This window comes from Triticum aestivum, chromosome 1B, assembly GCF_018294505.1.
Source record: "Triticum aestivum cultivar Chinese Spring chromosome 1B, IWGSC CS RefSeq v2.1, whole genome shotgun sequence".
In the NCBI taxonomy this organism is placed as follows: Eukaryota; Viridiplantae; Streptophyta; class Magnoliopsida; order Poales; family Poaceae; genus Triticum; species Triticum aestivum.
Window position 1 is genome coordinate 265,160,918 of NC_057795.1, and position 288,358 is coordinate 265,449,275.

The following is a 288,358-nucleotide window of genomic DNA, read 5'->3' on the forward strand; positions in this document are numbered from 1 at the left end:
AGCAGATTGAACTTGTGTGAATATTATTCTCTCTACGGTGGTATGTGGAAATTATTTTGCAGAGCCAGACACTATCCTGGTGTTCACAATCTTCTATAAATTATTTGGAGGAGGAACCCGCCTTGCAATGCCGAAGACAATATGCACACCGGACTCGTCGTCATTGAATCCTGGTTCAGGGCTACTGAGGGAGTTCCGGACTAGGGGGTGTCCGGATAGCCGAACTATCATCATCGGCCGGACTCCAAGACTATGAAGATACAATATTGAAGACTTCGTCCCGTGTCCGGATGGGACTTTCCTTGGCGTGGAAGGCAAGCTTGGCGATACGGATATGTAGATCTCCTACCTTTGTAACCGACTCTGTGTAACCCTAGCCCTCTCCGGTGTCTATATAAACCGGATGGCCTTAGTCCATAGGACGAACAACAATCATACCATAGGCTAGCTTCTAGGGTTTAGCCTCCTTGATCTCGTGGTAGATCTACTCTTGTAACCCACATCATCAATACTAATCAAGCAGGACGTAGGGTTTTACCTCCATCAAGAGGGCCCGAACCTGGGTAAAAACATCGTGTCCCTCGTCTCCTGTTACCATCCGCCTAGACGCACAGTTCGGGACCCCCTACCCGAGATCCGCCGGTTTTGACACCGACAGGGTCCTTCCCACACGATCCAGAAACCGTCGGGGATATGCCCTCCTGGCACACACGCTCGGCAAAATGAGGTCATGTGCGACCGGCGAGCGATCAAATATAGTTATATGTATAGTAGTGCTAAAAATTCAACTATACAGGCGAAATCGTTTCCGGTCATAAGTTTATCCCACATAGTCAGTCCCCGTTAAACACTTCCGTTCGTATATACATCCCACATAGTCACTCCAAGGAAAATGTTTCTATTCGCAGGTACATCACACACAATTTTCCCCGTTAAATCGTTTGTGATAGCGTTTCCATTGCACACGGTATTAACAATTTTATTGTTTGCGTTATTGAATGTATCACACACGATGCGTAGAAGAATCTGTGTGGCAAAGGCTATCCGTCACACATAGTTTTTATGTGGTACACGTTTGCGCCAGGTGGCCTAATGCAAACAGTTTTCAAGAGGATGTCATGTGTGATTGTTCATTAATCCAACACGGTTTATTCCTAGAAACTGTGTGCGTTGCTTGAGGTCATCACCCATGGTGTTTTCTCAATAACCATTTGCAATAGAAAAACCCAATTAGCAGGCTAATTGTCCTATTATTAATAATCCATTTATTAATCTAATTGACATTTTATATTAAGCACACAATATATTTCATTTTCATATTAAGGAAGCAGGATTTCATAATTGTAATACATCAGAGTACAACATCATATAGCTTCAGCACTCAGCTACCCCTTTACAAAACTGCACCAGCACCAAGTTTCACATGCAACATCTATAACCTTTCAAAATTAGCATCATAGACGGTACGTAGACAGATGTATCTCATTTGGAAAACTGCTGAAGCAGAAGGCGAATATTGAGCCTTCATTGATGTTGAAGTTCTTTGCAACTTTAGTCTAGTGCGTGTGGATGATTGACTATCCATCCTTCGTCCACTTCAGGAACACTTCAATATTGAACCGTGGGTGTTGTATGAATACCTTCCTCCCCTCCTGACCATACAAATGGTTTGACAGGTAATGATTAGTGAATTGCTTTGGAAAGGCCTTAAAACAAGGATGTGCATAAATATCTTCTCTATATTGGAAATGGGGCAAATGAATAAAAAAAGGCAAGGTACAATAGTTAGTACCATCCTGTAGTGAACTGATGTCTTCTTCATTGTGCAGACACGGATCTTGTTGTTTTTTGTCGCTAATTTCTTTATCCTAACAATCTTTTTGAGTTTCTTGACTTGACTGATATTCATGGACAACTCATTTCCCAAAAAGGGTCGAATAGTGGGTCAAAACCTCTGACAGCGGGACCTACATGTGCAAGACCAAATTGTTAAAAACCTAAATATTAGAATGGTTCCTGCAAGTGCACGATGATGTGCTATTAGACAAAGGACCATGCATGTGCAAACCTCGATTGTAAAGCTCAGTGCTTTCCATTGTTTCCCTGCAACACATATAAGGTAGTTAGTGATCAGGTTAAGTGAGGGTTCGCATGCTATTAGTAAAATATGTTGATGAAAAATAAGCACGTTGCATATTCATCAAATTAATTCAAGCCACATGGAAAACCCATTTATCCAAACCAAGCATGATTAAGAACTAGGAAATATAGCAATTGTATATATTTCTCATGTATTAAGTGCAACAAAATTTGATTTATTCCTCACATGCACAACAATACAAAATTCTACCCACGACAATTGGACATCGCATTGCCGAATTGAACCAAGCAGTTAACTAAACACCACAACAAATGAACCAAACATTAAATGAGAACCACATTGCACAATATAACATACTCCTAATAGAAGGCCAGACAGTTAACCAAACAAAGCATGCTTAATGACTTGGAAATATAGCAATTGTATTTGTTTCTCATGTATTTAGTACATCCAAATTCGATTTATTTCTCACATGGTATAAAATAACAGAATGCACCCACAACAATTGAACATCGCATTGCAGAATTGAACCAAGTAGTTAACTAAACACCATGACAAATGAACAAAATGTTAACTGAGCACCACATTGCGCAATGTATAACATACTAGAAGATCAGACAATTAACCAAACCAAGCACGCTTGAAAACTTGGAAATATAGCAATTGTATTTGTTTCTCGTGTATTTTGTAAAGAAAATTTTGATTTATTTCTCACATGGAAGGCAATACAAAATTGCACCCTGAAGAATTGAACATCACAGTTGGAGAATTGAACCAAACAGTTGACTGAACACGATAACTAATTAACAAAATAGTTAATAAGTGAGCACCACATTGCACGACATATAGAACATATACACTTGAGCAATAGATTGCATGGTAAAAGTACATATCACAATTCACTAGAATTTGTTAAGGAAAGGCAGTAGCTAGTGAACTGAACATGGGTCCTTATAGTGAGCTAATAAGACAAGCTACTCCTCATTGTCAGAGATATCAATGATGATTGGCTCCTTGGACATGGAAGAGGGCAAGGCCTCTGCATCGTGGGTCACCTCGTCGTAGTGGTGAGTTGCCTGAGCTGCTGGCTCTCGAGTTGGGGTAAGCATTGCACGCTGAGAAAACACCTAGTAGTCTTCGTCAAAGGCACCGAGGGTGGCCTCAAGAAAACACCACGAATTGTCATTTAAAGCAGCCAACCGCGTCGCGGCGCCGACGCTCAAGGCGTCGATGGTGGCCTTGACGGCGAGGTGCTCCTCCAAGATCTGGGGTCGACACGAATGGCAGCCATCGCGACTTTATCCGCATGTGTGGCCGCGTTTTGCTTCTGTGCTGCCAAATGCTCCTTGAGCTCCTGGCTATATTGCGTGCACCATGGCTTAGGGAAGCACTTATTTGTTGGAGGGGTTGGTGATTTGGGTGGAAGGTGTTGCGCCGGCGGTCGGGGCATGTGGGATATGGAAGGAGGATGAGGATGGGGGTCGGGTGTGGAATACCTGCCTGGATAGAGGAGGCCGAGCAGCGTGAAGGAGGGTCGCCGGTGAGGAGGCGACGCTGCAAGCAAGGAGTGAAGGTTTCAACTTGGAAAGGAAGGCAGAAATAGAGGAAATATGGCTTTTGGTAAGGGGAAGGGGGCAGGAGGTAGATATTTCCGCATAAGCCAATTTTTTTGAATCGGTTCAGCAAAAAAACTGGCGCGCAAAGTGTCATCAGACATGGTCCCTTATTCAGCACTATGTATGATATGTGAACATCACAAACGATTCATATAGCTTAACCCGTGTGTGATGAGTTTGAACGTGAAATTTTTTTGTTCGAATTTCCCTGGTTATAGTGGTCATACATGTCATTGCATAATTTGCATACACAAAGGACACTACAACACACCCACACTTCTTAATCAAGCAATTTCAGCAATTAAACAGAGCTAGCTGACATAAACATTACTCTAACAAATTAAAGACCGACACTCTTAATTAAAAAAAACAAAGAGTACTACTATGGCTGGTGCTCATCGATCTCCGCTGCCTCCTCCATGTCCAGCTCGCGCCCAACAATCTCTTGGGGAAGGGGCTCCATGGCATCCATCTCACCATAATCAGCAAGCATCTCGCCATCTTCATCCGCCATATCTTTGGAATAGGACGCCACAAGCTTGGTCTGGGCGGCCGTGATCTTGGCTTGGGCGGGCTCTGCCGTGGCAAGGTATGCCACGTAGGAACAGATGGTTGCTCGAACACTCTTGGCGATTGCCAAGTCTTCGACTGTGGGTTGCCGACCGTTGTCGGAGAAGCTTCGTTCGATTTGTGTGGTGACCGCCATGAGCTGGTTGTGGGTGGCCTCAACATGGTCGTGGGCGGCCTCCAACAAGGCTAAGGTTGTAGCTGTGGAATAGACAGCTGCTGTGCCACTCTCGCCAGTTGCTATCCCTGAGGCAGATGTTGTTGCCGCCACCTAAGAAGCAACATCGGTCGTTTGGGCTGCCTTGGCCGCTCGGTCACAGATTGCGGCCGCGCTCATGAAGCTTGTTATCACGCTCCTGGCGGCTGCAGTCGTGCTCTCGTCAGACTGGACCACCGAAGTTGCCCTCACGAAGCGGGTCCACGTCCCCATCTTTAACCTGTGACGGTTGAACGGTGAAATGATATTTGGGGAGCGAGCTAGTGTGCTTGACATGCCGGCTATGGACTATAGCCAATGCACCTTATCGCGTAATCCGTATGCATACTATACACCGACGGTGCTCCATGATATTTTGTACTCCGTCTCACATGGTTGGTGATAATAAACTGTGTGCGATCTACTTGATTTTGCATCTTGATTTGAATTACATAATGGTGTCACAGCTGCAAAGGATGGTGCTTGAATTGCTAGAACTTTTATCTGCAGTGAACATGCAACTATAGGTGTGTCGTCAAAAAATTGGAATTATTCAGGTTTCGTTTGGATATTTTATACATTAACTTGGTTTTTAAGGCATTTCAGGTGCACAATTCAAAATTAAACTACATGCACATGCTCTGGTGCACCAAAATGGGTTGTAAAATGATATATGTGTCCATGGTTGATGCTTATGTCCCATTCAAGAAATGGGGATGAATTTCAGACACCACGACATCATGGATCTCCGGTAAACGTTGAGTTGCTTGTTTTTGTAATTCTAGTAAATACAAAACTCGTCTGAAATTCATGAACCTTGGCATTCTATCATGGAACGGCATCAACATGCTGGGGTAAAGAATATTGTCCCATTTGGGGCAGGTTATGGTATAAGCTTCTCACAAACGAGAGCTTCTCACAAGAAGCCTCATGGTCCCGTTAGGGAAACGTGTGACCTTTGTGGAGAAAACGATATTCGTCGCCTCTTCTTCCTTCCAATTTTTTTCCTCGTGTCAACATAGAACAATGGGAGTGTTGTGTTAAATTTTGGATTTTTTGGGGATCTGATGTAGGGTAGAACCCTAGATGTCTGATCTTTCATGATTGGAGGGGATCCTACGAAGAACATGAAGAACACGAGGAGAAATCACGAGGGGAAACACGAGTGAATCACTCAAACCAACAAGATATGGTCACACATGTGCTAGATCCTCGAAACACAAAGAGATCCATGATTCAAATCCAACAAAGGACGATACAAGTAGCTAGTTCATCTCCATGAGGAGGTCTTGAGGGGTCTTCCCATGAAGGGGTCTTGAATCTGCTTGGGGGATCTTCTCCGAAGAGGTCCTGAATCCGCTTGGGGGATCTTCTCCGAAGACGTCGTGAACTCCGATAGAGAAGTAACCAAGTGGATGAGAAAAGCTCTATCTCTAATATGAGCTAAACCATTGCTAACCCTAGCTACGAGGAGGTAGGGGGATATTTATAGTCTAGGTCCATGAAGGGGTAAGTGGGAGAGGGATACATGGGCCTCGAGCCCGATCTCTGTGCGTAGACAGGCGTCAGACGTCCGACGGCTGTCGGTCGTCCGGTCACTCACGGGCGTCCGGTCGTCCAGGAGTCTTCAGACTTCCGATGTTTTGGCTCTGGTCCTATAGTGTCGGATGTACGGTCGGGGTCGGTCGTCCGGGCGCTGATGACTGTCGGACGTTCGGTGTCGGGTGGTCGTCCAGGCGCTGTAGGTTGCCTCGTCTCGAGTCGATCTGGCTGGTGGAGTCTCCAGGTGTCGGATGTCCGGGGATCATCGATTGTCCAGAGGTCATCGGACGTCCGAGAGCTATAGCTTCCTGGCAGCTCTTCCTCTTGTTCCTCGTGCTTGCTGTCCTCGCCGTCTTGTCCAAATGCTTGTAGCTGTTCCATGGCCTTCCTCTTGGTTCCTGGTCATGCATAGCACATATGTTTGAGGTAGTAGCCATATCTCACATGTGGAAAGTGATGATTCGGAGAGGAGCGAGTTCACCGTGTGTCCAATGGCGTATGTTTGAGGTCTCGTCATATGTCCTCTTGGGGCTTGGAGAGTAGTCGGAGTGTACACGGGGATGAACATGGGATGCTCCGCATCATCTCCCCCCTTGGGAAAAATCTGACCTTGAATTGTGATCCTCATCACCATGGAAACGGTTGTCGTGGACGGACTTGTAGTTGGACGAAGTTGAAGGCATGGCGCAATCCAAGTACTCCAAGGTGTCTCCGGTATGTGGTACATGCAAAATGAGCAAACACAAGCGACACTCAGAAATACAATGGTTAGCGCACACAAAGTGTCCATCATGTAAAAAGGAGTCCGTGCAGCAAGATTGCTCATGACAAAGCGCATGAAGATTTTCAAGATGATCTAGAATGATGTGCAAAGCATTCATGGGAGCAAATTCATTCGTAGTGCACACAAAGTTGTGGTAGTTGTCATGGTGCACAAAGCTAAAAACTCTACCATTGTGCAAAATGATGTCATAGTGTTTTGGTGTATCAAGAGCATGAACATGGCAATGGATGCTTAGTGTGTATGCTATCATGCAATTGATGGTGGCCAATATGATCATGATGTATGAATATGCCATCAAGAAAGATCACAACAAATTTGGTAAGGAAGTGCACCAGCTCATATATATGGATGACATGGGAATACAAGATGCAACAAGGCAATCGTAATGTGAGTCAATCCATGCATAGGGTGCAAACTTGTGGTGAGTATGATATGTCCATCGAGCATGACATGTGTGAGCACAATCAACAAATATGGAGGTGTTGGTGTCCCAATGCTCGATGTCGTGGCATGGGTGGAGTTCCGAACGTGCATCCAATAAGTGCGAGCGCTCCTCAACTTGAAGGTCCAAAGGGTCCATCTCCAATGTCGCTCCTTCGTTTGCGAGATGTATCATGTAGACAACAAGAAGGAGACAACAATGAGAGAATGACCCATCCAATGTGCGTATTTGAGGATGGCTCAAAGGGAAGGAGGTCACCTTTAGGAGTTTCTCAAGGATGATGGAGTTGTGCATCATGTATGCCTTCTCATAACCAAAATGTCTCGTGATCGTACCGCCTTGTGAATCCTTCAAAACGAAAGAACATGACAAACGCCCGGAAAAACAAATGAGGTTGCATAAATGCAAAACCTATCATTCGTGTGGTAAGATACCCAACAAGTGAATGCATCATGCTCATCATAAGAAAGGACAAGGGAGCATTTGATAGTATGGAGGCATATTATGCAAGAACAACCAAATACAATAGGCTCAATCAAACAAGCATGCATCACAAGTAAGGTGCCAAAGTCTCCAAGATCAATAAGCATAGCAAGTTGGCACTCAATACAAGGGGACATGAGAGATGCAACTAATGGAGAAAAGAGACGATGATCAAGACGAATCAAGTGAGAGGCATGAACATATATGTCATCAACCCAAGAAAGCGAGTAAGAGTGGAACCTGGGTGATGCGAAAAAGCAAGCAACCATAGTGATCTAGTCAAGCAAGCTAGTAGTGCAAAGATGCAACATACTAGAAGGAATCATGGCAAGCATATCATGTGTGCAAATAGTGGGCATGAATAATTCACATGTCATAGCACAAGCATGAAAGCAAGATATATATGAGGAAGGTATCATCATTGTATTGGCAAGAAGCCCTAGGTAAATAACAATTCATGACTCTCCCAAAACAACAAGCATCAATAGCATGGGGCACAAAGAAGTCATGGCAATAGCTACTAGTATCCCCACCAATCATGCAAATACAAATAGGAGTAGAATAATGGTGAATCATGGGTAGATGCAAGCAAGGGTCAAAATTGCATGGCAAAGGCATATAAGCGGGTATAACATGCAAAGTTAAGACGGTAAAATGAGCATAAGGTGACAAGTGGTAAATAGCCCATAGCCGTATCAGAGCCAAGTAGAATAGATGTGCATAGTCGTTGCGCAAAGAGAACGGTGGTAAGGATAGTCCACGGGATCCCAAAGCATCGTTGCTCTGAAGAGCACGTGTCGTCAACTCTTGGGATTGAGAGGTTGACGAGTATACATGAGTACCTACACAAAATAAAGACAAGGGGAAAATTGTGTGTGCGTGGTATATGTACACATCATCCATCATGATGCGCACATGCTTGTGTTGGTTAGCACAAAATATCCAATGCTCAAATAAATGAGATGCGTGATATAGAAACATGTCATCCATCATGATGGGTTTGTTATTATGTATAGCATAATGGCGACTCAAAGGATGTAATGCCTCATGAGATAATGTAGAGCATTGTTATTCATGGAATGCATATGGTGCACACAATCTTGGTAATCATGCAAGTAATGGAATTCATCAAGATTTCCTAGTATGTATGAGGAAACTATGGGGGTCTCCACATGAGCATTAATGGAAACATCACATGGAAAATATTGGCAACATCCAAAACAATTCACATTTGGAACAATTTGATCATGGCATGGCATAGTTGATGAATTGCGCAAATCATGTAAAGGAAGCATGGCAATATCATCACATGAAAAATAAAAGCCAATGACCATCATCTCGTCATATATGCCATAAGTGCAAATATGATTTATTTTAATGGGGCATGCATAGCTACTATGTTGAGATTCAAATGATGCAGTATGGGAGATCTCACTCATAGCATATGACAAGTTTAAACGATTATCAAACATGACGTGACCAATAGAATTTTCACATGATATCCTATGGACCATAGCATCACAAGTATGCAATTCAACATGCTCATCATCATATTCATCATAAATGGAAGGCATATCGAAACAAGACATAGTATGTGATGAATCCATAGGGTGATCAACATCATGGGAGCAATCGATGTTAAGAGAGTCCACTAGTGGGACAAGAGAAGCACCATCACCTATGTTACCTCTAGAGTGCCGCTCATGTGTTGTAGGTGAGGTGTCGAAGATCCACTCGTTGTCATCTTCATCTTGATGGAACCATGTGGGTGGTGCATCATCGTCCACCATGGCAATCGTCGTCTCCATTGGAGGGATGGACTCGTCAAAGATAGGCATGTCGTCATGTAGGAGACCTAGCACCAAAGAATAAAACACACTAGGAGTAGAGGTTAAGTCGTTAGTAATCATAGTGGCCTCACGTGTCATGTCAACTACCTCACTCACTAAGTGTTGTGGCTCACTCACTCCCTCTTGGATGCTCTCACTCATATGGTTGGTGGAGTCACTCAAATGGCTCTCAACCTCATATAGGATGTGTGGCATACTCTCGTGTGTGGAGCTAGTGGTGGTCACACTCATCCTCTCATAGGAACTGCACTCAATGTCACATATGGTGGAGTCACTCATATCACTCATGTGGAGGCGGCTCTCTTCACATGGCACTTGGGTCATCTCGACATATGTGGGTGTCGGAGAGATGTAGGTGCAAATTTCTCCATGTGCGATCACATAGCTTGACTCAGAGTATGAGTCCAATATGGGCGCCATCTTCATGTCATTGAAGAGGTTCGCGCTCATCGCCGTGGTCGAAGGGGATGGCCCTTGCTCAACCTTCTTGTCACCGTCTTGGTGTTGGAGGCCCATATGATGTGGCACCTCGTAGCTTGTCTCCATGACCTAAGGGGATTTCCCAAGCTCGACCATCTTCCTTGAGGGGCTTCGAAGATGGAAGTGTCGTCCTCACTTGCAGGTGGTCGCCTTGTTGTTAAAGATGTCGATGTAGGCGAACTCATGGGAAGTAGGCGAATATGCCGTACGTCCAAAGGTAAAGATGCCTTGAGAACACTTGGCGAAGATGCCAAAGTGGTTGGTGTAGCCGTAGCTCCGTCTTGGTGGTGCTCGTCTTGCGATCTTCTCTTTTCCTCATGAAGCTTGGACTTGGCGTGAAGTAGGCCTTGTTGGGACTTGTGCGTTTGCGCTTGTGGAGCATCTTCATGATGATGGTGTCGTTGTTGCGCTTGAGCTCGATGGCGTTCGTCATCGTCGTGCACATGATCCTTGGAGGTGACTTGCCCTTCATGACGATGTGGATTACGAATGTGATGATGGTCGCCATGTAGATGTGGACGTGCAAGAATTGCGCTTGCATCGCTTGGGCACTCCGAAGATGATCGACTTGGTCGCCGCCGCCTTGAAGATGACGAGGGGGAAGTAGACTTGATTAAGGCCCGAATATCCTCCATCCTTGCATCTTGCTCCTTCTTTTATGCAGAAAGCTTGTTGTCGATGTGCTCTCGAAATATTGATTGTGCGCCTTGTATTTGTCGTTGTAGATCGAAGATGGACGCTTTGGTGATGTAGTTGTTTGTGTCGTCGTTGTTGTCGAAGACTGGGGATGAAATGGCTTTCCTATCCATCACAAGACTCGAGAAAATATGAGTCGAAGAAATAAGAGAACTCAATGATGTACCTTGACTGATGTTGAAAATGGATCAATGATCACTCAATGATGTAACAAGGAAATAGCACAATTGGTACTGATCTCGTCGATTTCTCACACCTACACAAGTAAGGCTTATGGTGGAGCTCGATGAGGATAGTGGGACAAATTTTTTGATGCAAAATGTTAGCAAGAGTCAATAATGTTGAAAGAGTTTCACAAATTCGCAAGCGAAACAAGTAGACCTATAGCAAAGAATGGCACACGGAAACACACACACGAATAGATAAATGGGGGTCGTGCAACCAAGGAATGAGCACAAAATGTGGAATCCACAGAAAATGCTCGTGTTTCACAATTCAAGAGAGATGCTAGCACGATTGCTCGATAGGCGGATACGACACTTGTGCACAACCTGTAAGATGCAAAATGGATAAACTTTCTATCCCAAGTATGCTATGCATGTATGGTTCCCGGTGTTTCTCTCAAGATGATCCAAGATGATCGGATATGACAATCTTATATGCAATGTGGTATGATGCTATGGCACTTGCTTACAAGCTTCTTTGCTCTCTCTTTTTGCTTAAAAGCTTATTCTTTTTTCTTTTTGTTTTTGATATGGCCACTTTTGCACAATGCTCAAACAAAGATAGCAAATGTGTATATGCGGGAACAAACTTGTGACACAAGATATGATATGATAGCAAGATGATACCAATATGATATGGTATGTATGCAATGGGAGGTGTAGATCAATGATCACTAATGTGCACAAGTAACGTTGCCGGTAATACTCAAAGGCTAGTCTCAATAGGCAAGTGACACAAAATGGGCTAGGGGTTATCTATATAATTGCAAGGGGAATATACAATGATGTCATCGAGGTTACCGTCCGTGTCGATGAGGAGAGGCGGTGCTGTCGATGTCGACCCCTTCCTAATTAGCCGAAACACCTTAGGAAACGGAAAAACCGCTAACTCAAAATCTCAAGGACAAAAGCCAAATGGTGGCAGTCGAAGCGATGGTACTTTACATTTGGGAATACAGAAGTGGAATGATGGACTATACACATGTCGGAGTTGAAGTTGCCGTCGCTAAGTAGCCGAAACACCTTAGGAGACATAAGCCACAACTCAAACAAGCTCAAACAACAATTGGGTTAAGTTGGGTTGGCAAAATGTATGGTGGGCAAGGTTATGCGGAAGTGGAGGCGGTGGTTGATGAAGAAGCAACCATCCCTAAGTATCCAAAACACCTTAGGAGACTCGAATCACTACTCAAGCAACCAATAATGCTATGGTGAAGAAAATGAGTTAGGTTGCGGAAGTCGGTGGTGGTGTAGCGGATGATGTGGTGGAAGCCCTAGGCAAAGATGCCAAAATTCACAAAATTTGATGGAGTCAAATGACGTTGATGATATTGTTTTGGGATGGGGGGTGTCAATAGCTTCAAAACGAGCTAAAGAACGTCAAAATCGGAGTTCAGATGAATTAGTTTTGGCCGAAACAAAAATCAGCCGAAGTCAGTTTTCACAGGGGTCGGGCGTCCGATAAGGGTCGAATGACCGGTGACTGGAGCACGGGACGACGTCCGGAAATGGCCGGAAATCCGATGTTTTCGTTTGCGATGGGTAGTGTTGGACGTTCGGTAAGGGTAGGACATCCGGTGCTGCGGACGGGCCGGTCATCTGGTAAAGTATCGGACGTCCGGTGGGTCTGGGTCAACTTGAGATCCAAGTTTCGGGATGCGATTTTGGGCGGAAATTGGAGATTTTGGGGTCAAAATTGAAGAGATTTCGAGGATGAAAGATGGGGAAACTTGGGGAAATGCTAGATCCACTCGAAACCAAGCAAATCCATGGATCAAAATCAACAAAAAATCATCAAACCAACAAATCACAAAAAAAATTAGAACTATTTGTAGTGGCAATTTTCAAATTTGGGGAAGAACACAACAAAATTAGGCTAGAAAAAGAGGGGTAGGGGCTCCAAATTTGTGATCAACGTGTCTCATGATGCCAAGATGATGTAGGGTAGAACCCTAGATGCCCAATCTTTCATGATTGGAGGGTATCCTACGAAGAACACGAGGAGAAATCACGAGGGGAAACATGAGAGAATCACTCAAACCAACAAGATATGGCCACACATGTGCTAGATCCTCGAAACACAAAGAAATAGACGATTGAAATCCAACAAAGGATGATCCAAGTAGCTAGTTCATCTCCATGAGGAGGTGTTGAAGGGTCTTCCCATGAAGGGGTCTTGAATCCGCTTGGGGGATCTTCTCTAAAGAGGTCCTGAATCCGCTTGGGGGATCTTCTTCAAAGAGGTCATGAACTCCGATGGAGAAGTAACCAAGTGGACGAGCAAAGCTCTATCTCTAATATGAGCTAAACCATTGCTAACCCTAGCTAGGAGGAGGTAGGGCGTATTTATAGTCTAGGTCCACGAAGGGGTAAGTGGGAGAGGGATACATGGGCCTTGGGCCCGATCTCTTTGAGCAGACAGGCGTCAGACGTCGGATGGCTGTCGGTCGTCCAGTCACTCGCGGGCGTACGGTCGTCCGGGAGTCTTTGAACTTTTGATGTTTTGGCTCTGCTCCGATAGTGTCAGACGTCCGGTCAAGGTCGGACGTCCGGTGTCAGGCGGTCGTCCAGGCGCTGTAGGTTGCCTCGGCTGGAGTCGATCTGGCTGGTGGAGTCTCCAGGCGTCGGACGTCCGGAGATCGTCGGTCGTCCAGAGGTCGTCGGACATCCAGGAGCTGTAGCTTCCTAGCAGCTCTTCCTCTTGTTCCTCGCGCTTGGTGTCCTCTCCGTCTTGTCCAATGCTTGTAGTTGTTCCATGGCTTTCCTCTTGGTTCCCATTCATGCATAGCACATATGTTTGAGGTAGTAGCCATGTGTCACATGTGGAAAGTGACGATTCAGGGAGGAGCGAGTTCACATTGTGTCCAATGGCGTATGTTCGAGGTCTCGTCTTATGTCATGTTGGGGCTTGGAGAGTAGTCGGAGTGTACATGGGGATGAACGTGGGATGCTCCACATCAGGATCGCTTCGACATTTTTATACATTAACTGAGTTTTCTAGGCATTTATGTGCATAATTCAAAATTGAACTACATGCACATTCTCTAGTCCATGAAAACGGGTTAGAAAATCAAATGTTTGTCCTTGGTTGCAAGCTTAGGTCACATGCAAGAAATAAGAATGAATGTCAAAAACCTTGACATTGTCGCTCGGCCGCTAACATTGAGATTCATGGTTTTAAAATTCTAGTAAATCGAAAACTTGTCTGCAATTCATGAAACTTGACATGATATCATGGAACGGCAACGGCATGTCGTGGTAAAACATTCTCCTATTTGTGGCAGGTTTGGGTATAAGCTTCTCGCAAACCAGAGCTTCTCTCACAATAAGCTTGATGGTTTCTGCAGGGAACGTGCCACCTCGGGGGACGAAATGATATTTGTTGCCTCTTCTTACTTTCAAAATTTTTCTCGTGTCAACATAGAACAACAGGAGTGTTGTGTCAATTTTTGGGATTTTTCGGGGTTCGCTTGGACATTTTTATACATTAACTGAGTTTTCTATGCATTCATGTGTATGTCAAATTTGAACTACATGCACATGCTCTAGTGCATATAAATGGGTTGAAAAATCAAATGTGTGTCCCTGGTTGCAACGTTAGGTCCCATGCAAGAAATGTGAATGAATGTCAAACACCTTTGCCATCATCGCTCGCCCACTAACATTAAGATACAAGGTTTTAAAATTCTGGTCAATCGAAAACTCATCTAAAATTCATGAAAATTAACATGCTATCATGGAACGACATCAACATGCAGTGGTAAAAATATTGTCCCATTTGGGCAGGTTGGCGTATAAGCTTCTCACAAACCAGAGCTTCTCGCGAGAAGCCTCATGGTTACGGTAGGGAACGTTTCACCTTTTTGGATGAAATGATATCCATTGCCTCTTCTTGATTTCAATTTTTTTCTTTAGTGTCAACATAGAAAAACAGGAGTGTTGTGTTAAATTTTGGAATTTTTTGGGGTTTGTTTGGACATTTTTATACATTAATTGAGTTTTCAATGCATTTATGTGCATAATTCAAATTTGAACTACACTCACATTCTCTAATGCATATAAATTGGCTGAAAATTCAAATCTGTGTCCTTGGTTGCATGCTTAGGTCCCATGCAAGAAATGGGAATGAATGTCCAACACCCTGCCACCGTCACTCGGCCGCAAACATTGAGATACCAGGTTTTTAAATTCTAGTAAATCCAAAACTCATCTGAAATTCATGAAACTTGGCATGCTATCATGGAGCGGCATCAACATGTCGTGGTAAATTTTTTGCCCATTTGGGGCAGGTTTGGGTATAAGCTTGTCACACCAGAGCTTCTCATAACAAGCCTGATGGTTTCGGTATGGAATGTGCCACCTTTGGGGACAAAACGATCTTCGTTGCCTCTTATTGCTTTCAAAAAATTTCTAGTGTCAACATAGAACAACAAGAGTGTTGTGTTAAATTTTGGAATTTTTCGGGGTTCGTTTGGACATTTTTATACATTAACTGGGTTTTCTAGGCATTATGTGCATCAAATTTGAACTACATGCACATGCTCCAGTGCATATAAATTGGTTGAAAAATCAAATATGTGTCCTTGGGTGCATCCTTAGGTCCCATGCAAGAAATGGGGATGAATTTCAAACACCAGGGCACTATTGATTGCCGGCAAAACATTGAGATACTTTGTTTTTAAATTCTAGTAAAACTGAAACTCGTCTGCAATTCATGAAACATGGCATGCTATCATGGAATGGCACCCGACATGCGGTGGTATTTTTTATGTCCATTTTGAGAGAAGGCGCACTAGAATAACAGCCAACAAAGGCATTTTTGAAACAAATAGCTGCCACTCTAACATCGCAAATGTTTTAGACAGAACACCCGTATGTAAACCGCCAGCTTCCCCGAGTAAGCCAAGGGAAAATGTGCCGAGGAGGATTTGTGCAGCTCTTCATAGCAAACGTTTTAGATAGAACACTTGTATGCAAAGTGAGAGCTATAGTCTTCCGCAGTAAGCCAAGGGAAAATTGGCCGCGCAAGATTTGTGCATCTCTTCAACTCAAACGGTTTAGATTGAATAAGGTATGCAAAGCGAGACTTCGGCGCTAAACTAAGAGAAAATTTTGCAAGCAGGATTTGTACCTCCCTTCAATGCAAACGGTTTTTTCGGATGACCCGTGTGCAACCACGTACAAACAATTTGGTATGATTTGCATTCGTCATATTGGGCATATTGCCATTTGTCAAAATGGAAAGAATGACATTTGTTGATCTTGTAACATTGCCATTTGTCAATCCTTGTAACATTGTGATTTGTCAAAATATGAAGCTAAAAATCACTAGCACTATATAATTTTTGCAACTAAAATTTAGTAATTAAGCATAGATTTCATTCATAGATTAAGCAGTCGTTCTTAATTTATACAAACAGTTCAACTCGACAGCTGAACCGACCAAACTTTTCCCCAATTGTTGCCAACCACGTATTGAAATAGCTAGTTCAACTACATATACTAGCTAATTTTAAGTACGTTGTACAGTTCCACCACATCTATAGTTAGATGAAATGAACAAAATAGCCCTTTAATACTACTACTACAGAGGGGCTTTGTACTACTTCTGGCAGCCTCTCCTCTACCGAGCGCGCTCAGTAAGAGGAAGAGGAGGAGGAGCCTACCGACGAGCTGGACAACTACAATACGGTGCCTGGTGCTGCTGCACCTTCAGCGACGCTTACCTCTAACTCCCTCTGCCGCTCTAGACGACCCCTCTCGACGCGGTCGGACTGCTTGTAGATCTCCTGATTCCTCGCCTCTGCATCGGCGTGTGTTGCGGACACGGCTGTGGTAAGGCTCTTTGCATGCTCGACGAGGCACTCCTCCTCCTCCCGCAGGAACTCGATGTAGCGCGCAAGGTCGCTAACACACGTGCGGGCCTCTAGCTCCGCCTGCCTCCTTCGGGCGGCGGTGGCGGGTGGGCGATGATCCCGACGGTCGATGGTGGGCTGGTGGCCACGGCAGCCGACGATCAGGTGGCGGCCACGACCATCACCTCCCGCCTTCGGGCCGTGGTGGCGGAGCGGGTGATGGCCATAGTGGCCAGCGGTGGGGTGGCGGCCACGACGGCCACCTCCCGCCTTCGGGCCGTGGCGGTGAAGCAGGCAATGGCCCTTGCTTTCGACTGTGGTGTGGCAGCAACGGCGATTGGCAACAGCTGTCGACGGGCAGCGGTGGCAGAGCTGTGGTGGGTGTTCCGCGCACATCCAACAGGGATGCCATTCACACTACACTACGACTGGGACTATGCCGCCGCCGCGGTGTAGCCTCCCAGCTGGAGCTGTCCTCTGATGACGGCGGAGTGTCTGAGCGACGATGACGGACCTGTGCCATTGGCGATTGTGGGAGAAGGAGACGAGATAAGCTACTGGGAGGGAGGGGAAATGTGACGCAGGACTTGCCGGCCATGATGGTTTATATAGTAGGCTGGTAAGCACTGGGATTTTGGGGGATTTCGCCGAGTCGGGCGGGAAGCTTGCGCGGTTGCGTGGGAACGGGCTCACCACCGTTTGGCCGAAAGAACGCCCCCGCGCTGCTCAAGCTTGCGCTCGAAGCTGTTTGCGGCAGCGGGGTGACAAGACGTGTGAGAGGAGAACGGAAGGACACGTACACATACGATTAATAAAAAACTTTGCGATTTAAGTACCTACTATACCCCCATCCTGATTTATAAGTAGGATTTAACTAATAAAAATGTATGCACGCCGCCAAAGATTATATCGTTGGATTCGTATTTGAACATAGTTTCCAGTTATATAATTTTTGTAACATGCATTAACATTTTGTTGGCTAAATTTAAGGTTATATACCAGCAAGCGTTTGCCCACAACACACACGACTTATTCCATCACAAACAACTCAGATGGATCAATTGTATGCCACGTGTCACACACGCAACTCTAATCTGATTCGCGCTTGACGTCTCCGACATCGATCGCACAGTTCATCTTATTTGCCACGTATCACTGTGCCGGCCTCTGCTCGCGTCCCTCGGCAAGATCTGCTCGCCGTTAGGCGCCACAGCACGCTGTGCTTGCCGTTAGGTGCCACAGCGCGCTCTGCTCACGTCCGTCGGCACACTCTGTTCGTGTCCGTCGGCGCGCTCGGCTTCTGGATAGCTTTTCCTTGCGTGTTCAACTACTATATGCATATATATGGTTGCTCGCCGTTCAGGCGACCGCGGAGCGCTCTGCTCCCATCCCTCCGGTCGCGCTCTGCTAGCGGTTGGGCCTGCACATGATCATTTCGGTGGCCCCATATGCATGCGGTTGCGCCGCGCGCGTCGCCACGCGATGCAGTTATGTGCGGCACGATGGAGTTACACGCTGCAAATTAGAACTGCCATCAGGGCGTGCCAAGATTCCAGGCCGTCCGACTGCCCCTTTAATTCCCGCGACCATTATAACCTTAGCCTCTTCAACCTTTTAATCGCGCCCCACAACACAACAAGCACACCCACGATGACACATAGAGAGGGGATGTCTAGCGGTGCTCCAATGGAGTTCGACGAGCATAAAGTGGAGACCCAAGCAAGGGAGACAGATCTCTCGGTGGTGTACACCATCGACCCAGCTGTGGTGGACGACTACATCAACACCATTGAGCAGTTGCTTGCTTGAGACAAGTACAAGGTTGTCAGCATCGACCTCCAGTACACCACCGGTCATACCAACATAGATTAGAAAGTTGCCATCGCCTAGTTGTGTGTGCGCCATCATTTCCTCATTTACCACTACTGCATGGCCACAGAGCCTCCGACCATTTCGCCAGGTTTGTCAACAACACCGACTACAAGTTCGCTACGATGGAAACAACCGACAATGTAAAAGCACTCAGGGTTACGGGCTTGTCATGCAAGAACCTTGTCGAAATCCGTGAGCACTATAGGGTCTGGGGCATTACGAAGGACTCCCTGGTTGAACTCACCTCATCCATCATCGACCGGTACTACAAGAAGATGAAGCAGGATGCCAACAGAACATGTCCCGTATCCTGGCACGGGGCCTGGATGCGGCAACTGGACGAACCTCACCTCAGGTTCACGACCAAGAGCGTGTACACATGCTACGAGATGCATAGGTGGATCGTTGCCATGAGGAAGGGCCTCATTACCCAAATCAATGAGGCAAGATCGAGCCACAAGCAGAGAAAGCGTCACAAGAAGTAGATGATGATCAGATGATCATTTATCCTAGTTAATCATGCATGTAATATATAATTTACTTTGGTGTGTGGAAATGTCATGTGTGTAGTAGCCACCTATGTAATTATGCATGTAATAGTTTACTTTCATGTGTGCAAATTGTGGCACCCTGGGTCAGAGCAACCGGTTTACCTTGCATTGCCAGCCCAGAGACCATATCTTCTGGCAACACACAACATCTTGGTACAGAAAACAACCGCTTTATTGATGCTAGCGGAACATGGTTCATATTACAACAAGTTAGGAGGCCAAGCGACACACATGGTGCGGCTGAACAATATGTGCATTATTTAATGAACATAAGGGGGCCTCGATCATGACAACTATGCGGCACCGGAACGACGACAAAGCGGGACTCCATAGCACAGGGACACCGATGTGAACACGATCTAGACTCGAACAGCACTCCGTTCCAACGAACCTTTCCTGAAATCTGGCATGACACGCCAGGTCAGTACATTGAATGTACTTGCAAGCTCACAACAAGCATAAACATAATGACAAACAATACCATGATATTAACCAATTTAATCATCAATGCAAAATCATGCTATGGATGCAGTGAATAAAATCTCATGCCTCAAGTCCCACAGACTTGCTTACCAACGGGTTACCACGTAACCAAATGGTGATCTTTCTCGGATCACAAAATGGACCAACCTCGTGGTCATCAAACGGGTAACCTCGTAACCAAACGATGATCTCTCTCGGATCACAAACGGACCAACAACTTGGTCATCAACATCAACATGGTTTTCCAACCATCCTCTTTCCATCAGTGCCATGTTATTAATTTAGTTAGCAATATTTATTTAAAACATTGACCCATGGTGTGACCTACTTTCGAGCGTGTCCGTGACCGTGGACTCAGCTATCGATATATTTAATACACTCTACAGAGGTAGCGCGTTGTACCCACACCAAGGAACCCATGGCCTTGCACTCCCATTCGGGTGGACCAATGGCATTCCAACAAAACCCCTCCATTGCCATGACACTCTACCGGCCACTCCGACTAACTCCCTACTGGGCTAAGTCATGGGTGGCCCCGTGTCTACCCCAGACACCAACGGCCACCGTTGTGGCAAAACATAAACGGTCCTAAACAGGGACAAGGTACCATAACAACGTCAACAGGCACACAAGGTTATGTCTGCTTATCGGGCCAAGGTACCACACACCCATAACCTTCCCTCGTTGGAGGGTCTGACCAGAGGCATGACAACGGACCGAATAAAGGCCTTCCCATAAAGACAAATGTGGTTGCACTGGGAAAAACTCGATTCAGTGGCACCATGACCCGATCAATGATATGTTCAAGTTCATTTATTATCAGGTTCAACTTAAAGTAAAAATAACCGGTGTCACGATATTCCATGCAAATGTACTTGTATAACATGCTTCACTAATCAGAAGAACAATACCGGTCAACTATATCAAGCACTAACCAAACATTTTAGAAACTTAAGGCACTATTCTGGTCATGCTTATGCAGCAACTAATCATGGCAATAACTTAGCATATTTTTTTCTTAACCAAGAAAATATTATCCCAACTAGTTCTTTTCCATAAGAAAATTATTTCTCCATAAACTGCATAACTTATAATAACTTAAAAACTAACTTAGTTAACTTCTTAACTTACTGTAAACCACCATGTACACACATTCAAGCTTTCAACAGAATGAAAATAACTATTTAACCTGGTGATTTAAATGCATGAACTAATTTAATCATTCAAGTTGAAATTAAATCATAAATATTGCAATGGCACCATGAAAATCTTGCTATGGCTTGCCTTAGTGCAGATGAGGGTCACACTCCTCCTGGTGATCCTGAAGACAAGCTTCACCTTCTGAAATCAATTCAAACACAGAAAAAGAAAATATCAAGAAACACTCTAAAATTCACCAGAAAATCTAGACAGCAGAGAAAAATCTCATTTTTGTTGTGCTGCTAGAGATTTTCATATAGAACACAATGCAAGAAGAATTAATTCATTTGGACGTATGGATAAAAAGTTGTGGCTGTTTGAAGCTTTGTAGAATTATTTGAATTTGAAATAATATAAACAGAACTGGGGGGTGACGTCGAAGGCGCAAACCCCGCGGGGCGCCTCCACTCATACCGCTTTGGTTGCAGCCAGAGTGGCTGACAGCGGGCCCCACTAGTCAGGTGAGAGGGAGGGGGAGAGAGAGACAGAGCACGGCGGGGCTTCGCCGGAGCACACGCCAGCGAGGAGGGCGACTTGGCCCGATCTTAAAGGATGGATCGAAAGAGAAGAGAGAGGCGCACCTGCCCGTACCCGTTGAACAGCTAGGGGTGGTCGGATGGCGACATAATGATCCTCTCTAGCGGTGGCAGAAGGTCATGGTCGCTGGAGTTGGAGATGAGGTGATGAGGGGCGGCCCCAGTGGCTCCAACTGAGTCGGACGACACCACTGAAGCACGATGGAGGCCCTGGAAGAGTCGCCTGAGCTTGGGAGGGGCTGGAGCGGTGCCGACGGACAGAAGGGATCGCCGATGAGCTCGAGCTCGGGGATGGCAGCCCGTGGCCTGCCCGGCCGTGCTACGGCTTCCTACGAGTTTGTGGAGTGTGTGAGTGGAGCTGGGGATGCTCGAGAAGGCCGGGGGGGGGTGGATTTATAGTCGAATGGAGCGAGGGGTTCGGGCTCCGCCAGAGGACACCTGGACGCAGCGCCCGGGGACGAACGGCGTCAATGAGCGATGGGGAAGGCGACACAACTCATGCATGCACTGTGAATGGATGGAGACGAGCACATGAACGCGGGGTGGCGATGAACACAGTGCATAGCACACTGTTGGGTTGGCTGGACCACGCCCGTGCTTGCTTCAGCGAGCACCAGGGGGAGTTAATGGCGTCGGGACGATGATGGTGGCGAGGTTTGGCGAGGTTAGGCAGGCGGGGAAGCGAGCACACGCCGAACAGAGTGCTCGGAGGCACTCAGAGCGCGGCGACAAGCATGCTGGCATCATGCACACGCGTGGTCACCGTGTGCACTGCGGCATAGAGCCACGGCTGGCCCCAAATTTCGTGTCTGGCTTGTAGTCCTTAGTGTTTAGGTTAGGGCCAAGGGTTTGAGTTGAGCTCAGGTGCAGTAAACTGGATTTTTACTTCGTTGCAAGTTACTGGTCAGTAACTTTGAGAGCTTGCTGTGGTTAAACGGCTGGGAGTTGGGAGCTGTGCTTTTGTGGTTAGCAATCATCTAGGAGGGTAGTGATGCACAAGAAAATTCAGCCTCATTGGAGCAAGTAAAATTGTAGTTGCTATAGAAACTACCATTTCTGTCCTGAACAGAAAATAATTTCTGTAGCAAAAATATTCCAAAAAGTGGTGTGATATTTTTGCTCAGGGTTCAAAGGGTTTTTGTGAATTTTCTCAGATTTTTGTGGGCAAGAAAAATTGGGGTTGCTTTGGAGCACAAGTTTCTGGTTAGGGTTTTTGAGAGGAAAATGAATATTTTTCATTTAAGAAAAATATCCATGATATTATTTTGAGGTAGACCAGAGAGGAAATGATGGCTAGGGAGAGAAATAAGCCACTTGGGTGAAAGCCAAGGTGATGCCCAAGTGTTTAAGTCCAACTAAAATGATTCAAACTCCAAAATTCAAATCAAATCCAAATGAAATCCAGAAAAAGAAAAGAGGGGAAAAACTAGGCTGTCACAAACCTCCCCCACTTAGGATGAATCTCGTCCTCGAGATTCGGTTGCTTGGGAAAACAATTCTGGATAATTTGCCTTTAGAACTTCTTCTTGCTCCCAGGTTGCTTCTGCCTCTGTATGATGCTCCCACTGGACCATGTAAATTTTTCTCGGCTTGCTTCGAGTGACCCTTTCCATCTCATCCAATATTTTTAACGGTCTCTCCTTATGCGTTAAATCCTTAGCCAACTCCACTTCCACAATCTTTTTCTCGGGCGGTGATATGCATCGTCTCAACTGGGAGATATGGAACACGTTGTGCACTTCTGATAATTATGGTGGCAGTTCCAACTGATATGCAACAGTACCCACTCTGGACATAACTTGGAATGGACCAATAAACCTGGGTGCCAATTTTCCGTGAGTCAGAAACCTTTTGACTCCCTTCATAGGAGTGACTCTGAGGTATACTTATTCTCCGGGCTCAAAACTAACCCATCGGTGTTTTGCATTGTAATAGCTCTTTTGTCGGGATTTGGCCAGTCGCAGACGGTCTCGAATTTCTTGTACTTGCTTTTCAGCTTCCATCATGAGGTCTATTCCGAAAATGCGGCTATCCCCGATTTGAGACCAATTCAATGGGGTGTGGCACTTACGGCCATACAAAGCCTCAGACGGTGACATATTTAAACTGGCCTGGAAACTGTTGTTGTAGGAGAACTCAACATATGGCAGACAGTCTTCCCACTTAGACCCTTGGGCCAAGGCACATGCTCGTAACATATCTTCAAGTATTTGGTTTACCCGTTCAGTCTGCCCATCGGTCTCAGGATGATAAGCAGTACTATATTTAAATGTTGTTCCCAAAGCTTGATGGAGACGGGACCAGAAAGCGAAGGTAAATAAGGACCCCCGGTCGGAAGTGATTGTTCGAGGTACTCCGTGTAAACTGACTATTCTGGACACATATAATTGTGCGAGCTAATCAGCACGGTATGTGGTTCTGATGGGAATGAAATGAGCTACCTTGGTTAACATATCCACTATGACCCATACTGCATCATTGCCTCACTGAGTTTTTGGTAGCCCGGTGATAAAATCCATGCAGATGTTGTCCCACTTCCATTGCGGAACGGGCAACGGTCGGAGGAGTTTGGCTGATTTCTGGTGTTCTGCCTTTACTTTATACATATATCGCAGCAGGCCACAAAATAGGCTATGTCTTTCTTCATTCCGTCCCACCAGAATATTTGGCAAAGGTCTTCATACATTTTAGTGCCTTCGGGGTGAATAGAATATGAAGATTCGGGTGCTTCATACAGTATTTTCTTCCTCAAATCTCCTTGACTTGGTACACAAATCCTCCCGCGGAACCGTAAGGTACCTAATTGGTCCTTGGAAAAATCTGAGGTTTGTCCTGCTAACATTCGCTTGACATGTTTTTGTAAGACTGTGTCATCCGGCTGGGCCTTGCGGATCTCAGCCTCGAGAGTAGGAGTAATTTCCATAATATTAGCAAGACCAGCATCAACTATGACCAGATTGAGCTTAGCAATTTCGTCTTGGAGTTCGGAAGGCAGGGATTCCATCATGGCATTTAAACTGATAGGTTTTTTGCTAAGTTCGTCGGCCACCATGTTGGCCTTACCCGGGTGGTAATTAATTCCAAGATCATAGTCTTTAACTAACTCAAGCCATCTGCATTGGCGGAGATTCAAATCTGGCTGAGTGAATATGTATTTTAGACTTTTGTGGTCGAGAAATATTTGGCACCTTTTTTCCAATGAGATAGTGCCTCCAAATTTTTAGAGCATGAACCACCACGGCCAATTCTAGATCATGAGTAGGATAGTTCCCTTCATGGGGTCGCAGCTGCCGAGAGGCATATGCTACTACCTTGCCATCTTGCATAAGTACGCAACCAAGACCTTGCCTGGAAGCATCATAGTATACATCAAAGCTGCGGTAGATGTCTGGTGTCAACACAGGGGTTGATGTCAGCCTGATTTTCAGCTTGTTGAAACTTTTCTCACAATCCTTAGTCCATTCAAATTTCTTATCCTTCTTGAGAAGCTCTATCATTGGCTTGGGAATCTTAGAGAAACCTTCAATGAACCGGCGATAGTATCCGGTTAATCCAAGGAAGCTCCGGATTTGAGATACTGTCATGGGTGCCAACCAATCAAATACGTCCTTCACCTTGCTCGGATCTATGGCTATACCTTCTGCTGATAGTATATGCCGAAGGAATCCAACTTGCTTGAGCCAAAACTCGCATTTACTGAATTCGGCGTGCAGTTGGTGGTCACGGAGTCTTTGTAGGACAGCTCGGAGGTGTCCTTTGTGCTCGTCTTCACTTTTTGAGTATATGAGAATATCATCGATAAAAACCACCACAAATTTATCAAGGAAATCCATGAATATTTTATTCATCATGTGCATGAAGAAAGCAAGGGCATTGGTGAGGCCGAAGAACATAACGGTATATTCATAAAGACAGTACCGAGTAGTGAATGTGGTCTTAGGAATATCTTCCTTCTTAATGTTGAGTTGGTGATATCCTGTCCTCAAATCAATTTTGGAGAACACTTTGGCCCCACTGAGCGGATCAAATAAGTCATCAATCCTGGGCAGTGGGTATTTGTTTTTGATGGTGACATCATTCAGCTGACGGTAATCCACACACATACGAAGACTACCATCTTTCTTATCCATGAATATAGCAGGTGATCCCCATGGTGAGGAACTGGGACGGATGTACCTTTCCGGAGCATCTCATCAAGCTGTTTCTTTAGCTCCACTAATTCTGATGACGGCATCCTATAATATTTCTTGTATAACGGCGCGGTTCCGGGTACAAGATCGATTGCAAACTCGAGCTCTCAGTCTGGTGGCATGCCTAGCAGCTCTTCTGGGAATACATCGGGAAACTCACTGATCACAGGAATTAATTCCAATTCAGCCACAGCGGTGAAAACCATATCTTTCTGAGGTATGCTCCTGTGGGCATGGAATTTTGTATCTTGCCCTTTTGGACTTGTCAAGGTGACTTCTCGGGTTGCACAATTTATGCATACTTGATATTGTGTCAACCAATTCATTCCCAAAATGATGTCCAACTTAACAGACTCAATGACTATCAAGGAAGTTGGAAAGTGGACTCCGTTGATATTTACTTCCAGGTTACGGTAGACCAGATTGCTTCTGAGCAAATATCCCGGGGATTGTACCAGCATATTCTTGCTCAAAATCGAACAAGGAAATTTGTTTTGGGCAACAAAACTCCGCGAAATAAAATAGTGGGAAGCCCCAGAGTCAAATAAAATTATGGCAGGTATGCTATTAACTGAAAACATACCAATGCCGACTTTGGGGTTTTCTTGGGCTTCGTTTGCGGAGAGGTGGTGGACTTGCCCGGTGATATTTTGCTGGAGAGGGTATGACCCCATAAAGTTGACTTGCGGCCTAAATGGAGCGTGATTCCTGCCGCCCTTGGGACACTGCCTGGCATAATGCCCGGTTTGCCCACAACTGAAATAGGAATTGTTGTGCTGGCACTCTTCTTGCACTGGGTTGGTTACAACATTCTTGACTTGTGTAGTGGTCTTGTTAACATTCTGCTGCCAATTGGGCTTGTACTCTACTTGCGTCTACTGCCAGGTACGAGCCTTTTGCATAGGCTGAACCTCCTTCCTTGGTTCGAACTTGTGCTTGTGATCATTATTTGTAGTCTTGTTGTCATGCATCAGTTTGTGCTCCCTCTCAGCAATGAGGGCCTTGTTTACCAGAGTTTGGAAATCGGTGAAATCAAACATGCTGAGGGTGCACCGGAGATGTTGATTTAATCCTCCAAGAAAACAGTCAATCTTCCTTTCTTCGGTGGCCACATCATGAAGAGAGTAGCGAGCCAAATGATTGAACTTATTCAAATATTCACTCACAGACTGACTTCCATGGAGGAGCACGAGGAATTCGCGCTGCTTGACCTTCATAATTCCAGCAGGAATATGGTATTTACGGAACCGGTCCTTGAATTTTACCTAGGTGATTTCTTCATCGGCAGGCCACATGGCTTTTTAATTTTCCCACCATATTGCGGCAGCGCCTTCAGGATAATGAGTTGCAAATGGGACTTTGTCATTTGTATCAGTACGTGCAATCTCAAGCTTCTTCTCAATAGTTTGCAACCAGTCGTCTGCATCCAATGGATCAGTAACTTGACTGAAACTAGGAGGGTTGGTCCTCTGAAAATCTGACAGTTTGGAGTGATGACCGTTCTGATTTCCATTCTGTCCAACTATAGCTTGCACTCTTCTCAACATTTCAAGCAGATCATTATTTCACCTTTCTTCAAACATACGGATAATTTGCTCGGTGGAGGGTGGATTTGGCGGTGGAGGCGGTGGTGGAACGTACGGCTCGGGGGAGTCTCCTGCCTGTCGCGCGGAACGACGAATAGGGACATCCTTACAAACGTTGCTACTGCTGCCTCCCCGCGTCATCCTATTGTTTTTCCCAAGACAACACAATCGAGATGAGCAACATCCAAAAAGAAATACAGTGGGGGAAAACCAGCGACAAAACCCGAAAGAAAGCGAAATTCCGAAGGAAACACATCGAATAGAAGAAAGTCCAACATAATAATACATAGACCCGTACATAAAATATAAATTACATAATAAGTTCAACTACTCTCATACATCGAACATAACATCATGACTCATACGACTACATCCATACATCAACCTGATAACTACGAATACTCGAGTGCTCTAAGGCTCTGCTGGCGCTGCAGCGTCCTCTCCTGAAGTAGACTTGGATCCCGAACTGACGACGTTAACCGAGACCTCCGGGGTAAATGTAACACGACGACGCTGCCTCGAGGGTTCCCCCTCTGGAGCAGGCGCAGGATGGGGCTGAAGCATCGGGGCTACAGGGGTAGTGAGAAGAGAAACCCACTCAGCAGGAGCACTAAAGGGTTCACGGCCGAGGTGCCCGAGCTACTCGGAGGAGTAATCGGTGAAACAGGTGAGCTAGAACTGGATGGAAGATAAGGAGTAAATCTCGTAGACGATGGAGTAGTGACAGCTTTAGTAGCGGCTAAAACAACGCGGGCATGAGTCAGCTCTCGAGCATGCTCGTGGATCAGAAGGTAGCTAGCAGTGATGTAACGAGAAAGATGGCTAGCAGTACTATCATACTCCAGATCAATGGTAGGAAAACGGACACGACCATTGTCATGCAGGGAGGGATAGTAGTAGAAACCTGGATGGTTCTGCATTCGGACCACGTTATAGCTTAACTCGACGAGGACCTCAAATGCAGCAAACTGGAGAGCCTGAGAAGCGGTAGAAGCGTAACCGCTCCTGGAAGTGCGAGTGTAAGAGGTGGAAGATGAACTGGTGCACAGAGTAACCACGGTGTGATACTCATACCCTGGATATGACAGACGCTGCTGGTACACACGATAGACTGGGTCGTCACCATGAGGATACAGTCAATGCCACACATTGCGAAGGAGATGCAGCGACGTGTACGACATCAGCTGCAACTGGCACGGATACGGCATTGGACCCATCTACACTCACAACCATTAGTAGGTTAGAAATAAAATAACCAAGTTCATGCAATGCAACAATCAGCTAGAAACACTATCATCACTCAACTTTTATGCTAACTAACGTTCAGTAGCGCGGAAGGAGTCTAGCATGTCCTACAGTCAGCGCGGCTCTGATGCCAATCGTTGTGGCACCCCGGCTCAGAGCAACTGGTTTACCTTGCATTGCCAGCCCAGAGACCATGTCTTCTGGCAACACACAACATCTTGGTACAGGACACAACCGCTTTATTGATGCTAGCGGAACATGGTTCATATTACAACAAGTTAGGAGGCCAAGCGGCACACACGGTGCGGCTGAACAATATGTACATTATTTAATGAACATAAGGGGGCCTCGATCTTGACAACTACACGACAACGGAACGACGACGAAGCGGGACTCCATAGGACAGGACACCGATGTGAACACGATCTAGACTCGAACAACACTCCATTCCAACGAACCTTTCCTGAAATCTGGCATCACACGCGAGGTCAGTACATTGAATGTACTTGCAAGCTCACACCAAGCATAAACATAATGACAAACAATATCATGATATTAACTAATTTAATCATCAATGCAAAATCATGCTATGGATGCAGTGAATAAAATCTCGTGCCTCAAGTCCCACGGACTTGCTTACCAACTGGTTACCACGTAACCAAACAGTGATCTTTCCCGGATCACAAAACGGACCAACCTCGTGGTCATCAAACGGGTTACCTAGTAACCAAACGGTGATCTCTCTCGGATCACAAATGGACCAATAACTTGGTCATCAATATCAACATGGTTTTCCAACCATCCTCTTTCCATCAATGCCATGTTATTAATTTAGTGTGCAAGATTTATTTAAAATGTTGACCCAAGGTGTGACCTACTTTCGAGCGTGTACGTGACCGTGGACTCGGCTATCGATAGATTTAATACACTAAGCAGAGGTAGCGCACTGTACCCACACCAAGGAACCCATGGGCTCGCACTCCCATTCGGGTGGACCAACGACATTCCAACAAAACCCTTCCATTGCCATGACACTCTCCCGGCCACTCCGACTAACTCCCCACTGGGCTAAGTCATGGGTGGCCCCGTGTCTACCCTAGACACCAACGGCCACCGTCGTGGCAAAACATAAACGGTCCCAAATGGGGACAAGGTACCATAACAACATCAACGGGTACACAAGGTTATGTCTGCTTACCGGGCCAGGGTACTGCACGCCCATAACCTTCCCTCATTGGAGGTACCGACCAGAGGCATGACAATGGACCGAATAAAGGCCTCCCCGTAAAGGCAAATGTGGTTGCACTGGGAAAAACTCGATTCAGTGGCACCATGACCCGATCAACGATATGTTCAAGTTGATTTATTATCAGGTTCAACTTAAAGTAAAAATAACCGGTGTCATGATATGCCATGCAAATGCACTCATATAACATGCTTCACTAATCATAAGAACAATACAGGGTCAACTATATCAAGCACTAACCAAACATTTCAGAAACTTAAGGCACTATTCTGGTCATGCTTATGCAGCAACTAATCATGGCAATAACTTAGCATAATTATTTTCTTAACCAAGAAATATTATCCCAACTAGTTCTTTTCCATAAGCAAATTATTTCTCCATAAACTAGCATAACTTATAATAACTTAAAACTAGCTTAGTTAACTTCTTAACTTACTGTAAATCACCATGTCCACACATTCAAGCTTTCAACAGAATGAAAATAACTATTTAACTAGGTGATTTAAATGCGTGAACAAATTTAATCATCCAAGTTGAAAATAAATCACAAATATTTTAATGGCACCATGAAAATGTTGTCGTGGCTTGCCTTAGTGCAGATGAGGGTCACACTCCTCCTGGTGATCCTCCAGACAAGCTTCACCTTCTGAAATCAATTCAAAAACAAAAAAAGAAAATATCAAGAAACACTCTGAAATTCACCAGAAAATCTAGGCAGCAGAGAAAAATCTCATTTTTGGTGTGCTGCTAGAGATTTTCATACAGAACACAATGCAAAAAGTATCAATTCATTTGGACTTATCGATTAAAAGTTGTGGCTGTTTAAAGCCCTCTAGAATCATTTGAATTTGAAATAATATAAACAGAACTGGGGGGGGGGGGTGACGTCGAAGGCGTAAACCCCGCGGGGCGCCTCCACTCGTACCGCTTCGGTTGCGGCTAGAGTGGCTGACAGCGGGCCCCGCTAGTCAGGATAGAGGGAGGTGGAGAGAGAGACAGAGCACAGCGGGGCTTCACCGGAGCACACGCCGGCGAGGAGGGCGACTTGGCCCGATCTGAAGGGATGGATCGAAAGAGAAGAGAGAGACGCACCTATCCATACCCGTAGAACAACAAGGGGTGGTCGGACGGCGACAGAATGAGTCTCTCTAGCAGCGGCAGAAGGCCGTGGTCGCCGGAGTTGGAGATGACGGCGACGAGGGGCGGCCCCAGTGGCTCCAACTGAGTCGGACGACACCACTGAAGCACGACAGAGGCCCTGGAAGAGTCACCTGAGCTTGGGAGGGGCTGGAGCGGTGCGGATCGCCGGCGAGCTCGAGCTCGGGGATAGTGTGATGAGGACATCAATACAATTGTTACACCCACAGCCCCTGCTGCTATACATACTGGACCAATTACTAGAGCTCGCGCACGCCAACTAAATTACCAGGTACTTTCGTTTCTTGGTAATGATTCTAATGTTCATGAGAATATGATGCTGCCTAAATTGGATACATTTGTTTTGCTTACAAATGAAGGGCCTAGCTTGGAGAAGGATGAACATTGGAGCAAGAACAAACATGGAGATGATGGCATGCGCAAGGGGAACAAGAACGGAGTTACCAGTGATGATCTCAGGACTTTGAAGCCACCATAATGGGTGCTTGAAGCCTTGGACGAAATATACTAGATGCCACTTCATACATTTCGTCCCGAGGCTATTCTAGGTGCTGCATCACCTTATTATTGGGCCAGGCCCATGTAATTTCGAAATACATAAGTATAGGCTATTTTTAGAGTCCGTATGTGTGGGGAAACAAGAGATAGGGTTGATTTCGGACCCCTCCACCAAGGGCCACGAAATTCCCCCCTCTTCCTCCATATATACAGCCCTTAGGACATCGTTCAGACTTTGGGTTTTGCTTAGATTAAAGTTCACCATAGCTGCAACTTCGCGTACTTCGTTTGTGTTCAACGACCAGACAAAGGCGTCACAGAACCCCACCTTGATCAATAAAGCTTTCATCTTATATTCGCAATATCCAGATTGCAATCTCAGTTTCTTGCTTGTTCTTCGTTTGCCTGCAGGAAACAGACCTTCGTGGTCAGGTTGATCGTGCTCCGGCGTGGTCAATAACCTCTCGGAGTTGGTTTAGCGATTGCTAAGGCGCGACGTCCTCGCACGTTCGTAGTCGGATCGTCAAAGTGGACTTCCACCAAAGCGATATCCATCATCTCATCGAAAGATGGGACACCTTGGCCTCTATCAAGTGGTATCAGATTTCCAGGTTGCTCGGTGAGATTTTACAGTTTTTCGTAGTTTAGATCGAGTCTGTTCTTCATACCTACAGTCCACGAAAAAGCCACAAAAAAATTAGGGTTAGTTCATCATATCCGAACCAAAAAGCCACAAAAAAATTAGGGTTAGTTCATCATATCCGAACCAATCTGAGCCTTTGCATAATCTTTTTAGGGTTTTGCTTTGTTGAATTTGCGGTTGCATCATCGTGTCTAGTTACTGGTCTTAGTGTCTAGTCCTTTAGAGTTTTGAGTTCTGTTCACAAGTTGTCACGCCGCCGCTGCATCATCATCATCGTCGCTGCCATATACTACCAATCTCATAACCGCTGCCATATGCCACCATCGTCATCACCGCTGCCATATACTACCATCGTCATCACCGCTGCCATCTACCACCATCGACATTACCACAGCCATATACCACATATCCACCTCCATCACGCCAATCCGAGTCCACCTGCAACATATATCTTCCACCAGTCCGAGTTCCACCAGATTCATCTCCGCCACCAGTCCGAGTTCCACCAGATTCTTCTCCGCCACCAGTCCTAGTCCGAGTCCAGTAATTGTTGCTTTGTTTTCGACTTCTAGATCACGCCATACTCCGAGTCATGATAGAGAAGGACTCCCGAACTTTCGTGTTACCCACAGTAGAAAAATAGCACCAATTTAAAAAAAAAACTAAGTCTAGAAAATTCTGGCTAGGCAGTTTCTAGACCATTTGTAGACTTTTTCGAAAAAAATTTGTTGCGGAGCAAAAAAAAATAGGAAAAAGAAGTGCAAAAAAAAGTGAAAAAAAGAGAAAAAAAATTCAGAGTGTGCTCCTCCCTTGTTTACGTGCAGCGCCGTGATTTTGTTAGTGTTCTAGGCTCGCGTCTCTAGCATAGTCTAGCCTAGGACCAGCACAGTACCGTCGTTGAGCGTTTATTCAACTTTGCATCTCTGAATTGATTATTGCTGACCTTTTTTGCTACCATATTATAAGCCTACCCAGCTCCACATACATCTACGTCCTGCGTTTGACTCTCCCTGGTAATCGCTCTATCCAAGCTTTGAGAGTTTTGACTACAACGGTTGCCGATCACCGCCTGCTGCTGGGTAAGAACTGGTAAGAATTTGAGATTTGCTTGACGGATTTGTGACACCCACCACCACCTCTTGTTAGTAGTCTGTAGGATCATATTCTTGTGTGTTTCTATTGCTGCTAACCATGCCAGGATCACAAGCCGACGAGACTGACTGGGAGAACATGACGAATAAGGATTTGCATGATAAATTTCAGCAAATGATGAGTGGACAGGTGCAAGATGTGCAAAATAGATTTGAAGAGGCCATGGAGAAGATAGATGTCATGGAGAAGACATTCGAAACAAAGCTCGATAACAAGTTTAATGAATTGCTCGCGCGTCTTCCACCACCACCACCCGCTGCACCTAACGCACCTCTACAACAACAACAACAACGACTACCTCCACGTCACGAAATAGACCTCCGCCGAGCGAGCCGTGTCCCTCTTGCGTTTGGCCAAACTGTTGGTGCTGCTGTTGATACTTCTATGGCTCCTGCTGCTGATGCGGAGGAGGATGCTTATGTGGGAGATTACGAGGATGAGGTTGATCATAATCAAAACTACGTGCAACCACCTGCACCAGAACCACCAGGTTGTCCACATGCAAATAATCACAATGGTAGGGCTCTCCCCCAGGTACGAGATCATGACCATCTTCCTAAACTGAAATTGAATATTCCACCATTTGAGGGTAGATATGTTCCTGATATATATCTTAATTGGGAGTTAGAAACTGAACAACGATTTACATGTTTACAATATCCCGAGGAGAGACGGGTTGTCGCTGCTGTTTGTGCTTTCACTAGTTTTGCATGTGTCTGGTGGTCTGAACATTGTAGATTATATCCTATTCCAACTACTTGGGCTGCTTTGAAAACTGCTATGCGTACTCGTTGGGTTCCACCATATTATCAACGTGAATTGCTTCAAAAATTGCAGCGCTTAAGACAAGGAAAAATTTTTGTAGAAGAATATTATCAGGAATTACAAACTGGCATGATTAGATGTGGTATTGTTGAGGAGAATGAAGCTATGCTTGCACATTTTCTGGGTGGATTAAATAGAGCGATTCAGACCATTCTAGACTATAAGGAGTAAAATAATATCACTCGTTTATTCCATCTTGCTCGTAAAGCTGAACGTGAAGTGCAGGATCGACAAGCATTGGCGCGAACTAACTTTTCTGCAGGCCGACCTTCATCATGGACACCGCATGCGTCTTCTACTTCAACTGCACCAGCACCTCCATCAGGTGCCACCTCCATGCGTGATACAAGAAAGCAGGCACAACCACCATTATTTGCCAAGAGCGAACCTGCTGGGCCTCCACAGAGTTCATCTTCCATGGCATCAACAGGGCACACAAGTGATATTATTTGTCGTCGTTGTAAGGGAAGAGGTCATTATGCAAGACAATGCAAATCTCAGCATGTGATGATTGCTACTGAGGATGGCGGGTATGAGTCCGCTAGTGACTATGATGAGGAGACTTTGGCTCTTATTACACGTGAAGAACATGCTGGAGATGATTCTGATCATGAAACGCAATACATGGCTCCTGAAGACGCTGACAGGTATGAATGTTTAGTTGCTCAACATGTTTTGAGTGTGCAGGTCACACAAGCTGAGCAAAATCAGAGGTACAATTTGTTCCATACCAAGGGAGTTGTGAAGGAACGTTCTGTGTGCGTCATCATAGACGAAGGGAGCTGCAACAACTTGGCTAGCATGGAGATGGTGGAGAAGCTTTCTCTCACCACAAGACCACATCCACATCCTTACTACATCCAATGGTTCAACAACAGCGGCAAGGTTAAGGTAACGCGTACTGTTCGTGTGCATTTTAGTATCTCTACATATGCTGATTATGTTGATTGTGATGTGGTACCTATGCAAGCATGTTCCTTATTACTTGGTAGACCATGGAAATTTGATAAAAATTCTGTACACCATGGTAGAAACAATCAGTATACTCTTGTTCATAAGGATAAAAATATTGCTTTGCTTCCTATGACTCCTGATTCTATTTTGAAAGATGATATTAATAGAGCTACTTATGATAAAGAATTATATGCTCTTGTTCGGACTTTAGAAACATGGCAACATTATTTATGGCCCAAAGAATTTGTTATACATTCTGATCATGAATCTTTGAAACATATTAAAAGTCAAGCTAAACTGAATCGTAGACATGATAAATGGGTTGAATTCATTGAGACTTTCCCTTATGTCACTAAACACAAGAAGGGAAAAGAAAATGTTATTGCCGATGCTTTGTCTCGTCGCTATACTATGCTTTCACAACTTGACTTCAAAATATTTGGTTTGGATACCATCAAAGATCAATATGTGCATGATGCTGATTTTAAAGATGTAATGCAGAATTGTAAAGAAGGAAGAATGTGGAACAAGTTCGTCGTTAATGATGGATTTGTGTTTCGTGATAACAAGCTATGCATTCCAGCTAGCTCTATTCGTCTTTTGTTGTTACAGGAGGCGCATGGAGGAGGATTAATGGGACACTTTGGCGTGAAGAAGACGGAGGACATACTTTCTACACATTTCTTTTGGCCAAAGATGAGACGGGATGTTGAGCGTTTTATTGCTCGCTGCACTACATGTCAAAAAGCTAAGTCACGACTCAATCCTCATGGTTTATATATGCCTTTGCCTGTACCTAGTGTTCCTTGGGAGGATTTATCTATGGACTTTGTTTTAGGTTTACCTCGAACAAAGAAGGGGAGGGATAGCATATTTGTTGTCGTGGATAGATTCTCGAAAATGGCACACTTTATACCATGTCATAAAAGCGATGATGCTGTTAATGTTGCTGATTTGTTCGTTCGTGAAATTATTCGCTTGCATGGTGTGCCAAATACTATTGTTTCAGATCGTGATACTAAATTTCTTAGCCACTTTTGGAGATGTTTATGGGCTAAGTTGGGGACTAAACTGCTTTTTAGTACTACTTGTCACCCCCAAACTGATGGACAAACCGAAGTAGTCAATAGAACATTGTCTACTATGCTTAGGGCTGTTTTGAAAAATAATAAGAAAATGTGGGAGGAATGCTTGCCTCATATTGAATTTGCTTATAATCATTGCATTCTACTACTAAGATGTGCCCTTTTGAAGTTGTGTATGGTTTCCTACCTCGTGCACCTATTGATTTGTTGCCTCTTCCATCTTCGGAGAAGGTTAATTTTGATGCTAAACAACATGCTGAATTGATTTTAAAAATGCATGAGTTAACTAAGGAAAACATTGAGCGTATGAATGCTAAATATAAACTTGCTAGAGATAAGGGTAGAAAACATGTTGTGTTTGCACCTGGAGATCTTGTTTGGTTACATTTGCATAAGGATAGATTTCCTGATTTGTGCAAATCAAAGCTAATGCCACGTGCTAATGGTCCCTTTAAGGTGTTGGAGAAAATAAATGATAATGCATATAAACTTGAGCTGCCTGTAGATTTTGGGGTTAGTCCCACTTTTAACATTGCAAATTTGAAGCCTTATTTGGGTGAGAAAGATGAACTTTCGTCGAGGACGACTTCATTTCAAGAAGGGGAGGATGATGAGGACATCAATACAATTGTTACACGCACAGCCCCTGCTGCTATACATACTGGACCAATTACTAGAGCTCGCGCACGCCAACTAAATTACCAGGTACTTTCGTTTCTTGGTAATGATTCTAATGTTCATGAGAATATGATGCTGCCTAAATTGGATACATTTGTTTTGCTTACAAATGAAGGGCCTAGCTTGGAGAAGGATGAACATTGGAGCAAGAACAAGCATGGAGATGATGGCATGCGCAAGGGGAACAAGAACGGAGTTACCAGTGATGATTTCAGGATTTTGAAGCCACCATAATGGGTGCATGAAGCCTTGGACGAAATATACAAGATGCCACTTCATAAATTTCGTCCCGAGGCTATTCTAGGTGCTGCGTCACCTTATTATTGGGCCAGGCCCATGTAATTTCGAAATACATAAGTATAGACTATTTTTAGAGTCCATATGTGTGGGGAAACAAGAGATAGGGTTGATTTCGGACCCCTCCACCAAGGGCCACGAAATTCCCACCTCTTCCTCAATATATATAACCCTTAGGGCATTGTTTAGACTTTGGGTTTTGTTTATATTAAAGTTCACCATAGCTGCAACTTCGCGTACTTCGTTTGTGTTCAACGACCAGACAAAGGCGTCACAGAACCCCACCTTGATCAATAAAGCTTTCATCTTATATTCGCAATATCCAGATTGCAATCTCAGTTTCTTGCTTGTTCTTCGTTTGCCTGCAGGAAACAGACCTTCGTGGTCAGGTTGATCGTGCTCCAGCGTGGTCAATATCCTCTCGGAGTTGGTTTAGCGATTGCTAAGGCGCGACGTCCTCGCACGTTCGTAGTCGGATCGTCAAAGTGGACTTCCACCAAAGCGATATCCATCATCTCATCGAAAGACGGGACACCTTTGCCTCTATCACAGCGGCTAGAGGCCTGCCCGTCTGGGCTACGGCTTCCTACGAGTTTGTGGAGTGTGTGAGTGGAGCTGGGGATGCTCGAGAAGGCTGGGAGGGATGGATTTATAGCCGAGCGGAGCGAGGGGTTCGGGCTCCCCCAGAGGACACCTGGACGCTGCACCTGGTGACGAACGGCATCAGTGAGTGAGGGGGAAGGTGACGCAGCTCACACGGGCACAGTGAACAGATGGAGACGAGCACAGGAACACGGGGGTGGCGACGAACACAGTGCGCAGTGCACTATTGGGTTGGCCAGACTGTGCTCGTGCTTGCTTTGGTGAGCTCCGGCGTCAGCGAGCACCAGGGGGGAGTTAATGGCATCGGGACGATGATGGTGGCGAGGTTTGGTGAGGTTAGGCAGGTAGGGAAGCGAGCACACGCCAAACAGAGCGCTTGGTGGCACTCAGAGCGCGACGGCAAGCATGCTGGCATCATGCACACGCGTGGTCACCGCGTGCACTGCGGCATAGAGCCACGGCTGGCCTCAAATTTTGTGTCTGGCTTGTAGTCCTTAGTGTTTAGGTTAGGGCCAAGGCTTTGAGTTGAGCTCGTGCAGTAAAATGGATTTTTTACTTCATTGCAAGTTACTAGTCAGTAACTTTGAGAGCTTGTTGTGGTTAAACGGCTGGGAGTTGGGAGCTGTGCTTTGGTGTTTAGCAATCATCTAGGAGGGTAGTGATGCACAAGAAAATTCAGCCTCACTGGAGCAAGTAAAATGGTAGTTGCTGTAGAAACTACCATTTCTGTCCAGAACAGAAAATAATTTCTGTAGCAAAAAAATTTCAAAAAGTGGTGTGATATTTTTTGCTCAAGGAGGTGCCCTAGGGTTCAAAGGATTTTTGTGAATTTTCTCAGATTTTTGTGGGCAAGAAAAATTGGGGTTGCTTTGGAGCACAAGTTACTGGTTAGGGTTTTTGAGAGGAAAATGAATATTTTTCATTTAAGAAAAATATGCATGATATTATTTTGAGGTAGACCAGAGAGGAAATGATGGCTAGGGAGAGAAATATGCCACTTGGGTGAAAGCCAAGGTGATGCCCAAGTGTTTAAGTCCAACTGAAATGATTCAAACTCCAAAATTCAAATCAAATCCAAATGAAATCCAGAAAAAGAAAAGAGGGCAAAAACGAGGCTGTCACACAAATGCCATGGTTGTAGTAGCCACCTATATATGTAATTGGATGTTTAATTTGGTTATGCAACCATGTCCTTGTAAGTGTGTGCATATATATATATATATATATATATATATATATATATATATATATATATATAGGGAAAATCCATCCTACCACCCGGTGGTAGTTACCCCATATGTCTCATATAGTACCATGTGGTACTATATATACTACTTTATCATTTTAAATATATTCATATACTATATCTAAGATATTTCAAAGCAAGTTACATGAAAAAATTACATATGAACCCATAGTTTTTGTTATATTTGTGAAATACGTACATATTTGTACGTAAAAAAGAGCATACTAAAAACATGGTATATACTACCTAAAAATTAGTATATATACTACCTAATCATTGTTATATACTACATACTACACGTACATACTCTCAATTTTGACAGATACTACATACAACATACAAAATGCAAGTGGTGGTAACTACCACTGCTTGTAGGAAACATTTGTCCTATATATATACATATATGTTGTTATGTATGCAATCCCATCGCACAACACACACGTCTTATTAGCAACAATCGTCTATGTTATTATCTGTCGTTGCACACATTTCTGATTACAAACCTGTTTGCCGCGTATCACACACATCTTGTTATATTGAACCATTTCTGTTCTCTTGTCTCAACACAAACAGTTCATCCGAGTGAACCGCATGTCGTATGTTGCACACACCTTGATCTAGCTAACCATTTCTTTTGTGTTGCCTAATCACAAACAGTTCATCCGAGTGGATCGTATGTTGTATATCGCACACACCTTCATATGGCTGCCCGTTTCTTTTGTTCCTCCTCATCGCAAACAGTTAATTGAACTGAACCATATGCCCTGCATCGCACACGCAACTAAAATCTGAACCGTGTTTGATGCATCCATCATCGTAAACGTTTTGCACCTTTTTGACGGGTTTTTTACACCATCGTTTGCGATTATTGCATCGCACACTGTTTCATCGAAGGGTCTCTGATCGTAGTGTCGCATTAGCAGCATCCTACAGTAGTGCACCCTCGAGGCTGAGGGTTTGTACTAGTATCTATGTGTTTAATCTCTCTCTCATGTTCTTGATGGCACGATCTTGATGTATCGGGGGCTTTGTTAGTATAGTTGGATCATATGGTGTTTCCCCCTCTCTATCTTGTGATGAATTGAGTTTTCCCATTGAGATTTCGTTTTATCAAATTGAATACTTTTATGGATTTGAGAACACTTGATTTATGTCTTGCTATGAATACCCGTGGTGATGATGGGGTATCATATCGATTCACTTGATATGTGTTTTGGCACTCAACTCGCGGATTCCCGAGGTGACATTGGGGTAATCTATGCATAGGGGTTGATGCACGTTCTCATCTTTGCTTCTCCGGTAGAAATCTTGGGGCACTCTTTGAGGTTTTTTGTGTTGGATTGAGTATTATGAATCTGAAATTGTTTGATGCATATCGCATAATCAACTCACGGATACTCGCGGTGACATTGGAGTATCTAGGTGACATTAGAGTTGGTTGATATGTATTATATGGTGTTATTTTAGTATGAACTCTAGGATATATTGATCGAAAAGAATAGCTTTGAGGTGGTTTTGTACCCTACAAAGAATTTCTTTTTATGTTCTCTGCTAGATAAGAACTTTGGAGTGATTCTTCATCGCACATCAAGGGATGGTTATATGATCCAATTAGATTTGCATTGTTGAGAGATTGCACTAGCGAAACTAGGAACCCTAGGCCTTGTTTTCAAGCATAGCAATACCGTTTGTGCTCTGTTTTATCAATTGCTACCTTGCTATTTTTTATTGTTCCTATTACAAAAATCAATATCTACCATCGTTACTACGCTTGTATCACCATCTCTTCACCGAACTAGTGCACCTATACAAATTACCATTTTATTTGGTGTGTTGAGGACACAAGAGACTTTTTATTATTTGGTTGCAGGGTTATTTGAGAGAGACCATCTTCATCCAATGCCTCCCACGGATTGATAAACCTTAGGCCATCCACTTGAGGGAAATTTTCTACTATCCTACAAAACGCTGCGCTTGGAGGCCCAACATGAGTCTACAAGAACAAGCTGTGCAGTAGACATCAATCGTCGATTCGTCATCAAACATGCATTGTTCCCTCTCGGAACCATGGGCCTTCTAGTGAGTTGCTCTGGTTTGTGAGGGGTGTGTGTCCAAACTTTCGTTAAACATGCCAATTGTTTTTACAACATCATCTTGGTTGCATGACATTACGTCAAGCAAGGTTTCATGTGTTTTCGATCATTTTTAATTTTTTTGAATTTAAATGCCATGGCACTCGATGCTTTGTGTCCAAGCTGTGAGACCAATATGTTTGAAAATTCCTTCCAATTTACTGCACATGGAATTAACTCACACACAAGTACATAAATATGAATTTTCAAACCATTATGGTTAGCTGTTGCATGTAGATGTAGTTCAAACTTGAATTACAGTCATCAAATGGCTAGAAAAACACTTAAATGTCTTAAAAAGGTCAAATGACCCCTGGAACTTTCCAAATTTTCACATGACAGTTGTATTAGTGCATGTTGACTGTAGAAATATTTTAAAGGCCATGAGAGGAAACTATCGCCCGTTCGTCATCAAACATGCATTGCTCCCTCTCGGAACCACGAGCCTTCTAGCGAGTTGCTCTAGTTTGTGAGGGGTATGTGTCCAAACTTTCGTCAAACATGCCAATTTTTTTACCACACCATCTTGGTGCCACGGCATTATGTCAAGCAAGGTTTCATGTGTTGCTCATCATGTTTTAGTTTTTTGAAATTTAAATGCTATGTCACTTGATGCTTTGTGTCCAAGTCGTGACACCAATATGTTTGAAAATTCCGTCCAATTTACTGCACATGGAATTAACTCGCACACAACTATATGAATATGACTTTTCAAGCCATTATGGTTATCTTTTGCACCCTTGAGCGACGAGCCTTGCTTGGTATCGTACTAGCTTATTATTTTCATCTCTCTTTCGATAAAAAACCCACCTATGGCCAACAGGAGTACGTGGGGAGGAGTTCAACAAATTGGTCTGAACACCTTCCTTTTGTTGAGAGATAAAAATTCGGCAGTAATTGCCTCATGTTAATCTTTCCAATCCGACCTTTTCTTGCAATCAGGGAGCGTGTTAGGCTCAAGGTCAAGATCTATGATTGAGGCAATTTTTGTAGCAAAGTTAATGTCGACAATCGTTGTTGCTCGGTTCAGGGACACCCCGTATAAATATAATTTATGGCCAATTCTTCATGGAGCGCATCTGGTGCTAACACTTTCTCTACCAAATTTCCCATTCTAGGAGCAAGGTCCTTAAGATTTCCCGCGCCGATGTGTGCGCACACATCTCCACTGGGTGTTTCCCCTATGGAAAAGTTTAAGCCTGCACTTTCATGGACCGAATTTTCCGTACTTGTGCTAGGTCTCAACTGGCTCCCCATTTCACTTTGGGTACTTTGATGACAGATGTAATAAATCTTCTTCTCCTTTTTCATCGGGTATCCCCGAGTACTTGGGATTTGAGAAGCCGGATCTCTCATCCTTTTAGGCCTTATGGAGGGAGCGGGTATATCATTATTTTTCTTTGGTATTGCAACCCTTTCTGGTGCATTGCGCGCATGCACATGAGATTTTGTCACAATCTTTAAGTCACTAAAGTGGAAGTTGATTTTCTAATGACTGAAAATATATTGTCTTCTAGACTTCTCTCTTACTCTCAACAGTGCGGGGGTCATGAGCGTGGATTCCCGTAGCTTGCCATGTGATTTCTAGACTTTTAGCATCAAGGGGTTGATTCTATCCCCCTAAAGTCAAGAAAAAATCCTCGTCAGAAATACAATCAGCAAAATGAGTCGTTTGACAGTCACCCGTCATGGGGTCTGCTACCTCTTGAGCACTGCGTTGGATTTCCCCGAAGAGGAGAGGATGATGCAGCAAAGTAGCGTAAGTATTTCCCTTAGTTTTTGAGAACCAAGGTATCAATCCAGTAGGAGACCACGCACAAGTCCCTCGTACCTACACAAAACGATAGCTACTCGCAACCAACGCGATTAGGGGTTGTCAATCCCTTCACGGTCACTTACGAGGGTGAGATCTGATAGAGATGATAAATAATATTTTTGGTATTTTTGATAGATAGATGCAAAGTAAAAAGTAAAAGGCAAAGTAAAAACAAAGCAAGTAAATAAAGCGATAGAGATTGATATGATGAGAATAGACCCGGGGGCCATAGGTTTCACTAGTGGCTTCTCTCGAGAGCATAGATATTCTACGGTGGGTGAACAAATTACTATTGAGCAATTGACAGAATTGAGCATAGTTATGAGCATATCTAGGCAATGATCATGTATATAGGCATCACGTCCAAAACAAGTAGATCGAAATGATTCTGCATCTACTACTATTACTCCACTCATCGACCGCTATCCAGCATGCATCTAGAGTATTAAGTTAAAAACAGAGTAACGCCTTAAGCAAGATGACATGATGTAGAGGGATAAATTCATGCAACATGATAAAAACCCCATCTTGTTATCCTCGATGGCAACAATACAATACGTGCCTTGCAACCCTTTCTGTCACTGGGTAAGGACACCGCAAGATTGAACCCAAAGCTAAGCACTTCTCCCATTGCAAGAACTACCAATCTAGTTGGCCAAACCAAAAAGGATAATTCGAAAAGACTTGCAAAGATAACTCAATCATACATAAAAGAATTCAGAGAAGAATCAAATATTTTCCATAGATAATACTGGATCATAAACCCACAATTCATCGGTCTCAACAAACACACCGCAAAAAGAAGATTACATCGAATAGATCTCCACAGGAGAGGGGGAGAACATTGTATTGAGATCCAAAAAGAGAGAAGAAGCCATCTAGCTACTAGCTATGGACCCGAAGGTCTGAAGTAAAATACTCACACTTCATCGGAGGGGCTATGGTGTTGATGTAGAAGCCCTCCATGGTGGATGCCCCCTCCGGCGGAGCTCCGGAACAGGCCCCAAGATGGGATCTCGTGGATACAGAAGGCTGCGGCGGTGGAATTAGGTTTTTGGCTCCTGTTCTGATCGTTCGAGGATACATAGGTATATATAGGAGGAAGGAGTATGTCGGTGGAGCGTCAGGGGGCCCACGAGGTAGGGGGCACGCCTAGGGGGGCGCCCTCCACCCTCGTGACCGCCTCTGGCACTTCTTGGAGTAGGGTCCAAGTCTCCTGGATCACGTTCGGTGTGAAAATCATGTTTCCGAAGGTTTTATTCCGTTTGGACTCCGTTTGATATTCCGTTTCTTCGAAACACTAAAATAGGCAAAAAACAGCAATTCTGGGCTGGGCCTCCGGTTAATAGGTTAGTCCCAAAAATATTATAAAAGTGGAAAACAAAGCCCAATATAGTCCAAAACAGTAGATAAAGTAGCATGGAGCAATCAAAAATTATAGATACGTTGGAGACGTATCAGGCATCCCCAAGCTTAATTCCTGCTTGTCCTCGAGTAGGTAAATGCTAAAAAATAATTTTTGATGCGGAGTGATACTTTGGCATAATTTCAATGTAAATCTTCTTAATTGTGATATGAATATTCAGATCCGAAAGATTCAAGACAAAAGTTCATATTGACATAAAAATAATAATACTTCAAGCATACTAATCAAAGCAATCATGTCTTCTCAAAATAACATGGCCAAAGATTGTTATCCCTACAAAATCGTATAGTCTGGCTATGCTCCATCTTCCCCACACAAAATATTATAATCATGCACAACCCCGATGACAAGCCAAGCAATTGTTTCATACTTTAACATTCTCAAAACTTTTTCAATCTTCACGCAATACATGAGCGTGAGCCATGGATATAGCACTTATAGGTGGAATAGAAGGGTGGTTGTGGAGAAGACAAAAAGAGGGAAGATAGTCTCACATCAACTAGGCGTATCAACGGGCTATGGAGATGCCCATCAATAGATATCAATGTGAGTGAGTAGGGATTGGCATGCAACGGATGCACTAGAGCTATAAGTATATGAAAGCTCTACAAAAGAAACTAAGTGGGTGTGCATCCAACTCGCTTGCTCACGAAGACCTAGGGCATTTTGATGAAGCCCATCATTGGAATATACAAGCCAAGTTCTATAATGAAAAATTTCCACTAGTATATGAAAGTGACAAAATGAGAGACTCTCTATCATGAAGATCTTTGTGCTACTTTGAAGCACAAGTGTGGTAAAAGGATAGTAGCATTGTCCCTTCTCTCTTTTTCTCTCATTTTTTTATTTGGGCCTTTCTCTTTTTTTGGCCTTTTTTTATTTTTCGTCCGGAGTCTCATCCCGACTTATGGGGGAATCATAGTCTCCATCATCCTTTTCTCACTTGGGAAAATTCTCTAATAATGATGATCATCACACTTTTATTTTTCTTACAACTCAACAATTACAACTCGATACTTAGAACAAAGTATGACTCTATATGAATGCCTCCAGCGGTGTACCGGGATATGCAATGAATCATGAGTGACATGTATGGAAGAATTATGAACGGTGGCTTTGCCACAAATACGATGTCAACTACATGATCATGCTAGCAATATGACAATGATGGAGCGTGTCATAATAAACGGAACGGTGGAAAGTTGCATGGCAATATATCTCGGAATGGCTATGGAAATGCCATGATAGGTAGGTATGGTGGCTGTTTTGAGGAAGGTATATGGTGGGTGTATGATACCGGCAAAAAGTGCGCGGTATTAGAGAGGCTAGCAAAGGTGGAAGGATGGGAAAAAGTACGTATAATCCATGGACTCAACATTAGTCATAAAGAACTCATATACTTGTTGCAAAAATCTAGAAGTTATCAAAGCAAAGTATTACGTGCATGCTCCTAGGGGGATAGATTGGTAGGAAAAGACCATCACTCGTCCCCGACCGCCACTCATAAGGAAGACAATCAATAAATAAATCATGCTCCGAGTTCATCACATAATGGTTCACCATACGTGCATGCTACGGGAATCACAAACTTCAACACAAGTATTCTTTGAATTCATAAATACTCAACTAGCATGACTCTAATATCACCATCTTCATATCTCAAAACAATTATCAAGCATCAAACTTATCTTAGTATTCAACACACTCAAAAGAAAGGTTCACATATCTTGAACACCAAGTATATTAACATTAAGCGAATTACCATGCTATTAACGACTCTCAAAATAATCTAAGTGAAGCATGAGAGATCAATAGTTTCTTTAAAACAAATCCACCACCGTGCTCTAAAAGATATAAGTGAAGCACTAGAGCAAAAATTAGCAAGCTCAAAAGATATAAGTGAAGCACTATGAGCAAAATTATCAAGCTCAAAAGATATAAGTGAAGCACTATGAGCAAAACTATCAAGCTCAAAAGATATAAGTGAAGCACATAGAGTATTCTAACAAATTACAATTCATGTATGGCTCTCTCAAAAGGTGTGTACATCAAGGATGATTGTGGTAAACTAACAAGCAAAGGCGCAAATAATATAAGACGCTCCAAGCAAAACACATATCATGTGGTGAATAAAAATATAGCTCCAAGTAAATTACCGATGGAAGTGGACGAAAGAGGGGATGCCTTCCGGGGCATCCCCAAGCTTTGACTTTTTGGTGTCCTTGGATTATATTTGGGGTGCCATGGGCATCCCCAAGCTTAGGCTCTTGCCAGTCCTTGTTCCATAATCCATCAAAAGAATTCACCCAAAACTTGAAAACTTCACAACACAAAACTCAACAGAAATCTCGTGAGTTCCGTTAGAGAAAGAAAACAAAGAACTACTTAAGGTACTGTAATGACCTCATTCTTTATTTATATTGGTGTTAAACCTACTGTATTCCAACTTCTCTATGGATTATAAACTATTTTATTAGCCATAGATTCATTGAAATAAGCAAACAACACACGAAAAACAGAATCTGTCAAAAACAGAACAGTCTGTAGCAATCTGTAACTAACGCAAACTTCTGGAACTCTAACAATTCTACCAAAATAGGAAGTCCTGGAAAATTTGTTTATTTAATAGCATAAGACAGAATCAACGCAAAAGCACGTTCCTGTGATTTAACAAAATTATATTTGTGCGCGCAAAGTTTCTGCTTTTCAGCAGAATCAAATCAACTATAATCGTAAGTTATCCTATAGGTTCTACTTGGCACAAACACTAATTAAAAGATAAAAACACATCCAAACAGAGGCTAGATGGATTATTTATTCCTAAACAGAAGCAAAAACAAAAAACACAAAATAAAATTGGGTTGCCTCCCAACAAGCGCTATCGTTTAACGCCCCGAGCTAGGCATTGAGATTATGATGATGCTCACATGAAAGATAGGAATTGAAGCGCAAAGAGAGCATCATGAAACACATGACAAACACATATAAGTCTAACATTCTTCCTATGCATAGGCATCTTATAGGCAAACAAATTATCATAACAAGCAAAAACTAGCATATGCAAGGAAGTGGAAAGAAACAATAGCAATCTCAACATAACAAGAGGTGAATTATTATCATGAAAATTTCTACAACCATATTTTCCTCTCTCATAATAATTACATGTAGGATCATAAGCAAATTCAACAATATAGCTATCACAAAACATATTCTTAACACGATCCACATGTATGCAAAGTTGACACTCTTCCAAAATAGTGGGATTAACATTAACTAAAGTCATGACCTCTCCAAACCCACTTTTATCAAAAATTTCATAAGATTGAAAATTCTCCAAATATGTGGGATCTAAAGTTGACACTCTTCCAAACCCACTTTCAATATTATTGCAAACAATATTATCGATCTCATATTCATCATGGGGATTAAATAAATTTTCAAGATCATAGGAAGAATCACCCCAATCATGATCATTGCAACAAGTAGTAGACATAGCAAAACTAGCATCCCCAAGCTTAGGGTTTTGCATATTATTAGCACAATTGACATCAAGAGAATTTATAGTAAAATCATTGAAATCATGCTTTTCATCGAGGGAACTATCAAGCATGGGTGCAATAGCAACGATCTCATGTTTAACATACGAAACTATAGCAAATTCATCTTCATAAATATTGGCATCATGGCCACAAGAATAGCAAGCATCATGTTCATCAAGGGATATTTCACTCAAATCATCGGAATCACAATTATATATAGATTCATGCATATCATTATTTTCTTCTGAAGCAATGGTCATTCTTTCAATAAATTCTTGGACATAGACATTATGAGCAAGGTTTTCATTGCAATATTTAAGTATGACGGAATTTTCAGATTTGTTGAGAGTAAAATCATACTTTTCAATCAAAGAAGCAACTTCATGAGCACCCTTAAAAACGACAAATTCTTCAATTTGTTCGATATCATAGTAACTATAAACACCCTTTGCATAAGAAGATAAGATTTCATTATCATTGAACTCACATAGGTAGGGAAGGTGTTTTTTAGGGTTCTTAGAGCAACAAGTAAAATCACAAATTTCACAAAGATTCCAAGCATAGCATAGCGAACTATTTATATGATACCATAAGAGTCTCCCTTTTTCAGAAAAACGGTGACGCACAAAATGAGCATGCTCATCTAAAGATTTCCCATCAACTAGGCTAGTTGGGGTTTCAGCACGAGCGCATAAGGATCGAAGATGATCCAAGTAGAACACTTTAAGTGGATCCATAACAATAGACTTTTAGCAAGCAAAGATGCAAGCAAATATAAGGGACATGGTAACACAAGCAAGCTGTCAGGACCCCGACTCGATGCCACATAGGTCTAGCATGTAACACATCATATCACTTTGCGGCCTCACGCACGGTATTCCCACGGGTGCCACCTTACCTGGCCCGGGACCGTTTGCGCCTTTTGGCTCACGTATATGATAGTGTCGCTAGCATCCATATGATAAGGAGCCCGGGCTGACATGGCTAGTCGTAAACCCAAAGTGGCACAGACTTACAGGGACAGGCATCCATGACCCAGCATCGAATGTGTCGGTCATCAGCAAGTGAATCCAGGCTGTAGCACTGGGCTAGCAGGACTCCAGTATTCATCATGTGACATTTCCTCGAAGGAACAGACACAGGAACGAAGAAGGACACATGGCGGCCAGCCTAAGTGTTCCGGACCAGTAGCAAGCTACCATGGCTCGGTGGAAGCACTAGGAGACATTTCCCGGTAAAAGAGGCTACCAAGGATAAACAACTAGGTTGTCAGATCCCACACATACCAAGCATTTCAATAACATACACACAATATGCTCGATATGTGCAAATACAACATGGCATCACAACATGACTCTACAACTCAAGTATTTTATTCAATAGGCTCCGAGGAGCGAGATATTACAAACATGGGTCTCATGACCCAACAATCAGAGCATACAAGTCAAAGCACAAGCGGAAGCTATCATGTCTGAGTACAGACATCAATAAATGAAAAAGGATGAGAAGCCTGACTATCTACCAAATCCTGCCGAGGGCACAAGATCGTAGCTGAGGTAACAAGCTAAACGTCGAAGTCCATGTGGAACTACTAGCGAGACCGAAGTCTCTCTGCAAAAACATAAAATAGGCAAACATGAGTACAAATGTACCCAGCAAGACTTACATCAGAACTAACTACATATGCATCATTATCAACAAGGGGATGGTGGGGTTTAACTGCAGCAAGCTAGCTTTGACTCGGTGGCTATCCTGAACTACGACTGCAAGTAACTCTTTTGAGGTGGCGCACACGAGTCCACATATTCACCATATCAATACACCACTATGGATCCGCTCCCGTCTCCCTACGAGAACGCCATCCATAGCACTCATGCTTATCTTGCGTATTTTAGAGTATCCACTTTCACTTGTCTATGAACTGATATAAGCAACCCAGAAGTCCTTTTCCGCGGACACGGCTATTTGAATAGATGATGTTAACCCTGCAGGGGTGTACTTCTTCACACACGCTCTCACCACTTACCGCCGTTTACACGACATGTACTCGGCAACCTTCAAGCGGAAGCCCAACGTGGGTGTCGGCCACGGCCTGCCTAAACACTCAAGCCTCTAGTCCAGGTTTATCGCCTATTCGGGTTCCATCCATGAGGAGATCCGGCCGGAGTTTCGCTCACAGCCCCAAACGATGTCAACAGGGTTCCGTGACACCAAACGGGCGCCCGGTATACCCGGCCACGTGCCTACCACATCACAGCCCACCCCTCCGGTCAGCGCTGCCCACGGCCTCCAGCATACTACAAACACCAGAAACTACTTGCAACTCCTGGACAGAGGACAAGGGTGATTAAGAAGCCGAGAGGGTCCATTGGTTTCGGGCCCAATGCATGGTAGTAGCTGAATCATGGATCACAAACACAGAACTCAGTTCCTGAGGACGGCTGCAATGAGACAACCCACCATGTACTCCTACATGGCCTCTCACCGCTACCTTTACCAAATCGTGTTCACACACTTAGCTCACACACAGTAGGACATGTTCACACACCTCTGATTCATCCCCTATGAATCAGACCTGACTCAACTCTAAGCAGTAGCAGGCATGACAAACAAGCATGAATGAGTAGGCACAACAGGGCTCAAACAACTCCTACTCATGCTAGTGGGTTTCATCTATTTACTGTGGCAATGACAGGTCATGCAAAGGATAAAGGGGTTCAGCTACCGCAGCAAGTAACAGATGAATCGTTGTTGTTCTAATGCAGTAAAAGAGAGCAGGAGCGAGAGAGTAGGATTGTATCGGAATGAACAAGGGGGTTTTGCTTGCCTGGCACTTCTGAAGATAGCATTGAGTCTTCATCAGTGTCAACGGTCACAACGTCGGAACATCGTCTACCGGGAGGGAACAGATACCGGCAACAAAGAAGAAATACAATCAATGCAATGCACAATATGATGCATGCTCATGACATGGCAATATGAATGTGTTTTGAGCTAATGCAACTAGCAACAGATTAAATGAAGTTGGTTTGAATATAAGATTCAAATTCAAACTCCATATGTGATTATTCAAATGCCATTTAATTGATTTGTGCTAAACAGCAGCTATAAGTTGTTCTAACATGCATGAAAATGGTACAGATGGATTCCTTGAATTTATCTGATAATTTTTCATATATAATTTGTTTAATTTGGAGTTACGGTTGACTTTCTATGAATTTTAGAAGTTTATACAATTTTCTGGAATTCCTGAATAATAATAAATCCAGTAGATGATTTAACTGCGTCAGCCTGACGCCAGCATGACGTCAGCGAGTCAACGGCCAGGTCCAGGTCAAACCTGACGTGCGGGGTCCACACGTCAGTGACACAGGAACTAATCCCGGTCAAACCCAGCGCTGACTGGGGTTTGACCAGGTGTAGGGCCCATAGTCAGTGGCCTAGGGGGTTAGTTAGTGCGTCATTAGTGGCTAATGACAGCGCCACGTCACTGGCCACCGGAGTTCGGCCGGCGGCGACCCGAAACGCGGCAGATCTTCGCCGGGGCTGCGCTACAGACGGCGGCTGGGCAAGAGAAGGGCACAGGGAGGAGGCCCTCACTCGCGCGCATCTAGTGGTGGTGGAGGCCGGGTCTATCATGGCCGGAGCCAACGACGGCGAGCTCCAAGACGGCGGCCGGAGTTCGGCCATGTGCGGAGTTGGGGCTACGGCGCGCTAGGGAAGGAGCTGATGGTCCAGATGGCATCCGCGGGCCACCAGAAGCACGCTGGTGCCACGGGTTCGAGCAGAGGGGCTCAGGTCAGGAGAGCTACGCGGCCATGGCGGACGGCGGTGCTCGAGAATGTGGGCGGGGGTGCTACGGCACGGGAATGAGCAAAACGAAGGAGGGGAAACGGAGTGGAGCTCACGTGGATCCCGTAGAGGTGGACGGCGAGCTCGGGGAAGGCCGAACGGCGACGAATTTGACGACGGCGATCCTCGGTGGCCGAGGAGGGGAACGGCGGAGCTAGCGGCATCCAGGGGCTTCCGGCGCCTTTCGTCTGGAGGATGAAGAGGGAGACGAGGCGGAGCTTTCCGGAGCGTCGGCGAGGCGGGGCGGTGGCTGCGGCCGCGGCGAACGGCGTCGGTGGCGATGGTGGCGTTCGGCCATGGCTGCGGCAAGCGAGGGGGAGAGCCAGGAAAGAGGGGGGGGGAAGAATGGAGGGGGTCGAGGCGTCTCCAGGCGCGGGGACAGGGAGGAGGTTGAGCCTCCAGCGCGAAGCAGGAGGTGGAGCCTGCGTGCGCGGCGCTTTCTCACGGCGACAGCAGCAGCTTTGGGGCGAGGGGAAGAAGACGACAGGGGGGGAGTGGAGATGGGCTGGGCCGTGCTGGGCCAGGTAAGTGGGCGCCAGGTAAGTTAGGTAGGTGGCCTGGTGGCCTTCTCTCCCTTTCTTTTATTTCTATTTAATTCTGTTTTCTATTTTCTGTAGTTTGTTTTGATTTAGTTTTAGACACTAAATCATTTTAATAAATTCTGTAGGTTTTTATGTGGCTTGATAAAATATATACAAAGCCACTCACAAACTTCCAGAATTAATTGGAGTCATATTTAATATATATTAAATATAAATCCAAAGCAAATAGTTATTGGATTAATTCAAATGGCCCAAAATAATTAACTCTGAGATACCAAAAATATTGTTTTGAGTTTTACCTCTTTGCAATATTTTTAGAGACTAAGAGGAACATTTTCTTGGACTTCTTTGAGAAGATTTTAATGTTGATCATTTTTAGAAGGTTTCTGAGGCTTTGAAAATCCCTCAATTCAAATTTCATTTGAATTAAAACATGATGCTCACATGAGGCCTAGCCTAGTGCATAACAGGACCAGGGATGTGACAACTCACCCCCACTAAACAAAAATCTCGTCCCGAGATTCAAGCGTAGGGTAAGGTGAAGGGGAAACGCAAACTAGTATAATCTTCACGATCCAGGGTGCACTTCATAAGAGCGTTGATTCGATCACCATCATTGTCTCGAAGTCTTTCTCTGAGAACTCCAACTAACATGACAAGAAGAGGGAAGGAAAACTCTAGAAGAATTAATCTTCTCAAGGATCGAACAACTCAGGATTAACTCACGGAATGGGACATAGCAACATCTCTCGAGCTGAGAGACGAAGCACACCTCTAGAGGAATGGAGTGGAACAGATGACGAAGGTTCACTAGGTAGACAACGATTCCACACCTAAGAAGGTGGTAAATGATTGTCAACGTAGCGAGGAGTTGAGTTGCCATGATACCACAACGAGGCACCTTAGGGATGGTGACTCGTAGAAATATCCCCTTAAGTGGCAAAAAGAATTACCTTTGATATAGAGATCATTGAGACTCTCTATATCAGCCTAAGGCAAATCACAGCAATCGATTGGCGGGGGTCGGTAGAATGGCATACTCGGACTTGAATGATGTGGATTACCTTGTTGAAGACAACGTAATGGATGAATTTGCTTATCACCGGAAATGGAAGAGACCCATGGTAGAATGGCCCATTGGCGGTGCAAGCTGGCAACAAAATGCAAATGCTGGGAATGATTCTAGTAACTGGGGAGAGGCTCAACAATAGAGAGTTATTCCACTATTGGAATGGTTATAGCATAACCGAGGAAATCTGGGGCAATCCCAGTTAGTATCGATGATAACACGTAGCGCTTGTGCGTGCTCTCAAGAACTTGAGCATTTCCATAATCATCAAGGTTTCACCAACATCCATGTCAAAGGTGCTGACCACACAACATACTACCATGATGAATAGCGATGGAGGATGCAGATGCAAAGGAAGATAACACCTTCTCAAATTTCACCCTTGGCGGGGCCAAGGAAATAAAATCTGGATGATCGACCGAGAGACATTTAGCACTCCGCTTCTAATGTTCTCCTTGATGTGCTAGCGTAACCCATTCATAGATATGGTTTGATATCTAGAACATCAAGTAAAAGGTCGGACTTTGGGACACAGAAATCCATAGGGGCAACTAGGGAGTAAATCCTACGAAATCCCTATGGGGAGGTGGCCAACTTCCTCAAACAAGATATTACAATAACAGGTCTTCCGGCTGGGTGTATTGGCCACGACATCCACTTTACCGGTTTCCGAGGGACCGATATTATAGTTTTTGGAAAATGTTCCAAACCATCATATCTGCCTGAGATTCAGATCTGGTTGGTGTCAGGATATTCCAGACTCATCGAGTCTAGGAAGAAAAACAAAAGTTTGCAACACAAATCGATGAGATGACGTTGCGAGATTCTCGGGAAATGAACTACGATAGTAAGCTCCAAAACATGAGCTGGTTCTGCTACAAACATGTGAACACGTTGTCCCAGACAAGCATGACCACAAAGTAGTCTTATAATAAAACGCTACCGAGTTCAGGAGGGGGAACCATCAGCGAGGATATCGAAGTTTTGTACAAATCCGTCTGGTACCTTCGGGACTAGCACTTAGAACTTATTAACGTTGAACAATATATCAGTGGCTTGGTGTGCTAGGGACACATATAGAATGGAGGTTGCAAGTCTCCGAACCACAGAATACTTCGCACATATGCATGACTGACTTGGGATGATTCCAGAGGAAGCAAAACTAACTTTCTCAAATTCACGGCGGCAACTTTCACCAAATGCACATGAACTGGAGGAAGTCACTTCTTACATCCGAACATATGCTTCATGAACTAGCATGAAGAAATGCTTTCAAAAGTTTCCAACACTAGCTTAATGTTCAACAAATCATGGAGGAGATAAGGATGTTGTCAATGGGCTCAACAACAATTCATCCGGGTTTCCTTTTAAAAGGAATTCCATAGTTAAGTGAACACGGTGATAGCATTGGTCAGACCAAAGGATATAATGGTGTATGCTTGAGGAAAACCCACGAGTAAGACAACATTACGAACATCGTTGGTTCTGACTTGATTTGAGGATAGCCCACACCCAAATCAAAGGTTGGACAAGATGATAGGTCTATTAACTGATCACGAGGGTGAGTCGATGAAATATCAATTTTCTTCAACACACACATACAAAGGGTATCCCTTTGAAATGAACTAAGTCAGGTAAGCTTTTATCTTCCAACTCTCCAAGTTGTTGCTTGGCTTAACAAACTAGCTCCGGGATATCCAACACAGATTCTTGGAGAAAGGGTGGTTCATAAGAAACCGACTTGATCACGAGCTCAACATAGCAGTCAGGGGACAACCTGGTAATACTTCCGAGAAGATATTCGGAAAAACACGAACCACCGGTATGTTACTAAGCTCGAGAACAATCTCGCTTTTGAGGGCAAGACGATATGATCAAATGAGTGAGGACTTGACAAGATCCTAACTCATCAATCGAAGGGTGCACCGAAATAAGGACTAGGTAGCACGATCAGTCTTAGGGTGACGATTCAATAATCAATACGCTAAGAATGAGGTTATCGTCCATTTAACTACCAAGCAACAGAGTTGCTAGCAGTATTGATTTCACACGCCACGATTCACTTGTCGGCATTCTGGTTACAATAACACAGGAACCGAGGAATGAACAATGACGGCAAGAAGTATCACTGTACCAAGAGTTCATAGGATGGTGTGCAATTCTTATAACAATCCCGATATAAAAGATGGTAATACTCCAAGGTAGAGCAGAACAAAAGCTGGATTAGCAATTTGTTCTGTGGAGCACAACTTCTTTGACCCAATCCTGGATATGGAAGAGGTACTGGAGTTTGTTTCTCCTAGTCATTCCGCGATAGAATGGCTTGACGGACCACGAGAGTAATAGGCATCGATAAACGAACGCACGCATACTCTTGACTATCAATTGATAGACGAAGGTCAGTAGACAGCTAAAGAGGGACAACTCAAAGGAACATATAACTTTCTAAGTTGTGGATGCATAGATTAGTATGTCGAACCAAGTTCAACAAGTTTCTTCCGAATAACCCATGCAGAAAAGTAGAACTGGCAGAGTCACAATATATAATGGAGAACTCATCAAGAGCACTCTGGTTGTGATCGTTCAGTTCAACGAGGAACTTCTGCCATAAATAGTTCATGGTATTTGGAAGAAGAAGATACCACGGACTTCAAGGACTATCGCAAAAGTTACTAATAACCTAAAGGAGCTAGCAATTACTATCAACATGAAGTAAGTAGGGTGGATCTCGGGTTCAAAACCCAAGGAGTAGAATACCTACTACTAAGTGGCATCACGGGATGCTTTCGAGAATAAAAGCCAGAATCATCACACTGGGACACAAAACATGGCTAGACTACTAGATGATCCCCTGAGACACCTAGGGTCATAATAATAACTCCAACATAAAGGTCGAGGCAGTAGAGTACCTTAACTCAACAATTTGTGTGATTAACCTAGCCTAAAAGACATTGAAACCAGAGGAAAAGGATTTTGCAAATGCATCAGACTATTTAGAAACCTGGGATGACTCGGACAGCATAACGGCTATAAATGCTCAAAAAGATTTGAGACATTCACAAAAATGGTGGCATAACCACTCAGAAGCACAATATCAAGGTTTCGAGATCAACAATTAACATACAGAAGTAATAGGAACTGAAACGAGGCTTAAGTCCAACAATCTTACAAGTCTACAGATTAGTAACACGTGATCCTGATAGAAGGAAGAGATAGCCTAGTTCTTAATCCCCGTAGGAAAGATAAGATGATGACCCAGATCAGAAGGCCATGAGGTAAAGGAGTAAAAAGAGCATTACGTTCCATCCCACAATCAATTCCCTTATATAACTAAAGAATTTGTAGACTCAACTTCGACCAGTTTGGCTTGGTAATCCTACAGGCAGTCAAGCTCTGATACCAACGCTGTCAGGACCCCGACTCGATGCCACATAGGTCTAGCATGTAACACATCATATCACTTTGCGGCCTCACGCACGGTATTCCCATGGGTGCCACCTTACCTGGCCCGGGACCGTTTGCGCCTTTTGGCTCACGTATATGATAGTGTCGCTAGCATCCATATGATAAGGAGCCCGGGCTGACATGGCTAGTCGTAAACCCAAAGTGGCACAGACTTACAGGGACAGGCATCCATGACCCAGCATCGAACGTGTCGGTCATCAGCGAGTGAATCCAGGCTGTAGCACTGGGCTAGCAGGACTCCGGTATTCATCGCGTGACATTTCCCCGAAGGGACAGACACAGGAACGAAGAAGGACACATGGCGGCCAGCCTAAGTGTTCCGGAGCAGTAGCAAGCTACCATGGCTCGGTGGAAGCACTAGGAGACATTTCCCGGTAAGAGAGGCTACCAAGGATAAACAAATAGGTTGTCAGATCCCACACATACCAAGCATTTCAATAACATACACACAATATGCTCGATATGTGCAAATACAACATGGCATCACAACATGACTCTACAACTCAAGTATTTTATTCAATAGGCTCCGAGGAGCGAGATATTACAAACATGGGTCTCATGACCCAACAATCAGAGCATACAAGTCAAAGCACAAGCGGAAGCTATCATGTCTGAGTACAGACATCAATAAATGAAAAAGGCTGAGAAGCCTGACTATCTACCAAATCCTGCCGAGGGCACAAGATCGTAGCTGAGGTAACAAGCTAAACGTCGAAGTCCATGTGGAACTACTAGCGAGACCGAAGTCTCTCTGCAAAAACATAAAATAGGCAAACGTGAGTACAAATGTACCCAACAAGACTTCCATCAGAACTAACTACATATGCATCATTATCAACAAGGGGATGGTGGGGTTTAACTGCAGCAAGCTAGCTTTGACTCGGTGGCTATCCCGAACTACGACTGCAAGTAACTCTTTTGAGGTGGCGCACACGAGTCCACATATTCACCATATCAATACACCACTATGGATCCGCTCCCGTCTCCCTACGAGAACGCCATCCATAGCACTCACGCTTATCTTGCGTATTTTAGAGTATCCACTTTCACTTGTCTATGAACTGATATAAGCAACCCAGAAGTCCTTTTCCGCGGACACGGCTATTCGAATAGATGATGTTAACCCTGCAGGGGTGTACTTCTTCACACACGCTCTCACCACTTACCGCCGTTTACACGACATGTACTCGGCAACCTTCAAGTGGAAGCCCAACGTGGGTGTCGGCCACGGCCTGCCTAAACACTCAAGTCTCTAGTCCAGGTTTATCGCCTATTCGGGTTCCATCCATGAGGAGATCCGGCCGGAGTTTCGCTCACAGCCCCAAACGATGTGAACAGGGTTCTGTGACACCAAACGGGCGCCCGGTATACCCGGCCACGTGCCTACCGCATCACAGCCCACCCCTCCGGTCAGCGCTGCCCACGGCCTCCAGCATACTACAAACACCAGAAACTACTTGCAACTCCTGGACAGAGGACAAGTGTGATTAAGAAGCCGAGAGGGTCCATTGGTTTCGGGCCCAATGCGTGGTAGTAGCTGAATCATGGATCACAAACACAGAACTCAGTTCCTGAGGACGGCTGCAATGAGACAACCCACCATGTACTCCTACATGGCCTCTCACCACTACCTTTACCAAATCGTGTTCACACACTTAGCTCACACACAGTAGGACATGTTCACACACCTCTGATTCATCCCCTATGAATCAGACCTGACTCAACTCTAAGCAGTAGCAGGCATGACAAACAAGCATGAATGAGTAGGCACAACAGGGCTCAAACAACTCCTACTCATGCTAGTGGGTTTCATCTATTTATTGTGGCAATGACAGGTCATGCAAAGGATAAAGGGGTTCAGCTACCGCAGCAAGTAACAGATGAATCGTTGTTGTCCAAATGCAGTAAAAGAGAGCAGGAGCGAGAGAGTAGGATTGTATCGGAATGAACAAGGGGGTTTTGCTTGCCTGGCACTTCTGAAGATAGCATTGAGTCTTCATCAGTGTCAACGGTCACAACGTCGGAACATCGTCTACCGGGAGGGAACAGATACCGGCAACAAAGAAGAAATACAATCAATGCAATGCACAATATGATGCATGCTCATGACATGGCAATATGAATGTGTTTTGAGCTAATGCAACTAGCAACAGATTAAATGAAGTTGGTTTGAATACAAGATTCAAATTCAAACTCCATATGTGATTATTCAAATGCCATTTAATTGATTTGTGCTAAACAGCAGCTATAAGTTGTTCTAACATGCATGAAAATGGTACAGATGGATTCCTTGAATTTTTCTAATAATTTTTCATATATAATTTGTTTAATTTGGAGTTACGGTTGAATTTCTATGAATTTTAGAAGTTTATACAATTTTCTGGAATTCCTGAATAATAATAAATCCAGTAAATGATTTAACTGCGTCAGCCTGACGCCAGCATGACGTCAGCGAGTCAACGGCCAGGTCCAGGTCAAACCTGACGTGCGGGGGCCACACATCAGTGACACAGGAACTAATCCCGGTCAAACCCAGCGCTGACTGGGGTTTGACCAGGTGTAGGGCCCACAGTCAGTGGCCTAGGGGGTTGGTTAGTGCGTCATTAGTGGCTAATGACAGCGCCACATCACTGGCCACCGGAGTTCGGCCGGCGGCGACCCGAAACATAGCGGATGTTCGCCGGGGCTGCGCTACAGACGGCGGCTGGGCAAGAGAAGGGCACAGGGAGGAGGCCCTCACTCGCGCGCATCTAGTGGTGGTGGAGGCCGGGTCTATCGTGGCCGGAGCCAACGACGGCGAGCTCCAAGACGGCGGCCGGAGTTCGGCCATGTGCGGAGTTGGGGCTGCGGCGCGCTAGGGAAGGAGGTGATGGTCCAGATGGCATCCGCGGGCCACCAGAAGCACGCTGGTGCCACAGGTTCGAGCAGAGGGGCTCAGGTCAGGAGAGCTACGCGGCCATGGCGGACGGTGGTGCTCGGGAATGTGGGCGGGGGTGCTACGGCACGGGAACGAGCAAAACGAAGGAGGGGAAACGGAGTGGAGCTCACGTGGATCCCGTAGAGGTGGACGGCGAGCTCGGGGAAGGCCGAACGGCGACGAATTTGACAACGGCGATCCTCGGTGGCCGTGGAGGGGAACGGCGGAGCTAGCGGCATCGAGGGGCTTCCGGCGCCTTTCGTCTGGGTGAGGATGAAGAGGGAGACGAGGCGGAGCTTTCCGGAGCGTCGGCGAGGCGGGGCGGTGGCTGCGGCCGCGGCGAACGGCGTCGGTGGCGATGGTGGCGTTCGGCCATGGCTGCGGCAAGCGAGGGGGAGAGCCAGGAAAGAGGGGGGGGGAAGAATGGAGGGGGTCGAGGCGTCTCCAGGCGCGGGGACAGGGAGGAGGTTGAGCCTCCAGCGCGAAGCAGGAGGTGGAGCCTGCGTGCGCGGCGCTTTCTCATGGCGACAGCAGCAGCTTTGGGGCGAGGGGAAGAAGACGATAGGGGGGGAGTGGAGATGGGCTGGGCCGTGCTGGGCCAGGTAAGTGGGCGCCAGGTAAGTTAGGTAGGTGGCCTGGTGGCCTTCTCTCCCTTTCTTTTATTTCTATTTAATTCTGTTTTCTATTTTCTGTAGTTTGTTTTGATTTAGTTTTAGACACTAAATCATTTTAATAAATTCTGTAGGTTTTTATGTGGCTTGATAAAATATATACAAAGCCACTCACAAACTTCCAGAATTAATTGGAGTCATATTTAATATATATTAAATATAAATCCAAAGCAAATAGTTATTGGATTAATTCAAATGTCCCAAAATAATTAACTCTGAGATACCAAAAATATTGTTTTGAGTTTTACCTCTTTGCAATATTTTCAGAGACTAAGAGGAACATTTTCTTGGACTTCTTTGAGAAGATTTTAATGTTGATCATTTTTAGAAGGTTTTCTGAGGCTTTGAAAATCCCTCAATTCAAATTTCATTTGAATTAAAACATGATGCTCACATGAGGCCTAGCCTAGTGCATAACAGGACCAAGGATGTGACACAAACAAGAAGCAAGCGGAAAAGAGAGGAGGAGATTGGGAAAGAGAGGGCGAATAAAATGGCAAGGGTGAAGTGGGGGTGAAGAAAACGAGAGGAAAATGGAAAATAATGTAATGCGAGAGATAGGGATTGTGATGGGTACTTGGTATTGTTGATTGCTTGCATGAGCCTCTCCGGAAACGGCGCTAGAAATTCTTCTTGCTACCTCTTGATCACTGTGTTGGATTTCCCCGAAGAGGAGAGGATGATGCACCAAAGTAGCGTAAGTATTTCCCTCAGTTTTTGAGAACCAAGGTATCAATCCAGTAGGAGACCACGCACAAGTCCCTCGTACCTACACAAAACGATAGCTACTCGCAACCAACACGATTAGGGGTTGTCAATCCCTTCACGGTCACTTACGAGGGTGAGATCTGATAGAGATGATAAATAATATTTTTGGGATTTTTGATAGATAGATGCAAAGTAAAAAAGTAAAAGGCAAAGTAAAAACAAAGCAAGTAAATAAAGCGATAGAGATTGATATGATGAGAATAGACCCGGGGGCCATAGGTTTCACTAGTGGCTTCTCTCAAGAGCATAGATATTCTAGTGTGGGTGAACAAATTAGTATTGAGCAATTGACAGAATTGAGCATAGTTATGAGCATATCTAGGCAATGATCATGTGTATAGGCATCATGTCCAAAACAAGTAGATCGAAACGATTCTGCATCTACTACTATTACTCCACTCATCGACCGCTATCCAGCATGCATCTAGAGTATTAAGTTAAAAACAGAGTAACGCCTTAAGCAAGATGACATGATGTAGAGGGATAAATTCATGCAATATGATAAAAAAAACATCTTGTTATCCTCGATGGCAACAATACAATACGTGCCTTGCAATCCTTTCTATCACCGGGTAAGGACACCACAAGATTGAACCCAAAGCTAAGCACTTCTCCCATTGCAAGAACTACCAATCTAGTTGGCCAAACCAAAAAGGATATTTCGAAGAGACTTGCAAAGATAACTCAATCATACATAAAAGAATTCAGAGAAGAATCAAATATTTTCCATAGATAATACTGGATCATAAACCCACAATTCATCGGTCTCAACAAACACACCACAAAAAGAAGATTACATCGAATAGATCTCCACAAGAGAGGGGGAGAACATTGTATTGAGATCCAAAAAGAGAGAAGAAGCCATCTAGCTACTAGCTATGGACCCGAAGGTCTGAAGTAAACTACTCACACTTCATCGGAGGGGCTATGGTGTTGATGTAGAAGCCCTCCGTGGTGGATGCCCCCTCCGGTGGAGCTCCGGAACAGGCCCCAAGATGGGATCTCGTGGATACAGAAGGTTGCGGCGGTGGAATTAGGTTTTTGGCTCCTGTTCTGATCGTTCGGGGATACGTAGGTATATATAGGAGGAAGGAGTACGTCGGTGGAGCGTCAGGGGGGCCACGAGGTAGGGGGCGCGCCCAGGGGGCGCGCCCTCCACCCTCGTGACCGCCTCTGGCACTTCCTGGAGTAGGGTCCAAGTCTCCTGGATCACGTTCGGTGAGAAAATCACGTTCCCGAAGGTTTTATTCCGTTTGGACTCCGTTTGATATTCCGTTTCTTCGAAACAATGAAATAGGCAAAAACAACAATTCTGGGCTGGGCCTCCGGTTAATAGGTTAGTCCCAAAAATAATATAAAAGTGGAAAATAAAGCCCAATATAGTCCAAAATAGTAGATAAAGTAGCATGGAGCAATCAAAAATTATAGATACGTTGGAGACGTATCATGGTCCAGATACCTTATTATGGACACAGTCTCATAACCAACATATATGCCTGACTTACAGAGTGGGCCCACTGCTGATCACTGGGGAGGTGGTATTGGTACATATACCTAGCAACCGAACCTACGAAAGTGGGAAATTTTCGGTGCCGACCCTTGCGCAAGCTGAACAGGAGAGTGGATGTTGTAGGCCTACAGTCTAAAGTTGATGAGATTGGCCACATGTAACAATGTGTGGCCCCAACGTGTAGTTGGTAAATTACAACCCGAAGGAGCGGTTGGGCAATGAATTTAATTCTTTTAATCAATGCCTCGGCAAGTCCATTTTGTGTATGAACATGCGGTACGGCATGCTCAACTTTGATTCCCATTGCCATGCAATAATCATCGATCGCCTTTGAAGTAAATTCTCTGGCATTGTCCATTTGAATAGACTTTATATGATAATCAGGGAAATTATCCCTCACTTGTATGATTGAGAGATCAGCTTTTCAAAGGCATGGTTCCATGTTGACAACAGGCAAACACTGGGCCATTTAGAGGAAGCATCAATGAGGACCATGAAGTACCGAAATGGCCCTGTGAGGTGCTGAATGGGACCGCATATATCCCCTTGGATACGTTCCAAGAACGCGTGGATTTCATCCCTCACCATGAGGGGCAATGGCCTAATGACTAACTTCCCTGTGGCGCATGCGAAGCATACGAAATCATCGGGATTCAGGAAGTTCTTCATGTTAACGTTATTACCATGCGAGTTGTTAATTATATTTGTCATCATCGTAAGTCTGGGGTGACCTAACCTATCATGCTAGAGGCAGAAAAGTTCAGAGCTTCTAAAAACAATCTTAAGTGTAGTGTACACGAGCGATGCTACTATTTTGGTGTAGTATAGCCCTGTGTCAAATGAAGGAAGCCTTTCGATAACATGTTTACCATTTGCATCCCGCTTTGTGATGAGTAGGCACTCCTTGCCGTTGTCATCGGTCGGTCTCAATTTGGAAATCATTAGCGCGGATGTCTTTAAAGCTCAAAAGAGTATGAGTCAACTCCAGGTACAATAACGCATGATTAATGATCAAAGTTGATCCCATAGGAAGTATGATAGTAGCTCGTCCAGAGCCAACTATGTTTGAGTTGCAGCCGACAATTGTCATAATACTTCCCAGAGATTTTTTTAATACACTCAAGCTACTTAGTTTCTTGTAAAATGGTATGTGTGGTGGCGCTATTGGCAAGGCACATTTCCTCCATTCGGGCGCCACATATGTTCTAAAATATGACATCTAATTAATGTAATGAGGAAGAAGCTGCATCAATAATAAATGCACACACACTACTGCAGGATGCTGCTAACGCGACACTACAATTAGAGACCCTTCGACAAAACTGTGTGTGATGCATTAATCACAAATGATGATGTAATAAAACTGTCAAAAATGATACAAAACATTTGTGATGGCGTAGACATTAAACACGGTTTAGATTATAGTTGCGTGTGTGATACGTGGCGTACGGTTCTCTCAAATGAACTGTTTGCAATGCGGCAGAACAACAGAAATGGGCAGCCAGATGAAGGTGTGTGTGATATACGGCATACAGTTCACTCGGATGAAGTGTTTGCAATTAGGGAACACAACAGAAACAGTCACCCAAATCATGGTGTGTGTGTGTGTTATACAGCATACAGTTCACTCAGATGAAACTGTTTTTGATTAGGCAACACTCCAGAAACAGTTCAACTTAACAAGGTGTGTGTGATACGCAGCAAACAGGTCCGTAATCAGAAATGTGTGTGGAGACCGGTAATAACACAGACAATTGCAGCTAGTAAGCCGTGTGTGTTGTGGGCAAACACTTGCTAGTATACAATTGTCAGCGATTGATGAAATCATCACCGACCGGTTCCCTAGTATGGTCTATGTGCGTTGTCATTGCATATAGAACAACAACATATGTCCTTATAACTTATAAGGACTTGATTCCATAACCAAATTGAACATCCAATTACATAGGTGGCTAGTACACACATGTCCTTTGCACACACCAAAGTATGTTCCAAAATGCCACATGACCTTTGCACACACCAAAGTATGTTCCAAAATGCCTAGAAACCTCAAATAATGTATAAAAACGTAAAATGAACCCTGGATAATGTCATATTTTTAGGATGACGCTCCTATAGTTGCATGTTGCCTATGTAAAATAAATCAAGGCGAGAAGAGACAGTATATGTCGTTTCGCACACATAGGTGACAAGTTTCCTCTCGGAACCATGAGGTTTCTTGAGAGAAGCTCCGGTTTGTAAGAAGTTTATACCAAAACTTGTCCCAAATTGGACTAATTTTTTACCACAACATGTTGGTGCCATGTCATAACACCATGCCAAGTTTCATGATTTTTAGATGAGTTTTGATTTACAGTAATTTTAAAACCAGGTTTGTCAATTTTCACTATCGAGTCGGCACCGCCCTGGATAGGCTTTTTCCTCGAGGGTCCCAAATGTCAGGATCCAAATCTGTCACTACCACACAACTTTTCTTATTAAGAATTACAACCCATTTGGTGTGCTAGCTGACAATAAGTTTGTGGGTGCTGGTGGGCGCTAAGAACTTGCGGATTCTATAGTGAATAAAGATCAAAGTCGGGTATGAAAGAAAATATGGGTCAAAGTTGAGTTGAAAAAGGCAACAATATCTAACTCGAGCTTACAAAAGGTACAAAAGCACGAGGATTAATTGTTCATCAAGTTAATCCAGATTGAAAAGGACAAAAACATCTAACTAAACCAAAGTTTTCGGTAGTCACAATCAAATGGATCGGTCCGATCCATAAAATCAAAATCCCGGTACAAAAAATCTAATGGTCCATGATGACGACAAGTTGTTGTAAATAGAAGCCAAGCATGATCAGAAGCCCTTAGGTCCACCTGAAACTTCTTTTTATGATATTCAACATGTCCATCCATGAGAAGTTTCTTGTGGAAAACTTAATCCTCACTGACAATAGTGCCCTCGCATTCAACGTGAAGAATGTGACAAAGCTATTGTTTGCATGGTTGGATGCATATCCTTCCACCTTTATTGTCTTCAAACGAGTGTCATGAGATCTGATAAAATCCTTGTGCTTCTGATAACCCACAAGTATAGGGGATCACAACAGTTTTTGAGGGTAGAGTATTCAGACCAAATTTATTGATTCGACACAGGGGGAGCCAAAGAATATTCTCAAGTATTAGCAGTTGAGTTGTCTATTCAATCACACCTGGATAACTTAGTATCTGCAGCAAAGTATTTAGTAGCAAAGTAGTATGGAGGTAACGGTAACAGTGGCAAAAGTAACAATAGCAGTTTTGTAGTAATTGTAACAGCAGCAACGGTAAAGTAAATAAGCAAAGAGCAATATGTGAAAAGCTTGTAGGCATTAGATCACTGATGGATAATTATGTCAGATGCGATTCCTCATGTAATAGTTATAACATAGGGTGACACGGAACTAGCTCCAGTTCATCAATATAATGTAGGCATGTATTCTGAATATAGTCATACGTGCTTATGGAAAAGAACTTGCATTACATCTTTTGTCCTACCCTCCCGTGGCAACGGGGTCCTAATGGAAACTAAGGGATATTAAGGCCTCCTTTTAATAGAGTATCGGACCAAAGCATTAGCACTTAGTGAATACATGAACTCCTCAAACTACAGTCATCACCGAGAAGTATCCCGATTATTGTCACTTCGGGGTTGTCGGATCATAACACATAATAGGTGACTATAGACTTGCAAGATAGGATCAAGAACTCACATATATTCATGAAAACATAATAGGTTCAGATCTGAAATCATGGCACTCGGGCCCTAGTGACAAGCATTAAGCATAGCAAAGTCATAGCAACATCAATCTCAGAACATAGTGGATACTAGGGATCAAACCCTAACAAAACTAATTTGATTACATGGTAAATTTCATCCAAACCATCACCGTTCAGCAAGCCTACGATGGAATTACTCACGCACGGCGGTGAGCATCATGAAATTGGTGATGGAGGATGGTTGATGATGACGGCGGCGTCGAATCCCCCTCTCCAGAGCCCCAAACGGACTCCAGATCAGCCCTCCCGAGAGAGATTAGGGCTTGGCGGCAGCTCCGTATCGTAAAATGCGATGAATCTTTCTCTCTGATTTTTTCTCTCCGTGAAAGTGAATATATAGAGTTGGAGTTGAGGTTGGTGGAGGTCCAAGGGACCCACGAGGCAGGGGGCGCGCCCTAGGGGGGCGCTCCCACCCTCGTGGACATGGTGTGGGCCCCCTGGTGCTGATTATTTCACAAGTATTTTTTATTAATTCTGAAAAGTTGCTCCATGGATTTTCAGGTCATTCCGAGAACTTTTATTTCTGCACAAAAATAACACCATGGCAGTTCTGCTGAAAATAGCATCAGTCCGGGTTAGTTCCATTCAAATCATGCAAGTTAGAGTCCAAAACAAGGGCAAAAGTGTTTGGAAAAGTAGATGCGATGGAGACGTATCAACTCCCCCAAGCTTAAACCTTTGCTTGTCCTCAACCAATTTAGTTGACAAACTGAAAGTGATAAAGAAAAACTTTTACAAACTCTGTTTGCTCTTGTTGTTGAAAATATGTAAAGCCAGCATTCAAGTTTTCAGCAAAGATTATGAACTAACCATATTCACAATAACACTTATGTCTCATGTTTACTCATATCAACAGCATAATCAACTAGTGAGCAATAATAATTAATCTCGGATGACAACACTTTCTCAAAACAATCATAATATGATATAACAAGATGGTATCTCGCTAGCCCTTTCTGAGACTGCAAAACATAAATGCAGAGCACCTTTAAAGATCAAGGACTGACTAAACATTATAATTCATGGTAAAAGAGATCCAGTCATAGTCATACCCAATATAAACTAATAGTAATGCATGCAAATGATAGCGGTGCTCTCCAGCAGGTGCTTTTTAATAAGAGGGCGATGACTCAACATAAAAGTAAATAGATAGGCCCTTCGCAGAGGAAAGCAGGGATTTGTAAAGGTGCCAGAGCTTGATTTTGAAATAGAGATAAATAACATTTTGAGCGGTATACTTTCACTGTCAACATAACAGCTGAGAGATGTCGATATCTTCGATTCTACACACATTATAGGCGGTTCCCAAACAGAATGGTAAAGTTTATACTCCCCCACCACCAACAAGCATCAATCCATGGCTCGCCCGAAACAACGGGTGCCTCCAACTAACAACAATCCTGGGGGAGTTTTGTTTAATTATTTTGATTTGATTTGAGCATGGGACTTGGCATCCCGGTGACCAGCCATTTTCTCGTGAGTGAGGAGTGGAGTCCACTCCTCTTGAGAATAACCTGCCTAACATGGAAGATACAGACAACCCTAGTTGATACATGAGCTGTTCGAGCATACAAAACAGAATTTCATTTGAAGATTTGGAGTTTGGCACATACAAATTTACTTGGAACGGCAGGTAGATACCGCATATAGGAAGGTATGGTGGACTCATATGGAATAACTTTGGTGTTTATGGAGTTTCGATGCACAAGCAGTATTCCCGCTTAGTACAGGTGAATGCTAGAAAGAGACTGGGAAGCGACCAACTAGAGAGCGACAACAGTCATAAACATGCATTAAAATCAATCAACACCGAGTGCAAGCATGAGTAGGATATAATGCACCATGAACATAAATAACGTGAAGGCTATGTTGATTTTGTTTCAACTACATGCGTGAACATGTGCCAAGTCAAGTCACTCAATTCATTCAAAACAGGATACCACCCTATCATACCACATCACGACCATTTTAATAGCATGTTGGCACGCAAGGTAAACCATTATAAGCTCCTAGCTAATTAAGCATGGCAGAAGCAACTATAATCTCTAATTGTCATTGCAAACATGTTTATTCATAATAGGCTAAATCAGGAACGATGAACTAATCATATTTACAAAAACAAGAGAGGTCGAGTTCATACCAGCTTCTCTCATCTCAATCAGTCCATCATATATCATCATTATTGCCTTTCACTTGCACGACTGAACGGTGTGGATAATAATAATAGTGCACATGCATTGGACTAAGCTAGAATCTGCAAGCATTCAATTCAAGGGAGAAGACAAGGTAATATGGGCTCTTGGTTAAATCAACAATAATGCATATGAGAGCCACTTAACATTTTCATTATGGTCTTCTCCTCTCGACCCCCAAAGAAGAAAAATAAAACTATTTACATGGGAAAGCTCTCAACAAGCAAAAGAAGAACGAGAAATCTTTTTGGGTTTTCTTTTAATTACTGCTACAAGCATGGAAAGTAAACTAATTAATATTTTTTTTTTGTTTTTCTTAAGGTTTATCAAACACACAAGAAGAAAGCTAGAAAAAGAAATTAAACTAGCATGGAGAGTACAATGAAAAGGTATGATCACCGACAACTAGAATGAGTGTGTGGACATGAATGTAATGTTAGTGAGAAATACGTACTCCCCCAAGCTTAGGCTTTTGTCCTAAGTTGGTCTATGCTCATGGACCACGACTACTCTCTCCGGTGTACTGAGGAGTGTCGTCCTGGTACCACTGGCTAGCAATCTCCTCCGGATCCCACTTATAACAGGATGGTCGATAAGGGTCAAGTGGTGGTTCCGGCTCAGGATCTGGGGCTGATGTCTGGCGCCGGAACGCATAAACGGCCTCCGGCAAGACGAGGTAAGGGCCTGCAGTTAAGTCAAATAAAGAGGGCGTAGGTAGGATAATAGTCTCACTGTGAGTTTTATGAAATCTCAAACTATACTTAAGCATATTCTCATCATTTTTAACAATAAACTCATGCACTACCATGCTCTTATAATCTAGAAAAGTAGGGGGCAACAACTTTTCTTCTTTCTCAAAATGTCTAATAGGTATCCTGAAGTGTTTAGCAAGGCGTGAAGCATATATACCTCCAAAGATGGGACCCTTTGTATGGTTCAGACTTAATTGTTTAGCAATAATAGCACCCATACTAACATAGTTATCATGAAATAAAGCATGGAACAAAATAATAATATCTGGAACACTAAGGTTTCCACAGTTTCCACGACCAATTAAGCATCTACTAGCAAATATTGCAATGTAATGTAGAACAGGAAAGTGTATGCTAGTAATTCTTGAATTGGAAACCTTCCTCGTTTCCCCTATAGTAATAGTATCAATAAATCCATCCACATCTTTATGATGTGTTTCCTCTAAGCTGCCCTCGAAGGGTATCTTGCAAACCGCACAAAATTCATATAATGACATCTCCCTAGCCACATCATATAAATGAAACTCTACTGAGGGAGGTGATTTCTTAGGATGAAAGTAAAATTTTTGCACGAAAGTATTGGTGAGTAAGAGATACTGTTCGAGCTTGTCATGGAGGAAGCGGTGAGGCCCGCATTATCAGCCAACGAATAAAAATCATCATGAATCCCGGCTGCCCTCAAGAAATCATCACAAGGCCATTCACACGGCCGCACTTCCGCGACGCGAGGGAGATTATACTTGGCCTTCTTATTCTCCTTACTTTGTTTCTCCTTCGAGCTTTGGATAGAAGAGCCCCTGAAAAATCTCTTCATCATTTTCTGAAATTTTTAGTAACTCAAAATAAAAGTGAACCAAACTCAATAAAATTGATAGCAACTACTCCCACAAGTGCCTAGAGACTATATCATGCATTAGAACTACTTGGGACCATATAAATTTGACATGCAAGCTCAAGAGCAGGGTCACCTAGGCAGCAAACATTTGCAATAAATAAAGCACTAGAACAAAAACTAATTGGACCATTGGAGGAGTCACATACCAAAGAATTTTTCCCCAAAGCAGTTTTGTGAATGGAGCTTTGAGCAAGGAGATCAAAAATGGCAGCAAGATGAGACTCGTGCTTGAGCTGGATAGTGATTTTTTTGGGAGAAGAAGAAGTGCATGGGTGCAGGAATAAGTGGAGGGGGGCCACCGTGAGCCCACGAGGCAGGGGGCATGCCCCTGATCCTCATGGCCAGGTGCCAGCTCCCACTGTTGTGTTCTCAGTGCCAGATATTCTCAAATATTCGAGAAAAGAACATATTTGTTGCGACACGACCTCAGACGCTCAAGTCTCTATGCTTAAGTGTCATCGCTGGATCGGTATGCTAACACACACAGTACTCGAGGATTTATAATAGAGGTAAATCACATGTATAAAGTAACGTAAATACTATTACCTCAATCCAGATAGCGGAAGAAACAACAAAGTTGTGGATTCCCATCAACACCAACGGCAAGGTTGAGTGTAGAAATCGTAACCCTAACATATCACTTACTCGTCGTAAGAAAACCTGCAACATGAGACGTTGCAACCATGTAGGTCATTACATTGAATGTACTGGCAAATTCACACCGTAGGATAAAAGATGAACAATAACTATCACTACATGTATATTTCACTGGTGGAAAGCTCTAAGTTTATTTTTGCATAAAGCCAGTTTTTCCTTACAACAAAGGAATATATTTTGTTTAACTACAAAATTTGTTGAAAATCATTGAGAAGGTTCCTCCAACTGAATCCCAAATTAATAATCATCAACCCAACAATTAATTAATTAGAGTGACGAGATCAACATAATAATCCAAGAACCAGATACTCAATATGTCCATTACCGGGGACACGGCTAACCATGATTAGTTTGTACACTCTGCAGAGGTTTGCACACTTTCCCCACAAGACTCGATCACCTCCGTTGGATTTCTCACACTACAAGGTGTTTGAGAAATGGATGACCGAGACATAGTCTTTCAGAAGCATTCACTCTCTACTCCAGGCAGACCGGTACACCTACAATCCCCCTACATCTGCTAGTCCACCTCTTCAAGAGCTCACACAACTTACTCAACTATGCGAGAGCCCATAATGGCTTGTGGCTGCACACGGAAGCTTCTAGCATGATTAATCTTATGATCCCTTTGAGCCTGGGTGGCATTCCATAGGGTAATCACACGGGTCCTCCGGGATTCCCTTGGGCAAGCACTGGGTTCTCCAGGTGCCCGGGCAAACCACTAGGTGCTCTAGGGTGCCCCAACCAATCCACGTAGATGTGTATTAATGTAGCCACCTTAAGTCAAACCTTAATTAACAATAACTCTCACATCTTTCTTGAATTCTCTCAAAACCAATCCACGTCTACGAGCATAGCATAGCAGTATAAGCATAACGTAGAAGTAACTCCCAAGGTTTGAATGCAGGACAATAGGTTCCTACCACATCAACTACTTCCCAATACCCGCATGCTATCAACTCCTAACCATGCAATGTTTGAGGGTGAAACTAATGCATAAAAACTGGGTATGAAAGGGATATGATCAAAGTGTGAACTTTCCTGTACTGTTGATGAAGATGATTCGCACTCAATACTCCTGATAGTCCTACTCGTCACACTCCATTCAATCTATCGTAAGCAAGCAATAGTAACCACACATAAGCAATCACTCAAAAGATTGGAAAGAACGAAGAAAACAATTCGGAAAACATCAAAACCAAGCAAATAACTCTTGCAACATATAACAATTTCTAATAGTACCAAAACTATGAGAATTTGGCCCTATCAAAAAAATTAGGTCAAGAGCTTTGATTTGCAAAAATAATCAACTCAAACGGAGTTATAAAACTAGAGTTATGAACAAAAGAAGTTTGAATACTAAACAATTTGAAATCAATTTTTAACAAAAGAAGTTTGAATACTAAACAGTTTGAAATAAATTTTTAAAACTTTCAAAAACATGTTTAAGTTGTTTTACTGTATAGAGGGGATCATAACGAAGAACTGGGCATTGGTTTCGTTGGATTTTCATAAACGAGTAAAAAGTAGCGAAGGTTTCGAGATCAGGGACTAATCTGTAAATAAAATATTCACAAACGAGTCCCTGGCAGAAAACTAAAATAAAAAGAAAAATCCTACCAAACGAATGTTCACTACAAAAACCTAACGAACGGTTTCGTTCGTCGTGAAGAGATAAACAGCAAACATTCGCTAAAAAAACTGACCTAATAAAATTAAACCAATCTAAAATGAAAAACCGAAACTAGAAAAGAACCCGGGGCGGGTTTCGGCGGTTTATACCGGTTCACGAGAATAAACCGTGACGGCGGACAGATCGGGCTCCAGCGGGGTCGGTGACGGCGGCTCTCCGGCCTGGCGGGGCAAGGCGGCACAGTGGCGAGGGCGGCGCTACGCGGCGGCATCGCGCGGGGTGGCACAGCTAGCGGCGGCGGCGACGGCAAGCGGGCGGCGCGGGCGGAGCAGTGGAGGCGAGCAGCGAGCAACTGCGACGGCGACGAAGTGCGGCGGCGGGGCGAGATGCGGGAGAGGCAGCGGCGCAAGCAGAGAGAGAGGCGGGGCCTGGGGCTGCTTTTTAAGGAGGGAGAGGAGGCGCGAGGCGTGGAGAAGGGGGCAGAGGAGGCCGACGGCGGCACGGAGGCGACGGCGATGCCGTGGCGGCGGCGGAGTCCCGCTCGGGGACGGGGAGGCAAGCGGTGTGGGGCTGGGCCGTGGCCTGGCCTGGGAGCTGGGCCGGCCCAGTCGGCGGTGGAGGAGAGATTTTTTAAACAAAAACGAAATAAAATAAAAAAATAGAACTTGGGCATATAATATACCTAAATTTTTAGAAAAAGATTTTCTATGACATGAACATTATTCTAACGTCAAATAAAATCCACAAAAATTAAAATAAACCGAAGAGTGCTTCTGATGCAATAAAACCCAATAAAAATCATTTTAAAAATACCAAAATAATTTCAAATTAGTTTCTCTCCAATTTTCTATTGTAGGGAATCATTTTACCCTATTTTCCATATATTTTATTTTTGGAGAAAAATAATTTGAATAAAACCCAAATAAGTCCAAATTGAAATAATTTTCAAAGGGACTTTAAATTAGATTTCTTTTAAACTCCCAATTCTTATTTCATATGTTTTGAAGAAGTCATTTTATCTTCTCTCATGAAAATCATTGAGTTGCTTAAAGTTTCTGAATTTGAAATAGTTCCAAATGGAATTCAAATATGTTCAGAAACCCTTTTCATTTACTTAAATGGAAGAATTCATGTCATCTTCTCTCTAGGGTTTTCTATTTGAAATGAATTTGAATTCATGGAGATCATAAATGCAAGATGAAAGTTTGGGAAAGTCATTTTATTCCCTCTCATTTAACTTCGAAAAGTTTCAAATTTCACTCCACTTCACACAATCAATTAAACAATCAATCAAACAAACTATCAAAATCATCTATTTATTATAACATTCCAAAATTTAGAATTTTGGGATGTTACAAACCTACCACCCTTAAAATGAATCTCGTCCTCGAGATTCGGAGAGGCTAGCAAGAAATAGGTTAGGTTCGGGGTCTCCTCAAAATCCATCGATCGTCACAGGGGGTCTGGGGTGCTACTACCCTTAAAAACATTGTTACGGTTCCATCAAAACTCATATACTCCATCCTTATTGTCGACAGTGTTGATCTTCTCAGATCTTTAGAATTAATTCCTCCTCTGGGCTATTCCGGTAGTGGAATAACCTTTTTCCTCATTTCTTTTGTCCTTTTATCTTTGTAAGGTTCTTCCGAGACTGGGTCTTTTTAGCTGATGGGTCTAGCGCCAATACTCAACAACTATCGATATCTCATGGTGGTCAACAATTTATGGTTTCTCCTGCAGGAAATGGGTCTGGGCTTCATCCTCACCGTATGACCTATGTTTGGCAACAGCTGCCTTGTCAAGGGGAAAAATTGTCATACCATTCTAAGGTTTAAACAAGGTTTTGATCGTCGTCGCTCTACTATAGGTAAGTCACTCAGATTTACCATCCCACATAGCAAGACGAATAATAAGAGTAAGTCGGTATGGTGATCAATCCATCCCGCACCCAAATCATTACCTTGTATATGGTTTAGCGAATCTCGCATTCTATCACTCGGTCATCTTCACAAGCATTGCAGAATTTCTCTTGTCAACGAACCAAGTTCGGATAATCAATTGATTCCGCAAACCAGACAAACAACTATCGTTCCTTCACAACTCTCAGGTTTTACGTTACTCCTATAGGATCATCTATTGACAAAGGCCTATCCTCTTCCAGGGTTTTTCCTTCAGCAAGAGTGTGCTTGCTTCTTAGCAGGTCCTGGGGCCTGTGGGTTATGTCCCATCTCATCACTTGTAAACCTTGAACTCGTCCTCGGGTCAACTGATCGTTATTCCAACTTCCAGTTTCCTAGCATTCTTAAATCCATCCAATTGTACTGTCTCCCTTCCTTCTATTGTATCACACTAAGATTTGATTACTCAAACTCACCATGGAGTTACAATTGCTCCTTATTACCAACATTACACCTCCTTTATATCCAAATAGTACTTCATCCCTTCATACTCTTGGGATATCCCACATATCGCGACAAAACTCGTATTTATTTTGTCCGAAGTCCACTTCGTGGAATATTATTTTCTTTACCAGGAGTCAAGGGTTCTCACAATTACTACCACCCTTGAAATGCACAAACTTATTCATATACCATATTTCACATATCCTCGAATTTGGTCAAATCCTTCTTCATAGAGTAACAACTCATAAGATCCAAATAAGTACCAATGATGCTAACTTTATTGATTCTCAAAGTATTACAATCTCCTGCATTTCCATTACATGCCTCAACACCTCAATGTAAAAGAATTGTTCCCACTAGTACTACTACATTACTTTTATTGCTAACTCAACTATTTAGCACAAGTCTCCTTCTCCTTGGGACAATTTCTTGCAAAGTGCCCTGCTTCATTACAGAAGAAACATATTACTTCTGACAAGTCTCGAGGTTTCCTCATGATTACATAGCCTCCTTGGGTCCTCGGCTTCCTCTTTTTGGGCAACTGCTAAAGTAGTGCCCTGACTCCTTGCACCTGAAACAGATGATATGGCTCAGGTCTTTCCTGGAATCCAATCTACTTCTATTCCTGGACTTTTCTGTTCCAATCAGGGCTTCTATTTCCTGTGGGTCATACTCTACTTCCTCTGTCGGGAATTCTACTAGATCCCCACTCAGACAATTTTGGGAGATGTGTCCTTCTTCTCCACATGAATAGCAAGACTTGGTGCGGGGTTTAATTGGGTCTTCTTCAGGTGTGTCCTCCACCTCTTCCTTCATCACAGGTTCTTATAAAATTTCCATGAGGGCTCCTTTCATTGCTTCTTTCTTCTGCTGGATGGTTCTTTGTACCATGGGGTAAATGTGACACTGAGCAGGGTAGTGGGTACTCCCTTCACACAAGAAACAAGTAATCTTCCTAGTTGGGCATTCTTCAGCTGGGTGACTTCCTTCACAATTAGGGCATTCATCCTTGTGTTATTTATGGTGGTGTCCTATTTTTCCACAAAGCTTGCATGCACATAGTTTCTTCACATGACTTCCATAAGGCTTCAATTTCTGGGACACAAACCGAGACTTCAGCAAAGTCAACTTAAATTCCTTCCAAGTGGTTACTCCTTGCCATCCATTGATGTTTTGGTACATCCTCCACCAAGTAGCTGCACCTCTTTCAAAGCACTGAAGAGCATGCTAGGTTATATTGTAGGATCGAAAGTATGTCTAGAGGGGGGTGATTAGACTACTTGACCAAATAAAAATCTAGCCTTTTCCCAATTTTAGTTCTTGGCAGATTTTAGCAACTTAGCACAAGTCAAGCAATCAACCTACACATGCAATTCTAAGAGTATAGCAACAGAATGTAAAACAATTGCATATGAAGGTGAAGGGAGGAGTTTGAGGAGGCAAACTCAATGATGACATGGAGATTTTTTATCCGTGGTTCCGATAGGTCGTGCTATCGTACATCCACGTTGATGGAGACTTCAACCCACGAAGGGTAACGGTTGCGCGAGTCCACGGAGGGCTCCACCCACGAAGGGTCCACGAAGAAGCAACCTTGTCTATCCTACCATGGTCGTCGCCCATGATGGACTTGCCTCACTAGGGTAGAAATTCATGAAGTAGGTGATCTCCTTGCCCTCACAAACTCCTTGGTTCACTCCACAATCTTGTCGGAGGCTCCCAAGTGACACCTAGCCAATCTAGGAGACACCACTCTCCAAGAAGTAACAAGTGGTGTGTTGATGATGAACTCCTTGCTCTTGTGCTTCAAATGATAGTCTCCCCAACACTCAACTCTCTCTCACAGGATTTGGATTTGGTGGAAACAAGATTTGAGTGGAAAGCAACTTGGGGAAGGCTAGAGGTCAAGATTTATGTGGTAGGAATGGAACATCTTGACCTCAACACAAGTGTAGGTGGTTCTCTCTCAAAAAATGTATGTTGGAAGTGTAGGCATGTTATGATGGTTGTCTCCACGAATGAAGAGCGGGTGGAGGGGTATATATAGCCTCCACACAAAATCTAAGCGTTACACACAACTTACCAAACTCGGTGGGATCGAATCGTGAAACTCAGTCAGATCGATTTAGTAAATAATGTGACCATTAGGAATTTCGGTGGGACCGACATGTCAACTCGGTGGGACCGATATTGTTAGGGTTAGGGCATAACGTAATCTCGGTGAGACCGAGTACACAAACTCGGTGAGGCCGATTTTGGTAATACACACACAGAGAGTTGGTCAGGCAAACTCGGTGGGACCGGTTATTTCATGTGGGTTGGACCGAAACGTTATGAAAGGGAAACAGTGAGTTTGCATTGCAATCTCGGTGGGACCGATCGCTCATCTCAGATTGACCGAAACGTTATGAAGGGAAACAGAGAGGTTACAATCCCATCTTGGTGATACCAAGATCTCTATTGGTGAGACCGAAAAGACTAGGCTTTGTGGCAATGGCTATGACAACTAAACTCGGTGGCGCCGGATAGACAGTTTTGGCGGGGCCGAGTTTGACTTTTGGTTTGGGACATATGTGGATGTGAGAAAGTAGTTGAGGGTTTTTGGAGCATATCACTATGCACTTTGAGCAAGAAACTCATTAAGCAACACCTCATCCCCTCTTGATAGTATTGGCTTTTCCTATGGACTCAATGTGATCTTGTATCACTAAAAGCAAAATGAAGACTCTTCTGCTTTGAGCTTGAGCCAATCCTTTTGTCCTTAGCATTTTGAGGGGTCCACTTTTCTCATCCATGCCATGCCAAACATTGAGCTTTTCTTGAAATATTTATCTTGAAATAGTTAGCTCAATGAGCTATATGTTTTTAGGAATTACCAAAACCACCCAGGGATAGTTGCACTTTCAATCTCCCCCTTTTTGGTAATTGATGACAACATATAGATCAAAGCTTCGACAAATGATAATAAGATTGAAAAACATCGTCGCTTCGAGAAGTATGTGATAAGTAAGAGCTCCCCCTAAATTTGTGCATTATTTAAAATTTTCTTTGGACTGCAAATGCACAATGTGTTAGGATCATGGGTCACTCTTCCATGTCACATACATCTTGGTGGAGTGCTCAAAATGATAATAATTGAACATATGCACTCATCACCAAGCAAAGTGAATGATCATATAAGGATATAAGAGACAATATCATCCAATCAAGCATTAAGGTAGCATATGATCAAACACATGATCATCCAAGTATCTCACAAAAGACATAGTGTATCAAGCAAGAACCACAATAAAGAAGTTCAACCAAAACAAGAGAGATAAAAAACAACACTCTCTCTCGAAGCCTATGATGTATACATTTTTCTCCCCCTTTGGCAACAAGTTACCAAAAAGTTCAAAAATGCATAGTGCTAAATGACTCTCAAGCTTGGTCTTCATGAGGTGGTGTAGAGATGACTCCAAAGACGAAAGCATCAGTTGATGTAGCTGGAGCTGGTGGAGTGGCTGTTGGAGCTGGCGGCACTGAAGCTGTAGCTGCTGGTGTAGATGAAGTAGCTCTCGTGTCTGGAACAGGCACTGTAGCAGATCTCTGTCCTCTGGGCACTCTAGCAAAAGCATCTGTAGTAGACTTGCCCTTCTTCTCTTCCACATCCTCCTGAAGTTTCTCAACTGCAGTTTGGATCTCAGTGACCTTCACATCAAGAGCACAGAATTTCTGCTCAATGATCCTCTCCAAACTCTCCTAGTTTTGAGTCAGGGTGGCCAAGCCCTTCTCAATCCTCAAGGTAGAGGCAATCAGATAGCCAAGATGATCTTGCTTGCTCTTTAGGAACACTTGAGACGCCTCTTCAGCAGTTGGCATCTTTGCAGCTTTCTCTGCCCTTGCCTTCTCTCTCTTCTCATGTGCTTGCATAGATGATGGTTCCTCCTCATTCATCTCAACCGTGTTATCTTCAAAATTAGGATATAAGGGTAGATGCTCCTTATCCAATAGATATGTGCCTGTGCCCATCTTTGAGTTGATGAGCTCCTGAATGTGTGGAGCATACCCACAGCTTCTCTTCTGATCAGCTGTTGTTCTCTTGATCGTTTCGACAATCAGACTCATGACTTTGAATTTTTGAGGCACATCAAACAAATGCAGCAAGTTGATAGCATGTCCTCTGATCATCTTGTGGTCTCCATACTTGGGTAGCAATGTGTGCCTAAGGATCCAGTTGATTGTAGGCAAACCAGACAACAAGAAGTGTACAGATACAAGCTTGTGAGTTTCCAAAGCTTTATCTGGGATCTCTCTATACATGTGTGCCATAGTGTTGTGGTCTTTCTTCTTCTCAGCATAAACATCCAAGTCATCTTCATTTTCTTTTGGAGCATTGATCAACTGAGCCCATTCTTCAACAGTGGATTGGTACCTAGTACCTTCAGACATCCAGATGATCTTCCCATCTGGGTAGAAGTGAGTTGTGGAGTAAAACTGCATGATGAGCTCATCATTCCACTTGGTGAGATTCTGGGCAACAAATTCATCAACTCCACAAGCTTTGAAGAAGTCATATACTCATGGATAGTGACCTCCATTTTTCTTGATGTACTACTAGTTGATCTATCTAATGTCACACACAATGGGCTTATTGTCAAGCAAAATTGTCTCATAAAAATCTTGTTACTCCTTTGTGTGAAATCTGTAGTCAATTGTTGTCCTTCTCCTCACAGCATATGGATCTGACTGTCTCCACAATCTCAGTCCAGCATCCTTTTTGATGTGCATTTCTTCAGCTACTGGATGAGCATCACTATGGCCAGGAATCTTGGGCTTCAACTTCCTCAAAACAAGTGAATCATCTTCTTCTTCAGGAGCTTCAAGCACTGGGGCCTTGTTCTTCTCTGCGGCAGGTATACTTCTGGTGTTCCTCTTGGGTTTAGGATTTGGAGCTGGAGCAGCAGCCTTAGGAGCAGCTTTGGGCTTAGATGGAGCAGCCCCTGACTTAATTGCATCTCCCATGAGCTTCTGAGCTTTGGGTGCTGGTGCAGCGTCCTCTTCCTCTTCATCTTCCACATCAGAATCTCTCCTCATAGAGGGCTTGCCAAGGACTTTGGCAGTAGTTGTTCTTACCCTCTTATTCTTCTTATCTTGGCCAGCAGCTTCTTCTTCAGACTCAATGATGAACTTCATAGTTTCACCTATGGAAACCTTCCTAGATTTGGATGTGGGCACTCTCCTGGCAGGTGCCTTTCTGTTCATGCCTGGCTTTGTGGTACCAGCACTGCCATACTCCTTCTTCATGACTTTCTTCTTTGAGGTGGCCTCATCTTCAACAACCACATAATCCTCATCTTCAGAATATGAGGTTTTCTTCTTCCTTGTCCTGGTAGCTGCCTTTGGAAAGTTGCTGCGAGTGCTCCTGCTACCCTCATCATAGCTGCTTGAGGGACTAGTGCCCTCACTCAACTGAGCTTGTTCCTCTGACTTGTTCTAACTATCACTTTGATAAGACATCTTCAGGCAAACTCACTGACAGCAGACCCTGTGAATAGATATAGACGAGGTAGAGTGGATGAGCATCACAAAGTACAGAGGTTTTTGCAAAACAATTGAGTCAAAACTTAGTTTAGTTTTCCATAGAAAGCATTTCGGAGCTACCGATTTGTAAACTCGGTGATACCGAATCAGCTTTTGGAACCTAAACTAGTGAACTCGGTCAGACCGAGTCACAGTTCGATGGCACCAAGACTGCTACGGTTTTACAAAGAATCGATCTCCGTCACACCGATTTGCAATTCTCGGTCACACCAAAAATCGCATGTGCAATGGCTTAAGCCAAATCGGTGAGACCGATTTCTACAACTAGGTCGGTCTGAGATGAATTCAGCGGAAACCTAACCCTAAATTTTCAAATCAAATCTAATCTACGGTATGCTTTCGCTGGACAGGAAATTTCATACGTGGGAAGAATCATGGCAAAGCAGTGTACTAGGAATCGGAGTTAAAGAATAGCACAAAGTTTCAAGTTCATACCCTAACTTGGCGGTGAACTTGCTATGGCGGCAACGGCGGGGCAGAATACCGTTGACGGCGGTGGAGACTATTGGTGGGAAACGACACCTATGGGATCACGCGAATCCCTTCTGCAGTTGCGGGGCGCGGAATCATGAGAAGAGCGGGATTAGGGGAAGGCATAGAGGGGATTTACCCAGGTTCGGGCCGCAAAGATGCGTAAAACCCTATGATCCTGCTTTGGTGGTTGTATTAGTGTTCTTGAGCTCTTGAACTAGCTCTGGGTGCTGCGAGGTTCAAAAGAGCCGAATCCCTTCTTAGTATGCCATGGGCCTCCTTTTATAGGCGAAAGGGGCTGCCACAGTGGCACACAGGAGGTGGAAAGTGCTACAGCGTTGCGAGGTTATCGCTAGTATTACAGGACAAGACGCATTGAATGCGGGGCTTAGGTGTCCGTCACTTTATTGGGGGATGGGGGTGAGGCCCGTCCCATCCATCGCCGCCCCTCCTTGCTTCGACATGCGCCCCGTCCAGCAACGCATGCAGCGCCATGTAGGCAGGAAGGCAGCTGAGGTGGTGCGATGGTGGAGCCTCCATGAAGGTCTTCATGCTGCCACATAGGTACCCGCCCAGCTAGTTGGGTCGCTGCCTGCGCATGAACGATGGTAGGAACTTGGCTGGTGCGGGCCTGGCAGTGGCATTGCCGGGATGCTTGGCGACGGTCTTGCCGGGTGGCCCGGCAAGGGTCTTGCCCCGGCGCGTCGGCTTCCCCGGCAAGGATCTTGTCGGGGAGTCCTGTGGGTTTCTTCGGTGGGGACGGCTGCCCTCCTATCCCCATTTGATCTTGATTGCTCTATGTCTTCACAAAGATCTGCATGCCACCACGGAGGTGCCTCCCGAACCCTGTCCCAACGCGACTGCTCAGCGTCGGTGGGCTCGAAGGTGGCTCGCTCAGTGGGTGTGGACGAGCTGCCCCGACAAGGATCTTGCCGGGGTTGCTAGGGCTGCCCTCGGCAAGGGTCCTTGTCGGGGCAACCTGCATTGCCCGTGCAACATTTGTGGTCTTGGTCCTTTGTTGTTTTGCTTTGCCTGTCCCTGTGGCCTTGGCTTTTCCCCGGCTTCCCTCTCTTGCCTTGCTCATGTGCGGTCGTGGCAGGCGGCTCTGACTGCCCGTGCAAAAGTAAAGGGGTCAAAAGCTAGGCCCCTACTTTTGTACACCGACAGGATCCCCCGGTCCTGGGTCACACATAGGCGCAGCACGTTATTGGTCCATGCCCAGAACGGTGCGCGGGCAGTTGATGCGGATTTTACCGCGGCCACTGTTCCGCCCGCTGCGCTTCCCCATGACCCGCGTTGAACGCGTGACGTGGGGGTCATGCGCGCGCATGACGTGGGCACGCTGGCGTCACTTTTCGGTGGACAGTAAAGAGGCGGCTTGCGTGTCTCTTTGAGACCGCAGGGCCGTCTCCCATTTACTGCCCTTGCTCGGGAACCGTCATTCCACGCGCCCCATCATGCCCGCTCCTTGCGCCACATTTGTTGCATGCAGAGCGAATGACAGGCGTAGGGGTCGTGGATAGTGGCGCGCGTGCGGGTTGATTCACACGCGCCTTCAATGGAGCGGGGAGGGCGGTCGACGGCCCTGCATGCTGTCATCTCAAGAGGCCAGATTGGCCGAGAGGGGGGCGGCCGAGCCTCGCCCCCGCCCCTTTATAAAGAGGGGCATGGGAGGGATGGTGCCTCCCAACCTTTCGCCTTTATGCTTCTTCCCATCTCTGCTTCCTTTCTTCTTCTGCCATGGCGAGGTGGCGTGGCGATGCTTCATCAGTGGTGGTGAGGGTTTCGGCCAGACAGCGCATCATTCCTCCCCAAGAACTCGTAGCGGTGGAGCCGGCCGCTAGAGGGAGGGGAAGGGGGCGAGGCCGAGGCCGCCGTGGAGCCCGGGGGAGAGGAGGACGGGGTGGCAGATCCGCCTCGCCCCCTCCAGCAGCCCTTCCTCCGATGGAGGGCCATGCTGGGGATAATCCCTGCGAATTCTTTGTCAGGCTGCGCCATCACCACGCCATCGCCTTCGCCTTCTGACCCCGTTTGCGCGGGAGATGGAACTGGATCCGCCGCAGGCGCTGCGGCTACACATGAGGGGTTGCGGGAACAGCGACACATGGGTCGACGTCGAGTTCCCCGCCCCTCACGTCATGTATCTTCACCGAGGGTGGAAGACCTTTGCTTGCCTTCACAGCTTGACGGACGGGCTCACTCTCCATTTCAAACTAATGGAGGGCGGCCTCCTCTCCGTTAAGATCTTCGGGCACTTCGGGACCCGCATGAGGTGCTGCGTAGAAAGCTCTTCTGACGATGAAGAGTTCTCCTCAAGCGAGAGTGGCGAGGAAGACAATGGCAACGACGACGAGGGCAGCGGGCAGCAGGATGACGGGTCCGACTAGGTGTCGGGCGCCGCACCGAGCGGCACCGATGACCCCATCATCCGTGTTGCTGTCTCCTTGAACTTCTCGGGGTCGCCTCCTTGGGCGGCTGGCGTAGGGAGGCTGCGGAAGAGGAAGAGGACGAGCGGCAAGGCCATCAAGTCGGAGTACGCGGACACCGACGCCTTCGTCGCGTGTTGGCGTCCTGCCGCCTCGTCTTCGAGCTCTGCCTCCGGCGCCGCCATCACCATCCAACCCTTGGACGGCCACCGAGATGTTCTCTCGGTGTCTTCTGCCACTCATAGCTTGTCTAGGTGCCCCTTTTGCCCTTCTGCTTTCTCGTTCCATTTCCTGAGGACAGGGACAAGAAAGGGATTACGGGCACCTTATATCTTTTTAGTCTTGTAAGCCTTTGGGCCTTTGCTAGCTTTAGAACTTGTAATCCCCCTTTTTCATGTTTTTCATTTCGTTTGGACTGTACCTATACGGGATGTTTTTTAATGAAAAAGGGATGTTTGCCGGGGATTTTTGTTCGTGGGAGGAACCCACGACAAGGGGTGAGTCCCTGTCATCCTTAAGATAAACGTTTTTTTCCGGCAACAGACCTTGCCGTCTTCCCACCTCGCTTTACCTTTCCCATGCTCTTGGCGAAGGCAAGGATGAGGTGGGCTTAGGCCCCTCGTTCCCCTCCTCTGCTGCCGCGGTTACGACTAGATCCAGACCCAGGAAATAATCCTTGGGTGCCGAAAAGGGGGAGCACGGTAGCTCAGAGATAGAACGGGGTTTCACGCATCCCAGTCCATAACAAAACACATGATAGGGGATAAAATACTATCTGGATTTGCAGCCCCCGGCGATTTTAGCTTGCCGCGGAAGGATCCTTGTTCTTGCAGCCCCCGGTAACTCTGGCTTGCTAGGGCCCGGGCGTCGGTCCGTCCCTTTTCTTTCAGGATAGCTCGGCAAGAATACTTACGTGCCCTGCGAACCAAGGAAAGACAGAAAAGAATAGAGAGATACGCACTCGACCTCTAAGCTAGGAGTTAGCCGCTGCTAAGCACTATCAACCCTAACAAAGGAAGAGACTCAACCTAGCATGCATGCTATAACTTAGGGCACCAACGCTTCATTTATTTATGCTCAGGGTCTGTGCCTGGCTTTGTACAAAGTGTTACATGCCTTGCCGGCAAGGCTTGTACAAAAGGGTGGCTTCCGGGAGGCCCGGCAGCCGCGCCTTATGGGTAAAACTTGCAAAGATGCACGATGTTCCATGAGTTACTCACTGGAATGGCATCTTCGGTCTCCAGTCGGACTACGCCGGGCCTGGTGACTCGCGTTACCCGATAATGGCCTTCCCACTTTAGCGTCAACTTGTTGGAATTCTTGGCTAACTGAACGTGCCGAAGAACAAGGTCGCCTTCCTTAAGGCTTCGGGCATGAACCTTGCGGCTATGGTAGCGGCGCAAAGCTTGCTGGTAGCGTGCTGCTCTCACAGTCGCCCGGAGAAGATCTTCCTCAAGGAGCATTGCGTCATCTTGCCGCAATTGCTCTTGCTCAAGCTCATCATAAGCGAGCACTCGAGGTGACCCGTATATGAGTTCCGTGGGGAGAACTGCCTCTGCCGCGTAGACCAGGGCAAAGGGTGTCTGGCCGGTGGCTCGATTTGGTTTCGTTCTGATTGACCAAAGAATCGCTGGCAACTCATCAATCTAGTGCCTTCCACTCTTGCGCAGCCTGTCAAAAGTCTTCGTCCTTAGGCCTCGTAGGACTTCAGCATTTGCCCTCTCCGCTTGGCCGTTGCTCCGTGGATGTTCCACGGAAGCAAAACAGACCCTGCTGCCGAGATCCTCAACGTATTGCATGAAGGCGTGGCTTGTGAACTGTGTGCCTTTGTCGGTGATGATCCTGTTGGGTACCCCAAAACGGCACACTAGTCCCTTGAAAAACTTGATGGCTGACTGCGCTGTCACCTTCCTCACTACTTCCACTTCTGGCCACTTTTTGAACTTGTCGATTGCGACGTACAAGTACTCAAAGCCCCCGACTGCACGGGGGAAAGGGCCCAAGATGTCGAGCCCCCAGACTGAGAAGGGCCAGGAGAGAGGGATAGTTTGAAGGGCTTGAGCTAGTTGATGAAGCTTCTTCGAATGGAACTGGCATGCTTCACACTTGGTTACTAGTGCCGTCACATCCTGGAGGGCAGTGGGCCAGAAGAAACCTTGCCGGAAAGCCTTGCCGGCAAGGGCCCTCAACCCTATGTGGGAGCCACATATGCCTCCATGTATCTCCGCCAACAGCTTTAGTCCTTCCTCCCGGGAGATGCGTATCAATTTCACCCCGTTCGGCCTTCTCCTTTACAATACGCTATCAACGAATTGGTACAGAGCAGACCGGCAGGCTACTCATTCTGCCTCTTCCTGCTCCTCAGGAAGCTCCCCTTTTTGAAGGAATCGGACGGTGTGCTGTGCCCATGCCGGAGCCTGTAGCTCGACAGCAAGGACCCAAGGCATTTCTTCTGCCGCGGGAGCGGCCGGCTCCACGGCCATGACCTGAGGTCCTGCCGGAGTCAGTTGCCCTGTGGTAGGATTGGCATCCATGGCAACATCTTCGCCAGCGGCTCCGAGGAGCTCGGTTGGGAAGTACTTGCCGGGGCCTAGCTTCCTCCGCTTGCTCTGCCCGGTCAACAGCTCAACGGATGGTTGGTTTAACTGAAGCACAAAAGTACCTAGTTCCACAGGTAGCTTGAGCGCAGCACGCTTTGATAGGTAGTCGGCAATGTCATTCTCCGCTCGAGGGACATGTTCCTCTTGTATACCGTCAAAGCGCTCCTCCAGTTTCCTCACCTCATCTACGTAAGCTTCCATCAACGGGCTTTGATAATCTTTGTTAACCTTCCTGACGACGAGCTGTGAGTTGCCCCTGAGGATGAGCTTCTTAACTCCGAGGTCTGCCGCGGTCCTGAGACCGGCAAGCAAACCCTCATACTCGGCGGTGTTGTTGGTCGACATCTCCCGGGGGAAATGCATCTCGACGACATACTTGAGTGTTCTCCGGTGGGTGTGACAAGCAGCACACCACCGGCGCCTTGCAGCGAGAAGGCACCATCGAAGTACATGATCCAGTTGCAGCTCGCTTCCTTGCCGGGGAGAGTGGTCTCCTGTACCTCTTCGTCAGGCATTGAGGTCCATTCTGCAACAAATTCTGCCAAGACCCTGCTCTCAATCGTCGAGGTGCTTTCAAACTTCAAACCGAAACTTGACAGCTCCAGGGCCCATTCCACGATCCTCCCCGTTGCATCTGGGTTGTGTAGTATCCATTGCAATGGGAGGCGGGTGACTACCGTGATCTCATGCGCTTGGAAGTAGTGGTGCAGCTTCCTCAAGGCCATAAGGAGGCCGAAGAGCAGCTTTTGCACACGTGAGTACCTCGACCTAGCCCCCTGCAAGAGGGAGCTGACGAAGAACACTGGGTGCTGCACCATTTTCTTTTTCTACGCCTCTTCACCTGGTCGTGTGTGTCCTGTCGTGATGGCGCCGGCCCCTGCCGGGGACTCGATCTTGCCGGGATCGAGCCCTACCAGAGAGGGTTTTGGTTTGCCTTTTGTTGGCTCTGCCGCTGTTGCTGCCTTTTCGTCGACCTCTCTCTGCGCCACTAGTGCAGCGCTAACCACTTGATTTGTTGCCGCTAGGTAAAGCAGCAACGGTTCTTGTGGTTTGGGCGCAACCAGCACTGGGGTAGAAGAGAGGTATTTCTTCAAATCTTGCAGCGCTGCCTCGGCTTCTGGGGTCCACTCTACTGGCCCTGCCTTCTTCAAGATCTTGAAGAAAGGTAGGGCACGCTCCACGGACTTGGAGATGAACCGGCTCATGGCAGCAACGCAGCCAGTGAGCCGACGCAGGTCCTTGATCCGCTTGGGTGCCTCAATCTGCTCGATGGCCTTGATCTTATCTGGGTTTGCTTCAATCCCGCGCTGGGACACAAAGAACCCGAGAAGCTTGCCGGACGGGACGCCAAAGACACACTTCTCAGGGTTCAATTTGAGGTTGATCTTGCGCAGGTTCCCGAATGTTTCCTCCAGATCTTGCACAAGCGTTGCTTTGTCCTTGGTTTTGACCACTATGTCGTCCATATAAGCTTCCATATTTCTATGTAGCTGGGGTTCAAAACCAATTTGGACTGCTCTTGCAAAGGTCGAGCCAGCACTCTTCAACCCGAAAGGCATTCAGAAAAAGCAGTACATACCACATGGGGTGATGAATGCTGTCTTTTCCTCGTCCTCCTTCGCCATGAAGATCTGGTGGTACCCCGAGTGGGCGTCAAGGAATGATAACAGGTCACATCCAGCCATGGAGTCAACAATCTGGTCAATGTGCAGTAATGGGAAAGGATCCTTTGGACAGGCCTTATTGATGTCTGTGTAATCAATACATAGCCTCCACTTCCCATTTTCCTTGCGCACCACTACCGGATTGGCCAACCACGTTGGATGGAGTACTCCCCTCACCAAGCCTGCCACTTCTAGCTTTCTGATTTCCTCCGTGATGAACTCTTGTCTTTCCAGGGCTTGCTTCCTGACCTTCTATTTGACGGGCCGCGCATGAGGACAAACAGCAAGGTGGTGCTCAATCACCTCCCTGGGAACGTCGGGGATGTCGGAGGCTTGCCATGCAAACACATCGACATTCGCTCGCAGGAAGGTGACGAGCTCGCTTTCATATTTGCCGTCAAGGGTGGAGCTTATAGTGAATGCTCCCCCTGTGCCATCCTCCTTGACGGGCACCTTCTTGGTCTCTAGCGGTGCAGCCCTGGACTTCTTGTTCTTGTCGGCGGAACTCTCTGGCACGTCCTCAACGGAAGCGCGACACCCCGAATAGGTGCGCTTACCGGAGTGGGTGCGAGGGATCTTGCCGGCCTTCTTCTCCTCTGAGGCTCCGTCGGCAGGAGCGGGTGCCTTAGCGGCAGTTGCTGCAACTGCTTCCCGGTAGAGTTGGTCGGCGCAGATCAGCGCATCTTTCTTGTCAGAGGGGACGGTGATGATGTTCATCGGCCCGGGCATCTTCAGCATGTTATAGGCGTAGTGTGAAGCCGCCATGAACTTGGCTAGCGCCGGGCGGCCGAGGATCCCATTGTAAGGCAAGGGGATCTCGGCCACATCGAAGACAATCCTCTTCATCCTGTGGTTCAGCTCGCCTCTGAACGTCACAGGCAGCGTGATCTTCCCCTTCGGCTGGCTCCTCCCCGGGTTGACCCCTTGGAACGTACCCGTCTCCTCGAGGTCTCCATCAGGGATCTGCAGCCTTCTGACCACAACGGGTGAGATTAAATTTAGGCCGGCCCCGCTGTCAACCAACATCTTCGTCACCTTGAGGTTGCGGATTGTTGGTGAAACCAACAACGGCAAGCACCCGACCGCAGTGGTGCGGTCAGGGTGGTCCTCGGTGTCGAAGATGATGGGGTGTTGGACCATTTCAGCGGCTTTCATGCGTGGAATGATGGTTCCACCGCCGCGACCTCACGCGCCCACAGCTTGAGTTGGCGGTGAGACGTATGTAGCGAGGCGCCACCATCGACGCACATGGCCTCTGTGGCTTTCTGAAACTCATGATCACTGGACTTGTCGTCCTCATCATGATCATCGTCTTCCTGCTTCTTGTCGCGGCGCCGGGCGGGCCTCTCTTGCTGATTATCCTTGCCGCGGCGGCCTCCTTGGCCGCCATGTTTCTTGCTGGATCCCTCGGCACCATCTGGGCCTTTCTCCTTGTTCCGCAGCTCATACTCGGCTTTCTGCTTCTCGGCGAGCAGCTCGACCTGCCGGCAGTTTTGGAGATCGTGGCCCTTGGTGCGGTGGATCTTGCAGTACTGCTTGTCGGAGCCTCCTGGCTTATCGGTAGCCGCCAAGGCCCGACAAGCATCACACCCGGCATCCTCCTTGCCGGGGTTGCTCGCCTTGGTCTTCTTGATGGTACCGGTGTCATCGGATCCCTCAACGGCAAGCACGGCCTTGCCCTTGCGCTTCCTATTATGGCGTCGACCTTTCTTTGCTGGGATGGCGGTATCGCCAGTGGAGTCGGTTTCCGCACTGGCATCTTCGTCGGGGTACTTCCTTCCTTCCTCGGCACGAGCGCACCGATCGGCCAGAACATAGAGTTCGACCACATCCTTAACCTTGTTCATCGCCAGTTCTTCACGCATCTTGCGATTGCGCATGTTTTGGTGGAACGCACTAATCACGACGATGGGATGAACATCAGGGATGTTGTACTGCACCCGGCTGAACCTTTGGATGTACTTGCGCAGGTTTTCCTTCCTTCTGGGGGATGATGTGTAAATCACTTGCCTGGCCATGAGCTTGGTGACCTGCAGTAAAGGTGAAAGTGCTAGTTATCGACTAGAGGGGGCTGAATAGGCGATTTTTATGAAAGTCTTGAAAACATGAAAGTTTCAAAGACAAACACAAAAACTGGACCTATAAACATGTAGCGGAAGATGAACTACGCTAGACAAGCCATAGTCAAACAGGTATGAAGCTAAAGCATGATGACTAATAGCAGCTAGGTAGTAGGATCAGGATGGAAGATGGTATGAAGCTAATCAGACAAAGTATTCACACAATGAAGTCAAACAGGCAGAGCAATCATGCAATGACTTCATAAAGATAAACTGTAAGTAAGGAGAGTAAGAGATAGAACCAGTGTGTTGTGAAGACAAGGATTTGTTCGACCAGTTCCAGTTGCTGTGACAACTGTATGTCTGGTTAGGGAGGCTGAGATTGAACTCAGAAGACCGTGTCTTCACCTTATTCCCCTTGAGCTAAGGACACACAGTCCCCACCCAATCACTCTGGTAAGTCTTCAAGGTAGACTCCCAAACCTTCACAGACTTCGTTCACCGGCGATACACAATTACTCTTGGATGCTCAGAACGCGACGCCTAACCGGCTGGAGGATTCATAGTCCTCAAGTGTAACAAGTCTTCAGATCACGCGGACAGAAAGACTTCAATGATGCCAAACACTCTTTCGGCTCTGGGTGTTTTGGGCTTTGCCCTCACAAGGATTTCTCTCTCAAACTCTTCGGAGGTGGGTTGCTCTCAACGACAAAAGCCGTGCACTAACTCTGAGCAGCCACCAATTTATGGTGTAGGGGGTGGGCTATTTATAGCCACTGGGCAACCCGACCTGATTTGTCCAAAATGACCCTGGGTCACTAAGGAACTGGCACGTGTCAGAACGGTCAGATTTCAAACACACGCGACAGCTTGACTTGGGCTACAAGTAAAGCTGACTTATCCGACTCTGGATAAGATTTGCTCTCATTGTCTTCACTAGAAGACATAGGATTTTGGTTGAGCATCACTTCAGTCACTCTGACTTTGTTCACTTGGACCCCACTTAACAGTGTGGTGGTTCCTATGACTCGACAAACAAGAAAAGAAACAACGAAACTACTAAGTCTTCGTGCTCCATAGTCTTCACTCAATGTCTTCTTCTGTCATAGTCTTCAATGTGAATATCTTCATGTACCACCATTATCTTCAATGTCTTCATACATTTTTAGGGGTCATCTCCAGTAGGTAAACCGAATCAACGAGGGACTACTACCCGTGTTATCCTGCAATTCTCACAAATAAATTAGTCCCTCAACCACGTTTGTCGTCAATACTCCAAAACCAAACTAGGGGTGGCACTAGATGCACTTACAATCTCCCCTTTTTGGTGATTAATCACAAACTGGTTGAAGTTTTCAACAGGGATATAAATATGTGAAATTGTAAAGGATGAGGTATTGTCTTCGTAAGTAGCAAAAGGCTCCCCCTGAAGATGTGCATATAAATAATTTGCTTTTGGAATGCAAATGCACATGGCAGGTTCTACTTATGGAGATCCTCTTCAACTTATGAAGACAATTCATCATGCATGATCCGATGTGACGAAGATAATGACATGCATTATGAAAAATGGACGTCTGCAAAATGATTTAAGTGCGGAAGTTATCATCGCACATGCGGAATTTATCATCGCATCACAAAATAGCAAATAAGTAGCAGACGACCATCGAGTTTAAGTGTTACAACTCAGAGAACCAAATGTATCAAGAGCAAGAGTTGTAAACACTAAGCAAAATATAATGCAACCGCCCATATGAACCCGCTTGAAGACTATCAACTCATAGCTTCTCCCCCTTTTGTCAGTAAGGACCAAAAAGGGTGGAAGACAATGAGCCTCTACTCGTTCCCAGAAGGAGTAGGAGAAGATGCAGGGTTGGTGTCGACGTTTGGCAGTGCAGACGAACTTGGAGCAGTGTCGATGCGTGTTGGAGGTGGCGAAGTAGCATCATCTTGATCATCGATCACACGAGCATTCAAAGTTGCAGCAGAAGAGGAGTACTCTGAGTCTTCAAGAGATGGAGTGCGCCGCAGAACAACATTTCTGGGCGGAGTGGAATCAAACTTGAATTGTTCTGAGAAGCCATCGTCCTGAAGATCTTCCTCAGCACACATAAGCATCAGCCCTTTCCATGTGCGTCGACAGGTTTCATGCGTGACAAAGGCATTCTTGGTTGCAAGGTTGCGAATGCAATTGACGTCAGTCATGATGCTCTGCATCTGGCGCTTGAGCCAATCATGATGTCTATCCTGTTTCTGATGCAGGACAACGAGAAGCTCTCAGTCATTGAGAACACGAGATCGCTTTCGAGGCCGTTGAGCAATTGTGCTGTTAGTGGCTTGGGTTGAGGCACGGTGAGGTGCACGTGTAGTACCAGCCAACGGATAGACTCGAGTGGCAGCCAACACACCTTCAATGGGCTGAGTGAAGCTCTGACGATCAACGTTATGAAGATAAAGTGGCTCCTTGTCAGGCTCTGGATAGATGGCTTCAACAGACATATCGACATCTGGCAAGAAGACAATGTGGTTGCGTGCAGATGGCTGATAGTTGAAAGCAGTGTGAAGCTTGATCAGATGCATGATCCATGGAGCATAGAACTTCAAGCCAAAAATGTCAGATCCTGATGCGGCAAGTTGGCGGATGAAGAAATCTTGTGCATTGAAGCATTTGCCATGAAGGATATGGAAGACCAGTGTCTTCATTGCACCTTCTAGCTTAGCCTTTGGAGAATGTCCTTTGATAAGCCAGAGAGTTGGCCTTATGATGTGATAGATTGTGCGTGGCAGATACTCAAGGTCTTCAACAAGGAACTCTGTAGGATATTCTGCATCTGGAGGCAATGGCTTCATCATACTTAGCATCTGGCTCATGTTGGGTTCTGGCTTGTGAAAGATGCTTTCCACAGCTGCAGTGTGAAGCTGACAACCAGGCTCATAGAGATCACCTGGAGTGGGAAGTCCAGTAAGCTCAATGACATCAAATGCTTTGGCTTCGTGATGGACATTTCCAGTCATCCACTCAAGGACCCAAGTCTTAGGATCACTGTTGTAGCCTCTGATATGAAGAGTGGCGTAGAATTGAAGCAGCAACTCTTCATTCCAGTGCTCCTTATCTGTGACAAAATGCAGTAAGCCAGCCTCTCTGAAGCAACCAAGAGCTTCTTCTAAGCAGGGAAGGCCAGCTATGGCTTCAGTATCAAGGCGCATATGCAGAAATATGCGGCCTTGGTTGTACAGAATGCATGAATAATAGCTGCGCTGCTGATAACTCCAGAACCAATCAGATGAAATCTTGGGCTTGGTGTAGGGGTTCTTTTCGCTATCGAAGAAGGTGTTGTGTGCAATGAAGCCATTGACATTGAAAGATCCTGGTGAATTGGCAGTACCTGGCAATCTGGGCAGTCTTGGCTTTGGCTTCTGAACCTGAGGCCTGTGCTCGACATGGTAATCAAATTGAGGACCAGCAACAGGTGGAGGAATCAGAATAGGCCATCTGACAGTGACAAGCTGTCCATAGTTGTATGCTTGCTCGATAGTATGTGGCCTTGGAGGCGTAACAGGAGAAGTGGCATTGACTTCAGGCTGCAGATTTGTGTCAGGTGCGGTATTAACTTCATCTGCTTCATGGGCTTCATTGACTTCATTGGCCACTGGTGCATTGGCCACTATAGGCTCCACATTGGCTTCGACCATGACAACGTCATTGGCTTCAGGAATGGCATGCGTGGCAGCCTCAGGGTTCTCACCCTCCACTTGAGTAGCTGGAGGTTCTGGCATAGACTGGTTCTCTTCATGAACTTCTTCTTGAGTTGCAGGGGGAGTAGCGACATGCTCTTCTTCTTGCGTTGCTCCGGCTGATGCAGCCGGAGGGTCTTCAGCAGTATTGGCTTCAGACATAGGGACCGTCACAGAAGGATTGTCTTTAGAGAACACTTGACGTGCCACTGAACTTGACAAGTTGGAGCCCTCTTCTGTGATGGTGGTCATGGAGACGGATGGCCTTAGGCCTTTGCGAAGCCGTTGGAATACGGGCGACGTCTTTGGTGATGGTGATGTCTCCATGTAGTTGTCATCATTGGACATGGGACTGATGGCGGGCACAGATGACTGTTGGGGTGTACTTGGTGAGTCTTGATGTGGGGTAGCTTGCTGGGGGCGAGATGCGAGAGAGATCTTCAGAGTTATTGCTGGGAGCAGAAGGGACAGTTGCCGATGGCTTCGCTCTTGAAGCCTTTGGAGCTGCAGATGACTTTGAAGCTTTAATCTTCTTTTGCTTCTGAGGCTTTGGAGTAGGAGCTGGAGCTTCGTCGGTATCAGCATCATCATCAGAATGATCCACTTTGGCACCTTGAATAGTAATGTGAGTGATGAGGCCAGCAAGGTTGTAGAAGGGGCCAATCCTGTTTTCATTGGCTTCACGGGTGCCATGTGAGGAGGGACCAGGGTTGAAGTCAAGCCCCAAATCCTTCTTGTTCTTTGCAGCTGAGTCTTTGGCGAACTGGTAGTTGCGCTTGAACAGACTGTCTTCACGACACCAGAGTAGTGAAGAAGGATCAGTATTCTCAGGCTGTGGTCCGCGCACCATGCAAGGATAGAAGCCTTGCTCAATAGCTTCAGCCAGAGTCCTGGGTGGAAGATTTTTGTACAAAATATCACCCCAGGGTGCCTTGATGGCATTCTTCTCTGCATATTCTTTTGTGATGAAGCGATATCTGAACCATTCTTCTGCCCAATATCTTCGAATCCATTGGATTCGATTCTTGCGTTCAGTATAGGTTTCTTCTGGGTCAGTTTTGTACATCTCATGCAAATCTGGAGGTAAGTCCTTGGAGGTGTTACCACGATGCTGTCTGCCTCCCTTTCTTGCTGACTTTTCAGTTGCCATGAAGTGTAAACTGAAAGGCTTCAGTACGTGCAATGGCTTCAAACGGCTGGACTGACAGTAACTCGCTTCAGGTGAGTTGATGTGACTCTGCAAGAATTCTGCAAACGAATGCAGACTATGAGAACCAAGGGATTCTCCCATGGACATGTACATGTGACAACATTAAAGGTGCGAGGGAAGGGGAAGAGGTGATATGCATTCTTAGAAGATTTCGAAGATAAATCAGTTTGAAGACATTGACCTCATAACGTGAAGACATTCACTTATATGATGAGAGTTGATTCCAGAGTTGTACAAATCCAAGAATAAGTACAAGTGAGGAATCTAACTTGTGAAGAAGCATAAGTGAATATACTAGGCAGAATATGAGATGCAGGAAGAGATAGATTCATGTTTGAAGATCTAGAAACCACTTTTGGTAGGAAGGGATGAATCTATCAGATCAAAAAGACGGCAAAAAGTAAACTTTTATTACCACACGAAGAACTGCTAGACGGAGCGAAGATGGATGCCGAGCAGTTCGATCTCCCGTGCCCTAACTTGGCAACGGAAGACGCCTACGGCAACGGCGGAGAAGACGAGGTCCGTGGCCGGCGCGAGGACGGCGTCGAGGAGGTCGCGGTAGCTAAGCGCTTTGTCGTCGGCGTCGTCGAGAGCTAGCGTAGGCGCTAGGGTTTGCGAGAGATGGAGAAGGAGGAAGAAGGATTTTTGACCGTGACGAGACATGCATTTATAAGGACAGAGACAGCACAACGCAATTACGCAGGTGCCCCTGGCGGTTCACATCTGATGGACACATGGCGAACATGCAACTCATTGAGAGTTGTTCCACGTTCTCACGCACGCCTGGATTGTCGGGGTGGTCGTTCCGAATTCTCCGGGTTTCAGGCAAAAGGATATGTCATTAAAGCTAGATATACATGTTTGTCTCTGTATCTTCTGCTGACAAGGACGCAGAGAAGACATTCGAAAGTTTCAACAGAATGCATATGATTTGGATAGATAGAGCTTGAGATAGAAAGCATAGAGAGGTTAGGGTCCAATCACATTCACTTAGTTCAAAAGATTCAAGCAAGAAGACATAGCCATAAGTGAATGCTGTAGAGGACAGAATACAGTATATATATATATATATATATATATATATATATATATATATATATATATATATATATATATATATAACAGAGTAAAGCCAAATCAGTAATCACGAAATCAATTAATGTTGAAGTTAAATCAATTGTGAAGACTTTGCAAATATGGCGCCATGAGGAAACACTTCAGAAGAGTTTGGTGGTGGTGTTACCCACCGTATAGGAAGTATTAGACCCAAACACAGCGCACAATTATCGTGGCACTCTGAAGTCAATTTCCACATTAATGTATTCACACTTAGAGTGTATGTCTTCATTGATTGAGGATATACATTACTTCGTGTGTTGCACATCTAAGTCATCAAACTGCATAAGTGTTAGGATGCGTGCCTAATCACAGGACATTCGAGGATTCCAAGATATTTAGCTCACACCGCAACTTGCAAAACCTTTTCTCATCCAAGGGCTTAGTGAAGATATCAGTCAACTGCTCTTCTGTGTTGACGTGAATGATATCAATATCTTCTTTCATAACATGATCTCTGAGGAAGTGATGACGAATTTCAATGTGCTTTGTCTTGGAGTGCTGAATTGGGTTATTGGCAATCTTGATAGCGCTTTCATTATCGCAGTAGAGTGACACATGCTTCAGATGGATGCCATAGTCCTTAAGAGTTTGCTTCATCCACAGAAGCTGAGCGCAGCAAGATCCAGCAGCAATGTATTCAGATTCAGTAGTTGAGAGTGATACACAGTTCTGCTTCTTTGAAGACCAACAGACAAGAGATCGACCCAGAAAGTGACATGTGCCTGATGTAGACTTGCGATCCACCTTGTCACCAGCATAATCAGCATCCGAAAATCCAACCAGATCAAACTCTGATCCCTTTGGATACCATAATCCTAGTGTTGGGGTGTAAGCCAAATATTGAAGAATTCGCTTCACAACTAAGTGATGCGACTCCTTTGATGCCGCTTGGAATCGGGCACACATGCAAACACTAAGCATGATATCTGGCCTAGATGCACATAAGTAAAGTAAAGAGCCAATCATGGAGCGGTATACCTTTTGATCGAAATCTTTACCATTGGCGTCGGGGCTTAGATGACTTTTGGTTGGCATTGGCGTCGTGTATCCTTTGCAGTCTTGCATTCCAAACTGCTTCAGGAAATCTTTGAGATATTTTTCTTGAGATATGAAGATGTCATTGCGTTGCTGACGAATTTGAAGACCGAGAAAGAACTTCAGCTCTCCCATCATGGACATTTGATATTGTTCTTGCATCATGTAACCAAATTCATCACTGTATTTCTTGTTGGTGCAATCGAAGATAATGTCATCCACATAGATTTGGCACACAAACAGTTCACCATCATATGTCTTTGTGAAGAGAGTGGGATCTAGAGAACCAGGTTTGAAGCCTTTGCTCTTCAGGAAGTCTTTGACTGTGTCATACCAAGAACGAGGGGCTTGTTTGAGGCCATACAGTGCCTTGTTGAGCTTGTATACCATATCAGGATGTTTTTGGTCTTCAAAGCCAGGAGGTTGTGCAACATATACTTCTTCTTCAATCTTTCCATTGAGAAAGGCACTCTTCACATCCATTTGATACAGAAGGATGTTATGATGATTTGCGTAAGCTAGCAGTATGCGAATGGCTTCAAGCCTAGCCACTGGAGCAAATGTTTCATCGAAGTCAATTCCTTCAACTTGTGTGTATCCTTGAGCAACGAGCCATGCTTTGTTTCTGACTACTTGACCATGCTCGTCTTGTTTGTTGTGATATATCCATTTTGTGCCTATTATGTTGTGCTTGCGAGGATCAGGACGCTTGACAAGTTTCCATACATCATTCAGCTCAAATTGTTGAAGCTCTTCTTGCATAGCTTGAATCCATTCAGGTTCCATGAAGGCTTCAGCAACTTTCTTGGGTTCAGAGATTGAGACAAATGCAAAGTGCCCACAGAAATTTGCTAGCTGTGTTGCTCTTGAACGAGTGAGTGGACCAGGTGCATTGATGCTATCGATTATCTTCTCAATTTGTAATTCATTTGCAACACGAGAATGAACTGAACGAAGATTTTGCTCCTACTGATCATTGTCATCATTTGGAGGATTGTCTTCAGGTTGATCAGGTGCAGAAATAATAAGTTCCTCTTCAGGCTGGGCCTCTGATGGCATGATCTCTCATGTTCCCATTAGCTTGATTGATTCACTGGCATGTACTTCATCTAGCACATTTGGCAGGTGCTCTCTTTGTGAGCCGTTAGTTTCATCGAACCGCACATCCACAGTTTCAACCACTTTATAGTGAAAGTGGTTGAAGACTCTGTAGGAGTGTGAGTCCTTTCCATAACCAATCATAAAACCCTCATGTGCTTTCGGTGCAAATTTTGAAGTGTGATGTGGATCCTTGATCCAGCACCTAGCACCAAATACTCTAAAGTAGCTTACGTTTGGCTTCTTACCAGTTAGAAGCTCATAGGGGAGATTGGACCAGCATATACTAGGTGTCATCAACCTCACTCCGTGTGGGGACTTTACAGATTTTGAGGCAGAGATGACACATCAAAAGTGTGCATTAGGTATTCAAAACATCACAACCACACACCTCTCTCCATATATATGTTTGTGGAAGTGCATTATATCGACTAGAGGGGAGGTGAATAGGCGATTTTTACAAATTCGTCAGTGAGGAATTTCTAGGTGAAGAAATTCCTAAGCAACGACACACTAGCAGCGGAATGAGTACTCAGGTATAAGCATAATAGAGCAACAACATAGTCATCATGATGAAATGAAAACAATCACAGAGTATAGATAGCGTGAAAACATGATAAGCAGGCTGAAGACTATGTGACTAAAGAAATTGGATTGAGGAAATAGAGAAAGTCTTCAGTCAAAGTCTTCAAAGAGTAATGATCAGGTTCATAAACACACGAATGAGGAAATGAAAGGGTTGAAGAAAAAGAACCAGTTAGCTTGGTGAAGACAATGATTTGGTAGACCAGTTCCAACTGCTGTGACAGTTGTACGTCTGGTTGGAGCGGCTAAGCATTTAAACTCGTGTACACACAGTCCTCATCGTATTCTCCTTGAGCTAAAGTCACATAGACCTCGCCCAAACTCGTGGTAAGTCTTCACAAGTGAATTCCAAACCTTCACAGACTTGGTCACTCGGCGATCCACAGTTCCTCTTGGATGCTCAGACCATCACGCCTAACCGTCTGGAGGATACACAGTCCTCAAAGGTAACAAGCATTGGTTCCACACAACAATAATCTCTTCAGTGATGCTCAATCACTTTGGGTTTGTAGGTGTTTGGGTTTGGGTTTTGGGTTTTGGGTTTTCCTCACTTGATGATTTTCGCTCAAAGTCCTCGCAGGATGGGATGCTCTCAATGACAAGTGTCAGTTTCTCTCGGAGCAGCCAACCAGCTAGTGGTTGAAGGGGGCGGCTATTTATAGCCTAGGGAGCAGCCCGACATGATAAGACATAAATGCCCTTCAATGATATGACCGTTAGGTGGAAGATATTTTTGGACAGCTCGCGCATAGCACAGCCACGGTCGGATATTTGAGGTTCAAATTCCTCAGGGCTATAATGTTCCTCACTGTGTAGGCAATCCGCACTGGCAAATTCATAACTCCTCAGTCAGAACAAATTCCTCAGAGACCAGGAGATCTTCATCTCTGTCACTGAAGAAATTGTAGCGACCACGATCCGAATGGACCGAAGTCTCTGTGCATCAGTGTCATCCCTGGATCGGTAATGCTGACACGCACAGTACTCGAGGAATTATAACAGAGTTCAATGACACACTTATTACATCGAGTCCTCATAAAGAGTATGATTACACAAAAAAGTATCATGGTTGAAGGCCATCTAAACTAAATAACTTGCGGAAGCTTCGAAGGTAAATGAGTCCATCAACTCCAACGGCATAGCTGAGTGCAAAACAATGACCTATTGCACCTTATTAATCGTCTGAGTAGTCTGCAACATGAGACGTTGCAGCCGTGTAGGTCAGCACATTGAATATGCCGGCAGAGTTACACTGTAAAGCAAAGAAATGCAAGAACTATATCTACATGCAAATTTGGCTGGTCGAGACTCTAAGTTTATGATTTGCATAAAGCTAGTTTTTCCCTACAACAAAGGAATAAATTTATTTAACTACTCCCAAGTTTCCCAATATTTGAGAAGGTACCCCAACTCAAATCCCAATTAAAAGTATCATCATTGAACCCAGTTCAATAAATTAAAGAGTGATGAGATCAAATCAATAATTCAAGTACCAGATACTCAAGATGTCCATAACTGGGGACATGGCTAACCATGATTAGTTTATACACTCTGCAGAGGTTGCGCACTTTTCCCCGCAAGACTCGATTGCATGCATGATCGGATGATCGAGACATAGTCTTTCTGAAGCACTTACTCTCTACTCCGGGTAGACCGGTACACCTACTTTCCCCTACATCTGCTAGTCCACCTCTTCGAGAGCTCATGCAACTTATTTCAATTTAAAAATTTGTCCCTAGCTGGATTGTAAAACGATTGTCATGGTGGACCTTTTCGCTTTGTCCTCTGGACCCGAAGGTGCGGAGTGTTTCCGAATACCCACTCGGTAATATAGACCGGGGTACGCATGGAAACCAGGCGTAGGGGTCGTAGTTGCTTGAACAGACAAGTATCTAGCTAGCTATGTTATATTACATTGTGATTGTAAGAAACATCTTCCAGAGAGAATAGTTCCGTTAAGGGTTCCTTTCCCTGGGTCAGCATGTGTTAACGTGCATGTCCGAACTGTGATTGAAAAATCGCAGCATACGTAACATCTGGGGGTTCATGGTGTAATGAGTAAAAAATATCTTTAGTCCGCCGACCGAATATTCCCTTAAGAACGCTAGCTTTCAGCTTCACCCAGTCTGAGGTACACATCCGGATAACCCGGCAGTAACAATCGCAGAGGTGCTTCCTTTATGCCCTAGCCGAACTAATGGGAATGTAGGGCATAAGCACAGGAGCCAGGTAACCCAGCTTGGCCAAAACTTAAGTCATATCGGTGCATATAATGGCGAAGAAAAGGTACATATGCGGAAAAGACACATATGTGGTGAGCTTAATGCTCGGGAAATAATAATAAGCTTCTGTACAAGAAGCCCCCAGGTATAATGGACACACATATTTGAGGATGTGTACGTCATAGGTGTACGGTTAGCCGCACGAAAGCTATAAGGCTAAAAAAAGATAAAGCAACAGGAGAGGGAAAAATGGAAACAAAAGGTAGAAGGAGACGAACAAAGAGTTTGGCGCTAGGCATAGAATCTTCGGAGTCTGGCAGCATTCCATGGGTTCGGCTTTAGGCGATTGTCTAATGCATCATGCAGGCGGTACACTCCTCCAGTGAGAACTTAGTCAATGATGAAGGGACCATCCCACTTGGGCTTGAGTTTGTCCTTTTTCTTCTCCGGCAAGCATAGAACGAGTTCGCCAACATTATAAATCTTGGCCCTTACTTCTCTGCTTTGATATCTGCGGGCCTATTGTTGATAAAATGCGGAACGTGCTTTTGCGACATCGCGCTCCTCCTCCAGGGCATCTAAGATGTCCTGCTGATCACGCTCGGCCTCTCTGTCTCTTCATACATGCGCACTCGAGGTGAGTCATGAATAATGCCGCACGACAACATAGTCTCTGCGCTGTACACCATGAAAAAAGGTGTATATCCGGTAGTGCGATTGGGCATGGTCTGCATCCCCCAGAGTACGGAGTCGAGCTCCTCGACCCAGTGCTTGTCTGATTCTTTCAAAGACCGCACTAGTCTGGGCTTAATGCCGCTCATAATAAGACCATTGGCTCGTTCGACTTGACCGTTCGTTTGCGGGTGATAGACGGAGGCGTAATCGAGCTTAATGCCCAGATTAACACACCAGGTTTTCACCTCATCGGCCTTGAAATTGGAGCCGTTATCGGTGATGATGTTGTGTGGGACACCATAACGGTGTACAACATCGGATATGAAGTCTATCACTGGTCCGACTTCGACCGTTTTAACTGGTTTGGCCTCTATCCACTTAGTGAATTTATCCACCATGACCAACAGATATTTTTTCTTATGGCTTCCTCCTTTAAGGGGTCCGACCATATCAAGCCCCTAGACTGCAAAAGGCCAAGTGATGGAGATTGTTTGTAGAGCGGTAGGTGGCATATGGCTTTGGTTGGCGAAAAGCTGGCATCCGATGCAATGTTCGACAAGGTACTGTGCATCTGCTCAGGCCATCGACAAATAGAAACCTGTATGGAAAGCCTTGCTTACAAGGGCCCGAGCCGCAGAGTGGTTACCACCGAGACCGGCATGAATTTCAGCCAAGAGCTGCCGCCCCTCTTCCTCGGAGATACATCTTTGGAGTACTCCGGTAGCACTTTTCTTATAGAGTTCTTCGTCGTGAACCTTGTAGGCTTTTGAGCGCCGGACAATGCAGCGCGCCTCATTCGGATCCTCAAGGAGTTCTTGCCTATTAAGGTAGGCTAAGAAGGGTTCGGTCAATGGGTCAATGACTACCATGATAAGATGGGCTGATGGTGTTATTTTGGTGGCTGAGCCCCCGATGATATCGGTGTGTTCGGAATCTGGGGTAATAGTCGGATCCGGACTGGTGTTGCCGCTCTCCCCTTGCCACACCACGAATGGCTTGAAGAGCCTTTCCAGAAAGATGTTAGGTGGGACGGGGTCGTGTTTGGCGCTCATGCGAGCAAGGACATCCGCTGCTTGATTACTTTCTTGAGCCACATGACTAGCCCCTCGAACCGAGCCAACATTTTGAGAACGACGTGACGGCAAGCCGCCATCTTCGGATCTTTGGCATTGAAATCTCCATTTATTTGAGATATTGTGAGGTTTGAATCCCCGCATACCTCCGGGCATTGTATGCCCATGGAGACAGCCATCCGAAGACCATGCAATAAGGCCTCATAATAGGCTGCATTATTGGAGTCTGTGTATAATATTTGGAGTACCTACTGAACTGTATCTCCAGTGGGGGATGTTAGGACAACGCCCGCTCCTAAGCCCGCCAACATTTTGGAGCCGTCGAAGTGCATGACCCAATTGGAATATGTGACGTACTCTTTAGGGAGTTCGGCCTCTGTCCATTCGGTGACGAAGTCGGCCAGTACTTGGGATTTAATGGCCCAGCGTGGTCTGTATGTTATGTCGAATGGGAGGAGCTTAATGGCCAACTTGGCAATCCAGCCCATGGCATCGCGGTTATTTAATATGTCATTGAGTGGTATTTTGGAGGCCACCGTGATTGAGCACTCTTGAAAGTAGTGTCGTAGCTTCTAGCATGCCATGAAGACCGCGTATGCTAGTTTTTTTTGGTAATGAGGGAGTGTCGTAGCTTCCGGGATGCCATGAAGACCGCGTATGCTATTTTTTGGTAATGAGGATACCGAGATTTGCACTGTGTGAGGACAGTGGATATGTAGTATACCGGCTTCTGAAGCAGGAATTTGTGTCTGTCCTCCTTTCGTTCAACGATGAGCACCGCACTCACGACCTAGTGTGTTGCTGATATGTATAATAACATGGGTTCGCCGACGTTCGGTGCGGCCAAGATTGGGTTCGTCACTAAAAGAGCCTTTATTTCTTCCAGTTCGGCCGTTGCTGCGTCCGTCCATTCAAAGTGATCGGTGCATCAGAGAAGGCGATAAAGTGGCAATGCTTTTTTCCTAATCTGGAGATAAAGCGGCTTAAATCTACCACACATCCGGCTAGTTTTGGACTTGTTTAAGGTCTGTTGGCGTAGCCAATTGTGACAAAGCTCGGGTTTTAGCTGGGTTCGCCTCAATTCCTCTAATGGAAACAATGAAGCCCAGCAGTTTTCCAGCGGGAACGCCGAAAACACACTTTTCCAGATTGAGCTTGATGTCATATGCATGGAGATTGTCGAATGTGAGACGCAGATTGTCGGTGTCAAAACCGGCGGATCTCGGGTAGGGGGTCCCGAACTATGCGTCTAGGCGGATGGTAACAGGAGACAAGGGACACGATGTTTTTACCCAGGTTCGGGCCCTCTCGATGGAGGTAAAACCCTACTCCTGCTTGATTAATACTGATGATATGGGTAATACAAGAGTGGATCTACCACGAGATCAGAGGGGCTAAACCCTAGAAGCTAGCCTATGGTATGATTGTTGTTTTTTCCTACGGACTAAAACTCTCTGGTTTATATAGACACCGGAGAGGGCTAGGGTTACACAGAGTCAGTTACAATGGGAGGAGATCTTCATATCGTATCGCCAAGCTTGCCTTCCACGCCAAGGAAAGTCCCATCCGAACACGGGACGGAGTCTTCAATCTTGTATCTTCATAGTCCGGGAGTCCGGCCAAAGGTCATAGTCCGGCCATCCGGACACCCCCTAATCCAGGACTCCCTCAGTAGCCCCTGAACCAGGCTTCAATGAAGACGAGTCCGGCGTGCAAATTGTCTTCGGCATTGCAAGGCGGGTTCCTCCTCCGAATACTTCATAGAAGATGTTGAACACAAGGATAGTGTCCGGATCTACAAAATAAGCTCCACATACCACCGTAGAGAGAATAATATCCACACAAATCTAATCTGCTGACGTATTCCGTAGCATGACATCATGCCACGGCCAAGCCTTTATTCGAATCATCTTACTATTCCACCTCAGCACGTTTAGCGAGGCAGTTTCCTTGGCACGTCTTGTCAAAGCAGAGATCGTGTCCCCTTATTCTGGGATTCTCATCAATACGGGCATGGGTAACCCCGCGCCATTAACCGCGGCGCTTGGGAGATAAGCGAGTTTTATTAGGCTGGTGGGGGCTTGTAGTTTTGATCGCCCATATAAGGGGATAAGGATCTACCCTTTCCATTTATGCCTTCTTCCTCCTTTGCTTATCCATCCCTACGCACTCGAGCTCCAACGCCCAAGTCCGCACTTCCTACCTCAACCTTCTCCAATCATGTCCGGAGCGGGAGGTAGATGGATGGCCTCCTCCATTACGGAGGGGCAAATCAAAAAGCTGAGGAAGGCCGGATACTTGTCTGACGACATCGCGCACCGGCTTCCAGATGAGGGGCAACTCATCCCCACCCCTAGGCCCCATGAGAGGGTTGTATTTCTCCCCCTTTCCTCCATGGACTGGGCTTTCCTCTCCACCCGTTCGTCCGGGGGCTCATGTTCTACTACGGCCTAGATTTCCATGATCTGGCCCCAAACTTCATCCTCAACATCTCGGCGTTCATCGTCGTGTGCGAGGCCTTCCTCCGCATCCAGCCTCACTTTGGCCTATGGTTGAAGATCTTCAACGTCAAGCCGAAGGTCGTGGGCGGCCGCCAAGCAGAGTGCGGAGGCGCCATGGTGGGCAAGATAGCCAATGTTACAGGGCTCAAGGGCGCCTTCGTAGAGACCATCAAAGGGTGCCAATCGGGGTGGTTCTATATCACCGAGTCGCGTGACCCTGAATGGGCAGTGGCCCCCAAATTCCGATCTGGCATCCCCACACGGCTCACATCTTGGAAAGAGACAGGCCTGTTGTGTGGTAATTCGGCGGAAGTGACCGGACTTCAAACCTGCATCAAAGACCTGATCGGCAGGAAGGTTAAACTTGTCACCGTAGTCCAGGTCATGCTCTTCCGCCGGATTCTCTCGTGTCAACGATGGGCTTTTAGCTTGTGGGAGTTCGACCCGGCCCAGCACCAGACTCTGTCCCGGCTCTTTGACACGAAGCACGAGGATGCCTGGAAGGTGCTATTCAAGAGCTCCGAGGTCTCCCCTCCCGTCACCGAGGATCGCGGATTCTGCGCCAAGCGCCAAGCCAGCACGGTGAGCTTAATTTTCCCTTTACGGGGTATTTGTTTTTCATAGATTTGATTTTATGCGGGATCTAAACCTCCATCTCTTTAATAGGACTGGTAGAAGAAGACCGGACAGATCAACTGTCCGGCTCCCTTGCCCGAAGACCCAGCGGATGCTCGTTTGACGAAGTTGCTGGTTCCGGCACCTCACGTGGTGCCAGAGAAGAAGGCCAAGAAGAAGGCCACGGGAACTCGAAAGAGTTCCCGGCGCTTGGTGGTGTCGGATCCATCGCCTGACAACCCCGAAGCACCCTCCGCCTCTGAGGACGAGGAGGAGGAAGAAGAAGAAGCCTCTCCCCCTCCAATGGGGGAAGGAAAGAAAAGGAAGGCTGCCCCAACTGGGGAGGCCGGAGGGTCCAAGAAGGGGAGAACCCTCCTTCCGGACTACACCTCCGATACCGAAGACGGCGGGGAGGAATGGCCATCCAGGGTCAAACCCCTGGCAAAATCGTAAGCATCCGGATATCCGAATAACTTATGGCGCTCCTCCATTATTTGGCATTTTCTGACACCGAATTTGATCATGCAGTCCGCCCAAGGCTTAGCTCGACGATTCGACGAGCGGCTCATTGGATTCGTCGGATGTGAATAGTGCTTCACTTCCGACGGCCTCCTCCCCTGTCCCTACAGACGACACCGATGTGGAGTCCCAAAAGGACTAAACCATGAGGAAGTGGTCCTGGAGGCGCCGCAAGGCGACCTCCCGGACTCCAGGCCCAAAGGGGGTAAAGCCCCGGAGGGATCCAAGTCTGGCTCTGGGCCGGACACTACTCTGGAACCATCAACGGTTCCAGAGACTGGTAGGCAGCGCCTTCGCAAGAAGGGCACGCCTACTACGCCGGCGGCCTCCGTCCAACCGGAGGCACCGGACAATTTGCTGGAGGCGCTTAACGGCGCCTCCATCAACGAGGAGCACTGCACTGTTATGAGTGCGGTGATTCAGAAGGTCCAGTCCGCCAAGAGCGGGCTGATAGGAGCCTGTACAAGTCTATTAACAGGCTTTGAGGTATGTGTTCAAAAACATATAAAAATGTTACCTCATAGACAGTAGCCCCTGATGCTCAGTTCGGCGTTCGGAAAGCAATGCCGAGCTGAGGATCTAAAAAGATATACGCAGGAGTCTAACAAAAATATGTCAATATGGGAATGCAGGCTGCGCTGCTGACCTCTACCGCACTGACTGCGGAGGTCAATGCATTGAAGGAGAGCCTCGAGCGGTCCGAGAGCAAGCTCGGCCGTGCCAAAAAGCAGCTCGAGGACAAGGAGGGTATGTAGTACCGCATGTAAATGTATATAGAAATACTTGGTTGCAAATAATGACAGGACCAACGTAAATGTCGCAGGGGCCACGTCCGAGGTGGCGACCCTGAAGGAGGCGGTCTCCAAGGCCGAAAACAGTGCGGCCTTGGAGCGCACCGAGCGAGAGAAGCAGGAGGCGCGGGTGGCGGAGGTGCGGCAAGAGCTCCAGCTCTTGTGGAAAAACACGAGAGTTTGGAGCGTGACTCGAAGACTCGAGAGTCCGAGCTCGCCTTGGCTCTTGAGAGTGCCAAGACCGCTAAGGCCGAAGCCCAGAAGGCCCTCCAGGAGATCGAGGCGATGAAGAAGATAGCGGCGGGTAAGGCATTCTTTATGCAAAGCAAGAATATAAAAGTAAATTATCTGTTACTTACCCGAATCCGGAGCTCTCCAGGAGCGTTCTCCGATCTGCCCCGTAGTGTGTCTGATGCTGCCGTGTTCTACCGAAACAAGGAGGGGAGCTCGACGGAAAAGGTGTTCTGGTCTCAGTATGCTGAGGACGAACATCCGGTGACCCTGAGCGACTAGCTGAAGCAGCTCGTCGAGCTCCACAAGGTGGCCGAATAGGCCATGAAGGGCCTCAAAGATCGGCTGTGGCCTAGGGAAGCCATGCCTGGGAGCTACTTCAGTCTGGTGCGGCGGCTAGTGGACGCGTGTCCGTGGATTGAGGTCATCAAGTGCTCCGTCTCTATTAAAGTGCATTGGGGCAAGCTGGATGCTGAGAAGCTTTTGACGGACGCGCCACCGCCGGGCAAGGAGTATCGCATGCCCGAGATGTATTATAAGGGCGTCCAGAAGGGTGCCCACCTTATAGTGGACGCATGCTCCAAAGATGTAATTTTTGAGTAGACTCGCATCTGTTATCCTGTACGCTGAAAACTTTGTTCATATGCGTTAAGCAACGCTTTGTTAATTTAAAATATTACCTTCTGTGCGGTCGTTTATCAAATCTGAGAGATGCAAGTCGTCGGCTTCTACCCCCATGCCACGAGTGCTTGGGTGTTCGGGATAAACCTGAGCGCTCTTGTTCCCATTCTTGGGTCCATCTAGGGAGGCGCTCAGCACAACGAACCAGGCCGTCGGACTTATAATGCTTTATCACTCTCACTTAGCCATAGAATTCTATAATTTTAAATTTCGGCGAAGCCCCTAGTATTCGGAAGACCGAGTTCAGGGCGCTATCCACGCCTAGGCCGGATAAGTCCGGTTCCTCGCTCTAAGCGGCATAAGTCTTTAAGGACTCGGAAAACCTCGCGAAGAGTGACCGGTCTCTCGCACTATCATGACAGTCAGTTTTAGCTTTCTCTACTGAGGTGTTAACCCAGCTCAACTGGGGCACAATCGCAGTAGTTCTCCCAGTGCTACCTTATCCAACATTGCGGAGCGTAAGGTACCAAAACATGGGAGCCGGGCAAACCCAACTATTGACCCAAGACATGATTCGGAGCCGGTGCATATAGTGCTATAAGTTCGGGGTGCCGCACTCGTGAGAGTGTTCAGTCTTCTCATACCATGTTATGCGGTGCTTAAGCCCCTGGTGTATTGGCCGTACCAAAGTGTACGGTTGCATAATGTCATGACTGAGCATATTTGTATATAAATAACAGATGAGTACAATAATAGATAAGAGCTATGTATTGTTTATTAAAAAAGGGCTGCTATGAAAGCAGAACGATACAAATAGCGCGATAAGCAAGAGATGGGATTATTTGACATGTCCCCCTCCAGGGGCAAGCTGCGGGACTTTAAGTAAAATAGGTATTAAGCTCGTTATAGAGACCACCTGCACATTTGACGCGGCTTGTTCTCTCCCTGGCTGTTGCATCGTGTGTTCGGCGAGTGTATTGCCGGACAGGCCTTCCGAATAGTTGGGTCCTGAAAGTATATAAAGAACAAACGGCAGAATAGGGAGCCCCTTAGTGCGGTTGAGCCGCATTCTGGGGGTGCCGTAGGTGTGCCCCTCCCCTTATGCCCATGGTATTTCTAAGGCATAATTATGTATGCGTGGTACCGATATCACCATCTGGCGAGGGCTGGGGTTGGGGCCGCACTGCTATGCTTGCTCGGAACGTGCCAGCTGGCTTTGTTGTAGGTCACTTCGGGCTCGCTTGACGTTGTCCGGATGTTTAACACCTGGATTGGAGAATTTCCTTGAGAGGCTACTCTGTACTTCCGCTGCCAGGGCCGCCGTGTGCTCCTCCATTCGGAGAGAGCGTTCGGTGTTTCCATTTACCGTGATGACTCCGCGAGGGCCTGACATCTTGAGCTTGAGATATGCATAGTGTGGCACCGCATTGGCAAATGCGGTTCGTCCGAGCAGGGCGTGATAGCCACTGCGGAATGGGACTATGTCGAAGATTAACTCTTCCCTTCGGAAATTATCCGGGGATCCGAACACCACTTCGAGTGTAACCGAGCCTGTACAGCTGGCTTCTACACCTGGTATGACGCCTTTAAAGGTTGTCTTTGTGGGTTTAATCCTTGAGGGATCGATACCCATGTTTCGCAATGTATCCTGATAGAGCAGGTTCAGGCTATTGCCGCCGTCCATGAGGACTCGAGTGAGGTGAAATCCGTCGATGATTGGGTCTAGGACCAATGCGGTGAATCCACCGTGACGAATGCTAGTGGGGTGATCCCTTCGATCAAAAGTGATCGGGCAGGAGGCCCATGGGTTGAACTTTGGGGCGACTGGCTCCAACGCATAGACGTCCTTTAGAGCACGCTTCCGCTCCCTTCTGGGGATATGGGTTGCGTATATCATGTTCACCGTCCGCACTTGCGAGGGGAATCCCTTCTGTCCTCTGTTGTTCGGCGGCCGGGGCTCCTCCTCATCATCGCTATGCAGCCCATTGTCTCTGGTTTCGGCACTTAACTTGCCTGCCTGCTTGAACACCCAACAATCCCTGTTGGTGTGGTTGGCTGGTTGTTCGGGGGTGCCATGTATCTGGCACGAGCGATCAAGTATCCGGTCTAAACTGGATGGGCCCGGAGGGTTTCTTTTGAATGGCTTCTTCCGCTGACCGGGTTTAGAGCCTCTGAATCCGGCATTGACTGTTGTATCCTCAGTATTGTCGCCGTTAATGCGGCGCTTGTGATTGTTGCGACGTGACCTGCTATTGTTGTCCTTGGCATCCGAATTGCCAGGGCTCTTGGTTATGTTATTGCTACGAGATAGCCAGCTGTATTCTCCCGCACAAAAGCGGGTCATGAGTGTCGTGAAGGCTGCCATAGATTTCGGCTTTTCCTGTCCCAGGTGCCGGGCAAGCCATTCATCTCGGATGTTGTGCCTGAAGGCTGCAACGGCCTCGGCGTCCGAACAGTCGACTATTTGATTTTTCTTGGTTAGGAACCGTGTCCAAAATTGTCTGGCCGATTCCTCTGGCTGCTGGATTATGTGGCTTAGGTCATCGGCGTCTGGTGGTCGCACATAAGTGACCTGGAAGTTGTCAAGGAATGCGGATTCCAGGTCCTCCCAGCAACTAATTGACTCTGCTGGCAGGCTGTTAAGCCAATGTCGAGCTGGTCCTTTAAGCTTGAGCGGGAGGTATTTGATGGCATGTAGATCATCACCACGGGCCATGTGAATATGAAGGAGATAATCCTCGATCCATACCGTGGGATCTGTTGTGCCATTGTATGATTCAATGTTGACGGGTTTAAAACCCTCGGGGATTTGATGATCCATTACTTCGTCTGTGAAGCATAGTGCGTGTGCGGCGCCCCTATACTGGGCTATATCACGACGCAGCTCGGATGAGCTTGGTCTGTTGTATTCGGCCTGGCCGTATTTATCATCTCCTGTGTGACGGTTATCGTCACATGAAGTGGGGTGCCCACGTGATCCATCGATCGATCTTGTTTGCCTTGCCTTATTCTCCAATATGTCTCGTAGGTCTGTTGTGTCTCCCCGCAATCTGGTATTTTTTGAGCGGTGCCGCGGTGCGGCTTGGGTCGAGGGCCTGAAGGCCTCTCTGTCAAAGCCACGGGATGGCCGATCGGGCGCATCGTACGCTGGTGATGTAGGTTTAGTTGCTTCCTCCTCAAGTTGGGGTAGCAGCCTGCGTTTTGGGTAGCTCTTGGAGGGGCATTCGAGTTTATACTCTTTGGCCGCCAGGACTTCGGTCCATATGTCGGCTAGCAAGTCTTGGTCCACTCTAAGCTGCTGCTGTTTTTTCTTGAGGATGCTTGCCGTGGCCATAAGCCTGCGTTTGAAACGCTCTTTTTCGATGGGATCCTCTGGCACAACGAATTCGTCGTCGTCGAGGCTTGCCGCGTCTTCGTAGGGAGGCATATAATTGTCGTCCTCGACCTCTCTGTCGGCCGCTCTCTCATGAGGGCTGGCTCCTTCGTCCTCCTGCACTGAATCCTGCTGGAGGGGGATGTCTTCGACACTGTCCGGCGTGTTGTTAGCTCCGGTGCCGGACTCGCCGTTTTTACTTTGGCGGGATTTAGAGCGGCGCCGCTGACATCGGCGCTTGGGTTGCTTCTTGGAGGGGTCGTCCTCTGTTTTTTCATCGCCATCCCCTGCTTTGGGGGTGTCCACCATGTATATGTCATATGATGAGGTGGCTTTCCAGTTCCCTATAGGTGCTGGTTCTTGGTCGTCTCCTTCATCGGCGTCCATATCATCGATGTCTTCGGAGTCGAAGTCGAGCATGTCGGTTAAATCGTCGACAGTGGCTCCGTAGTGGGTGGTGGGTGGGCTTCGAATTTCTTCGTCGTCCGAATCCCAACCATGCTGACGTAATCCGGCCAGGGCTCTCCTAACAAAGAGAGAGATTTTAGTGAATTCAGGATATCGCCAAAGGGCAAGTGCTGAAAGACGTCCGTGGCGGTGAACTCCATGATCGGAGCCCAATCGGGTTCGATCGTAAGAGGTGCGGAAGATTTGGAGTTCGGAACGGAGTCCGGCACCCTGGAGTCATAGGCCTCGCCAAGGACTGGGCTGGTGTTCGGCTCTATTGCCGTAGGGATTGTGGCACCTGGGGCAGCATCCAACCATCCGTCCCCAATTGGCGCGGTCGGCTCTAAGCTAATGGTCGGAGCGGGCACCTGAGCGACGCTATGGGCGTTGTCCGGCGGCAGAGCTAAATCATGCCCATCGTGATAGTGCGGCATGCTCGGCTGTGGCTCGAATCCGTCGAAGATCAAGTCCCCGCAGATGTCGGCCGCGTAGTTTGAACTTCCAAACCTGACCTGATGGCCAGGGCGTAGCTTTCGATCTACTCCAGATGGCCAAGTGAGTTGGCCTGCAGTGCGAAGCCACCAAATACGAAGATCTGTCCGGGGAGAAAAGTCTCACCCTGGATCGCGTCGTGGTTGAGGATCGAAGAAGCCATCGGGCCTAAAGGTGACAACACAGAGGAACTCTCAAATTTAAGCACCAATGTCGGTGTCAAAACCGGCGGATCTCGGGTAGGGGGTCCCAAACTGTGCGTCTAGGCGGATGGTAACAGGAGACAAGGGACACGATGTTTTTACCCAGGTTCGGGCCCTCTCGATGGAGGTAAACCCTACTCCTGCTTGATTAATATTGATGATATGGGTAATACAAGAGTGGATCTACCACGAGATCAGAGAGGCTAAACCCTAGAAGCTAGCCTATGGTATGATTGTTGTTTTTTCCTACGGACTAAAACTCTCCGGTTTATATAGACACCGGAGAGGGCTAGGGTTACACAGAGTCGGTTACAATGGGAGGAGATCTTCATATCGTATCGCCAAGCTTGCCTTCCACGCAAAGGAAAGTCCCATCCGGACACAGGACGGAGTCTTCAATCTTGTATCTTCATAGTCTGGGAGTCCGGCCAAAGGTCATAGTCCGGCCATCCTGACACCCCCTAATCCAGGACTCCCTCACAGATCATCTATTAATGACCCAGCGTGCCTAGTTTTGATGATGATGTTGTCTACATACGCTTCAACTTTCTTGTCGATCTATTTCTCCAGGCATGTTTGAATCATGCATTGGTAGGTGGCGCCGACGTTTTTAAGTCCGAAGGGCATAGTGTTGAAGCAGAACGGCCCATATGGGGTAATGAATGCTGTTGCAGCTTGGTCGGACTCCTTCATTTTGATTTGGTGGTATCCGGAGTATGCATCGAGGAAACACAGTGAGTCGTGTCCGGTTGTAGCATCAATAATCTGATTGATGCGAGGCAGGGGAAATGGATCCTTAGGGCAGGCCTTGTTTAGGTCTTTGAAATCGACACATAGGCGCCAGGATTTATCCTTCTTTGGCACCATCACCTGGTTTGACAGCCAGTTCAGGTGTTTTATTTCTTTGATGAATCCAGCCTTGAGTAACTTGGCTAGCTCCTCCCCCATAGCTTGTAGTTTGGGTTTGGAAAAGAGCCGTAGTGTTTGCTTGACTGGTTTATATCCCTTCAGTATGTTGAGGTTGTGTTCAGCCAAACTGTGTGGGATTCCCGGCATATCAGAAGGGTGCCAGGCGAATATGTCCCAGTTCTCGTGCAGGAACTCTCGTAACGTGGCGTCAACCGTTGGGTCCAGCTGTGCCCCGATGGATGTTGTCTTCTTGGGGTCCATCGATTGGACTTGAAATTTGACTATTTCATCTGCTCGTTTAAAGGAGGTGGACTTCGGTCGCTTGTCCAGGATCACGTCGTCCCTATCCATCATGGAGCATAGTGCGGTTAACTCTTCGGCTGCGAGGGCTTCATACAATGCCTCGAGGGCCAGGGCTGCAGTTTTGTTTTCGGCGTGGAGTGCTATGTCCGGATCACTGGCAAGAGTGATAATACCATTGGGCCCGGGCATCTTGAGCTTCATGTACCCATAATGAGGTATATCTTGGAAGCGTGCAAATGCATCTCGCCCCAATAGGGCGTGATATCCACTGTTGAAAGGGGCTACTTGGAAGGTTATCTCTTCGAACCGATAATTCTCCAGCGTACCGAACACCACGTCGAGTGTGATTTTTCCCGCGCATCGCGCCTCTGGAATGATTCCTCGGAAGGACGTGCTACTTAGCTCAATGCGGCTCTTGTCTATTTCCATTTTGTTGAGGGTTTCCTCGTAAATGAGGTTTAGTCCACCGCCGCCGTCCATGAGCACTTTGGTAATCCAAAAGCCGTCCACGATTGGACTGAGGACCAAGGCGGCTGGTGCCCGGACTGTCTTAAATTTTGGTTCATCACCGGCATTGAAAGTTATGGCCGTGTCATCCCAGGGGTTTATTGTTGCGACTTGGCAGACTTCAGCGAGCCCGCGGAGTGCCCTTTTGCGCCTATTGTTTGAGGCGAAGGTCTCGAAGACTGTCAATACTCTGAGGTCATCGTCTTTCGTGGGGTGTTGCTCTGCGGTATTTTTGGGGAGGAGATCCTCGCCACTCTTGGCCACTTGTCGGGGTATCCAACATGCTCTAAGGCTGCGGGTTGGTATGGTATCCGGTGTTGTGTGTATTTTGCATGGCCTATCGATCCATCCCTGCCGAAAGGTTCCGCGCCCTGTAATGGGCTTCGATTTCTTTACTATTGGATCGGGCGACCCACAAGAGTGCATCCTTTTTGTCCGCACGAGGGGTTGAGTGGAAACAGGTGTCTCCCAGAGAGATGCCTGAGTTTTCCAGGTGCTCTCAATTGCGCATTACTTCTATACTATGGTTGCCAAGTCAGCAAAGTGTAATACGCGACAGCGGCTAACGGCATTGAGGATCCCCTCGTCTGTGCAATTGTTGCAGAATATTGAGATCACGTCTTCGTCGTGGCAATATTTCATCTTGTTTTTGACAAGGAGGAATCTGGCCCAAAAGTGATGGACCGTTTCTTGAGACTACTATCGTATCTTCATAAGATCGCGTGTATCTGGGTGGGTGGGTGGGTTTAAGTCTGAACCCCGACCCAATTTGGGATCCGGAGTTTGAGAAACTTTCGAACTTAACAGTTTGGGCTCCGGGATATCAACCAATTTTTTAGGTCCACCGTCCGACTCTAGGTTCGGCGGACGGGGCATGTCTTTCTGCAGACGGGTATCTGGCTCTTCGAGCTCGGAGATCCAAACATAGTTTGTCCTCAATATAGAGGAAGAGTTGTTGTACTGCTCCTCTACTACCACTATCTGATGGGTGATCGGCGGAGATTTGATTTCTCTTTAATCGGGTTTATGCCCAATCCGATTGTAGTCTGTAGCGACCCCCAAGGCAGCGATGCAATCCAGGAGTTGTTTAAAGATGACAACTCCGTCAGATCTGTAACAACCAAATCCCGAAGGATTTGAGTCTCTGTGCTTACCGTGCTAGTCCCTGGATTGAACTCGCTAGCACACACAATATAGATGAATACCAGAATAGCAAGTGCATCATTTGTTACAACGTATGATCCAAAATGTATAAAGTAAAAGAATCTGCATAGCACTTGGCTAGCTTTATTCAATCAAACAGCGGAAAGTAGCAGAAAATAAAGATGAGTCCCATCATAGCCCACTGGCGATGCTGAGTGCAGACTCGCGACCCGAACGGTACCTTACTCTTCGTCTGAATATCCTGCAACATGAGACGTTGCAGCCATATAGGTCAATACTTTGAATGTATTGGCAAGTTACACAGGAGTAATAATATAGCAGACCTACATGTATATGCATACTATAACAAAAGGAAGGCTTGAGGGTTTATTTTTGCAGAAAGCTGATTTTATCCTAATAACTACCTAATAGTCAATTTTATTTAGTTCTTTTATTACTACAATTATACACAAGGTTGAGTTGGCAAAATCAACTCCAACCTACCCTTTATTAAGTTGCCCACAAATATTATTAAGTGTCACATCTGTCAAGATCATCCAACATCTATAATGGCATAGCGGCTCAAATTTACCCATAACCGGGGGCACGGCTAATCATGATTAGTTTTAATACTCTGCAGAGTTTTGTACGCTTTACCCACTGGACCCAATCTGAAGATTGAGATGAAGTCTTTCAGAAGAGGTTCCCTTAACCACCTGACGGCCACATCCCACCTACATATGCTACATCTGTCGACACAGTCTGGGCCAGGGTTCCTACAACTGATGAACTAAGCCAGAGCCCATATAGCCAGTGGCCGCACATGGAGGCTACTAGTCACTAAGTCTGTCTGGTCTTTTTGAACCTGGGCGGCATTCCACTTAGGGTGCACTCTCATGAGCGCATGGCCTTAGAAAAGGTGCAAGACCCCATGATGCCTTCCCTCAACACCAAGCAATACCACTTCCGCCCAGAGGTGAGTTAAATCCTGAGTTAATACTCAATTGTTATATATATATATAACCCTCACATAAACTCAATGTATACACGAACCACCCCCGTCTACAAAGCATAGCAAACTACAACTACCACGATTTGCAATGACGGGAAGATAGCTCAACAGCATATAGCAAAATAATATAGTATTCCTATACATGCATAAATTCATAGTGTGATATCTTGCATAGAAAACAATAGGTAAAGGATGATCAACATGTAGCTTGCCTTGGTTCTGGTTCAGAAAGTCACACTCTTGACAATAGTCCACGTCGCACTCCGGACAATCTACACGTTTCACACAATTCAACAAATTAATCATCGGAACACAAATAGAACCAAAGTAAAACCAACAGCAAGAAAACCATTTCAAAACCCAACAACAGAAGCTTAACAGCACCTAAATTGCACTACAGTCATGACGCAAAAAGAAACACTCGATTCCAACAAACAGTTTGAGAGTTATGATCTCTGAAAGATTTATTTCAAATTCAAACGAATTCAAATTTGAAAAGTGCAAACATGTGCAAAGTCGGTACTGTGATAATGTGCTGATTTTTGTGAGTGCATAGGAAAAAGAATTACCTAAATTGGACTTATAGAATAAAAGATATAGCTAGTTGAAGTTTTAGCTGAAATCTGAAAAAGAAAGCAGAAAACAACAGAAAACTCCTACTCTGTTCGTGCGTGTACTGTAGCTGGTGCCCACGTGGCAGCTCGTGATTGGCTGGAGGCTACTTTGTGCGCGCGCGTGCTCACCAGAGAAAAGAGGACGGCGGCGGCGGCTCTCCGGTGGTGCTTCGGCGAAGACGAAGGGACGGACGGGTGCAACATTGAGTGGCGGAGGTGGTGGTGGTGAGTACGGCGACGTGGCGACCTCTGTAGGCGACAGCGAAGACGTTAACTCCGGCGTGCTCGGCGACGGCGGGTGGGCTCGTTCCTCTCTCTCCGCTACGATTTCAGCCACAAGGGCGTGTCAGGAAAGGGCGGCGTCGAGTGGGGGTTCAAGGGTGAGAAGTGGAGCGGCAGGGGCGTCCTTACGATGGCGGATACGGATGGTGAACGACGGCGGCCTCGGAGCTCGACGGCGAGATCCGTTTTCTCCCAACAGCGCGTGCGGCAATGAATAGGATCGGGACAGGAGCTGCGGGGTCTCCCTAGGGGTTTTGCTTCGCGTACGGCAGGTCGGGCGCACTCGAGGTGTAATAGGGGCGCTGGGCGATCCGGCTCGGCCTCGACGCGCGTGCGCACGTGCGGCGCGCGGTTGAGGGGACGAATAGGGGCGCGGGTCGGGCGATGCGGGTCGGGCACGGGCGGCGCTGCTGCGTACCGCTTCGCGGGAAGTGGGCCGCGGGTGGGGAACTGGGCTGCAGCAGTGGGGTTTGGTGGGTTGTGGCTGTCCGGGCCGCGTAGTGCACTGTGGGCCTGCGGTGCTGCGCTGCATTCCTTTTTTTTAACAAAAACTACAGAAGTAATAACTAAAAATAAAACAACAATATAAAAACTAAATAAAAATACGTAGACACACAGTAAAATGTATACTATTAACATAAACTACAGGAACACTAGTTCCACAACTAATGCAATTTTGGAAAATCATTTTTATGCAATAGGCCACACAAAACAGCAACAAAATAGCCAAGTAAAATATTTTGAAGACTAACAAAAATACCAGAACATATCAACTGAACTGAAAATAATATTCTTGACATTATGAACATTTAAACAGGGGAGAATTCATGTTATCTCCACTCCAATAAATTGCCTTTAGTTGCATAATGAAAAGAATATTGCAGAAGAGCAAATAATGCATGGAAAATATGATATGCATATGTATGATCTAATAACATCCTAATTTAGGAAAATTGGGATGTTACAAACCTACCCCCCTTAAGATTAATCTCACCCTCGAGATTCAGGCTGGCTAGCAAATAGGTGTGGGTGATCCTGCTTGAGATCCTCCTCTCGTTCCCAGGTAGCTTCCTCCTCTATATGATGATCCCACTGAACCTTGCATAACTTGATTGTCTTGGTGCGAGTAGCTCTCTCTGTTGTCTCCAGAATCTTAACAGGCTTCTCCTCATATGTCAAATCACTCTCCAACTAAATTGCATCAAGTGGCATTGTGTCCCTCAATGGAACATCCATCATCTCTTCATGACACTTCTTCAACTGAGATACATGAAACACATCGTGAACTCCTGACAAGGATTCTGGCAACTCCAGCTGATAAGCTAGCTCTCCTCTACGCTCCAAGATCGTGTAAGGCCCCACAAAACGTGGTGCTAACTTACCTTTGATTCCAAACCTCTTTTATTCCATGAAGTGGTGAAACTCTAAGATATGCATGGTCTCCTACCTCATATGTCACCTCCTTACATTTCGCATCTACATAACTCTTCTGTCTGGACTGTGCTAACTTCAGCCTGTCACGAATCAACTTGACCTTCTCCTCAGCATCTCTGATCAAGTCTGGCCCAAAGAACTGAAGCTCTCCAACCTCATCCCACATCAACGGTGTCCTACACTTTCTGCCATACAATACCTCAAATGGTGCCATCTTCAGACTAGCCTGATAACTGTTATTATATGAGAACTCTACATAAGGTAAATTATTATCCCAACTGGACCCATAGTCCAAAGCACAAGCTCTCAACATATCCTCCAAAATCTGATTTACCCTCTCTGTCTGCCCATCTGTCTATGGATGGAAAGTTGTACTGAACTCCAGCCTGGTTCCTAAGGATTCATGCAACTAACGCCAAAATTTGGATGTGAACTGAGTACCTCTATCAGACACTACCTTCCTTGGAACTCCATGCAGACAAACAATTTTAGACATATAAATCTTTGCTAGCTGAGCACTGGTATAAGTAGTCTCTACAGGGATGAAGTGAGCAACTTTAGTCAAACGATCAACAACTACCCAAATAGAATCAAAACCTCACCGAGTCCTGGGTAGACCTGTAATGAAATCCATACCAATCTCATCCCACTTCCAATCAGGTATAGGCAATGGTTGTAACAAACCTGCTGGTCTCTGATGTTTTGCTTTAACTCTCTGGCACACATCACATGTTGCAATATATCCAGCAATTTCCCTCTTCAGGCTAGGCCACCAAAATCTTTCCCTCAAATCCAAATACATCTTAGTATTACATGGGTGAATAGAATAAGGTGAATCATGTGCCTCTTGAAGAATTAATTTCCTGATATCTGCATCTTGAGGTACACAAATACGCTTCTCAAACCATATGGTCCCATGTTCATCCTCATGGAAACCTTCTTCCTTACCTTTAACCATGTTCTCTTTTAGCTCAACAATCTCCTTATCACCCTTTTGAGCTTCTCTAATCCTGTCAAGCAAAGTAGGCTTTACCTCAAGTGTTGCCAAATATCCCTTAGGAACCATCTCCAACCTGAGATTCTTGAATTGTTCACATAACTCGGGTGGCATATTATCAATATTAATTGCGTTAGCATGGCTCCTATGACTCAATGCATCAGCAACAACATTAGCCTTACCAGGATGATACTGCACATTCCAATCATAATCCTTAATAAGCTCCAACCATCTCCTCTGCCTGAGGTTCAAATCCTTCTGAGTAAAAATATACTTCAAGCTCTTATGATCAGTAAAGATATCACAATGATTACCAATAAGGTATGGCCTCCAAGTTTTCAATGCATGCACAACTGAGGCTAACTCCAAATCATGTGTAGGATAATTATGCTCATGATTCTTAAGCTGACGTGAAGCATATGAAACAACTTTACCTTCCTGCATCAAAACACTCCCAAGTCCTTGACGAGAAGCATCACAATATACCTGGAAGTCCTTATGTATATCCGACAGAGTTAAGACTGGTGCTGTAACCAAACGCAGGTTCAATTCGTGAAAGCTGGCTTCACATTCATTAGTCCAAAATATATTTCTTCTCTTTCTTCAACAATTTAGTCATAGGCTTTGCAATCTTGGAAAAGTTCTCAATAAACCTCCTGTAATAACCTGCAAGGCCCAAAAAGCTATGAATCTCCCCAACTGTCGTGGGTGTCTCCCACTCTGTAACTGCAACAACCTTAGATGGATCAACTGCAACTCCATTACCTGACACAACATGTCCAAGGAATGCTACCTCATCCAGCCAATACTCACATTTGCTGAATTTGGCATACAGTTGATGTTCCCTCAATTTCTCCAATACCAAATGCATATGCACCTCATGCTCTTGCTTATTCTTGGAGAACACCAATATATCATCATTGAAAACAACCACAAATTTATCCAAGAACTCCATAAACACCTTGTTCATCATATTCATGAAGTATGCAGGAGCGTTAGTCAATCCGAATGACATAACAGTATATTGATACAAACCATACCTCATGGTGAAAGCAGTCTTTGGAATATCTTGCTCATGAATCTTTAATTGATGATAACCAGACCGAAGATGATAAACACAGTAGCTCCTTCCAACTGGTCAAATAGATCATTTATCATAGGCAAAGGATACTTATTCTTAATGGTTAACTCATTCAACGAATGATAATCAACACACATCCTCAAGGTCCCATCCTTCTTCTCCACAAACAAAACTGGAGCTCCCCAAGGTGATGAACTTAGGCGAATAAATCCCTGTGCCTGCAATTCTCTTATCTGCTTCTTAAATTTCTCCAACTCTTGAGGAGGCATTCTATACGGTCTCTTTGCAATAGGTCCAGTGCCTGGTATTAAATCAATAAGAAACTCAATATCTCTATCTAGTGGCATACCTGGCAACTCCTCTGGAAACACATCTGGGTAATCCCTCACAACTGGCACCTCTTCCAGGCTACCCCCCTTAAGAGAGTTCACCTGCACCTGATTATGCTTATATTTACACACATATTTGATCCTCTTCCCTCCTGGTGCACTGAGAGTAATAGATCGACTGGCACAATCAATAAGACCCTCATACTTGAGCATCCAGTCCATACCCAAAATAATATCCAGACCTTGTGGGAAATTCATACTTCCCAATATACAAGCTCAACTGATGACAACCAACACCTTCCATCATCTCATCTCCTAGAGAACTCACTCTAATAGGCATACTAAGCGTTTTGGTTGGCAAGAATAGATGAGTTATAGATATAATAGGGCCAAAGACTATGTATATATAAATATATTCTACCCATATGCATAATATGATCAAGCCAACAAAACACAACAACGACTAACACCAACAAACAAGCAAACAACAAACAACAAACAATATTAACAAACAAACTACCAATCAAGCAAACAATCTAGTATCTTCATACCACAAAAGTGGACATAATCAGATACGCTAACACGATAACGTTGCAATATAAAACGAGCATGAATGGTGGTCTCAACACTAGTTCCTACTTAACTGGTCAACATACTTGAGGGGCTTAACTAATAAACAGTAAGAAGTATAACTAATTGATAAAATAATTTTCACTCCTATGGCTTTTCTAACCCATTTTCTAGGGTCATGTCCTACAGTCAACACACTGCTCTGATACCATCTTTAAAGACCAAATCCCGAAGGATTTGAGTCACTGTGCTTACCGTGCTAGTCCCTGGATCGAACTCGCTAGCACACATAGTATAGATGAATACCAGAATAGCAAGTGCATCATTTATTACAACGTATGATCCAGAATGTATAAAATAAAACAATCTGCATAGCACTTGGCTAGCTTTATTCAATCAAACAGTGGAAAGTAGCAGAAAATAAAGATGAGTCCCATCATAGCCCACTGGCGATGCTGAGTGCAGACTCGCGACCCTAACGGTACCTTACTCTTCGTCTGAATATCCTACAACATGAGACGTTGCAGCCATATAGGTCAATACTTTGAATGTATTGGCAAGTTACACAGGAGTAATAATATAGCAGACCTACATGTATATGCATACTATAACAAAAGGAAGGCTTGAGGGTTTATTTTTGTAGAAAGCTGATTTTATCCTAATAACTACCTAATAGTCAATTTTATTTAGTTCTTTTATTACTACAATTATACACAAGGTTGAGTTGGCAAAATCAACTCCAACCTACCCTTTATTAAGTTGCCCACAAATATTATTAAGTGTCACATGTGTCAAGATCATCCAACAACTGTAATGGCATAGCGGCCCAAATTTACCCATAACCGGGGGCACGGCTAATCATGATTAGTTTTAATACTCTGCAGAGTTTTGTACGCTTTACCCACTGGACCCAATCCGAAGATTGAGATGAAGTCTTTCAGAAGAGGTTCCCTTAACCACCTGACGGCCACATCCCACCTACATATGCTATATCTGTCGACATGGTCTGGGCCAGGGTTCATGTCGGTGTCAAAACTGGCGGATCTCGGGTAGGGGGTCCCGAACTGTGCGTCTAGGCGGATGGTAACAGGAGACAAGGGACATGATGTTTTTACCCAGGTTCGGGCCCTCTCGATGGAGGTAAAACCCTAATCCTGCTTGATTAATATTGATGATATGGGTAGTACAAGAGTGGATCTACCACGAGATCAGAGAGGCTAAACCCTAGAAGCTAGCCTATGGTATGATTGTTGTTCGTCCTACGGACTAAAACTCTCCGGTTTATATAGACACCGGAGAGGGCTAGGGTTACACAGAGTCAGTTACAATGGGACGAGATCTTCATATCGTATTGCCAAGCTTGCCTTCCACACCAAGGAAAGTCCCATTCGGACACGGGACGAATCTTCGATCTTGTATCTTCATAGTCCGGGAGTCCGACCGAAGGTCATAGTCCGGCCATCCGGACACCCCCTAATCCAGGACTCCCTCAGTTGTCCCTGAACCAGGCTTCAATGACGACGAGTCCGGCGCGCAAATTGTCTTCGGCATTGCAAGACGGGTTCCTTCTACGAATATTTCATAGATGATGTTGAACACAAGGATAGCGTCCGGCTCTGAAAGATAAGTTCCACATCTCACCGTAGAGAGAATAATATCTGCACAAATCTAATCTGCTGACGTATTTCGTAGAGTGACGTCACGTCCAGGCCTTTATTCGAATCGTTTTACTGTTCCACCTCAGCGCGTTTAGCGAGGCGATTTCCTTGGCACGTCTTGTCAAAGCAGAGATCGTGTCCCCTTATTCCTGGATTCTCATCAATACGGGCGTGGGTAACCCAACCGTGCCTTTGGTATGACTCCCAAATTGAAAGCGAGTCCCAAGCGGTTACGGGGAGGGCTCTTGGTATTCAACTCCTTTATAAAGGGACCAAGGCTCGACTCCCCTTTTTCTTAATCCAATCGAATCCGCCCCTTGCTTCGAGTTCCAACAGCCAAAGCTCTAGTTTTAGGCGCCTCGGACCTTCGACGATGTCCGGCTCCGACCTTCAAGGCCGGTGGATGCCTTCCTCCGTTACGGAAGAAGATGTGCAAAAGCTGAGAGATGCTAGGTATCTAACCAGCGAAATCTTGCATAGGCTGCCTGCTCAAGGGCAGTCCATTCCCACTCCCCAGCCCGGTGAGAGCGTGGTGTTCGTATCTCACTTCCTTTAGGGGCTAGGCTTCTCGATCGATCCCTTCGTGAGGGGGTTTATGTTTTATTACGGGCTGGAGTTCCACGACTTAGCTCCGGAGTCCATCCTCCAAATCTCATCATTCATTGTCGTGTGTGAGGCCTTCCTCCATATCACTCCTCACTTCGGATTGTGGCTAAAAACCTTCAAGGTGGAACCAAAGATGATCGAGGGGCAGCACACTGAGTGCGGAGGAGCTATTATAAGAAAGATGGCCGACGCTCCATGGCCCGAAGGCTCTTTTCAAGAGGAGTTCGGCTTATGGCAACGGGACTGGTTTTACATCACAGCCCCTAGGGGCACCACATGGGTGGCGCCACCTACTTTTCGCTCGGGTCCCCCATCGCGGCTAGCATCATGGGTTAATGAAGGACTTACCTGGGGGCCGCCCAAAGACGTGCCCTTGCTGCAGGACCACATTCGAGATCTTCTAGAAAGAGATATCAATTTGACCGTAGTGGCGCAAGTCATGCTGATTCGCTGCACACTGCCCTCCAAACGTCGACCTCTACGCCTGTGGGAATTTAATCCGGAGGGACCACGAGTCCTCCAACATTTCATGGGTGCAGCACCCGTGGAGATGTACAAATTGTTCTTCGGATCACAAGCAAGGTGTCCGGATTTGTCCGAGGACGCAGGTCTTAGCTGCAATCGCCCAGATGATAAAGTAAGTAGCCCCGTATTTGGACACACCATCCGTATTTTCATCACAAAATTACCCTTAACAGAGTTGTCCCTTGAACAAGAGTGGATAGTGAAGGCAAATCTTATCAGGTGTCCAGCCCCCCTGCCCGGGACCACGCCGGACCCCATGCTAACCAGGATGCTGGAGGTCACGCTTCTGGCGGAAGGCGAAGGGGGGAACCAAGGAGCTACTGCCTCTGCAAAGGAGGCTGTTAGGAAGGGAAGAATCGAAAATTCCCCCGGCCAGGGAAAGAAAAGGACTGCCTCTAAAGACCCGAAGGTGATGGCCTCAAAACGGGGGAAGAAATCTTCGCCAGAGGGTTCGGCACCGGAGAACGCCCCGGCCAAATCGCCCCCTAAGGGGGACCCGCTCTCCCCTGAGACGTAAGTGAAGGGAGGGGTTCCATAATAAATAACACTCCTATTTTCTTTCTGAGGAAGATAACCGAAACATTACCTTGCAGTTCGGATCTCAACCCTTCTCAGCAGAGCTCATCTTCAGGGGATCTTCGTCCGGAAATGATAGAGAGCGAAACACCTCCTCTTGTTGCGCCGTATCACGAGGCAGGCGACCCTGAGGTTTCGTCTTGGAGGGTCTTCGCAAGTCCGGATCCTGGAGAAGGTCGTCAGGTTAGTCCGGCACCCTCTGGTGCACAGTCGGAGGGGCTGGAGAATCTGTTTGAGAGGGCATCCATCTCAGAAGAACACCGTATGTTGATGAATACGGTGATTGGAAGGATTTCATCCGCGGAAAGCGGATTGTACGAGGCTGCCAGGAGTTTACTAACAGGCTTTGAGGTACGCAAGAAGTTGTACCTTTTGGTAGAGCCGCATATTGAATGTGCCCTGTATAAATAGTAGCCCCTGAGACTTTGTGTGTCGTCAAGAGTGACGGCGCGCAGAGGATCATAATCCCAGGTATAATATGTCGTGTTTTCCATGAAGGTGGCGAGGCGTGCGGTGGCTAGCCGGACTGATGAATCTGCCGAACTAAAGCGGCAACTTGACGTGGCAGATGCCCACATCGCACTTGTAAATAAGCGGCTAGACGTGGCACAAGGTATGTTCCAAAGACACCTGGTAATAGGAGCTCGATGGTTAGGTGAGGGAGTCCTGGATTAGGGGGTGTCCGGATAGCCGGACTACCATCATCAGCCGGACTATCATCGGCCGGACTATCATCATCGACCGGACTCCAAGACTATGAAGATACAAGATTGAAGACTTCGTCCCGTGTCCGGATGGGACTTTCCTTGGCGTGGAAGGCAAGCTTGGCGATATGGATATGTAGATCTCCTACCATTGTAACCGACTCTATGTAACCCTAGCCCTCTCCAGTGTCTATATAAACCGGATGGCTCTAGTCCGTATAACAACAACAACAACAACAACAACAACAACAACAACAACAACAACAACAACAACAACAACCATTACAATCATACCATAGGCTAGCTTCTAGGGTTTAGCCTCCTTGATCTCGTGGTAGATCCACTCTTGTAAACATCCACAATATCAATATCAATCAAGTAGGACGTAGGGTTTTACCTCCATCAAGAGGGCCCGAACCTGGGTAAAACATCGTGTCCCTCGTCTCCTGTTACCATCCGCCTAGACGCACAGTTCGGGACCCCCTACCTGAGATCTGCCGGTTTTGACACCGACATTGGTGCTTTCATTGAGAGTTCCTCTGTGTCGTCACCGATAGGCTTGATGGCCTCTTCAATCGACAACGACGCAGTCCTGGGTGAGACTTTTCTCCCCGGACAGATCTTCGTATTCGGCGGCTTCGCACTGCGGGCCAACTCACTTGGCCATCTGGAGCAGATCGAAAGCTACGCCCCTGGCCGTCAGGTCAGGTTTGGAAGCCTAAACTTCACGGTCGATATCCGCGGGGACTTGATCTTCGATGGATCTGAGCCACAGCCGAGCGTGCCGCGCTGTCACGATGGGCACGACGTAACTCTGCCGCCGGACAGCACCTTGGAGGCCGCACACGAATCCGCTCCGACCCATAGTCCGGAGCCGATCGCTTAGATCAAGACAGATGGCTGGACACCGCCTCGGGAGCTGCAACTTCTATGGCGATGGAGCCGAACACTTACCGTGTCCCGCATAAAGCTCATGACTCTGAGGTGCCGGACTCTCTGCCGGACTCCGAACCTCCTGCGCCCCTGCCGGTCGAATCCGACTGGGCGCCGATCATGGAATTCACCGCTGCGGACATCTTTCAGCACTCACCCTTCGGCGATATCTTAAATTCGCTGAAGCATCTCTCACTATCCGAAGAGCCCTGGCCGAACTACGGCCAAGATGGTTGGGATGCGGACGACGAAGAAATTCAGGGCCCACCCACCACCCACTTCGTAGCCACCGTCGACGATCTAACCGACGTACTCGACTACGACTCTGAAGACATCGACGGTATGGACGACGATGCCGGAGACTATCAAGAACCAGTGCCTACAGGACACTGGAAGACCACCTCGTCATATGACATATATATGGTGGACACCCCAAAAGATGGGGACGGTGAAGAAGCAATGGAGGCCGATTCCTTAAAGAAACAGCCCAAGCGCCGACATCAGCGGTGCCGCTCTAAATCCCGCCACAGCAAGAATAGAGATTCCGGCACAGGAGACAATAACACCCCAGAAAGTGCCGAAGACAACCCCCTCCAGCACGATCAAGCGGAGGAGGAAGCAGAAGCAAGCCCTCACGAGAGGGCGGCAGACGAAGAGGTCGAGGATGATAATTACTTACCTCCCTCCGAAGACGAGGCAAGCCTCGACGACGACGAATTCGTCGTGCCTGAGGATCCCGTCGAACAGGAGCGTTTCAGACGCAGGCTAATGGCCACGGCAAACAGCCTAAAGAAAAAGCAGCAACAGCTTCAAGCTGACCAAGACCTACTGGCCGACAGATGGACCGAGGTCCTCGCGGCCGAAGAGTATGAACTCGAACGCCCCTCCAAAGGTTACCCAAAACGCAAGTTGCCCCCCCCCCTACTAGAGGAGGAAGCGTACAAACCTGCACCACCAACGCACAATACAGCAGACCGACCACCTCGTGGCCGCGACAGAGAGGCATGCAAGCCCTCCACCAAAACTGTACCCCGGCATCGCTCAAAAAGCATGAAGCCACGGGGGAACGCGCTGGACTTGTGGGATATATTGGAGGACAAGGTGAGACAATCCAGATCTATCTATGGATCACGTGGGCGCCCCAAGACCCATGACGAATACCGTCGCACCGGATACAACTACTCCGGCCGGGCCGAACACAGCAGACAACGCTCTCTCGAGCTACGTCGCGATATTGCTCAATACAGAGGTGCCGCACACCCACTATGCTTCACTGACGAAGTAATGGATCATCAAATCCCTGAAGGGTTTAAACCCGTTAATATCGAATCCTACAATGGAACAATAGACCCCGCGGTTTGGATTGAGGATTATCTCCTCCATATACATATGGCCCGCGGCGACGATCTTCACGCCATCAAATATCTCCCGCTCAAGCTTAAAGGACCAGCTCGGCATTGGCTTAACAGCCTGCCCGCAGAGTCAATTGGATGCTGGGAAGACCTGGAAGCCGCATTCCTCGACAACTTCCAGGGCACGTATGTGCGACCACCGGACGCAGATGACCTAAGGCACATAATCCAGCAGCCAGACGAATCGGCCAGGCAATTCTGGACACGGTTCTTAACAAAGAAAAATCAAATCATCGATTGTCTGGATGCAGAGGCCCTCGCTGCCTTCAAACATAACATCCGCGACGAGTGGCTGGCCCGGCACCTAGGACAGGAAAAGCCGAAATCCATGGCAGCCCTCACATCACTCATGACCCGCTTCTGTGCGGGAGAGGATAGCTGGCTAGCTCGCAGCAACAACCTCAGCAAAAAATGCTGGCAGTCCGGATACCAAGGACCGCAATGGCAGGTTGCGTCGAAACAAAAACAAACGCCGCATTAACGGCGACAGCGATGAGGATACGACAGTCAACGCCGGATTCCGAGGCTCCAAGCCCGGTCAACGGAAGAAGCCATTCAAAAGAACCACTCTGGGCCCATCCAATTTGGACCAAATACTCGACCGCTCCTGTCAAATACATGGAACCCCCGAAAAGCCAGCTAACCACACCAACAGAGATTGTTGGGTATTCAAGCAGGCAGGCAAATTAATCGTCAAAAACAGTGACAAGGGGCTACACAGCGATGACGAGGAAGAGACCCGGCCGCCGAACAACAGAGGACAAAAGGGATTACCCCCTCAAGTTCGGACGGTAAACATGATATACGCAACGCATATTCCCAAGAGGGAGCGGAAGCGTGCACTAAGGGACATATACGCGATGGAGCCAGTCGCCCCTAAATTCAACCCATGGTCCTCTTGCCCGATCACTTTCGATTGAAGAGACCATCCGACTAGTATCCGCCATGGCGGATTCGCTGCATTGGTTTTAGACCCAATCGTCGATGGATTTCACCTCACGAGAGTCCTGATGGACGGCGGCAGTAGCCTGAACCTGCTTTATCAGGATACAGTGCGCAAGATGGGCATAGACCCTTCAAGGATTAAACCTACAAAGACAACCTTCAAAGGCGTCATACCAGGTGTCGAGGCCAGTTGTACAGGCTCAGTTACACTAGAAGTGGTCTTCGGATCCCCGGATAATTTCCGAAGCGAGGAGTTAATCTTCGACATAGTCCCATTCCGCAGTGGCTATCACGCTCTGCTCGGACGAACCGCGTTCGCAAAATTCAACGCGGTGCCGCATTATGCATACCTCAAGCTCAAGATGCCAGGCCCTCGTGGAGTCATCACGGTCAATGGAAACACGGAACGCTCCCTCCGAACGGAGGAACATACAGCGGCTCTCGCGGCAGAAGTACAGAGCAGCCTTTTAAGGCAATTTTCTAGTCCGGCCGTTAAACGACCGGACACGGCCAAACGCGCCCGGAGCAACATTAACCAAGACCACCTGGCACGTTCCGAGCACGCGTAGCAATGCGGCCTCAACCCCAGCCCTCGCACAATTGTCAGACAAACTCTCCGCGTACATAATTACGCCCTGGAGATACCATGGGCATAGGGAGAGAGGCACAACCACACCAGACCCAGAGTGCGGTTCGACCACACCAGGGGCTCCCAAGTGTGTGGCTCTTTTTATCTTTTATTTCTTTTTTTACATAGGACTCTGTTCGGCGGCGAACCTGCCGAACTCATGATGCAACAGCCAGGGAGGGACAAAGGCTGCGACGAACACTCGGGTGGTCTCCATTACAAGCATTAAATTTGTTAAATACACCATTCCGCAGCCTACCCCTGGAGGGAGACGCCTTTAATTCGTCCAATCCCTTGTTTTCCGCACTATCTGTATCATTCCGCACTCGTAGCAGATCTTCTCGAATAAAATGCAGCACTTTTTGCCCATAATTGCATTACCTTATATATATGTTCATTTACGACATGTTGCATCCGTACATTTTGGTACGGCCAAATACACCAGGGGCTTATGTTCCCCGCATTATGGTGTGATAAAGTCCGAACACTTTCACAAGTGCGGCACCCCGAACTTATAGCATTATATGAATCGGCTCCGAATCATGTCTTGGGTCAATAGTTGGGTTTGCCCGGCTCCCATGTTTGGCACCTTACGTTCTGTTCTATCGGCTAAGGTAGCACCGGGAGAACCACTGCGATTGCGCCCCGGTTGAGCCGGGTTAACGCCTCAGTGGAGAAAGCTAAAACTGACTGTCATGATAAGGCGAGAGACTGGTCGCTGTTCGAGAGGTCCTTTTTGGGTCCTTAAATACCTACACCGCTTCGAGCGAAGTTCCGGATAATGTCCGACGAAGGCGTGGATAGCGCCCCTAATTCGGTCTTCCGAATACTAGGGGCTTCGCCGAAATTTAAAATTATAGAATTCTATGGCTAAGTGAGAGTGTTCAAGCACTATAAGTCCGGTTGCCTTGTTCGTTGTGTTGAGCGCCTCCCTAGATGGACCCAAAAATGGGAACAAGAGTGCTCAAGTTTATCCTGAACACCCCAGCACTCGTGGCATGGGGGCTGAAGCTGACGACTTGCCATCTCTCAGATTTAATAAATGGCCGCACAGAAGGTAATATTTTAAATTAATAAGCGTTGCTTAGCGCATATGAACAAAGTTTTCAGCGCACAGGATAACACATTGCGAATTTACTCAATAATTACAACCCTAGGGCACTCATCCGCAATCTTGCGGGCACCCTTCAGAACAGTCTTATAGTACATCTCGGGCGTACGATATTCCTTGCCCACTGGTGGCGCGTCAGTGATTAGCTTCTCCGCATCCAGCTTGCCCCAATGCACCTTTGCGCGGGCAAGGGCCCGACGAGCACCTTAAATACAGGCGGAGCGCTTGATAACCTCCACCCAGGGGCATGCATCCAACAACCGTCGCACGAGGCCGAAGTAGCTCCCAGGCATGGCCTCTGCAGGCCACAGCCGGACTATGAGGCCCTTCATGGCCTGCTCGGCCGCCTTGTGGAGCTCGACCAGCTGCTTCAGCTGGTCGCTAGGGGGCACCGGATGGCCGGCCTCAGCATACTGAGACCAGAAGACCTTCTCCGTCGAGCTCCCCTCCTCGGCTCGGTAGAATACGGCGGCATCAGACACGCTGCGAGGCAGATCTGCAAACGCCCCTGGAGAGCTCCGAATTCGGGTAAGTAACACGTAATTTACATTCACATGCTTGCTTTGCATGAAAAATGCCTTACCCGCCGCTATCTTCCTCACCAACTCAATATCCTGAAGGGACTTATGGGCATCGGCCTTGGCAGTCTTGGCACTTTCGAGAGCCGAGGCAAGCTCGGACTCTCGAGTCCTTGAGTCACGCTCCAAACTCTCATGCTTTTCCATGAGAGCCTGGAGCTCTTGCTGAACCACCGCCACCTGCGCCTCCTACTTTTCTCGCTCTGCCCGTTCCGCGGCCGCATTACAGAAAAGGATTTAGGTTGCAACAAAAAATAACAAGGATAACATGGGTACTGCAGGGGCCACGAACGAGGTGGCGACCCTGAAGGTGCCCGTTCCGCGGCCGCATTGCGTTCGGCCGCGGACACGGCCTCCTTCAGGGTCTCCACCTCGTTCGTGGCCCCTGCAGTACCCATGTTATCCTTGTTATTTTTTGTTGCAACCTAAATCCTTTTCTGTAAGGTACAAGTTCAAAGTGGTGTTACTCACCTTCTTTGTCCTGGAGCTGCTTCTTGGCGCGGCCGAGCTCTTGCTCGGACCGCTCGAGCTCCTGCTTCAAAGCACCGACCTCCGCAGTCAGTGCGGCAGAGGTCAGCAGCGCAGCCTGCAACCCATATTGACATAATTTTTTAGCAACCCTGCGTATATCTTCTTTTTTTTCCAGATCCTTGGTCCGGCTTTTCTTTTCGAACACCGAACCGAGCATCAGGGGCTACTGTCTATGCGGTATTACATTGCATATTTTTTATCTTCTTACCTCAAAGCCTGATAGAAGGCTGCTGCAGGCTTCGGTCAGCCCGCTCTTGGCGAGCTGTACCTTCTGAACCACCGCACTCATAATAGTGCGGTGTTCTTCCTCGATGGAAGCGCTCTGGAGCGCCTCCAACAAATTGTCCGGCGCCTCCGGTTGGGCGGAAGCTGCCGGCGTCATGGTCTTGCCCTTTGTGCGAAGGGGCCGCCGGCCGGACTCCGGAACCACTGCGGGTTCTGATATGGAGTCCGGCGCAAAGTCCGAGAGGCTGCCTTGTGGCGCCTCCGGAGCCTCCCCCTGATGAGTCCCTTCTTGGGATCCCACCTCGGCGTCCTCGGTATCGCAAGGGGTGGAGGCGGTCGGGATGGAATCTACATCCGACAGAGCCAAAGTCCCGCTCGATGAAGCGGGGAGATCATCCTTGGCCGGACTACAGGCAGCATGCGGCATCAGAATGACACAATGTGACACAGAAAAAGAAATTATAAATCACTTAGGAATCCGGATACTTACGATCTTGCTGGAGGCCTGGCCCTTGAAGGCCGTTCTTCCTCGCCAACATTGATGTTGGCGGAGCTGTCCGGGGGAATAGTCCTTCCCCTCTTGGACCCTTCGGCCTCCCCTATTGGGGAAGCCTTCCTCTTCCTCTCTCCCTCCTCTGGGAGAGAGTCCTCTTTCTCCTCCTCGTTTTCGGGGGAGGAGTCCGCCCCGGAGTCGTCGGACACCTGAAAACGGGAACTCTTTCGAGCACCCGTGGCCTCCTTCTTGGCCTTCTTCTCCGGCACCACGTGCGGTGCCGGAACCAGCAGCCTCGCTAGACGGGCGTCTACTAGGTTTGCTGGCATGGGAGCCGGGCAGATAATCTGCTCCGCCTTCCTCATCCAGTCCTGTCAAAGGAAAAGGGGAAATTAAAACCCGCATAGAGTTAAACTATGAAAAACAAGTGTCCCGTAAAGGGGTAGAATCACTTACCTCGTCGGCTTGACGCTGCGAGCAAAATCCGCGATCTTCAGTCGCGGATGCGGGGGCTTCGGCGCCCTTAAACAGCACCCTCCAGGCGCCTTCGTATGTCGTGTCGAAGAGCCCGCTCAGCGCCTGGTGCTGTTCCGGATTGAACTCCCACAGATTGAATGCCCATTCTTGGCAAGGGAGAATCCGGCGGACGAGCATGACTTGGACCACGTTAACCAGCCTGAGCTTCTTCACCAGCTTCTGGATACAGGCTTGGAGTCCCGTCACCTCCTCCGAACTACCCCACAGGAAACCCTTCTCTTTCCAGGAGGTGAGCTGCGTGGGGATACCAGATCTGAACTCGGGGGCCGCCGCCCACTTAGGGTCGCACGGCTCGGTGATATAGAACCACCCCGATTGCCACCCCTTGACGGATTCCACGAAGGCCCCTTCGAACCAAAGGACATTGGGCATCTTTCCCAACATGGCGCCTCCGCACTCTGCTTGAGTGCCCTTCACTACCTTCGGCTTGACATTAAAGGTCTTGAGCCACAAGCCGAAGTGGGGCTGGATGCAGAGGAAGGCCTCGCACACGACGATGAACGCCGAGATGTTGAGGATGAAGTTCGGCGCCAGATCATGGAAATCCAGGCCGTAGTAGAACATGAGCCCCCGGACAAAGGGGTGAAGTGGAAAACCCAGTCCGCGGAGGAAGTGGGGAAGAAAAACGACCCTCTCATGGGGCCTGGGGGTGGGATGAGCTGCCCCTCGTCGGGCAGCCGGTGCGCGATGTCGCCGGACAGGTAGCCGGCGCTGCGCAGTCTTTCTATGTGCTTCTCCATAACAGAGGAGGTCATCCACTTGCCTCCCACTCCGGACATAACTGGGGAAGGTTCAGACGAGATGTGCGGGCTTGGGCGCTGGAGCTCGAGTGCGCGGAGATGGATAAGCGAAGGAGGAATAAGGCGTAGGTGAAAAGGTGAATCCTTATCCCTTATATGGGCGGGTGAAGTCTATGCGTCCCCCACCGGCCTGGTAAAACTCGCTTATCCCCCAAGCGTCACCATCAATGGCACGGTTGGGTTACCCACGTCCGTATTGATGAGAATCCCGGATTAAGGGGGAACACGATCTCTGCTTCGACAAGACGTGCCAAGGAAACCGCTTCGCTAAATGCGCTAAGGTGGTAGAGTAAAAAATGATTCAAGTAATGGCTTGGTAGTCGCGTGACATCATGCCACAAAAAACGTCAGCAGATCAAACTTGTGTATATATTATTCTCTCTACAGTGAAATGTGGAATTTATTTTGCAGAGCCGGACACTATCCTGGTGTTCACAATCTTCTATCATTCAGAGGAGGAACCCGCCTTGCAATGCCAAGCAATATACGCGCCGGACTTATCATCATTGAAGCCTGGTTCAGGGGCTACTGAGGGAGTCCTGGATTAGGGGGTGTCAGGATAGCCGGACTACCATCATCAGCCGGACTATCATCATCGACCGGACTCCAAGACTATGAAGATACAAGATTGAAGACTTCGTCCCGTGTCCGGATGGGACTTTCCTTGGCGTGGAAGGCAAGCTTGGCGATACGGATATGTAGATCTCCTACCATTGTAACCGACTCTATGTAACCCTAGCCCTCTCCGGTGTCTATATAAACTGGATGGCTCTAGTCCGTAGAACAACAACAACAACAACAACCATTACAATCATACCATAGTCTAGCTTCTAGGGTTTAGCCTCCTTGATCTCGTGGTAGATCCACTCTTGTAAACATCCACAATATCAATATCAATCAAGCAGGACATAGGGTTTTACCTCCATCAAGAGGGCCCGAACTTGGGTAAAACATCGTGTCCCTCGTCTCCTGTTACCATCCGCCTAGACGCACAGTTCGGGACCCCCTACCCAAGATCTGCGGGTTTTGACATCGACATCAGGCCTTATATATATGTGCTAAATGTAGATGGTGCTGCTGCCGTGGAGAACCTTCAGGTGGAACTTGCCCGAGCCAAGGAGCAAGCAAGGAGAAGTGATGCGGCTGCCGTTAAAGCAGCTGAAGAGCTAAAAGCCGAACAGGCTGCTCACTACCAGAGCAAAAAGGTGATAGCCGAAATGACCATAAAGTTGAAGGATTCTATCGACCGCTATAAATTTCTTGAACAAGAAGATAGGGCGGCTCAGAAGGATCTTGAAAAGATCGCTGCCGAAGCCAAGGATACTCGCTCTGCAATGAGAGCTATGAAGGAGGAGATGCGTCAGGCCGGAGATATCACGTCTGGAAAGCCCTATATGCTGCAGATGAAGTTCGGAGACCCCAAGTATGCTCCGTTAGACCGGCAGTGGAGTGCGTAAAACCCTTATCTGGATTTGGCAGCTAGTGCGGCGGACGCGACCGAACACTTCCGCGGCTGAGGTGACCACGGATTGGAAGAGCTTTTTTGGTCGCAGTTCGACAATCCAGAACGCCCACTTTCGGTATCCGACCATTTGGCCACCTGGGCGGAGCTAAACATGTTATCCGGACTCGCCATGAGGTATGTTGCGAGTCGTCTGTGGCCGGAGAAGCCGGAGCTGAAGAGTTATTTTGGCTTGGTGCAGCAGTTCCTTGGTTCGGTGTCGCATGCTGATGCAATGAAGAGGTCGGCGTGCATAGAGGGTGCACGGATGGCTCTTGCCCGTGTCAAAACATACTGGGCGGATATGAAGGCCAGTGTTGTTGCATCCCGGGATTCGGACGAAAGCCGAGTACCTGCCAAGCACTACTTTGAGGAAGTTCTTCATGGCGCTCGTTTAATAGAGTCGCAGTGCTCGACGGATGTTGTGTTCGAATAGTGTGTGCTATTTGTAAAATGAATATTTTGATGGAATATAAAAGCTTTTTATACTTGTTCTTGCAAGAATTATGATGCCTCCTATGCGGCCGTTTAATGTATATATTTGTATATAACCTGAAAGATGGCAGTCGTTGGCTTCAGCCCCACTCATAGAATGCGGGGGTGTTCACAAAAAGGCGCCTTTTCACACTTAATCCAACGTCTTGGTCCTGTAAAGGAGGTGGTGGTGCGGTGAACTAGGCAACCGGACTATAATGCTTTATCACTTTTTCTTAGCCATAGGAGTTTGACAGTGGGGCTACTGAATAGCCCCTAGGGGCACCGCGCTCACCCGGATTGGCGGCGCGAGTGTGCCTGACCGGGAAGCGGCCCTTCGTTAATGCGGAGGAATCCTAAAGATTCCGAAAGTCATCGAGTGGTTGACCAGTCTCTCGCTATATCATGACAGTCAGTTTTCGGCTTTCTCTACTGAGGTTCTCGCTTGGCCGAACCGGGGCACAATCGCAGTAGTTCTCCTGGTGCCGCGTTAGCCAATATAACGGAATGTAAGGCAGAAAAACACAAAAGCCGGGCAAACCCAACATTTGACCAAAGACATGATTCGGAGCTGATGCATATAGGGACAAACTCGCGACGCCGAACACTCCCTTAGGTATTCGGTATTTATGAGGACGGGCCGAAATAGGGCCCTTGGCAAAAAAAGCCCCTGGTGTCCAGGTACGCGCAAAAATTCTGGCGTGGCCAAATGCCAAGACGCCAGCCTCCTCCTCGGTTATAGCGAAAACCGGGGGTTGTTGTCAACAAGAGACAGTAAAAAAGGTTTACGCAAGGTCTTAATCTGAAAAGAATCCTTGAAACGGGTCCCTGCTGCACGTCTACGCCTGTGTCTCCATTGTGCCGTATCCTGGATGGGCGTAGCATGATGTTCGTCTGCGAAAGAGAGGAACTTATTAAAAAAATAAGCGTGCGAGAAATCTATATTAAAATAAACAAAATATAGTTGGATCAAGAATTATGTCATATTGTCTCCGGGCGTGGACACGTGGAGCCCCTTGTACGGGGTTATGCGGATATTAAGCATATGTACATTTATGCCGGACTCGTCGAGCCGTGTCCGGGATATAGGGCTGGATTAGTGGGCGGCTGTCTAGGCGGCCGCACCTTTGCTCGTACTTTGGGGGTCAATTTATATTCCCCTGTAATGAAATGATGCCTCGTGGGCCGGGCATTTTAAGTGTAAGGGATGCATAATGCGGTATTGCGTTAAAGCAGGCGAAGGCTTCTCGTCCCAGTAGCGCTTCATAGCGACTTACGAATGGGGCGATGTGGAATGTTAGCTTTTCGCTTCGGAAGTTGTCGGGTGAGCCGAACTTGACTTCTAACGAAAGGGAACCCATACTTTGGGTATCTGGACCCGGCATGACTCCTTGAAAGGAAGTTTTTCCATGGCGGATTATAGCTGGGTTTACCCCGAGTTTGCGGATTGTGTCCTGATATAATAGGTTCAAGTCACTGCCGTCGTCCATAAGGCCTTTTCTAAATCGGAGTCCGTTAATAATCGGATTCGCGACCAAGGCAGTCCAGCCTGCGTTCCGGGCTCTTTGGAGTAATCCTGATGATCGAAGGTGATTGGTTGTAACAACCACTGGCGGTGCTCCTCTGGGGCTGGCCATACGGCGTGTGTCTTCGTAAGCGTCGTTCTGTTTTTCCCTTTGGTCATCTAAAGTAAATTTACTGTCTTGACTTCTTGTGGGAACTTCTTTTGTTCTTCGGTGTTCTACTTGTGGGGTGCGCCGTCATCCTTGCTTGGTGTGTCGAGCCCCTTGTGTTCGGCGTTGAGTTTGCCGGACTGTTTGAAGACCCAACAATCTCTGCGGGTATGGTTGGCAGGCCTCCCCAGAGTACTGTGGATTTGACATATTTTGTCCAAGAATTTGATAAGGTTGGATAGCTCGTCCCTGTCATCTTTGGGGGGCGGCTTTTTTTGATTTTGCCGAGAGCTTTTGAATCCGGTGTTTACTGTCGTGCTCATCGGGCTGTTGTCCTTGATCCGGCGTGGTTCTTTGTTATAGCACGGTTTCCCGTTTCCATCTCTGGGTTCGGATGTATTCGGGTCGCTGGTGCTGCTTCTTGCCAACCAGCTATCCTCTCCTGCACAGAAGCGGGTCATGATGCTTGTTAATGCGGCTATTGTTCTTGGCTTTTCTTGGCCGAGGTGTCTGGCGAGCCATTCGTCTCGGACGCTATGTTTGAAAGCTGCTAGGGCCTCGGCGTCCGGACAGTCGACTATCTGATTCTTTTTAGTGAGGAATCTGTTCCAGAGTTTTCGAGCGGACTCTCCAGGCTACTGAGTTATATGACTCAGATCATCTGCATCCGGAGGTCGAACGTAGGGCCCTTGAAAATTTGCCCGGAAAGCGTCCTCGAGTGCTTCCCAACTTTCCATGGTGTTTTCGGGAAGGCTTTTAAGCCAATGCCGGGCTGGGCCTTTGAGCTTAAGTGGTAAGTATTTTATGGCGTGGAGGTCATCTCCTCTGGCCATGTGTATGTGGAGGATGTAATCCTCGATCCAGACTCCAGGGTCTGTTGTTCCGTCGTATGCTTCTATGTTTACGGGCTTGAATCCTGCTGGAAATTCATGATCCAGCACCTCATCGGTAAAACATAGGGGATGTGCGGCGCCCCTATATTTAGGTGTGCCGCGATGTTCGGATATTTTTTGCATTGCATTGCTCACTGGAGCTTGCATTCTTGGCCCGTAGATGGATCTGGTTGGGCCAGTTTTTTGATGCGAATTCTTGGACAGATCGCGCACCGTATGGAGTTCGGCGCCCCCTGTTGCTTGAGATCGATCATGGGGTCGTCTATCCGACCTTGTGGCTTCCTTATTTTTTGCCTGTGGGGGCTTTATGGCCTCTTCATCAAATTCCGGTAGTAGTTTCCGCTTCGGATAGCACTTTGTATGACGGCTATTGCCGTACTTGTGTGCGGTATTGAGTACTTTGCCCCATCTGATTCTGAGTGCATCTTCCGCTGTTTTGAGCCTCCGTTTCTGCTTTTTCAGGCTACGTGCGGTGGCCATGAGCCTTTGGTGGAGGTTCTGATGCTCCAGCAATTCGTCCGGCGTGAGATCGTCCGGACTATTATCTGTCCCGGGGATGGGCTGTTCGGATTGTCCATCCTGTTTGGACGGTTGCTCGATGGCATGTTCATCTTCTATTGGTTCACCCTGCTCTATGGTCGAGTCTTTGTCGAGGTGGGGCCTAGCCTTGCGCTTATGCCGCTGTTTTGATTGCTTTTCGAGGGAGCGATCCCTGGTTGCGCCCTTTTGATCCTCGTTGTCATTTCAGTTGGGTGTGCCCACCATGTATATATCGTGTGATGAGGTGGCTTTACAGTGCCCTATAGGTGCTGGTTCTTGTTTATCTCCTCTATCGGCGTCCATACCGTCGATGTCTTCGGAGTCGAAGTCGAGCATGTCGGTTAGATCGTTGACAGTGGCTACCAAGTGGGTGGTGGGTGGGTTTCGAATTTCTTCGTCGTCCGCATCCCAGCCATGCTGACCGTAGTCCGGCCAGGGATCTCCTGACAAAGAGAGAGACTTTAGTGAATTCAGGATGTCGCCAAGAGGCGAGCGCTGAAAGACGTCCGCGGCGGTGAACTCCATGATCGGAGCCCAAGCGGGTTCGATCGGAAGGGGTGCGGAAGATTCGGAGTCCGGAACGGAGTCCGGCACCTTGGAGTCATGGGCCTTGCAAAGGACTAGGCTAGTATTCGGCTCTATCGTCGTACAGATTGCAGCTCCTGAGGCGGCGTCTAACCGTCCGTCCCTGGTTAGCGCAGTCGGCTCCGGGCTAATGGTCGGAGCAGACAACAGAGCGGCGGTCCGGGCGCTGTCCGGCGGCAGAGCTAGATCATGCCCATCGTGACAGTGCGGCATGCTCGGCCGTGGCTGGAATCCGTCGAAGATCAAGTCCCCGCGGATGTCGGCCGTGTAGTTTAAACTTCCGAACCTGACCTGATGGCCAGGGGCGTAGCTTTCGATCTACTCCAGATGGCCAAGCGAGTTGGCCCACAGTGCGCAGCCGCCGAATACGAAGATCTGTCCGGGGAGAAAAGTCTCACCCTGGACCACGTCGTGGTTGATGATCGGAGAAGCCATCGGGCCTAAGGGCGACGACATAGAGGAACTCTCAATGAAAGCACCAATGTCGGTGTCAAAACCGGCGGATCTCGCGTAGGCGGTCCCGAACTGTGCGTCTAGGCGGATGGTAACAGGAGACAAGGGACACGATGTTTTTACCCAGGTTCGGGCCCTCTCGATGGAGGTAAAACCCTACTCCTACTTGATTAATATTGATGATATGGGTAGTACAAGAGTGGATCTACCACGAGATCAGAGAGGCTAAACCCTAGAAGCTAGCCTATGGTATGATTGTTGTTCGTCCTACGGACTAAAACTCGCCAGTTTATATAGACAGCGGAGAGGGCTAGGGTTACACAGAGTCGGTTACAATGGGAGGAGATCTTCATATCGTATCGCCAAGCTTGCCTTCCACGCCAAGGAAAGTCCCATCCGGACACGGGACGGAGTCTTCGATCTTGTATCTTCATAGTCCGGGAGTCCGGCCGAAGGTCATAGTCCGGCCATCCGGACACCCCCTAATCCAGGACTCCCTTAGTTCCAACAACTGATCAACTAAGCCAGAGCCCATATAGCCAGTGGCCGCACATGGAAGCTACTAGTCACTAAGTCTGTTTGATCTTTTTGAACCTGGGCGGCATTCCACTTAGGGTGCACTCTCATGAGCGCATGGCCTTATAAAAGGTGCAAGACCCCATGATGCCTTCCCTCAACACCAAGCAATACCACTTCCGCCCAGAGGTGAGTTAAATCCTGAGTTACTACTCAATTGTTATATATATATATAATCCTCACATAAACTCAATGTATACACGAACCACCCCGTCTACAAAGCATAGCAAACTACAACTACCACGATTTGCAATGACGGGAAGATAGCTCAACAGCATATAGCAAAATAATATAGTATTCCTATACATGCATAAATTCATAGTGTGATATAACTACATGCATAGAAAACAATAGGTAAAGGATGATCAACATGTAGCTTGCCTTGGTTCTGGTTCAGAAAGTCACACTCCTGACAATAGTTCGCGTTGCACTCCGGACAATCTACACGTTACACAATTCAACAAATTAATCATCGGAACACAAATAGAACCAAAGTAAAACCAACAGCAAGAAAACCATTTCAAAACCCAACAACAGAAGCTTAACAGCACCTAAATTGCACTATAGTCATGATGCAAAAAGAAACACTCGATTCCGACAAACGGTTTGAGAGTTATGGCCTCTGGAAGATTTATTCCAAATTCAAACGAATTCAAATTTGAAAAGTGCAAACATGTGCAAAGTCGGTACTGTGATAATGTGCTGATTTTTGTGAGTGCATAGGAAAAAGAATTACCAAAATTGGACTTATAGAATAAAAGATTTAGCTAGTTGAAGTTTTAGCTGAAATCTGAAAAAGAAAACAGAAAACAACAGAAAACTCCTGCACTGCTCGTGCGTGTACTGTAGCTGGTGCCCACGTGGCAGCTCGTGATTGGCTAGAGCCTACTCTGTGCGCGCGCGTGCTCACTAGAGAACAGAGGACGGCGGCGGCGGCTCTCCGGTGGTGCTTCGGCGAAGACGAAGGGACGGACGGGTGCAACATTGAGTGGCAGAGGTGGTGGTGGTGAGTACGGCGACGGGGCGACCTCTGTAGGCGACAGCGAAGACGATAACTCCGGCGTGCTCGACGACGGCGGGTGGGCTCGTTCCTCTCTCTCTGCTGTGATTTCAGCCACAAGGGCGTGTCAGGAAAGGGCGGCGTCGAGTGGGGGTTCAAGGGTGAGAAGTGGAGCGGCAGGGGCGTCCTTATGGTGGCGGATATGGACGGTGAACGACGGAGGCCTCGGAGCTCGACGGCGAAATCCGTTTTCGCCCAACAGCGTGTGTGGCAACGAAGAGGATCGGGACAGGAGCTGCGGGGTCTCCCCTAGGGGTTTTGCTTCGCGTACGGCAGGTCGGGCGCGCTCGAGGTGTACCAGGGGCGCTGGGCGATCCGGCTCGGCCTCGGCGTGCATGCGCATGTGCGGCGCGCGGTTGAGGGGACGAACAGGGGCGCGGGTCGGGCGATGCAGGTCGGGCACGGGCGGCGCAGCTGGGCGAATCCTATTTGGCGATGCAGGCGCCCGTTAATGTGTATTTTGCAAACGGGCGCCTGCAGCGCCCCGCACTCGGCCTGCCCGTTACGCTGTACTTTATTCCGCAAAAAATAAGCTCCTCGCCGCAACTCGAACAACACACCTCCGACATTAAATGTTCGAAAGTACAACCACCCCGCCACGCAACAGGATTTGATAAGATTCAATTCTTTCTTTTATTTATTCTTTCTTTTTCCTTTTTCTTTTTCTCGTTTTTCTTTTTTCCATTTTTCATTTCCTGTTTTTTCCTTTCTTCTTCTTTCTAGTTTCTTTCCCTCGTCGTTTCACTTTTTCTTAAATACGTCAACTTTTTCAAATTCGATGATGTACCTTCTCATATTTGATGATCCATTTTCAAAATCTATGAACTTTTTTCTATTTTTTGTGAACTATTTTCGAAATTTGATGATTTTGTTTCAAATTTGATGAACTTTTTTAAAAATTCAATGAACTTTTCTAAATTTGATGAACTTTTTTTCAATATCCATGAACTGTTTTCAAATTGAATGAACATTTTTTCTAAATTGGATGAATTTTTCTTCAAATTCGATGAACTATTTTAAAAAATTGATGAACTTTATTCAGTTTTGCGAACTTTTTTGAAAGTTAATGAACTTTTTTCAAATTGGTGAACTTTTTTTCATTTTTGATGAACATTTTTCAAAATTTTGTGAACTATTTTCTAAAATTGATGAACTTTTTTCAAAATCATTGAACTTTTTCTGGAGCAACGTTTTTATGCATGTTCATGAACTTTTTCTGAAATTTGTGAAGTTTCATTTTTGTTAAAGAAAATCATATATGAGTGGCTATGAAAGTTTTTCAAGTGTTAGTGCTGCATTTTATCAGTTGCAAAGATATGCCCTAGTGGTTAGCTGAACACATGTAGGTAGTGCAAGTCGCAAGTTCTTCATAATAAAATACGTATAAGTTAGTGTAGTACTAATAGAAGCATTAAATACAATTGTTAACATGCGAGCTCTGTTGGCGCAGTGGTTGTTCTGTTAGGACTACTACGGTTAACATGAGAGTCCGAATCCCATCTCTTCCGTATATTTTTCGAGGATAGTTTTTCTTTTCGTGTCTGCGTTTTTGAAGTAGCTGCTGGGCCGGCCCGCTAGGCAGCGTGCGCGGGCGCCAGGAAGGCTAAGTGGCGCTCAATGCGCCGAGTAGGAGCTCCCGCGCTACTGCGTACCGCTTCGCGGGAAGTGGGCCGCCGGTGGGGAACTGGGCTGCAGCGGTGGGGTTTGGTGGGTCGTGGCTGGCTGGGCCGCGCAGTGCACTACGGGCGTGCGGCGCTGCGCTGTATTCCCTTTTTTAACAAAAACTACATAAGTAATAACTAAAAATAAAACAACAATATAAAAACTAAATAAAAATACATAGACACACAGTAAAATGTATACTACTAACATAAACTACAGGAACACTAGTTCCACAACTAATGCAATTTTGGAAAATCATTTTTATGCAATAGGCCACACAAAACAGCAACAAAACAGCCAAGTAAAATATTTTGAAGACTAACAAAATACCAGAACATATCAACTGAACTGAAAATAATATTCTTGACATTATGAACATTTAAACATGGGAGAATTCATGTTATCTCCACTCCAATAAATTGCCTTTAGTTGCATAATGAAAAGAATATTGCAGATTGCAGAAGAGCAAATAATGCATGGAAAATATGATATGCATATGTATGATCTAATAACATCCTAATTTAGGAAAATTGGGATGTTACAAGATCCATCCGTTTAGAGTATTCGGAGTCGACACAGAGGTGATTTTCAATGATCCGAGAAGTCATTGTCGGCCCAACGGCCGAACGGGCGGTCATGGTAAAGCCGCCCAGCCGGAGGGTTTGGCCTGAGGCCAGGGCTCCTCCGGAGGTGATATTGTCCTTGATAACAAGGCGAGCCATCAATCCTGTCTTTGACGTCACAGCGGAACTCTGAGTGAAAGCACCAATGTCGGTGTCAAAACCGGCGGATCTCGGGTAGTGGATCCTGAACTATGCGTCTAAGGTTGATGGTAACAGGAGGCGGGGGCACGATGTTTACATAGGTTCGGGCCCTCTCTATGGAGGTAATACCCTACTTCCTGCTTGATTGATCTTGATGAATATGAGTATTACAAGAGTTGATCTACCACGAGATCGTAATGGTTAAAACCCTAGAAGTCTAGCCTCGATGATTATGATTGCCTCTACGGACTAAGCCCTCCGGTTTATATAGACATCGGAGGGGACTAGGGTTGTACGAAGTCGGTTATTGAGAAAGGAATCTACATATCCTCAGGTCAAGCTTGCCATCCAAGCAAAGGAGAGTCCCATACGAACACGAGAAGAAGTCTTCTGTCTTGTATCTTCATGGCCCATCAGTCCGGCCCACATCACATAGGCCGGACAGCAGAGGACCCCTTAATCTAGGACTCCCTCAATGGGCAGTGTGGAAAGCTTGCTGAAACTGATCCCATGTAACTATATCAATGGAGTAAGTGGCGGTGAAATTCTCCCACCAAGATGTTGTGGGTCCATCAAGCTGATGTGCGGCAAAACACACTCTCTCCGCATCTGTGCATCCTGTAGTGGTCAACTCTCTTCCAATCTTGCGAAGCCAATCATCTGCAACAATTGGCTCGGTGCTACTAGAGAACACTGACAGATTCAACCTTAGAAAACGGGCTAGGTGGTCTACAGGGGGTGGTGGCGGTGGGTTGTTGTTGTTGTTGTTGCCTTGGTTATGGTTCTGAACTAGTATCTGCATCAAGGCATTATGCTGCTGGATCAACTGAGTGAGCTCCGGTGGGAATGCAAATCCATTGTCATGTCTCGGAGGCATCTAATGGATTAGAAGGGGTGAGAAAACAGAATAGAATGAGGTCTAAGAAAGATTCACTACCCATATGCTCATGAGACAAACACACTCAATTCACTTCATTCATAGCACACAAGATTCACACAAACGATCTAACCTATGATTACAAACTCGATCGTTGCCAACTACTTGGAGGAATACTACTAGTTACATGGTGGTCATCTAGAAATTTTAATCAAAGGAAGACTCGATAATATCTGCTCCAGCTTCGTCAACGTAGTCGTCATCGCTGTCATCACTTGCATCACTATCCGTGTCGGTGTCGTCCAGGATGATGTAGTCCTCCGAATGGATCTCCTTTGCTGGTTCTCGCTTGCGATTCTCCACCGGTAGTCCTAGCTTCCTCTTCAGGTCTTCATGCTTCTCTAGTAGTACGGCAATCTCTTCCTCATATCCATCACATGTAAACTTGAGTTCCTCTTCTAGCTCGTTGTTTCTCTTCATCATCTTCTTGATCTTCTCCACGTTGATAATTAGTTGATTCTCTTGTCGACGAATATGATCTCCCATCTCTTGAATCTAGGTTGCAATTGATCCATCCCTCTTGTTATGAATCATCTCCCATTCTTTGTTTTGGCGGCCACATATTTGATAAATGGTGTTCTCCAGCTCTTGTGATACACCTCACATATGCGTTCAAAGGTGATATGGGATGCCATGCTCTTTCCTAAACTCCAGCTTGGTGCATCCAGATAGAAATCAATAGGCTCTGTTGTTGGTGCAAATGTCCTCCCAGGTACCCAGACTTTGATCTTCTAGCGCTCCTCTTCCGGTACTGTTGTAGAGAACGTCCCCGTGAAGCTTGGTAGTCCGATGTTCAGGTACTTAGTGACTTCCTTCAAGTGTCTTCCGAAAGGGGTGTCGTCATCCGGGTGAGTGAACTTATTCCTGGGATCCGCCATCTATAGAGTAGAAATAGAGGAAAATTAGAAATGAGCAGAGAAGAGAAATCTTGTGGCTTATTCTAGTGGTCGCGTCCTACAGTCAGCATATGCTCTGATACCATCTTGTAGCGACCATGATCCGAATGGACCGAAGTCTCCGTGCATCAGTGTCATCCCTGGATCGGTAATGCTGACACGCATAATACTCGAGGAATTATAACAGAGTTCAATCACACACTTATTACATCGGGTCCTCATAAAGAGTATGATTACACAAAAAATATCATGGCTGAAGGTCATCTAAACTAAATAACTTGCGGAAGCTTCGAAGGTAAATGAGTCCATCAACTCCAACGGCATAGCTGAGTGCAAAACAAAGACCTATCGCACCTTATTCTTTGTCTGAGTAGTCTGCAACATGAGACGTTGCAGCCGTGTAGGTCAGCACATTGAATATGCTGGCAGAGTTACACTGTAAAGCAATGAAATGCAAGAACTATATCTACATGCAAATTTGGCTGGTGGAGGCTCCAAGTTTATGATTTGCATAAAGCTAGATTTTCCCTAAAACAAAGGAGTAAATTTATTTAACTACTCCCAAGTTGCCCAATATTTGAGAAGGTAACCCCAACTCAAATCCCAATTAAAAGTATCATCAACCCAATTCAATTAATTAAAGAGTGATGAGATCAAATCAATAATTCAAGTATCAGATACTCAAGATGTCCATAACCAGGGACACGACTAACCATGATTAGTTTATACACTCTGCAGAGGTTGCGCACTTTTCCCCACAAGACTCGACCACATCCATGATCGGATGATCGAGACATAGTCTTTCTGAAGCACTTACTCTCTACTCCGGGTAGACCGGTACACCTACTTTCCCCAACATTTGCTAGTCCACCTCTTCGAGAGCTCACGCAACTTACTTGTCGGATTGAGGGATCCGCAAACCCTTGAGAGGTTCGAACTCTGGGCTGCGTGCGGAGATCTCAACCTACCCAGCCTGCCTACTCAGGATCCTCCTAAGCCTAGCACGACAAGCTCAAAGAGACAAAGGGACATGCCAGTTTATCCTGGTTCGGGCCACCTTGCGGTGTAATACCCTACTCCAGCGTTTTGGTGGATTGCCTCGGAGGGCTGGGGATGAACTAGTACAGTGGATGAACATGCCTCAGGAGGTGAGGTGTTCTTGAGCTCAAGGGAGCTGGTGTGGTGTGAGCTAGTTCGACCTGTCCTCCTCTCTATGGTGGTGGCTAGTCCAATTTATAGTGGCCTTGGTCCTCTTCCCAAATGTTGGCGGGAAGGGATCCCACAACGGTCGGATTTTAAAGGGGACAAGTAGTACAGCTTATCCTGACAAAAGTAGTCTTCGCCTGTGAAAGCCTCTGGTCGTGATGCTGTGGTGGGCTCGCCGATGACCTCCGTCCTGTCGTCCTGGCGGTCTTGGTTTTGTTGCACTAGAATGGAAACCTTTGGCTGATTCCTCGGGACTCCGCGCCTGCGGCTTGCCTCCCTTGCACTAAAGAGGAAACCTGCACTCTGCACCTGCCTGGCCTTGGTCGTCATGGCTCACGTCAGCTGAGCCTCATGAGGTAAACCTTGCATAGAACTCTCCACCCCTTGGGAGCCAGCCTGAGGAGGCTGATCCCCTCGGGGGTCTTGGCGTTGCCTGCCTCGCGAGGCTTGGCCCCTTGCGAGGGTCTTGTGTTGTTGATGCTGAAGCTGGGCCATACCAGGCCGTCGATGGAGCCACGTGGTGGGCCGCGGGTAGGTAGGGTTGGATACCCCCATATCCAGGATGCTGACAGTAGCCCCCGGACCCAAGGCGCGCTCGGACTTGGCTTCCAAGCAAAACCAAAGGTCAAATGGAGCACTGCGGGCCCTAACCGCCTGCGGCCTTGATGACGCATGGCGATTGATGGGACGTGGGCGTCTCCGCTTCCCCACACTGCCTCGACAACTGCTTCCATCTGAAAAAGAACTGCCGCCAGTCACCAGGCTTTCATTGCCCCTTCTCCGTCTTGGTCCAGATCCCATTCTCCTAGCAACGGAAGAACTCGCCAGATCTGCCAATTTTCCCCTCTAATCCTTTGCTCAATGACCGCCGAGAAGACCACGACCTTAGCCTCGGCTGCCGGCTCCGCCTGGCATGAGCCGGCACTGCTTGCGCCCTGCGTGGCCAGGGAGAAGCTCCAGACCGCGCTCCTCCTGATGGCGAGCGGGGATAACGAGTGTAAGGGGACGGCGCTCCGGGTTGCCACCGCTACGCAGGAGCCCGCGAACAGCACCTTCTTCCCCTTCTTCCTGCACATCATCTATTCAGGGCTGGTACCTCCCTTCTTCTTCTATGCCGTTCTTCACCACTATGGCCTCCACGTGCTCCACATCCATGCCAACTCCGTCCTCCTTCTGTCCATTTTCGCCTTCTACTGCGAGGTGTTCGTGGGGGTGATGACCTCCGTCACCATGCTCCACCACTTCTTCTTCCTTTGCATGACCGGTGAAAATCCGGTTGGGTGCAGCGGCTTCGTTGCGGTGCAGGGTGGCAATGCAATCTCTTGTGCCGGGAAGAAAGTAGAGGATGTCGTGAAGAGGTGAGTTCTGATGGATGCCAAGTGCTCCCAGAGCACGTTGGAGCTGCCGACCAAACTCCCCGTCTCCGAGAAGGGGTGGTATTCTGAGAAGATCACCGACCCTTCCCTGATGCCATTGGTGAAGAAGATGGAGAAGGACCTGAGGAGCGAGAAGCTGACGGGGGCCATGTTCATCAAGGAGTTCCTGAGGTAGCACATCGCACCGCTCCAAGATCGCTCCCGCCCCCTATGGAAGCTTGGGGGCGTCGACGAAAAGATCTGCCTGCGCCAGGACGCCCTTCCCGAGGAGGAGCTGGGCAAGGTGCTGCTCTACCTGACGGGGAAGGATGAGGGAGTCCTGGATTAAGGGGTCCTCGGACAGCCGGACTACGTAGCGTGGGCCGGACTAATGGGCTATGAAGATACGAGATAGAAGAGTTCGTCCCGTGGCCGGAGGGAACTCTCCTTGGCATGGAAGGCAAGCTTGGCATTCAGATATGTAGATTCATTTCTCTGTAACCGACATTGTACAACCCTAGCCCCCTCCGGTGTCTATATAAACCAGAGGGCTTAGTCCGTAGAGGTAATCATAATCATAATCATACAAGCTAGACTTCTAGGGTTTTAGCCATTACGACCTCGTGGTCGATCAACTCTTGTAATACTCATATTCATCAAGATCAATCAATCAGGAAGTAGGGTATTACCTCCATAGAGACGGCCCGAACCTGGGTAAACATCGTGTCCCCCGCCTCCTGTTACCATTAGCCTTAGACGCACAGTTCGGGACCCCCTACAAGAGATCCGCCAGTTTTGACACCGACATTGGTGCCTTCATTGAGAGTTCCGCTGCATCGTCACCAAAAGGTTTGATGGCTCCATCAATCATCTACAACAATGCAGTCCAGGGGGAGGTTTTCCTCCCCGGACAGTTCTTCATATTCGGCGGCTTCGCACTACGGGCCAACTCGCTTGGCCATCTAGAGCAGATCGACAGCTACACCCCTGGCCATCAGGTCAGGTTTGGAATCTTGAATTACGTGGCTGATATCCGCTGAGACTTGATATTTGATGGATTCGAGCCCATGACGGCCGCTCCCTACCACCACAATGAGCATGACCTAAATCTGTCACTGGACCGTGCTCAGGATATAGCGCTTGTAACTGCTGTGGCCCTAGATTCGGAGCAGATTGCGCCATCCGAGGATGGGAAGCTCAACCCCGCCACGGAAGCCGCAGACCCAGCGGCGTTGGAGCCACACACAGATCCAACCTCGAGCGGGGCCTATGGCACCGGAACCTCGGATTCGTCTCCGTCCATAGGTGCCGAACCGCGTGCATCCGCGCCCATCGAACCTGATCAGGCGCCGATCATTGAGTTCAGCTCCGTGGACATCTTCCGGCGCTCGCCTTTAGGCTATGTGCTAAACTCATTAAAAGCCCTCTTCTTACATGGAGACTCTCAGCCGAACTATATCCAGTTTGGATTGGAGGCTGATAACGAAGAATTCCGCTCCCCACCCCCCACCCACTACATAGCCACTATCGAAGACTCAACCGACATGCTTGATTACGGCTCCGAAGACATCAACGGTATGGACGACGATACCGGAGAGGAGCGGGCACAAACACCACCGCTTATAGGGTGCTGGACAGCCACCTCCTCGTACGACATATACATGGTGGATACACCCAAAGAGAACAACGGCGACAATGAAAAGGATCCAGCCGAGTATAATACTCCCGAGATATAGCCAAAGCACCGACGTCAGCGGCGCTCCTCTAAACCACGCCGTGGAAAAAACAGCAGTACCGGCACAGGAGAAAATAATACTCCGGAAGATGCCGAAGATAATGAAGACCCCGTTGAGCCGACCTCCGAACAGGACGAATAGGGAGATGGGCAAGTTAGCCCTAATAAATAGGCCATGGACGAAGACTCGGAGGATAGTACCTACCTTCCGCTCTCTGAGGACGAAGTGAGCCTCGGTAACGAGGATTTTATCATGCCTGAGGAACCTCTCAACCAGGAGCGCCTTAAGCGCCAGCTAATAGCCACTGCAAGGAGCCTGAAAAAGAAGCAGCAACAGCTTCAAGATGATCAAGATCTTCTCAATGATAGGTGGACTACTGTCCTAGCAGCCAAAGAATACGGCCTTGAGCGCGCAACCAAAAGTTACCCGAAGCAGAAATTGTTACCCCGATTCGGTGACGAGGCACTGGAGCCCGTCCTACCAGCGCATAATGCGGCTGACTGACCACCGCTTGGCCGGGACAAAGCGGCAACTCAAGCCGAACACCAGCTCGCAATACCTCACCGTAAAAACAGAGACACAACCGCTCGAGATCATACATATGACCTGCGGCAGGACCTAGACAACAGAGCAGGTCAGACCAGATCGATCTACAGATCACCGGGACGTGCCCGGACGCGCAACGACGGCCATCTAGCCGAACGTGACAAACACAATAATGCATGGGCCGAGCACCACAGACGAACTCCATCCGAGCTATGTCGTGACGTGGCCCGACATAGAGGCGCCGCACACCCCCTTTGCTTCACTGATGAAGTCATGGAACACGAATTCCCGGAAGGGTTTTAACCCATGAATATCGAATCATGCAATGGAACAACAAACCCCGCAGTTTGGATTAAAGATTTCCTCCTCCATATCCACTTGTCCCGCGGTGATGACATCCACGCCATCAAATACCTCGCACTAAAACTAAAGGGGCCATCACGGCACTGGCTGAACAGCCTCCCTGAGAACTCCAATGGCACTTGGGAAGACTTAGAAGATGCCTTCCGCAATAACTTCCAAGGTACATATATTCGGCCTCCGGACGCTGATGACCTAAGTCACATCATCCAGCAGCCCGGGGTGTCCGCCAGGAAGCTCTGGACTAGGTTCCTAATCAAAAAGAACCAAATTGTCGATTGTCCGGATGCCAAAGCCCTCGCAGCCTTTAAACATAGCGTCCAAGATGAGTAGCTCGCCCGCCACCTCGGTCAAGAAAAACCAAGATCCTTGGCTTCCCTTACCACTCTGATGACCCGTTTTTGCGTAGGAGAAGACAACTGGCTCGCTCGTAGAAGCAACAACACCGATGATCCAGGTACTTCCGAAGTTCGAGATGGCAACGGCAAGCCACGACACAATAAACACAAGCGTCGCAATAACAATGAAGGGACGCAAGACACGACGGTCAATGCCGGATTCAGTGGTTCCAAACTCGGTCAACGGAAAAAGCCATTCAAAGCAAACAGAGATGGACCATCCAATTTAGACAAGATACTGGATTAGCCCTGGCAGATTCATGGCACCCTCGTTAAATCAGCCAATCACACCAACAAGAGTTGTTGGGTCTTTAAACAAGTTGGCAATCTTAATGCCGAACACAAGGAGAAGGGACCGCCCATTGATAGCGATGACGAAGAGACTCGCCAGCCGAACACCGGGGGTTAGAAGCAATTCCTCCCTGAAGTAAAGATAGTGAACATGGTATACGAGACGCACACCCCTACAAGGGACTGCAAGCGCACGCTACGGGATGCCGGCGCCATAGAGCTAGCCGCCCCAAAATTAAGCCAATGGGCAGCCTACCCGATCACTTTTGTTGCAAGGACCACCCAGCTAGTATCCTTCACGGAGGACCGACAGCTCTCATCCTCGATCCAATTATCGATGGGTTCCATCTCACAAAAGTCCTTATGGACAACAGCAGTAGCCTTAATCTACTCTACCAAGAGACTGTCCCCAAAATGGGCATTGACCCTTCATGAATGAGGCCCACGACAACTACCTTCAAGGGAACAATATCCGGCGTAGAAGCTAACTACACGGGCTCGATTACATTGGAAGTCGTTTTTGGCTCGCTGAACAACTTTCAAAGCGAAGTCTTGACCTTTGATATTGTCCCGTTCCGCAGTAACTGCCATGCACTACTCGGGCGTACCACTTTGGCTCGCTTTAACATGGTCCCACATTACACCTATCTCCAACTTAAGATTCCCGGCCCACGCGACACCATTATGATAGATGGAAATACGGAATTCTCCCTTCGTACAGAGAAGCATACTATGGCTACTGCGGCCGAAGTACAAAACGGCCTTATCAAGCCGCACATTTCATCGGCCATCAAGCCGCCGGTCCCCATTAGAGAGGACCAACCAATCTCAGAGCTGAATTAGCAGTTCAGCCTCCTCCGCCCGCCCCATATAGTCGTGAAGTCTATCCCACGCACATAAATATACACTTAAAATACCCTGGTCACCGGCGGAAGCACAATACGGACAGACCTATAACACTATCCGCACTCTCATAGTCTTTTTCTTTTTTCTAACCATTTTTTACCTTTTACCACAGGTGACTATATTTGCTGAGAAGTCCTTTAACCAAGGCAACACTACAAAAAAAAGACACATCCGTGACATCTTGGGTCGAACGAATTTTTTTTCTGTCATACTTATGACAATTCTATGATGATAATTGTGACAAAACCCGGTATCATCATAGATGTGGTGGGCTCCTACTTCTGTGACAAAAAATCATGACAGAAAATGGGCTTTTCGTCCTGGGCGGGACGGAGACGCAGCTGCATGCCATTATTTGGGCCGTCCATGATGGAACAAACCGTGGTAGAAGTGAGGGCGAGGAAAATTTCGGCGAGCGGTTACGGTGGGTGGTCGGGGGCTGAGCGATGCGCGTTTCTCTCGTACACGTACGCGTGTGTGTGCAAGGCGTTGGCTCTAACTGAGCCCGAGCGAGGCATTGGGCTCTAACTGAAACTGAGCGATTGCACTGCAGGCTACGCGTTACTGAACCCGAGCGATCGATCGATGGCTGTTAACTAAACCCGATCGAGCGATTCCTTCGCTACTGCTGCTAACTGAAGCCGATCGATGCTGCCTCTAGATGAACAGTGAGCATTGCAGGGGGAGGGGGGTTGGATGAATAGTGAGAGGGACCCCATGGTGTTTCCTTTGGATGAACAGGACCCCGATCGATCGAGCCAGTTGGGGCTAGATGAACAGGACCCCGTGCAGGGCTGGATGAATAGGACGACCCTGTGGAGGGCTGGCTGAACAATAGACGATGGAGGGGTGGATGAACAGTAGCCCGTGGAGGGGTGGTTGAATAGGAGCCCGTGGAGAGGAGTGGTTGAACAATAGCCGGTGGAGTAGCGCGCGGTGGAGGCTGGACGAACAGGAGCCCGTGGATGAATAGTCGCAGGTGGAGTCTGGAGGAGGTCGACGGTGGATGAGTAGTAGCCCATGGAGGCTGGAGGAGGTCGACGGCGGAGATGAACAATATCCCATGGAATCCCGTTTTGCGGTACGCCAAACCCCTCCCGATGAACAGGACCCCCGTTTCGACCGTAGCGCTCCAATACAATCCTGTTTCCTCCGTTTTGCGGTACGCCACACCCCTCCCGATCAACATGACCGCGTTTCGACTGTAGGAGGTCCAACACAAGTCTGTTTCCTCCGTTTTGCGGTACGCTAGACCCCTCCTGATGAACAAGATCCCGTTTCGAACGTGGTCGGTCGAACACAAGGCCGTTTCCTCTGTTCTGCGGTATGCCAGGCCTCATTTCCATCGCATGTTCCGTCCAAGCCGGTTAGCTCCCACGCATTCCATTGCCTCCCGATGAACACGACGCATTCCGTTGCCTCCCCAAGAACACGACGACGACGCAGTTTCTCCATTCCGAGCAAGCCATGTACACGAGCCCTGGTCGTACGTATGCGCGAGTAGGCGTTCGAGACCCCACCCGTATGTACGTGCCTGGCCGTATTTTCTTTATTGCACACTGGCAGTTGTACGTACGTGTACATGCTACGTGCGCGCCTCTACTACGACACGTGCGCACCTCTACATCCACTAGTATGTACGTACATGTTCGCGACCAGAATGACAATGCTACTACGCTTTAACCAGGTGGGTCCCGACTGTCAGGCACTTCCTTGTGTGCGAAGATGTAGCTGGTGGGTCCCAGTAGTCAAGGGGGCGAATCATTTTTTTCTGCCCGGACACACTTCCTTGCGTGGGTAGCTTGTGGGTCCCAACAGTCAGGGGGAAACGTTTTTTTCACGAAATACGGTTGCCCGTCCGGTGTGTCCCTGCTGTCAGGTGGAGGAATAATTATTTTGCATGTAATAAGGAGGCACTTCCTTGCTGCCGCCGTGGACCCAACTGTCAGCCTGTCCACGTACAGTACTCTTCCGATGGAAGTTGTGCCTTGACCACGTTGACCACGCCGCGTGGAGAGCACCAGGGCGGTGGACGACGACAAGGCCTAGGAAGGGGACGACGCGGAGCTGGGGAAGACGCGGCAGTGGAAGCCCACGCGGAGAGGAGTACGAGGGTTCACTAGTTCGGCTGTGGTGTGAGGCTGCCATCGCCGCAGGGCCTGGCCAGCGGTGGGAATAGTAGGGGCGGTGAGGCCTCCACGGCAGCACAGCCGGTCACGGGAGGCAGGAGCATGCGGCACGACCGGCGCTGCTTTGGGCGGCTGGAACAAGAAGACCAGAGGTTGAAGAAGCACTACGCCCGTTGGATGGACATCGTACGGTCACTGGAGCTAGAATCGTTCATATTGACTAAGTTGACAAAGCCCTCCGCGCCCGTCAACTTATTAGGCCCACAAGTCAGCCTCCCACCAATGTGGGTCCCAGCTAGCAGGGGGAGTATTCATTTTTTTGTGCGTAATAAGGAGGCACTTTCGGTGGGTCCGAGCTGACAGCGGGGGAAACGTTTTTTTCGCGAAATACGATGGCCCGTCTGGTGGGTCCCAGCAGTCAGGGGGGAAATGTTTTTTTGTGAAATACGGTGGCCCGTTTGGTGGGTTCCTGCTGTCAGGTGGAGGAATAATTATTTTCTGTGTAACAAGGAGGCACTTCCTTGCGGCTGCCGTGGACCTAGTTGTCAGCCTCTCCACTTACAGTACTCTTCCGATGGAAGTCGGTCGTTGACCAGACCACGCCGCGCTGAGAGCACCACGGCGGTGGACGATGGTGAGGCCTAGGAAGGGGACGACACGGAGCCGGGGAAGACGTGGCAGTGGATGCCCACATGGAGAGGAGTACGAGGGTTCACTGGTTGGGCTGCGGTGTGAGACTGCCGTCACCGCAGAATAACAGGAGGTGTGGGTGAGTGGAGGGATGGCCTGGCCAGTGGTGGGAGTAGTATTGGGGTGGTGAGGCCTCCGCGGCAGCACAGCTGGCCACGGGAGGCAGGAGCAGGCGGCACGACCAGCGCTGCTTTGGGCGGCCGGTGCAAGAAGACCAAAGGTTAAAGAAGCACTATGGCCGTTGGATGGACATCATACGGTCACTGGAGTATTGACTAAGTTAACAAAGCCCTCCGTCCCCGTCAACTTAGTATGCCCACAAGTCAGCCACCCAATATGGTGGGTCCCAGCTAGCAGGGGGTATTCATTTTTTTTGGGCGTAATAAGGAGGCACTTCCTTGCATGCGAAGATATAGCTGGTGGGTCCGACCTATCAGCGGGGGGAATGTTATTTTGCAAAATACAGAGGCCCTTCATGTGGCTCCTAGCTGTCAGGTGGAGGAATCATTATTTTGCGTGTAATAAGGAGGCATTTCCTTGCGTGCGGCCATGGACCCAGCTGTCAGCCTCTCCATGTACAGTCCACTTCCGATGGATGTCGTTCATTGACCACGTTGACCAGGCCGTGCCGAGAGCACCAGGGCGGTGGACGACGGCGAGGCCTAGGAAGGGAACGACACGGAGCCAGGTAATACTCGACAGTTCTTTCCCACGCGGAGGAGTACGAGGGTTTACTGGTTCGTCTACCGTCCCCGGAGAATAACAGCAGGTGTGGGTGAGTAGAGGGATGGCTAGGCTAGTGATGGGAGTACGATGGGGCCGTGAGGCCTGCGCGGCAGCATAGCCGGCCGCGGGAGGAGGGAGCAGGCAGTCTCGCCGGCGCTTGTTTGAGCGGCTGGAGCAGGAAGAGCAGAGATTGAAGAAGCACGACAGCCGTTGGATGGACATCCAACAGTCACTACTCTCGTATGTTGACGAAGTTGACAGGGCATTGCGTGTGCGTCAACCTTTTTTAGGAAAGCATATGCGTCAACCTGTAGTAGGCGCACAAGTCAGCCTCAAATCTGTGGAAAATAGCATACAACCCATCTACCATTATTTCTAATAATGTACAGCCCATTTGCTAATTCTTAAGAATTTTTTTGGAGCCCATCTTATTTTTGTTAGCATTACACCCCATATTGTGGCCACGGTTAAAAAGTGTATGAGATTTTGCATATTTCGGTGTGGTCAATTGTTTTTAATCCCGAAATATCGATTTACATTCAAACTATTTTGAAAAATAATTTATATAAATATAAAATCCAAATAATTGTCCACGCATAAAAATCAGTGGAATTTAAAATCTTGTAATGAAAAAATTGAAACTAATTCCCGGTTTGATGTGTTTTAAAAATGTACAGCCCATTTCTGGGCAAACCGAATGAAACTCTCCTCGTCTTGAAAGATTTGCAGCCCAGCAGGGCTGATAAAGCAAGTAGGCCTCGTTTGGGTATTTCTTTAAAAAAATAGAACTGGGCTAGCCATTTTCAGCAAGAAAAAAACACAACTGGGCTCATGATGTGGTAAACATAAATAAAACCCTGGCTAGACGGGCCACAGCCCCCGCACAGCCCCGTTGTTACCCTAATCCATCGCTAAAACTAGTATAAATAACAAGTGCTTGTGCCTCAAAAAAAACTGCGCAACCTGCTGGGTCCCTGGTGTCAGCCGCTCGTAGAGTAATTCTCTCGTTTATTGACTACGTTGACAATGGCGTGAGCCCCAGATGTCCAACCATTAGGAGGAACCATATTTTTGGGCTTGTAATATAGAGGCACTTGCTTGCGTACTGCCATGACGCTGGTGGGTCCCTACTGTCATACTCTCCACGTACAGTCATCTCCTTGTTCCTCTCTGTTGATAACAATGTTGATAACGCAAGAGGGCGGCGCACCGCGCACGGCGAGCGAACCAACACCGCAAGGCGGAGGACGACGGTGAGGCCTCGGACAGAACGAACAGGAGCCGTGGAAGATGCGTCGGTACAGTTGCAGGTGGAGTGGAGTACAAGGGTTGACTGGTTCGGGTGCGGGTGCGTGTTGGGGCTGACCCGGAGAATAACAGGATGTGTGGGGGAATAGAGGGAGGGACTGGCCAATGTTGGAGGGTACGTACGATAGGGCGGCGGAGGCGCAGCCAGCCATGGGAGGCGGGAGTAGGCGGAGCCGACGGGGTGGTTTGGTTTGGGCAGCTGGAGGAAGAAGAAGACAAGAGATATAAGATACACGACAGATGTTGGATGTCAATCCAACGGTTGGTAGGCAGAATCGTTTGTTGACTGGCTAGTAAGTCGACACCACCTTGGATAGGCTATTTCCTCGTGGGTCGCAAATGTCAGAATCCAAATCTGTCACGGACATGCAGCCTTTTCTATGAAAATTTACAGCCCATTTGATGTGCTAGTTCGAAATAAGTTTGTGGGTGCTGGTGGGGGCTAATCACTTCGCTTCTGTAATGCACAGTGAGCTCAAGCAGCCGGCGGAGTGATGTTATTTCCCTTGGTTGGGATTTGTTACAATATTTCACTATAAATTAATCGAATGGCAAGCCATTTGCCTTGTTTCAAAGAAAATATGACAATCACAGCCGAGTTGAAAAGGGCAAGAATATCTAACTCCAGCTTACAAACTATACAAAAGCACGAGGGTTAATTGTTCATCAGGTTTACGAAAAAACCCAGGTTGAAAAGGGTAACAACATCTAACTCCAACACTGTTTTCGGCAGTCACAGTCAAATGGATCGGTCAGGTCCATAGAATGAACATCCTGGGTCATAAAATTTACTGGATTATGACCACAATATGTTGTAAATAGAAGCCCGGCACGTTCAGAAGCTCTTTTGCCCACCTGAAACTCCTTTTTTTGCTCTTCGACATACCCATCCGTCAAAACCATGCTGCTGACAAACTTAAGCCTGATGGACAATAGTAACCTCACATTCAGCAGGAAGAATGTGACAAATCTAGTGTTTGCACGGTTGGCTACATATCGTTCTAGTGTTATTGTATTCAATCGAATCTCATGAGAAGTGAGAAAATCCCGATGCTTATGAATCTACCGAATGGTTATAACTTTCTTACACCGTCCTGTTGCCTAAATAGACATGAAGATTGAAAATAGTTAAGGTCTAAAAAAAAGAGTGTTGAAAGAGTAACAACTGAACGGTTAATTCTAGTACACTATATGCGGGCTTCCAATGTGCGTGAAATTACCACCTTTATATACAACTTCTCCAGACATGGAAAGCATTGCAGCAAGCTAATAATCTTGTTCAGATCAAAACTATTCATTTGGATATATAAGATCTTAACAGAATCCAACACCATTGATAGGCCATCCATGGAGAAACTCTTCATTGAGCATACAACATAATATTAGTACAAAATGTGTACTCCAAGATGATATATAACTTATGCGGAGAAATTTAAAATGCAGCTTATGGTTACAAGTGTAGATGATAATATAAAGTACCTGAAGAACTATGGAGCCAAACACCATATTGAAATGAGCACAGAGATCATGCATTACACCCAAGGTCTCCAGTTTAGGCGCAGATAGGACGGTTATTTGCAACGGTGAATAACTAGAATCAAGGATCAACCTTTGAAGTGAAGGGGCATCTTGGATGATGAGCTGCCTTCCGTCAAAAGAAATTCCAATTCTTACAAGGTTAGGTGACTTTATTTGGAGGCAACCGATTCTAACTATGAAAACAAGCACCAAGCACTCCAGGGCAGGGCAACTGGAGTGGATGATGTTGTGCAATGAGTCCTCCGATATACGAACCCTCACAAGTGAAAGTTTCTTGAGAAATGGGAGTCGAAGGTTTAGTACCAGATTGTCTGGTAGGTAGCACAGCACAAAGGTGGTAGTGTGGAGAGAAGAGGAAACCCGCGAGATGGACATCGGTGCTGAGGGCACAAGTACATGGCGTTCGGTATGTGGTATGTGATTTCCAAGGGAATAGTAGAGCTCAAGCAGCTGTAGTTCTGTAAATTCAGGGGATTTCAGCCAGGCGTCCACCGTGTAGGGCATGGTATGCTTGCTCAGGTAGCATGACGGGATGCAGGGGCTTTGAACGGAGCCCTGGTGGGAGGAGATGATGGCTCTGGGGATTTCAAAATCATTGAAGAGAGATAGCTGACGACAGTCGAGATTAAGGGGCACGGTGCGCCATAGAGGGCACTACCAAATTGAGAGGACTTGGGTGCGGCAGCAATCCTTGGTGGGGAGAAGCGAGATGATCTCCCCAAGGACGGTGTCCGGGAGATTGCTGATGCGGTCCACCCGAGATGCTACGGGTTCCTGGGATCCGATGGGGGCGGGGTCGTCGCTTCTCCCCGCGCTGCCGGGTGCGGGATCTACAACAGGCGTCGCCGCTGGTGGGAGCCTCATCTTCTTGGCGCTGGGGTCAGCCGACTCCATTTTCCTCGAGGGCGTCGCGTCGCGCTCACGGATTTGAGCAGAGTAACGAATGATGAGCCTAGTTGTAGTGCGAGTGAAGAAGAAGGGGAGCTGGGGTTTTCTGTAGTAGTGAGGAAGAAGAGGAGTTGGGGTTTTCTGTAGGAGTGAGGTGCGGAATTTGGGGGTACGAGTGGAGCGAGCTGACGTGAGCTGGGTGGGAGCGAGGAGGAAGAAGAGCACCCAAGTTTTTTTGGGGGGCGGTGTGCTGGGTGTGGCTAGCGCCTCTCATTCAGTAAATATATGGGCTTTTGAATTGATTTTACTGTTTACTAGTGTGGATGGGCTGTTTTGTCTTGGGCCCAGAGAAACAATTACTACTAGTACAGTGGAGACACTCTATAGCTACCCAGAAAAACAATTACTACTAGTACGATGGATACAATACTGCTTCTAGCTCCTCCCAGGTCATTGAAATGTCTCCCTCTACTGAATGCCGTTATACTTTTGTTCACAGAAATGCGGGCCATGTAGCGTGTGGGCCCAAATACCATCCACCAAATTAGAAGGTAGTATGCAGGCGGAGAGTCACCCCGGTCGTAGCGCGGCAGTAACGAGCCGTCATATCACAATACCCCACCTCCCCGCAGTCTAAGTTTGACGGACGAAGCAACCATGATTTCACTCTTCACTGAATCCCCTTCTCCCTCACCATCTTCAAGAAAGGCAACACTCGCATCTGCCACTATTATTCTCTCCCAACGAAGGGAAGGTAAGCGGATCCGTGATGTTGGTATATTTTCGTTAATAAAAAAAAAGAACTTTTGCAAAGCAGTAACTGATTCATAGAACATAACAAACATATACTGGTTCACAACAAAAGACAAAGTTGTGAGAAGGTTTACAAATCAGGAAAAAACAAGGAAGGCTTCTTTGAGCAAAGGGCCTCCTAGCAGGCTTAAATTTCCTGGAGTTCACTCTGGTTTTTTCTTGTTGCCACCATCCAGGGTTAGGTTCTCTCATTCCAGGATAACCAATTATCATTGTGGTCTTGGCTGGAATGCTGAACTGAACCATGCAGTGTACTGACCAGGTGAAATTCTTGTGCATTCCACTAAATTTAAGAACCGCTATTTGCAGAAATAAGCAGACCACAATGCCTCTTTTCTGCACACCTGTCCAAAAAACCGCCGTGCAGCCGTGCCAGCTAGTCCTCGGTCCATGGATGAACTGGTAGAAAGTGCATTCCAGACTAGGATGCAGTTGTTTTCGCTCGTCCCTACGCTGCAATCAAGAAGTAAAATGTACGAATCAACTTCATTTAGATTGCGTTGGTCATTCTACCTAGTAACTAGCAATGTAGGAATACCTGGAAGACGGGTGGTTAGACGACGACAACGAGGGATAGCCATCTCATTTTCCACAGTTCTACTAAAACTGAGGTGTGTGCTTTTGATTGCGCGGATAGAAACGATACGGAGACAGACATCCTGAAACGATATGGAGACAGACATCCCTGTTTGCGCAAATACGAAATACGGTTATTTAAACAGTGATAGATATTTGCTGTGGCGTATGATTAACAGCAGCATCTATTGTGTTATAATTGGCACTAGATTGACAGTATGAAGTTCCCTTAAGTAAGTAGGATCATATCATGTCAACACTGCCACTAGATTAGCATGCAGAACAATAGCATTAGTATTACTGTCATGAGAGTAGCACATGGTCAGTAAATGTGCAATCAAATTTGTGCAGTTCCATTGGGATGAAGCAATGTTAGCGGTGTGAGATTTAAGTGTAACTGTAAAAACACAATTCATGGGAAATAAAGCAAGACGGAAGCACTTCATAAAATGGTGGTGGCATTGCTTCAATTTATCGATGGCACTAGACCATTACTTATAGTGACATTAGGTGGCATTGCTTAATGCTTCATGTGATTTTACATTAGTGGTAGCGATATGGGCGTAGGGATAGCAGGGGCATAAAGTGGTAAGGCAGATGTGGCTATCGAGAGCGGCAAACACTCAGGCACCATGTCTGCATTTGTCCCATTTTTATCTCCTCGGCGACATTTTCCTATGTGAGCACAAGAAATCTAGACCTGCTCATTCTCATTTGCGTTGTCCCCCAACACCCGTCACTTTCTTTCCTTTTTCAACCAAGAGATAGGTCCACTTCCCCCCACCCTTTGCCATCCACCATGATGTTTTTGTCTTTTCAACCAAGAGACCAGTTGGGTAGCCAGTATCTACTACTTTCCCCCGTTTCCTCTTAGAACGAAGTCCTATATTCATGCTACAACTTTCCCACTTTCTTCCCTGTTTGAACCAACTCTTAGAGTTGACTGTATGAACTAGCTTTACCTCTAATAATAGTAAAAGTCTAGGTGGCTTTCGAACAGCGGCCGGAAGTAGAAAAAGATCCACACCAAGGGAGCTGGGGAAGTAGAGCAAGGCATGTTTCGAAGGAATATATACCCGAGGGTCGTCGGCATGTGGCAAGGACGGCATCGGGAGGCTGCATCTTGGCCACAATACCATAGGGAGGAAGAAGGGGTCAGAGGCCCTCCCGAGCCGGCGCTCTCTCGAAGAGAACGACACGGCCACCGATCGGGACGCCCGGGCAGCCGTTGGTCTCCTCCCTCGCCATCGACGACAGCGTGAACGATGCACCTACACCCCTGCCCCGGTCGAGGTTGTCCGGATGGATTTGTGACCAGCCATGAGCTGAGAGAGAGTGTGGCCACCTATGTCTTGCTTAGATCTAGCGAGCATGAGAGAGTGAACGAGAGGAACCCTAGTAAAGCAAGCGCTAAGGCTCCTGCTTATATATATATAGTGGAGTGATTTCGTTGTACCAGCTTCAAAAAATGCGCTCCTACGTGTACCCGCGAGTGGGTGTGATAGAACTAGTGCGTGTGTGCCCTGTTTCTCTTCGTGAGAGTACAATATACTATGCCCAAAGAATGTTCTCCGCAAGAGTAATAGTATAAGTGTGTGACGTGTGAGGTAAAATAAAATGTGCGCGACGTCTGCCTGCAGATAGACGGTGGGTGCGAGTCTGCAAGAGGATTTGGGAGAGTCGTGAATCATGAGGGTGCGTTTGTGTGAGAGAGAGGGGGGAACATATCAATGCAATGCATGTGTCCGTAAATCATTATCTGACAAACGTTCAACACAAGCCTTTTCCTGACAAACACTGTAAGAACCGTTAGATCGGTATCCGTCAGTGTCAGTTTTGCCAAGTCATTTAATAGAACAACCACTCCTCCTACACACAAATCTTCCACGTGAGTGATAGCAACTACTGTATGCTCCCTCCGTTCCAAAATGCAGTGCATATAGCTTTATTGAAAATTCGAACCTCGCAAACTTTTACCGAGTTTTCGTGTACCAAATTGCACATGTAGAATACCTTGTATATATCATTTCATTCATCTTCTAGAGGTAACTATAAAGATGGGGGAGGAATCTACAAAGAAAGACCATCGTATCACCCGCAGCAATTTCAACCATCCTTTGCTGTTGCGGAATATCATAGGAACTCTATATGCTATGATTTTTATAGGATTTTTTCCTTTAGAGCCAATTGGTACATAGGAATAGATTCATATACTCCACATTTCAAAGGAAATAAACATGATATCATTTCTATAGCTTTAGAGCCACTTGGTTCATATGAATGGATTCCTATACTCCCTTAATTTCAAAGGAAAATAAACATTAGCATATACTCAATGGAAAAGTTCCTATGATATGAACCAAATTACATCTCTTTTCTAATCCCTCCTCATAGGAATTGAGATACATGTCTTCTCTAGATTCAATAGAAAATTTCCTATGATGTGAACCAAATGACATCTCTTTTCCAATCCCTACTCATAGGAATTGAGATACTCCATGTCATCTCTTTCCCTACAACTTCCATGTATACATCTTCTATTCCTAAATAGCTATTACAACCCACTAGTAGCTCTTTTCCAAGACATGCAACTATGGCACAAGAACTATATAGTGTGCCAATAACTTTGAAAGATGGTCGCTGGATGAAGCTAATCCGATAGTGTAGAGATGGAAAATCCGAGCACTACTGGCCGTTGGATATCATCAACATTCCACCAGATCTGCCACATGTACAATTTAGAACACTCCATGGTTGAACTTAAGCATAATGCACAAACCTCAAAACACAAGTACTTCTCCTTTGTTCTAGAATCTTCTGTATCTTGAATTTTTTTTCTAAATGAATTGCCATTATTTGTTTTTTACTTTATGCTTTACAATGCACAACCCCATGAATCTTAACATTTTTATAAAACTAATTGATTTTGAATGAGATGAACTATAAGAACTAAACGAACATCTACATCATGCATATATGACTCAAAGCTTTACATGCTATAGTGTGTATTTATTCATAATTTTGTTTCGAAATCTCATGCGTTCAATGCATGTGTACCTTACTAGTTTTGAGTAGAGTAGCAAATTTCATGCGGCCCCAGGTATATCAAAATGCAAGGCCCATGCATCATTGCCTTTCGGTCGAACCTACGTCCACAATTTTTTGTACGTACTATATCTCCACTGGTCCCCGAACCCAAAATGCTGCCTCATTCCCATAAAACCAAGCGACCCACACATATTTAAGGCGTCGACTCGAACCCATTTACTACGACGTGGCCCCACATGCCGTAGTACTCCTACAAACCCTACCGCCGCATGCATCATTGGTTTTCTTCAAGAGGACGAGGGAGAAGCCGATTTGTAGTGGAGGCGCTTTCAAACAAAAAGGATCTGTAGTGGAGACCCCTACCCTAGGGTGCCCTAGGTAGCTGCCGCACGCATCATTGTTTTCTCTTTTATTTATGATCTTGCACCCTAGAGTGAAATGATGGTTGCTTCGTCCATCTAGCTTAATGCGGGAAAGGTGTGGCTTTGTGATTTGACCCCTCATCACTCATTTTCTACTAGTGCGGCGCTACGACCAGGGTGCCTCCAATTCCAACCGCTGCTCCGAACTGTAATTTAGTGCATCCTACGTGGAACAAGATGTTGGATGAGCCACATGTCGGCCAAAGGGGTCCTGTTAAGTGTGTCGCCATTTCGTGTGCGGACTGACCCTGCTTGAGTTGCTACGCCAACACGGTAGGAGCAGCATACCACTTGGTTTTGCTCCTTGGTGAATCCCGACTATATTGATCTAAAAAGATACGTGCTGAACTACCCTCTCCGTCTTGATTTTTAGGCGTCTCGGTTTATAGGGTGTGCACGTAGTTCTAGGTCATCCATTTGACTAACTAAATATGAGTTACCATGTCACAAAAAGCATATCATTGGATTCTTAAGCGGATGTAGTTGTATTTAAAAGTCGAGGGCAGGGCTTTTCCTGCGCGGTAGGCGGGGCAGTTCCGCCTAGTCGGTTCGATAGAGATGCGAGAAGATGAGGAAGTAGGCTGCTGCAAATGTAGGGTTGTGTGATTTGACAGCGAGTTACTGCTGGACAGGTGGGGCCCCGTGATTCGACTTACCATTATCATTTTAACTGCGGCGCTACGACCGGCATGAGTCTCCCGATTCCTGACCACCTCCATATAGGTGCCTCTCCAAATGCTCCACCATGTAGTAGAGGCTGGCTCTTGCATGAGAGCCCACTTCTCCACTTTTTCCTTGCCTTTCTTTCCTCCACATATAGCCCACTATTGTACTACTTACTTGCTCCTAAAGGTGCTAAGCTTGCCACATAGGCATAAAGTCTGATGTGGCAAGTTAATTAAGAAGAGAGAGACTAGTTTGGTGACCCAAGGAAGAAACGGTGCTAAGAGCGTGGACCTAGGTGAAAAGACAATTTTGAGTCTATAGCTAATTAAATGAAGCAAACTTAGCAACAAAAAACTAATAAGCACCTATGCATTGGGGACTTGATTGCTAAGCCATTTAATGCCCTTAGCACCTCATCTAAAGCAACATTTCATCGGAAGAGGTCACTCCTTGGAAAATGCAATAAATACTATGAAGAAAGAGATAGAGAGAAGTGAAAATAATAAATACACTTATAGCCAACCTTATAGATAACCTTGTTGTAGTATGAGTGACTAAGTGATGACATGCCAACATCAGATAGCCTAACGCACTGTGTTAAATCTCCAAGGGCGCGGCCGCGCGAGCGATGCGACGGTCGTGGTAGGCGCGACCATGATACAGGCTTTGGCAGCCCTTGGATCTGAGATCGAACGATCGCATGCTAAGTTGCTGAAAATTTGCAGAATAACCCTCCAGGATAGGATATTCACCCATAGGTCTAGAATCACGCCATGCAACTGTTCGATCTCAGATCCAAGGGCTCTCGGAAGCCCATATCATGGGAGAGGCCACTACCCTGCCGTTCGCATGCTGGCAGTTCGCTCCTACTCGTCCCCGCACATCCTTTAATATTACGGTGGTTCGCTCCTATACGTCCTATCCTTTCACATTACGGTAGTTCCACTAATCCTTACCCTCCTCCCAAATCCATGGCATCCCAAATATCCATGATTGGCGGTGAGTACAAGGTTAGAACCATCACCGGCGATGAGTTCGACATCATCTACACCCGTTCTTCCGCGACGGTGAAACGATGCCTTGCTCGCTTCAGATGCATGTTTGAAAAATCAAATGATGAGTGGGTCGCTGGGCTAGATGTTGATTACACCACAGTCCTGGGACGAGAGAAGGATCTAAAGGAGGAAGAGAGGAAGAAGACTACCGTGATCCAGGTTTGCGTGCATGACTTATGCTTGGTCTACCACATATGCCATGCCGATCTTGAATGCCAGGATTTTAAGAACTTCCTCAAGACCAACCTAGTCAAATTCGTTACTTTAGACTTTACAAACGACAAAAGACTCCTGGATCAGATATGCCTCGTTGTAGGCAACCCCTTCAACCTCCAGAAGAATTGGCTGCTGCCCTCCAGTGGTCAGCCTTCAATGCTGACCCTATCAGGAGCCATGGTTCGTCCTTCGTACAGTAAACTGGAGAAACCTCATTACACATTTCATCGTCATGCATGGCAGCGGAATGTACTAGATATAGACCACATCCACTACACTGCAATGGATGGCTACCTGATACGTCTCCAATGTATCTATAATTTATGAAGCATTCATCCTATTTTATTATCTGTTTTGAATGATTATGGGCTTTATTATACACTTTTATATTACTTTTGGGACTAACCTATTAACCGGAGGCCCGGCCCATATTGTTGTTTTATTGCCTATTTCAGTATTTCGAGGAAAAGGAATATCAAACAGAGCCCAAACGGATTGAAACCTTCGGTAGCGTGATTTTTTGGAAGAATATGATCCGTGAGACTTGGAGTTCACGTCAGAAGATCCTCGGGGAGGCCACGAGACAGGAGGGCGCCCCCCCTACTGGGCGCACCCCCTGTCTCGTGGGCCCCTCGAGGCTCCCTCGACCGACTTCTTTCACCTATATAAGGCTACGTACCCTAAAAACATCGAATATCAAGATAGATCGGGAGTTCCGCCGCCGCAAGCCTCTATAGCCACCAACAACCTCTCAGGAGTCCGTTCCGGCACCCTGCCGGAGGGGCAACCCATCACCGGTGGCCATCTTCATCATCCCGGCGCTATCCATGACGACGAGGGAGTAGTTCACCCTCGGGCTGAGGGTATGTACCAGTAGCTATGTGTTTGATCTCTCTCTCTCGTGTTCTTTCTATGGAACGATCTTGATGTATCGCGAGCTTTGCTATTATAGTTGGATCTTATGATGTTTCTCCCCCTCTACTCTCTTTTGATGAATTGAGTTTCCCTCTTGAAGTTATCTTATCGGATTGAGTCTTTATCTGAGAACACTTGATGTATGTCTTGCCGTGTTTATCTGTGGTGACAATGGGATTTCACGTGCCACTTGATGTATGTTTTGGTGACCAACTTGCGGGTTCCGCCCATGAACCTATGCATAGGGGTAGGCACACGTTTTCTTGACTCTTCGGTAGAAACTTTGGGGCAATCTTTGAAGTACTTTTATGTTGGTTGGATGAATCTGAGATTGTGTGATGCATATCGTATAATCATGCCCACGGATACTTGAGGTGACAATGGAGTATCTAGGTGACATTAGGGTTTTCGTTGATTTGTGTCTTAAGGTGTTATTCTAGTACAAACTCTTGAATAGATTGATCCGAAAGAATAACTTTGAGGTGGTTTCGTACCCTACCATAATCTCTATGTTTTTTCTCCTCTATTAGTGGCTTTGGAGTGACTCTTTGTTGCATGTTGAGGGATTGTTATATGATCTATCTATGTTATTATTGTTGAGAGAACTTGCACTAGTGAAAGTATGAACCCTAGGCCTTGTTTCCTATCATTGCAATACCGTTTACGCTCACTTTTATCATTAGTTACCTTGCTGTTTTTTATATTTTCAGATTACAAATACCTTTATCTACCATCCATATTGCACTTGTATCACCATCTCTTCGCCGAACTAGTGCACCTATTCAATTTACCATTGTATTGGGTGTGTTGGGGACACAAGAGACTCTTTGTTATTTGGTTGCAGGGTTGCTTGAGAGAGACCATCTTCATCCTACGCCTCCTACGGATTGATATACCTTAGGTCATCCACTTGAGGGAAATTTGCTACTGTCCTACAAACCTATGCACTTGCAGGCCCAACAACGTCTACAAGAAGAAGGTTGTGTAGTAGACATCAAGCTCTTTTCTGACGCCGTTGCCGGGGAGGTGAGTGCTTTAAGGTATATCTTTAGATCTTGCAATCAAATCTTTTTGTTTCTTGTTTTATCACTAGTTTAGTTTATAAAAGAAAACTACAAAAAAATGGATTTGAGTTTGTCTCATACGCTTTGTCTTTTTAATATCTTTCATGAGTTTGATGGAAAGGAAAATTGTGCTCAAGTGCTAGAAGAAGAGTGCATTAAAATGCTTGGTACTGAATCTTTGAATGATGAGCATGATTGCAATGTTGTTAGTATGAACTCTTTGAATATCCATAGTACTAATGATGGTTGCTCTAGTTATGATGAAAATGTCTCTTATAAGCATGTTGATTTTTGTGGAGTAGAATGGGTTTGCATGGACACACCAAATAGCGAAAATAGATATTGCAAGAGGCATAAGTATTTAAAAACTAAAGGTTTGCAAGAAAGTCTTGATGAATGTGCTGAAAGATTCAATTTTTTTCGTGCCCCTTGTGAACTTTGCAATGAAGATGGTCATTTAAATCCCCAATGCAAATTGTTTCATGATCGAATCGTGTACAAAAATTGTGATAAATTGATTTCCCTTGCGCATCATAATGAACTTAGTTTGCTTTTGGGGTATGAAGAAATGAAACATATAACTGAAGGTATTCCAAAATTTAATCTTGATAGATTTCTTCATTTTGATCTAGAGAAGATTTATATGTTCTGTGTGGAGAATTGCATTGAAAATCCTTATATTGCCAATTACCTAAAGAAAATAAAGCAAATAGAAGATGATGAGAATACTAATGAAAGGGAAGAGACTCCCCGATCTCCTCCTATTATTTCTTATGATGAATCAGGTAACGAGGAGGAACTTTCTATTCAACCAATCTCGTCAATAAGGAGCTCAAAGAGGAAGGTTGAACTCACACATAATGTGAAGAAGAAAAAGAAAAGAAGGAGCAACAAAGTTAGAAAGGTATCCCTCCCAAATGATGTTGCTCCTACTACTCATTGTGATGATGATAATTGCTTTACTATTGGTGCTATCCATATTTTTAATGATGAGAGTGATTATGCTTATGATATGAAAGGGCCCAAGCTTGGGGAAGCTATGTTTGATGAGGATGAAATATTTGAGAATATATTTGCTGAAATTAATGTTTTTCCCAAGCTTGGGGATGCTATGTTTAATGAAGATGATATTTTTAGCACCCCAAGTTTTGATATGTAAAGTTGTTATGATGATAGCATGCCTCCTACTATGATGATTATATTGATGAAAGTGGGTTTGGAAGAGTGTCAACTTTAGGAAGTAGTTATCCCACTATTTTGGAGGATGTTGAATCTTATTGTGATGAACATGAAAGTGGATTTGGAAGAGTGTCAACTTTATTTAGTGATTCCACTATCTTGGGAGAGGTTTCAATCGATTATGATGAGAACGAAGTTGCTACTTATGATGATTATTGTGATGAAACTTATGCTATAAAAAGTAGTGATGATTATATTTACAAATCTTGTCATGATTATGATTACCCTTTTTCTGAACATTACTCTTTTAATGTGGAAACAATTTTTAGTGTTCAAGTCTTTTATGATACTTCCACTATTCCGAATGAGAAGAATTTTGCTTATGTGGAGAGTAGTAAATTTTCTATGCTTGTAGATCATGAAAAGAATGCTTTAGGTGCTGGTTATATTGTTGAATTCATTCATGATGCTACTGAAAATTATTATGAGGGAGGAACATATGCTTGTAGGAATTGCAATAATGTCAAGCTTCCTCTCTATGTGTTTAAAATTTTGAAGTTATGCTTGTTTTACCTCCCTATGCTAGTTGATTATTGTTCCCATAAGTCGTTTTCTCACAAAATCCCTATGCATAGGAAGTGGGTTAGGCTTAAATGTGCTAGTCATATGCTTCATGATGCTCCCGTTATGTTTCAATTCTTATCTTTTATGTGAGCATCATTGTCATCATCATGCCTAGCTAGAAAGGCATTAAAGAAAAGTGCTTGTTGAGAGACAACCCAATATTTATACTTATTGTTTTTATGTGTACACATGATTATGCTACTGTAGTAATCATGTTTTATAGCTTTTTTTTCAATAAAGTGCCAAGTAAGACCTTTAGGATAGCTTACGGTGATAGTTGTGTTGATCCTGCTGAAAATCAGAAACTTTTTCACCCAGTAAATTAGTTTTGTTAATTCACATAAACATGATCTTGATCTGATTATTTTTGCTCTGGATTGGTACACAAATGGATTAGTACTTCCTAATTTTGTACGATTTTTGGAGTTCCATAAGTATACTTTTGATACAGATTACTACAGATTGTTCTGTTTTTGACAGATTCTGTTTTTCGTGTGTTGTTTGCTTATTTTGATGCATCTATGGCTAGTATTAAGTGGTATGAACCATATAGAAGTTAAAATACAGTAGATATTACACCAATATGAATTTAGAATGGGTTCATTACAGTACCTAAGTGGTGGTTTTATTTTCTTATACTAACGGAGCTTACGAGTTTTCTGTTGAGTTTTGTGTTGTGGAGTTTTCAAGTTTTGGGTAAAGATTCGATGGACTATGGAATAAGGAGTGGAAAGAGCCTAAGCTTGGGGATGCCCAAGGCACCCCAAGGTAATATTCAAGGACAACCAAGAGCCTAAGCTTGAGGATGTCCCGGATGGCATCCCCTCTTTCGTCTTCGTTCATCGGTAACTTTACTTGGAGCTATATTTTTATTCGCCATCCGTTTACGCTCACTTTTATCATTAGTTACCTTGCTGTTTTTATATTTTCAGATTACAAATACCTTTATGTATCATCCATATTGCACTTGTATCACCATCTCTTCGCCAAACTAGTGCACCTATACAATATACCATTGTATTGGGTGTGTTGGGGACATAAGAGACTCTTTGTTATTTGGTTGCAGTGTTGCTTGAGAGAGACCATATTTATCCTACGCCTCCTACGGATTGATAAACCTTAGGTCATCCACTTGAGGGAAATTTGCTACTGTCCTACAAACCTATGCACTTGCAGGCCCAACAACGTCTACAAGAAGATGGTTGTGTAGTAGACATCACTACCCTTGTTTCAATATCTACAAGGGTTGGATGAAGAGCAAGAGCCAAGTGTGTGGTTCAAGCAAAGAAGTATCGACCAAGAGGAAGAGGGACAAGGACAAAGTCGAGGACGTGGACGAGGACTCCGAGTAAGGTGGCAGTGTGGTTGCTCATGGTGGTTCTAATGCAGTGTCTACTGGATTAGTTGCATAGTTTAATTTCAGGTGTGCTTAGTTTAATTTGAGGGGTGTGTTGTGCGGAGCCCCCAGCAGAACTATGTTATGTTTCTTCTCGTTACTTTGACTCTTCAGTACGTACATACTATTTCTTACATTTCATTAGCACCACATTTAAGCACGTACTAGCTTTTTTAATAGTACTATATGCATAATTTGGCGCGAGCGCTCTCTATATGTACCACCTTTTTTATAATTCAATTTATGCTCCATGGCGCAATAAATCGATACTACTACTGTACAAAAGTATACATTTTTTAAAAGGCTAGAGTACTGTTCATCACATATATGGCCAGTTAAATTCTCAACCTAGAATGACGTGCATGCCGTGTAAACCGATACGGAGAAAGTATAGCAAAAATGAGGTGATTTACCGCGCGATCGTCGGGGGAGCATGGCTTGTCATGCGGTCCCACGTGTCATGATGTACCAAGGCGATGTGTGTGTCCCTCTTGAGGCAAAAGCAATACTACATGGTTTGAGATTATGGCGAACCGAAGTGTGAAATAATGGTTGCTTCGTCCGTCTGGGAAGGTGCAGCATTGTGATTTGACGTCTCATTGCTCATTACTACTACTGGGCCGGTACGACTGGGGTGCGTCCCCCCTGCTGTTCTGCACTGTTATTTGGTGCTTGATAGGTCGACCTGGTTGCTATATGTCCCACATGTCGGCGACAGGAAGTACAGAATTCATGAAAGGGAGCGTCGACGGAGGAGTATACAAGACACGACTTTGGGTTTTTGCTGCTTCGCGCGATCCATCGATACAAACCTGGACTAAAAAAGGCGAGGGCGGGTCTTTTCCCGCACGGCAGGCCGGGGAGTTTGGCATAGTCTGTTCGAGGCAAGGAGGCAGGAAGGGAAACAAGCAAATAAAGGTTGAGCAACTTAGTTTTGGAAAAATCTGATTTTACGGAGTATGTATCCCTAGGGTTTATAGGGCTCATCTAAAAACATTCATTTTTCCATTTGATAAGTCTCAATTCTACTACTAGTAGTAGTACCATCACATGTTGGATTTCGAGGTGCGTTAGATCACCCGATGCAAGCAGTGTCAAGAGAAACTCACCAATGCATGTAGAAGTTCATGGAAATTTAGTGGTCATTCATGCATTCGTTCTAATTAATGCCTCGGTAAACATAACTTCTTGAGAAAAATGAGCGTACTAATTACTTGTGCAAACTACGAAATTAATTCGACCACTCACTGTCTACCTTGGTTGGAGAGATTTTGAAATTGAGCCATAAACTGGAAAGGAGGGAGTAGTAACTTTTGTCTCGATTACTATTTGTGGTCTTGTATAGATGCAAAATGTATTTTTTATAGTGGCCTTGTATAAGTAAATGAAGGGAGTACTAAAGGACATATATATTCCAAACAATATGATAATATCTCTAACCAAGGTAGTAGGGACGAGGAGTAAACGGAGGGAGTAGTAAAATTTTCTCCTCGTCCTGCGAGCCACCGCGTGCATGGGCGAGGGAGCGGGCGTAAGGTGTACAGTAGTACTACTACTAGTAAGCAAGCTTCACCTCATCCTGCGAGCCACCGTGCCCATGGGCGGGGGAGACGGCGTACTAAGCAAGCTTCCCCTCGTTTTGCGAGTTGACGGGACACATCAAAAGTACTCTAGTGTATAGAGCCTTGCCTCAGAGGTAGGCCCCACATGGTTTGCCTTTTTTTTAACATAACACGTCAAGTCGCAATTTGTTTGTTCACCCGTGGTAGACGATCCTCCCTCCACCAAGTGGAGAACCAGTACACGTGTCAAATTACCACGTGGGCTGCCTTTTCGTACAGAAATGAGCTCCACCGTGTACCCACGCGGGTGTGGTTGGGAAAGAGACGGGAGTATGTGCGCCATGCGTGCACCTCTTCTCTTCGTGCACGTCCCCCACCTACTGGGTGTGTGTGAGAGAGATACAAACCTAGACATAATGCACCGTCCATCCCCATGCCTCCGCCCAGTCCGACCACCAGTCACCACCACGCCCCACTCCTCCTCACCTTATCTCTCATCTTTCTCCCTCCATTTTTATATACAAGGGGCCACTATAAAAATTACAATATGAAGATATACAAGGCCACTAACACTAATTGATGCAATATTAATGGTGTTTGCCTCGTAGTACTAGCAAAGGAGGACATTAATTATCCCTTGCATGCATGCGGGAGTGTGAGCATTGGCTTGATGTGCATGAAAGAGAAGAATACACGGCAAACAAGGAAACAAGGTGGCTTGCAACATTAACATAGAAGACATTAATTTTTGCCTTGGTACCTGTAATATGGGTTTGTGGCCTTGTATACAAAAATGGAGTTCGATAAAATTCTCGAGATACCATTTATCCGATAAAATTCTCGAGATACCATTAGTTTTTACAAAATGGGATTACTCCAGCATGGGTCAATCACAACAGGTGTTTTGTAAAAAATGCATCTTGATGTTCTGTATAATGCACGGGCACCTTGCTAGTCCATGAAAACAACACATGGCAAAATTCCACGGTGAACAAGGGATTTGAATCTGTTTGGAGGGGCTGTTCGGATCTTGCCCGGGGTAGCCAAAATATTGGCAACCCTTTTGTCCACCGGTGCCTTTGCCAACGATGAACAAGGAATGGCTCGGGTGCTCATGCATCCTCCAGCGCGCACGTTGGAGACAAGCTCGCACGAGCTGTGTTTTTTTTGTCCCACCACGCCGCCCGAGCCGCCCGCAGACCGACCGGCGACCCGCAAAAATACGCCATCCAACCGTAGCCGCACACATTATGACAGCAACTCAACCAACCGGACGAAATTCACGCAAACATGTAGACAAACTATTATTTCATATAAACAATGACGGAAATCATATAAAATACTGGATTTTCATACAAACATGACGGATTTCATTACATTCAAATGAACTACGCGGTGCTAGTTCTGGACAGCACAGGTATATAATACCTGGCCTAAATGGTCGCCCACTGATCGATTTGTATTCCTCATGTACGGTAGCACGATCACCGGACTGCCGGGAGCCCTGGAGGTATATGCTCCAGCGCAAAGGATGGCTCGCTTCCCCACTACCAAACTGATATCATTGGCTGATGCCGAAGATGATGGTGGAAAGGGGCTTCCTCGCTTCCGTGGAGCCCATGCGGGGTCGACGAAGGTCCTCGCAACAAAAGGATCCGGCAAGACACCTGCTGTGTACGCCGGCGTCGCCTCCGTGGTGGCCTTCATGGGACCCAAGCAGCGACGACCTCCTGTGTTCTACTTCTCCTCGATGATGGCGGCGGACGCGGAGGCGTTGGCCACCGACTCATCGCTCTCCGCGCACCCGGCTTCTGTCGCTGCTTGCATGGCGTGGCCGCCAGCATGGGAGTCTCGGCCACAGAAACGGGAGACGCGGTACGAGGCGACGACGTGGAGGGCAGCAACGACGCCCGTGTGCTGCTCCTCATCGAGCTGGCCTAGAGCAGCGAGTTGCTAAACCGCGCGCCGGCATGGGAGGCAACTGGCTCTGTCAGGCGAGGGAAGGAAGGTGGATCAGCAAGCTACATAGCTCGTATCCGGAGGGCTACCCACCCGGCTTGGATGCGGAATAACTACTCTTCGTAAGCCATTGTAAGAGTGGACAAAATGGTGAAGGAGGAGATAGGGGAGCGGCGGAGGTGTGCGATTCTTGGCCGGCATTTGGCCTCGTTTAAATAGGAGATTAAATAGACGGCGGACGAGAGGAGCTCGGCCGGCATTGCGTTTAATGTCAGCCCGGTCATGAACGGGCGTGTGTCTAGAGTGGGTTTCTCGGCTTCCACATGGGCGGGTTTCATGGAGGCATTTGAATGCGGCAAGGAGGCATGTTCAGCCGGGCGTGCAGCAAGTGGCACGCTCGACTCTGATGTAGGACACCATGCCGTTCTTCCACTGACGTGTGGGCTCTTTCGGTACATGGCCTGCATGTTAGTGACCCAACACATGCAGCGCACAGCAGAGAAACCTTTGGTGGGCCAGGGCGGTCAGAAGCGGGCATTTCATAAACCGATGATTGTTCATTGAGTGTGACGTCATCTTTTTCATGTAGATAAGCCTACTATGTTGATAGCCCATTCGATACGTTGTGATTCATAAAGACCGCTGCAAACATCAATGTTCTGCTTATCACAGATAAGATTGATTAATACTCGTAACAATCCATGTCCTTAACAAAGGGTGCATGCACGTATAGGTTGAGCGTGTGTCTTGCGTCGTGCGCTGTGTGCATGCAGGCGTGCGAGTGATGTGTGCATGCAAGGGTACGTTTCAGTGTTGCATGCATGGGTGCATATGTGCGTGTGTTCGTGAGTGCATGTGTACGTGTCAGTGTTGCACGCCTGCATGCGTGCGTGTGTTCGTTATGTGTACATGTCAGTGTTGCACGCCTGCATGCATGCGTGTGTTTGTTATGTGTACGTGTCAGTTTTGCATGCCTGCATGCGTGCGTGTCTTGCGTGCGTGCATGTGTACGTGTGGGGTGAGGCTACACGTCAGTCGACTGACTTTTCATCTCTGGTCATTAGATTTTCCAGCCGTTGGATACGAAATCAAGGGCCTCTAGTTTATCATCAAACTCCACCCCCTGAGCCGCCAGCCACCACCGGCCGAACCGCCGGCCCCCGCCGCCCGCGGCCGGCCCGCGCCGCCACGCCCGCCCCAAAACCACTCCCCACCGCCGGTCCGCTGCCGCACCGGCCATCCCTCTAGGCCCCTGCGCCGAGCTTTTTCTCCGGCGATCCCCACCCCATCGCCCAATCAACCCCCCCCGGACCGCCGGCGACTATCAACCAGAGGTGTCACGACTTCAAATACCCACCGCCCACTAATTTATTACCATTTCTGTCCTTCATATACGCGCTAAAGGGTGGGCCCTATGGTAATGTGCGCTGCTGAATGTCTGGTCAATTGATCGTGTTATCAACAAATTACAGAGCTGTATGGTGAGCCAGTGACCGTATGATCACCCTAAAATGTACTCCTATTTTATTAACACAGTACAGACTCAAAATACCATTTCTTTCTTTCGTATACGGGCTGACAGGTGGGCCCCATGGTTACGCGCCCCCATGGTGCAACACTAGTTGCGCCACGTGGAATGTTTGACTGGTCAATTGATTGTGTCATCAACAATATACGGAGTTGTACGGGTGAGCCAGTGACCGTATAATCATGACATGTATTTGTTTAACACGGTACAGATGCAAGGGCTCATATATACGCGCAAGCACTCACCGCTATAAGCGCACACATGCGGACCCTACTCCTATGAGCACCTTCGATAGAGTGGGCCAACATATGATCTTGAGATTTTACGAAGTCACCATAGGTGCCTTGTAGTTGACTGGAACATCTTCTCCCACTGAATGCACATCGCCGGAAAATACTGAAATTAACACAAGATAAATGCGAGCACCGAGACTTTAACCTTGGTGGGATCGAGAAACCATTGTCCTCCTAACGATCCAGCCACATGTTGGTTAGCACGACAAAATGTATGTAGTGACCGTGATGAGCTTATTCTAAAGTCCAGTGACCATATCGTTCTTTCACTTCGAATACAATGACCATAAGTGTCATCAACAAAATACAGAGCACGCATCAAATGCAAAGTCCGTCAGTGTTATCAACAAAATATGGAGACATATCGTGAGCTAGATACCGTATGATCACCACGAGAATGTATACGGTGACCGTAATGAGCATATTCTGAAGTCCAGTGACCGTATAGTGCTTTAGCTTGAAATACATTGACCGTCACGCGTGAATGTGTCATGGGGATGCATACTTTTAGAGGGCCGAGAGATAGTTTGTGTGCGTACGTGAAAGTGGTGTAAAAAGAGGGGGTGTCCGGTGGAGACAAGGAGAGATATGCCCTTCGTTTCTCTTTCCTGTGACTAATATTTTAGGAGAATATATAAACATTCACAATGCAGAACAAATATTTTTGGATGCACCATGCAATTAACTTTCATGTATAACATTGTACTATTGTATATGCTTATTTTCTTAGTGGCCGATTGCGTGTGTGGTGTGGTGGGCACATCATTTCTAGTTGTGGTGGGTCAACATGAAGACTCATGGGTCGGTTCCATCCTGTGCCACATATAGGTTGGACCGAGGCGCATTATATGAAGACCCTTGTGGAGGACTCGGCGTACAACACGAAGCTACCAGAGTCGCGGAGGACTCTATCCCCACTAGTGATAAGCCGACTATATATGATTTGTAACCCTAGGCCCCCAGTATGTTATAGAAGCTTGGGGGCTAGTTCGTCGATGGTATACACACACGCACAATGCCTGGTATTCACGTGTACTTTGTACACACCCCTATCAGTAATATACAGTACAAGGAGTAGGCTTTTTCTTCAGCTGCAAGGGTCCGAACTAGGGTAAAAATTTGCCTCGTATTACCATCCAACCTAACAGTCAGGGATATCCTACCAAATGATATGATGAAATCATATCTGCCAACTACTAAGAGAGAGATGTGTCTGGGGGGCAATGTATGCAAGAGAGGCCTAAAGATAATGTGCATGCCGGAGACACATATGCACATATATGTGCGTATAGAGGGCTAATAGAGACCGTGCATGTGTATATATGCATGTGAGAGAAATAGTGTTTTCCAACTGAGATTAGTGAAAAGAGTGGTACATAGTAGTCAGAAAGAGAGAGACAGAAATAGAGAGAGCATGTGCGTGAGACACCTCGACACCCCGAGAGAGATTGTGAGCATGTGTGAAAGAGAAATGCCGATGCATATAAAGTGTGTGCACTTATGCTTTAGATAGAGAGAGATATAACACGTTTGTGAGAATGGGCCGAGGCATAGTGCATCTACGTGTAAAAGGCGATTCTAGGCATTAAATTAAAATATAAATGGCATTATTATTTTTGGATGAGATCATGAATTTTGCAAATTGCGTATGGACAAATATTGGTCTATCAGACACCCATACTCTATTGAATTCTAGCATGTGCATGTGTTTATTTCATATTATCGATCCATAGAGTGAGAGCGGTTTGAAATACAGGCAATGGATGCTTTTGGAATTCATATATCAACATTAATTTGTGCACTCCATGTTGTTAGTGTGAAGCACTTTATACATTTGTCACTTGCATGGATACATTCCAAATTGCTAGCTATGAAATAGAATACATGTCAAATTCAACATAAAGGGGGTTTCGAAGATTCAAATTCATAGCAAGTGCATTCATCTATTTGAACCCGAGATAATGGCATTTGTAAATCAGATGTAAAAGGGGGCATCAATCTTTGTTGTGAGTTTGAACATGCTATATATATTCATACGCATGTCTAACTTTTTTTTGCAACCAAGGAGATTATATCTGGAACCATGCATGAACTGAGGTAAGTTGCATATTTTTTAATATATACTCATGTACAATGTATATTCAAATGTACCCCCTCCGTTCCAAAATAATCATAGCTTTAGGATTTTCAAGAGTAAAGATTTGTGAAGTTTGACAACTCATGAAAGTTCAATTCAAGAGAACCGAAAATGTTAATGCTTTTGCTCCCAAATATTGAACGAAGCGCCAAATAGGCCTCTGGTCACCCGAAACCGCGCGAGACTAATGTTTGGTGGTAGGAAATTACTGTCCTGACTCTGGCCCGTGTAGCTTATCGGTCCGATGTCCAAAGGTCTAAACCAGGGTAGGTTTGTAACATCACCAAGACGCCAATCTCAACCTCCTCCGAGAAGCATTCATACACCGTGGGAGCCTGAACACCCATGCGCTCGTCCGAAATCTATCCCGTCCACATTTGGGACACCTGAGATTACTGTCCTACTCCCAACCTGCAATATGTCCGAAATTTTAGATGGGGGCAAAGTTTGTAACTATCCACAAATTTCAAACAAGGGCGTCTCAAACCGAAACATTGTTCCCCCTTAGTTCCCCGCCTCCCTCCGTTTCCCCATTCATACTCTGTGGGCGCCAAAACGCCCTCCCCACCAGCGGCGAAACCCCAGCCTCCTCCGTCCTCCACCCCATAGCGTCCAATCCACCGCCGCCCTCCTCCATAACGCCGAAGCCGGTACCCCGACGCCATCGTCCAACGCAACCACAACCGCAACGCCCTCAAGGACTTAGTAGCCGAAGCCGAGGCAGAGCTGCCTCCACAATGCCGACACCGATGTGCGCTGTACCAGAACCACTCTGACCACGCCCTCCTGCGCCTCACTGCTACCGCTCCACTGTCACAACTGTCCACCACAATGGAGTTGTTCCCGCTACGCCATCATTCGCCGCCTCGGATCTGGTTCCCCGCCGCCGACAGACGGCCACCACACCACACTCAACAACTTGGCCATGGGTTTGTCCAAGGCTCCACGGTCCTCCACAACTTCTCGTTTCCAGTGAACCACAAGAAGATTGTTCGAAAAACAGAAGGAGGACACAACACTGCCAGCAAAAAGAGGTACTCCTCTTCCCTTATTCGTGCAAATCTTACGTGTTTGCTCACACTGTATTCATCCCACGAAAGAAATTAGTTGAGCGCTTCTTACTGCATCTTCTTCATGATACTAAACTAGTCCGCCTGTACGCCGGGGAAGCGGCGCATCGGTGTCTATCATAGGGGTGTGGGGCGCAGGAGCTGCTTGCGCCCGATCTGGAGGTAGGTGGGGCTTTAATGGATGGCCGGGGGGCGGTGCCAAGCACGGTGGTGCGGTGAGGTCGAGGGGAGGGCACAGGCAGGGGACTGGGCCGGTGGTCGCTCGCGTTTTGAGGAAGATCGTCAACACTGACTGGTTGGAGGTAGATGAAGGCGATTTGCCCGTTCTTTGTACATCGGACGGTGCAGAAAAAATAGACTGACCTATTTGTTTTCAGTCGACTATTATTTTCATAGAATCCTGTAGTAATTTAGTGTGGCATGCATGTTGTAGAGCTATCATATGTCTCCCATCATTTATTTCTCACCGACCTGCTATCTGCTACCTTTACACTGTACTAATTGTGCACACACTTCACCCATACTCACACTATTGTTTTTTATGCATGGGTATTTCAGACTCTGATGCAGTGTTGATGAATGCAGAAAAGAAAAGACATAAGTCGCTCCAGTGTAATTCGAAGATAAGCACTAAGCGTTTCAGTGCTCTAAAGGGTGCAGTGTCAGCAGTTGGAGACAGTAAACGTAGGTCTGCAGTTGATGATCTCAATTGCCACACACAACCATCCCGGGTGCTTGCTTTAACTTTGCGATGTCAAATGTGGTTGCATGTTGCATATGGTGTCTAGCTTGTATTGCTTCCAATTTGGTTAAAATTGCATCCGCTTACTTTACACATTATACCTTTGATAATGGCATGCCTTCCTGTTTTTGATACATACTACATATGTCTATTAACCATGTTCATACATCAAACTAATGCTCTTTTTTATCCCTCATCAATCACTTATGATGAGGCAGTCACCCTAGTGGGTTACTGTGAGACGCCCTACTCGTTTAAAGAGTGCAGTGTCATCCTCCCCACATGAATCTCAAGAAACAGCAAGGCTAAATGAAGATAGTCAACGTAGCTCTCTAGTTCATGACCGCAATTCCCCCACCCCCACTAGCGGGTTATCGGATCCAAAACCGGACCCGATAGCTTAACGGCGATTAACGTCGTCCCATTACGATGGATGCCACGTGTCGGTCACCCTTTACGAAAGCACTTCTATGACGTGCAATTTATCGTCATGGAAGTGGACACTTCCGTGATGATAATTTTGGTAATGTCAAAGAACACTTCTACGACAACACAGGTATGGCTATCTTGGTTCTGTCATAAAATCGTCATGGATGTACATGCATGACAAAAAACTCGACCTACTGTGACAAACATGTATCATCATGGAAGTGTATTTTTTTAGTGCAAGGCAGCGCAGACGTGTGACAGGAGGTCCAAATGTTTTTTGTAGACCGCACTCCTTATGTCAAACCTCTAAAGTGCCCTTTTTCTCAGCTTTTTACCCCTGGCATATATTGCCAGGGGCTTGATAGGGCAACATATGAGTTGGCGACAAGTCTGAACAGCTTTAAAGCACACTTCGGCGTCATGAGTTTGGCCTTATATGCATCAGCTCTGAATCATGTCTTTGGTCAATAGTTGGGTTGCCCAGCTCCTGGCTTACTACCTTACGTTCCACTCTATCGGCTAGGGTAGTAAAGGGAGATCTACTGTATTGTGTCCTGGTTCGTCCGGTTGAGCACCTCAGTAGAGAAAGCCGAAAACTGACTATCATCATGCGGCGAGAGCTGGTCAACCACTCGATGACTCACCGGAATCTTCGTGATTCCTTCCGTATTACAGGAAGGACCATTCTTATGTTCACATATGTAAATGCACCGTATTCGGATAACTGCATACATACCAGGGGCTATATCATAGACCCACCATCAAACTCATATGGAAAGTGAAAGTGTTAAAGCCCTATAGTCCGATTGCCTGGTTCGCCGCATTGACACCTCCTTAATGGACCAAGACATTGGGTCAAGAGTGATCAATTGCTTTTCCGAACACCCCCGCATTATATGCGAGGGGGCCGAAGCCGACGACTGGTGAACTTTCAGATTATACAAAATACGTCCGCACAGGGGGCACCAATAACTTTTTAGGCAAAAAGTATAAAACATAGCCTTAATATATCATAATATTGTTTTTACAATTTCGGTACATTTCACTCGAACATGATATCTTTCGAGCACTAACCCTCTATCAAGCGGGCACCCTCTAGGACATCCTCAAAATAATGCACTAGCATGTGATGGTCCTTGCCCTCGGGTGGACATTTCACTGCAACATCGGTGGCCTTCATCTTTGCCTAGTATGTCTTGACACGGGCAAGGGCCATCCATGCACCTTCTATGCATGTTGACCGCTTAACAGCGTCGATACGCGGCACTGCATGATGTAGGGCGGAACCCTATGGGGCCGATCTTTCACGTTTGGAGAGGATCCCTGTGAGGAACACGAAGAATGCACGGAAGAACACGAGGGAAATCACGGGGGAAAACAAGAGAAACACTCAACCGACACGGATATGATCAGACAAGTGCTAGATCAACGAGGCACAAAGTAACACGACATCCAAAGTCAACAAGGGACGATACAAGAGTAATCGTTCTTCTCTGTGAGGAGGTCTTGATTGTCTTCTCCAGATGGAGGCCTTGAATCCGGATGGATCTTCTCCAAAGAGGTCCGATTCCTCACGAGGAGTAGATCTGGTACGGATGAGCAATGCTCTATCTCAAATGAGCTATCACAATGCTAACCCTAAAATGTATGTAGGAGAAGAGTATATATAGTTTACGGGGCAAAAGGATACACTGGCCTCGGCCCAAGTGGCTGCGCGCAGGCAGGGCCAGAAGTTTTGGGTGGGGCCGGAAGTTCCAGGCGCCGGAGGTTCCGGGCAGGGTCCGTCCTAACCAGAGAGTTGGCGCGGGTGGAGCTGGGCTGGCGTCCGGGGGCCAGAAGGTGCTGGTGGGCTGTAAGGTCCGGGCCGGGTTCTGGGCAGGTTTCGCGCTAACCAGAGAGTTGGCACGCCCGGGCAAGTCGAGGTCGTCGGAGGCCGAAAGCTCCGGGTAGGCCGGACGTTCCGGGGGCCAGAAGTTCCGGGCTCTGACCGGAAGTTCCGGGCTGTCCAGAGAGTTGACGCCTATCGTTTCTTCTTCAGCTCTCGGCTCCATGGCTTGAACGTTGTACCTGATCACGCATAGCATCTCGGACTTAGGCAGTAGCCATGTCTCACTGGAAGAAAAGCGGAACTCAAGTAGGAGTGATGTCACGTTGGATTGAATAGCATGAGCCCTTGATCTTCTCATGGGTCCACTTGGAGCTTGGATAGTCGAGGTGGTGTCCATGGGGATGATCACGGGATGCTCCGCATCATCTCCTCTCCCTTGGGAAAGATCCGACCTCAGATTGAAATCCTCATCACCATGGTATGGCGAAAGATCTTTGACGTTAAAGATGGCGCTCACGTTGTACTTGTCGCACGGAAGGTTGATCTTGTAAGTGTTGTCCTTGTAGCGTGCTAGCACCTTGAAGGGTCCATCGGCTCGAGGTAGAAGTTTGGACTTGCGTTTGTTGGGGAAGCTGTCCTTGCGAAGGTGTAGCCACACGAGATCTCCGATGTTGATTATCATGGCTTGCTTGTTGACGTTGAGCTTGGTCGCTAGTCATTGTACTTGGCGCTCGATGGTGTGTCTTGTATCCTCATGCATCTTCTTGATGTAGCTTGCCCATGCACTCGCATCCATGTTGGTGCGCTCTTGTAGACGAAGAGGTAGAATATCCAATGGGGATAACGGGTTGAAGCCGTAGACGACCTCGAAAAGGGACTTGCCAGTCGTTGAATGTCTTGCATGGTTGTAGGCGTACTCGGCGATGGGTAGACATGCCTCCCACTCCTTGATATTCTTCTTGATCAACACGCGAAGTAGAGTGGAGAGCGTACGGTTCGTCACCTCCGTTTGGCCGTCGGTTTGCGGAAGGTATGCGGATGAGAACAAGAGCTTGATTCCGAGCTTGGCGCATAGCGTCTTCCAAAAGTAACTCAAGAACTTGACATCGCGGTCGGAGACGATGGTCTTTGGTACTCCATGGAGGCGCAAGATTTCCCTACAAAAGAGATTTGCAACGTGTGAAGCATCGTCTTTCTTGTTGCAAGGGATGAAACGTGCCATCTTAGAAAATTGGTCCACAACAACAAACACGGGATCCTTTCCATTTTGAGTTCTAGGCAAACCAAGTACAAAATCCATGCTAATGTCTTCCCAAGGTTGATAAGGAATAGGAAGAGGCATGTAAAGACCATGGGATTGAGCTTTAGACTTAGCTTTGCGACATGTAGGGCATCGGTTGGTGAATCATGAGACATCACGAAACATCTTGGGCCAAAAGTAGTTCTTGGAGAGCGTGGTGAATGCCTTGTCCCGTCCAAAATGTCCCATGAGTCCGTCTCCATGAGCCTCTTACAAAAGGAGCAAATGAAGAGAAGACTCGGGAATGCAAAGTTTGTTAGCTCTCATAAGATAATCATCTTTGATGTAATATTGTTCCCAAGAAGTATGCGTCAAACACTTAGCATAAGGAGTAGCAAAGGAAGGATCATTAGTATACAAGTCTTTTATATGCTCAAAACCAACAACATTCAACTCAAGTTTAGTGACAAGCGTACATATGCGTGAAGGGCATCCGCAACTACATTTTCCTTACACTTAATGTACTTGATCACATAGCGGAAAGATTCAATAAATTCACTCCATTTGGCATGACGCTTGTTTAATTTAGTTTGACCTTTTAAGTACTTAAGCGTTTCATGATTGGTATGTATGACAAACTCATGAGGTCTAAGATAATGTTCCCAAACATGTAGCACACGCACTAAAGCATACAATTCTTTGTCATATATGGGATAGTTAAGTTGAGCACCAGAAAGTTTTTCACTAAAATATGCAGTGGCTCATTTTTCTTGCATCAAAACTCCGCCAATTCCGGTACGACTTGCATCACAATGAACCTCAAAAGTTTTGTCAAAGTTGGGCAAAGCAAGAATAGGAGCATGAGTAAGCAAAGACTTGAGCTCATCAAAAGCGGTAGATTGCAAAGATCCCCAAACAAAAGGAGCATTCTTCTTACTCAAGGCATGCAAAGGAGTGGCAGAAGTGCTAAAATCTTTCACACAGCGGCGATAGAAACCCGCAAGGCCAAGAAAGCTACGCACTTATTGCAAATTGGTGGGTTGGGGCCAAGTTTTACTTGCTTCAATTTTATATTCGTCAACATGGACACCCTTGGAAGAGACAACGAAACCCAAGAAAACAAGTTTGTCAACACCAAACGTGCACTTTTGCATGTTGGCATAAAGACGTTCCTTGCGAAGGGTTTGCAAAACAGCCCTAACATGATTAAGATGCCCTTTCATGGATTTGCTAAAAACAAGAATGTCAGGAAGTAAACCACAACAAACACTCCAATATAAGGACGAAGCACAAAATGCATAAGTCTCATGAAAGTATCGGGAGCTTCCGATAAACCCATAGGCATGACCAACCACTCGTACAAGCCAAATTTGGTTTTGAAAGCGGTTTTCCACTCATCACCTTCTTGTATGCGGATTTGATAATAACCACTTTTAAGATCAATTTTTGAGAAAAAGGTGGCACCGCTAAGTTCATCAAGCATATCATCTAGGAGAGGAATGGGATGCCTATAACGAACGGTAATAGCATTGATGGGTCTACAATTGAAGCACATGCAATAACTTCCATCTTGCTTAGGGACAAGTATAACCGGAATGGCACAAGGGCTTAAGCTTTCACGTACATGACCGTTGTCGATTAGTTGTTGTACTTGCCATTGGATCTCCTTAGTTTCTTTGGGGTTGACGCGGTATGGAGCTTTGTTTGGTAGGGGCGCTCCGGGGATGAGGTCGATTCCGTGCTCAATCCCTCGTAGAGGAGGTAGACCCGGAGGTAGCTCATCGGGGAAAACATCTTGGAATTCCTGCAAAAGAGATTGAAACACTAAAGGTAGCTCGTGAGAGGTGTTAGTTTTTGGTTCCCCATCCTTGCACATAAGGACAAAGTGCATAACACTCGATGGGTTCTCACACACTTCTCTCATCTCACTTTTTGTGGCAAATAGGACTAGGGTTTTCTCTCTAGGCAAAGATGCGCTCAAGTTTGGCTTGTGGCTCTCACTCACTTTTTGGTGGATCACTTTCTCACTCTTCTCTCCGCGATGGGTGGCTTGCTTGTCGGCTATCACTTGACTAGGAGACATAGGTCGTAGCACATACTCCTTCCCTTTCATGTTGAAGCTATAGTGATTGGTACGCCCGTTGTGGATGATGCCACGATCGAATTGCCATGGTCGACCAAGAAGGAGGTGGAAAACGGACATCGGGACGACATCACACTCCAAAGTGTCCTCATATGCACCAATTTTTAAGGAGACTTGGACCGTATGCTCAACTCGTATAGTGCCGGAGTACTTAGCCATTGAATCTTGTATGGGTGCGGGTGCTTCATCTTGACCAATTGAAGCTTGGAGCATAGTTCTTCACTAGCCAAGTTGTGACAACTACCTCCATCGATGATGACCTTGATGGACCTTCCATTAATGCCAGCCTTTGTGTGGAAGATGTGGCATCTTTGGTCTTCTTCTTGTTGATGTTAAAGAGTCAAGACTTTGGAGACAATGAGAGCAGGGCTCGAATCCTCATCACAAAAGACTTCATCATCTTCATCCTTGTTCACGCGCCGGTGCATGGCCACTTGCTCAAGGGATTCCATCTGCTCGTCACTCATGGAGTCATAGGTTCCATCATCATTTAGGATCATGGTGCGCTTGTTTGTGCATTCATAGGACTTGTGGCCTCGGCCGCCGCAAGTGAAACACTTGAAGGAGCTTGTCTTGACGGTCTCATCGGTCGGAGTAGATGATGAAGCACGCGGCTTGAAGTTCCTTGTAGTAGGAGGAAGATGACTTGAGCTTGTTGAAGTTTTCTTGTAACTCGACTTGTCGTCGTTGCTTGAAGATGGCTTGGTTGAGGTAGAAGTTGGATGAGTCGTTGAAGCTTGGTTGTTGGAGTAGCCGTAGGTCTTGGATGAGTACTTGGCGTATTTGAAGTCGTCTTGCACTTGGCGTTCCGCCTTGGTAGCTTGATGCTCGAGCTCAATGAGGTTGGAGTAGGGTTGGAAGTCGGAAATCTTCTTGATGGGATGATTGAGTCCATTCAAGAAACGTGCCATAGTTTGCTCATCATCTTCCGTGACATTGGCTCGAATCATGGCTATCTCCATTTCCTTGTAGTATTCTTCAACACTCTTTGTTCCTTGCTTGAGGAGTTGTAGCTTCTTGAAGAGATCGCGGTTGTAGTAGGTGGGCACAAAACATGCTCGCATGACATCCTTCATTTGAGCCCAAGTGGTGATTGGTGGTTCACCTCTTGTTTCTCGGCGCTCAAGGACTTATTCCCACCATATGAGAACATAGTCTTGGAACTCAAGTGATTCCATAGCGATCTTCTTCTCTTCCTCCTAGTTGTGCAAACGAAACATTTTGTAGACCTTCAATGCCCATGATAGGTACTCTTTGGGATCATTGCTTCCATTAAACTTGGGCATGGTGCATTTTAGCTTGCCGCAGTGTTGCTCTTCATTGTGTTGTTGGAGATGGTGATGATGACGCCCTTGACGTGGAGGATAATCATCCTCATGTTGCTCTTGGCATGGAGGAAGTCAATGATCAACTTGCTCTTGTTGAACTTGAGGTTATGGAGGAGCTTGACGAGCTTGTGGAGGAGCTTGAGGAACTTGACGTTGCACTCGCGGTTGGTAGTTCCGCTCTTGGATTTCTTATTGAAGTGCTTCCTCTTGATTGTGCCATTCGCGATTGCGGTTGGCGATGGCTCGACTTGATTCTTGAAGGGCATGTTCTGCCTCAAGAGCTTGTGCTTCACGTTGTTGTTGTTGAAGGCATTGAGCCTTGGCGTCTTGTTCCTCTTGATGTAGACGCGCTTGTTCTTCCTCTTGGCGATGTAGACGTTGTCATTCTTGAGCTTGAGAAAATGCAACTTGATGTGGTGGAGGACGAAGTTCTTGCTCGTCGACTTGCTCTTGTGAATGCTTGTCATGTAGCGGATTGCGAGATGCATGACGGTCTTGACGTGCGGCTCGTCGAAGAGTGTTTGATGTCGGTGCACTTGAGCCTGAGAAGGTGTCATCGGAGGGTCGACTTGAGTGGCTTCGTATTGATTATGAACAAGTAGAAGGAGGACGGTTCACCAACAAGGCGCGGATCTCGTCCATCCTTGCATCGTTCTCTTGCTTGTGAGCGTCGAGCTTGTTGTCGAAGTAGTCCTTTGTACATTGCTCGGAGAGTCGCAAGTCGGTGGCGAGGTTGTCGATGCGGTCGGTCATAGCTTGTTGCTCTTGATGCAACGCTCGTTGTGCACCAAAGAGGTGGCTATTGGTGACGAATGACGACATGTCCTCGTCTTGCTCGATGAAGAGTGGGTTGGTAGAAGTACTTGGCCTATCCATCATTCCAAGCAAAAATGTGAGTGGTAGAAGGAAAAGAACTTATACCAATGTACCTTGGCCGATGTTGACGATGAATCAAGTTCACTCAAATGCGGGCAATGAAATAGCACTGTTGGTACCAATTCTTGTCGGTTCTCACACCTACACAAGTAAAAGCTTTTGGTGGAGCTTGGTTAGGATGGTGGCACAAAATTTGATGCAATTGTAAGTGAGCTTCAATAATGTTGGAAAAGACTCACAAATATGCAAATGCAACAAGTAGACCAAGCAAGTAGTGGTACACGGAAACACACACGCAAATAGATAAGTGGGATTGTGCAAACCAAAAATGAGCCAAAATGTGGAATCCACGAAAATGCTCTTGTTGCACAATACACAAGAGACGCTAGCACGATTGCACAATAGGCGGATACGGAACTTGTGCACAACCTACTAGGCAAAAATGCAACGACCACTATCCCAAGTATGTTATATGTATGGTGTTTCGGTGATATGATCCAAGATGATCGGATATGACAATCTTAATGTAGTACGATGCTATGGTTCTTGCTTCTAAGCTCTTTTCTTATCTTTCCTCTTTGCTTAAAAGCTTGGTTGGCTATTTCACTTTTGAGCTCTTTTCTCATGCAAAACTTCATGAACCAAAATAGCAATTGTGTATGCGATGACAACTTTGTGACACAAAAGATGATGTCAAGATATGCACCACTATGGTATGGTATGTATGCTATGGAGTATAATCAGTAATGTGCACAAGTCATGTTGCCGGCAATACTCAAAGGCTAGTCTCGATGGGTAAGCAACGCAAAAGATGGGCTATGATGGTTATCAATGCAATGGCAAGGTTTGGACAAAGATGTCATCGAGATTACCGTCCTTGCTTGCGGTTGAAGGTTCCCAAAAGGATGCGATTGAAGTTGATGTCATGGTGCACGGTCTTCAGCACATTGGCAAAGATGCCGCTGCACCATCGTCGGAGTTGTCGAAGTAGCGAAAGTCATCAAAGATGTGCGACCTTTCTGTCTAGGCCGGAAGTTCCGGGCAAGATGGAAGGTCCGGGGTCCGGAAGTTCCGGGGACGGCTGGAAGGTACGGGGGCCAGAAGTTTCGGGGAGGGCCGGAAGTTCCGATGGTCGTGATTCTACCAAGAACAGAGACTTGGGGATTGTGGATTTGGGCGGAAAAACCTGGGGGAAAACCCAAATCCAAAGGGGAAAAGAAGAAATTGGGGGGGAAGAAGGGTGGGGAAGCTAGATCCTCTCGATGCAAAGCAGATCCGTGGATCAAATCCAACAAAACTTCATCACACCAACAAATCACAAAAAAAAAATTGGGGCTATTTTTGGTGGGGATTTTCGGATTTTAGGACGAAAACAACAAAATCAAGCTAGAATACACGGGGTAGGAGCTCCAAAAACGTGATCAACATGGCTTATGATACCAAGATGATGTAGGGCAGAACCCTATGGGGCCGATCTTTCACGTTTTGAGAGGATCCCTACGGGGAACACGAAGAACGCACGGAAGAACACAAGGGAAATCACGGGGGAAAACAAGAGAAACACCCAACCGACACGAATATGATCACACAAGTGCTAGATCATCGAGGCACAAAGTAACACGAGATCCAAAGTCAACAAGGGACGATACAAGAGTAACCGTTCTTCTCGGTGAGGAGGTCTTGATTGTGTTCTCCGGATGGAGGCCTTGAATCCGGATGGATCTTCTCTGAAGAGGTGCGGTCCCTCACGAGGAGTAGATCCGGTACGGATGAGCAATGCTCTATCTCAAGTGAGCTATCACAATGCTAACCCTAAAACGTAGGTAGGAGAAGAGTATATATAGTTTACGGGGCGAAAGGGTACATGGGCCTCGACCCAAGTGGCTGCACGCAGGCAGGGCCGGATGTTCCGGGTGGGGTCGGAAGTTCCGGGCGCCGGAGGTTCCGGGAAGGGTCCGGCCTAACCACAGAGTTGGCGCGGGTGGAGCTGGGCTGGCGTCCGGGGGCCGGAGGTTCCGGGGACCGGAAGGTCCGGGCCGGGTTCCGGGTAGGTTCCGGTCTAACCACAGAGTTGGCACGTCCAGGCTGGTCGAGGTCGTCGGAGGCCGGAAGCTCCGAGTAGGCCGGACGTTCAGGGGGGCGGAAGTTCTGGGCTCTAACCGGAAGTTCCGGACTGTCCAGAGAGTTGACGCATGTCGTTTCTTCTTCAGCTCTCGGCTCCGTGGCTTGAACGTTGTACCTGATCACGTATAGCATCTCGGACTTAGGCAGTATCCATGTCTCATTGGAAGAAAAGGGGAACTCAAGTAGGAGTGATGTCACCTCGGATTGAATAACACGAGCCCTTGCTCTTGTCATGGGTCCACTTGGAGCTTGGATAGTCAAGGTGGTGTCCATGGGGATGATCACGGGATGCTCCGCATCACTGCATCAACTAGACTCTGCACCAAACCAAAATAACTATTCGGAATTGGCTCAGTCGGTGACAGCCGGACCACGACATCCTTCATGGCAGATCCGGATATCTTGTGGACCTCGACACACTAGGCGATCTGTTCGTTTGGCAACAGCGGACGCTTTGGCGTGCTGAATTGCGACCAGATAAGTTTTTCCACCGCATGTCCTTCTTGCGCTTGGAAAAATTGCGTTGCATCAGAGACACTCTTCGGCAAGTCCAAAAATGTGTCTGGAGAACTCCACATCTGATTAAGCGGGGCATACTTCGGATCGCCGAATTTAGTTTGTAATAAGAAGGGCTTACCAGCCGTGATCTCCCCAGCTTGTCGGATCTCCTCCCGAGCCGCTCTAGACTCTGACCGTGCTTCCTCGCCTCTTGTACGGCCTTGTCAAGATTGGCCATTCTGGTTTTGTTATCTTTCTCGAGAAATTCGCATCGGCTAGTGGCATCCTTTAGCTCAAGCGCCATAGTAGATATTTTCTCCTCACACTGGCGCCGAGCAGCCTGTTCGGCCTTTAATTTAGCAGTTGCCTTTTTGGCAGCCGTATTACTCATCCTGGCTTGCTCCTTGGCCCGGGCAAGCTCAGCTCGAAGGGTCTCAACTGCGGCGGCACTATCTGTAGTTATGCATATCTCAGTATACAATTCTCAGCGTCATGCTCGTATAATAGTACTTGAATATACTGACTGCCCCAAAAACATACCTTGTGCCTCGTCAAGCCGCCTGTTAATAAGCATGATGTCATCATCCACCACGTCAAGCTTCTGCTTTAGATCTGCAACCTCTGTAGCTTGGGTAGTCGCTAGGGATGTAACAGCCTGTGTTCCAATTAGTCAGATTATTTCCTGGGCATATCTTTTTTGATCCTCTGATCGCCTCCCTTTGGACGCCAACCATACTCTCAGGGGCTACTATCTATACACACGCGCATTTTTGTGTTTAGAGCATAATTGAAAATATTACATTACGTACCTCGAAGCCTCTTAGCAGGCCCGCAAAGGCTTCATTCAATCCTCTTTTCGCAGACAGAACCCTCTCAACCACCGTACCCATCAAGGTACGATGTTCCTCTGAGACGGGCGCATGCCACAATGTGTCCTTCAATGTATCAGGCGCCTCCGGATCCTCGGAAGCAACTATAGGGGTACGGACTCCCTTCAAAGGAATATGTTTACTCGACCTTAGAGTCATCTCTGGCTATAAATCGGAGTTATTGTTGGTCTCCGTACGGACCGCACACCCCGGACCCTGGACGGCCGAAGTGTTACCTTCGGGCCTAGTCTTCATTGTCCCTCCTACCATTTGTTGATCGGGAGAGATCCTCCGAGATGACACCTCGGGGTCGTCTGCCCTATTGGGCGGGGAGGTCTGTGGAGGCGTCTCACTCTCCATCATCTCCGGAAGAAGATCCCCCGAGGAGGAGGATTGTTGAGGAAGGCTGCGTGCTGGACTACAAACATATATTTTAAATATTACCCTTGCGACCAGGAAAGGACGGGATATGTGTAAAGACACCCTTGTTCACTTATGATTCAGCTAAGGGCTTGTCCTTACAGAGGATCTGCGTGGCAACGTCGCCTCCCAAAACAGAACCCCCTGGAAGGGATATCTTTCCTCGCTTAGAAGCCTTTATCTCCAAGTCTTCGGAGGCGGTCCTCTTCTTGTCTGGATGATTGCAGTCAAGGACGTTGTCCTCTGTAGTGTCCGGCCACTGTTTTCGTGTCCCGAAGAATAACTTCCACATCACTTTGAGCGCCATGCCGGGGAAGTGCTTATGGGTTCGTGGTCCTTCCGGATTGAACTCCCACATGCGGAGAGACCGTCGCTGGCACGGTAGAACCCGACGGACTATCATTACTTGGATTACATTGATGAGACCGGTGTCCATTTCAATGAGGCTTCGAATGCGGCTTTGCAGCGTCTGCACTTCATCGACGGATCCCCAGTCCGGCCCCTTATTAATCCATGATGCAAGCTATAACGGAGGGCTAGATCGAAACGCAGGTGTAGCTGCCCACTTGGTACCACGGGGTTCAGTAATGTAAAACCACTCCCATTGCCATAGGTCGGAAGTTGTTGTGAAGGAGCCCTTTGGCCAAGGAGCCTTGGTGAGTTTGCTCACTGCAGCACCACCGCACTCCGCTTGTTTCCCGTCGACTACCTTCAGCTTCACATTAAAGGTCTTGAGCCACAAGCCGAAGTGTGGGGGAACATGGAGGAAGGCCTCGCACCTGATAATGAACGCCGAGACTTGAAGAAGGGAGTCCGGAGCCAGATCGTGAAAATCTAGCCCATAATAGAACATGAGCCCTCGAACGAAGGGATGAAGAGCAAACCCTAGCCCCCGGAGGAAGTGGGAGATGAATACGACCCCCTCACCAGATCTGGGAGTAGGAATAAACTGCCCTTGAGCAGGAAGCCTGTGGGGGATTTCCACGGTCAGGTATCTTGCCACCCGAAGCTTCGCAATATCCTCCTCTGTGACAGAGGAAGCCACCCACCAGCCTTGAGGGCTGGGTCCGGACATGACTGGAAGCGTGAAGCAACTAGACTGAACCTTGGGCGCTGGAGCTTGAGGTGGGAGAAGTTGAGGAGAGGGTTGGCGTAAAGGAAAGAAGACGGGTCTTAGCCCCTTTATAAAGGCGATGAATATCAAACGCCCCCTCCTGGGCCTTAAAACCTGCCTATTCCCAAGGAATCATGCCAACAGAACGGTTGGGTTACCCATGCTCGTATTAATGAGAATCCTGCAATAAGGGGACATGATCTCTCCTTTGACAAGACGTGTGTAACGCCCCGGATTCGATGCGCCAGGTGTCTGCCAATTATTCGCTGCCGTTGCCATGTCATTGCTTGCGTGTTGTGTTTTGCCATGTCATCATCTGCATTTCATCCGCATGTTTTTCAAAACTTGCATCCGTTCGGGTTCTCCCGGTTCTCTCCGTTGCCCGTTCGGAGTACGTACCTCTCGCGCGCGCCCGTCGCCCCTCTCAGATCTTGTTTTTGTGTGCGGGTGTTAGAATTTCTCGGAATGGCCCGAGGTTTGCCAAGCGCCTTGGTATAGCACCGGTAGACCGCCTGTCAAGTTTCGTGCCATTTGGAGGTTGTTTGATACTCCAACGGTTAACCGGGTAACCGCAAAGGCCTCTTTTGTGTTGCAGCCCAACACCCCTCCAAAGTGGCCCAAAACCCAGCAAACTTCCCTCCATGCTCTCGGTCGTTCGATCACGATCGTGTGGGCGAAAACCGCTCCCCATTTGGATTCTCCTAGCTCCCAGAATCTATAAATTAGCCCCTCCCCCCGATTTTCGCGGATGAATCCTCCCCTCTTGTTGGGGAACGTAGTAATTTCAAAAAAATTCCTACGTACACGCAAGATCATGGTGATGGCATAGCAACAAGAGGAGAGAGTGTTGTCCATGAACCCTCATAGACCGTAAGCGGAAGCGTTATGACAACGCGGTTGATGTAGTCATACGTCTTCACGATCCGACCGATCCAAGTACCGAACGTACGGCACCTCCGAGTTCAGCACACGTTCAGCTCGATGACGATCCCCGGGCTCCGATCCAGCAAAGCTTCGGGGATGAGTTCCATTAGCACGACGGCGTGGTGATGATGATGATGCTCTACCAGCGCAGGGCTTCGCCTAAACTCCGCGACGATATGACCAAGGTGGAATATGGTGGAGGGGGGCACCGCACACGGCGAAGGAATGATCCGTAGATCAACTTGTGTGTCTATGGGGTGCCCCCCGCCCCCGTATATAAAGGAGCCAGGGGGGAGGAGGCGGCCGGCCAAGGAGGGCGCGCCAAGGGGGAGTCCTACTCCCACTGGGAGTAGGACTCCCTTCTTTCCTAATTGGAATAGGAGAAGGGGGGAAAGAGGAGGAAGAGGGGAAGGAAAGGGGGGGCGCCGCCCCCCTTCCCTTGTCCTATTCGGACTAGGAAGGGGAGGGGCGCGCAGCCCCCTCCTGCCTCCTTCCCTCTTCTCCCTCGAGGCCCATGTAGGCCCAATAACCCCCCGGGGGGTTCCGGTAACCTCCCGGTACTCCGGTAAAATGCCGATTTCACCCGGAACGATTCCGATGTCCAAATATAGGCTTCCGATATATCAATCTTTATGTCTCAACCATTTCGAGACTCCTCGTTACGTTCGTTATCACATCCAGGACTCCAAACAAACTTTGGTACATCAAAACTTATAAACTCATAATAAAACTATCATCGTAACGTTAAGCGTGCGGACCCTACGGGTTCGACAACTATGTAGACATGACCTAGAACTATTCTCGGTCAATAACCAATAGCGGAACCTGGATGCCCATATTGGTTCCTACATATTCTACGAAGATCTTTATCGGTCAAACCGCATAACAACATACATTGTTCTATTTGTCATCGGTATGTTACTTGCCTGAGATTTGATCGTCGGTATCCAATACCTAGTTCAATCTCGTTACCGGCAAGTCTCTTTACTCGTTCCATAATGCATCATCCCGTAACTAACTCATTAATCACATTGCTTGCAAGGCTTATAGTGATGTGCATTACCGAGAGGGCCCAGAGATACCTCTCCGACAATTGGAGTGACAAAACCTAATCTCGAAATACACCAACCCAACATGTACCTTTGGAGACACCTGTAGTACTCCTTTATAATCACCCAGTTACGTTGTGACGTTTGGTAGCACCCAAAGTGTTCCTCCGGTAAACGGGAGTTGCATAATCTCATAGTTACAGGAACATGTATAAGTCATGAAGAAAGCAATAGCAACATACTAAACGATCAAGTGCTAGGCTAACGGAATGGGTCATGTCAATCACATCATTCTCCTAATGATGTGATCCCGTTAATCAAATGACAACTCTTTTGTCCATGGCTAGGAAACTTAACCATCTTTGATTCAACGAGCTAGTCAAGTAGAGGCATACTAGTGACACTATGTTTGTCTATGTATTCACACATGTATTATGTTTCCGGTTAATACAATTCTAGCATGAATAATAAACATGTATCATGATATAAGGAAATAAATAATAACTTTATTATTGCCTCTAGGGCATATTTCCTTCAGTCTCCCACTTGCACTAGAGTCAATAATCTAGTTCACATCGTCATGTGATTGAACACTAATATTCACATCTTTATGTGATTAATACCCATAGTTCACATCATCATGTGATCAACACCCAAAGGGTTTACTAGAGTCAATAATCTAGTTCACATCGCTATGTGATTAACACCCAAAAGAGTACTAAGGTATGATCATGTTTTGCTCGTGAGAGAAGCTTAGTCAACGTGTCTGTCATATTCAGAGCCGTATGTATTTTGCAAATATTCTATGTCTATAATGCTCTGCACGGAGCTACTCTAGCTAATTGCTCCCACTTTCAATATGTATCCAGATTGAGACTTAGAGTCATCTGGATCGGTGTAAAAGATTGCACCAATGTAACTCTTTACGACAGGCTCTTTTATCACCTCCATAATCGAGAAATATTCCCTTAGTTCTCACTAAGGATAATTCTTGACCGCTGTCCAATGATCTACTATTAGATCAAAATTATATTCCTTTGCCAAACTCAGAGCAAGGTATACAATATGTCTGGTTCACAGCATAGCATATTTTATAGAACCTATGACTGAGGCATAGGGAATGACTTTTTATTTTTCTTTCTATTTTCTGCCATGGTCGGGTCTAGAGTCTTACTCAAATTCACACCTTTGCATCACAGGCAAGAGCTCCTTCTTTGACTGTTCCATTTTGAACTATTTCAAAAATTTATCAAGGTATGTACTCATTGAAAAAATCTTATCAAGCGTCTTGATCTATCTATATAGATCTTGATGCTCAATGTGTAAGCAGCTTCACCGAGGTCTTGCTTTGAAAAACTCTTATTCAAGTATCCTTTCATGCTATCCAGAATTTCCATATCATTTCCAATTAACAATATGTCATCCACATATAATATTAGAAATGCTACAGAGCTCCCACTCACTTTCTTGTAAATACAGGCTTCACCGTAGTCTGTACAAAACTATATGCTTTGATCAACTTATCAAAGCGTATATTCCAACTCTGAGATGCTTGCACCAGTCCATTGATGGATCACTGGAGCTTGCACATTTTGTTAGCACCTTTCGGATCGACAAAACCTTCTGGTCGCATCATATACAACTCTTCTTTAAGAAAACCATTAAGGAATGCAGTTTTGTTTATCCATTTGCCAGATTTCATAAAATGCGGCAATTGCTAACATGATTCAGACAGACTTAAGCATAGATACGAGTGAAAAACTCTCATCGTAGTCAACACCTTGAACTTGTCGAAAACCTTTTGCGACAATTCTAGCTTTGTAGATAGTAACACTATCAGCGTCCGTATTCCTCTTGAAGATCCATTTAATCTCAATGTCTTGCCGATCATTGGGCAAGTCAATCAAAGTCCATACTTTGTTTTCATACATGGATCTCATCTCAGATCTCATGGCCTCAAGTCATTTTGCGGAATCTGGGCTCACCATCGCTTCTTCATAGTTCGTAGGTTCATCATGGTCTAGTAACATAACTTTCAGAACAGGATTACCGTACCACTCTGGTGCGGATCTTACTCTGGAAGACCTACGAGGTTCTGTAGTAACTTAATCTGAAGTTTCATGATCATCATCATTAACTTCCTCACTAATTGGTGTAGTAGTCATAGGAACAGATTTCTGTGACGAACTACTTTCCAATTCAGGAGAAGGTACAATTACCTTGTCAAGCTCTACTTTCCTCCCAATCACTTCTTTCGAGAGAAACTCCTTCTCTAGAAAGGATCCATTCTTAGCAACGAATGTTTTGCCTTTGGATTTGTGATAGAAGGAGTACCCAACAGTTTCCTTTGGGTATTCTACGAAGACGCACTTCTCCGATTTGGGTTCGAGCTTATCAGGTTGAAAACCTTTTTCATATAAGCATCGCAACTCCAAACTTTAAGAAACGATAGCTTAGGTTTACTTCTAAACCATAGTTTATACGATGTCGTCTCAACGGATTTAGATGGTGCCCTTTTAACATGAATGCAGGTGTCTCTAATGCATAACCCCAAAACGATAATGGTAAATCAGTAAGAGACATCATAGATCGCACCATATCCAATAAAGTGCGGTTACGACGTTCGGACACACCATAACGTTGTGGTGTTCTAGGTGGCGTGAGCTGTGAAACTATTCCACATTGTTTTAATTGAAGACCAAACTCGTAACTCAAATATTCATCTCCGTGATCAGATCGTAGAAACTTTATTTTCTTGTTATGATGATTTTTCCACTTCTCTCTGAAATTCTTTGAACCTTTCAACTATTTCAGACTTATGTTTCATCAAGTAGATATACCCATATCTGCTCAAATCATCTTGTGAAGGTCAGAAAATAACGATACTTGCCACGAGCATCAACACTCATTGGATCGCATACATCGGTATGTATTATTTCCAATAAGTCAGTAGCTCGTTCCATTGTTCCGGAGAACGGAGTTTTAGTCATCTTGCCCAAAAGGCACGGTTCGCAAGCATCAAATGATTCATAACCAAGTGATTCCGAAAATCCATCTTTATGGAGTTTCTTCATGCGCTTTACACCGATATGACCCAAACGGCAGTGCCACAAATAAATTGCACTATCATTATTAACTTTGCATCTTTTGGCATCAATATTATGAATATGTGTATCACTACGATCGAGATCCAACAAACTATTTTCATTGGGTGTATGACCATCGAAGGCTTTATTCATGTAAACAGAATAACAATTATTCTCTAACTTTAAATGAATAACCGTATTACAATAAACATGATCAAATCATATTCATGCTCAATGCAAACGCCAAATAACATTTATTTAGGTTCAACACTAATCTCGAAAGTATAGGGAGTGTGCGATGATGATCATATCATTCTTGGAACTACTTCCAACACTCATCGTCACTTCCCCTCAACTAGTCTCTGTTTATTATGTAACTCCTGTTTCGAGTTAATAATCTTAGCAACCGAACAAGTATCAAATACTCAGGGGTTACTATAAACACTAGTAAGGAACACATCAAACACCTGTATATCAAATATACCCTTGTTTACTTTGCCATCCTTCTTATCCACCAAATATTTAGGGCCTTTCCGCTTCCAGTGACCATTTCCTTTGCAGTGTAAGTACTCAGTTTCAGGCTTTGATCCAGCTTTGGTCTTCTTCACGGGAGTGACAACTTGTTTGCCATTCTACTTGAAGTTTCCCTTTCTTTCCATTTGCCCTTTTCTTGAAACTAGTGGTCTTGTCAATCATCAACACTTGATGCTCTTTCTTGATATCTACCTTCGTTGATTTCAACATCACGAAGAGCTCGGGAATCGTTTTCGTCATCCCTTGCATACTATAGTTCATCATGAAGTTCTAGTAACTTAGTGATGGTGACTAGAGAATTCTGTCAATGACTATCTTATCTGGAAGATTAACTCCCACTTGATTCAAGCAATTGAAGTACCCAGACAATCTGAGCACATGCTCACTAGTTGAGCGATTCTCCTCCATCTTTTAGCCATAGAACTTGTTGGAGACTTTATGTCTCTCAACTCGGGTATTTGCTTGAAATATTAACTTCAATTCCTGGAACATCTCATATGGTCCATGATGTTCAAAACGTCTTTGAAGTCCCGATTCTAAGCCATAAAGCATGGTGCACAAAACTATCAAGTAGTCATCATATTGAGCTAGCCAAACGTTCATAACGTCTGCATCTGCTCCTGCAATAGGTCTGTCACCTAGCGGTGCATTAAGGACATAATTCTTCTGTGCAGCAATGAGGATAAACCTCAAATCACGGATCCAATCTGCATCATTGCTACTAACATCTTTCAACACAATTTTCTCTAGGAACATATCAAAATAAACATATGAAAGCAACAACACAAGCTATTGATCTACAACATAATTTGCAAAATACTACCAGGACTAAGTTCATGATAAATTTAAGTTCAATTAATCATATTACTAAAGAACTCCCACTTAGATAGACATCCCTCTAATCCTCTGAGTGATTACGTGATCCATATCAACTACACCATGTCCGATCATCACGTGAGATGGAGTAGTTTCAACGGTGAACATCACTATGTTGATCATATCTACTATATGATTCACGCTCGACCTTTCGGTCTCCGTGTTCCGAGGCCATATCTGTATATGCTAGGCTCGTCAAGTTTAACCTGAGTATTCCGCATGTGCAACTGTTTTGCACCCGTTGTATTTGAACGTAGAGCCTATCACACCCGATCATCACGTGGTGTATCAGCACGAAGAACTTTCGCAACGGTGCATACTCAGGGACAACACTTCTTGATAATTAGTGAGATGTCATCTTATAATGCTACCGTCAAACAAAACAGAATAAGATGTATAACAGATAAACATCATATGCAATCAAAATATGTGACATGATATGGCCATGATCATCTTGCGCCTTTGATCTCCATCTCCAAAGTACTGTCATGATCTCTATCGTTACCGGCACGACACCATGATCTTCATCATCTTGATCTATATCAATGTGTCGTCACATGGTCGTCTCGCCAACTATTGCTCTTGCAACTATTGCTATCGCATAGCGATAAAGTAAAGCAATTATTTGGCACTTGCATCTTATGCAACAAAGAGACAACCATAGGGCTTCTGCCAGTTGCCGACAAAACATGATCATCTCATACAACAACTTATATCTCATCACGTCTTGACCATAACACATCACAACATGCCCTGCAAAAACAAGTTAGACGTCCTCTACTTTGTTGTTGCAAGTTTTACGTGGCTGCTACGGGCTTAGCAAGAACCGTTCTTACCTACGCATCAAAAACCACAACGATAGTTTGTCAAGTTGGTGCTGTTTTAACCTTTGCAAGGACCGGGCGTAGCCACACTCGGTGCAACTAAAGTTGGAGAAACAGACACCCGCTAGTCACCTGTGTGCAAAGCACGGCGGTAAAACCAGTCTCGCGTAAGCGTACGCATAATGTCAGTCCGGGCCGCTTCATCCAACAATACCACTGAACCAAAGTATGACATGCTGGTAAGTAGTATGACTTGTATCGCCCACAACTCACTTGTGTTCTAATCATGCATATAACATCAACGCATAAAACCGTAAGCGTTATGACAACATGGTTGATGTAGTCGTACGTCTTCATGATCCAACCGATCCAAGTACCGAATGTACGGCACCTCCGAGTTCAGCACACGTTCAGCTCGATGACGATCCCCGGGCTCCGATCTAGCAAAGCTTCGGGGATGAGTTCCGTCAGCACGACGGCATGGTGACGATGATGATGCTCTACCGGCGCAGGGCTTCGCCTAAACTCCGCGACGATATGACCGAGGTGGAATATGGTGGAGGGGGCACCGCACACGGCTAAGGAACAATCTGTAGATCAACTTGTGTGTCTATGGGGTGCCCCCCACCCCTGTATATAAAGGAGCCAGGGGGGAGGAGGCGGCCGGCCAAGGAGGGCGCGCCAAGGGGGAGTCCTACTCCCACCGGGAGTAGGACTCCCTTCTTTCCTAATTGGAATAGGAGAAGGGGGGAAAGAGGAGGAAGAGGGGAAGGAAAGGGGGGCGCCGCCCCCCTTCCCTTGTCCTATTCGGACTAGGAAGGGGAGGGGCGCGCGGCCCCCTCCTGCCTCCTTCCCTCTTCTCCCTCGAGGCCCATGTAGGCCCAATAACCCCCCGGGGGGTTCCGGTAACCTCCCGATACTCCGGTAAAATGCCGATTTCACCCGGAATGATTCCGATGTCCAAATATAGGCTTCCAATATATTCATCTTTATGTCTCGACCATTTCAAGACTCCTCGTTACGTCCGTGATCACATCCGGGACTCCGAACAAACTTCGGTACATCAAAACTTATAAACTCATAATAAAACTGTCATCGTAACGTTAAGCGTGCGGACCCTACGGGTTCGAGAACTATGTAGACATGACCTAGAACTATTCTCGGTCAATAACCAATAGCGGAACCTGGATGCCCATATTGGTTCCTACATATTCTACGAAGATCTTTATCGGTCAAACTGCATAACAACATACATTGTTCTCTTTGTCATCGGTATGTTACTTGCCCGAGATTTGATCGTCGGTATCCACTACCTAGTTCAATCTCGTTACCGGCAAGTACTTTTACTCGTTCCGTAATGCATCATCCCGTAACTAACTCATTAGTCACATTGCTTGCAAGGCTTATAGTGATGTGCATTACCGAGAGGGCCCAGAGATACCTCTCCGACAATCGGAGTGACAAAACCTAATCTCGAAATATGCCAACCCAACATGTACCTTTGGAGACACCTGTAGTACTCCTTTATAATCACCCAGTTACGTTGTGACGTTTGGTAGCACCCAAAGTGTTCCTCCGATAAACGGGAGTTGCATAATCTCATAGTTACAGGAACATGTATAAGTCATGAAGAAAGCAATAGCAACATACTAAACGATCAAGTGCTAGGCTAACGGAATGGGTCATGTCAATCACATCATTCTCCTAATGATGTGATCCCGTTAATCAAATGACAACTCTTTTGTCCATGGCTAGGAAACTTAACCATCTTTGATTCAACGAGCTAGTCAAGTAGAGGCATACTAGTGACACTATGTTTGTCTATGTATTCACACATGTATTATGTTTCCGGTTAATACAATTCTAGCATGAATAATAAACATTTATCATGATATAAGGAAATAAATAATAACTTTATTATTGCCTCTAGGGCATATTTCCTTCACCTCTAACCCTAATAAGCTCCCTCTTGCCGCCGGACGTGTCCACTCCGCGCCGGACATGTCCAGCGCCGCCGCCCGCGCCCAACCGCAGCCTGCCACATGGCCTCCCGCCGCCGTCCGCGTCGCCGGCCCGCGGGGCCCGAGTCGGGCCCGCGCGGCCCGCCCACCGCCACCGCTCGTCCGAGGCGCTCGCTCCACGCCGCTGCGCCCGAGCAGGGGTCGCGCCTCCGCCGCCCGCGGCTCTGCCCGCCGACGCCGCTCCTCCGCCGCCGTTCCGCCCTCCGCCTGCCGGTGCTCCTCCGCCGGCCGCCACCTTCGTCCGCCGCCCGGAGCCCTTGCCGTGCCGAAGCCGCTGCCTCCTGGCCGCGCGTCGTCGCCAGCCTCGGCCGGTCTAGCCTGACCCCGTCGCCCCCACACCCACGGCCTCCGGCCGGCCTCCTCGCCTGCGGCTGCCTCGCCGTCGCCGGACCTGGCCCGCTCCAGATCCGGTCTGGGTGGACCAGAGCCACCCGTCCCGGAACCAAACGGCCGCGCCACGTCTCGGTTCCCTCCATCCCGAACGGCCCCATCGAGTTTTTCTACGAGGTTGAATTCCACCAAGTCCTTTTCCTGTCATATTTTCATGCCATGTTCATCGCATCACATCTCCTTGCATACTGCTCGGTTTCGTGCGTGTAACATGTCAAATTGTTCGTCTCAACGAGTACTTCATTTCACTCCATTGTATAATGTTCATTAGAGCTCATCTTTGTGCCTAAATCATCGTTGCAAAAGTGCTATATGATGTTGTCTACTGTCTGTTAACAGAACATGCTCATTTGTCATTTTTGCCATGTTTGAGGTGTGCATCCTATGAGGTTGATGTCTACATGTGTTTTGATCTATGACATGCCATATTTACAGTGGTGCTTACCATGTATTTTTGTGATCAATGTGGTGACTAGCACAAGCATGTAAACTAGGCTTCATGATGTTGCTGATTTTAGTCCCTGTTCTGCTGTTATTTTGATGCCATGTAAACATGATGCTACAGAGAGATCCATGCTTATTTTGAGATACTTCAGTAAGGATGTTTTGAACATATGGTTATGATATATCCATTCATGCCCTTGGTTGCAATTATGGAGTAGTCTAGCATGTCATTTTTGTGCTCTACGTTTGCTACAAAATGTTTCCTGGCAGATTGTTTACATGTTATTCAATTTTGCCAAGGTTGTTGTAGTTGATCCTTGCATGCTATGAACTTGTTCTTGCCTTGGTTTGTTTCATAAACATGTCTTCTTGCTGATGCTATGCTTATCTTGTCACGCAATGACTTGTGGTGAGTGAATCGAGCTTGTTTAGTAGGGTACTTGCTGTTGCTGTTTTGCTAGGCTGAATCTGTTATTTCGTGATGCTATGTAAACCTACTGCTACAAGTCATTCTATGCATAATCTGGAGATGTTCACTAAGGGTGTTTTGTTACACATGCCATGCTCTATCCATCCATGCCCCTAGTGGCATTTATAGCTTGTTGTAGCTTGTTGTAATCTTGCTCCAAACTTGCTAAATAATGTTGTTATCAGCCTGTTAACATTAAGTTCAGTTGTTGCCATGATTGTTGTTAGTGAACCATGCACCCTATGAACTTGCTCTTGCCATGCTTAGCTTCATAAATATGTCTTCTTACTGTTGGTTGCCTTGCCATGCCGTGTATTGCTCTGTGGTGAGTGGTACAAGCTCATCTCCATGCCTACTTATCGTTGTTCCTGCCATGTTTGAATCTGTAATATAACTTGCTATGTTTACATGGGTGCCAACATATCTTCTGATCCTTTTTGGCTCATGGTCAGTAAGGGACTTTTGTTCTATGCAATTAGAATATTCATGCCATGCCTTTGTTTTCCATGATAAGTTCCTGTAACATGTTGTTTGATAGCTCTAAACATTGCAACCTGATGTTATTTCTACGAAATCTGAAACTGTTATTATTTGCAATCTTGCCATCTGTGTTTGAGCATGTTCTAGTAGTTTCTGGAGATAGCTCAGTGTTCATGTTTTGTTATGCTTTACCTGTACATCATGCCCATGCCTTTTGTTTTCATATTGTGGTACTGTAGCATGTTGTTTTGGTGCTTGCAAGATGCCTAGTTGCTGTTTTGGACAGATTGTTGCTATAACTTGTATAGTGTTTGTGTGTTGAACCGTTGCTCCGTTTTGAGTGTGCTCTATATGAAACTTGCTTGATTTTGCATATAGTTTCATATTATCATGTTCACCAATCCTTTCCAACGGTGTTTTCTTTTAGTGAGCCCTAACCCACAGGTTTTTTCCCAGGATCTTACCTGGCTCTTCTAATTATTCCGGAGCTATTCCTAATTCTTTTCAAAGTGTGACGTAAGAATGGATTCCATCAGTCACATGCCTTCTCTAAGACCGTTTTCAAACTCTTTTCATTGTTGGCTCAACCTCTTCGCTTTTCATTCTACCGGAGTACCTCAGTTATTTTGGTGTTGTTTCTCGTCGGCATTTGAAGACCGAAGAAGAGTTTTTCCTCTAAATCTTTCCCGTTCTTCCGAAGATTCATGGGTATAGCTTCTTGTTACCCTCTCGAATTATTCTGTTTGTCAAAATTCCTTTTCTTACCATCCGGAGTATGTCAGGAGTTGTTTTTCGGAGGCCATCGTTCCATAAGAACTCTCCGTCCTCACATTTCAGCTACCGTTATCTATTTATCCCGGTGCTTTGTTCAAGTGTTCTTTAATCAGCTCATGATCCCTTTGTTCTTCTGAATCTATATCCTCTCTAGCATATTTGTTCCTCTAATTCTTCCCGGTGATTCATTCCCTTTAATCAGACATTTTCGAATACTTATGGTGGTTCATTCAGATTCTTTTTCCTTTGTTATCATATTAATCCTTTCGTTCTTTCCAATCCTACTGGTGGTTCATGAAGACTTGCTCAAGTTTTGTGCTATGTTTCCCCTTAATCCTTTTCAAGAAGAATAAGTAGTATGCAAAAATCCATTGCTTGTCATCAATTTAATTTGATGAAGGATAAGCATACAATAGATCTTATTCTTAATCCATCCAAGTGATTAATCCCTTCCTTCGGAGTTTGTTCTTAATGAATAAATTCTAGTTCCAAGTGTTTTTCATCTTTTCTTTCCCGGAGTTCAAAGTTTCCTTGGCCATCTCGTCGGAACCCCCATCGGAATCACCGCAAGGCTCATATTATTATTTTCCTTCTTCTATCTCATCATCCTTTTGTCACCGGAGTTCTTCATGGTGGTTCTTCATGATTCAATTCATTCTTCAAGGGTTCATCAAGATTCTTGTTCAAGGAGTTCTAGTATCTCTCCTTCTTGATTTTGTAGTGCAATTAATTCTCCATATTCTTTCGAAGTGAAGTTTTGCACTTCTTCTTTCTTCTAAGATATTCAAGCATTTGGTTGTGGCATAATTTCACCTCAAGTTTTGAGTTGTCTTTGATAAGTCCACAACAAGCTTATTCCTTCCGGAGATTTTGTGTCATGTCTTCGTCAAGTGCCATCCCATCTTGTGAAGTTCGTGTTCTATTCCTTCATGTTTCAGCTGGAGTGCTGCCTAAATCTTTTCAGTCTTATTCGTTTCTTATCTCGTTCTAACCGGGGTTTCATAGTCTACCTGATTTCGTGAGCCTTCGATTCTCGTCATTCTCGTCGCTCCTCTCTTCTTCTCGAGTGCTCTCGATTCTTTGCTTCTTATCTTGAGTTCTTGCTTCACCTCATCCCCTTTCTCTCCCGTCTCGGTCCTAAGATCTCGGGACGAGATCTCTTGTTAGTGGAGGAGTGTTGTAACGCCTCGAATTCGATGCGCCAGGTGTCTGCCAGTTATTCGCTGCCATTGCCATGTCATTGCTTGCGTGTTGCATTTTTCCATGTCATCATCCGCATTTCATCCGCATGTTTTTCAAAACTTGCATCCGTTCGGGTTCTCCCGGTTCTCTCCGTTGTCCATTCGGAGTCCGGACCTCTCGCGCGCGCCCATCGCCCCTCTCAGACCTTGTTTTCGTGTGCGGGTGTTAAACTTTCTCGGAATGGCCCGAGGTTTGCCAAGCGGCCTTGGTATAGCACCGGTAGACCGTATGTTAAGTTTCGTGCCATTTGGAGGTCGTTTGATACTCCAACGGTTAACCGGGTAACCGCAAAGGCCTGTTTTGTGTTGCAGCCCAACACCCCTCCAAAGTGGCCCAAAACCCAACAAACTTACCTCCATGGTCTAGGTCGTTCGATCACGATCGTGTGGGCGAAAACCGCTCCCCATTTAGACTCTCCTAGCTCCCAGAATCTATAAATTAGCCCCTCCCCCCGATTTTCGCGGATGAATCCTCCCCCTAACCCTAATAAGCTCCCTCCTGCCATCGGACGTGTCCACTTCGCGCCGGACACGTCCAGCATCGCCGCCCGCGCCCAACCGCAGCCTGCCACGTGGCCTCCCGCCGCCGTCCGCGCCACCGGCCCGCGGGGTCCAAGTCGGGCCCGCGCGGCCCGCCCGCCGCCGCCGCTCGTCCGAGGCGCTTGCTCCGCGCCGCTGCACCTGAGCAGGGGCCGCGCCTCCGTCGCCCGCGGCTCTGCCCGCCGGCGCCGCCCCTCCGCCGCCGTTCCGCCCTCCGCCCACCGGTGCTCCTCCGTCGGCCGCCGCCTTCGTCCGCCGCCTGGAGCCCTCGCCATGCCGAAGCCGCCGCCTCCCGGCCGCGCGTCGTCGCCCGCCCCGGCCGGTCCAGCTTGACCCCGTCGCCCCGCGCCCGCGGCCTCCGGCAGGCCTCCTTGCCTCCGGCCGCCTCGCCGTCGCCGGACCCGGCCCGTTCCAGATCCGGTCCGGGTGGACCAGATCCACCTGTCTCGGAACCAAACGGCCGCGCCACGTCTCGGTTCCCTCCATCCCGGACGGCCCGATCCAGTTTTTCTACGAGGTTGAATTCCACCAAGTCCTTTTCCTGTCATATTTTCATGCCATGTTCATCGCATCACATCTCCTTGCATACTGCTCCGTTTCGTGCGTGTAATATGTCAAATTGTTCGTCTCAACGAGTACTTCATTTCACTCCGTTGCATAATGTTCATTTGAGCTCATCTTTGTGCCTGAATCATCATTGCAAGAGTGCTATATGATGTTGTGTGCTGTCTGTTAACAGAACATGCTCATTTGTCATTTTTGCCATGTTTGATGTGTGCATCCTATGAGGTTGATGTCTACATGTGTTTTGATCTATGACATGCCATATTTACAGTGGTGCTTACCATGTATTTTTGTGATCAATGTGGTGACTAGCACAAGCATGTAAACTAGGCTTCGTGATGTTGCTGATTTTAGTCCCTGTTCTGCTGTTATTTTGATGACATGTAAACATGATGCTACAGAGAGATCCATGCTTATTTTGAGATACTTCAGTAAGGATGTTTTGAACATATGGTTATGATCTATCCATTCATGCCCTTGGTTTCAATTATGAAGTAGTCTAGCATGTTATTTTTGTGCTCTACTTTTGCTACAAAATGTTTCCTGGCAGATTGTTTACATGTTATTCAATTTTGCCAAGGTTGTTGTAGTTGATCCTTGCATGCTATGAACTTGTTCTTGCCTTGGTTTGTTTCATAAACATGTCTTCTTGCTGATGCTATGCTTATCTTGTCACGCAATGACTTGTGGTGAGTGAATCGAGCTTGTTTAGTAGGGTACTTGCTGTTGCTGTTTTGCTAGGCTGAATCTGTTATTTCGTGATGCTATGTAAACCTGCTGCTACAAGTCATTCAATGCATAATCTGGAGATGTTCACTAAGGGTGTTTTGTTACACATTTCATGCTCTATCCATCCATGCCCCTGGTTGAATTTATAGCTTGTTGTAATCTTGCTCCAAAGTTGCTAAATAATGTTGCTGTCAGCCTGTTAACATTAAGTTCAGTTGTTGCCATGATTGTTGTTAGTGATCCATGCACCCTATGAACTTGCTCTTGCCATTCTTAGCTTCATAAATATGTCTTCTTACTATTGGTTGCCTTGCTATGCCATGTATTGCTCTGTGGTGAGTGGTACAAGCTCATCTCCATGCCTACTTATCGGTTTTCCTGCCATGTTTGAATCTGTAATATAACTTGCTATGTTTACATGGGTGCCAACATATCTTCTGATCCTTTTTGGCTCATGGTCAGTAAGGGACTTTTGTTCTATGCAATTAGAATATTCATGCCATGCCTTTGTTTTCCATGATAAGTTCCTGTAACATGTTGTTTGATAGCTCTAAACATTGCAACCTGATGTTATTTCTGCGAAATCTGAAACTGTTATTATTTGCAATCTTGCCATCTGTGTTTGAGCATGTTCTAGTAGTTTCTGGAGATAGCTCAGTGTTCATGTTTTGTTATGCTTTACCTGTACATCATGCCCATGCCTTTTGTTTTCATATTGTGGTACTGTAGCATGTTGTTTTGGTGCTTGCAAGATGCCTAGTTGCTGTTTTGGACAGATTGTTGCTATAACTTGTATAGTGTTTGTGTGTTGAACCGTTGCTCCGTTTTGAGTGTGCTCTATATGAAACTTGCTTGATTTTGCATATAGTTTCATATTATCATGTTCAACAATCCTTTCCAACGGTGTTTTCTTTTAGTGAGCCCTAACCCACAGGTTTTTTCCCAGGATCTTACCTGGCTCTTCTAATTATTCCGGAGCTATTCCTAATTCTTTTCAAAGTGTGACGTAAGAATGGATTCCATCAGTCACATGCCTTCTCTAAGACCGTTTTCAAACTCTTTTCATTGTTGGCTCAACCTCTTCGCTTTTCATTCTACCGGAGTACCTCAGTTATTTTGGTGTTGTTTCTCGTCGGCATTTGAAGACCGAAGAAGAGTTTTTCCTCTAAATCTTTCCCGTTCTTCCGAAGATTCATGGGTATAGCTTCTTGTTACCCTCTCGAATTATTCTGTTTGTCAAAATTCCTTTTCTTACCATCCGGAGTATGTCAGGAGTTGTTTTTCGGAGGCCATCGTTCCATAAGAACTCTCCGTCCTCACATTTCAGCTACCGTTATCTATTTATCCCGGTGCTTTGTTCAAGTGTTCTTTAATCAGCTCATGATCCCTTTGTTCTTCTGAATCTATATCCTCTCTAGCATATTTGTTCCTCTAATTCTTCCCGGTGATTCATTCCCTTTAATCAGACATTTTCGAATACTTACGGTGGTTCATTCAGATTCTTTTTCCTTTGTTATCATATTAATCCTTTCGTTCTTTCCAATCCTACTGGTGGTTCATGAAGACTTGCTCAAGTTTTGTGCTATGTTTCCCCTTAATCCTTTTCAAGAAGAATAAGTAGTATGCAAAAATCCATTGCTTGTCATCAATTTAATTTGATGAAGGATAAGCATACAATAGATCTTATTCTTAATCCATCCAAGTGATTAATCCCTTCCTTCGGAGTTTGTTCTTAATGAATAAATTCTAGTTCCAAGTGTTTTTCATCTTTTCTTTCCCGGAGTTCAAAGTTTCCTTGGCCATCTCGTCGGAACCCCCATCGGAATCACCGCAAGGCTCATATTATTATTTTCCTTCTTCTATCTCATCATCCTTTTGTCACCGGAGTTCTTCATGGTGGTTCTTCATGATTCAATTCATTCTTCAAGGGTTCATCAAGATTCTTGTTCAAGGAGTTCTAGTATCTCTCCTTCTTGATTTTGTAGTGCAATTAATTCTCCATATTCTTTCGAAGTGAAGTTTTGCACTTCTTCTTTCTTCTAAGATATTCAAGCATTTGGTTGTGGCATAATTTCACCTCAAGTTTTGAGTTGTCTTTGATAAGTCCACAACAAGCTTATTCCTTCCGGAGATTTTGTGTCATGTCTTCGTCAAGTGCCATCCCATCTTGTGAAGTTCGTGTTCTATTCCTTCATGTTTCAGCTGGAGTGCTGCCTAAATCTTTTCAGTCTTATTCGTTTCTTATCTCGTTCTAACCGGGGTTTCATAGTCTACCTGATTTCGTGAGCCTTCGATTCTCGTCATTCTCGTCGCTCCTCTCTTCTTCTCGAGTGCTCTCGATTCTTTGCTTCTTATCTTGAGTTCTTGCTTCACCTCATCCCCTTTCTCTCCCGTCTCGGTCCTAAGATCTCGGGACGAGATCTCTTGTTAGTGGAGGAGTGTTGTAACGCCTCGAATTCGATGCGCCAGGTGTCTGCCAGTTATTCGCTGCCATTGCCATGTCATTGCTTGCGTGTTGCATTTTGCCATGTCATCATCCGCATTTCATCCGCATGTTTTTCAAAACTTGCATCCGTTCGGGTTCTCCCGGTTCTCTCCGTTGTCCATTCGGAGTCCGGACCTCTCGCGCGCGCCCATCGCCCCTCTCAGACCTTGTTTTCGTGTGCGGGTGTTAAACTTTCTCGGAATGGCCCGAGGTTTGCCAAGCGGCCTTGGTATAGCACCGGTAGACCGTATGTTAAGTTTCGTGCCATTTGGAGGTCGTTTGATACTCCAACGGTTAACCGGGTAACCGCAAAGGCCTGTTTTGTGTTGCAGCCCAACACCCCTCCAAAGTGGCCCAAAACCCAACAAACTTACCTCCATGGTCTAGGTCGTTCGATCACGATCGTGTGGGCGAAAACCGCTCCCCATTTAGACTCTCCTAGCTCCCAGAATCTATAAATTAGCCCCTCCCCCCGATTTTCGCGGATGAATCCTCCCCCTAACCCTAATAAGCTCCCTCCTGCCATCGGACGTGTCCACTTCGCGCCGGACACGTCCAGCATCGCCGCCCGCGCCCAACCGCAGCCTGCCACGTGGCCTCCCGCCGCCGTCCGCGCCACCGGCCCGCGGGGTCCAAGTCGGGCCCGCGCGGCCCGCCCGCCGCCGCCGCTCGTCCGAGGCGCTTGCTCCGCGCCGCTGCACCTGAGCAGGGGCCGCGCCTCCGTCGCCCGCGGCTCTGCCCGCCGGCGCCGCCCCTCCGCCGCCGTTCCGCCCTCCGCCCACCGGTGCTCCTCCGTCGGCCGCCGCCTTCGTCCGCCGCCTGGAGCCCTCGCCATGCCGAAGCCGCCGCCTCCCGGCCGCGCGTCGTCGCCCGCCCCGGCCGGTCCAGCTTGACCCCGTCGCCCCGCGCCCGCGGCCTCCGGCAGGCCTCCTTGCCTCCGGCCGCCTCGCCGTCGCCGGACCCGGCCCGTTCCAGATCCGGTCCGGGTGGACCAGATCCACCTGTCTCGGAACCAAACGGCCGCGCCACGTCTCGGTTCCCTCCATCCCGGACGGCCCGATCCAGTTTTTCTACGAGGTTGAATTCCACCAAGTCCTTTTCCTGTCATATTTTCATGCCATGTTCATCGCATCACATCTCCTTGCATACTGCTCCGTTTCGTGCGTGTAATATGTCAAATTGTTCGTCTCAACGAGTACTTCATTTCACTCCGTTGCATAATGTTCATTTGAGCTCATCTTTGTGCCTGAATCATCATTGCAAGAGTGCTATATGATGTTGTGTGCTGTCTGTTAACAGAACATGCTCATTTGTCATTTTTGCCATGTTTGATGTGTGCATCCTATGAGGTTGATGTCTACATGTGTTTTGATCTATGACATGCCATATTTACAGTGGTGCTTACCATGTATTTTTGTGATCAATGTGGTGACTAGCACAAGCATGTAAACTAGGCTTCGTGATGTTGCTGATTTTAGTCCCTGTTCTGCTGTTATTTTGATGACATGTAAACATGATGCTACAGAGAGATCCATGCTTATTTTGAGATACTTCAGTAAGGATGTTTTGAACATATGGTTATGATCTATCCATTCATGCCCTTGGTTTCAATTATGAAGTAGTCTAGCATGTTATTTTTGTGCTCTACTTTTGCTACAAAATGTTTCCTGGCAGATTGTTTACATGTTATTCAATTTTGCCAAGGTTGTTGTAGTTGATCCTTGCATGCTATGAACTTGTTCTTGCCTTGGTTTGTTTCATAAACATGTCTTCTTGCTGATGCTATGCTTATCTTGTCACGCAATGACTTGTGGTGAGTGAATCGAGCTTGTTTAGTAGGGTACTTGCTGTTGCTGTTTTGCTAGGCTGAATCTGTTATTTCGTGATGCTATGTAAACCTGCTGCTACAAGTCATTCAATGCATAATCTGGAGATGTTCACTAAGGGTGTTTTGTTACACATTTCATGCTCTATCCATCCATGCCCCTGGTTGAATTTATAGCTTGTTGTAATCTTGCTCCAAAGTTGCTAAATAATGTTGCTGTCAGCCTGTTAACATTAAGTTCAGTTGTTGCCATGATTGTTGTTAGTGATCCATGCACCCTATGAACTTGCTCTTGCCATTCTTAGCTTCATAAATATGTCTTCTTACTATTGGTTGCCTTGCTATGCCATGTATTGCTCTGTGGTGAGTGGTACAAGCTCATCTCCATGCCTACTTATCGGTTTTCCTGCCATGTTTGAATCTGTAATATAACTTGCTATGTTTACATGGGTGCCAACATATCTTCTGATCCTTTTTGGCTCATGGTCAGTAAGGGACTTTTGTTCTATGCAATTAGAATATTCATGCCATGCCTTTGTTTTCCATGATAAGTTCCTGTAACATGTTGTTTGATAGCTCTAAACATTGCAACCTGATGTTATTTCTGCGAAATCTGAAACTGTTATTATTTGCAATCTTGCCATCTGTGTTTGAGCATGTTCTAGTAGTTTCTGGAGATAGCTCAGTGTTCATGTTTTGTTATGCTTTACCTGTACATCATGCCCATGCCTTTTGTTTTCATATTGTGGTACTGTAGCATGTTGTTTTGGTGCTTGCAAGATGCCTAGTTGCTGTTTTGGACAGATTGTTGCTATAACTTGTATAGTGTTTGTGTGTTGAACCGTTGCTCCGTTTTGAGTGTGCTCTATATGAAACTTGCTTGATTTTGCATATAGTTTCATATTATCATGTTCAACAATCCTTTCCAACGGTGTTTTCTTTTAGTGAGCCCTAACCCACAGGTTTTTTCCCAGGATCTTACCTGGCTCTTCTAATTATTCCGGAGCTATTCCTAATTCTTTTCAAAGTGTGACGTAAGAATGGATTCCATCAGTCACATGCCTTCTCTAAGACCGTTTTCAAACTCTTTTCATTGTTGGCTCAACCTCTTCGCTTTTCATTCTACCGGAGTACCTCAGTTATTTTGGTGTTGTTTCTCGTCGGCATTTGAAGACCGAAGAAGAGTTTTTCCTCTAAATCTTTCCCGTTCTTCCGAAGATTCATGGGTATAGCTTCTTGTTACCCTCTCGAATTATTCTGTTTGTCAAAATTCCTTTTCTTACCATCCGGAGTATGTCAGGAGTTGTTTTTCGGAGGCCATCGTTCCATAAGAACTCTCCGTCCTCACATTTCAGCTACCGTTATCTATTTATCCCGGTGCTTTGTTCAAGTGTTCTTTAATCAGCTCATGATCCCTTTGTTCTTCTGAATCTATATCCTCTCTAGCATATTTGTTCCTCTAATTCTTCCCGGTGATTCATTCCCTTTAATCAGACATTTTCGAATACTTACGGTGGTTCATTCAGATTCTTTTTCCTTTGTTATCATATTAATCCTTTCGTTCTTTCCAATCCTACTGGTGGTTCATGAAGACTTGCTCAAGTTTTGTGCTATGTTTCCCCTTAATCCTTTTCAAGAAGAATAAGTAGTATGCAAAAATCCATTGCTTGTCATCAATTTAATTTGATGAAGGATAAGCATACAATAGATCTTATTCTTAATCCATCCAAGTGATTAATCCCTTCCTTCGGAGTTTGTTCTTAATGAATAAATTCTAGTTCCAAGTGTTTTTCATCTTTTCTTTCCCGGAGTTCAAAGTTTCCTTGGCCATCTCGTCGGAACCCCCATCGGAATCACCGCAAGGCTCATATTATTATTTTCCTTCTTCTATCTCATCATACTTTTGTCACCGGAGTTCTTCATGGTGGTTCTTCATGATTCAATTCATTCTTCAAGGGTTCATCAAGATTCTTGTTCAAGGAGTTCTAGTATCTCTCCTTCTTGATTTTGTAGTGCAATTAATTCTCCATATTCTTTCGAAGTGAAGTTTTGCACTTCTTCTTTCTTCTAAGATATTCAAGCATTTGGTTGTGGCATAATTTCACCTCAAGTTTTGAGTTGTCTTTGATAAGTCCACAACAAGCTTATTCCTTCCGGAGATTTTGTGTCATGTCTTCGTCAAGTGCCATCCCATCTTGTGAAGTTCGTGTTCTATTCCTTCATGTTTCAGCTGGAGTGCTGCCTAAATCTTTTCAGTCTTATTCGTTTCTTATCTCGTTCTAACCGGGGTTTCATAGTCTACCTGATTTCGTGAGCCTTCGATTCTCGTCATTCTCGTCGCTCCTCTCTTCTTCTCGAGTGCTCTCGATTCTTCGCTTCTTATCTTGAGTTCTTGCTTCACCTCATCCCCTTTCTCTCCCGTCTCGGTCCTAAGATCTCGGGACGAGATCTCTTGTTAGTGGAGGACTGTTGTAACGCCTCGAATTCGATGCGCCAGGTGTCTGCCAGTTATTCCCTGCCATTGCCATGTCATTGCTTGCGTGTTGCATTTTGCCATGTCATCATCCGCATTTCATCCGCATGTTTTTCAAAACTTGCATCCGTTCGGGTTCTCCCGGTTCTCTCCGTTGTCCATTCGGAGTCCGGACCTCTCGCGCGCGCCCATCGCCCCTCTCAGACCTTGTTTTCGTGTGCGGGTGTTAAACTTTCTCGGAATGGCCCGAGGTTTGCCAAGCGGCCTTGGTATAGCACCGGTAGACCGTATGTTAAGTTTCGTGCCATTTGGAGGTCGTTTGATACTCCAACGGTTAACCGGGTAACCGCAAAGGCCTGTTTTGTGTTGCAGCCCAACACCCCTCCAAAGTGGCCCAAAACCCAACAAACTTACCTCCATGGTCTAGGTCGTTCGATCACGATCGTGTGGGCGAAAACCGCTCCCCATTTAGACTCTCCTAGCTCCCAGAATCTATAAATTAGCCCCTCCCCCCGATTTTCGCGGATGAATCCTCCCCCTAACCCTAATAAGCTCCCTCCTGCCATCGGACGTGTCCACTTCGCGCCGGACACGTCCAGCATCGCCGCCCGCGCCCAACCGCAGCCTGCCACGTGGCCTCCCGCCGCCGTCCGCGCCACCGGCCCGCGGGGTCCAAGTCGGGCCCGCGCGGCCCGCCCGCCGCCGCCGCTCGTCCGAGGCGCTTGCTCCGCGCCGCTGCACCTGAGCAGGGGCCGCGCCTCCGTCGCCCGCGGCTCTGCCCGCCGGCGCCGCCCCTCCGCCGCCGTTCCGCCCTCCGCCCACCGGTGCTCCTCCGTCGGCCGCCGCCTTCGTCCGCCGCCTGGAGCCCTCGCCATGCCGAAGCCGCCGCCTCCCGGCCGCGCGTCGTCGCCCGCCCCGGCCGGTCCAGCTTGACCCCGTCGCCCCGCGCCCGCGGCCTCCGGCAGGCCTCCTTGCCTCCGGCCGCCTCGCCGTCGCCGGACCCGGCCCGTTCCAGATCCGGTCCGGGTGGACCAGATCCACCTGTCTCGGAACCAAACGGCCGCGCCACGTCTCGGTTCCCTCCATCCCGGACGGCCCGATCCAGTTTTTCTACGAGGTTGAATTCCACCAAGTCCTTTTCCTGTCATATTTTCATGCCATGTTCATCGCATCACATCTCCTTGCATACTGCTCCATTTCGTGCGTGTAATATGTCAAATTGTTCGTCTCAACGAGTACTTCATTTCACTCCGTTGCATAATGTTCATTTGAGCTCATCTTTGTGCCTGAATCATCATTGCAAGAGTGCTATATGATGTTGTGTGCTGTCTGTTAACAGAACATGCTCATTTGTCATTTTTGCCATGTTTGATGTGTGCATCCTATGAGGTTGATGTCTACATGTGTTTTGATCTATGACATGCCATATTTACAGTGGTGCTTACCATGTATTTTTGTGATCAATGTGGTGACTAGCACAAGCATGTAAACTAGGCTTCGTGATGTTGCTGATTTTAGTCCCTGTTCTGCTGTTATTTTGATGACATGTAAACATGATGCTACAGAGAGATCCATGCTTATTTTGAGATACTTCAGTAAGGATGTTTTGAACATATGGTTATGATCTATCCATTCATGCCCTTGGTTTCAATTATGAAGTAGTCTAGCATGTTATTTTTGTGCTCTACTTTTGCTACAAAATGTTTCCTGGCAGATTGTTTACATGTTATTCAATTTTGCCAAGGTTGTTGTAGTTGATCCTTGCATGCTATGAACTTGTTCTTGCCTTGGTTTGTTTCATAAACATGTCTTCTTGCTGATGCTATGCTTATCTTGTCACGCAATGACTTGTGGTGAGTGAATCGAGCTTGTTTAGTAGGGTACTTGCTGTTGCTGTTTTGCTAGGCTGAATCTGTTATTTCGTGATGCTATGTAAACCTGCTGCTACAAGTCATTCAATGCATAATCTGGAGATGTTCACTAAGGGTGTTTTGTTACACATTTCATGATCTATCCATCCATGCCCCTGGTTGAATTTATAGCTTGTTGTAATCTTGCTCCAAAGTTGCTAAATAATGTTGCTGTCAGCCTGTTAACATTAAGTTCAGTTGTTGCCATGATTGTTGTTAGTGATCCATGCACCCTATGAACTTGCTCTTGCCATTCTTAGCTTCATAAATATGTCTTCTTACTATTGGTTGCCTTGCTATGCCATGTATTGCTCTGTGGTGAGTGGTACAAGCTCATCTACATGCCTACTTATCGGTTTTCCTGCCATGTTTGAATCTGTAATATAACTTGCTATGTTTACATGGGTGCCACCATATCTTCTGATCCTTTTTGGCTCATGGTCAGTAAGGGACTTTTGTTCTATGCAATTAGTAGATTCATGCCATGCCTTTGTTTTCCATGATAAGTTCCTGTAACATGTTGTTTGATAGCTCTAAACATTGCAACCTGATGTTATTTCTGCGAAATCTGAAACTGTTATTATTTGCAATCTTGCCATGTGTGTTTGAGCATGTTCTAGTAGTTTTTGGAGATAGCTCAGTGTTCATGTTTTGTTATGCTTTACCTGTACATCATGCCCATGCCTTTTGTTTTCATATTGTGGTAATGTAGCATGTTGTTTTGGTGCTTGCAAGATGCCTAGTTGCTGTTTTGGACAGATTGTTGCTATAACTTGTATAGTGTTTGTGTGTTGAACCGTTGCTCCGTTTTGAGTGTGCTCTATATGAAACTTGCTTGATTTTGCATATAGTTTCATATTATCATGTCTCATCCATGTTTTGAGGTGTTTGCTTGATGTTTGGGTGCATTTCGCATCAATGCCATGTTTAACTTGTTTTGCTCATATCTTCTAGGTCGTAGCTCCGAACTAAATGAACTTTATATGTAACTTGACTAGAATCTCGTGTAGATCATCTTGGTGCATCTTAACTTGCTGTTTAACAACTTGAACATAAGGTTTATTCAGATCTGGGCCAATTTCGAAGTATGCATATGAGGACTTACCGGAATTGTTATATGTTGCTTCCGGCCTTATTTAAACTTGCTTCATGCTTGGTTGTGCATCATGTCTTGTATATGTGTGGTGTGTTTACTATGTTGTGTGCTTCTTCTCGATAGTTCCTGTTTTGTGCGATCGTGAGGATTCATTCGTCTACGCTTGGTTCGTCTTCGTGGCTTCATATTCTTCATGGACTCGTTCTTCTTCCTAGAGGGATTTCAGGCAAGATGACCGTGACCTTGGATCTCATTACTATCTTTGCTATGCTAGTTGCTTCGTTCTATCGCTGTGCTGCGTTACCTATCTTTTGCTCATCAAGCCACCCAAATTGCCATGAACCTCTAACCTTTGACACCCCTCCTAGCAAACCATTGCTTGGCTATGTTACCGCTTTGCTCAGCCCTCTAGTTGCAGGTGAAGTTGAAGATTGCTCCATGGCAGACAGGATTATGTTGGGATATCACAATATCTCTTATTTAATTAATGCATCTATATATTTGGTAAAGGGTGGAAGACTCGGCCTTTTGCCTGGTGTTTTGTTCTACTCTTGTCGCCCTAGTTTCTGTCATACCAGTGTTATGTTCCCGGATTTTGCGTTCCTTACGCGGTTGGGTGATTTATGGGACCCCCTTGACAGTTCGCTTTGAATAAAACTCCTCCAGCAAGGCCGAACCTTGGTTTTACCATTTGCCTCACCACCACCTATACCCTTCCCTTGGGTCAGCCAACCCAAGGGTCATCTTTATTTTAGCCCCCCCGGGCCAATGCTTGTCTAAGTGTTGGTCCGAACCGAGTAGACTGCGGGGCCCCCTCGGGGAAACTCGAGGTCTGGTTTTACTCGTAGGATGTCTCATCCGGTGTTGCCCTGAGAACGAGATATGTGCAGCTCCTATCGGGATTGTCGGCGCATCGGGCGGCTTTGCTGGTTCTGTTTTACCATTGTCGAAATGTCTTGTAAACCGGGATTCCGAGTCTGATCGGGTCTTCCTGGGAGAAGGTATATCCTTCGTTGATCACGAGAGCTTATCATGGGCTAAGTTGGGACACCCCTGTAGGGTATAATCTTTCGAAAGCCGTGCCTGCGTTTATAGGCAGATGGGAATTTGTTATTGTCCGGTTGTAGATAACTTGACATCAGATACAAATTAAAACGCATCAACCACGTGTGTAGCCGTGATGGTCTCTTTTCGGCGGAGTCCGGGAAGTGAACACGGTTTTGGGTTATGATTGATGTAAGTAGGTGTTCAGGATCACTTCTTGGTCATTGCTAGGTTCACGACCATTCCATTTGCTCTCTTCTCGCTCTTATTTGCGTATGTTAGCCACTATATATGCTTAGTCGCTAATGCAACCTCACCACTTTACCCCTTCCTTTCCCATTAAGCTTTGCTAGTCTTGATACCCATGGTAATGGGATTGCTGAGTCCTTGTGGCTCACAGATTACTACAACAACAGTTGCAGGTACAGGTTATGCGATGATCATGATGCGAGAGCGATGTTACTTGTTTTGGAGTTCTTCTTCTGCTTCTTCTTCAATCAGGGGATAGGTTCCAGGTCGGCAGCCTGGGCTAGCAGGGTGGATGTCGTTTGAGTTTCTGTTTGTGTTTCATCCGTAGTTGGATGATGCTCTTATGTATGGTATATTGTTGTATTGATGTGTCATTGGATGTATTGTATGTATCCCCATCTATTATGTAATGTTGATGTAATGATATCCACCTTGCAAAAGCGTATCAATATGCGGTTCTATCCTTGGTGGGACCTTCGAGTCTCCTTAGGATAGTATCGCATATTGGGCGTGACAACATGCCAATGAAACCGCATCTCGTAATATGAAGCCGCAGGCTAAAAACGGTTCGAATAAAAGGCCGGGCGGCAACGTGATGTCGAGCTATAAAAAGTTGTCAGCGGATTGGACTTGTGAAATATTATACTCTCTGCGATTGTGTGTGGAATTTGTTTTACAGAGCCGGACACGTTTCTTGTGTTCAAAGACTACTTTGGAGTATCGGTGGAGGAACTCGCCTTGCAATGCCGAAGACAATCTGCGCGCCGGACACCTCATCATTGAAGCCTGGTTCAGAGCTACTGAGGGAGTCGTAGATTAAGGGGTCCTCGGACGCCCGGACTACATAGCGTGGGCCGGACTGATGGACTATGAAGATACGAGACAGAAGACTTCGTCCCGTGTCCGGATGGAACTCTCCTTGGCGTGGAAGCAAGCTTGGCGTTCGGATATGTAGATCCCTTTCTCTGTAACCGACTTTGTACAACCCTAGCCCCCTCCGATGTCTATATAAACCGGAGGGCTTAGTCAGTAGAGGTAATCATAATCATAATCATACAGCCTAGACTTCTAAGGTTTTAACCATTATGATCTCATGGTAGATCAACTCTTGTAATACTCATAATCATCAAGATCAATCAAGCATGAAGTAGTGTATTACCTCCATAGAGAGGGCCTGAACCTGGGTACACATCGTGTCCCCCACCTCCTGTTACCATCGACCTTAGACGCACAGTTCGGGAACCCCTACCCGAGATCCGCCGGTTTTGACACCAACAAAGGACCTGAGCGATCCTCCGGAAGACTGGCTCCCACTGTACTGCGGGATGACGGGGAGGAGGTTGCCGCTGCTATGCCGGTCTTTGACGAGTTTGGGCTTGTGCGGGCGGGGCCTCCCCCACCGCCTCCATCCTTGGTGGATCTGTCCTTCGGAGATCATTCCTGTGAGGCCACAGTGGATGAGATGGTGGAGGAATCCTCTGCCCCGCGGTAGAGGGAGCTCCTCCACGACTTCCCCAATGATGATGATGATGACGCGCCTCCGGTCATGGAGGTGCCTCGCCCTTCTGGAGTCACCACGAGGTCTGGGGTGTCCTCTTCAAAGCAGCCCAAGTGGACGGCCAGAAAGAAGGGCAAGACTGCGTTGATTCCTCCGGGCAGCGTTCCGCCCTCGCTGATGGTGCCCCGAGCGGCACCAACCGTGAGCTCTCCTGCTCCCAAGAGTTCAGCACCAGCTGCTCCGCCTCAGCGCCCGCTGCTGAGCCTGAAGAGGAACTATGTCTTCACCGGCGAGTAAGTCTTTTCCTTAGCCTTGCTTGTTGATTCTTAAAGCGATGCTTAGCACCTTCGTCTATCATTAGGCAGCAGCCGTTGAAGAAGCATAAGGAGAGCACGGAGGTTGCCGTGGCTGCAGGCGCTGAAGTAGCCGCCGCGCCCCTGGCGAAGGAGAATGCCGCAGCCCCTGCAGCTCCAGTGGTGATGTTGTCTCCCTAAGGCGTGGAAGCCCCACCTGAGGAGGTGCCGGCGCCCTTGGCGAGGTTGACCCCACCGGCGCCTATCCTTCCTGCGGCTGCTGAGGTCGACCAGCCTCCGGAGCCCCCGGTCCTTCCTGAGGCTGAGGTTTCTTCTGTCTTGGCGCCGAGGGCGTCCTCTCCCCTGCCCTGCGTGTGGCCGAGTCGTGGCGTACCTGCTACCTCCGGGGCCTTGGAGGAGGCAAGGGCGGCGCTGGACCTCCTCCAAGGTGAACTTCGGGGCCCGGATCGCTGCTCAGCGTAGGGATGCCTGGGGCTGATTTCTGGTTGGCTCCAGGCCAACGTGTCTGTCCGCGCGGCCTCGGGCTCTACGGAGGAAGCCCAGAAGGTGCTCGGGGTGGCCGCCATGGAGTGCGACCTGGCATGGAAGGAGGCCACAGAAGCTGAGGGTCGGTGCCGCGTGGTCGAGGCTGAACCAAAGGCTCTTTAGGATCAGCAAGCCGCCTAGGCCAGCCAGCTCTAGGAGCATGAGGAGAAGCTGAAGGCCCAGGAGGCTGTCGTCGCTGATCGAGATGCCAAGGTGAAAAAGGCGGCCTTGGAGCAGGATGTAGAGCAGGACCGCCTGACGAAGCTGAAGGAGGAGGCAGAGGCGGCCCAAGCGGCCCTTGACAAGGCCAAGAAGGTGGCCGCCTTGGAGCACAACACCCTTGCCTCTCTCGAGGCGAGGGTCCACAAGGCTCAAAAGTCGCTCTTCGGGGACGATCCTTTGAAGAAGGTGGCAGTGACGACCCCGAGGGAGAGCTCTGTTGCCCTTCTTCCTGAAGTGTTGGCAGTGCTCGAAGATGCTGTCGATGGGTTTGCCTCCTTGGTGGAAAGCAAGGTGCGCTCACTTTCTTCCTCGGCTCTAATGTGCATCTTCAACCATATCTAGCTTCAGGACACTGGCTTCGACCTCTCCTCCTTCCTGACTCCGGTGGACTCCGACTCCCAAGACGCTACTGTTGCCGCCATGAAGAGCTCCATGGATTCCATGCTGAGTAAGTTCCTGGTCGTTGGTCCTTCGACCGAGGTTGATGGAACGGGTGACGCGCCTGGCGACGAGTCTCCGCTAGCGGGCGACGGTGACGCCCAGGTTTGAAGAGGTGGCTTGGTGACTCTGATTTTCTCTGTTCGTCATGTATCATGTAGCATGCCTCGGGGAGGCGTTTAAAACTGTTTGCTTGGAATAATAAGTTTTGTAATAATTAGATTATGTTCCCTCGACTTTTCCATTTGCTTTGTTATTCTGCGTCGGCAGAGCCTGGCCCCGCGCATATCTCAATCGCCGTTGGGTCGTCTGGATTGCCAGGACAAGCCCAAGGGGTGAGAGGCTACATGACCAGTTAGGCTCCTGAGACGTGATGCTCAGGAGTCCTCCTTGACGTGTGAACAACTTAGGAAAAGGTGCAGGGGCAAGCCTTGGTGTTCTGCGTCGTCAGGGCCTGGCCCCACGCATGCCTCAACCGCCATTGGGTCGTCCGGATTGCTAGGACGAGCCCAAGGGGTGAGGGGCTATGTGACAAGTTAGGCCCCTGAGAGATTCTCATGAGTCCCCCTTGATGTACGAATGGCTTGAAAAGGAAGAGTGAAAGCCAGACCTTGGCATTCTGCGTCGGCAGGGCCCGGCCCCGCGCATGCCTCAGTCGCCGCTGGGTCGTCCGGATCGCCAGGACGAGCCCAAGGGGTGAGGGGCTACGTGGCCAGTTAGGCTCTTGAGACGTGATGCTCACGAGTCCCCCTTGACGTACGAACCGACCATCATACCTTTCCCTTGCCGAGCGCTTGCTTGGGAGGGGTGCGCAAAGACCGGGCCCATGTGGCCTGACGAGGTGGGGTATGCCAGGCGTGACCTGAGCGTAGCCCCCGTGCCCAGCCCCCTCGTGCTACCCTCCCGAGGGAGGGTAGTGCGGTGAGGCTGGTCACTAAGCCCGGAGGCTCCCTGAGGTTATTGCGGTCCGCGAGGCCACCCCCAGTTGTTTATCACCAATGCTGAGCATAGCGCTTGCACTCTTGCACGAGCATAGTCGCTCCTCGGCAGTGTCGATGGCCAGCATGGAGCATGGTCCTTTCACTGGTGTGTGGGAGGGGGCTCCCTCTAAGGAGAGCCCCCGGGGCGTGTACAACCCCGCCCTGACACGTGGCTTGCACGGCAGGGCTGGAGGAAGTGTGTATGGGCACCCGTGAGATAGCGTGGGACTCATGAGGCCCTACTTCAAGGCGGGTTGCGCCTGGTCTTGATTGGGGATGCTTGCATTAATCCTGCGAGATGGTTAGGCAGCCTGCATCGAATGAGTCTCCTGAGGTTATTGCATGAGAAGACCAGACACCAAAGAGCCCAGGATGTGACGTGAACGGGCCCGGCCCGCTAGACAGAGCTCAGCCGTTGGGTTTATCGATGCTGCAGGGACGGACCCGAGCACAGACGTTGTGCCCAGTCTTCTCATGCAAGATCCTGAAGAAAAACAACTGGCGCGTGGTTCCCATGGCCACAGGGGCACCAAGTCGCACGCCCTTACTCATCCGCCCGCGATTAGCTCATGCAAGAACAAGGCACCATGGGCCATGAGAGGTGACATACACGGGGACTGACCCGTCAGCCAGAGCTCAGCCACTTGGATTTAGCGACGCTGCAGGGACGGACCCAAGCACAAACGCCGTGTCAATCCTTAATCATGAGGCGGTCACAGGGGGGCTTGCAGCGCGAGACGTTCTTAGCGACGAAGCGTCAGTCAGGCAGTTAATAATTTAGAAGTAGCTTGCAAGGATTGTAACTAGCTTCGATAGATGCAGGAGGGATACATGTCATAGGGACAAACCCACACGGCCTAGGGATGGTGCAGCCCGCGGGGCGCCCTCAGACTGAACGAACTAGAGAGATATCACCTGGTACCGTCGCTGAAGAGGTGTGAAGTAGCCAAAAAACACGTGCCGTTGGAGTCGTCCCTCAGGAGCCACTCTGGTGCCAAGCCTCGGGAGGCTCAGAGGGGCCGGGAGGCTCCTGAAGGTGCTCCTCCATCTCCGCCAGGATCGCTTGATTACTGGCCTCACAAGCCGTCAGGGCGTCCCTCGTGCAGCGCTGGCACGCCTCAGCCGCACCCAGCAGGCTAAAGGGCATGCGAACATAGCTGGATGACCCTCGCATCGGCCGACACAAGACGGCCACCTGAGCTGCCGAGACGCGGCCCTATTGAGCCCGAGGATGTCGATGCAGACGCGGAACTCCCTACCCTTGGCGGGGCCGTGAGCTGTGCCCCACGGCAGGCGACGATCGCCTTGTAGAACCCTTGCTTCTTGAATCTCCTTGATTGCCTTGCTGATGAACTCCTAAACGCCTGGTGCCTCACGCCTGATGCCTTCTCCTGGGAAGCATGCTCTAAAGAGCACCTCCACATGGTGCCCGATCGCGTCCCTCATGACAAAGGTCTAGGGCCCTCTCGAGGAGAGCCCCCGAGCCCAGCCTGAGAGGGGCGCCGGGCACGCCTTCCTATGCGATGGGTGAAGGTGCCGCGTCTGGAGATGCGAGGCTCAGAGCGATGTCCACGAGTGATACTCCCTCACGAGACCCCTGTCACAGCTGCAGCTTCTTCGTCTTGGGGGCGACCTCGGGAGGGAGGGCGTCGTCTCCGTCTTCAGGGTTCTCGACCGCTACAGCCTGGAAGGCGCGCTCGAGGGAGCACACCACATCCTTCTCTTGGCATATGACCATGATGACACCGCCACTTCCTGGCATCTTGAGGACGTTGTAGCCATGGTGTGTAGCTACCATGAACTTGGCCAGTGCTGGGTACCCTAGGATGGCGTTGTAGGGTAGGCGGATGGTGGCAACGTCGAAGTCGATGAGCTCAGTGGTGTAGTTGTTGCGCTCGCCGAAGGTGACAGGGAGGTGAACCTGCCCTATCGGGTGTGTGGAACCATCGGTCACTCTTGAAAATGGCTTGGTTGGGTGAAGCTGGTAGTATGGCACTTGGAGCTTGTCGAACGTCTGCACAGACAACACATTGAGCCCTACTCTACCATCGATGAGAGTCTTCATGGCGACCACGTTGATGATGACGGGGGAGCAGAGCATAGGGACTGCGCCAGCAGTGGCCGCACACTTGAGCTGGTCTACGGAGCTGAAGGTGATGGCGCACTTGGACCACCTGAGAGGGCGAGTTGCTTCAGGCTTGGGGAGCGCTACATTCACCTCACGTGTGAACTTCTTGAAGACGCGGAGGGAAGTCGGTGCCTTTGAGCCGCCCAAGATGCAGGCGAAGCCCCCAGGCCCCTCATCCTAGTGATGATTTTCATTCCTTCTTGGTGGTGGAGGTAGAGGAGGCAGAGCCGCGTTGCCCTGAGGGCGCTCCTCACAAGGCTGCTCCCTCCGAAGCCCTCGCGAGGTTAGCCCTGCCAGCGGTCCTCACAAGGCTGGTCGCGCCACTCCTGATGATGGTCGCGTCCGTCCCAGCACCCTTCGCCTCGACCACCTCCACGACCGTAGCCTCGATCGTTGCGCTCGGGGCGTCGACCGAGGAGCCCGTCGCGGAGGGCCCTGAGCTCCTACCAGTCGTTGGTGTTGTGGCTGTGAACGTTGTGGAAGACGCAGAACAGCCGGTTGCTCTTGGATGACTCGGGGTGGTCGCAGCCGTGCTTCGTCTCTGGTTCGGCCGCAAGCACGGCCGGCCCCTTGCGCTTCACGTCCTTGGTCTTGGTCTTCTTGTCTTCTGGATCAGCATTGAGGAGCTCGAGGAGGGAAAGGCGCCCTTCCTCAGCCCTTGCGCACTTGTTCGCCATGTTGAACATCTCCGGGGCTGTGCAGAGATCCTCGTGGATGGAGAGCTCCTCTTTCATCTTGACATCACGGACGCCATCAGCGAATGCTGAAATGATGGCCTCGTCCTACACCTTGGGGATCTTGAGGCAAACGTTGTTGAAGTGCTGGATATACTTCTGCAGGGTCTCTCTAGGTTGTTACTTGATGTGACACAGGTCACCCGCGGCCAGCGGACGGTGGCGAGTGCCCTGGAAGTTGGCGATGAAGCGGTCACGCATCTCCTCCCAGGAAGAAACTGACCCCTCGGGGAGGTTTAGGAGCCAAGAACATGCGCCATCCTTGAGGGCCACCGGGAACCAGTTCGCCATGATCTTCTCGTTGCTGCTGGCCGCCCCGATGCTCAGATCATAGAGCTGCAGGAACTCGGCGGGGTCGGCGGTGCCGTCGTATCATGGAGGCCGGTTAGGCTTGAACTTTCTTGGCCAGACGATGTTGCGGAGCTCCGGAGTGAACACGCGGAATCCTGCCGTGGCCACCGGAGGTCTTCGAGGTGGTGGAAACTGGTCCTGGTGCACGCGCACTGCCACCTCCTGCGGTGGTACGCGGGCCTGGTGCTGGGGTGCTGGAAGCACGCACGCTTCTCCTTGGGGACGCTTCACCACGTGGCAGCTCATGTCCTCCCAAGCCGGTGCAGGGCGAGGTGGGTCGCGCCACAGCGCCACACGCCTTGGCTCGATGATGACGCCCTGGGCCGGAGGTGGTGGAGGAGCCCCGTGCGCCACATCGCTCGCTGCAGGTGGTTGCTGAGGCAACGAGTGAGCCGGCTCGGCGGATCCCCCGCGCGCAACGCTGACAAGCTCAGTGATCCGCTCGAGCCACTCCTCGTAGAGGTCACCAATCGGGTAGTAGCAAAGGAGCTCTGCGCCATGAGCAGAGTGGCCTGCGCGTCCGCCTGGCCGTGATGCGCGTGGGATGACGAAGCTGTTGGGGTCAGTGTCGGAGTAGCGATGCGCCCGTCGCGACGCACCGATGGGTGCAGCGATGAAGCTTGCTGCTCGTGGCTGCCAGGGCCCTTGGCGGCATTGGCCAGCGGAGATGGAGCGTGACGGGCGCAGCCGTCACCCGCCGGAGCCGTCTGAGCGACGCGGGCGGCGATTGCGGCCCGACGCTCGGCGCGAGCTCAACGTGCGTCGGCCATGGAGGTGTCGGAGTGGTGGTGGATCGATCAATGGAAGAGAAGATCCGACGCACCCCTACCTGGCGTGCCAAATGTGGGATTAAGGGATCTGCAAACCCTTAAGAGGTTCAAACTCTGGGGTGCGTGCGAAGATCTCAACCTACCCAGCCAGCCTACTCGTGATCCTCCTAAGCCTAGCATGACAAGGTCAAAGAGACAATGAGACACATCAGTTTATCCTGGTTTGGGCCACCTTGCGGTGTAATACCCTACTCCAGCGTTTTGGTGGATTGCCTCGGAGGGCTGGGGATGAACTAGTATAGTGGATGAACAGGCCTTAGGAGGTGTGGTGTTCTTGAGCTCAAGGGAGCTGGTGTGGTGTGAGCTAGTTCGACCTGTCCTTCTCTCTATGGTGGTGGCTAGTCCTATTTATAGTGGCCTTGGTCCTCATTCCAAATGTTGGCGAGAAGGGATCCTACAATGGCCGGATTTGAAAGGGAACAAGTAGTACAACTTATCCTGACAAAAGTAGTCTTCGCCTGCGAAAAGCATCTGGTCGTCAGGCTGCGGTGGGCTCGCCGATGACCTCCGTCCTGCCATCCTGGCGGTCTTGGTCTCGTTGCACCAGAATGGAAACCTTTGACTGATTCCTCGGGACTCCGCGCCTACGGCTTGCCTCCCTTGCACCGAAGAGGAGACCCGCTCTCTGCGCCCGCCTGGAGATTCGTAGTAACAAGCTTCGCACTCAGGGTAATCTAGCGTAGACAAACAGTAGCATACATAAGCAATCACTCAAACGAAACAACAAGAAAACCGAGAAAAGATCCAAATCAAACACGAAACAAGCATATGGCTTAGACTAACAGAAAATAAAACCTACCAGCATTATTATCATGTGGATTAGATCTTAATAGTAGGTACATGTGATTAGCTACGGTTTGCAAAAAGAAACAACTCAAACGGAGAAACGAAACTCAAAATATGAATGAAACAAGATCATCTACTAATCTGAACTAAACTCAAATTTTACTGTATAAAGATACGAAGATTTTGGCGTTGGTTTCATCTAATTTGGACAATCGAGTAAAACGTTACGCTAGTTTTAAGATTAGGGGCTAAATTGCGATAAAACTTATTCGCACATAATTCCCTGGCCAAAAATAAACTAAAAGGAAAAAAACTACGGCGCGAACGTTCGCTAACAGAACTAATCTGACGAAAACCATCTGTTAAAATGAAAGAGTGAATGAACATTCGTTTAATAACTAAAATAAGAACGAAAACCGATCTATCCTAATAAACCGAGAAAACCTAAAAAACAGGATGGTTCGGAGGTTATACGGGTTCGCCAAAATAAATTGGCGGCTCGGCGGGTTGGATCTACGCCGGCGGCGGCTCCAGTGAGGCGGCGAGGCTCCGGCGACGATGGCTTGGCCGCAGCAGGGCTATAGCGAGGCGGGGCGGCGGCGGCGGTTGGGCAAGGCGGCGAGCGGTTGTGACTGAAGTGGAGGCGGGCGGCAGCCGCGTTTGACGAGGAGAGGAGCGGTGGGGGCGGCGCCTTATAAAGGGAGGGGCCGGGCTCCTCCGACTTGGAGGAGGGATCGGGCAGCACGGCAGCGTGAACCCAGACTCCGGCAAGTCCGGTTCCCACACGGGGGAGAGAGGCGGCAGCCCGACGGCCCGACTGGGCTGCGGCCCAGTCCGCCCGAAAGACTTTTATTTAATAATTGCGCCGCGAAAGAAAAATCCTAAATAAATATAAAGAAAAATTCTAAAAATTCCAGAAACAATTTTCACCATCCAAACCTAATATTTAGGACAAGATGAACATTTTTCTGGACCAAAATGCAAATTTCAAAAACGCAATATTTTTTTCTAATTCAAATAAAATACCAATAAATAATAATTTGATTTTAAAATTCTTTCTCCAATATTTCTCTTAGGTTGAAGAAGTCATATTATCTTCTCTCTTTCACTTTTATTATTGGAAATATTTGGAGAGAAAAATAATAAAATCAAATTGATCCTCTTTTCAAATTTGAAATAAATTCAAATGTGAATTTTGTGGAACCTCCAACTCTCTCCTTGGGTCCTTGAGTTTCTTAAGATTTCTAGGATCACAACAAAATGCAAAAAAATATGATATGCATATGATGATCTATGTATAACATCCAAATTGAAAATTGAGATGTTACGGAAATTGAGTGAACTGATATAAGATTGCCAATGGCTTCACACGAAAGGATTGGGTAGGTGTAGGATTTTGAGATGAGCATCACATGGAAATCAGTTTCCTTAGTATTACCTCGACCCCCTTTAACAGTACGGTGTTTCCTATACTCAAGAAAAAGAAAAAGAAACTACGAAAACAAAAGTCTTCACGCTTCATAATCCTCGCATGAGTATCCAAGTCTTCAAGGTCACACCAATTTCTTCACTTTCAAAATCTTCAGGAGAACCAAAGTCTTTAGCTAAAGACATACATTTTTAGGGGTCGACTTTCATCGTAAATATCAAACTCCTCATCGACTTATAGAGCCTGTATACACTCACAGACATATTAGTCCTTAACCTATAAGTCTTCAATACACCAGAATCACTAAGGAGCACTAGATGCACTTACAATCTCCCCTTTTTGGTGATTGATGACAAATAGGTTAAGTTTTCAACGGGGATAAGCATATCAATTGAAAGTGCTCAATGTTGAGGAATTTAATTGCAAGATATAAAAGAACCCCCCCTGAGGATGTGCATATGTGAGGAATTTGCTTTCAAAAAGCAATGCACATTGTAGACCCGCTTGAAGACTAACTCAAATTTCTCCCCCTTTGTCATCAAATGACCAAAAATGGACGAAAAGTGAGTACTAACGCCCCTGAAGAATTTCTTCATGATGTCAATGGACGAGCGCCAGTGTTGTTGGGGTCGTTCGTTGTAGTACGGCCTGCTGTAGTGTCGTCCAAATCTTCAGCTTCGCCCGTCTCGAGCGATGGAGAATATAAACTGACGACCAGCGGAGGAACTTTGACCTTCTTGAATTTCTTCGAAGGTGGCTGAGACCAGTCAAAGTCCTGTTGGAAGTCCATCTTCTTGAGTTCATCATCAGTGTAGACATGTGAAAGAATAGCCCAGGTGCGGTACAAGACTTGATGCAGATAATAGTGATTCTTCTTCACAGTATTTTGAGTGACTGTCATGTTGTGAAGAATAGCACCAAACTGACGCTTGACCCACTTGTGATTTATGTCCACCTTTTGATGAAGACATAGAAGCAGCTCACGATCAGTCAGCACATGCGGAACTGTTGCCTGAGGAATATGATTTGAAGCATTAGCAGCAGTATCATGAGTGGCAGAGTCATCATTAATGGAGTAGGATGCTATCTATCAAAGTTGTCCATCCAAAGGACGAGTGCCTTCATTAATAACTGCAGCCTTGCCCTTCCACTACTAGGGAAAACCCTAGTAGTAGCACGGGTAACTGTGCTACTAATAAGGCGCTACAGCTATTACTTAGCAGTAGTGCGTACGACGTGCGCTACTGCTAAGGCTCATAGCCGCGGCGTTTGTTCTATAACACGTTGCTGCTAATCTAGCTAGTAGCAGCGTGTTTCCTGTCCATAGCTACTAGTATTCTTTTTTATTTTTTTTAATTTTGAGTGTATTTGTACGCCGTTATACAAATTTTGGTACAATACGAATTATGAGGTTTATATCATATGTCCATAACAGTGTGTCAAATAAATGTGGATTAGGTTCAAGTGGAGGCAATATGTGGTGCATGTCAAAAGTATACTACTAATCCAAACTTGATCTAGTTTGGACTAGTAGTACGTTCGATGTGCACCACATGTTGCCTCCACTTGAATCTAATCCGCCAGCACAAGCTATGTAATCATCATCATAGTCATTACCACCAACAGTAGTTATTTAATCATCATAGTCATAGTGTAGCACATCATCATCTTCAAACTCATTCTAGCTAGCTAATCACCACCAACACTAGCTGCGGTAGCTATCTAATCACCACCAACACTAGCTAATAATAATCATCATAGTCATTACCACCAACACTAGCTATGTAATCATCATAATCATAGTGTAGCACATCATCATCTTCAAACTCATTTCTAGCTAGCTAATTAATCACTCCTAGTGCTCTCTCTCAGGTAAAATAACATAAAACATGTGTAGCACTCCTGCTTCATCAAGTTGGAGCATGCAGATGAACATGTCTCATAATCGTGGGCTGCGCTTCTGATTGCTGCCCCCTAGTACTTCTCTGCAATCGTTCACAATTTTGCTCTAGTCTTTCACTATTAAGCATTCCTCGCTATTAGAAATCTTGTATGCACTAAAGTGCATTGTAGGATATCTCAGCCGTAAGCTAACAATTCTCATGCGACCTTTAGTCTCCATCCAATGAGGCACAACATTCATCGGGAGTCCCTGTTGAAGAACATCGTATAGTAACATACTTGGCAATGAAGTTTAGCTTAAAAACTAATGTATGCAAAAAATGCATTTAGGACAAATAGTAAAAATCTTACCATCTTTCCAAAATAGATGTGACCGTAGTTAAGTACGAACACTTTTGGTCACACGTTTTGAGTACTAAGATTTTCAAGTCCAAAAAAATAATTTGTCTTGATAGTATGAAGATCCTCTAGCCATGAAACATAATGACTTATCTCCTCGCAGTTTAGTTCAGCCCCGAGACAGTAGTAGGTCCTGTCTACCAAGCGCTGGACATGTTTGCTTGATTGGAAATAAGCTGTCAATAGAAATTAGTTGTGAACTATTTTTGAATAAACAATATCAAAGACATAAATATGGTTGAGAAACTCAGATAATGGTATAACTGGAGGCGTCTGCACATCGACCCAGATGTCGATATTACCTTCAATATCGTCTTCCGGACGAATATCGAAGGTGATAAGCATATCAGGCTCAAATGCATAAGTCCTGCATAGTGCTTGCCAAGTTTTGCATCAAAAATAGGTGTAGGTGTCTGCATTGTATAATTTTGCGTGGAAAATACAACCATGCTCGGTCTTCAAGTAAACTCTCTTTACCACCATAGTAGTTTTCATAGGACTGAAACCTATCTTCTGTAAGACAAAAAATCTTGCATGGCAGGGGATATGCTAGTAGAATAGTAAAAAAGTTAAATTATAAGTTGAAACAAATGAAGCAGATGCCATGCTTAATTACGAAAAAACACTTGTCATTGTGACTTACTGTATCCACTTCGAAGTTCTTGTCTAGCTTGATGCTGAAGCGCCTATCATCATCTAGGAAGATTCTGTTGCACAGACCGCGCTCGTCTTCACAGTATTTGCAAATACTGAAAACCTTTTCATTGTCAGTCATTTCCTATGTTCATAGTTGAAACATTAATTGAAAATTGATCAAAGATAACTACCAGGATATTCAACACAGAAATCTGGGGCACTCGATATTTCCTACATATTCTGGCACAAGTCATGCAAAAATTCACGAAAAAATCCGGCATGACCTTTGCTAAAATAGGACATATCGAGCGCTTGAAATTTGCCGAAATGGAAATGAATCTACACTCCAGCAAAACATAGGCCACTCGGAGGTGTAACATTCAAACATGACCAGCCACTTGGGCAAGCACATGTCCTATTTGAGCAACACAAGATAGAGTGGTGAAGAAGGAGGGCTGGGGATTTCTGTAGGAGTGGAAGAAGAGGAGCAGGCGTTTTCTGTATGAGTGAGGAAGAAGGTGAGTGGGGGTTTTCTAGATGAGTGAGGAAGATTGGGGAGCGGGGGGAGTTGGGGGGGGAGATGGAAGCGGGAGAGCGAGTTGTTCGTGTTTATAATGCCCACTACACTAACTACTCGCTTTTTCCCAAGAACCGCTCTCTTCTTTTGCGTTGCTGCATTGGAGCTGGCGCATGGACTTGGCTGACTGGCCATGCATGCAGGAGCATGTGCCCGCCGGCCACTGCATGCGCCTGCTTTGTTACTAGGCCTATTTAATAGGGTGGTTATGGAGTAAACTAAGGAGATTTATTTTCTCTATTTGCATCCATCAAATTAGAGGATGCGGTACTGGATGCAGACACTCACATTAAACTAAGCTTCAGAAGATACGGTATGCATACTAACATTCAGAAGAACAAAAGTTCAGCATGTCTATCCATCTCAATGATTCACCATACTATAACCAATACAAAGCTGTGAGAAGGTGCGGAAATAAAGAAAATCGGTCGATGCTTCTCTAAGCAAAGGGCCTCCCTGCACACGCATTAATTTCCTGGGCATGCTTGTTTCTTCTCAATGTTGCGATCACTTTGAGCATGTTGGCAACTCCACAGCTATCTAGCTGCCTCATCTTGCAATTGATGCTAACACATTTGCAGCAAACACATGAGGCAATAGAGATGACTCAACATGAGTCCATATTGTGCAGTTCCCCTGAAATCATATTCATTGTCCTGAATCTGAAAAGATAGGAAAACAGTAGCTATCCTTAAACGGTGTTGCAAAACAGTAGCACATATCAATAGCTCGGCATGACAAAACACGATCATCTGGACGAAGGGGATACTGACCTGCCTGAGGAAGATTATATATAATTTCATAAGTCCTTGGTTAATTTCCACCTTCGGCTGCACTGCTCGTTTGCTCCTCCACACATGACAGGATCTTTCCGCACTGCATTCAGCAAGTCAACGTATGAATAAGCTAATTTCATCTTGCGGTGGTCATTGTACCTAGTTCTGAATCTAGGAATACCTGGAGCACCATGAGGTTGGCTGACAGCATGTAGATGCAGCCATATAAATTTTGTCCGGTGCTACCAAAATTGAGGTTTGTATCCCTTCCCATTATGAGAATTCTTCTTGAAGTTGGTAGAATGTGACGGCTTGTTCTTTGCATCAAGCTTGCCTTTCCCCTGAGATTTGTTCTTGTTGTTTTGGGGCTGGTTGGGCTGGAAGTTCTTCTCGTGTACCATGTGGGCACTAGAAGCTCCCTCAGCGACCCGAGCATGTGTGTCTTTTGCTCTCGCCTTCTCCTCAAAATCAAGAGTGCTAATGAGATCCAAAAAAGAAAACGCATGTCTCTTGTTTTTCAGAGAAGTAGCAAAATCGTTCCACGAAGGTGGAAGCTTGGCAATGATGGTCCCAGCAACAAATTTGTCTGGCAACACACACTTAAAGTACTCAAGTTCCTTAGAGAGTGACTGTATCTCATGAGTCTGTTGAACAACAGAGCGCTCATCAGTCATCTTGTAGTCACAGAATTGCTCCATGATGTACAACTTGTTGCCAGCGCCCGAGGGCCCAAACGTGGCCTCGAGCGCAGCCCACATGTCTTTGCCGCTGTCAAATGACATATATGAATCCACAATGGAATCGACAAGAACACTCAGCAGGGCGGCTTTGAAGAGGGTATCCATGTTCTCAAAAACTTCCTGTTGTGTAGGATTAAGATCGCCCTGAGGCTTACCTTTAGTGGCATCATAGCAGTACATGATCTGAAACCAATATACTGCTCTTGTGCGCCACCTTTTATATTGCACCCCCTTAAAAGTAGGCGGCTTCAAAAGCACAACAAAACCACTCGGAGTAAATTGCCTATAATCAGGTTTTTGGATTGGATTGTTGAATATATGAGCAATTTACTATGAGATTTAATCCGAATCAACAGTAAATAGATCATGACGACAATTGCAAACATCAAACTAATGATGCAGACTAAACTAGGTGGACAGAATCACATACTATACAGCGGGAGCAGAACCGATGTGGTTGATGTTGTCACTCATGTCGTTGATGAAGAGGTTACCGAGGTCGGGGAAGAAGGCTGTCGTTGAGGAAGTCGTCGCTGGCAGCAGTCATAGGAGTGTTCTCCCCAAAAACCTGATCGCCCCTCTCCCGTACAGGATCACGAAAGGCGGGGTTCGGAGGACTGCTGTTCCTTCTCATGGTGCATGCCGGAAGGAGGGCTGGAGAAGAATTGTGTGGCGGCGCTAAGATATGGAATGGTGCGAAACCATATGATACAGCGGCGGCTAGGGTAGAGCATGTCAGGTCGGTCGTGCGAGTATAATAGTAGGCCTTTGGCCCCCAAACCCCATGTCCAAGTCAATAATAGCTCAAAAAAATTCAATAATAGCCCCACCAAGGTTTGTCTAAAAAAACGGAGTAATTAAGGCATTTGTTAGTCCCTTTAGTATAAATACTATATCATAAATAATGGCCCCACCTTTTGTCTCACAAAGTATGTTGGAGTACAACCGGCTACATGTTTACAATCCGCTTCTCTTCTATCTCCTCCTCTCTCCTTCAACTAAGCACAAATACTATATTTAAATCCTTATAGCCTGCTTATGCCATCTAATTGTAGTACTTGCTATAAAGTTACTCTCCACTATGTAGTCTGAAATGCCGAGCGTGAAGTGGGCGGTGCCCTCGGTCGGCATGCCGCTTCAACGGTGGAAGCAGTGAGAGGTCGTGTCGCCCTGACTTGCCATCAATGTGAAGCGGCGGGCTCAGCTAGCGCCGGGCGGGAAGCGCGCGCGGGAGGGGGGAGGGGTTTTTGTTGGGCCAAGAAGGTGAGAAGCCAGCTTGGGATCGGTCTGGACGGGGAAATATCATGTGCCACCATACTCTGCATATGAGTATATGACACTAGTCTATGTTACTACTCCCTCCTTTCCGGTTTATAGAGATGTTTAGAGTAACATAGTAATATGTCACAGTATAAGTTACTCCCCACTATGACCAGCCTTGGCCTCTCCCAGTGCTCCACCATGTATAGCTGCTAAGCCTGCCACGTAGGCATAAAATATGATGTGGCACCAATAAACTAAGCACCTATGCATTGAAGACTTGAGTTACTAAGCCATTTAATGCACTTAGAACCTCATCTAAGCACATCTAAGCACTTACTAGCACCCCCTTGACCGTGGACCTTGACGGTGTATGTCACCTTGTGTCTCATAATTTTCCTCGTCATCATCTGAGTCCTAGAAGATCTCACCCACATCATCATTAGCATGCAGCCGCCTTGATAGACAACGTGCGTAGAAGGAGTAGAGGCGACTGGGGACGCACCACCACCATGTCATGGGCACTCTGTATGTGCTTGTGTGCATGCAGCGTGCGTGTTTTTCCATCGGTGCTAGCTCTAAGGCGGAGGCTGCGGTTGTCTTCGTCTCCGACCAGTCGTTGACCAACGGTGGCAAAGAGGTGCTGCAAGAGATGCGTAGGCGCCGTTGCGTGCGAGCTTTGCCGTAGCACGATGAACCGGACGTCGCTGCGGATGGCGCACACCTCCATGCAGCCGAGTGTGTGCGCATGCATGTGTTATTCACGTGCATTCTACGGCCGAGCGTGTGTGCATGCACGTGTTGTGTACGTGTGTTGTGTGCTCCATGTTGTGCGCGTATGTGCATGAGTTGGATCGGATGGAGTTAGTGTGTTGGCTTGTGTACATGTGTGGCCGCATGTGTCCTGTACATGCGTGGCTTGTTGCGTGGTTATCAATAATTCAATATAAACTACTCCCTCCATTCCTAAATATAAGTCTTTCTAGCCATTTCAAATAGACTACAACATACGGATGTATATGTAGACATATTTTAGAGTGTAGATTCACTCATTTTGTTTCGTATGTAGTCCCTTATTGAAATCTCTAAAAAGACTTATATTTGGGAACGGAGGGAGTATAAAACATCTTCAAGTTAGCATCCTAATGTACCGTTTCTAGTGGTTAGTGAAAATTTCATGTTCTTTTATTTGTTTATAGGTGGGAAGGCGGCAAAAACAGGGGAAAACGTGCAAGGTTCCTTGCAGACGCTCCACCGCAAGGTTCCTTGCTCCTTCTCAGTCGTCGGGAATCTATGCTCTTCAACTCTTTTCTTTTATGTGAGCTTTGTTCATCCTTTCCCAACACGCGAGACATCTAGCATCAAGGTGCACGTGTCATGCGAGAAAATGGAGATAATCAGATAAGCAGTGCGTAAGTGAGTCGTGCACTTCGATGGCACCTACGCAATATTTTTTCTCCTCGATGGCACGTGAATAGCGCACGTACTCAACGACGAATCACGGGATGGTAGCAATGACATGGTCAACCCTTTTTTGGACAGAGTACGTACTAAATCACTTTGATGTGTCCCGTCCACTCGTAGAACAACGAGAAGCTTGATTACGCCTTCTCCCTCGCCAATGTGTGCGCGGTGGCTCGCAGCACGAGGAGAAACTTTTTCTTACAAGCGGTGGGCGTGCAACAGTTCATTTGGTGTCAGATTGCCAGAAGTACTACTGTAGAACCATCAACTTCTGGAAGAGGCGAAGAGCCAAGCGCAAGGTCACCTATTAACCTTAGGCTAGGCATAGTGGGAGTAACATAAGTAGCGATACCTCCTTTTTTTATTCTAGAAACAACCACACGCGAATATCAAGGTGATGGTTACGTAGAACAAATTTCCTGGAGTCCGTGCTCAGCCCTCCTCTATCTCTCTTCTCAGTCAGCCAGTGGACGCGCGGAGCCCATCGTCTGTTTGCTCACATGCGGTCCCACATGTTAGTGAAAACGCAAGAGGACCCACTAAACCTGCACATCTTTCACCTCGACGTGCTGGTGATGAAAAACAAATCCAATAAAGATCTTCGGTGGCCGCTTTTGGAGTTACTCAAGAGTAGTAAGATTCTATTTACAGTTTAACCCAAGATGCACATCATGTGGCTTCAACTACCACTCTATTTTCTTGCATGACACGACCTGAATGTTGGATGTCCCACGTGTCGGCAAAAGGAGGAATAACCCGACCAAATCTTCGGTTGTGCTCTCAGATTAGACTAGTTGTGCTAACTTAAAAAAATTATTGTGTACTCCCTCTGTTCCAAAATACTTGACTTCCATTTGTCCAAAAATGGATGTACCTATATACTAAAACATGTCTAGATACATCTATATTTTGACAAATAGAAGGCATGTATTGTGGAACATAGGGAGTAGAATGGATGCAAGTTTTGGTATTGGGAAGAAGAGTACATCGATATATTGATAGAACGCAATTTATTAGATGTTCTAGCACTTTTAGCTAGCATAGAGGCTAGAGATGAGACTAGTGCACTTGTTGATACTCCTACTACAATAGAGGCTAGACATGAGACTAGATGCGAGGAAGCAACGTCTACTTCTTTACACTCGAAGAAGAAAGAAGCACGCAAGATCGAGTATCCGCAGATCAACAATGAATGCATCGAGAAGGCACTAATCCAACTTACAGGAGCAGTTATGGAAGTTGGATATCTTCTAGTAAAATGTATTCTTGTGGTTCTTATTTTCTTTGGTCTTGCTTTTCTAGTCAAAATTATCGTTGGAGTTCATGCAAAACGGAGGTCCGTCTCGGCTCGTGCGTTGGGGTTGGCCTTACAAGTGGGACCACAGTTGAGGAAACCGACTATCGGCAAACCCCCACCTCGCCCGTCGCGCGATGGCTGAAGTTAGAGAAACGACGAGGTTGAAGAGATTTCTCTAGCACGGACTCCAGGAAATATGGTGTCAGATGGATGTCGTGGTGGTGGTGTGTGCCGTACTCCTGGACGTGAATGCTTGTTTTGTCTCATGCCACCCTACCACTCCTACTACTTATATAGTACTAGTATCGAGGATTCGAGGTGCTGGTTACGTACAGCGAACACATTAATATATGGCTACAGTAAAAACACTCGCCTGACGTGTGAAGCATGTGAAGCTAGTACAAATAGTGTCCTACTATTGTTGATTGGCCTCATCCGATAACCTGTTGCAATGCTCGTACAATTATGTATTCAGAAAATATTCTTTTGCCTCATCGCACCACTCACTCAGAGAAGCGACTCGAAAGCCATTCATAAATTTAGTAAGTTTATCACAGGCATATCATTTTATTACATACAATAGGTCATCAACCCACATCGACAACGAGGATACATAATAAATACTAAAGTTTTCATCACACAACAAATAACAAGCAATGAAATGAACTTCAACTCAACCATTCCTCGGTGTTGGAAACGCTTGCTTTGAACCACAAGTGATTCTCTAGGACGGGCCATCTATTGTCAATCTCGAAACCAACGCAGGACTGATCATCCAGGCTGAAGCGGCCTACTATATCAGTACCAGGGTAGAGAACCACCCAAATGTCCGAGGTATAGACATAGTTGCTTCTCATAAATGGTACTAGTAACGTTGTGTCAACAGCAGTTGGATCGCCTTTCACCATCATCGGATAGTTTTGTCCAAGGAAGAGCGAGTTTTCTCCAAGACTATCAATTCTGTACTAGGGATAAGGTGTTGGCGCTAGCACACTAGTATCCATCCCGAATACCATGCAACGGGTGTTGGAATAGGTCCACAGAGTGCGACCATAGGAGACAACACATGCTCCCTCAGTAGTAACAAACTCAGTGTGCTGTGTACAGACAAGAAGAGGTGATCCATCGGAATTAGTTGCCAGGCGCGGTTGGGAACTCGACAAGAAGAGGTGGTCCAAGCTTGTCAAAGATAGCAACAACTTCATAGTTCTTGTAATTCCAAGAGCGGTTGGGAACTCGACAAATTGCTATCTTCCGTAGAAGACAGTCACCATGATCGTATTTGAACATGCGTAGAATACGGGTGTGTTCAACCTCTGGGTAGTCTGCTGAGATTTTTCAAAGTGGAACCCGGTGATGAGTGTACACATTCACAAGTTCCCACTCGCAGTTGTACCCAATATAAACAACCCAATCTCCATTTGCGCTAGCCCAATCCTTGCCCTCAAGCGATGGCATCTTAACATCATACGTATCATTATCAACCGACATCAACTTGCACAAGGCGAGGCCTCCGTCGTCCCCACGCCAGTAGTCATCACGGTCATGGCGAAGAAGATAGGGGAGATCAAACCGCTCCTTGACCCTTGGGTTCCTTGTAATGATGTTATTAGTTGAGTCGAGAATGGTCTTGAACGAACCTGCCATGCTAGCCGAAGTGATGATGTTGCACCGATCAATGAGTTCCTCCACCACGTCATCTTTCAGATCGGGGCAAGAATAACGGGGTTGTTTCCGGCCTGTTTCCTCCATGGAGAAGACAATCGAACAATGGCAGAAGGAAGGGTGAAGGGCTGGAGGAAAATGGAGGGAGAGGAAGAGCGTGCGACAACAGTTCCAAATCGGGAGGGAATGGCAAAGAGTCGGTGGACGGTTGCCAGTTTGCCACGGTACACGAAGAGGCACCCCGGCCTACACGTCCGTTCGGAAATACTAGTAGAAAAGGACTCACCGTTGTCTCACTTATATGTTGGAACACGACCACATGCAAACGAAACATGGTGTGTAATTTCTCGTGCAAAATGCGATCTGGCCGCGTTGGCCCGAGGTGCCGCATTAGTTTTTTTTTTAAGTTTGCCGCATTAGTTATCGACCTTTATTTCTTTTAACATGCAATCTGAATGGATAGCTCCTGTGGTCATCACACGTGAGTGGATATAGTGATGGTTGATTCGCCCGAGCAACTTATTACTGTGGGAATATGGGAGTACCAGCGGATTCAAGGAACAAAGAAATGATGGTTGCTTCGTCCGAGCAACTTCTGTGGCGAAGGTGGGGCTCTGTGATTTGACTTCTCACTAGTCATTACTACTGCGGTGCAACGACCGGGGTGAATCTTTCCCTGAAGTTGTGTTGTGCACTCAATATTGCTGCATGGCAAGTGGAGGCGGATGAAGGATGTCCAACATGTCGGCAAAATGAAGTTAAATTGTTTCTGGCAAGACTATCAATCGTTCAGGATTTGTTTATATGTACGCATAATTTTAATGAAATTGTACTGTGATGCTATGAAGGTTTCAACTTTGGTTCCCGCAGGAAAAAAAGGTTTCAACTTAGGATTCATGTGTCTTGCCTCGAGATTATATCGTTACAACATTCCATCAAATACAAATAAAACTACCATGGCTAATGCATCTCAATGGTTCGCAGATCAGCGCCAATATTCACATCACAACTGAAGACAAAGTTGTGAGAAGGTGTACAAATAAAGAAACAATATATAATTGATCGATGTTGTTCGTAGGCATGGCTCCATTTCCTTGGCACAGTGTTCATTGCTTGGCAGCTAGTTTCACCCAGATCTGTAGCCAAAAAAGAGGTGTATGAAGGACACCACAATCCGATCATTTTGTGCAGCTCCACTAAAATTGAGCGGACCATCCCTGTTTGGAAAGATATCTAGTCAGTGTGATTACAATAATAGTGGAACTAGATGATGAAACATAACACACAAAAATAGAAGCCGATCACCTCTACGATCTCTCTTTAGGACTAACTTCTTGTTGGAGAAGATTAGGCACAGAGTTGGATGAGGGGGATAGCAAAACCAATCTCCCTTTCTGCAGTCACACGGAAATGTAAAAATGTTGCCCGTGTGACATTTTGGCGGAACTGCACAAAACACTCTTTAGGAAAAAGTGATTTGTGCAGTTCACCAAAAGGTCGCAATAGCAATGAGGTGAAAATGGATATCCCTGTTTGCAAAAGGAGGTCGAAAGGAAACAACTACTGCCCAATAACACGAGTTGAAGACACATACACCGACAAAAAAGAAGCATGTTCCATGTAATAAGGGAAAGATAGCACATGGTGGTTTATCAAAAATGGTTTGAGGACGAGATTGCAAGATGGAAAGTACGTCGGCCGAGATACCATTTAAGCAAACAACTAAAGAAGATCCACATGCAGCAACGTGGGAAGATGGGCGGTGGAGCAAGGCTGGTGGAAGCTGTACCTGAGGGTCATCGGGATGTTACTAGGAGGGCGCCGGCGGCCGAGATCTGCCCATACTGCGGCAGCGAGCAAGTGGTGAAGGCCCTACCGCGCCGGAGATTGGTCAGAGAGAACGGCGGGTACCGCAGATCGGGACGTGCTGCCTCAACACCGTGAACAGAGAGATGATGCACATCCTCCCTTTCCGCCAGCGGACGGGATGCAGCCGGATCACTGACCAACGCTGAGAGAGAGAGGCCACGGCCGCCTTGTGTGAGATGTGTGACGAGAGACAAACCCATTTTTCCATTTTCCCCACGGCAATCATTTTATATTCTGTACGTGTAATTGAGGAATATATAACTTTATTTAATGCTAACGCATCAAGTCGAACTTTGTTCCGTCTAGGCGTGGTACCCGACCCTCCTTCAAGTAAACAACCGCTACACGCGTCAAATTATCACGTGGGCTGCCTTTTCGTACAGAAATGAACTCCACCGTGTACCCACGCGGGTGTGGTCGGGAATGAGACGTGAGTACGTGCGTCCTGCGTGCACTTCTTCTTTAGGTGCAGGTACGTACGTGGGTGGGTGTGAGAGAGATGGTTTGTGCGAAACAGAGGCAACGTGTTGATGATATCTCAAACAAAAAAACGTAACATATGCAATGTGTGTGAAACGGAGTCATAGACGTGAGATATCGATAGAATTGAAAACAGAGATGAAGTGTGTGGCTGCGCGATCGATAAAGAGTGCCATCGAATTTGTGTTTGCCCACGTCAAAGATACAGGGCGGCTGGCCTACTGGAATTTGAGAGGGCAGAGGTGCAGTTTTTCTCCGTGGCATGGATACCTACCTACAACATTCGACTATCGGTGTGTGGGGGGGGGGGTGGGGCAGAGACCGATCAACTAGTATATGTGTGGGGAAGGAGAGAGACCTAGCTATGTATTGAGGGAGATCGATCGACATCCATGGATATGTGTAGCAGAGGAATAAGGTTGGGAAAAAGACAAAGGTAGAGCGTCGGAGGGTTGGTGGTGGAGTGGCATCTCACAAATGGTGGGAGAGGCCTGCTAGACAAACGGAGGGTATGAGTGCAATATCAATAAGAGAGGGCGGGGGATGTCTGTCTGTCTATGCACGTGCGTGTGAGAGACGGGTCGGGAGGTATTCAAGGATGATGAGGGGACAAGATGTGGTTGTGGTAAGCATGCGTAACTACATAGGAAGATCAACCATCGTGTGTCCGAGAAAGGGAGAGACATAACTAGCGAGGTAAGTATATCGGTGCTTGGTGAAAACGAATTATAGTCGACCTGGCTATATGTAGGGAGATCAGTTCATATACACGCCTGCATGTGTTAGAAGAAAATAAGGTCCGGAGAGACAGACAGGGGGAGAGGGTGCGGCTAGGAGGTGGTGCGAGAGGCCTACCATGTCAAGGGCGGAGGAGTGTGCGAGTATGTGATCAATGAAAAGAGGGGCGGGAGTGTGCACCTGCGTGGAATCATATTGGACATAGGGGGGCATGGACGGTGAGAAGAGAAGAGGGGAAGTATATATGTGTTTGTTGTAGGCACACTTGGCTAGAGAGGTATATCGACCGGTGTGTGCCAGAAACAAGGAGCCGGGGCCTACACACACCGCGGGTGGACGACCTAAAGAGAAATAATGAGAGGGTGAGTGAGAGGGGGGCGGGCGTGTGCATGCACGATAGAAAGTTAGCGCTAGCTAGCTACAAATAGAAGAGGATCGTGAAGGTGTAAAAGACGAACAAAGATCATAATTCATTATAAAAAGTGGATACGATACTTGAAGAAGATATCATAATGTAGAACATTAATTATAATTTGGGCTAATGTGTGGCTTTTGCAACTCAGGTCTAAATACTTGTCAAAATGTAGGGGGCAGGGCACTATACTTTGTGTGATAAACACGGTGTACGTATGGAACATGGTTTAGATTATGAATATATAGTTAGTACATGAAATGTACTATCATTTGGAATCAACATCAAGTGTATTCAAAAAATAGAATTCGAGTTCATGTAGTACACATAGTTCATATCTATCTCTATAGTAATCATGTGGTGTGTTATTAAGGTAATACACGAATGATGGTTGAAGTTGGCAACAATCATGATTGTAGATTCTTATCGAAATAGAGAAATGAATTCAAATTTAGTTCGAATTGCAGCGGTAGTATAGACATTTGGAATGCACTAAAATGTTGGTATGAGTAGGTTTACATGCATTATACAGCAAGCGAAAAAATTTAATTGGACATAAGATGGATTCATACTCCCTCCTTCCATCTATATAGGGCGTAATGAGATTTTTTAAGACCGCCTTTGACTATTGACAAGATTAATTGTACATGACATGCACAATGTGAAAATTATATCATTGAAAGAACCTTTCACAGACAAATTTAACGGTGTGCTTTGTGTAAGTTGCATGTATATATTATTGCTCTAATATTTGGTCAAAGTTAGCATCGAAAAACGCATTAGGCCCTATACAGATGGAAGGAGGGAGTAGCTTTGAATAGCATTTGTATAGTAAAATGGGGCAAGACTCTCTCTTTGTGTGGTGTGAATAGTTTTTTTTCTTTTGGTTGAGGGAAGTGCAAATTGATTTGGTACGTACAAGTACAATATTACTACACGTTAGGCTTATCCCTAAAATTCAACACGCGGCTTGTTATATCCCGAAAATTCAGATACCGTGCTCCCAAAACTAGCGCCTTCACAACCCGCGCCTTACTATCCCGAAATTACAACGCGCGCAAAAACTCCCTCTAGCTGCCAAATAACGACATGTGAATCCCCCTTCTAACCCTGAGCCGAAAGGGCCGCTAGTTCAAATCGGTAGGGGGTACTTTTGTAACACACCCTACATTTTGGACAAGCGCGTCCCTAAGTCATGCTTCACCCCTCCCATTGCCCCCTTTTCGCCATTCGAAATCCCAGGCAGCCATAACCTCTCCGCTCCAGTCGCGAAACCCCACCCTCCTCCGTCCGCCACCTCACCGTTGCCCAGCTGGAGCCTGTTCCCCAACAACTCGTCCACCGCAACAGCTCGATGTCCCTCGTCCACCTCCCCGGATGAGGATCCGTCGTCCATCTCGTCGTCCCACCGGTTCAGCCGCACCGTCCTCCACCTCCAAGGAGCTGCTCCAACGATCGCCTTGTCTATTGCGGCTGCTCCATCCCCACAGCGCCACCTTAACCTGCTCCACCGAAACCGCAGCATCCTCGCCGACTCCTCGGACGAAGCCGAGGCCTACTCGGCGCCACCAAAGAGGTTGTACACTCATCGCATCGCACCTTCTCCTTAACTCGACCTCCCGGCGCCGATGATGCTCCATCCTGCACCCCCATGGAGTGGCTACCTTGAAGCCGGCGCCGCGGGCGATATCTCCACGGCGGCTCTCCCCCAGTGCGAGGCCCCTTCGGCGGTGGCGGCCATACCAGCCACATCTGCTGCTGCTGCTCCGGCTCTCACTCGCGTTGTTGCTGCTGCTCCGGCTCTCACTCGATCGCTCGCTCGCCCAGCTGCTGCTGTTGCTCTCCCCCTCGCTCGTGCTGCTGCTCTGCTCCGATTTAGCCACACTTCAGTCGACTGAATCGACTTTTGGGTCAGTCGATTTTCAGGGGTTGGTGGGGATCGCTGGAGTTAAGGAAGAACCACCCGCAGCGGGGACGGGGGCTCACCGGAGAGGTACCCCACTATCTATCTTAGGGTTCAGGGTGGGGGCGGGGTGGCTAGAGGGCTGGCCGGGGCGGCGGTGGGGAGTTGTTTCGGGGCGGCAAGCCGGCGCTGGGGCCGGCGGTTCGGCCGGTGGTGGCTGGCGGCTCAGGGGGGTGCAGGTTGAAGATGAACTGCAGGCCCTCCCTAAACTACATGCCAAGTGCCTCTCTGCTACCATTGCGTTCAGTTTCGACAGTAGCATTCAGATTCCACAGTAAATTTCAGTTTTGACAGTTAAGTTCAGAGTCAACAGTTTTTACCTCATCTGTTGTAGTCAGGTGGTTTTTGGTGATGTAAATTTTACATCTATTTTACATCATCTATTGGAGATGCTATTAGAATCCCACTTGAGATTGACGATGTCTGTCTTGTGCTGCTTCAGCCTTGACGTCTTACGGCTCACCGGAGCTGCTCCAACGATAGAACGATCCATCACAACAGAGCAGTGCCCTGGACGCCGTCTACAGATTCCTCAGATCTTCCTCCACACCTCCGACAGCCACCTCTGCCTCAACTGCTTCAGCGACCAACCCAATGATGTTGAGGTCGACACGGCTACGGCAAAGAGGTTGTACACTTGTTGCATCACTTATTACTATACATTCACGTCGATCCATTAGGGCTATTTTGGTTCAACGGAAAAACATAGCAATAGGGAATTTTCCAATGGCACTCTACTATTCAATTATTCATGCATTTTGTTGAAAGGAATGAAGCAAAACATCCACCTGGACCTACTTTTCAAAATCCTATGCATGAAAACAAGACCAAGTGCATTAGTGCCAGAATAACATTCTAACTGTACACGCTTTCATATGGTTTCACTTTATTTTGGCCATGTTTCCTTGCATTCCTCTGCTCTTCCAATTCCTGTAAACCAAACACCCAAGTTGACAGAAATCTTGTGTTTACAAATGCTCTGTTTACCATGTGCATTCCTATCCTATTCCGGTGTTTTTCCTATCCCTGTGTTTTAAGAATCATGCAAGCCAAATGAGCCCTTACAAAACTACTTCAGTTACACGTACGTGTCGAAGGGAACTTTGTGTGGTTTGTCCTGCTCCTGCCGCGACATCATCCACCTCACCTGAGCTGCTCCATCGACAGAAGCATCCACCAAACCAGACATCACGACTCCTGATCGTATTTCACCGCCTCAGATCTCCTTCCCTGCCGCCGGCACCCACCACAACGGCATCACCATCATCGACTCAGCAGATGAACCTGAGGAGTACACGGGTCCACAAGAGAGGTTGCACTCTTTTGTTTTTGCTTATGTCATGCATTGCTTAAAATTACCTACTACTTTATCGTCCTGTTCAGCTCTTGGACTCCCAGGTCAGGTCCAAATTAATGTTCAAACTTGAGTTCTAAATTAGTTGTGGGGCACATATTGAGGCAGCAATGAATAGTATGTCTGTCTAATATCTAGTTCACCTAGGGTATGCCTATGTTGTTCATCTTGGGTGGGAAACAAATAGTAAAGCAATCATCATCTGTCTTTTTATTAAATTAAAGAAATCATCAGCCTGCTATCATTATTTTTGGATCCATCCACTTTTTTACCATCACTCTAAATTTCTGCATGCTCTCCTTACATAATCTCACCATATTTTTTCGTATGCAAGTCAGATATTGTACACAATCATGCTAAACATGTAGAGAAAAAGAGAAGAGTTTTGCGCGGCAATACAATGTCATGCAGACATCGCTCCATGGTGGGTTCAATGGCAAACCCTCCCCACCCCTCTCCAGATTGTAATCCAGAGGAAGATATCTGTTCTGAGGCGGATTCAGACGCCGCTGACCACTCCTATTTACCCCCCCAAGGTGTTTGCTCTACCTTGGCATGATGATGTTAGTCATATCATGCATATGTTGCCTTGCAGTGCCTACTTTTGACATCATATATGTCATCTGCTTAGTTTAGACATGTTCTGTAATGCCACCTGTTTAGTTTCTATATCATATATGGGAATTATGCAGTCTCATGTCTTTTAGCCAGCCATAATATATGTGAAATGTGCAATGCCATCCTGTTTAACCAGGCATCATATATTTGAATGATATCTTGCCCATCCTTTTCTTCATTACATTTCCATTTGTCGACAATGTTTGTACATTAAACTACTCTTCCTGTGAATCAGCCATTTGGGTGGGAGATGGAAAAATCTGGAGTGAAAACAAGGCCTTCAGAGCAGACAGTGCTACCTGTCGAAGCAGATCTCTTGTTGGGTCCCGATAGCTCCTCAGAGATGGATTCAGAGACAGATGACCAGTCCTATTCCCCCACTGAGGTGTATGCTCTAACTTGGCACGGTTATACTGCTCATATCATGCATATGGTGTCTTGCATTGCATAGTTTAGACATCATATACACAATATTCAACACCATGTTCTTAGTTCAGACATCATATCGAATGCCCTCTGTTTAGCATATAAATCACATATGTGAATTAAATGATGTGATCCTGATTACTTAGATAACATGTAGGTGAATTATGTCATGCGATCCTGTTTAGTTATTCATCATATCTTTGAATTATGTTATGCTATGCTATCCAGTTTAGATAGACATCATATATGTGAAATTATGTCATGCTATCCGTTTTAGTTAAACAATATACATGTCAACTATTTCATGCCCTCTTTTTTCCACACTATCTATTGCATCTGTCTCTCATACAATGTCTGTACATTCAACTATGTTTCCTGTTTATCAGCCATTTGAATTGGAGCGGGTGATGCCAGTATCTAGCGGACTAAAAACACGGTCTTCAAATAAAACAGTGCTACCTCTTGGTGGAGATAGCACCCCGGTTGTACATGCACAAGAACCAGCCCTACCACACATAACCCAAACTCTCGCAGATTGTACCCCTACTGCGATGGACAGAGAACCAGCTTCACCCAATCTAACCCCAACCCCAGCCGATAGTAACCCAGTTCCTGTTGACACAGCACCATCTCCACCACAGAGCTCCCAAACAAGAGCAGTTAGTAAGGCAGCTCCAGTGCCCAAAGGGCCAGTACTATCACGGCGAACCCCAACTCCACCAGTTAGTACGCCTATTCTTGTGGAGGAAGCACAACCAGCTAGTCGTAGTTTAGCATCTATCGCATTTGATGTTGTTAAATCGTATGTGCGTATCTTCCCATCTTGGAAATATTATACTGAAGATGAAGGAAAATGCCAGTTGCAGGTGTTTGTCCAGGAGTTATGTGTAAGTAATGTTATTCATGGCAATTACTTTGCTTTGTCCCATACATCCTACCTCCATGATGGTTATAATACAGCAAATTTTTCCATTTTTATCTATAGAGAAGGACCGATTTGGAAACTCATGATGAGGTAACCTGTGCTAATACCTCTGCTATCTTCAAGAATGCTTGGTGGCAGTATCAGAATTACCTAAAGAAAACGTACTTCACCGGCAAAGAAACTCATCAAATTCTCTTACATTCTCCTGAGACATATTTACTGGACGATGACTGGGAACGCCTTGTTCTGTACTGGTCCTGAACCAAGAATGTGGTAAGGTCTATGAGCTCATTTTCTATTTTTAAGTATTATATTCTTGCGTCTTACTGTACTCTGTTCATGTAGAACAAGTGCCTAAACCTGAAGAACAATTGTTCTAATTTAAGATTCCATTGCTATCATAGTTCAAAAAAGCGCTAGGCGTTAATTGTGCGTTCTGCCACCGCCTTGCGCTTTACTGACCAAAGCATGTGCTTATGCATAGTTATGCACAAATTAAGCGTAGTTATGCGCAATGCGTTTTGCCAACGCCTAGAGCCTAGGCGCGCTTAAGCGCTTGCTTAGGCGCGCCTTTTTTAACCATGATTGCTTTGCTCTTGTATCACTGTATGTACTCATAGAAACTTATTTTTAAATTTAAGGATCCAATTGAAACTCCAATGACACAGCAGGTATGTTCATGCATGTTTCTTTAACAAGTTTGCTCTTATCAATAGCTCTGTTGATTTCAATTTCAATTGTGTATATAGTTGACTTTCATATCATGCAAATTACTAGCATCACAACAGAGCCAATAGTGTTGTTGTACATGTAGACCCGTGGTACCCATCTGAAATCTTATTGTGCCGTGTAGTTTCCCACGCTTTGTATTCTTTCACTGTTGCTTTGTCTTGAACTGATATGATTTGAACTGTGTCTCTATTTTGATATGGCAAGACAATGCAGTGGCCATAGGACATAGATATATGTTTGTTTGATGATTTTATTATGTACTAGTACTTAGCAATAGAAGACTTGGTAGTTTAATCCTGTCCACATTCACCGAAATGAGTTTCATATACTAGTACATGCTAAACTTGTTATGTGTCTGCTTGTTTCTTCTTTTAGAATGCTGACAGAATATTGGGGAAGAGTGCCTTATTAAGCAATGGTAAAGGAAGTAATGCAGATAAGGTTCAGGATAGTGACACATCCTTGTTGGTCTCCAACAAAGCTAATAAAACAGCTAAGGAAGACTATCTTGAAGACAGTGAGACAACCCCAAAGTCATGTCTTGGTTTAGTGTTCGAGTTACTGGCCACTACCGCTTGCACAAGCTATTCAAACTCACTGTCTGAATCAGTTTGGTTTCTTGAGTCTCAACTACAAGCTGAAAGACATCGATCAGTTGTGCTGCGACAAGAAGCGGAAGTATTGCGGAAGTCCCTGGAGCATTTAGATGCATACTTTCTGATGCAACAGCAAGCATTGGAGGATTTTAGCGCCAAACAGGACAAAGCTAATAAGCTTGCTAAGCTTATTGCCAGCATGGTGGATACCCAGGATAACGTTTCTTGAGCTCTTCTAAAGTTGTTTCAGTTATGCTCTTGTTTTGCTGCCGCATTTATTTGCACGGCCAATTTTGACGGCCAGTGTATGTAATATGCTGCTTTGTTCCCTATATTTGCACTGGTGCCGAACTTTGATGCCCAGTGGATGTAATATGTGTAATAGCGGTAATAGGCTAGCGTTAATTGCTTGCTTATTTATTTCCTTATGGTCTTGTTTAGTTGTTTGCTTGTAGTCACTGCAGTTCTTTTTCTGTGTTTTTCTAGTGGCCACAATAGCCTATTTTTGGTAACTAGGGCAAAATAATCATGGCAACACACAGACTATTGTAACCATGGGCCTCCTGCATGCCATATGATCCATGGGCCTTCTTCCGGCCGTAGGATCCATTGGCCTTCTATACGGGCCGTAGGATCCATTGGCCTTCTATACGGGCCTTAGGATTCATGGGCCTTCTACGGGCCGTAGGGTCCATGGGCCTTCTATGGGCCGTACGATCCATGGGCCTTCTACGGGCCATACGATCCATGGGCCTCATACGGGCCGTACGATCAATGGGCCTTCTACGGGGCGTATCATCATTCCGCCAATCATGGGTCGTACTATTCATGGACCATAACAGGCCGTTAATAGGCCGTATTTGATAACTCTATGAAAACATCCCAATGGGTTTTTTTACATGAAAATGGCCCAACGTATTAACGGTCCACAAACGGGCCGATTGTAATGAAGGGCTGAATTTGGCCCACAAGCAGAAAATGACAGTAACGGGCCGTATGTAACCGAATGCTGCAAATGAGCCCAAGAATCAATGGGCCCTGAGAAAGACAAAAGATAACTTGGGCTGGAAACGGCCCAATGGAATAATGGGCCGTTAATGGGTATAAAGTGATACACTATTCATTACGGGCCAGTTTCACCACGGGCCATTAATGGGCCAAGAGTTACAAAGGGCCTCATATGGGCCAAAAGAAGTCATGGGCCACACATGGGACGGGAGTTAAAACAGGCTGGAATCATATTGGACGGCCCAGATGACGCTACTGGGCCTAATTCGGAGAGGTCGTAACGGGCGCTGGGTTAGCGGGCTGTAAATGGGCTATATGCGAACAGGTCGTTAACAGGCTTTCCATGGGCTGGCCCGCCACCTGTTGACCAAGTCAAACGGGCTGGCCTTTTCACAGGAATGGGCCTCTGTTGGGCCGTGCCACGTGTCGCTGTATCATAGGCGCCTTCGGTCCAATGAGTGGATGACATCTGTCCCAACGGTGAGCCGACACGTGTTTCCTCCAGCCAATGATGATTTTACACGTGGAAAATCCCCATTGGTCGTGGATGTTAACGGGTTATCGGATCCAAAACCGGACCCGATAGCTTAACGGTGTTCGGTTACGATGGATGCCATGTGTCGGTCACCCTTGATGAAAGCACTTTTGTGACGCGCGATTTATCGTCATGGAAGTGGACACTTCCGTGATGATAATTTTGCAATGTCATGGAACACTTCTACGACAGCACAGGTATGACTATCTTGATTCTGTCATAAAATCATCATGGATGTACATGCATGACAAAAAACGCGACCTACTGTGACAAACATGTATCATCATGGAAGTTTTTTTTGTAGTGTGTGGTTCATCATTCTTTACTTGGTGCTTCTGTAGTTCTTCAGTATATGTACCTATGCGTCGAATTATGCATTCGTGGTTGAACCTATATTTGTAATAAACATGGTTCGATATGAAATAAGTGATTGACTACTTTCAAATTGATAATATGTGATTTTTAAACTTGGGATTAAATTAGGGATAACTTAGGGATTACACTGCACATGGTTCGTGAAAGCAAAACGTCTGTGATAGATGTGGAGATCAGGCACGTTTCTCGAATCTAATACATGTGAGATCAATCTCTATTGCACACATGATCAGCCAAGAAAAAACATGTGCGATTAAAATAGCATCGCACACAGTTCCTTCTTATTAAATGTTTGCGAAAGTCACCTTATCACACACGCTTGGCAATTATGGACTGTTTATGATGTTGTGCGCATCGCAAACGTTTGGTCATAGAAGAATGCGCGTGATAGGTCTTCATCCGACGCGGGTACGGCGGATGAATTGTGTGGGATGTATTCAAGCTTCACATACAGTTTTATAGGGACAACTATATGCGCTCTTACATCGAATCGCATACAGTCGAGGAAAAGTAAATGTGTGTGATTGTCTGCTTCTATAATCATGAACTGTTTGTCATGGGCGCGCATCGTAAACGTAGCACCATAGAATACCGACTACAATGGCAATGCGAGCACAAACGAGTTGCAAGGATGAAGTGTTTTGGATATTCGAGATATCAGAAACAGTTTGATAGGGACAACTGTATGCATCAAGGCTCCCTATCCCTGACTATTTCTGGGTCGTGTGGGAAGGACCCCCGTATCGCAATCACTCACTTGGCGACGGTTCAAAAGACCATCGCAGAAAGGGGTTAAAAACCGTTTGTATAGCACCTCACTGTACTAGTGACATAGTGGAGAAGTTGATGTCCTGAAGAAGAGGATTCAGAAATTGTAGTTGTCCTTTGTGCTTGCTCTATTCTGCTTTGTCATTTCACACTTTTGGGAATGATTGTCATGAATAAGAAGAAGCATCTTGGAGAAATTAGTCCAGTAGGGAGTCATTTATGGATGTTGTTTTTCTATGTAAGCTGTTAAGCAAAATTCAGAATGTATGTTGTTAAAAAGGTTCAGAATTTGTATTGTATCTTGTTATGCAAAATTCAGAATTTGGTACAATGCTTCTTGGAAGTGTTATGAAAATATTTGGAATTTGGTACAATGCAAAATCCTAGTGTTATGTCTGATCTTCTTATGTGTACTGTATAGTCTATGATGATATGAAAAGATTCAGAATTAGGTTCAAAGCAAAATCCTAGTGCTATGGCTGATCTTCTTATGTATATTGTATATTGTATGCTAGTCTTAAAAGATTCAGAATATATGTCTGATCTTCTTATATGTGTTGTCAAGTATGCAATACTATGTTTTATCTACAGTGAACCAAATACACAAATATAGTGTATGCTGTTATGAAAAGATCACCTGCAGTGAACCAAATATTACAAAACATACAAATATAATGTATGTTGTTATGAAAAGATCATATGCACTGAACCAAATATTACGAAAAATACAAATTTATTGTACGCTAGTATGAAAAGATCATCTAAAGTGACAATCCTGATATATAATACAAAACATAGTTGCTTGATCATACAGAGAATACATGACTCCTCAACATCAAATTGAAGGCCCTAGTCTGCCTTTCTTAGCTTCTTTGTGTGCAGCTAAATTGAAGACAAAGAGTTGTGGAAAATTTGTAACTTGTTTAGGTGGAACAAATGGAGTAGCAGCACTTCTCTGAACCTTTGCTGATCTAGCCTTGCTACCTGGAGCATGCTTATCATATTTCTGTGAGCTTGGTTGCGACAATGAGCTTGGTTGTGAACTTGGCTCCCTAATTTGAATGCACGTAGGTCTTTTGGACCCATGCACTTGTAGGTCTTCAGCTACAGCTTTTCCCTTGCTCTACCTTGCAACTTCTTGAGCCTATTACATGTAACAGTGTACCACATTAAAACTTATAGACTACATGGGTATAATATGACAAGTGACAATGTAGTAAAGATTTGAAATTACTTATGTTCACCACATTACCTTTGATTTCTTTAAAGCTTCTGCCTCATAGGCTTCTTTCTGCAAGTTCCTTTTCCTAGACCTTTCTCTGATAATATGTGCATTTCCATAATGCTTAGTTGCAGCAGCATTATTTTTGCAACTTGTCATGTTATGGCCAGTCCTATTGCATGAACTGCAGGTGATTTGGCCACCCACCTTGCTCATTTTTATCCCTTTTGGTGCTTCTCCTTCTTCTCTTTTCCTTTGTTTACTTGGCCTGCCTGGCATTTTGATGTAACCAGCTGCTTGTGGCCTCACATGATCAGCAACTGGCCAATTTGACTGACCTTCCAATGGCTCCAACACATGAGAGTAAATTTTCTTGTAAGCCTCAATGGAATAACACTCAGCTATGTATGCATCCAACTGTTGTGAGCTCTTGTAGATGCAACTTATTGCATGGCAGCAGGGTAGACCGGAAAGCTGCCAATATCTACAAGAACAAACCCTAGTTTGCAAATTTACAATGTACTTGTACTTATCATGCTTTAACACCTCAAACCCATCTCTTCCATTCCAGAGCACATAGCATTTTCCAAATCTTGTTATATTTTGCTTTGGTTTTTAAAATATGTTTGGACATATGACTCCTGACCATTTCAAACACTTGGTAATGCATTCTTGTATCCTCACCATAATTTTGCATCTTATCCACTCCAACATAGATATAATAGGTAGATATCTTGATTCCATGGTACAATTTGTGACGCCCGGGTAATCAGGCTACAGTAATCCCATGTTAATGATGCCACGTCACCTCAGTTATTGTTGATAATTCCATGTTAGATCGAAACGGATTCAAATTCTAAATTTGAATTAAAGTTAAAACTATTAAAGTTTTCAAAAGTCAAAACTAAAATGTTCGATGTGTTGAAAATATTCCCTAACTATTTGTCATGATGAAACCATGTTTTTATATAAGGCCTATATTTTTTTAAAATGAGCTAAAACAATAGAGAAAATAAAGAAAAAGGAAAACAATAAAAACAGAAAACAAAACTACAAAAAAAAGAGAGAAGAGGCCCCCCTGGCCAACTGGGCAAGACGGCCCAGCTGGCCATCCAACCAGACCGGCCCAAACCCGCCTCCATATCCCCTCTAGGGAAAACCCTAACTCCCCCGACCGCACCCCCCACTCCCCACGACTCTCCCCTCCCCCTCCTGATCCGATCTGGATCGGGGGCTCGATCGCCGCCGCCAAGACGCCACCCGGAGTGCCCCCCCCCCCCCAGCCTGAGGACCCCGTCGCCGCGCTCGCCTCGGTCGTTGTCGTCTCCACCACCGCCGCCCTCTCCGTCGCCGGACCTCCCCGACTCCTCCTCGAGCCTACTTAAGCACACCTACAGGGCTCGGTGAGCTCCGCCGTCCGTTCCCTCCCTTCTCCTCTGCTCCCATCGCTGTGCAACGCTCGTAGTCGCCGCTGGCCGCCGCCTCTGTCGACGCGCTCACCGCGCCTGTAGGTGCGCCCGGTCGCGCACGCCCTCTCCTCGACGCGCCCGGGGCGCGCCCCGCAACCGCCCGCGCCTCGTGGCCTCACTGCTCGCGCGCGCTCGCGCCGACCGCAGCCGCTGCTGCCCTTCTCCATCCCCATTGTGTGCCACGCCCCCCCTACGGATCCCCTCACTGCCGACCCGCGTCCACCCAGGCCGTCCCAGGCCACCAGCCTCCCTCTTCTCCGGCGCCCTACCGTGGTCGCCGGCGCCCAGCCGGGTGTGCCCCTGCCGGTCACCCCCGCAGCGCCCATACGGGCTACGCCCGCACCCGCACGCCCCGGCGCCCGTGTGCCCGTGCCCGTTAAGGCCCATAGGGCCTATGACAGCCGGGGCCCACGCCCCATAACGTTTTATTAAAAAAAGGAATTAAAAATAAAAATAATAAATAAAAATAAAAATGATTTAATAAAATTAATTATTAATTAATTAATTATCTAATGAATTAATTAAGTTAATTAATCCGGTTTAATTAATTTAATTAACTAGTTTGGTTAATTAAATAGTAATTAAATTAACTAATCTGTAATTAACCTAAACAGAGAATGACAGGTGGGTCCCACTGGACCCACATGTCAGGTTGACCAAGTCAACTCTGTTGCCTGCTGATGTCAGCATGACATCATGCTGATGTCATAAATCTATTTTTCGAATTAATTAAATAATTAATTAAATTCCAAAAATTAATAAAATCTTTAGAAAATCATATCTTTTAATCCGTAACTCGGATTAAAATATTTTCAACATGAAAGTTGCTCAGAACGACGAGACAATCTCGGATACGCAACCCGTTCGTCCGCCACACCCCCCTAACCTATCGAACCCGCAACTTTCCTCCCTCTGGCTCCTTTGCCCGAAAACACGAAACACCGAGAATACTTTCCCGGATGTTTTCCCCCCTTCACCGGTATCACCTACTACCGCGTTAGGGCACACCGAACACCGCGTATTGCCTTGTTATATTTTGTGATGCTTTGTTTGCTCTGTATTCATTATTTCTTCCCCCTCTTCTCTCTGGTAGACTACGAGACCGACGCTGCTGCTGACCAGTTCGACTACGGAGTTGACGACCCCTCTCTCTTGCCAGAGCAACCAGGCAAGCCCCCCCCCCCTTGATCACCAGATATCGCCTATTCTACTCTATACTGCTTGCATTAGAGTAGTGTAGCATGTTACTGCTTTTTGTTATACCTATCCTGATGCATAGCCTGTCCTTGTTACTACTGTTGATACCTTTACCTTCAATCCTATATGCTTAGTATAGGATGCTAGTATTTTTCATCTGTGGCCCTACATTCTTGTCCGTTTGTTGTGCTATACTATTGGGCCGAGATCACTCGGGAGGTGATCTCGGGTATATACTATATACTTATACATGATACATGTGGTGACTAAAGACGAGTCGACTGGTGGAGCACCCGCGAGTTGATCTTTGTGGCGGAGCGACAGGGCAGGTTGAGACCACCTAGGAGAGAGGTGGGCCTGGTCCTGTTCGGCGTTCGCGGATACTTAACACGCTTAACGAGATCTTGGTATTTGATCTGAGTTGGTTACGAGCCTATACGCACTAACCATCTACGCGGGAGTAGTTATGGGTATCCCGGCGTCGTGGTATCAGCCGAAGCACTTCGTGACGTCAGCGACTGAGTGGCGCGCGCCGGATTGGACTGGAACGCCACTAGGCTAGGTCTGCTTCCGACCGCGTACGCAACGTGCAGGTGTGCTCAGGGCGATGGGCCCAGACCCCTGCGCGCTTAGGTTTAGACCGGCGTGCTAGCCTCTCCGTTGAGCCTAGGCGGGGCTGCGACGTGTTGATCTCCCGCGGCCGGGCATGACCCAGGAAAGTGTGTCCGGTCAAATGGGATCAAGCGTGCTGGGTAAGTTGGTGCACCCCTGCAGGGAAGTTAATCTATTCGAATAGCCGTGATCTTCGGTAACAGGATGACTTGGAGTTGTACCTTGACCTTATGACAACTAGAACCGGATACTTAATAAAACACACCCTTCCAAGTTCCACAGACAACCCGGTGATCGCTTTTCTACAGGGCGACGAGGAGAGGATCGCCGGGTAGGATTATGCTATGCGATGCGACTGGAGATGCTACTTGGAGATGCTACTTGGAGATGCTACATGGAGATGAAACTGGAGATGCTACTTGGAGATGCTACTTGGAGATGCTACTTGGAGATGCTACTTGGAGATGCTACTTGGAGGATTTCAATCTACTCTCTTCTACATGCTGCAAGACGGAGGCTGCCAGAAGCGTAGTCTTCGACAGGATTAGCTATCCCCCTCTTATTCTGGCATTCTGCAGTTCAGTCCACCGATATGGCCCTTTACACATATACCCATGCATATGTAGTGTAGCTCCTTGCTTGCGAGTACTTTGGATGAGTACTCACGGTTGCTTTTCTCCCTATTTTCCCCTTTCCCTTCTACCTGGTTATCGCAACCAGATGCTGGAGTCCAGGAGCCAGACGCCACCATCGACGATGATTCCTACTACACTGGAGGTGCCTACTACTACGTGCAGGCTACTGACGACGACCAGGAGTAGTTAGGAGGGTCCCAGGCAGGAGGCCTGCGCCTCTTTCGATCTGTATCCCAGTTTGTGCTAGCCATCTTATGGCAACTTGTTTAACTTATGTATGTTCTCAGATATTGTTGCTTCCGCTGACTCGTCTATGATCGAGCACTTGTATTCGAGCCCTCGAGGCCCCTGGCTTGTATTATGATGCTTGTATGACTTATTTATGTTTTAGAGTTGTGTTGTGATATCTTCCCGTGAGTCCCTGATCTTGATCGTACACATTTGCGTGCATGATTAGTGTACGATTGAATCGGGGGAGTCACACAATTGTTGAATGACTCGCACATGTTATTGTCAACTGAATCACAATAGCTTCCAAATTTCATGTAAACCATGCTCCAGTGAATTGGGTCCGTGTTCATCATGTCATTTGCTCCTTCAACTGTGAATTGAGCCAACCTTGCTTTGTTATAGTTGAACAGAGACCTGTTAGGAGCCTTTGCACATCTCCAGAATCTCTTTTGCAAACCTTTGTCATTATGTTTTTTCTTCTGGTTTGAGTAAATGTGCCTTGCACACATCCTGTGTTCTGCTTTTGGAAGAATATCCTCCATAGCCCATATTAGTCATTTTTGCTGATTTGAGATGAACAACCACCCATCCCCTTGATTGCTGATTTTGAGGTCTCTGTTTAACTTCTCAACAAATCAGAACTAGGACTCATATGTTTATTTTTCGACTACAACCCAAGCTACAGGGTACATCTGATTGTTGGCATATCTTCCCAAAGCAACAAGTAGCTGACCAAATCAAGCTCCTTTGAAGAAACATCCATCTAGTCCTATAACCTTTCTACAGCCAGCAAGAAATCCTTTCTTAATAGCACCAAAGCACATGTAAAACCTCTCAAAAACATGCTCATCATCCTTCACATCATCTGCCAGTTTGATAGCAACAATGCTAGCTGGGTTAGTTCTCACAATTCCAATTGGTAGTCGGAAACCAAGGAATATTCTAATTTGGTGGTATCTTTGCATTTCTCCACTAATTTCTTAGCTCTTTTGCATTGTGCAATAGTGGCATCTGCAAACATGTCCTTCAAAATAGTTTGCTTCAAGTTTTCTAATTTCCATATTGGATTTGCTTTTATCAGTGTTGCATATACAGATGTCACTAGTTTTTTTATCTCTTCTTGGAATACAATGATGCTCATCTACAAATTTTGAGACTTGCATTCATTTGTGTCTAGTGGTCCTTGATGCATAAATAACCCACTTACATCCAGGCCAAGAACAGTAAGCTCTAACTTTGTCATGTTCATCTTTGTTGAACAACAAATGCCTATGAGTTTTAATTCCATAGGAAATCATTGCTTTCTTCACATGCTCTCTGCTTCGGAAAACCATGCCAAGTTGAAAGTTGTGTTTTCCAGCTTTGCTATCAAACCTAGGCCACTTGCTCTTCCTTCTTACCATAGTGGTACCTCCTTGTCCATCACTTTATTCATCATAAGAGAAATCATTCTTGTCAAAATCAAAATATGGAGTTTCAAAACCAGCATCCAAATCCTCATCAGACTTACATTGCACTTTATTGTCTTGCATTATAATTCCACTTCTCTGGCCTAACTTCTTAGCTCTCTCATTCCTCCTAATATCTCTTGCAAGTTCTGTCAGTTCCTCTGCCTCTAAATCCTCACCAGAACTGCAATCAAGTATTGGTTCATATTCAGTGTCCTCTTCATCTTATTTGTCAATAGGAGGTGCTTCTGTTGACGGAACATGTTCGGTTGAAATATCACGATTTGCACCAACTATTGTAGCAATAGGAGGTGCTTTTGCTGCTGGAACATGTTTAGTGATGGTCTCATATTCAATTGTAGCGGCAGTAGATTGTGCCACTGCCCTTCTTCTAGTTCGCAACTTAGTAGCAACTTCAACTGCAGTAAAGTGTGCCTCCAACTCAGTAGCACTTGCAAAAACTTCTCTCGGTGTTTCATGAGCAGATGATTCACTAACTTGAGCACTTTCAACAGGACTTGCCATCTTTTCAAGTAACATCTTATCAACCACTCCAGTGTCAACAACTTGCACACTAATAAGTGGTAATTTTGTCCCTCTCTGCCTAGAGTAAGTTTCTCCTACATTTACTGACAATAGACCTGCACATATGTCAATCTGTTCATCACCTGCACATATGTCAAATTTCTCATCACTAGCAGATAACATAATTTGGTCTTGGTGCATTTCTTTATCATTGTCAAAGTGATGCTGGATTGGTATGTCCAATACTTCAAAAAAAACATCAGCATAACCATCTGTTGTTCCAATGTCCATCCTCTTCACTGACTCATCATCACACATGAACAGAAGACCATCACTGACTTTTTTTCCTGGAGGTAACCAACGCAATTTGTAGGTGTAAGTACCTTTGCAGTGACCTCTTTCCATCTGATGAATATCTTCTGTAGAGTTACATAATACTTTGTAGGACAAATCATCCCTTGGCATGATCATCTCTGCCACCAATTCCCTAACGTAATCCAGCTTTCCATCCACTTACTGAAATGATCCATAATAATGAAACTTGAGAAAGAAGTTGTCCAATGGATCGGGACCAGGTGAACCTACAAATTGAGACATGAAGAACTAACATTCAGAGAAAAAATAATGTTGAATATTTCTCTGATAGTACATAGATATTAAGAGAACTAACATTTACAATTTGGACTATAGTTGTGATATACCAAGGCAACAAATTCAAACAAAAACACTTCATTCAGACAAGCATAACAGATATTTACTATGGACTAACATGTTCAGTTCATCCACATAAGAAAGTGCACTTTTCTCCTTAACCACATAGGGTAATCATCTACAATAAATTCTCCTAGGAATGCAAGTTCATTCAGACCCATTTACTTTGCATGAGAGAGACCGGTTTGTCCTCCACCAAATTCTGCTGAAAAGTCACACCTATTTCCTAACAAAACCATCCCTTTTTTCATGAATAGAACATGGCATCATACAAAACCGACTTGAGCAGAACAGGGCATCATCCAAAACACTACTTCTCCCCCTAAATCCCTAGTACTAAGATGCCCCATTCCCCTCACCCGAACCCACACCTCTGCAGCACACGCGATCGTACATCGGAGTTCGCGATTCCGCCGATGAATGACACCAGAAGCACAGCAGAGCGGCAGCAGAGATGGAGGCACAAGCACCTGGACACATGGCTTCGTTCCTTCGGTAATGGGCAAGAGGCAGATGATGGCCGTGATGGTAGACGGTGAACGACACCTACGATTGCCAAGCCCTAGATAACGAAAGAGGAGAGACGTTTCTAGAGGTAACGACGCTCTGAGAAATAAGAAAGGAAGGGGACGAGGTGATAAAGGAAAGAAAGGAGAGAGACAACTGACTAATGGGATCCACTCAGCATTTTTGCCCAGTCAGTGTGTAATCAACATCATGGTGGGACAAAAACGCGCCAGATTAGACAAAAACCACTCAAGGGGTTATTAACCCGGTTTTAGTAATTGCAGGGTGTTATTTGTCACGGTTTTGAGTCCAGGGGGTTATGTGCCCCAAAGAGTGGATTTGGGGTGATTTGTATACTTCTTTCTACTATTAACCATGCTCTAAGGCTGGTCATAGTGGGAGTAACATAGCAAGTAACATAGCGCATTCCAAGACAAGTTTTCTTATGTGGCATATAGCTAATGAGGAGAGAGGTGTTTGGAGTAACATAATATGTTACTGTAACATAACGCAAATCAAAGCAAAATGAGTCTATAATATAATAAATGCAATCATCTAAGATACTACTTGTATGTTACTTTGCACTATGAAGGTAGTAACAAAGACTAGTGTCATATGCATGACACTAGTCTAAGTTACTCCCCACTATGACCAGCCTAAAAGGTGCGCCTCGCGCGGGCCTCTAATGTCGCACCATAGGTGGCCATTTTCCCAACACTAGTAAGCGTGCACGTGCAATGCACGTCTTTGCGGAAAACAAATCCTTTTCTCATAGAACCATTCTGAATCATTCTTCGGTTTAAGCTATGTATAATCTAAGATGCATTGTCTATGTCATATTTCCTTTCAAATGCAATAATGAAAGGAATTATGCATGCTCACTTAATCAGCTCGAATTTGAATACATTCATTGTGCTTTTTAGCAACAAAGAAAAAATGTTGAAATGACACTCATGCCGACTTTATATTCACACAAGACAAAATCAAGAAAGGGGTCAAAGCATCTCCAATAGTATGTTAGTTGGTACCATTCACAATTGTTTCAGAACTAGTACCCTTCACAATGGCAGCTCTGCAACCTGCGATGCCTCCAGCAATAGCAAATCTAGCGGCAACATAGGTGAATGCCGCCACACCTGCAGCTTTTTTATGTGGTCCTTTCTAGCGATCAGTGTATTGACTTAGACCGTGGGGAGTTCTTTTTCCTTTTATAAAATCAGTTATTTTGCAACATAGGAAGAGCTCTAGGCTCATCTTCAGAAACATCCTATGATATTCATCATCTCCTCGCGGGGAGGTGTTTTGAGATGTGCCGATTTCTTTATGGGAAGTGAGTTGCAAGGAAGAATATGAAAGCCAACTAACTGAAGACTAAAGGTGCCACAGGCATAAAAGTTTTCACTATACAATCCTATTTGTAGTGACCTATGATTTACCAAGTGGGAATTTAATTTCCTTTTTTGCTTCGGGACCTTAACAATGCGGTCAGTCTCAGCTTGATTCATTTTGAAATCCAACAAATATTTAAGGGTTCTCTTGAGTACTACTTGTGATTGTGTTGTTTGCTTCCTCAACATGTCAACTTCATCTCTAAGTAAGCAGGATCTCTTTCTACCAATAGTGTAGCCTCTAGAGCATCAGCAGTTGGCAATTCATGATGCACGATTGGGCCAGTGCCACTACTGTGGGATGATACAACGTCCATGGGGACCTCGCTCTTTGATCTTGGGCTAACCTGTTTTGCCATTAAAGTTCCGATTGAATTTTGAAAAGTTGAAGTTAGCAAAACATCTCAACCGGGAGTTATAACAGCAAACCGGTTAAACAAACAAGGAATTAAAGAGTTTCAATTGGATGCTGAAAAGTGGTTATTAACATCATTGTAACCGTTTGCAGTAGGTACCTGTAGTGGCATTGGAGTTTCTCTTGGATCCTGAAAAATTGAGTAGCCGGTAACGTGATTAGAGCAACTGGTTGCATCAGCAAACCTATTACACAAATATTTTTTTGAAAATATACCTGTTGTGCAATTGGACTTCCAATTGGATCCTGAAAACATGAAGTTGGTAAGATTATTACAGAAACAAGTTACAGCAGCAAACCAGGTAAACACGGAAGTTTCTGACAACATACCTGTTGTGCCAACAGAGTTTCAGTTGGATCCTGCAAACTTGAATGTTAGCAATCATAAGTAAAGTGTTGCAAGAGCCATAGGAAACTAACATCAAACTATTAAAACTAACCAGTTTTGGCAATGTATTTAATTACACATGAACTAGTAAAACTAACAAGTTCTTGGCAACCTACTAAAGTAACAAGTCGGTACCGTTTACCAGCCACACAGACATCTGTAAATTTCTTTGATGTAAGCAAAATGATTCCAACATATATGCAGTACGCCGGTTTGTTGTGGGGGGAAATGCAGTGCACTTGCTCGGTTATGTAGTACGCTTGTATAGGTTCATTACGGATGACGATGCAGTGTGGTTGCTTCAGTTCACCTTGCAGGGTGATGCAGTCAGCCTGCAATACTTCGGCGGTACCATTTCGAACACATTGCAGTTCGCATGATTCAGTTCATTTAACCTGACAATGCAGCTCGGTCATTTTGTGTGCAGGAAATGACGTTCAGCAGATACAAAATGCCGCACATTATTGACAGCACTAAGAACAACAACTTTCAGAAGAGTGGAGCTTCTTCTGAAAGAGATACTGGCTGGGTTACCCCTGAGATTCCTCGAGGATTCTTCACGATAACAAACAGGGTGCAGTACTCTCTGGAAGAAGAATTTTTCCAGGAAGAAGATGTAGTCGAAGATGACGATGATGTCACATTCGTTTGGGAAGGCACTCACCAACGGGATGATGAAGATGATGACGATGAAGATGAGCCAATAACAATTCTCAACCTAGAGTATAAGCATGAGTTCACTATGTTTGGACAGCATGTCCGAACAGACAATGATGATGCAGTTGAACACGATGTTGCAGCAGATGATGATTATGACTATGATGATGTGCCACTGCTCCAAAATTTTCAAACCAATCCACCGAGACATCGTCACAACACTGGATTACCACCACATCCACCTGCTACACCCCAAAACAGAGCTCAGCGTCCACCTGCTGCATCGAAAAATAGAGCTCCAAGCAGACCTACTGCATCAACTTCGACGCTGCGACCACCAGCGGTGCCTCGGTCAAAAGTCAACAGCAGGTACAAATCCTCCTCACTATTGCCGCCGCGAGATCCTCAACTACACAGCTCTACTATAACCCTGCCATGTCCAATACAACCCGGTGAGCTACAAACACCATCGGGTGAACGACTCTACACACATGTAAGTTTATCTTCTGAAAAAAATAGTTGCAGCCCATTCAGATAACATTGCAGTGCACACTGATATTTCTTGTTAGGTTTGACCTAGCATCTAATACACTGGATTCTTCTGAAAACTTAGGAACATTGCAATGATTTATTAAACTCGTATGCGCTCCTCGTATTTAAAAAAATAGAATAGAACAAATTATCTCATAGAGCATTGCACTTAATGCAGGATAAAAACATGCCGCTGAACCTCGTACCTGCTGCTGGAATGAAGTTCACCACGTACGACAAGGCATGGGACTTTTACAACAATTATGCAAGATGTGCAGGGTTTGGCATACGCAAGAGGGAAAAACACAGGACAAATGCCTACATTGTCTGCTCATGAGAAGGGACGCACAAGCAGACTGTGTCAGATTATCACCGGGTACGTCAGAAGACATCGAAAAGGATTGGCTGCAAGGCAAAGATTAGAGTCCAAAAGAGGAAGGATGGCAAATTTGTGATAGAAATGGTTCAACTCAACCACAATCACAAGATGCTGGAAAGCCCTGGGATGCTTTTGCACATGCGATCGCACAAAAAAGACGATCCTTTGATAGACCAGTTAGTGAAAGACATGCAACTGGACACCCACACACATGCTGAGATGATGTCAACGCTGTCGCGTATTTCCGGTGGTCTGCATTACATGGGACATACTAGCCGCGACTGGGTAAACAAGTAAGCACGTAACAGATCATATCTCTTGAGCATTCTGTCGGTAATTATTCCCTGTTTGATGAGATGAGTTTGCATTGTGTCTGAAAATGCAGGAAACAGAAGTTTGCCAGAGAAGAGTACGAAGATGATGTCAAGAAACTTCTGGATTTCTTCAAGAAAATGCAGAAGATAAACCCAGAGTTCTTCTATGATTATGAAGTTGATGCAGATAACTGTGTAAGAAACATCTTTTGGGTGAATGCAAGTTACAAAGGATTGTATGAAGATTTTGGAGACTGTGTTACATTTGACACGACGTATAAAACTAACAAATTCCACATGCCGCTGGGAGTCTTCGTGGGAGTGAACCATCATCTACAGAGCACCATATTTGTTGTTGCCCTTGTGCGAGATGAAACAATACCATCATTCGAGTGGGTTTTGAAAACCTTTCTGAGGTGTATGAACAACAAGCCGCCAATCTGCATCCTCACAGGTACAAAAAAACAACACCTGCATACTTACGTTTGTTTGGTGCACTTATATTTCTTCCATCTATCTTGCACACACACAAACAACTTAATAAAAAACATTGTTTGTGACTTCTCACACCAGTGTTCTTCGATGAAGGTAGCATTAAAAACTATCCTCCCACATACTCTGCATAAGCTGTGTACGTGGCATATCATGAAGAAGTACAAAGACCACCTCGCCTTGTTGTATAAGGCGCACAAGAAACTAAAGGATGATCTCAATGCGGTGCTGAACCACTCACCAATGCCGTCAGAATTTGAACAAGCATGGAAGAACCTCATTCAGAGGTACAACTTGCAAGACGACGAAGTGATGAATTCGCTGTGGGATGACAGGCACGAGTGGATCTCGGCTTACTACAAGGAAATTTGCTGTGCTCGGATGACTTCCACACAGAGAAGCGAGAGCATGAATCGCATACTGCAGAAAAAATTTGTCAGGGAGAAGCATGATCTCCATCTGTTTGCTTAGCAGGTGGATAAGTGCATTCAGACCAGGAAGGCCGTCGAGCATGCAGAGACAATAGCAAATGAGGTAAACAAAATGTCAATCAAAAACTGCTAAAATATGACTACAAAAATAAACAATTTTTTCATTTCTCTGGTTCATAACAGTGCATTCGTGATCATGCAGTCAGAGGTAAAAACAACAACCAAGTTTGGGTTCGATTTTCAGCTATCAAAAGTGTATACAAGGGCAGTGTTTGCAGATTTCAAAGAAACACTATACCGTAGCACTACATTCAGAGCAGAATGGTGCCCTAAGAACCTGAGAAAGTATCTCGTACACCACTACAACAGATCGGATGCATTTGACTAGGCAAGGCATAATTTCCAAGTGGTTGCCGATGAAAAGAAAGGTGTCTACGAATGTGAGTGCAAACTCTGGACACACACAGGTGAGATTCCTAGCAAAAAAAGTTCTAGTTTCTGATAGTCATGCACGAAAGCCCACTTGCTGGACTTTAAAAGTCCACATGCATGAGTAGTTCACACAACCAAATGAAGTTCACTTCTTTAAAAATGAACAAATAACGAAAAAAATATGTGTTTATTAATTTCATGCAGTTCACTTACAAAACAAAAAAATCATGTGTTTGTCTGCAGGGCTCTTTTGCGTCCATGCGTTATGCATGCTTTCTCATTTGAGAGTACTCAAGATTCCTGAGGTGTACATCATGAAAAGATACACCCATAACGCAAGATCAGATGCAACTTTTGACAGAAGAGACTACGAACAAACAGCACCAGATGGAACCTTGCTTTTTTGCCGTAGAAAATTGCTGACAGAAACAACAATGGACCTTGCAAACAGAGCGACAAGGTCCAACGCTGGGCGCCACAGAGCGTTGTCTGGTATGAGGGCACTGATCGAGGAAGTTGACATGCTCAATGAAGAAGAAGAAGAAGAAGCAAAACTAAAGCAAGCAGAGAAATCCCAGCATGACAGTAATGTCGCGCAAGTAGAAAATACTGAACACAACGGAACTAGTGCTATCAAAAAAGAAACAATTCTTCCACCTCCTGTTTCAAACACAAGAGGGAAGAAAGGGGGCGACGCAACCCAGAAAAAGGTTGCATGCAAGGAAAAAAATGATGACAAAAACAGTAAGCCACAGCTTGAGCTGGACAGTGATAGTCACCCACTGGGAATAAGAAGGTGCAAAACATGTAAATGAAATCAATGACCACAATTCCAGGACGTCTACAAAAAGAAATGAACAAGAAAAACGAGGACATGGCGATGCACAACCAAACAGAAATTCCACTCACAATACTAAGAAATGGACGAAACCGAGACGTTGTAGCATCTGCAAAAAGAGGAAGAGACACAATTCAAGAACCTGCCCCAAAAGAACAAGATCAAAAAATGAGGAAGACGAAGAAGATGAAATGAAAGAAGAAGATGGTGACACAATTGAAGAAGAAACGGCTTATGAAGAAGCAGATGGAAAAGAGGAGGAAGAAGAAGAAACTGAAGAGGACGAAGAACATGAAGAAACTGAAGAAACGGTGGCTTATGAAGAAACGGATGATGAAGATGAGGAAGAGGAAGAAGAGAGTGAAGAGGACGAAGAACATGAAAAAACAATGCCAACAAGACCACTCCAAGGGAATGCTGATGTACAGAAAAAACCGAGAACGACACCACTTTCAAAAAACAAGGTAGGAGCAAAGAAGGATGCAGTTCACAATGCTGGAAAACGAAAGCCACCATCAACCAGCACGCGAGGAGCAAAGAAGGATGCAGTTCAGAGCACTGGAAAATGAAAGCAGCCAACAACCAGCACGCGGGGAGCAAAGAAGGATGCAGTTCGCAGCGCTGAAAAATGAAAGAAGCCAACAACCAGCATGCGAGGGGCTACAAACACAACGGTGCAGAGACAAGAACTAGCAACACTACCACGGAAAACAAAAGAAAGTGCGACATTAGACACGCTCCAGTCACCACGCACAAGCAGCAGGTTAACGACCAAATTTATGAACTTCAATAAATTAATCATGTGCATAGCAGTTTGCTTATCTCTATGACTTATGTATCAGTTTAAATTTTGTGTAAACACAAATGTCATATTGACTATGAGTTATTCAACTAAACCATGTAAAGAGAAAATGGTATATAGAGTATACCATATACATAGCAGTCTAGAGTAAAACACATTTTGATTCAAAAACCATGTAAAAATGTTGTTAGCTCACTGGCAGCACGAAGTTTGGAATAATAATTGAAGCAGTTCAGATCACAAAAGTGCTTATTACAAAACACATCGAAAACATGAAGCGTACGACACACAAAAGTACTTATTACAAATCAACCTCATAACCTTAACTAATCACGTCAAACGTGATTCTAACCGTACGATCCTCGAGTTCAAAGAAGTTGAGGACAACAACTTGCTTAGACTTCAGGCCACTACCAATGACAAATTCCTTCCACCCTTTCTATAGACACAGCCGCCCGTCAATGCCTACACTGTACTTGGCCGGTTTAAGGTATCCATTACCAAGAACAACTTGAAGAATTCCCTTCTTCTTGAGCCGGAGATACATAATAGCTCGTTGAGGAATTTTCTGCAAAAAATAATAAAACTGTTTGAGAACGATACTAGCAGTACAATTCTCATACTGTGCATAGAGCAGTAAAAACCTACACAAACTACAGACACGAGCTAGATGAAGTGCACAACAGTTCAACAAGCAGTACAGATAAAGCGCAATTTAATATGCAGTAAGGAACTTGCAAATATGCAGTACGCTTTGAACTATCATGTAGTACTCGAGACTAGCTACATGTAGTACACACCATACAAATTAGGAAAAAAATGTGGAAACATGTAGTGCTCAGCTAATATATAAGCACTTCACATATTGTAACCATGCAAACTAAAACACAAGCTGCATGCACACAAGAAAAAATAATAAAAACAAGAAATAAGAACACAGTGCGGTACACTTCAAAAACAAAAAAAAGTGCGTTCCTAAAATACTAAAAGTTCATAATAGAATGGAATTATACAAAAAAATACACAAAGAAAAAATCATATCTAACAAAACATACCATCTTGTAGTGAGTCTCCACATCTATTGGCGTAAGCTGATGGACAAAAGGACTTGTGCGGCCAAGGCCATGGCGAAGCAGGGCAGAATAGAATGCAGAAACATTGATCTGGCCCATATCCAATCCTTCCGTGAATACTGTACCATATGCAAGCTGCTCCGCTCGCCCAGTTCAGCACAATACCTTCCCACCACGACGAGCACGACGGGCATGCGAGCAAGCTGAACAATCACAGTGCGTCGCACACCACAACCATGGCTGCAGCAGAAGAGATTCGCACAGGGGCCTGGAGCCATCGCAACAAAAAACTAGAAAAGTAAAAAAAAATAGAGGCTGGAGAAAGGAGAGAACTTGCGGCTAGAGGAGAAACGAACTGCAACGAAAGGGTAGAAGTTAGCCTACATTTATAGAAGAGGAATGCAAAAAGGTCAAAACTGAAAATTAAAGGGGAGTTAATGAAAATTATGTTCCCAAGAATAAAGGACAATCAATAAAGGCTTATGTTACCAAAGAAAAAGGAACCAAAAAAGAAGGTGTACTTTAACTGCAGCAATTCCCACGAACAAACCGCAGATCATCAAATAATAATTCTCTAAAAAATTATAATCCACAGACCATTTTATGCGTGCAGTTCTCCAAATTCCTACCAGGAAGTTCACTACATGTGTGCATGAAGTGCATACATGCTCAAAATGAAGCAAAAGAGAAGCACTTTCACGCAGTGCACAAAGCAGAAATTACTGCACCTGATGTAGTCCTTAAATGTAAGTCATGCAGCCCGCAGCATTGGCATAACCACAACTTTGGCACAAAGAAGGATGCACGCAGTGCAAAATGTGTACACCTGCAGCACAGGACTATGACGAATGCAGTGCGCATAGAGGCACAAAAGCAGTGCACACCCGTACACTAAGAAAAAAAGGATACGTAAGAGGAAAAACAATAAAGAAAAATGCTACCCATGCAATGCACAAAAATGCAGCGCAAAAACACGTGTAGTACGGAATGCGTGCACATGCAGTACAGAACCCTGATCAATGCAGTGCACAGATGATTTACTAAAAGCAGTGCACACGCCAGCATTGAAAAAAATACAAAGAAAAAATTGACCACCCAGGTGCAACCGGCCCCAGCTAGTCTCGTAGTAGGTCTGCACCCACAGAAGGTGAGTCGTTCTGGGTCACAATGCATGGGTCCGGCCACACATGGGACCACAGGTCAGAGAGCATAGAGCAGCGAGCGTCGTGTGTAAGCCCTCAAATAAGTAACCAGAGGAGTTTGATATGACAGCCTCGCCAGCGCTTATAAATAGGTCGGGCGCGCCTTCCACGGGCGAGGTAGGACTAAACATTAGGACGCACACACAGCGCACCAGGAACCAGCCGTGCTCACAGGCCGACTTGGGCCCAAATGCATCTTCACTATCTGAACACAGGACCAACAAGGCCGATGAAGAAAAAACCATAAGTTCAAAAAAAGAGCCCCCCAACCCCCGCCCCTTCCCCTACCCCTCCTGTACCAGGGACTGCAGTTAGTACAGGCAAAAACAAGATGCAGAATGCGGCAGTAGAAAAATGCAGCGCATTTCGTTACGTGATGCAGTATGGTATAGCAATCCAGTTCCGGATTACCTACATGAATAAATACACGGCATAGAACACAGCGAAAAACTCGTAAAATAGCAGAATACATTGTACTTTTTTCACGGGCTGCAGCAAGTACACGCAAAAAATGGTGCAGTATGCACATGTAGACAAAAATGCAGTTCTGTGTTGTACACGATGCAGTGTGGAACTATAAGCAATGTAGTTCTGTTATCATGCAGTATAGATATATAAAACGTGACAAAATGCATGTTCGGATAGAAAGTTGTGGTTAAAAAAAATTACTGATCAAAAATAAAATAAAACCATGTTCGCATACAACCACCCAATCGGAGCAGTTCCATCACCACAAGCCCACGATCATAGATGCAACACCAACCCACGATCTGCACAACCGCATCGTCAGCGAGATCGTGCAGTTCATCCGACGCGGCCATCCCAACCCGCGCCCTCCCCTTAAATTCAGACCCCTGTTAAAGGCCTTCTCATCCACAACAACACAAGTATCCATTCCGCTGCCACCAAATCGCTCCATATCCACGCAAAAGCACCAACCCCTGCTACCGGCGATGCCGTTCACCGACGAGTACAAGGGCGACAAGGCCATGGAGACCCACGGCAACACCAAGTTGCACATCATCCACACCAACCACAAGAAGCAGATGGAGATCTCCCTTGCGCAGTACGAGCGCCACCTCAGCCTCCAGCGCCACAAGATTGTTGGCATTGATCTGGAGTACAACAACGAGCCTGAAGCGACGCAGAAACCCGCCCTCTGCCAGCTCTCCATCGGCAAGAATCACCCGGTGCTGCTCTTCCAAATGAGCGCCGCTGAAAGGTGCACCGTCTTCGACAACTTCCTCGCCGACCCCAGGTACACCTTTGCAGGCTTCTCCATCAACGGCGACAAAACCAGGCTAGAGCGCATCAATCTGGAGGTCGCCAACTTCGTCGACATCCAGAAGGAGTGGAGGGTGCCTGAGGCAACCAAGGAGTTGGAATCCCTTGGAGACGTCTCTGGCATGCTCATCAACGACTGCTACAACAACATGAAGAAGAAGATCACCGACGACGAGCACAGGTGTTGGGCCACCCTGCCTCTGTCCATGAGGCACATCGAGTACGCGGCAAAGGACGCCTGCGCAGCGTATGAGATATGACACCGCATCACCCTCACCAGGACGGGCTTCACCGTGCAAAGCTGGACAAGGAGGAGCCCCCCCAAGAAGCGCACCAGGAGCAGCTGGGGATGGGATGAGCCTAACTGGTGAAGATGAAGATGGTGCCGGCCAAGAGCCAACAATGCCAGCATCGTTTTAGAATTATCTTTTTTTGAAGGTTAACGATAGTGGGAGAGGCTCCCACTGACTTTTGTATTACTCACAAGAGAACGGGTACATGTGTGTTAGAATGGGTTTTAGGCCCCCCGGCCGTAAAAGCTACAAAAACCAAGACTAGCGTCCCAAACTTACAATGTAATTAGAGAGAAAAGGATGAGATTTCTCTGGACAGTTGTGGATTACCAGCTTTAAGAGATTTTTGAATCTAGCTAGCCACGCCTCGAAGGAGTGTGGAATCCCCCTGAAATGTTGGTTGTTTCTCTCCATCCATAGGCTCCAAGCAGCAAGCAAAAAACATCCATGAATAGGGGTTAATGCCAGCTATCTTTACCCCCATGCAAAAGGGCTAATCTGTTGGCTCCCCCCGGCCATGACATCCCAACCTTACGCCAGCACCGCTGACTAAAGGGGCACGTAAAGAAAAGGTGCTCCACAGTTTCCTCGGGGGGGTTCTGACAGAACATGCAAGCATAATTATCCCCGGCTACAGCAAAGTGTCGCTGCCTTAGCATGTTCCTAGTGTTCAAGCGATCGACCAGAAGCAGCCACCCAAACAGTTTGAACTTGATCGGGCTTTTGGTTTTCCAGAGCCAACAAAACGCCTCATCGGCCACAACCTGCTTGAAACAGTGGTTGTAGTACCTTTTGGAAGAAAAACGCCCTAGGTGGAAGACCCAAGTGTCGGCATAGTCATTGACCACCCGGACGTGCATAGACCCATGTTGAATCTCTCTGATCTCCTCCCTAGCCTGGATCGAGAGAGGCAGGCTGAAAATCATGGCCGGATCAGCGGTCATGAGAACCTTGGCAATGGAGTCATCCTTGTTCAAGGCAAAGGAGAAGGCTCGTGGATACGTGTCCATAAGTGTGGAGTCATTGTCACCAAACCAGACATCTTTCCAAAACAAAGAGCTAGAGCCATCCCCTGGGATGACTTTGGTGATCCCCCGGAAGATCTAGCTGAGCTGCATCACGTCCTTCCACCAGAAGGAGCCCACTAATTCAGTAGCATGTGGTACTTTATTTGTGTAATATGCATCCCAGACCAGCTGAACCCAGGGTACATCCTCACGATTGTAGAACTTGAACAAGTGCTTTAAGAGGAGCGCAGTATTTTGTGTCTTGATATCAATAACACCAAGGCCACCACATCGTTTTGGTCGACAAACGAGCTCCCAGGCAGCAAGGGAGTTGTTTTTGACCCCATCGTCAGAATTTTTCGCCCAAAGGCAGTATCGGCACAGTTTGTCGAGATGCTGAATCACTTTGGGGTGCAGCTTGATTGTACACATTGCATAGATCAGCATGGAGGTCACTACCGAATTGACCAGAGTCAATTTGGCCCCCGACGACATCAGTGATAAGGAAGTGGAAGTTTTCCTTTCAACCGATTGCACCAACAGGATGAGATCAAGAACACTCGACCTCGTTGTCCCCATGGGGAGACCGAGGTAAGTGAACGGCAAGGTGCCAACAGAGCAGCCGAAAACCTCTGCTAACTCACTAGCATGTTGGTGATCAATGTTAATGGGTATAAGGGTTGATTTATGGAAATTGATCTTGAGTCCAACCGAAGCTGCATAATCCTCCAAGATAAGTTTCATGCGGGCAGCCTGTGTAGGACAAGCTTGCATAACCAAGATTGTATCATCTGCGTATTGCACCACGGGGAAGTCACCTGCATTTTCACGAGGAAGAGGAAGCTCCAGTAGACCCTGGGCGTAAGCGTCGTTAATTGCAGCCTGAAGAAGGTCAGCTGCAAGGACAAAGATCAGTGGCGAGAGAGGGTCACCCTTCCGTACACCACATTTGCATTTGAATTTCCGACCAGGAACACCATTTAGGAGGACAGATGAAACTCCCGAGCCAAAAATCATTTCCATCCAACCTAACCATTTGTCATAAAATCCCATGTGTTTCATGATTTCCAACATGGGGGCATGTTCAATCATATCAAAAGCCTTGGCAAAGTCAAGCTTAAGTAAGACAATCTCTCTCGCAGATGAGTGGCATTGATGAATATATTCATACGACCATGCAATGCAATCCTGAATGGTCCTCCCCTTAATAAAACCATATTGGTTCCTGTGGATGATTTTGAGAATAACTTTCTACAGTCGGTTAGCCAGGATCTTTGTAATGATTTTTAGACAACAATTCAGTAAGGTAATTGGTCTAAAATCATTAGCAGTTTCCGGAGAGGATATTTTTGGAATCAGGGTGATGTATCCCTCACTAATGCTAGTGATATCAAGCCCACGCGCATGGAAAGCATGACACAACTCGTAAAAATCCGTCTTGATGATTTGCCAGCAATTCTTAAGAAAACAACCATTGAAACCATCCGGGCCGGGGGCTCTGTCGTTTGGCATTTCCTTAATAACAGCATCGATCTCTTCAGTAGAGAAGGGCGCACTTAGTTGATCCAACCCATCAATCTGGCGGATGATCCTAGAAAGATCAAACCGCATGCTGGTGGGTTTAGAAGAACCTAAACGTTCCTTGTATGTATTGAATAGACCCCCCTCCTTGCCAACATGGTCATGGATTTCCACCGCACCAACTCTAAGCATGGCAATAGCATTGTGTCTATATCTCTCTGTGGCCAGAGATTGGAAAAGCTTAGTGTTCTCATCAGCAAATCTGAAATACCTGATAGTACATCTCTTCCTCCAATATTCATTCTGGTATTTGAGCAAGGCCTGTAAATGGGATTTCAATATCTTCCTGAAATTTGATTCCTGGACATATAAAGGTCGTTTATCCTCAAGAGTGTCCATGAAAGCCAGAGCCTCATTACTGTTTTGAATCATAATTTTAAGTTTTGAGATACCCTTGCTCCATCGCTTAAGATCATATCTCGGGGTTTTAAGCTTTTTACATATGCGAGCGGCGGCATTCAGGACGTGACATGTCTTAGAACAGGAGTTAGCAACAACCTCCATGAACCCTTCATGATTAGTCCAATAGTTCTCAAACCGAAAGAGCTTGGACCTAGGGATACTCGATTCAATTGTGACAACGCATGGGATGTGGTCAGACACCGGCTTTCCCAGAGGCAGGACCATCGTGTTTGGATAGGAGGTAGTCCAACAAGATGATGAGAAGAACCAGTCCAACTGTTCCAGCAAGGGATCATCATGCATATTGCTCCAGGTATAGGCTCTGCCTTTCACAGGTAATTCCATTAGCGACTGTGCACGGATGAGCTCATTAAACAACAACATGTCCGCAGCGTCTCCCCTAGGTTTGTTTTTGTTATTCGTAGATCGAATAAAATTAAAATCACCAAGAATCAGCCAGTTTTCATCATCAGGAATATTCAGGTCAAAAAGCCAATTTCTAAAGTCCACTCTACGCTGGCCAGAGCAGGGGCCATAGACATTGATCAGTTTCCAAGAATCATTCGATTGCGTAACAACAAAAGAAACCCCCACCGCAAAAGAATCCACATACCAAGGCGTGCCCATAAACACAGAACTATTCCAAATTATAATGATACCACCCGAGGCACCCACTGATGGTGCAAAAACAAACTTATCGAAATGCTTAGGGCAGAAAGTTTTAATAAAATCAAGATCGAAGGATTCACGTTTAGTTTCCTGGATACATAGCACAGAACAACCGCTAGTATCGATCGCATTCCTAATAGCCAAAAGTTTTGCATTAGAGTTTATGCCTCTGATGTTCCACGAAAGCACGTTCCATGATTTATTCATTAGAAAGGAAGACTTCAGTCGTCTGCATCCACAGACGAGCGCTGGTCATCCAGCAGCTTCTCGTGGGAGAGGGCTTCCTGAGCAATTCCACAATTGCTTCCCATCTGTTGAAGATCTTCAATCGGTGTTGGAGGGGGGCAAGCAGTAGTGACCACCTGCACAGGAGCAGCAGCCAAAGAAACAGCAGTGACAAAAGGAGTCTCTCGTGGTTTCACCCTTGACTTGGAACGCTTAGTGTCGGAAGCATGATTGACCTTGAATCCATCATACTTGTTGGATCTAGTACTACGTCTGACAGCAGTGGTGTCCAAAGGCACTAACACACTGCGGGGTTGTGGAGCATTGAACAAAGAGGAGGATGCAATCACCTGAAGAGCATTATGCGGGTCAGATGGAGGCACTAACTAAGATTCCACATCTGTAGAGACAAGCTGTGTGATCGCCTTGAGGCCAGGAGAATGAGCAGGCAAATCCCAGTCCGCAGCTGACAATCGAACCCTGGGCTCAGAAGACAACAGAGACGATGGAACGATAACTGCTCCCCACTGAAATGTAGTAGTAAAGATCATGGAGAGGACATCAGGTTCAGGTGCCATGTTTTCAATCCAGGCTGCAGCAGCGACATTGAGGTGGTTCTGAATGAGCTTGAAAGGGTTTAGGGGCAGCATCATAGGCATAGCATGTTGGAAGGTGATAGCTGGTGTATATATGCGCTTGAGCATCCTCCCGATCCAAAGTAGGAACTCATGATCAGCAGCAACCAGAAGATAAACAAAGCTTCCTCCGGCTCTGACAAACTTAAGTCTAGCAGCAGTACTTCCATTCACAAATCCGTCAGCCAAAGCTTCCACTGCCTGAAACTCAGAGTCAGAAGACCAAATATCAGACAAGTTGTCTTGCACATTATGCTCCGGACCCACACCATCCATGAGTGATGGGCCATCATACTGAAAGAATGTCCTGAAACTGAACCCAGTATATGGTGGAGGGATCACAGGCCACACACCCCAACCATTTTCCTGAACGTGGTCCTGAGCAGGTTCAGGGGCGTTCCAGGCTGCCTCATTCAGAGCATCTTGAGCAGCCATCTCATCGATTCGTGCTTGCTGCATGAGGGTGTAGTAAGGAAGCTCGTATGGATGTGGTGATGCATTCAGGAGCGGGGGGACATCCTCATTGCCAACTAAATTAGGGATAGTGTTTCTACCATTCAGAACATAAACAGGCACAGACCACGAGCGGGCAAGACCAGGAAGTAAACCAACCCTGGTAATCACAAGACTGTGTGGCACCTCAGCAACATCTTTGATATGGAATTTGACAAGAATTCTAGCCTTGTTTTGGCCCGGACGGGGCCAGACGAGAAGCTTTCCAAAGTTTGAAACAGCCTTATGAATGTAATGTTTAGTTTGATAATCCATTGGAAAGGCAAGAAACATAACCCAAACTTCATATTCAAAAGCAGGCATGCGCATATTGATACTCTCATCATGCAGGACTAGGGAGAAGGTGGAATCATTAGTCAAAGCATGAGGTCCTTCTCTAATGGCAGCATCTCTACTTTCCATATCCACGAACACCACACACCCGATACCCAGCGGGTAAACAAAGTCATCAAGCAGATCATACTCTAAATCACCAATAATAATGCGGCAGACCTCGGCTAACCAGAACTCCTTCTGATGATCTGGGACTGCAGGGTGGACAGAAAGGATGGCGTACCTGTCATGGTTCAGAGGCGGATCATCCACCACCATGACATGACACTAGACACGGTGAGCAGGCCCACGATCGAAGGTCGATCCATCCGGAGTGAATGCAAACGGGCGCACCGGGAAGTTTGCCATGGTTGAGGATGACGGTCACTGAGCCTGCTGGAGAAGGTTCGCCGGAGGAGGAGGTATGGATTTCTTGCTCAGGGTCGAAGGCGAGAAGAATCGAGATGGTGCAGGCGTGGGTGTGGAACTTGAGGAGAGCGTCGGCTCACCCGATTGGGGTTTTTGGCAGGCAGAATTGACTACACCCTAACCAGGGAGGCGTATGGTCAAGCAATGAGGGTTAGCCACGTCCGAGAGGCGTGGGATTTTCTGTTTCCATTTCCAAACCCAACCTTCACGCGAATCCCGAATAGCACGGGCCATACCAACCACCATAGAGTTACCAACCACAGGCTCATCCACTGCAACCCGAGGCAAGATCCTCTCAGATTGTGTTAGATGTTTTCGTTTCCAGGCCCAGCGAGGGAGAAAATTACAAGCCTTGGGCTTACGTGACCTGTGGCCCAGACGAAAGCAGAAGGAGCAACGACGAAGCCCAGGACAGAGCCTAGTCATATGGTCCACCACAGAACATGCAGTACACAGAAAACCCAAGGGATCCGGGCCCACCTTGCATGGCACATGCTCGTGAGCATCAGTACGTGAGGCAAAACAAGCGCAAACTCCAGAGACATCCCCACAACGTTGACAAAAAACTCCCGTGCAGGAATCATTACAATGATCCTAGCTAAACCCTAGAATAACTTTCTCAGATCTTTGTAATGATCCATAGTAATCCGGGCCCACCTTGTAAGTTCCTCAGATCGTAGGGTTAAACCCTAGAATCGCAATGGGAGTCGCCTGAGGTGGAGGGAGGTAGAGGGAGGTGCGCCATTTTTTGAGCAACTCGTTTTAGAATTATCATCAAATTTTCTTTATGTTGTTTGCTCATGTATCATTAGTTTGCTTGTGTGCCGAACTTAGTTTGCTTGCCATGCAGAATCGCTTGTAATGATGAACTTTGATTATGTTAGATTGCTTTTTGTTCAACTTAGTTTGCTGATGATGAACTTGTCGTACAGAATGCTTGTGATAATTTGTTTTCTATTGTCTGCTCATGTATCATTAGATTTGTGCAGTGCACAAAACGAAAATAAGATGTAGTGTGCAAACAGGACGCATGCAGTGCAAATTGTGTACGAATGTAGTACAGACTCTGTCAAATGAAGTTTTAACATACCCAACAAAGCAATGCACGAACCTAAATTTGAAAAAAGAATACATAAGAGCAAAAACACAAAAAGAAAAATGCAAACACATAAATAATCAATGTAGTGCAGAAATATATGAACGTGCAGTACAGAACCATAATCAATGCATTACATGTATGATTTACTAAGGAGTGCACTCCCATACATTGGAAAAAAAGATTACATAATAGCAAAAACACGGAAACAAAAAATGAGAATTGTACATGCAGTATGGAATGTGTGCACATGCAGTACAGAACCCTGATCAATGCAGTGCACGCATGATCTACTAAAAGCAGTGCACGCCCTGACATTGAAATAAATACTTAAGACAGAAAAATACAAAGAAAAAAAATTGACCACCCAGGTGCTACCAGCCCCAGCCAGTCTCGTAATAGGTCTGCGCCCACAGAAGGCGATTCGTTCTGTGTCACAATGCATGGGGCCGGCCACACTTGGGCCCACAAGTCAGAGAGCATAGAGCAGCGAGCGCCGTGTATAAGCGCCCAAATAAGTAAAAAGAGGAGTTTGATACAGCGGCCTCGCCACCGCTTATAAACATGTCGGGCGCGCCTTCCGCGGGCGAGGTGGGACTAAACATTAGGCCGCACACAATGCACCTGGAACCAGCCGTGCTCACAGGCCGACTTGGGCCCAAATGCGTCTTCACTATCCGAACACAGGGCCAACAAGGCCCACTAAGAAAAAACAATAAGTTCAAAAATAAAACATCAAAAAGAAAAATGAGAAACATTTTTTAAATGAATAACAACAAACAAAAAATGTGTGTCGGCACTGCCAGAAACTATTAATAAATAAAACGCAGGAAGCCCGAAGTCAACGTACAAATACAGTCCGCGGCGTACAACAATGCAGTTCACCACGTGCAAGCACGAAGTATTCTTTTTTATGAATTGCAGTTCTCTTCACTCTGCAATGTAGTATGGCTAAAATGAAGAATGCAGCCATGTTACTTAAGCAAAGCAGTCCGACACCCCTACCCACACTACCCTCCATCCACACAAAAGTTGTATTACCACAAAAAAAGAACTCCATCAAAAAACTAAATGTGCGTACATTTGCGTGAATCCTAATCCGATATAATTTAGTGTACGAAGAATAAATTTCACTTCAATGCAGTACACTATGTGGACATAAGCAGTTCTGTTTTGATAGCAAAGAAGTGCACTAACTTGGAAAATTCACTGAAAACACAATCATCACATTTTTTGACAGTTGCGTCAATACGTTGAACTAGTCACGAAAAAAGAGGCGACGACGTTCCGGATTTACAACGCACTAACAGAGCCTCCTCATAGCAAAACCTCTCTATAGTTGCCACGTAACTTAAAACAAAGCCCCACCATGCTACCACCCTGCTCCACCTCTCCCACGTCCTGTCAAGGAGAGCAGAGGAGAGCAGAGGAGAAAACACAACTGCTTCGTCCCCCTAAAAAAACCATTGCATCTTCTTCTCTACACTTCCTTTCACTAACCTCTCTCTCCAGAACACACACGAGAGAGCAGAGGAGAGTCATGGCGGATGCACCTCTGTACAAGCAGCACCGCACGTACACCAAGGAGCTCCACGACGTCCACCTCCACTGCAACCACAAGCTCCGCGTCATTTGCACAAGCAAGGGTAAAGACGTGGACAAGATGTTGTCCACTTTCAGGAGGAAGCTCGGCGGAATGCCCGTCAAACTAGTCGGCATTGATGTCGAGTACACGCACTACATGAAGCCATGGCGGGCAGCAGTGCTCCAGCTATGCGTAGAAAAAGAATGTCTTGTCTACCACATCTCTGCAGCTAAAGACAGGTCAGAATAACTATCAATCTATATTATTGCTTGTCAATATTGATTTTAAATTTTCTTCACTGCAATTGCCAAATATTTAAACTTTGGTTCTCATTTTTGAAAAGCATGGCATGTGAATTCATTGACAGTTTCATCTGGCTCCATGTATGCCACTCATGTGTTCAACTCTTGAATTATATGATCTAGCAATACACGCAGTTTAATTTTGTTTTACCAAATACAAATTATTTGGCTGAACAATAGAAAACTGCAACATTACCATACAGAACATGTATGAAATTCAGTTCAAGAATACAAGCATACACAAAACATGCATTGTTTATGCAATCTATTATCAGATTTACTAGTTATGTTGAACAAAGTATTAGCAACTACTCAATGCAACAGATTCAGATATTCATATTGCAGATCAGTTTCAGAAAAAACAAAAAAACATTGGTAGTTCTAAGAAATAAACTATATTCACTCAATACAAACATATTGCAGGCCAATGGAACTAGACAAATTCCTCATGAATGGTGAGTACACCTTCGTCGGATTCGCTATTGAATGAGACAAAAGCAAGCTGAAGGTATATGGTTTGGAGATCAACTCCGACAACTACATTGATATTCAGGTAGAATGGAGAGACCCATACAATAAAAAGAAGTTTGACTCTTTGGATGATGTTGCCGGCAGGATGATAGACATTCACTACCATGACATGAAGAAAAAAATTAACCGCAAGGAGGACCATACTCTGTGGGAATTTTGCCCGCTGCCAGAAAAGCTTATCAAGTATGCAGCAATAGATGCATTCACAACATATGAGTCATGGAGAATCATCTACGATGTCATAATGGGACTGGACAGGGCAAAAAGAGATAGAGAAGCAAAGAAGAAGAACAACAAGGCTGTAATCCAATACAGCAACTAGAAAAAATCAGGGCTATGTTTAGTTTCACTTTACTTTAGTCGTTGTGTTGTTCTTTGTTTCATGTATGCAAGCTTTTGATGATGTCCGTTGCTTCATATCGAACAATTCTTTTGTAAAAACAATGTCAGTTTGCTTGTGATCAATTGCTTTCGCAGAACTTAGTTTGTATTATAACAAGTATCTAGACAACTTTGAAAATTTTAATGTGTGATACCAAAACATACTATTCACATACAAAACATATTCAAAAACAACATTAAACAAACAAAATTGGGTAATCTGACTACAAACTCATACATAAAAAAGAAAAGATTAATGCAGTTCCAATGGTAAAAAAAGGAGTACACATGTGTCCACATGAAGTCCGCAAATAGTAATTATAGAGAAAGAACATTAATATTAATATTTCAAAAAATATATAATCCGCAGACCATTCTAAAAAACGCGAATACAGCTCACAGAACAAACATAAGACAGTTCACAAAGTGTATACATCAAGTGTAGTACATGCATAAATGTAGAACGACAAGGGCCATAGCAATTTTCGTGCGGTGCCCAACACACAGACTTGCTACACGCAGTGCAGTACTCAACGTTGGTGCAAGCAGTACGAATGACATCATTTGTACTACCATGAAAATATATATATCCTCCAAAAAGAAAAAAAATGCTTCAGATAAGGAAAAAAATTGATCACCCAACTGCAACCAGGCCCCAGACATTCTGTTTTTCCAACAATAGGACGCACGCAACCGTAGAGCCACACCCCTAAGATAGACAGGGAGGCACCGAGGTGTGACGGACTCGCCTACGCATGCGGCGCCGCGGCACGCTGCGTCGCCGCCTGCTCCGGCTCGTTCTAGGCTCGGCCTCGCAGGGGGTTAGGGAGGGGGGTCATGACACCCCCACCCCACCCCCTGCTCGGCCTCGCGCTAACGCATGCACTGCACTTGGTTGACAGGCGCAGTGCCGACATTCTGTTTTTCCAACAATAGGACGCACGCAACCCCAGAGCCACACCCCTAAGATAGACAAGGAGGCGAGGAGGTGTGACGGACTCGCCTACGCATGCGGCGCCGCGGCACGCCATGTCGCCGCCTGCTCTGGCTCGTTACAGGCTCGGCCTCGCAGGGGTTTGGAGAGGGGGGTCACGACCCCCCTCCCCACCACCTGCTCGGCCTCGCGCTAATGCATGAAGTGCGCTTGGTTGACACGCGCAGTGCGGACATTCTGTTTTTCCAACAATAGGACGCAATCAACACCAGAGCCACACCCCTAAGATAGACAGGGAGGCGACGAGGTGTGACGGACTCGCCTGCGCATGCGGCGCCGCGTTGTCGCCTACTCCGGCTCGTTCTAGGCTCGGCCTCGTAGGGGGTTGGGGAGGGGGGCCACGACCACCCTCCCCACCCCTACTCGGCCTCGCGCAAACACACGCAGTGCGCTTAGTTGACAGGCGCAATGCGGACATTCTGTTTTTCAAACAATAGGACGCACGCAACCCCAGAGCCACACCCCTAAGATAGACAGGGAGGCGACGAGGTATGACGGACTCGCCTACTCATGCGGCGCCGCGGCACGCCGCGTTGCCGCCTGCTCCGACTCGTTCCAAGCTCGGCCTCGCAGGGGGTTGGGGAGGGGGTCACGACCCCCCCCCCCTCCCCACCGACCCCCTCCCCACCCCCTGCTCGGCCTTGCGCTAACGCATGCAGTGCGCTAAGTTAAAGGCGCAGCGCGGACATTCTGTTTTTCCAACAAATAGGACGCATGCAACCCCAGAGCCACACCCCTAAGATAGACAAGGAGGCGACGGGGTGTGACAGACTCGCGTAGCATGCGGTGCCGCGGCACGCCGCATGCTCCAGCTCGTTCCAGGCTCGGCCTCACAGGGTGTTGGGGAGGGGGGTCACGACCCTCCATCCCCACCCCCTGCTCGGCCTCGCGCTAACACACGCAGTATGCTTGGTTGATAGGCGCAGTGCGGACATTCTGTTTTTCCAACAATAGGACGCACGCAACCCCAGAGCAACACACCTAAGATAGACAGGGAGGCGACGAGGTGTGACGGACTTGCCTATGCATGCGGCATCGCGGCACGCCGCGTCGACGCCTGCTCCGGCTCGTTCCAGGCTCGGCCTCGCAGGGGGTTGGGGAGGGGGGTCATGACCCCCCTCCCAACCCCCTGCTCGGCCTCGCGCTAATGCATGCAGTGCGCTTGGTTGACATGTGCAGTGCGGACATTTTGTTTTTCCAATAATAGGACGCACGCAACCCCAGAGCCACACCCCTAAGATAGACAGGGAGGCGACGAGGTGTGAAGGACCCGCCTACGCATGCGGCGCCGCGGCACACCGCGTCGCCGCCTGCTCCGGCTCGTTCCAGGCTCGGCTAGGCAGGGGGTTGGGGAGGGGGGTCACGGCCCCCCTCCCCACCCCCTGCCCGGCCTCATGCTAACGCACGTAGTATGCTTGGTTGACAGGCGCAGTGCGGACATTTTGTTTGTCCAACAAATAGGACGCACGCAATCCCAGAGCCACACCCTTAAGATAGACACGGAGGCGACGGGGTGTGACAGACTCGCCTACGCATGCGGCGCCGCAGCACGCCGCGTCGCCGCCTGCTCCGGCTCGTTCCAGGCTCGGCCTCGTAGGGGTGGGGAGGGGGTTCGTGCTCCCCAACCCCCTGCTCAGCCTCGCGCTAATGCATGAAGTGCGCCTGGTTGACAGGCGCAGTGCGGACATTCTGTTTTTCCAACAAATAGGACGCACGTAACCCCAGAGTCACACCCCTAAGATAGACAGGGAGGCGACGGGGTATGACGGACTCGCCTACGCATGCGGCGCTGCGGCACGCCGCGTCGCCGCCTGCTCCGGCTCGTTCCAGGCTCGGCCTCGCAGGGCGTTGGGGAGGGGGGGTCACGACCCCCCCTCCCCACCCCCTGCTCGGCCTCGCGCTAACGCATGCAGTGCGCTTGGTTGACAGGTGCAGTGCGGACATTCTGTTTCCCAACAAATAGGATGCACGCAACCCCAGAGCCACACCTCTAAGATAGATAGGGAGGCGACGGGGTGTGACGGACTCGCCTATGCATGCGGCGCTGCGGCACGCCGCGTCGCCTCCTGCTCCGGCTCGTTCCAGGCTCGGCCTCGCATGGGGTTGGGGAGGGGGGTCACGACCCCCCCCCCCTTCCCACCCCCTTCTCGGCCTCGCGCTAACGCACGCAATGCGTACAGGAGCAATACAACTAAAAAAATTAGGCCCCCCAACCCCCCCCCCCATCTACCTTACCGTACAAACAATAAAAAAACCAACTGCAGAACGCAACTTTAGGCAAAAGCAGTGTGTTTGGTTAGGCAAAAAAGCAGTGCAGTATCATAAAGCAATGCAGTTTTGGGATACACACAGGTGGAGCGCTGACCTTGTAGACAAAAATGCAGTGCTTTTTGTTGGACAAAGAAGTTCGGCATCAAATGCGATGCAGTTTATGGAACACATATGATACATATAAGCGTGACAAATGTCAGTTCACACAGAACGTGGTCGTCGACAAAATAAAAATATACACATATATATACTGTATGAGTTATTTATATAAAATACACATACACATACAAATTCGTCCACATACACTGCTGCAAAAAGAACAAGAAAAAACACAACGACCGAAAAAAAAGTCTTTTTCATACATTATCTACCTTAGTCAGCACACAATACACAATATCAACCCTTTTTCTTGTCCACTCACAGGCTTTTACCCCAGTAGAAACAGTGCCAAAATGATCATTACTGCGTCTGCAAATGCGACTGCGATTGCGACAGGGAAGTGAGCCCGAGGTCCGCAATCAGATCATGTAGCTCAAGCGGCATGTCTTCATGACACAACATGTTCGAAGGATTGAACAGCAGCTGGAACATGTACTCCGCCTTCCAATCTTCAACAGCAGGCTGAAAAAAGAAAATTAAAAAAATGCAGACCGGTGATTAAAAAAAGGTTGTCATAAAGAACAAAAAGGTGAAAAAATTAAAATAGTAAAAAAAGTAACAAGAAAAATAAGAAAACAAAGATGGTGTTACGTCGGATTTCAAAATTCTCTCAACTAGACGTTGGCCGTCATACAACTGCGTCATCCTCAGAACATAGATTCCGCACTCATTTGCTCCCTGCGCTGGCACGACCGGGTAAGAGGGCTTCTCTGCCACTTTAACCCAGTCAGGGTGGTTCTTCGATTTATACATTTATTCACCATAAATCGCCTTCAGCACCTGAGTCATCCTCCTCATCTGCCAAAAAAAAAGGAAGCACAAGGTAAAAATAACACACATCACAGATCAAGTTGCTATTCAGACGAACCAAAAAAATACAAAAGTTGTTCGCAAACGTCTAGACAGTCCCTCTTTTAAGTGCACGCGAGGTCATTTCCTATTACCCTTTTTTACACAGATTATGGGGGTTGTGAAAATGCAGTTCTATCACGCATATATTGCAGTGCACTACATAAACAAATGTGGTTCTATGTGTGCTAACATTGCATGTGCAATTTATAAAACAAATGCAGTAGGAGAAACACAAAAAAGCTTTGCGCTTGGCAATAAAAAATGACATACCACTTTAGTGCAATCTGCGTGGTAGTCAGTCCTGCGCCACTTTGTCGTGAGATCAGGATGGCCAGTCTACTTCCTACTATCATGGATATCAAGCGTCTGGCGATGCTGGTTCATCGTGTATAAGGAATAATGACCATCTTGGAGCGCGGCATCATAATCTGTTCACATCAAAGAAACAAAAATGAAATGAAAAGTTCTTTCGACACGTAGCACCAAGACCACTGTTCCAAAAATAACTATAAAAATAAATGCAACAAACCAGGAAAATAAATGACGGAAAACAATGAACTTACCAGTTTTGCATCCAACAGGTTTGCGTCATCGCTCACAAAAACCTTGAACTGCTTAACTGCATCTTCTAAAACAACAAGCTATGCACAACTGGCAACACAGGGTTTCCGTCATTATCTCTTGCCACAAAGGTTTCCATTTGAAGAACGTACTACACAGAAAAAAGAACAAAAAAAGGACATGAAAAAAAACAATGCAAGCAGGCATGGACATGAAAAGGCCAGTACAATAGGAAAAAATGACTGCAAAAATTTACCGTGATAAATAAAGGTGAAAGTAGCACACGTTCACCGGAATGATAAGCTAAACCCAATTTAGGGTCTTGCTTCCAGTACTTGATGACAAAATCCATGAGATACGAATCCATTAAAGCTCCTTTGCCAAATGTATCATAGATATAGTCAACAGTGTAAGTATCGACATCACTAAAAGGACTACTCACCATAAAGAACACATTCCTGCAGTAAACATACACACATGGGATCAATAAAATTAAAATTAAAAACAAAATACACAAAAAGGATGAAGGGCACACACATAAAACTTACTCATGGTATTTGGTTACAAAATTGTTGCTGAGAACAAGATCCTTTATTTTCCTTGCCTCATCAATATATTTGAACCTCGGAGGCTTCAATTTCTCTATAGAGCAT